The 288,358-nt window shown below is 38.3% G+C and overlaps 5 protein-coding genes across 14 annotated transcripts; 1 reads left to right on the forward strand and 4 right to left on the reverse strand.

Annotated features, from left to right (window-relative positions):
- Positions 1 to 6,602: 6,602 nt before the first annotated feature.
- On the reverse strand, positions 6,603 to 10,940 carry LOC137758811 (UDP-glucuronosyltransferase 3A1-like). The gene is made up of 3 exons (XM_068534797.1): positions 10,883 to 10,940; positions 8,766 to 8,985; positions 6,603 to 7,015 (listed from the first exon to the last, which is right to left on the reverse strand). The coding sequence occupies exons 1-3, from the start codon at positions 10,938 to 10,940 to the stop codon at positions 6,751 to 6,753; spliced, it is 543 nt and encodes a 180-aa protein (XP_068390898.1). The 3' UTR covers positions 6,603 to 6,750.
- A 378-nt stretch (positions 10,941 to 11,318) lies between these two features.
- On the reverse strand, positions 11,319 to 64,923 carry LMBRD2 (LMBR1 domain containing 2). Of its 6 annotated transcripts, none has more exons than XM_068535231.1 (18): positions 64,444 to 64,923; positions 55,319 to 55,555; positions 54,964 to 55,061; positions 53,592 to 53,687; positions 50,527 to 50,694; positions 49,394 to 49,604; positions 43,184 to 43,258; positions 40,839 to 40,952; positions 40,291 to 40,474; positions 36,996 to 37,177; positions 36,319 to 36,452; positions 34,834 to 34,939; positions 34,075 to 34,172; positions 31,082 to 31,185; positions 29,820 to 29,866; positions 28,365 to 28,470; positions 26,073 to 26,202; positions 11,319 to 11,402 (listed from the first exon to the last, which is right to left on the reverse strand). In XM_068535231.1, exons 2-18 carry the CDS (start codon positions 55,490 to 55,492, stop codon positions 11,327 to 11,329), a joined length of 2,103 nt encoding a protein of 700 aa, XP_068391332.1. In that variant the 5' UTR covers positions 55,493 to 55,555; positions 64,444 to 64,923; the 3' UTR covers positions 11,319 to 11,326. The 6 variants fall into 6 exon arrangements, with proteins under 6 accessions (XP_068391332.1, XP_068391336.1, XP_068391334.1 ...); XM_068535235.1 differs by lacking the exon at positions 11,319 to 11,402 and adding an exon at positions 19,677 to 23,046; XM_068535233.1 differs by lacking the exon at positions 11,319 to 11,402 and adding an exon at positions 23,058 to 25,128 and having other exon boundaries at positions 26,073 to 26,199.
- Positions 64,924 to 65,342: 419 nt separating this feature from the next.
- On the forward strand, positions 65,343 to 98,974 carry SKP2 (S-phase kinase associated protein 2). 3 transcript variants are annotated; one of them, XM_068535236.1, is made up of 10 exons: positions 65,343 to 65,493; positions 66,002 to 66,273; positions 77,300 to 77,411; positions 80,200 to 80,343; positions 81,660 to 81,794; positions 83,253 to 83,351; positions 84,577 to 84,707; positions 91,155 to 91,206; positions 91,378 to 91,485; positions 97,098 to 98,974. In XM_068535236.1, the coding sequence occupies exons 1-10, from the start codon at positions 65,450 to 65,452 to the stop codon at positions 97,309 to 97,311; spliced, it is 1,311 nt and encodes a 436-aa protein (XP_068391337.1). In that variant the 5' UTR covers positions 65,343 to 65,449; the 3' UTR covers positions 97,312 to 98,974. The 3 variants fall into 3 exon arrangements, with proteins under 3 accessions (XP_068391337.1, XP_068391338.1, XP_068391339.1); XM_068535237.1 differs by having other exon boundaries at positions 91,170 to 91,206; XM_068535238.1 differs by lacking the exons at positions 65,343 to 65,493; positions 66,002 to 66,273 and adding an exon at positions 78,200 to 78,270 and having other exon boundaries at positions 77,313 to 77,411.
- A 7,289-nt stretch (positions 98,975 to 106,263) lies between these two features.
- On the reverse strand, positions 106,264 to 150,143 carry NADK2 (NAD kinase 2, mitochondrial). Of its 2 annotated transcripts, XM_068532361.1 has the most exons (13): positions 149,733 to 150,143; positions 134,890 to 134,978; positions 133,912 to 134,000; positions 132,959 to 133,040; positions 128,122 to 128,205; positions 126,185 to 126,321; positions 121,202 to 121,280; positions 118,164 to 118,229; positions 116,722 to 116,817; positions 111,543 to 111,598; positions 111,359 to 111,412; positions 109,091 to 109,214; positions 106,264 to 106,885 (listed from the first exon to the last, which is right to left on the reverse strand). In XM_068532361.1, the coding sequence occupies exons 1-13, from the start codon at positions 150,033 to 150,035 to the stop codon at positions 106,747 to 106,749; spliced, it is 1,398 nt and encodes a 465-aa protein (XP_068388462.1). In that variant the 5' UTR covers positions 150,036 to 150,143; the 3' UTR covers positions 106,264 to 106,746. The 2 variants fall into 2 exon arrangements, with proteins under 2 accessions (XP_068388462.1, XP_068388464.1); XM_068532363.1 differs by lacking the exon at positions 118,164 to 118,229.
- Positions 150,144 to 156,865: 6,722 nt separating this feature from the next.
- On the reverse strand, positions 156,866 to 203,465 carry RANBP3L (RAN binding protein 3 like). Of its 2 annotated transcripts, XM_068535239.1 has the most exons (15): positions 202,901 to 203,465; positions 180,717 to 180,775; positions 179,613 to 179,652; positions 179,034 to 179,111; positions 178,077 to 178,151; positions 173,894 to 173,965; positions 173,415 to 173,554; positions 170,593 to 170,696; positions 169,409 to 169,493; positions 166,760 to 166,862; positions 166,281 to 166,411; positions 164,577 to 164,697; positions 162,816 to 162,958; positions 159,643 to 159,832; positions 156,866 to 157,584 (listed from the first exon to the last, which is right to left on the reverse strand). In XM_068535239.1, the coding sequence occupies exons 1-15, from the start codon at positions 202,989 to 202,991 to the stop codon at positions 157,541 to 157,543; spliced, it is 1,476 nt and encodes a 491-aa protein (XP_068391340.1). In that variant the 5' UTR covers positions 202,992 to 203,465; the 3' UTR covers positions 156,866 to 157,540. The 2 variants fall into 2 exon arrangements, with proteins under 2 accessions (XP_068391340.1, XP_068391341.1); XM_068535240.1 differs by lacking the exon at positions 173,894 to 173,965.
- Positions 203,466 to 288,358: the final 84,893 nt, after the last annotated feature.

Genomic DNA, 288,358 nt, shown 5'->3' on the forward strand with positions numbered 1-288,358 from the left:
CTTAATGCCACTGAACTGTATACTCAATGGTTAAATGGTAATTTTATGTGGTGTATATTTTACCACAATATCTGGGGGGGTGGGGTGGTGGTGAAGTAGAAAAGAATAGCTTTATTGCTTTGCCAGGCAAAGGGGGCCAGAGTGGGCTAACGCCCTCAAAACTGTGTGTCCCGACCCAGGGGTGGGGGGTGCCTGTGAGAGTCTTATAGTCCAGGGGCGGGATTGCTGATAAGGATCAGGGTGTGTGCAGGGCCCGCATTCCTTCAATCCGGAGATCATCTGGCGTCAGGTGATGATGGGCGAACTGTGACCTTCTCTGGAACGAAGAGTGCTTCATCAGGTCTTCCATTTGGTGGGGGTTTTAGCTCTGCAGAGGAGCTCACAGATAACGTTATGTATGGTAAGTCCCCTACATACGAACTAGTTCCGTTCCGAGGGTGCATTCATAAGTCCAATTTGTTTGTAAGTCCAACAAAGTTAGCCTAGGTACCCAACCAACACAATCAGCTAGAACTGTACTGTAATAGGTTTATAATACTTTTCATACAAATAATACATGAAAAACAAACACAAAAAATAAAGAAAACGTTTTTAATCTTATAGTACAGTACCTTGAAAAGTACAGTAGTACAGTACAACAGGGGCATCCAGGGGCTGGCATCGAGTGAACAGGCAAGAAGAGTTACTGACTGGAGGAGGGAGAGGAGGTGGGAGATGGTAGAGCTGGAGGATTGTCAGCAATAGGAGATGGAGGGCAAGCTGCAATTTCATTCACGCCTGATGTTGATGGAACACGCGTCCACATCTTTGAAAGTTTGCAACTTGAAGGTTCGTATGTAGGGGACTTAATGTATATCTCTTGAGGGGGAATCAGGACCCTGCCCCCAAGGCTATACTATTGTTTCTTCACTGCTCCTCCCTTGTCTCCTCATCCCCTCCCTTAAATGGTAATTTTATGTGGTGTATATTTTACCACAATATTTTTAAAAAGAAACCCAAGAGTTCGTCATAAAGATTTCTAAGGAGGCAGAAAATAGGAGAAAGCGGTATCCTATCAAGAGAAAGTGAAGGGGAGGATGCCAGAGGTGTACAGGGCTGCGGGAAGCCTTCCAAGAACCAGTGGCTCCCCAGCACACCCACTCCAAGGCTCCACTTGGCCTCAGGCCTTCTTCAGCTTCCTGGTCCCACACAGTCACCCCGCCACCAGGCCCAGCAGCTGCCCACAGAGCCACGAGGTGCCCAGGGTGACCACTAGCAGGAACAAGAAGACGTGCAGCGGGTACTGCTCATACCATGGCTACTGGAAGGTGTGGGGCTTGAGGTGCGCTGCACCCCCAGTCTGGAGGATGGCACCCAGGTGCTGGGCAGGGGTCAGGGGGTGGGAGTGCCTGATGATGCATCCTTTACACAACCATGGCCATTGTGATGAAAGATAGAGAGAAGTGGACCGTTATAGGCATTACAAGTCTCCAGCCCAAATGTTATCTTGTACCTCTCATAATGTATCAGCAAAATAATTTTTTTTTGTCTAATTCCAATCTTATTTGTATTCAACAATTATATTGCTAACCAATTTTATTTCAGGTAGTCTTCTGCTAGGCAGACAAATGCTAAACACAGTAATAAATAAAATATATAGTATGTTAATGGCAAATGCTGCTAAGAAAATCACACAAGGAAGGAGATGGGAGGGTCAAATATCAGGAGTATTAAAATTTTAGATGACATGATTCAAACGATCTCTAAAAATTTATTAATATCAGAGAAATAGGAGCACAATATTTGACGATATTAAATAGTTACTATTCATTTGGAGAAGCATCACAATGTTATTATGGTTATTTAAAAAGAGATACCTTGGCTCTTCAGATACATTCTGGGACACAGATGAAGTATTATGATGTTTTGGATTTGCTTCAGAATAATTTGGGGCAGGGGATTTTACATCATTCCATTTTCTTCTTGAATTTTTATTTATTTTCCCCTTTCCCCAGAGAATTTATTTCTAATCTATGTATCGTTATGCTTAAAAGAATTGTATAGAGTATTCGCTCATAGCCTTAAGCATCAAAGATACGTATTCAAATTAATATTTATAGTTCCTATAACAATAAGCCTCTAAGAGCCTAATATTTTTACTAAATTATCATTCTTTGTTTTAATACTTGCATTAAATTGGTCAAAGCTACATAAACATATTTCATATTTCAAAACATATAGTCACCTAACACAAACTATAAAATTTTATTGGAGATATATCTCACAATGAGATGAGGGGTTGTTTTTTCAATTCTTTGAAAATTAATTTATATATCTGTAGATAAACATCATCTACTTCTGAAATGAGACAGTTTTGTATCAATATCTCTTAGTTACGTAAACACTGAAAAACTATTCACATAGGTAAATAGCAGGAGCACTCAGAGTTTTGTTATGAACCACCTTGAAAATGATGCACCTTCATTCTCTGAACACCTTCAGAATAATATGCCCCATGAATATGCTATTCTCACAGCAGTCTACCACCAAAAGTTACTTTTAAAGGTCTGTCAGCTGAAAAATCACAATTCATCTTTGGATTTTGTTAAAAACAAAGAATTACAAATCATCTGAATTCTAAAGACTTTCTGGCTCAGTCATTAGATTTTGAATTGTTCATTTGGTACCCCTACTTTTCCACCCTGGGGCAATGTACCATGCGGAGAATGGGGGTGGGTGAAAGGTGTCCATTTCTTCTGTAAAATAAGAGTCAGGAAATTGTGAAAAGTGTGGCAGGACAGAGGATCTGCCAACCAAACACAACACCTTGTCAGGCAGACCAGTTTTAGGAAACTAGGGTAAACAAAGGTGGAAATTTACCACTTCCAAACTCGGTGTCATGTAGCCCTTGGGAAATCTTCATGTACACATTATGGTGAAGGTAGCCCAGTTTGAAGGCTACTGGCTTAAGCTGCTCTACTGAGGCTTTCTGCTACTGCTTGCAATTGACTTTCTAGTAACAGTAACTCTCATCTGAGATGATATGAAGCTCATAAATGGTCACTAAAGGAGAATGGAATGGCAAGCCTTAGCTCGATAAAATTCCATGAGATAAATTTTAAAAAGGGGAAGGAGTGAAATGAAATGAATTACTATTTGGTCTTTAGCTCCGGCACACTTTTCTGCTCTGTTTTGTAGGCTTACTCATTTGTAAAATCAGTTATAGGACAGATGCAGCTCAGTTCTCAGTAACACAAATGAGAAAGGAAGAGTTGTCACCAGGTGCCATTGCTCCCAAGGGTCTCATCTACAGTCAAGGGAGGTGGTCCCGCCACCAGGGGGTGTCCACAGCCCTTGTTTGTGGAACCTTCCTTTCTTTGTACATGTTCTAACACAAAAAGAGCTCTCAAAATTCATCTTGGATTTTTTTGTTTTAATTTTATTTTATTTATTTTTTTATACGGCAGGTTCTTATTAGTAATCTATTTTATACATATTAGTGTATACATGTCAATCCCAATCTCCCAGTTCATCCCACCACCACACCCCCTCCCCGCCACTTTCCCCCCTTGGTGTCCATATGTTTGTTCTCTATCTCTGCCCTGCAAACCGGTTCATCTGTACCATCTTGGATTTTTAAATCAGGAAAAAAATAAAACCCGAAGGACTGAATCACCAGTGCAAGTGTTATCTGATTATTACTCACTGTTACCTTGAGACGAAATTTGTTTAAAATCCACTCTGACAGATGTGTGTCTCTAAATTTGGAACATTTTATTTAAGGACTTATAAAAAATAAAAAATAAATGATTAACTAATTTAAAGCCCAGCACGGAGAAAGGAGCCTTCCTGGATCTTAGGGGCAAAAAAAAAAAACAACCCCACAAAATTTCCCAAGAGAATTCCTTAGCGGATCCAAGTGCCTTCTGCATGCATGTGCGTGGAATCACTCTGGGTGGGAGGGATACACCAGCCAGGACCCCCTGTGGCAGGGCAGATTATTCATGGCAAAGAGGTGCTCACAAGAGGGGCCAGTGGGGCTAAAACCAACCCATCCACTCTCCAAGCCCTGTGTTCTGGCTGGAGGAGGCATCCATCATGGGGACAAGTTTTATTGCTGTTGTCTTAATTTGCACAATGGCTCTCCTGTCTCCCTGTGGTTGCCCCGGTGGTACCTGCTTCTTTCTGGTTGGATGGATTAGACACATGTATCCCGTTAAATGGCAGAAAGGAGATGAAAGAACTTGGAAAGCATAACACATGTCACATTGGTAAAAGATTTCTGTTCTTATTTTGAATGTTCACTACTCAGAAAGGTCTGCTTTCCACCCACAGGCAGTTACAGTGGGTATAAGACTGTCCCTGAGGTCACTGAGTCACCAGGTCACAGGTGAAACATAACATTCAATCCAGCCCCTCCCTGCTGCCTTCCACATGTGACCAAGGCTCTACTTTCCTCCCATTATCCACTGTCCTTTTTTTTCTTTCTAACACCTCTTCGCCACCCCCCCACCCCCCAGTTACTTGGAGTAGTAATGTACCCAGCAGGGAAGTCGGGGCTGGAGGACACTTCTTAGACATTTTATGCAGCTAGGAATGGTCACGTGACTCAGGTCTGTCTATGAGATTTCACTGGAAGTCTTTGGGTAGCTGTGGTGTCTGGGAAACCTCTTTAAAGAAGCTAACGCAACTGGTATGAACCTGCTTTATGCCCTTTCCTTAAGTTTCCCTTTTCTTGCCTGAAATTCCAGTGTGCTGACTGGATCTAAAATGACCACCTTGAAAATCAGGGTGACCTTGAGGATGAAGCCATCCACTAAGGAAAGCAGATCAACCACACAAGAAATCCGGACTATTGATTACATCATGTAGCTGCCACATCAGCCCTGGACGGCCTGCCTACCTACACTTTTTTTTTTTGGCCATGCTGCATGGCTTGTGGGATCTTAGTTCCCTGACCAGGGATTGAACCCGCGACCTGAGCAGTGTAAGCGCAGAATCCTAACCACTGGACCACCAGGGAATTCCAATACACATTTCTTTTACATGAGAAAAAGAAGAAAGAAAAGAAAAGAAAACTCTAAGCTGTTCCAGTCACTTTTTTCTGGTTTCTGTTACTATCAAGTGAATGCAATTCCCAACAGTATGTCAAGTACAGAAAGGCTCAGCTATGGAGAGGCTCTTCTTAAAGAAGAAATTATCTTCTTTCTCATGACTTCATTTATTTTAATAGGAAAATTGAGAAGACAGCTCACAGCTATGAACAGCGGAGACCAGGGTCATTTCAGCCCATGACCAACCTGCAGTGTCCACACCCGATCTGCAAAGAAGGAGTGCTCAGCAGAAACCAAGGCAGAGACCATGGACACAGGCAAGGGTGTGTCTGGCACTGTATGCGCATGCCCAGGACAGGCTTCCTGAGCTTTGACAAGAGTTTGCAGGAGAAGCAAATAGAAAAGAAAAGAATCAGCAAAGCGCCTGCCTTAGGGGTTATTCCATGATAAGTGGTGGAGTGGAGTGAGGGAAGGAGGCTGAGAAGATGCTGGGCATGGAGGCTGGAATGGTTCAGGCTCAGTGCCGTGAAGAAGGGCGTGATAAGGAAGGTGGCTTCAGAGCTTCAGATCTGAGGGTCACTGGTCCAAATTATCCAGGGACGGAATCACAGAACAGCCTTTGCTGACTGAAAATAAAGAAGGTCACAAGGGCTCAGTAAAGTATTCTAATCATGGTGATAAATGGACTATTTATAAATGGAATGGAGTATTTATAAATGGAATATTTCCTGCCATATCAATAAACAAAAGATGTCACAGTCACCAGTGATTGCAGCCCTCCAATGTGAGCTGGTGAGCCCTGAGGAAACTCAGGTCTGAAAAGAATACCTACCATCTAGCAGCCATCAGACTGCAGCCACTCCCTGCAGTGAGCCCTGAGGAAACTCAGGATGCAAAAATACAGGCCCCAGACAGCTGAGGTGCATTATGAAAGGAATGATTTTGGTGAGCCCAGACTCTTGCATCTTCCCATACATAGAAAAGTGCTAAATTCCTTAACTTGAGATATCTGGTTTTCTTTATTTAACAATACTCTTTTTTTTTTTTTAACTTTGGGTTTGTTTGTTTGTTTGTTTGTTTATTTATTTATTTATTTATTTATGGCTGTGTTGGGTCTTCATTTCTGTGCGAGGGCTTTCTCTAGTTGCGGCAAGCGGGGGCCACTCTTCATCGCGGTGCGCGGGCCTCTCACTATCGCGGCCTCTCTTGTTGCGGAGCACAGGCTCCAGACGCGCAGGCTCAGTAGTTGTGGCTCACGGGCCTAGTTGCTCCGCGGCATGTGGGATCCTCCCAGACCAGGGCTCGAACCCGTGTCCCCTGCATTGGCAGGCAGATTCTCAACCACTGCGCCACCAGGGAAGCCCAACAACACTCTTTTGATGTTCCCAATTACCTGCTCTTTGTTGCAAAACTCCTAAATATCCTGGCCCCTCCCCTCGCCGCCTCGGAGCAGTTTCTCAGTTATCTGAAACGCTGTCTCCCAGGATACAGTCCTCATTTTGCCCCAAATAAAACTTAACTCGCAACTCTCACGTTGTGCATATATTTTTTTAAAGTCAACAATGGGAAGAAGCCAGTGAGTAGGAATTTGTAGCAAAATAGCAAGTGGAAAGGATGTGGAGAATGAGGGTTGACAAAACTGGTGGGAGATGCCAAGAAATGCTGACTCTGCCCAAACACACCACCTTCCAAGGCTCCACTTGGTCTCAGGCCTTCTTTAGCTTCCTGGCCCCACACAGCACCTGGCCGCCAGGCCCAGCAGCTGCCCACACAGCCACGTGGTGCCCAAGGTGACCGCCAGCAGGAACAAGAAGACGTCCAGCAGGTACTGCTCATGCCACAGCTGCTGGAAGGTGTAGGGCTTGAGGTGCACCGCACCCCCTGTCTGCAAGATGTGGTCGATGCAGCCCACCAGCCGCTGGCTGGGGGTCAGGGGGTGGGAGCGCTTCATGATGCTGGTGTCCACCATGGCAGATTTCTGCCTGTTGGCAGAGACAGGGGGAGGTGTTACTCAAGTGGTCTCAGAAGTCTTAGAGACCTTGCATCTCACACACACACACACACACACACACACTTTCCAAATTATGCACAAAAGATTCCCTTTCAAGGAAAAGTTGTTGGCCTGGCCTTGGTATGGTCTAGTTGGGTCCCTTTAAAAAGTTCAAACTGATATTTGCATGCAAAGATCCATGCTTGGTGCTGAAAGTGCTAAACTATAAAAAAAAGTGACTAAGTCTGTAAGGACTAATCTCTACCCCAAGGAGGCTTAAGATATACTACAGGAAACCATTATATTTATTGAGCATCTACTTTGTGCTGGTGTCTGGGCTAGATAACAAATGTGACTCTGGGGACTGCAGCCCAGGAAGACATCTGCATTTTCCTGCTCCTTCAAAGCATCATGTTGACCAGCACTGGCTTCATGGGCTATGAGCCTGCATATTTGCACAGGGCCCCACCCTTAAATGGGCCTGTGCTTGATTTAATTCTCTGCTGTCACCTTCTTGAAATCCTTAAACTTTATGACAAGGGTCTCCACATTTCACATAAGGCACATGAATTATGTAGCCAGCCCTGATGTCCGATGTCTGTGGACTATCCCAGCCCAGATGACTCCTTCACAGGGCCAGTGGATCATGCACATTTGGAGTTTAGGTCTTTGAAAATCCAGTGAAAGTTATGAACCCATTCATCAGAAAAGGAATATTTTAAACACATGGGATACCAAATACGCATAAAGTTTCTGGGTTATCTGACCCCCAGAGCTTAACAACTTTTCTGGGGCTAGGAGTCACATGATATGTGGTTATTATTCAGTCACCTAACAAGAACTACATGCAGTTCTCCTATGTGCCATAACATTGTGCAGTAATGCTAAGTCTTGAGATATGATTCGGGTTTGTGCCCTTGAAGCTCTAACTTTTTTAGTCCTTCTTCATTATGAGAAAGAAAATATATTTTTCCTCTTCACATGAGATTATTGTGCTGGTTGGAAAATTTCTTAAGAGATCAATGGGCCCCTTTGTATTGACTCACTTAACAGGAATCCATTCAAACTTACTCTGTGGCAAGCCCTGTGCTGAGCCCTGGGAACATAGCAGAAAACACGAGACACACGCTGTTGTCCTGGGTGAGCTTACTCTCTACTTTCTAGTGTGGGGGACAGCCAATAAATTAAAACATAAAGAAATGGGTAATTACAGATCCTGTGACATGTTAAGAAAAAAATAATGTGCTATAATTGGGGTGGATAGGAGAGAAGGCTTTAGGACTATCAGAGAAAGACGGTCTCTCTGAGCAGGTGACTGGGATGAGACCTCGATGTCATGAAGGAGCCAACCCTGTGAAGAGAAGGGAATGTGTTTTCTAGGGAGCAGCACAGGCAAAACGGCTGAGGTGGGGAGCAGTGTGGGATATCGGGAACAGAAAGGCAACCTCCTGCCTCAGTTGGAATTCTACTATAAGCACCTCCAAAGTAGAAGACCTCTCAAAGACACCCTGTGTCAGTAGTTCAGGTTCCTCACAACTAGAAGGTATAAAATCATTCTCAGCATCTAACCTAAACTGCTCTAGTCTTCCTCTCATAGGAAACAAGTCAGCTGTTAGCATCACACACATATTATTTCACATCCTGGAAATTTCAGTTTTACTGCAAAGAAGACCCACACGGTGCCCATTGTGGTTTACGTCTTCATTCAGTGTAAGTAACCACAAGCCCAGAGAGCTGCACACCTCTTGTCCTCTATGACTTGCTTCATGTTCAGAGCCAATGTCTCAGTATTGATCTGCTTTAACTGGATGGAGACACCGAAATTTTTGGCTTCTACTCGGAGCAGGTTTTCAGGCTGGTCTCCAAAGAGGGAAATCTCCACCATGGGCATGCCATGTTGGATGGCCTCTATGACACTATTTATCCCACCATGGGTGACACAAAGGTGAACGTGAGGGTGCCCTGTTGCAAATAACAAAGACAGCAGAACATTCCAGGATGAAAAGTTTCAGAACAACAAGGAAAGCAGAAAAGGCAGAAGAAAATACCAAAGGGACTTAAAGTGTGTTGGAGCCACTGTGAAGATGACTTTGTTTGCTACACACCCAAGGATTCCAAGTCTTGCCTTTGTATACAGACTCCTTGACTCAGCCAGAACCCAGGGAAGACTCAGCCAGAACCCAGGGAAGACTCAGAACCCAGGGAATTCTGTAGAGAATAGTGCTAAGCAAGGCATATATCTCCATCCATCCATCCATCCATCCATCCATCCATCCATCCATCCATCCATCCATCCATCATTCCATCTATCCATTCCTTCTCTCTATCCCCTCATGTCTCTTTGCTTCTCTCATCTGTTTTCTCTTTGTGTTTCCCTATGTCTATCTCTGTCTCTGTCTCTTCCTTTCCTTGAGCAAACTTTTCTCACCCACCAAATAATATCCCTCTTCTCCAAATTTCTGACACATTCATTGACATCACAACTCATGTAGCACTCATAAAACTTACACTGTATGTGTTGTTCTCTTTAAATATATGAGAAGCCACTTTGTTTTCTTGACAAAACTCAATACCCTTTTATGATAGAAACTCTCAGCATAACTAGCAATAGAAAGTAATTTCTTCAATGTGATAAAAGGCATATATTTTGTAAATCTTGGTCTATAATCATACTTAATGGTGAAACATTGAACTTTTTCCATCTAAGATAGGAACAAAGCAGAAATGCCCGCTCTTACTATTTTTATTCAACAACATGGTAGAAACTCTAGCCAGTTCATAAGTAAATGAATGAATGAATGAATGAATCGGGAAGGAAGAAGAAAACTGATATTGTCAGAGACACTGTTGTGTACATAGAAAACCCTTCTGGAAGCTACAAAAAGTCCCAATAGAATAAGTCAGTTCATCAAAATTGCAGGACTCAAGGTTGATATGTAAAAATCAGTTGTATTTCTATCTAATAGCAAAAACTAATGGAAATTGAAATATAAAAACTTTACATGCCTAAGATTAAATCTAACCCCCCAAAAAAAAGTTCATGACCTCTACACTCTGCAAAGCATTACCGAAATCAAAAGATGTGCAACGTTAATGGCTCTGAAAGCTCAAAATTGTTAAGATCTCTATTCTCCCAAAACTGGTCTATAAATTCAACATACACACACACACACACACACACACACACACACAATCCCAGCAAGCTGCTTTGAAGACAAAAGAACTAAGTATTTATATTTTTAAAAAGATCATAATCCCCTAAGACATCTATGCACAAACTTTAATTCAAGATGGATCATGGGCCTAAATGTAAAATCTAAAACTATAAAACCCATAGAAAAAGAAAGCATAGGAGAATACCCTTCTGATCTGGAGATAGCAAAGATTTCTTAAGTCATAAACAAAAAAACTGATAAACCAGGGTTCATCAAACATAAATGCTTCTGTTCGTCAAAAGACTAGTAAGAAAATAAACAGGCAATCCATAGAAGATCTCTATCCATAACATAAAAAGAACTTCTACAAAACTATAATAAAAAGACAAACAACCTAACTAAAAACTGGGCTATTTTGTTTGTTTGTTTTGTTCATTTGTTTTTGTTTTATAAGGCAAAGGGGAAGGAAAGAGGTAGACTGACATGACCTCCTCTATGATAGAGGTTTCTGGAGCTGAGTGTGTGGACCTGAGTAGGATCTGAGAGAGAGAACTCAAAAAAAAAAAAAGGGGGGGGAGCTAAGGATGAACAGACATTTCAAAAAGGAAGATATAAAAACAGCTACTAACACCTGAAAAAGTGTTTAACATCACTGGAGATGAAGGAAATGAAAACTGAAACTAGAGGTACCATTTCACCCTCACCAGAACGGTTAAAATTAAAAAGGCTGACAACACCAAATGTTGGTAAGGATGTGTACATGGCCAAAGGTTGGAGAACTATTTAGCAATTTCCTTAAGTGATAAACCCGCATTTACCCATTTCCTTGTTTTTGTCTTTGCTACAATTCTTTCTGGTGCTTAGAGTGTTCTTACTTTCTTCCTTCTGCCATTATGCTTTCTTCCTTCTTCCCCTCATCTAAATTGTACCCATCATTTAATGGTCTTCCTGCTCTGGGAGATGTCACAGGGTCTCATGAACACAAGTGAAGGAACAGCAATTTTTTTTTTTTTTTTGATAAACGACTCTAAAAGCTGTGTGCCAGTGACATCTGCCAGTCTCTTGCTTTCAACTATTGGGCCAACAGATGTCTTCACATTCCATTGGCAGCAAATCCTTCAAAAAAGTCACTTGCCTGGGAGTCCTGTTTAAGAGGCAGTGAATGAGGACTTCATATTTTTCTTCATCCCTAAGGCCTCTTCTGTGATGCAGATTCTGAAAATCCTGCTGAGGATTAATATTCTGTGTCAGCGTTTACTTGAGGTTTTACTTTGTTTTATTGGGGCTTCATTTTCTTTTCTTTTAATAATGTTTAAACATTTGCTAGTTTATAGAGCATTTGACAAATGCCCCACCTAAGGGATTCTACACTTATGATCTCAGGACCCAGTATATTGGCTGAAAAGTGAGATTCTCACTTCCCAAGCCCAGGAATCAGGCAGTCAACTGATGAACTGAATGACCAGCAAACAACTATGACCACTTTTGCTAAAGAGAAGGCCCGACACTTAGAGAAAACCCTGAGGAGAGAGCCCTGCCCTGTGCTCTCTGGTAAGAGATGTTGGGGGAGATAGAGACATGGCTTGTGGAGGGTGGAGTCTCTACTTTGTGGGCTATAATTCCTGGGGACCTTTACATCTATGCCTGGACTTCACCATAAATCATTTACATAAGACATTCTGAAATGGGACCCAGACATAAGTATGCTTTCAAAGTTCCTCAGGTGATTCTAATATGAAGCCAGGGTTGACAGTAACTGTTCTGGAGGGAGACAGAAGGCAAACATGCATTTACCCTAACATAAGGACACAGGGTATATCACCGTTCACATATATTTAAATGATTCAAGTACATTTACAATTGGTTCAAGAGAAAGAAGAAGATGGAGTGAACTAATGTTGGGACAAAAGTTGTTAAAATTTCTGTTCCAATAAGAAATCCTTCCTTTGAGGATAATTACTGATAATTATTGGGAGCAAGTAAGAGGAAGCTGGCTTGTCATTTCAGCAGTGGGACAGGTAGGTAGGCTTCTTCCAAAAGAACACGAGGTTATGAGGGGAGAATAAATGTGACCAAATGCATAGTCAGTTTAGGCTATACTAGGTTTGATGAGGGTCTTCTGATTGGATCGGTTTAAAAAAAAGCAGACAGCTAGCTTAAGGCCAGAAAGAGATAGTGTAAGGAGTCTTCTTGAATTCAGTGACTGAATGAGAATAATTTTCCAAGTTATACCTGGAACAGTAGCAAAGGTTTCATTAACTGCAAAATCCTAGTCAAGAAAGATGTAATTTATACTTTGGTCTAATATGTCTATAAATCTCGATCTTTAGATAGTGCAGTAAATGTTTACCATCTGCCTACTATGTGCTGTACACTATGATACGTTCTGTGGACCTGGTAGTAAGCAAGGCAAACATGACCTTTGTCCTCATGGAGCTTACAGTTTGACTGGGAAAGAGATATTGAGCAAATCATTAAAAATAACAGATTAAACAATAATAAGTATGTTAAGGGTTTCAAAGGAAAGAACTAGGCATTATGAAAGTGTAGACACAATCTAATTAGTCTAGCAGTTAGTATAGTGATTCTGTCTGTATGCTACTACCTATTTCATGTAAATCAGTTGGGAGACTTTAATTATGTTTAAAAAAACAGTTAAAAACATGTGGGATAGTTTTGAGAAATCCTGCCTAGAAATCCAGGGCTGGAGAGTCTCTACAAAAAGCAAGTCTTCATGTAGAGAAAAGAAAAGTTCCTCTTCAAGGTGGGCAAGTGACACTTTGAGCAGCGCTGGCCCAGAATGCCAACTCAGGATACCCGGAGTCTGCCTTCAGTATTCCCAGCTCTCCTTTTCTGGACCTCTCTCCCAAATTTTGGGCGCTCCATTACCCTTCTTACTAATTCTAATAGTCACACATCTAATCTCCAACCCTCCCCTCTCTCCACAGGGAAGAGACTGACAGGTGGTGAGGTTTAAAAGGTGTCACAAGGCTCTTCCCATTTAGTATCCTAGTAAATACTCCCCATTACCTACTATAATGCAGTAGCTCAGATCAGGGCAGGATGGTGACTGTGTAAATTAACCCATCTATCTACTGATTCAACACAAATTTATTGAGCACTTATTATGGGTCAGGCACAGGTGGTTCTGCAAACAAAAATAATTCCTCTTGGAGCTTATGTCTGAGAAGAGAGATGAGAAATAGCACATATTATGTTAGATAGTGCTAAGTGCTAGGAAGGAAAAATTAAGCAGGGATGTTCCCTCAGAAATGACTTCCAGATAAGAGCCTGAAGTAAGAGGATGAGCTTAACCACACAGATGATTGGTGTTTCTTTTTTGATTTTTTTTAAGTTTTAGTAACTGTTCTTTTTTTTTTTCTTCTTTTAATTAATTAATTTACTTATTTTTGGCTGTGTTGGGTCTTCGTTTCTGTGCGAGGGCTTTCTCCGGTTGCGGCAAGCGGGGGCCACTCTTCATCGCGGTGCACGGGCCTCTCACTGTCGCGGCCTCTCTTGTTGCGGAGCACAGGCTCCAGACGCGCAGGCTCAGTAGTTGTGGCTCACGGGCCTAGTTGCTCTGTGGCATGTGGGATCTTCCCGGACCAGGGCTTGAACCCATGTCCCCTGCATTAGCAGGCAGATTCTCAACCACTGTGCCACCAGGGAAGCCTGATTGGTGTTTCTTAATAAATGAATATCTACTGTGGGGTAACATTTTGCTGGAGACTTCCAAGTACATTATTTGATTATAATCCTCACAGCTACACTGATAAGCATTGTATTATAAGCCATCCCACTCACCACTCACCCTTTTTTAAAACAAATATGAGACTGAGGTTTGGGTTTACTGGAGGTCTGTGACTTAACCAGGGTTCAGAGGCTCCAAACACCACCTTAAGAGATGCCACTTTCTTATCAATTCTAATAATTTGTGTATTTTTGGATCTTCCACATACATAATCATGTCAGAGTAAATAAAAGTTTCTTCATTTCTCATTCTTAGGCCTTTTATTTCTCTCTTCTTATGATTATGGAACATACACTGTTGAATAGAAGTGGTGACAGTAAGCATCCTTGGCTTGCTATGGGTCTTTTTTTTTTTTAAGTATTTATTTATTTATTTATGGCTGTGTTGGGTCTTCGTTTCTGTGCGAAGGCTTTCTCTAGTTGTGGCAAGTGCGGGCCACTCTTCATCGCGGTGCGCGGGCCTCTCACCATCGCGGCCTCTCTTGTTGTGGAGCACAGGCTCCAGACGCGCAGGCTCAGCAATTGTGGCTCACGGGCCTAGTTGCTCCGCGGCATGTGGGATCCTCCCAGACCAGGGCTCGAACCCGTGTCCCCTGCATTGGCAGGCAGACTCCCAACCACTGCGCCACCAGGGAAGCCCCACTCTGGGTCTTAAAGGTAAAGATTATAGCATTAAGGATGACAGTTGCAGTAGTTTTGCATTCATGTTTATGCATATATATGTCTATATATATGCATGTAGATATGCATCCTTTATCAGAAAAAAAGAATGCTTATATTTTCATTGTTGTCTTTTTTCATTTATTATTTTTTAATTGAAATACAGTTGATGTACAATATATGTTACAGGTGTACAACATAGTGATTCACAATTTTTTAAGGTTATACACCATTTATAGTTATTATAAAATATTGGCTATATTCTCTGTATTGTACAATATATCCTTGTAGCTTATTTTATACATAATAGTTTGTACCTCTTCATCCCATACCCTTATATTGCCCCTCCCCCTTTCCCCTCTGGTAACGACTAGTTTGTTCTTTATATCTGTGGGTCTGTTTTTGTTGTTTTTGCTGTTATATTCACTAGTTTGTTGTATTTTTTAGATTCTAAATAAAAGTGATATCATACAGTACTTGTCTTTGACTTATTTCAGTTAGCATAATACCCTCCAAGTCCATCCATATCATTGCAAATGGCAAAATTTCATTCTTTTTAATGGCTGACTAGTATTCCATTGTATGTATATATACCATATCGTCTTTATCCATTCATCTGTTGATGGACACTTAGGTTTGGTTCCATATCTTGGGAATTGTAAATAATGCTGCTATGAACATTGGGGTGCATGTATTTTTTTCAAATTAGTGTTTTTGCGTTTTTCTGGATATATACCCAGGAGTAAAACTGTTGGGTCATGTGGTAGCTCTATTTTTAGTTTTCTGAGACACCTCCATACTGCTTTCCCCAGTGGCTGCACCAATTTACATCCCCACCAACAGTGTACAAGAGCTCCCTTTTCTCCACATCCTAGCTAATACTTGTTATTTGTGTTCTTTTTGATGATAGCCATTCTGACAGGCATGAGGTGGTATCTCATTGTGATTTTGATTTGCATTTCCCTGATGATTAGTGATGTTGAACATCTTTTCATGTGCCTGTTGGCCATCTATATACCTTTGGGAAAATGTCTATTTAGGTCTTCTGCCCATTTTTCAAAAATAATTAATTAATTAATTAATTAATTTTGGCTGCACTGGGTCTTTGTTGCTGCGCACAGGCTTTCTCTAGTTGCGGTGAGCGGGGGCTACTCTTTGTTGCGGTGCGTGGGCTTCTCATTGCCGTGGCTTCTCTTGTTGAGGAGCATGGGCTCTAGGTGCACGGGCTTCAGTAGTTGTGGTTCGCGGGCTTAGTTGCTCCACGGCATGTGGGATCTTTCTGGACCAGGGATTGAACCTGTGTCCCCTGCATTGGCAGGCGGATTCTTAACCACTGCACCACCAGGGAAGTCCCTGCCCATTTTTTAAATTGGGTTGTTTGTTTTCTTGATGTTGAGTTATATGAGCTGCTTGTATATTTTGGAAATTAATCCGTCAGTAGTATCATTTGCAAATATTTTCTCCCAATCTGTAGGTTGTCTTTTTGTTTTGTTTATGGTTTTCTTTGCTGTGCGTAAGCTTTTAATTAGGTCTCATTTTATTTTTGCTTTTATTTCCTTTGCTTTAGGAGACAGATCCAAAAAAATATTGCTACAATTTATGTCAGAGTGTTCTCCCTATGATTTCTTCTAGGAGTTTTATGGTTTCCAGTCTTACATTTAGGTCTTTAATACCTCTTGAGTTTATTTTTGTATATGGTGTTAGAGAATATTCTAATTTCATTCTTTTACACACAGCTGTCCAGTTTTCCTAGCACCACTTATTGAAAACTGTTGTATATTCTTGCCTCCTTTGTCATAGATTGACTGTAAGTATATGGGTTTATTTCTGGGGTCTCTATTCTTTTCCATTGTTCTAGGTATCTGTTTTTGTGCCAGTACCATACTGTTTTGATTATGTATCTTTGTAGCAAAGTCTGAAGTCAGGGAGTGTGATTCCTTCATCTCTGTTCTTCTTTCTCAAGATTGTTTTGCAGTAGTTTGGGGTTCTTATTTATACATATACATGTCTATACATATGCATGCAGATATCCATTCTTCATCAGAAAAAAATGCTTTTTAAAAAATAGAACTTTAAAAAATATAAGTGCTGAATTATATCAAAATGTTTTCTGCATCTGTTTGAGATGATCATGTGATTTTACTCTTTCAACTATTAATGTGATTTACAGAAGCTGATTTTTCTTTTTAGAAACCCTTTACATTTTGAAATATAGACACATTCAGAAAAGTGCATAAAATATAAATGTATAGTAAATAAGTATAAATAGAAAAATGCTTGTGAAAAATGCCCAAGTATAAGAAACAAAACATTGTCCTTAGTAACCGAGAGCCTCTCTGAGTGATATCTTTGAATGTCCCATCCCTATCAGAAGCATACTGACTTATATAGTAAATCACTTCACATGACTTTCTTTATAGTTTTCTCAACTATGTATGCATTTCGAAACAATAAAGTCTAGTTTTAGGGTTATTTTTATTCTTTTGCTGTTTTGATTTGAATTTTTTATCATTCCATTTTTCCTTTATTTGTATCTATATCCTATTTCTGTTCTTTTAATGATTATTGTAGCATGCATCCTCAACTGAAAATCTGGCTTAAGCAACCTCTTTACTACTCCCTTAGAACACTATAATGCAGTTTCCTCCACTCCCAACTTATATGGTATAAGTTATGTAATTTAAATCTCTATATTTTTTAAGTTTATTATGAAATAAAAGGTACATATAGCAAAGCACACATAAAAGCACGTACTATTCAGTGATTCTTTACCAAGTGGACACCTGTAAAACCACCCACCCAAGTCAAGAAAGAGAACACAGGCAGCAATCCAGAAACTTCTCTTGTGCTCTATTGCAATCACTAATCCCTTTCTCCTCCTCAAAGGTAAGCAACAGCATGACACGTATGGTAATCATTTCCTTGTTTCTTTTTTCTTTATGATTTTACTACAAAGCATTCATCTTTTAAGTCTATAATTTAGTTTTATCTTTTTTTAACTTTATATAAACAGGATCACACTATATTATTTTTTCACATCTGAATTCTTTGGATCCACATTATCTGTTTCAACTGTGTTGTTACATAGCTGTAATTAATCATTTCCACTTATTCATGCATATATCCATCATGTTGAATAAATAAACTCATTCTGTTGATTGAATTATTTATGGTTGAAGTAACTGTGAGTAGCACCATGAACATCCTTGTACATGTCTCTGGGTACACATATACACACATTTTTGTGTGATATATATACTGGTCGCCAAGCCCAAGTTCACCTACATTTCCTCCTATGTTACCTTCTAGAAGTTCTGTGTTATAGTTTTAGGTTCATGAACCATTTTGAGTTAATTTTTGTGAAAGGTGTAAAGTTAGTGTCTAGACTTTTTACACGTGGTTATCCATTGTTCCAGCATCATTTGTTAAAAAGACTATCCTTTCTCTATTGAATTGCCTTTGTTCCTTTGTCAAACAATTGACTATATTTACGTGGGTGTATTTCTGGGCTCTCTGTTCTGTTCCATTTGTCTATTTGTCTATTTTTTCACCAATCCCACAATGTCTTGATAATTGTAGCTTTATAGTAAGTCTTGAAGTTGGGTAGTGTCAGTCCTCCGATTTTGGTCTCCTTCAGTATTGTGTTGGCTCTTCTGGGTCTTTTGCCTCTCCATATATACTTTAGAATCAGTTTGTCAATATCCACAAAATAACTTATTGGGGCTTTAACTGGAATTGCATTGAATCTATAGATCAATTTGGGAAGAACTGACATCCCAGTAATATTGGGTCTTCCCATCCATGAACATGGAATCTCTCTCCATTTATTTTGTTCTTTGATTTCTTTCAACAGAGGTTTGTAGTTTTCTTCACATAGATCTTAGATATATTTTATTACATTTATACCCAAGTATTTCATTTTGGGGGGTGCTAATGTAAATGGTATTATTTTTAATTTCAAATTCTACTTCTCCATTGTTGGTAAAAGGGAAAGTGATTCACTTTTGCATATTAATCTTATATCCTGCAAACTTGCTATAATGACTTATTCCAGGAAGTTTTTTTTTTTTTTTTTTTTGGTCAATTCTTTTAGTTTGCTACAAAGATGATCATATCATCTGCAAACAAACACGGTTTTATTTCTTCCTTCCAAACCTGTTTATCTTTTATTTCCTTTTCTTGTCTTATTGTATTAGCTAGGATGAATGTAAATGGTGTTGTGTTTTTAATTTCAAATTTCCATTGTTCTTTTTGGTATATGGGTAAGCAACTCTCTATTTCCTTTGTCAGCCCGGTTAGGGTTTCATCAGTTTTATTGATCTTTTCATACACTCAGTTTTTGGTTTCACTGATTTTCTTTATTGTTTTCCTGTTTTCAACTTCATTGATTTCTGCTCTAGTTTTTTTTTTTTTTTTATTGGAGTATAATTGCTTTACAATATTGTGTTAGTTTCTGCTGTACAGTGAAGTGAATCAGCTATATGTATACATATATCCCCTCCTTCTTGGCCCTCCCTCCCCACCCCCCATCCCACCCATCTAGGTCATCACAGAGCACCGAACTGAGCTCCCTGTGCTATACAGCCGGTTCCCACTAGCTATCTGTTTTACACATGGTAGTGTAATTATGTCAAACCTAATCTCCCAGTTCATCCCACCCTCCCCTCCCCCCTCCCCATGTCCACACATCCATTCCCTACATCTGCGTTTCTATTCCTGTCCTGCAAATAGGTTCATTTGTACTATTTTTCTAGATTCCACGTATATGCATTAATATATATTTGTTTTATAACAATTATTTATTTTAATTATAAACACAAGATAAAGTAATGTGGAACCTAAAGTACAGTATTTAATTATTTATCTTAAAACATTTCTTTTGTGATAGCTGTTAATAAATTTGTAAGGAACAAAAAATGCCTTAAGTCTACTAAAAAGAGTTTAATCTCAAAGGTGGTATGAAGTAAAACACATAATCAGCAAAATTCTTAGTTAACTTGTAGAAATGTACTTTATTTCATGCAAAGCTACATAATCCGATATTTTAACAGCTAATCAAATAAACATTTCAAAAAATTCATTCCATCACAATAAGTTAAAATACTACAAAGCAATTCCAAGTCCATGAGTTTGTCAAAACCAAACTAAGAGAACATTATGCATAGATAAGGTCAAAGATGCTAACTTACTTATAGGTAGCACTTTGCAGGTTTGTTCAAATACATATTTAGTGAGAATCTGCAGAGAAAAATAGTTACATCTACAACCCATTAGTCAGAAAGGAAAACATGTGCCATTACATACCAGGTAGTAGTAGCTGATTAAAGATAAATTGGCATCATGCACCAGAAATGAACATAATGAACATTTTGAAAATTATGATCAGATGCACATTTGAAAGACTTATCTTCTATTTCACCTAATCCACTGAATTAGATAAGTAACAAGTACTTTATTAATGCAACACAGAAATTAGGCATTTGGTATACTTTGCTTGGGTACTGGTATATATAAAAAGATACTGAAGAAATGTAGGAGTATTTCAAACTCATACTGGACTACTGAACTTTAGAGTATTGCCCTAAGGAATCAGGTTCTGGGCAGAACTTATTTGAGAAAGATTTTTAAACTACTTAAAAGCAATGCTACAATTAGTTACTTACAAAAACATTTTATAAAAATTAAATACCAGAAGGTAACAACATCAATATTAGAGCTCTTTTTTCAACGCTATAATTTATAAACATATATATTAGATTACAGTAATTTAAAAGACAGGTCCACATGTTCTCTATCTTCTAAACGAGAAAAATCCTTCAAGTTGTGTTCAAAATATGGACAAAAACAAATCCATTGGATTGCTTTAAAAAAAAAATAGTCTCTCCCCTACAATTTGGTGTACTAAGTAGGGAAGATGCTAGCCAGCATTCTTTTGAGAAATACAGCTCTAAGTGATTAGGTTGATAAGATTTATGTCAATAATATCAACTCCAAAATGGTGTTGTACAGTCAGATGAACAAATTATGACTTTATTCTCCATATGTCTGCCACAGTAAACCATTCTTTCTACTCTTTTGCACTAAGTACAGTAAAAATCTCCTTTTGCAAAATGATGTGAGATCAGGATAATCACAAAAGAAAAGATTTCCACAGGAAAAAAGGTTAATTCTCACCAGGAAGTGTGTTAAAAACAAAAGTCTTTTAGGATATCTATGAGAAGAGGAACATGCCAATATTCTTGCTTTATTAACAAATTTAAAATTGTGATCAACCTCAAAGGACAAATCTTTTGAAAGTGAAAATAAAATGTTAGGAAAACCAGGCTGAACATGAAAGGAATTAGGGGTGAGGCTATGTTCCCATTGCAATGGGACTGGGGATGGGACAGGGCTAGTGGCTGCTCTGATGGTGGAGATGGCTCACAGGACCTGGTCTCCAGGAGTTAGTACAGGGGATAACACTGCCTAGTCTTCCAGGTCTCTGAGCAGGAAAAAAGTCACTGAGTTGGAAAGAAGTACCCCACACAAAGGGAATTCACAATTCAGAAGGCTTCCTGTAACCCTCTCATATTGTTCCAACCTCTCTTTAATGAAAACTTTGACAATGATGTATATTATTTACGAACTCCTTTTCATAAAAAGAGGCCTCAAGGTTCTTAATGTTTTGGGTTTGTTTGGTTGTTTTGTTTTTAACAATTACTGGTTTTGGAAGTCTAATTTTATGCTAAAACATTTACACTGAGAATAATTCATTTTACTGAAGTGTCCTACTTAGTGGAGAAAAAGACAACACACTGAGCTAGCATCCATCACATTTACATTCAGATGTTGCTTAGTTGTCTAGCAAAATCTATTTCACTACTTTAAGTGCAATACTGCTATTCAAGTAGTGGGATCTGTAGTAAGAACCTTCTGAGTGTACTGTCATCAAAAACAACTGTACACAAAGAACAAACGGAAAAAAACTCTGTCAGCACATTAGATGTCATACTATAAAGAGAGGCTTCAGAGAGGAAGGAAGGTATAAAAGGAATGAAGGGAAGAAGGAAGAAAAGAAAGGAAAGATAAAACTCTAAATTCATTTACTTCTCAACATTTAGAATTTAATACAATACAATCCATTGTATTTTGGAGATTCAAGTATGTTAAGATTTTTCAGGGACATGTTTTGCCTCTAGTGCATATATATTTATCCCTGTGATTTTTCAGGCATTGCCCACACAAATCACAAGTATAAATCTCACCATACTGAACAGTGTGAATTATAATTATAGAGAGCTTATTTTTCCTTTAAAATAGTAATCAACACAAAAATCAAGAACATTCTCTAAATCTACTAAAGGTATAAAAAAATGAGGTTTGCTATTGTACATCAATGAATCCCTTCATTGATATTCTAAAATATACTTAAAAAACACTCTGACTTTCCTATCCACATTTAATTTCATTTGGGCACACAACCAGCATAAATTTAAGAACTGATAATCTAATCAAATAGTAGTGTCCAAAAACAAATCAATTGGCAGCATTTTTTTAAAGAAAGTTTCGATTGTCAAACTCTCTGATCTATTCTTTATAAATGAAAAACCCTTGAATGTTCTGATTTAGCTCTTAACACTCTTGTGAAGTGAGGGCCTCTTGTGTGATGAAATTATTCCAAAGCCCCTGCGTTCAGTTGGTAAGAGAACAAATTCTAATAATTAGGCTTATTTTAATAATGATTTTTATAAAAGTGCTCTATTGATAATAAGAAATTACTGATATAGTTACAAAAGTTAATGAGCAACTTACAGATTCATGAAATTAATAGATTATTAATTGTTATTTTCTGCAATGGTTATTTTGAACTACTGGCTTAGAATATCCTTACCTAACATTATTTAGAAAAATAATTTAGAAAATTTAACCAGATATCTATTATTATGTAAGCAACACCTCACAAGGTAATTGCCAGAAGTAATTCTTCAAGAAATGTACTTTGCACGTAAAGTGTATTTTAGTAGTAACGTTTTGCAGTAGATATCATTATATTTTAATAAGCTTCTCAAAACAGAAAACTTTTGTTCTTATTACAGTTTTGTACAAGGTGGCTTAATGAACATTAACTCACTTCCCCAGCAATGAACTCTTAGTCTTCAGGGGTTAAAGCATTACCTTCTAAACACAAATTTACCTAGCTAGGTAACCTTCTTATATGATCATATATGAAATCCTGTAAGATAAATTCTGCTTAAAAAGTTGAATACTCTGGATCACTTAAACAACCAAAAATTATTTTGGAAATAACTCAAAAGTTATTATAATCATAAAAAATTTAACAATAAAATAAAGTAGTACATTCCTTTACATATTTCTATCAATATATCTTAGGGTATTATAAGTTATAAACGTAACTGGATCATTTCTTCTCTTTTTCTGCTTCTATTTCTACAATAGCATCTGAGTTTCATGATAAAACCTGATGAGAAACAATATTATACTTAAGGAAAATATTCCAAAGTAAACCCAAAGACTGAATAATAAAACAATATTACTTTCACAGGATCTGATTAATTATTCCCAAAAGAGCTTTTGCTCTGGGAATTTGTAAGCGTCTCTGTCATAATAAGAAACTGGACCCCTTCCTGGGGTTATCCTTTTCCCATCCACTATTTTCAAATAACAAAACCAGCAGAGCTAACAACTTATTTGTCTTTTTAAACGTCACCATATAAACAAACATCAACTCAATACCCTCACAATAGCTTTGTGAGGTAGATCAGTAGGTAAAGAGCAAGAGTCCTCTTCATTTTGAAAATGAAGAAATTGAGGCACTGAATGGTTACATGATTTGCCCAAGGTTTCAATGGTCAATCATGGAATTTCAAACAGTGTTAAATTATCTCTGCTCCTGGCCTACTGCTCTCTAACCATGCTTCACAATAAAAGGCTGTGTGTGTGTGTGTTCTTAAATAAGCAGTCTATATAATCTTCAGTTGAGAGTAAAATCTATCCATTGATAATTATTTTAAAAGGGATCTAATCTCAAAGTTCATAAAAATTTAAGAAAATCAGATAATTAGGATGATACACTATTCCTCTCAGTAACTGCATAAAACTGTGGCTTTAAAAAAATTTACATGATAACATTAAGAAAAGCGGAAAATAAAACATTTAAAATTATGATTCAGGGAAAAACTACCCTCAAGAAACATATAATCAAATTTGACTATATAATTCATCTTCAAACTGGGCCACTACTAAAAGTTACGTGGGATAATAGGTGTTAAACTAAGACAGCCATGGGCAAGCTCAAGTAGAGTCACCACTGGGTGAATCCAAGGTATGGATTCTCAGAGTTGCAAATATTTCAGGGACATAACTCTCTGCAAACATGTTGTGCTCAACTATAGTCACTGTGCAATAAAACACTGATGATTTAAAACATAATACCTAACTTTGGCTTAAACACAAAGTTTAAAAAATTCAATTTTAAATAATAACATGTTTAACCAACAAGTTACTACACATCTCCATTCTAAACTTGTTTTCTGTTTTCTATAAACTATAATTTAACTGTTAGTAATAACAGTAAATGGATTGACTTTTTACCTTTGAATAACCAGATATTGTTTTTCAAAAGGAATAAACAGGCACCTTTCAAAAGCAGAGAATTTTGTGGGACTCTTTGGTTATTAAAAAACCCCACTATTTACCATTAATAATTACGATTCTCCTTGAATGGAATAATCAACTCAAATCAATATGCTAGATGACAAAGGTGAACACCTCTCTCTGAAATGAAAATGTTTTACAAAGCAATACCAAAGGCATAAGACAATTTCCAGTTACCACCAAAGACTGAAAGAATACATCACCTGATTATAGTACACATGCTGAAGATACAAACACTATCAGTTGAAGGATAATCTTAATTATACATGCAAAAACCTAACTAATTTGCATACAGCAGTGAAAAAGAGCTTTCTACATTCAGTTATGTCTGGTAAGTAAGCCGTGTTTTAAGACATGGTTGTTATTGAGGTGTCCATCTCTCTGGGAAATAAAGGATCAACATACTCTTTAGAAACAGCAAATATGTAAATCACAATAATAAAACTGTATAATATTATTCAGTTATAACTTATGGCTTCCTTGGACCTTTGAAACAACTTTCCTGAAAAAAATTAATCTGAAACAAACTGAACTACATGTTTTCAACATATACTGATCTTAATCATGAATTAAATCCTTCCACTGTAACTGTACTTCTAAGGCAGACACTTCAGGAATGGTATGTAACAAACCTTATTAGAAAAGATGATACTCTAGTCAATGAACAATAAACTATTATTACTAAGATCCCATTAATTTTTAGTGCCTTTTTTATCCTGACACTTTCACTGAGAGTTCAGTGTAAATTCTAGGGCACACAGATGTTCATAAAGACTGAACTTATGTGTTGATCTTGGTTAGTTATTCCATATATTCTTAGAGATTTTAAACATCATCAAATATTCTGCTGCGAGACATTGAGAGGTATCGTCCACCAGGCTGATACCTGAAAGGTGGATAAAGAAATGATCTGAGGCATCAAAAATAAAGAAGGAGAGAAAAACAAGGACACATTAAAAGGAAGTGGCTACATAATTTGTAAGAACTGTAAAATCTATTCAGTAGCTGAAATCAGGAACTTATTATCCAAGAATATTATCCCAAAGGGATTTACCTAATTATAAATCAACCAATGACTGTTTTAGAGCCTATGACATATGACACATATGGCGGGGTGAGAGATGTAAAAAGAAAGGAGTGGGGAGATGTAAAATACATCATGGAACTTAAAAGATTTAATAACTACTCTAGATTGTTGAATATAAATAGAATATTCTTTTTGCTATTTATAGGCAATACTATAGCAAATATCTTCATGCATATGATGTTTTGCTTTTGTTTAATTATTTCTACATAGTGTAGTAGCTAAAAGCACAGACTCTGTAGCCAGAGTCCTGGGGTTTAAATGCCTGACTTTGTCATTTACAAGCTGTGTGATCCTGGGTAAGTTACTGAGCCTCTCTGGATGCAAATTCAATTGGACTTATAACCATAAAATACAATTACTGTTGTTAAAGTGCTTAGAATAGTGTGCCACCCAGTTATACCTATGTAAACTATTGCTAAATATGATACATTTCATAAATGGGATTGTCAGAAATAGGCATATAAATATTGTTAAGATTCTACCAAATGATTTCAATTCTTTTTTGTTATCTATCATACTACTAGTAGTAGTTTGCGAAGATACTAATTTCAATCACCACCACTAGATGCTATAATTTTTTAAATACAAAAGCATCAGAAGGTGTTAAAAGGTTTCAAAGGTTGCTTAATATGCTTTTTATTAGTAGTAAAGATGAATACTTTCCTTATGTTTACCTCATCAAGTCAGAATGTTATTAACATTTCAGAGGAATGCTGGAGCCAAAATGATAAGCTGGAACTTACCTTCCTGATTCAGATTCAAGAGGATCATCAGTGAATGTTTCTGCATTAAAATCCAAAGGTTCTGCGTCTTGGAGGAGTTCTATTCGGTCCCTTTCAGTCCTATTATTAGCCCTGGTATATTTGGATGCTGCTGCAAAAGAAGAAAAAAATGTCCACTTTCTATTGCCTTTACGGGTCAGTCTATGGACTCACAGAAAGAGAAGTCAAGATTATAAAGGATCTGAATTTTGATTGTAAAGACAATATTAAGAAAAGATAACTACGTAGTTATCTTAAAATTAGATTAAAATGATTAATAGTATGATAGAAAATAACAAGGAAAAGTTCTCCCTTGTATGTAGTCTAAGCTCAGAAGCAGCTATAGTGCAAAGACTCAATATGAATCAGAATTAGTATTTAACTATGGCATCATAACAGTGAAATTGTTCATAATCAAATTAAGTTTCAGCTGGTTGCACACTGAATACAGGGGGTGCTACATCTCACTTCTCGGCTAGGATTTTAAGGTGTAATCAACTCAAACTCCTCAAAAAAGGCCTGAGTCTTTTTCCCATGAAGCAAGAGTTTAGGGCAGTAATGTCCAACAGAAATAAATTCCAAGCCCCGTATTTACTTTTTACTAGTAGATACATTAAAAAAGTAAAAAGAAATAGGTGAAATTCATCTTAATATATTTAATTTAACTCAGTATATCCAAAATATTATCATTTCAATATGGGGCACCAGCTACACTGCAAATGCTCAACAGCCATATGTGGCTAATGGTTACCATCCTGGTCAGCACAGATCTAGAGAACTAATCATTTCTCTACGTGAATGGGGTTTTCTTCATAAACAACCTAAATTTTCACAATGTTATTGTGAGCAGCTCAACAGCTTCAAGAAAACTATAATATAGGTCTTTTTGAAAATTTAAGGCAAGCCAATTCTCTCATATTTCTGTCATCTTGGACTCTGCCCTTTACCATTTCTCTCATTCATTCAGCAAATACTGGTTGCCTACCACATGCCAGTTTCTAACTCATCATCCTAAGGCTTTGTGTTTCCTCTTCTCTTAACCGTTCTCCATACTCCCAGATCTCTGCACTCTGTTAACTCCAAATCCATGATAAACTTCCAAATCTCTTTGTAGAATCCTCCCTCTATTTTCTAGCTTTAACTGAAACTTTAGTTTTCTCCTACTTCTTCTACGCTAAATCTCATCCAAACACATCCTTTCTTCTTTATCTCCAGGGTCATCTCAAGGGTGCTTATTTTATGCTCTCATCATTTTTTGACTGCATTACTAAAACAGACACTAAACTGGTTTCTGTCTCACTTCCCTGGAAATCATGCTTTATATAGATGTCAAATTCATCTTCCTAAACCAAAAATCTGAGCACGCTTCTTTCCATATTGAAGTCTTATCTTTGGGATAAAATCTAAACTTCTAAGCATGATAATACCTGTTTCCCGACTATCTCTGTAGCCTCGCCTCTCATCAGGCCTCTCATACTTCAGGCTCTAGTCATAGAGAAAAACCTACATTTCCCCAAAGGTTCTCTCATGTCACTCATTCTTCCTTCTGCCTAAAACCCCTTCACCTGGCTAAGTACTACTTACTCCTAAATAGTGTTTCTTTATAACAGAAATCTGTTCCCAATAAAGAATTCTTTTTCCATCCCCTAAGCTGAGTTCCCTCAGCATCAGGCATGCACCCTTATACTCTCTCAGCATCCCTGCATCTCCCCCAAAGACAAACAACCTCTGCCTTCTACTCAGTGCTGGATCCTGGGAATTCACATTCCCAGAAGCAGACGGCAGGGTCAAGGATGTGGGGAGGTTTCCAAACCCAACCCACTGACCAATGTCTTCTGCCTGATATCGGTCCCTCACTAAATTATAGGCAAACCAAGGATGGAAGTTATCTTCTTTGTATTCCTGTATTCCTGGGAAAGTACCTGATACATATGGGTCAATCAGTAACTTATTATAAAAATGACCGAATAGCCTGAAAAACATCTAGGTAAATAGAAATCAGTACCTGCCTACAATGTGCCTGGGAAAAGTACTATTATTTAGGTAGTGTAATTACAACTATTCACTTGATGTCCCAGATGTCTCCTTCTTCTACCAGAATGCATATTTGAGTTTCTCCTTCCTCTCATACACTGAGGGATGAAAAAAGTAAAGTCACTGCAGAACCACATTTATGGTCTATAAAGGCATTTCTGGATGGGTAACTAATCCTGTCTCCATGCAAGCAAGCATAAGAAAAAAATTTCTTAGAAAACTAGACAATAAACTACTTACATCGGTTGGTACTAATATCTGAGAAGTTTGATTCTTTTGGGTCAATATGAACATTTCTGTTTCTAGTGGAATCTTCTCTACTGTGTCCATAACGTTCTTTCCATTCCTAGGAAAGAAACACAAATGATTATATAACACAAGAACACACAGTCAGAAAATAATTCATCAGTGATAACAGATTTAGATTACATATGTAGAGTAATATAATCTAATTCTTTTTCATCAGGAATTCATCAGATAATCAGTATAATTAGCACAGTGCCTTTAGAAATCATAGATAAATACTTTTCTTATCTCTAAATGCTTTTAATAGTTGCCAAACTTAACTTGAATGAAGATATTTATAGACATTTTTGCTAGCTATGATTATTTTAAGTTATTGAATTCTATCTAAAATGTCAAAATAATTTTACAACTACAATAAGGTTACCTTGACCATGTAAGAGTTATGATAACTCATAGTAATTAATGAGATGTTAATAAAATTTTCTCTCACCCAAATAAACTACAAATCGTAGAGACTTGAAAAGTCATTTCTGATAGCAAAATTAGAGTTGTATACAAACATAATTAGGTAATGACTCACGTAGCATTGTGTCTTAACTGTACTAAAACCTTATTAACTGGGATTCTACTCATTCAATTCTTAGAATTGAAAGGAACTTTAGAGGTCCTAATTAAGCCTCCTATGCAGTGCAGGGTTTCATTCTAAAATAACCATGCCAGATACCATTTGGCTCTCTTACTAGAAGACATGGAAATTTCTATGTGTGATCATCCCACTGCAATTCTGGTAAACTGTGGAAGCTTTCACAAAGAGGTGAACTCTATTTCCAGTCACTTCTGCTCTTTTGTTCTAGTTATGCCTTCTGAAATAAAGACCAAGTCTCCCTTTACATAACATACACTAAAATACACGAAGACAACTATCATGTCTCCTGAGTCTTCACTTCTCCGGTAATGGACACACTCAGGTGTTGAAAATTTGTGGTAACTGTGACTAGATTTTTCTCATTTTTTGCCTTTTCAATTCTCTAGGAGGTCAGTTTGCCTCAGGAAACGAAGGACTAAGGAAAAATTAAAGAGGAATAAAATTAATGCCATATTACAAAAAAAATTATGTCATATTACATACTTTTCAAGCAATCAAAATCACTTTAATAGCAAGATTGCATGAATTTATTCACTTATTCAATAAATATTTACTGAGCACCTACTCTAGGCAAGAAACTGCTAGATGTTGGACATGAAGTAATTTATTACTAATGACTTTTTAGAACAGGTCTGACAGGATACCTACATGTACATCTGAAACTATTATAACTGCTTTTCTGTAAAAATACATCCTATGTCTTTTTCCCACTGTTTTTAGCCAATTATTCTAAATCAATAAGATTCTTATGATATTTTACATTAATCTTTAGGTTACAGAAATTTAATAAGTACGGTACTTACTCTTCGTCGATTTTCACCTTCTTCTTGCCGTTGCCTTTTTCTCTTCTCTAGAGACAGAAAAGTGGTCTCAAATTTGGTATAACATGGTTTAATTAGATGTAGAGTAACTGAAGTAAAGGTATCAGGCTATGACCAATTTCCTTTAAATTACTATGAAGTCAAAGGTAATAGGTTATTGTTGGAAAGAACTGGAGAGGTCACCTAACTCCACAGAGAATACTTTCTCTACTTTTGTTGGAGATGGCCCTTTAGGCTCTGCCTAAACAGTTTTAGTGAGGAAGAACTTCTTCCCCATGGTGACTTGAAATTTGTTTCTCTGCAACTTCTCTTTTTCTTTATGTCTTGTCTTCTAAATTAAGTTCATACTTCTTTCTGCATAAGAGTCTTTTCCATTACTCTCTTCTGGCTATATACTCAGTGGTTTTTTTCCATAAGATATGCCCTTCAGACTCATTCTGGCTGTCCTAGATTCCTTCAGACTTAACCAGTCTTACTCTTGAAAATCTTACCCAGGACTGGATATGATACTCCAGATGAAGTCTAATTAATGCAAAAAGCAGCAGAACTATTACATTAACTAGATACCACCTTCCTATGAGAGCATGTGAAGGCTACGCTGCCTTATTTTAGAGCCACAATACATTTTGGCTTACATTTAAATAAGATCACACAAAAACCCCAGACCCAAGTAGGGAGAATGTCTAAGAACCAATGTCCCAAAACTCAAGTTTTGTTTTTCTCTTTCCCCCTATTCTACCATCACTTGAACATCAGGAAATTTGATACACTCAGTTTTGAGATTAGATTCTAACAGAGTGCCATGTACTCTAACAGGCTGTTAATGATTACCACATTCTAAAAACCAGCCTTGGCCTGAATGATTTCCCATGCAGCATTAAACTAATGATGATTCTTTACCTTTTTTTTATGATGATTCTTTAAATTAATGAGTTTTCTAATTGTATTTAACTTGGCAAATCTATTTCAAAGCAAACAGGGAAATGACTCCAACACCAAACAAGGGCGTTCTTTAGTTGCAGACATATTAATTATTAAATCCTCTGCAGAATTTCTTAAAGACAGATGAAACAATCATTTATGTTTTCGAATTATTTTTGCTATGAAAGCTTTCTGTAGAATTTTAGCTAAAACATATTAATTTGTAATTTCTTTAGATTAAAAATTTCAAATCACACAAACATTAATTTTGTATTCTCAGTCTTAGCACTTTCCCTTCATTTATTTTAAAAGACAAATCTTACCTCGTCTGATTAATTCTTTTCCTTCATCAACTAAGTCTGATGTCATATCATTATCTCCCATGAACTGCTGGAAACCAAGTAGATTCAAACAACGAGTTCCCAAGCTAATAAAAGTCGATTTTCAGAAAGATAAGCATTATTTCACACTGTAAATGTTTAGATAAATTAATTGTTCTTTAGTATTTGCCCCCCACAGAAGCCTATGGTTTATTACTAGCTATCATGTCAAGTTACCTAGAGCTACATTTGTCTTTCTTTAAGAAGTACTTATTTCCCTTTCTAAGACGCTTATATGCCAAGTACTCCACTAACTAGGGTATGCACCAAAGCCATATTTCTTACAGACACAAATTAAGTTAGGCCTTTAGCATACCTTCAGAAGATTATTATAGCAGGATGCTAAACAATGGCTATAATACAAAAGCAATTTATTCTTTTCTTATATTCAAACAGCAATTTTAATACTGAAAATACACATACACAACTAGTATTTACAAGTGCAGAATATTCTGGCTTAGAAGTCTTAATTATGCAAATTGATTTTCATATTTTATTATTTTTATCCTGAGAACTAGTCAATTCTATTTCAATAGGTGTTACTATAAACTCAGAATTCATTACTATAGCTTATCTGAGGGTTATCATTTTATATCTTATTTACTATTTACTTTAAACCTCACTGTTGTACAGGACAGAAATACTCTGAAAATATGGCACGCAGGGAAGGAAGGATTAATATTTGTTAAACTCCTATTATGCATCAGACAATTTACAGATACTCTTATTTAATTCTTACCATAATTCTAAGAGATAATAACACTTTACAGATAAGGAAACAGAGGTACAAGGGGTTAAAAACCTTGCTAAAGATCAATTACTAAATTTTAGACCTGAGGATTTAAATCTAAGACAAAACAAAGACCAAGCTCTTTTTATTACCTTAGTTCTCAAACTTTTTCATTGATGTACATTTTTTTTTTCTTTTGAGGTAGAGAAGAATAACTTTATTGCTTTGCCAGGCAAAGGGGGCCACAGCAGGCTAATGCCCTCAACATATGCCCTCAACACCATACATGGAGCAAGGGGGAGCGAGGAAGAAGGAGAAAGGGAGAAGAAGTATGTGTGTGTGTGTATGTTAGGAGGAAGAGAAAACAGCGCAGCAATTTAAAAAAAGTGAAGATCTCCCATTTTACATTAGTGATGTGTAAAAATCTGGCTAATTCATAAATTATCTGCCTGTTTTAATATATAAGGAATGCTCTGTATGACTTAACAGTAAGTAAAACTGGGGTTTCAGGTGATGGTCATGCTAATTCCGTGACGTTAAATATTCCCTTACCATCTTCATATTCTTGTGGGAATACTATACTCCAGGATGAGATCATTGTCTCTGGGAAGGTCTTAGCTTTGTCTAAAGTGTCAGGAAACAGCTTTACATTCTCTAGGCAGTTAAGTCTGAATATTAGCTCTGGGTATGGCTGTGTGCTAGTAATATGGGAATTAGACTAATTATGGCAGCATTTCAAAAGAAAATTGACCTATAAAGTCAAGTTACCATTGAAATGTCAGCAAGGCATTGTTTCATATACTCCTATAATACAGTATTTTTATAATTTGAAAATTGAGGAATATGACCATTTTTTCTCTTAAAGACAAACAGGCACTCAAAATTTATCTTAATTAACTCTAAAACAACACTTTTAAGGAATTATTTTTAAGTTCAACAATTTTCCTTTTAGACATAATTCCTTACATTTGTTTAAGATTTTATAGTTGGCAAGGCACTATCCCACCCATCTACTCCTCGATCAGTATAACAATCTAATAAGACAAGAAGAGATGCTAATCTTACCAACATAACTACTAACATGAGAAGATATGATTTATATATCACAAGCTCTTAATGTTCCATTTGTAGTTTATAAACTGTTAAAATGAATAGGCATATAATAAAAATTTAATTTTGGATATCCAAAGGATGATTGGTCTCTTCCTTTAATACATCATTTTCACAGTATAAACCTCTGTCTTTTCTACCTTATGGAAAAAAATTGAAAATATTAGATTTTTTTATCAGTTCAAATTAACCGTTTTATTTTAAATTATAATCCTTTAGTTCCTTTACTTATGAGAAGGTAAAATATATATGTTTTACAAAATTCAATAGAGAATTTATTTCAAACAAAACTTGTCTGTTTACTCAATATCCTAGTGTTAGAATATCAGTACAATAATGTACATTATTTGCAATAACTATATAATGGTACTGAAAGATTTAAATGAAAAGTGGTTGGATGAAACTTATTATCAATAAAATTTTTTTTTTAAGTGGCATTTTGGTGTGTAATGGAACACTTAAGCAGTGAAGAGGGTAGGCAGAGTACAGGATGCGGGCACCTAACACGTGGAAGTAGGGAAGACAGGGGGCTAGAAGCCAAGTACACCTGTCTTTTAACTCCTTTTGAGTCTGATCTCTGCCAAGGTTCTACCACTTTTTCTGATCCTATAAAAAGAGCAGCCCATGTACTTTCCTGCCTTACACGTACTGTCGGATTTCAACTGTTCCTCACCTGACCCTTTGTTCTGGCAATGATCTGAAACATTTAGAAACCCAAAAATGATTGTGGGGAAAGCCCTAAGACTAATATATGTTACTGGATAGAAGCTGGGTATGGGGGTGCTTTATAAGCTACACTGGCTGCCAGTATCACAGGCCAGGACTCAGAGTTAACATTCTGTAATTAATCCTATCACTCTGTAGACTAAATATGTGTAACAGAATAACTCTCTCTCTTTTCTTGAAAATATCTTTGGAGGGAGAACCTGACCCAGTCACTCAAGCGACCCCTTTAAACTATGCCCAGCACCCCCAAAGCCACAATAAAACAAACAACCAGAACCCAATCAGTGAATATTTAAAAGAGCTTTAAGGAGAAAAGTTATCCAGATCAGGCTAAGCGTATGTGGAAAATAAGCAATGTTAAGTTTCTTACCTAAAATAAGTAGCAATGCAGAGAATTACCACCAACATAGGATAATATATATAGAACCCATCTGCAATAAAGGATAAAACTTTCATGGAACCCATAATCTGAGGAGCAAGAAAAAATTAAATCAGTACAGTTCTATATCTTTCATTCTTTTTCATCATTAGAAAATTCACCCATAATCATTTATATCAATTAATTTGGAGTTTTCAGAAAAGTAGAAATGAAGCACTAAATAGACTGATTTTTAAGTTCTCATCACAAGAGGAAAGAAATTGTAACTGTGAGGTGATGAATGTTAACTAAACTTATTGTGATAATTATTTCACAATATATACATATACCAATTATGTTGTACACCATAAACTAATACAATGTTATATGTCTATTATATCATAATTTGCTTATTTATTAAATTTTTCTCCCCCAAATATTAATATTTTATAAATACTACTGAAAATCATCAAATACATTAAGACCATAAACATAAAGGTTAATATTATTATAGGTCAGGTCTATTGATACTGCTCATCTGGACAACTTATATGAACCAAAAAATAATTTTTTATAATAAGAGAAAGCAATATCACTTTTATTCAGTCATTAGTAATTACATATACAATCTGTAAAAGAAAGTTTTAGTAATTTTTAAAAAGATCCTAATAATGCAACAGAACTTTTCCGCCAGCAGTAAAAAGAAATTTCACAATAATAGCACCCTATATAGATAATGAATCTAAAGAACTCTTTGTTGACAATACTTACAGATGTATAAGCAGTTGGCTGTGTATTCTGGTGAGAGATGGATGAATCCATATGGGTCAAACCCAAGAAATTAAGACATAAAGGAGGAGTCAAACGGCAAAATAACCTGCAGTAAGCATTAACAAATACAATATATAAAAAATAAAGCAGCAAGATACATTATATATTATGTTGAAATACATTAAGAATATTTCAGATCACTGTAGCTATTATTCTCATCATTTGTATTTTTAATTCTTAATACAAACTGCCCTTACTTTTGAGACATTCTGAAAATCCTATTAATCACATCTTCCTTAAAAACATCAACAGCTACAAGGCAAAACTCCAGCCTCAGGATATCTCCTTCGGTGGTGTATGCCACTGCTTTATCCCAAGAATTTGCAGAGTGCCTCTGTATGTGCCTCTTCCACGTCTGCCATCTGTGTAATCTAAATCTGTCTCAATAGCATGACGAGGACAGTAACATCCTCAAGGTGAACTGTACTCAGTACGTAAAAGATTTGAAGTTTTATCAAAGTATGTCAACTCTGACAACTACAGGTACAAATAATTGTTGGAGCTCAGTTTTGACCAGATAAAAAGAGAACCTTACAGAACTACAGAGTTGGAGGGTAGGAAGAGACAAAAATAAAGAGAGGGTGTGAATACAAAGAGGTAATATGAGGAGTTCTTTTGTGGTGACAGAATAGTTCTGTATCTTGATTGTGGTGGTGGTTATGGGACTCTACACACACACACACGAATAAAGGACAAAAAATACTGAAAATTAATAAGGTCTGTGGTCTAGTTAACAGTAGTGTGTCTGTGTTTGTACAACAGCAATATAAAATGTCTCCACTGGGGGAAGCTGGGTGAAGGTTACTAGGACTCTTTGTATTATATTTGCAACTTCCTTTGAGTCTACAATTATTTGGGGAAAAAAGGTAAAAAAAAAAAAAAAGTCTTAGAGATGCCTCAGATATTGATTCCTCTTGAAGTTCCCAAAGTCCAGCCCTAAAAACCTAATATAACTAATTAAACAATACGGACAAATAGTAGATTGTGCAACCTAGCCCAAGCTGGAAACATCTCTAAACTTCTACTAAATCTCTTAGCAAAAATTATTCTTTTGGTGTTCTTGGTCCTCCACAATTCAGTTTGAGGCCACTGAACCTCAGAACACTTTCTAGGTCTGACTTAGTCTCTAAACTCTCAAATGTTCTTATTATTACTAACCTATTTATTGACCCTCTAATTGGTAAATCCACGCTCACTATGTCTTTCTTTTCCTTCCTAATCTAGCATACCCATTTTAACCCTAAGCTTCAAGCAGGATTTAGCTAGCAATCAACAAGCACCTAATTAATACTTAAACCTAATCAATTAGCTCATAGAAATACAGGTGTTAGTGAAAGACCCATAAACAAAAAGAAATAAAAGAGAGATCCATAAGAATACATGTAATGGAGACATTTCCCTTGTTTCTACACACAATCTACTTACATGCCACTGAAAAGAAGGCTGTAAGCATCAGTCTGGTGATGTGAAGCCAGGTAATAATAGTTAAATACACGAATCCTGAACACAGTAGAATAAACACAGATACTGAGGAAGAAGATGGAGAGGAAGCAAGCAATCTAAAAAAACAAAGAACTCAGTTTCAGACTAACAGACTTCAATACTTATATACTATCACAAGCATTATCTTTTAATTCCACCTAACATTTATTGACATTCTAAAATTTATACACAGTAACAGTATAAATTTTTAACCACCTAAGAAAATGAAATTATGAAAAAAATCTACATCTTAATCAGTCCCACATCCTATCCGTAAGTTTCAAAGCTACCTCCTGAAGTGAGCCTGTTCTCCCATTCCCTTGGCAACTCTTCACATGAAGACTATAAGTTATGTAGCTTCACTGGCATAAAGAGGATCAAAGCATTCTCATAAAAGTACTTTGCACTACTTTGCATCTTTTCATCTCTTCTCAAATAGTTCTTAGTTTTTATATTCTGGGTAAAATGATGAAGCTCATTTTTGGAAGTCTGAATAATAACACTGTGGGAAACTTCACTGCTTTCATTATTACTAGAAGAAATGTATGAAGAAAAGATGCAACAGTTAAGGATTATACTATGGCTGACATTTATTTACCACCGATATAAAATAAACTGACCTCGATATAAATATAATTGTATGTTTTTTCGGCCAGCTGTATGAAGACTGCAAAGAGGGATAAGACAGGTGCAGTGCTAAAGAATGTGCACTCTGACCACACAACAATCACGGAGAAGATGGACAACACCACAGCAAGTACCCTATAAAACCACGGTCGCAAAAGACATTCCCAGTACCACTCTGGAAGATAAAAGAAAAAAATGATTAGGAAAACCATAAAGGAGTAACAGCGTATTTACAGTGTTTCAAAATACCTCCAATACAAGATACGTAATTGCAAAGAGAAAAACAGTGGCAGAACCAGGCACACACCATCCTAAGCAAATGATCACCAGTAATGGGACAAACTGATATTATGTGCCTCTGATAAGACCACATCACTGCTGAGGTATTCCTGCCAAAAATGCAGAACCTGCATCTGATTATGAGAAAACATCAAACTCAAATTCAGGGGCATTCAATAAAAAACTGACCTGTACTCTCCAAAACATCAATGTCATAAAATAATAACAGAGACGCAGAAATTGTTCCAGATTAAAGGAGACTAAGGAGACATGACAACTGAATGCAATGCACGATCTGGGATTTTTTTACAAAGAATATTATTGAGACAATTAGCAAAATCTGAACGAGGTCTGTAGATAACTGTACTGTATCAATGTTAATTTCTTTATTTTGATCACATTGTACTTGGTTATGTACAAAAACGTCTTTATTCTTAGAAAATACACACTGAAACACTGAGAGGTAAAGAGGTTATCATGTCTGGATTTAACTTTGAAAAGATAAAGGAAAAATATGTATACAGAGAGAAAAAGATAAAGCAAATGAATAAGGTATAATGTTAACATTTAAAGAATCTGGGTGAAGGGCATTTGGGAATTCTTTGTATTATTCTGGCAACTTTTTGTTAGGTCTGACTTTAGGCAAAAAAAAAAAAAAAGTTAAAGAAAAAAAAAGAAGAAAGCTCACAAAATTGAAAAGGTTATACTTCATTTCATTCATTGAAGAGTTGAGCTCCTGGCTCACTCTAAATCTTTTCAACCCTACTCACAGGATAGTTCCTGGTGATTTCAATATCCACACAGGTGATCCTCCTTTCAACATCCTGGTCTTTCACTTCCTCGACCTACTCTCCTCCAATGAGTCTGTCCTCCAACTTACCTCAACTACTCATCCTTTAAATCTTTTATTACCGATAACTCCAACCCTTATAATCTCATTAAAGAATAGGATCCCTGTCCCCAAGCAACACCTTCATCTAGTATTCCAGCTCCACTGACTGACTTCCCCCTGACCAACAGTCCATTTATTCTACTACCTTTTTCTTGCCACTTAACCTGATGTCCTTATTACTTTCTTTACCCAGCTCAGATTCCATAGTCTTTGAGGATAATCTCTCTCCAATATCCCAATTCCTGTGGCCTCTCTTGCTTCCCTGTACTTGCTAAGCTAAAGCACGCTGTGGTTAGATTCAACTTCTTGGCTACTCTGAGCCTGCACCCATGGAACTGCACATTGCAAGAGTAAGAGACACAACTCTTCTGACTCGTCTCACTTTAAATTCTTAATCAATAGCTTCAAGTGGCCCCTGAGCACTGCTTGGCTAGTGTACTGTAATTCACCAATCTTCTCCCATGCCTACTCTCCCTAAGCAACTATTTTGCACCTTCTTTCCTCAAATCTCCAAAATCTCTTGCCCTATAATTACTCTCAGCATTTCACTGAGAAAACAGAAGCTGGAAGAACAGAATCTCCCCAAGTGCCCGCCACTACATCTTTTCACACCTGCTCAAGTATATTTGTGCTTTACCTCCTACACTAAGGCCTTTCTCCTCAGTATTCACTATTTCCCATTTCATCTCGCCTGTAAATGTACATTGTCCCAGCCATTCTCTTCTGTCTCAACATATTTCCTCGAAGGTGTCATTTGCAAATTACATGCAATAATTTCTCCTGACCCTACCACCCTCCTTCAGCTACTCCCTCTTCATTCCCTTTTATAAGGAAAACATTTTGAGATTTTTTTCTATTGTGTCTCTAACTGCTTTCCCTCTTTTTTCTTTCAAATTTCGATCAGGCTTTTTTATCCTTCCCCCCCACTTCATTTCTCTGAAATCCCATTGTCAAGTCTTAATATTCATACTAATCTACCTATCTGAAACATTTGAAAAGGTACTTTATACACCCTTTTTCTCAGAACATTTCACTGTCCTGGTTTTCCTCCTATCTCACCGGCCATTCTTTTTCTAGTCTTTTCTGTTGGTTCCTCCGCATCAACCTGATGTCTAAATTGGCAGTACCTCAGGCTTGGTCCTCAGATTTTCTCTCTTCTCTATCCCATCACTTCTTCACTGACTTTATCCTAACCCATGGCCCACCTATACATTAATGACACCCTAATTTATATTTGCAGAGCAGACTTCTTCCCTGAACTCCAATATCTATAGCCAACTACCTACTCAGCATTCTGTTCATACCTTTATGTATATATTGCCTGTTTTTCTCACTCTGCAAGGGCAGGAATTTTTGTCTTTTTTGTTCACTGATATATACCAAGCACCCAACAATTCATAGCATATATAGGCTCAAATATTTGTTGAATGAATGAAAACAAGTATCATATCATTCCTTTATTTAATTAAAAAAAAGATCTTCATTGAGACATTTGTTATGGCCATTATGTTTTCATACTCAAGACCAAACATGTAAAAGAAAATCAAGTGAACTTAAAAGTTTATTTGAATAAATAAGGTAAACAGAAGTTCTAATACTGTGACACTTTGGTATTTTCATTCAGTTCTGCATACTAAATTTGATAACATTTGAAGAAAGTGTCATAAATAATCATAAAGGAGAATAAAATAATTATGACTATTGAATGTAGGTTTTGTATATAGACTAATAAATGTAAGTAATCAAAGAGGACATCTTAAGGGAACATTTTAGTAGTATGTCTAGACTAAAGAAGAGATCCACGTTTGTGATATAAAACTGCTTAAAATTCTAATTGTTTTAAGTATATATTATGTATACAAAATATGCTTGATGTATTGCATATATTTTGCATAGAATTTTGGTTATCTGTGAAGAAAGAGTGGAAGCTAATAGTTTATATGTTATATGACAAGTAAAATAGTTTTTTGGGGGGAGGTTTATCAAATACATAGTATTACCATATGGTATAAGTCAAATAACATAATTATAATTCAACTCTGCATTGGTGAAAATATACACTTTCCGTCAGAAAAATTATCAGCATTAAACTTTGAAATGTACATCAAATTACATACCAACTGTAGGATTATAAAAATATTGAATAAATCTATTTTCTGGCTCCGGCGATTGAAAGGTATGAACAAACTGACAAGTAGCACTAGTTTCATTTTTTGCTACATCTTCTAGATAAAATGCTTGTTCCAAAAGAATCTGCCATTGTACTTGAGTTCGACGGTGTCTCTGAACTGAATAGATCACCTGACAAAGAGAGCAGGGGTATACCTGTCAGTGTTCTGATCCAACAGTGATTCAACTCCCCACTAAGGAGCATGTTTGGTTGTCACAACAATAGGAAAGGGCTCGTGGCATTTACTGAGTGGAGTCAAGGATGTTAATATTATATAATACATATAACACTTATGCTTAGTGAATAGTTCTCCCTCCCCAAATGCCAACAGTAACCATGTCGAGAAAAACGAAGTTAAAACACTTCAAAGAATAATGATAAGGACAGGATCAAAGGAAGTTTCTGATACACATTCACTCAAACTTCCTTTTTTGTGGGCAGTAATTACAAATCTAACTAAAATCATCAGAAGGTAAAAAGGCTATATAAAGTTACCTGTTTATGTAGTTTTACCAGACTCTTTTCACTTGGATAGGTATTATGTTTTTCATCAAAATCTTCATAATCATCCATGTTCCTACCCATTTTTTCCTGATACTCTAAAGGGCACTAAAAGGAATGAGTAGATTTTTAGAGATTTTATTTGCAAAAAAGATAAAAATTTTATTTTTATTAAAAATCTTTCATTCTTGAGCATATCTAATTTTCTTGCAAACATCTTCCAGATTTGAAGTCGTCTATCCCACTATTAGTCATTTATTACCTCTATGAACTTGGGCAAGTTGGTTAACCTCCCTGAATAGATCTCAAAAGGTAGCAAATATAAGAGAAATGGTTAGAGAATTGATTCTCATGACTATCATGTTAACCAAAAGGAGCACTAGCTAATAATTAGTATAATAGATTTAAAATATAGGAAAAGAACTGGACAGCCATATGCAAAAAAAGGAAAGTAGACCACTATTGCATACCATACATAAAAATCAACTCAAAATGGATTAAAGAGTTGACTGTAAGACCTGAAACCATAAAAATCCCAGAAGAAAATATAGGCAGGATGCTCTCTGACATTGGTCTTAGCAATATCTTTCTAGATATGTCTCCTCAGGCAAGGGAAGCAAAAGCAAAAATAGACAAATGTGATTATATCAAACTAAAAAGCTTCTGCACAGCAAAGGAAACCATCAGTAAAATGAAAAGACAACCTACCAAATGAGAGAATATATTTACAAATGATATATCCAATAGGAGATTAACATCCAAAATATATGAAGAACTCATACAACTCAACAATGAACAAACAACCTGATTGAAAAATGGGCAGGGGAGCCGAATAGATATTTTCCGAAGAAGACATACAGGTGGCCAACAAGTGCATGAAAAGATGTTCAACATCACTAATTATTCGAGAAATGCAAGTCAAAACCACAATGAGATTATCACCTCATACCTGTCAGAATGGCTATTATCAAAACGACAAGAAATAACAAGTGTTGGTGAAGATGTGGAGAACACAGAACCCTCATACACTATTGGTGGGAATGTAAATTGGTACAGCCGCTTTGGAAAACAGTATGGAGAGTCCTCAAAAAATTAAGACTGTGACTACCGTATGATCTAGCTATCCTGCCTCTGGGAATTTATCCAAAGAATATGAAAATACTAATCCTAAAGGATATCTGCACCCCCATGTTCACTGCAGCATTATTTACAATAGCCAAGATAAAGAAACAATCTAAGTGCCCGTCAATGAATGAATGGATAAAGAAGATGTGGTACGCACACATACAGGGGAATACTACTCAGCCATTAAATAAAAGATAAAATCTTGCCATCTGTAACAACATGGATGGACCTTAAGGGTATTATGCTAAGTGAAATAAGTCAGATAAAGACAAATACCATATGATTCAACTCATATGGGGAATATAAAAAGCTGATAAACAAACAAACAAACAGAAAGAAAATAAATGAATAAACCAAACCAAATAAAAAACAAACATGTAGATACAGAGAACAGAGTAGTAGTGGGGGATAGGGTGAAATGGGTAAAGGGGATCCACTGTATGGTGACTGATGGAAAATAAATTTTTGGTGGTAAGGATGGTATAGGGTATCTAGAAGTAGAAATATAACGTTGTACACACAAAACTCATATAATGTTATAAATCAATGTTACCGCAATAAAAAAATAAAGGCTTACATACAAGTCTTTCAAAATAAAGTAAACTAAATACAAGAAAAGGAATAGTTCATTGGCTCTGTGGTTGCAGAGAAGACAATTGGGGAACTCATTTCTGGAATAATCATTTTTGGAAGTATATGAATACCTCTAATTCAATACTAATGCATCAAAACCTTAATTGTATGGTTTCTTATTAAATATCTGTATTAAATATCTCATAATGTCATTTATTTTATGAAATATATTATAAAATACCATGTACAAAGCTGATTAAAAGTGATTATTGAGGACCTAATTTATTTTCTTATAGGAAATATGTTTTAGTGACCACATTTAATGACACTTTTACAACCTATAAAGGTCCATCTCCATCACTGTGTCACGGCAATAATTTTACATTATTTAACATAACCTCTATAGCCACATTTCAATGGAAAACACTGCTAATAAATAACGTTAAACCTATAGTAACAAAAGAACAAATTCTATGTACAAATTACTAGGGGTTTATGGTTAATATTGTCATGAAAATGGAAAGGAGTTGGAAGACTTCAATCATAGGCTGTTTGCATACTTTTCTGATGCTTTTATTATAATATTATATTATATAAATTTACATGTCAAAAGAAAATAGATGAGAATATTATTTAATTACCTTTTTAAGTACTGTGTCAACACATTTTCTCAGTGGGTGGTTATACTTGATGCTCTCATTCACTTTACGAACTTCCTATGAAAACAGTAAGAGAAATAAAAATATTTCCATTTCTGTAGATTAGATGTTTCCAATCAGGATGCTCTAGGTACTATATATGTTCTCACAAGTTTAGTTCCAACCTAAATTACTCAGCATATAATAAAGTTCTATTCTCTGAATAAAAACTCTTAAGAACACAAATAAAAACACAAAATTATAGAACAGCTATACCTATACCCTCACACTTTCTATAACTTTCTAGATTTACTGCCTTACCATTTGTTTACTTGGTACACAAAGATGAATAAACATTATAAAAAGTCATGAAGGATCAGGCAAACTGCGATTCTAAAAGAACAGGACTACGTTTCTCCATCTTGCTCCTCGAGCTCAATTATCTCATTATCTAAAATACAGCAGAGAAACCAGAGGAAGCAGAACAGGCCAAAAATGTCACAAAGCACCTGCTCCTTTCCAATGAGAGAGTACTTTACAGCAGTCACAACTGATTCATTCCACATTTTTAAAATTAAGAGTTCACTACGTGCCAGCACTGTGCTAGATGTAAGGTCACCACAATCCATACTGGAGGGTGGAGTGGGAAGACATGGTGTTATAAGTCTTTCACTAAGATTGCAGTGCGGTGATGAGATAATTAAATCAACAATTTAATGCATATGAAAGAAATAAAGGGGTTAGAGAAGGGAATCTTTAGACTCAGTAGTTCTAAAAGAATCACAATATTCTATAATATTAATGAAATTTTTGAGAAGTTGGAACCACTGTTCTAGGAAGAAGAAACAGCATGTTCAAAGGCTCGGAGGCAAGAGTGAACCAACCAGGATACTAAAAATAACATTCTGATTATAGGGTAGAGGATGGCCTTAAGAGATGTAAAACTGGGGGGCAGGGAAACCATAGGGCATATAGAAAAAGTTGTGAAAAAATATAACGCATATGGAAAAAAAATCACTATCCTTAATATATGGAGAGCTCTTAAAAATCAAAAGAAAAATGGGAAGATACAGAAGAAATGCAATTGGCCAATAAATATCTGAAAAGATGTTCAATCCCACTAAAAAAACTACAACTTTTAAAAATGAGGACAGTTTTCTTGTAAAATTATAAAAAATTGCTCTTATGTAATGAGGTAAGATTGCGGGGGAAAAGGCTTCCCCATACACAGTAAAATGTGGTATAACCTATTTGGAAGATAATTTAGCAATATCCATCAAAATTTAAAATATGCAGACCCCATGAATAATCTGTACCAATAGACATTGCTCCTGTCAAAGAGCTTAGTTTAGTGAAGAAAACAGACATTATTCAAATAGAAATGGTGTGAAAACTGCTGTATAATCTAGTGTGAACTGATTATTTAAACTGAGATAAAAAGCTAAACTGAGGATAGGAGTCAGCCGACCAAAGGGAGGAGCAAGAATATTCCAGACAGAGGGACAGCATGTACCAAGGCCTCCAAGCAGAAGTGACCAAGGAGTTTTAGGAAAAGAAACTCCAGTGACTAACGGGAAAGGAGAGCAAGGGTCTGCGCTGTGCTTGATCAGGCTGTAGAGTAAGAGCAAAGTATTCCAGAAGGCCTTAATAACATTTCATTTTGAGGTCAATGAGTAAGGCCTAAAAATGGAATAAAAGGACTTGGGTTTTTAAAAGGTGCTTGAAGCATCACTACATTACACTCTTCCACTTCTAAGCTACCTTAAAGTTTTGTTGACTAGTTAGCATAACTTTGAATATAAACTATACAGTCTGATTATATATTATATATGAAAATCATATTTTTCCTCTAAATTCTTTAGCATATTAAACAAAAGCAAGTACTGAAACATTGATATTTGCTATATCTTATAAATTTAAGTTTCCTTCAAGGTTCATAATTTTTATAAAGTGTGGAAAGTATTTGAAATAATAGCTTATTTTCTTCATATCAAATAACGTAACTTTGAACTCTGTCATTATTGTGCCCAATCAATTCTTTACCAGACAAAATATATCAAGTCAGACTAAAAGGCAATTTTCAGTGGAATAAGTAGCTATTTGTCCCTCTCCAAATCCTCTACCTTGAAAAATGACAGCAGGTAGAGGTGACCTCTGGCCATCTAGCAAAAATTCTTTTTGAATGGTTTGACATGCCTTGTAAGTTTTATTAATGCTTCAAAGAAAAGTAACAGACACACAGGTGTATACATTCACTCCATAGAAAACATATCATAAAACACTAAACTGGTTTTTATAAAACTGCATTTGGAAGATTTTATGGATAGATGAAAAATATAATTAGTAATTACCAGAAAAAAAAAAAGGTGATTGTGATCTCTTAAAAGATGTATTCAAAACCAGTGTATTTTAAAAGTTTTCTCTCAAACTAAGTTACCAGTATTCTTGTCCATGCTTTATTCTGCCCACCTCCATCCGATTGATTATCCTAAACCACATACAGGATTATGTCTCTTCCCTGCATGCAAGGTGTCAATGATTCCTCACTGCTTTCAAAATACACTCTGAACTTTTGAGTCTGACATTCAAGGCCCTGCTATCTGGCTATCTATCTTTCAAACCTTATAAACTTTATCTTTTATCTTATGCATAATTAATTTGGTTTTAAAACCTCCTGATACCTGACCAGAATGCTGTCAGCCATGAAAATTCTACCCATTCTTCAAGGCCCAGGTCATATTTCACTTCCTCCATTTCACCTCTTCCTCTAAGTGAAACTTCTCTACACTAGAGCATGTATCATTTACAGCATGTATGCATTTATCATATGCTGTGAGGGACTGTACAATTTTCTATTCTAGACAGTTAGTATCCTAATGGCCAGTTCCACATAGTGCTTAACATGGCAGGAAGACACTAGGTGTTTAAAAAATGATGAAAAAAATTTCTCCACAAGTTTATAACTTTTCAGACATTCAGAAAAACAGGAAGGATCCCAAATTCCCTTTAAACATATGGACAAAGAAATTCATACCTGCTAAATCATGCATTTTTTGAGGGGGCAAAAAAGGTCCAGAGTTCTCTTGCTATGTATGTGGACTTGCTGCTATTTTCAAAAGATCCATTAAGAAAAGAGTGGTTTCTTACCATATAAAAATGGATCAAATTAACATTTTGTACACCTTAAATTTACACAATGTTTTACATCAGATATATTCAATAAAAAGAGTGGTTTCTTATTTACATGGAAAAATTTCTCTTATCTAAAAGTTTTTAAATCCCTCACACCTTAAACCTACACTAAAATAGCAAAGAAGGTATCAATTCCAATCCTTAATTTTCTACATCCTATTTCTAAGTAGAGGGCTCCTATTTAACAACAACAACAGCAAAATCTATCTTTATTCAGACACTGAAGATTCCTCCTAGCAGAATCCAGATCTAAAATAATAAACTGTATTTAATTTATACTTGGTCAAGGAATTTTGAATGAACTGGTGAAATCCATATTCCTTAAATCTGAAACAACTGTATTTAATACCAACTTTTGAGGGGAACATTATCAAATTTAAATGATCTCCTTTTAATTATTTTATTACAAATATAAATTTTCAAATATTTTTTTCAAAATTCAAATTTTCAAATATAAAAAATACCAAATATAAATTAACTTCTTTTGAAAAATGTAATAATATCCACCACATGCCTAAGGAAATGCAATAGAGTATTATTTATAGGAGATTTATTCCTATATTTTGAATCAATGTCTTCTGCTACAGTTCTTAACATTTTATAAATAAATGCTGAGAAATCAGCATAAAAATTTTCAACCACAATTAAAGAATCAGTATTCATTCTTTTGTTCATTTATTCATTCACTTAAAAATGGCTGCTGAGTATCTAAGAATCTGGAGGACCAAAGAAGTTGTTACGGGTTGAACTGTGTTCCCCCAAAAATCATATATTGATGTCTCAAGCCCCAGTATCTTAGAATGTAATCTTATCTGGGAATAGGGTTGTTGCAGATATAATTGGTTAAATTATGAAAAGGTCATACTGGAATGGGGTGGGCCCATAATCTGTCTGGTGTCCTTATAAAAAGAGGAAATTGGACACAGGCACACAGGGAGAAGATCATGCGAATATGAAGACAGAGATCTATAATACAAGCCAAGGAACACCAAAGACTGTCAGTTAACTACCAGAAGATAGAAGAGAGGTATGGTACAAATTTCCCTATAGCCCTCTAAAGGAACCAACCCTGCTGACACCTTGATCTTGGATTTTCAGCCCCCAGAGCTCTGAAACAATAGATTTCTGTTGTTTAAACCACCTAGCTCATGGTACTTTGTTATGGCAGCACCAGGAAACTAACACAGAAGACTCCACTGAAGAATTCTCACTTGTGTTGAGACCTGAAAATGAAGTAGGAATTAGCTAAAGAGACTGGAGAAATGAGCATTCCAAAAGTTTCGGAATAGCATACTCAAAGACAGAATAGAGTGCCAACGAATGTAACGGTTAAGAGCAGGGGTCGGCAAACCAGATCCAATCAGGCCCAACATCTGTTCTTGTTTGAACACATCCATTGCTCATTCATTGATATACTGTCTACGGCTGCTTTCATGCTACAGTGACAGAGTACTTGCAACAGAGACCATATGGCACAGAAAGCCTAAAATATTTACTATCTGGCCCTTTACAGAAAGTTTGCCGATCCCTGTTAAAGCATGAACTAGAGTCACACAGTGGCTCTATCACTCAGTAGCCATGTGAACATGGGACACTCACCCTCTCTGTGTCTCATTTTCATTTATAAAACAAGGGTAAAAAAATCTCCCTTATAAGGTTGTTTTGAGAATTAAATGTATTAATATATATAAAGTGCTTAGAAAGTCATAGGCAAATATGTGACTCTATATACTTGTTTGCCTACATACTTGTTTGCTATTATCATCACCATTATTAAGTTAGAGGAACCAAAGTTGACCAGCATGGGGAAGACAGAGAGATAAGAGAGAGCTAGACGTGGGCCAAATCATGTTTTGGTAGGCCACATTACAGCATTTTGGTTTACTCTAAAGTGAACGAAAGCCTTCAACATAAGGTTTTAAGCTGAAGAATAACATTATTGGAATAGCATATTTGCCCAGAAGAGCAAAATTTGAGGTGACTACAATCTTTTTTAAAATCAACAACGAAATTATTAAACAGCAAAATTTTATAATTTGTTGTATTTTTTGTGTGTATATTATTGAAATTTATACTTTCAACAACTTCGTGAAGTTGGTTCAAGTCATATGAATTTTACAAGTGAGTAAAATGAAGTGCCTTATTAAGATTACAGACAGGAAACAAAACTTAGGGACACAAATTCCCATGTATATTGGTCTCTAAAGAGGTTTCCATACTTGGTGGGATTACTTTGGGTCAAACTTTCAGGAAGATGCATCCTTTAATTTCTATTTTCACTTCTACTATGTCACGGTAACCATATAACTTATCATCTAATCTGGGAAACTTTTGAGTCTTAACTTTTAACTATTAAAAGTTAACCCAGGGGACTTACCTGGTGGTCCAGTGCTAAAGAATCCGCCTTGCAATGCAGGGGACATGGGTTTGATCCCTGGTCAGGGAACTAAGATCCCACCTGCCGCGGGGCAACTAAGCCCACGCACCACAACTACTGAGCTCGTGTGCCTCAACTAGAGCCCCCGCACCACAAACTACAGGGTCCACGCGCCACAACTACAGAGCCCACGCGCCCTGGAGCCTGCACGCCACAACGAGAGAGAGCAAACCTGCACGTCACAACTAGAGAAGCCCGTGCACCGCAACAAAGAGTCCGCACAGCGCAACGAAAGATCCTGCATGCCTCAACGAAGATCCCGTGTGTTGCAACTAAGACCTGGCGCGGCCAAAACAATAAAATAAAAATAAAAGTTACCCCAAGACAACAAGCATTAACCCTGCACTGCTGAATATATTCTCCCTGCATCTTTTTCTGTTAGAAGATGGAGATGATATCTCATGAAGCTGAACTGCCAATAAGAAGTCACTCGAATGATGAGACATCCTTAAAAACTGTACATCACCAAATTTTTATTCTAAAGCCCATCAGTGTGCCAACAACAACAACAAAACCAACAGTATATCCAAAAGGAGATACACACAACGTGATGACTGTTGACTCTACGGTTTAAACTTGCTTACCTCCATGACATCTTCTAAAGTCTCTTCCGCGTCTGCTTTCTCCGTCATCAATTTGGCTGCCTTAAAATAAGTTTTCATAAGTAGATAACCTCTTTTTGCTCCATTCCAGTATGACCGAGGGATTTCTACCAAGCCATACCCCAACAACAACACCAGAAGAAAAAGACCCCATGTATTTGCAGCAGCTATCCCAATTGTCTGAAGCTGGTTCCTAAGGAAGAAAACATAAGCAGATAGCTGTGACAGGTAAATTTTTGCAACAAAAATGTCAAATGGAACTAACTAGTGTTAAATGGTTGTTCGGAAAACAACTGCCCTAGAAGATGGCTCCAATTTGATATGAAAAAATTCGACCTTCAAATCCTCAGCTACTCTTTTAGTAACAGCAGATAACGTGTTTTAATGAAAAGTTAGAGTGTGACTGCAGAAATAGACTTTAACACAGGAAACACGGCTTCTATTATAGTTAAAATTAGAATCTAGGAAAACTCATGGCAAAAATTATCCTGAAGAAAATATATTTTTCATTAGGTGCTTTCATATTTAATATTAACCAAGAGAAGCCTGAAAAAAATTTTAAGCCTGAAAAAATTTTAACTTGTTTTAAGGCAGATGCACGCAAACCTCAAGAATGCAACAGTAAGGATTATCATTGCTACTCCATTCCTAAACTTCTCAGCTCTGACTCTTCATGTATATTATAATAGACCACAAGTATAATACAGATTTCAATTTTATTGCAATGATAAATCCAAAGTTAAAGAGAAATATGCCCTCAAATTATAGTCTGAACAAAAGAAAATATTCACAAGTCCCAATGAGAAAGAAATCTAGGTATTTAGTCATACACAAAATCTGAAAGTCTATCAAAAAATCATGGGAGTTAATACTTTTAACATATAGCTCTTAGACAAAGCATCAGTCCCTTGTCTAACATATATATTCAAAGATGTTATTCCATATTTTCCTTCTTAGTAATATATATTATTATGATATTCTTTTGGGGGACTCTATAAAACATATAATGGTAGGTTTCTCAAGGAAATGTTTGTTTACCTGCATATGAGATAAAAATTAATTTTAAAAGATGCAAATGTACACAGAAACAATGTTAAGAACATGGTTTTTCTTACCATTCTAAGTGCAAGTGTGGGTTTACAGCTACATAAATTAAAAACGCTCCAAAAATCAGCAAGTAGGTGCCATAATAGATTGCATTCTCAATCAGTGCAGTTTTGATCTTTCCAGTAATAGAAAACCCTCCCGATCTTGCATATGACTGCATAAAAGGTAACAGAATCCTGGATGATTAGAAAAAATATGATTAAAAAACACTTGACATGTCTGTATAATCTCAAAATACTGAAAATATGTGAATCTCAATTTTAATGTGTGGTTCTTTTCATGAATAAATATGATTTTGAGTAATAATTAATACTGAACCAAACTATAATAGATAGCTGAATATTTTTCTTATATTAAATTTTGGGGAGAGCAAAGCACATTCCTGGGAGCAAATGGAGGCCACAATGACCAACAGAGAGTACAACAGTGTGGGTGACTTACAATGAATCTAAAAAAAGGCCTTTAATGCTTTTACGAATAATTTAGATTGCATCCAAAGAATAATGAGGAATCATTTTCTTTAACGGAAAGGAGACATGATCAAATTTTAGTTTTCTAAGCACTGATAAAGCTTCAACATGGAGAATGTACTTAAATGGAACCAAACTGGAACTATTTAGAGAGGGTAAGGGGTGGTGCTGTGGTAAGAAGCAGGCGAGAAGGGTGGCTGTCAGTACACTGATGTTGAAGTAGCTAGGACACATCCCAAAGAAGATGCACAGGAAGTAGCTTTTAGAGTCATCACCATATCTATGGTACTGAAACAACATCAGTAGATGAGATCTGGAAGGGTGAGTATATAGAATGAATGAGGGGCTTCCCTGGTGGTGCAGTGGTTAAGAATCTGCCTGCCAATGCAGGGGACACAGGTTCAAGCCCTGGTCTGGAAAGATCCCACATGCACGGAGCAACTAAGCCCATGCGCCAAAACTACTGAGCCTGCACTCTAGAGCCCACGAACCACAACTACTGAAGCCCTCGTGCCTAGAGCCCGTGCTCCGCAACGAGAAGCCACCGCAATGAGAAGCCTGTGCACTGCAATGAAGAGTAGCCCCCACTCGCTGCAACTAGAGAAAGCCTGCATGCAGCAATGAAGACCCAACGCAGCCAAAAATAAAATAAATTAAAAATAAATAAATTAAAAAAAACAAAAACTGATTTAGAATGAATGAGAAGGAAAGATCTGAGACGGAACCTTGAGAAATATCAACTTTTAAAGGAAAGGCCGACAAACAGAAGGAGAGACCAGCAAAGGAAACTGAGAGAGCAGTCGAGAGTTACAGAAGAAAACTAAGGAGTATATGGAGCAGAAACCAGGAGAAGAAAGTAGTTGAAAGTGGAGAGAGAAAACAATAGAATCAAATGCTGCCAAGAGGTCAAGTAAATTAAGAGCCTGTATGTGTGAGTGGAGAAGGGAGGGTAGAAAATACGGTTCAATGGGTTGAGGAAAGGGTAAGCAGTGAGCAAATGGAGACACTGAGGCAGACAATTCAAGAAGTTTGGCTGGGTAGGATAAACTATGGTATATTCACAAAATGGAATCTTTTACAGAAATAAAAAAGAAAAGAATACTGAAACATACAACATAGAAGAATCTTCCAAATATGTGAGCAAAAAGAGAGAGGCAAAAAAGTACATACTGTATAACTCCATATTTATAAAGTTGAAAAGCAGGCAAAACTAATCTATGGTGATCAAAGTCAGAATGATGGTTACCTTTGGGGAGCATAATGACTGGGAGAGAAGTATGAGGGAAGCTTCTGGGGATATTGTTCATGTTCTATATCATGATCTGAGTGCTGATTACATGGGTGTATTCACTTTGAAAAAAGTCAAACTAAACAAAATCTGTGCAATTTACTGTACTAATTCATACCCAAAAAAAGTGTCTCTTAAAAAATTCAGCTGTGATGAGTAGATCATTGAGGGGGAAGATAGAAAGCTGGAAAGGGTTCTGATTTGAAACAGTTTTGTTTTGTTTTTAAGGATGAGAGAATTGTACATGCTTGGTTGAAATTGGAAGCTAGAAGTATAAGTAACGAGAGCTGAAGGGGATGGGTCCATATTGCAGGAGGAGGGACTCTTCCATTCTTGGAGGGAAGGAAAGAAAGGATGGGTAGGTAGGTAGGTTTGTTGGTGAGAAGCTGAAAAGAGCTGCCATCTGATCACTTCTTTTTTCACTGGGAGGCAGGAAGTCAAGTCATCTGCAAGGAGAGAAGGCGATTGTTTCTAGGATGTAAGAGAGAGAGAGAGTCACAAAGGGAAGAGCTGAGGTTTGTAGTGATTGGAAAGATTTGTTGTGGAGAATGAAGAGCAAGCAGGCAAGAGAAACAAAAGATGAAAAGTCTGGCAGTGTTGAGGGCCTAGTCAAGTTCAGCGAACATGCTACAGGGGCACTATACTCTGCTATGTGATTTTTCTCTTGCAATGTTCACCACCTCCAGTTTTAGAGCTTAGTTACCCGCATAATATCTAAAATGCTCAGTAGGCAGTGGAAAAAGTATGAGTCTGGAGCACAGCAGAAAGACAAAGCTATATCAGGTAGAAAGAAAGATTTGGAATGCATCACAGGTTAATGAAACCATGGCTATAATTAAAGTTATTCAGGGAGAGTCAGATAACAAGATGACCAAAGATGGGACCCTAGGGAACACCAACATTTAGGAAATGCGCCACAGAAATGGAGCCCATAAAGGAAATTCAGAAGGTTGGGAGAAGCACATAGAAAGAAAACCAGGGGATAATGATGACCTTAGCAAGAGACCAGTTTCATATAACAATGGGACTTGAAGAAAACTGAATTGAAGAACGTCCAGAGAGAAGGCAATAACTTAAAGGGAATGGTGACGTGGAGAATTTTTTGTTTCTGTTCTCTATTTCTTGTTTGTTTTTTTCTTTTCATTCCTTTTAAGATGTGAGAGACCCGAATGAGCAGAAAGAGACAGGTTACAGATTTAAGGGAAAAAATAATGACACTTGAATAAATTCTAAAATATGAAAGTTCACTGGAAAAATAATCACTTTTAAAAATTCAGCCAAAATATCAAAAATTTTATCCTTCACTACCACTTACCATGTTAAAAATTGTGATGTCCAATATACTACCCTCCAGAAAATTGGCATGATTCCATCAGGAATATAACTCCATGGCTTGAAACACGGATGTGGGCTATTCAATAACAATTTAAAGCCAATTAATCATAAATGATTACTTACATGAATTGCACAATTAATTTGTACGTGGCAAAGTTCACTTACATTCAGATTTTAAATTATTGATTCTAATTTGTAAAATTTCATAGGAAACTTAAAATTCAAAGCTCACTGTCGGAAAAACATACAAAAAGGGAATAAAACTGTTTTAAAGAGGAATGCATTTAAATTTTCAACTTTCAGTGTTTTTTTTAGTCATAGAGTAAAAAGAGGATAGAATGTTCTAATAGACTAATAAAGTGACAGTCTTTAAAAGCAAATGCATCATGAAATCAAATCTCTGATTTGGTTACCTTTAGGGTTGATGATTACCTTTAAAATACACACTCACCCCATTTGTGGGGCTGGTTATGGCAGGAAGGAGAGAAAGACGTTAGGTGATTAATTCCTAGAAACTGGAACCCTAACTCATCAGTCATATAGCATATCTCTTATGGAGATAGATGCCAGCATCTATACATAATTCTGTTTGAAGTTTCTGAATATATGTGTATCTGCCCATAGATTCTTCCAGTAATAGTCAGCCTGCCTAGACTGTAAGGTTATCCTTTAGCCCAAGGGCTTCCAACAATCCACAATGGTTCTTCAAAAGGGAATAACAACTACATTTAAAATTTACCCTTATCCAGCTTTGATTAAAAAAAAATAAAAGCTGCATAAAGAAGCACGTGAATACTACTTAAAGCATTGGTAAAAGCTATAACCAATATTTATTGGTTTTTTACTTGGAAGTTTGATATGAATTCAATATAACCTTTTGATAATTTGAACTTTATTCTCAGTCTAAAACTATAATATCAAAGGATGTGCAATATGAAAGGAATATCCTACATACAAAATAACCTCCTCGTCCTTTATTACAACCTTGTAAATTAAGGCAAATGAGAAAATGCATGCCCCATTTTTTTTTGATAGGGGAGAGGCTGAGAGGAAAAATAGCTTTTGGAAGTCACTTTCTTAGTAAGGGACTAAAAAAAATCAGGTCTTCTCCAAGCTTCTCATTAGCATCTACTGAAAGACCTTGTTTACCAATAAATATCTAAAATTTATTTAAGATTTAAACTTAAATAAGATACAAGGTAATTAAAAGTCTATTAGCAAAGGATGAAGAAGGAAGGTGAATAGAGAATGAGGATAAACTTTTATAAATATAAAATCCAGATGGTAAAAACTGACAATTTTTAAACAAATTGCCCCCTACAATATTAAAAAAAAAAAAAAGAAGAAAGTACCTTGGAACCGGGGTAGCAGCTGCATACAATCCTGTAATGTTGCTACTCTCAGTAGGGCTCGAGTTTGCAGCAGCATGTTTGCACCGGTTGTATATTGTCTAAAGCAATGAAGGTATGGTTTAAAAATGAAAACCAAAAAGTTACCAAGTACTTAAGGGATATTGAAGTGTATCAACCTATCTACCCAAAAGTACCTTCCTGGCTATGCTTTTTAGTGATCAAATTCATAGAGTAACACTTAAGTTTAAAATATAAGTTAACTTTTACATGACTTGGTTGTCTTAAAAACATATCTCAAACATGCTGTATGACTACAACTGCCTTTTAAATTGTGAAAATCAGTTTCACCTCTTACCGTACTAACATCCAGAGGCAGTATGAAGACAATTAGAAAGCAGAGATACCAAGCTAGCAGTGTTCCAACAATTACAAGTCTATGTTGTTTCTTAAAGTCTCCATATCGATGAAGTAGGAATAATGCCAGAAAAAAGACAAAAACAATCTCGAGTCCCAAAGCTGCACCACTCATTATTCAATGTTTGCTCTGATTAACCAAAGTAACTCACATACAGGCCTGGATCATATCTGTAAACTGGGGAAAAAAAAAAAAAAAAGTGTTAACATAGGAAATGACCACTTGGAAATCTCCTAATTATTTTTTTATTAATGTACTAATAGAGTCTTTAGAAAACTGTCAGGCTTTACATTGGACCATGAGTAAGATGAAAAGGATAATTCCTACCCTCAAGTACTTACGTCTTATTTTTTAAATCATATGTTGAAAATTTCACATAAATTGCATCTTCAGGAAAAAAAACTATTTTAGCAAAAACCACACTAGTTCCAAAAATATTACAAAGTAAGAATACTAGATATGAACAGTTTCAATACAGCATCACTTGAAGTTTGTTCCTTAATATTATAAGTCCTAACAGAATATTTTCTATTAAATACACTAGTGACTGGATTCTAGGAAATTAGATATTTTGTAAAATAAAGTTTTCTAAGTATCCATAGTCATTACTTAAGATTTTCTAAAAGAGAGGGAGGGAGAGCCAGAAAGAGACAGACCATTTGAAAGTAACGTTTCCTTTGTTTGAAATAGTATTTTTCTTTCTTTCATCCTAATCTTGCCTAACTTTTGGGACCTGAAATTCTTATTCATTTACTGCTCCACAAAATATACTCAATATACTCATCACTTTCCATCTATCTATACAAATCTTATTTTCTTTAAAGTTACTTCACCTATTTTACAGGCAGAAAGATTTATCAATGATTACTGAATAAAGTCATACATTCAAAAATATTTTTAATTATAAATGTTGATGATACAGATAGCAGAAAATGGTTTATTTGATGTCTCTCTACTCTTATAAAATAATTTACCTTCACTAACTGAAGAAAATATATGTGTTTTCCACCTCTATAAAATCAATGTCAGGCATTTTTCTTTGTCTATGGATTAACTACAATATCCCAAGGAATGAACCAACATCTTAACATAGAGAATCAAGATTATGATGCAACCCACCAAAATAAAATAAGGTAGAATCAATAAAATATGTCAAATTAACAAACATCTCCAACCAAAACTAGTTATTAAAAGAATAAAGAAATTTGGGTACTTTAATAGGCTAAATTTAAATTTACATAAGAAATACTTCTATATGGAATAACACAAATACAAATCACATTTAATAAACTATTTACTTCATTATTTCTTTATATTATTGAAGTAGTTTCTTTCCATTCCTCTGTGGATTTCAACCACTATTTTCATTCTTAAATATCTAAAATTGAACCCCATTTGTCACTCTCCATCACCATATCCTGCTATATTTTTCTTCAAAGCACTTATCCACCTGATATAATGTATATTCTTTACTGTCTCCCTGAAAACACCCCCCAACACACACACACACACACACACACACACACACACACACACAGACTCCATGAGAGCAGAGACTTGACTATTTTATTCAGTACTGTACCCCATGTCTCTAATACAGTGTCTGGCATACAGTCACTATTCAAAAAATATCTCTTGAATGAATAGGCCAATGAATAAAAAACATTACTGTATGCTTTAGTATATACACTATTTTTTTATTACTGCTGACTTCAAAGGCAATGTAAAACTCTTGTTACTGTCCCCAAAACTGATTTTACAAATACTTATTACAAGTCAAAAGGCTTATAACTCTGCTCATTACTACTACTCAAAATTTCAGATTTCATTTTCAAAGAAACAACTTGTACCATCACAATAACAGTAAGTCAAATCTTATTTTTAAGTCAAGAATAGATTAAGTGGTTAGGTGACAGCTCGATGTAGAATGTGCTGATGAAAACTGTTACCATCTTTAAGATACAGCTTTTTTAAGAAAAAATCACTCAATGTGAATTTAATATAATTATCATATGAAAATCCCTTTATGGTTGGACCTAGATATTTATTTTGCCTGAAATTGTCCAGTGCAAGGAATATGACAACCATAGAAAAAAGAATGAATATCAGAGATTAGCAAGGAAATGCTAAGGCATGGCAGAACCATTGATGGACTATTATTGAAGTATAAGAAATGATATTTGTTAAGATTATTCAATAACATTAGAAAACTACCATAACATTACCTGAAAAACTAGATTCACAGATTTTTACATAACACACATAAAAATAAGAATGAATGAACAACAATGAGATATGTGGAAACATCGATAATAGTTACGTTAGAAGATTATGGGTATAAGCAAACAACACAGTTATAAACTTGCTGCTAGTTACTAATTTTTTTACAACAGCTGTCAGTTTTTCAGTCTGATTCATAGTCAGTACTTTTAAATGTTATAGTGAATAAACAGAATTATGGATCCTTTATTCTAGTATAAAGAAATGATTTGGTTACATCTCTTCCCATACTCAGTGTATTCGTCTCCTATTGCTGTTGTAAAGAATTACTGTAAACTTAGTGGCTTAAAACAACACCCACGTGTCATAGTTTCTGAAGGTTAGATATTTCATAGTTTCTGTGGGTCAGATGTCTAGGCACAGTGTGGCTCAACTGAGTTCTCAATATTGAAATCAAGGTGTCAGCAGGGGCCCCTTTCTGGAGACTCGGGAAGAATCCATTTCTAAGTTCCTTCAGGCTGTTGGTAAAATTCAGTTTGTTATGGTTATAGGACTGAGATCCTCATTTCCTTGCTGGCTGTCAGCTAGCATTTGCCCTTAGTTCTAGAGGCTTCTTTCTAGTCTTTGCATGCAGCCCTATATACCTCAGAGCCAGTAATGGCTTGTCAAATCCTCCGCATGCTTGAAATTGCTAACTTTCTCTTCTGCCCTTTGCTTGAAGAGAGCTCTGCTTTTAAGGGTTCATCTGATCTTATTGGGCCCACCTGGATAATCTAGTCATATTTACTGGTTCCACAGGGGTTAAAGCATAGATATCCTTGGGGGTCTATTATTCTGTTCATCACACCATTTATTTCTGTTCAAACTGAACACTTGTTGCCTTGTTATGACACAAGGTTATGCCTAGGGGGTCCCATGAAACTAGAAATGAAAGTTGGGATTTCCCTAACCTGAGATGAGAAAATAATAGTTTTAAAGTACATATCTTTGACCTTGTACCTAATTTCAAATAAGGAATTTTTTTTTACGGTCCAGAATGATAGTAGTTTCCAAGATTCTTTACGAATTCCTATAGCCTGTTTTAGTTGTTTCAACTGAATAATTTTCTGTTCAAAGCTAGGGGTGCTGTATTCTCCATCTGATTTAGTTATTTGTATATTAAATTCATAAAATAATTATCAATTAAAATCTAATAAAAATAAAGATTGGACAACTCAAGTTTGGTGTATTAAAAAAACCCTCATTGCCAGGGTGGACAGCAATTTGGCACTATGTATCAAAGAACTTAAAAAAGGTATATATCCTTGTGGCCCTAGCAACACTTCTTCAAATAACTTAGAGAAAAACCAAAATGGGAACAAAGATTTATCTACAATATTATTTTTCACAGCAGCATGATTTAAACATAAAAACATAGAAACAACTTAAATGTTTGTACTAAATAGTTCAGCAAGTCTTAAAAATGTCCACCAGTCTCATTGTTGTCTATTACCTTTTTGACAAAAGCAGCCAAGGGTCTCATAAATCACTAATCCCGCTAACCTGGCCATGACCTATGGGAGCAGGGATCTGTGTCTGAGTCAAGGACCACCTAACAGAAAGACTCCATTACAGACAATGATTAAAGGGGCCCACCAGATTCCTCCAGCCCAGAAGAAAGGTGAGATCCAGAGGGACACTTTAGAGATGTAAAAAGGGGCATGGGTGGGATCTTAGGGAGTATACATAAGAAACACACATATATGCATGGACAAATATACATCAAAATGCTAACAGTGGTGCCACAACGTAGTAAAGAGATGACTTCTATTTTCTTTCTTGCTCTTTCTTTGTATGTGTGTGCTTTTAATTTCAAATGATAAGTGGGGTTTTTTGTCATTTTAATACTATTTAAAAATCAGTGTAGTAATATGAAAGTAAAACACAGCAACTAGACAATGAAAAATTTTGCTGTAGTGTTACCAAGTGCCTAGAACTACAACTATTTTAAAACACAAATGTTTTATTATATTACGGTAAACCTGGGTTCCAAATCCCACCTCTATTTAATAATTGTGTAATTGTATGCAATTTAAGCTGTTGAATGAGGATATATGATCACCTCACACAGGCTGCTATGAAGATCAAGTGAGTTATAAAAGTAAAACACCAACAGGAGTTCCAGAGTAGGTCTTCAATAAATGCTAGTTGCTAATCTCCACCTCCTTCATACTGTGTGCTTCCAGAAGATAACTAGTCACCTCAATGGTCTCAAAGCATAGCTTTACCCTAAATGGTCTTCCCCCCCAACCCCAAAAAAACCATGAATGGATGGATACCAAATGCTTTTTGTTTCTCATTCTCTGTGGTCACCACAGCTTGGACCCACACTCATTCCTATAAAACAAAAAATGATGTTCATGTTCACAGAAATTGCTCCCCTTGCCTCACGTGACAAAGTGGGATTACCTCTCTAGGTCTGTTAGATAGCCCAAACACCCCTTCAACTGTCCTTTGGGTTCTGTCCATTGTGAAGAGATAGAACACATCTCAAAGCCATGTCAAGAAGGTACACTTGACACACAAATGTCATATAGAAAGACAATGCCATTCTTCTAGGCAAATGATCAAAATGGAGGTGAATCAAAATGGATCATTTGCTGAACTGTAACGATGTGCAGCTATGCAAAAATATACTTGGGGGCAAAAGGGCAAATATTCCTTTGACCACAACAATGGTCCTTCTAATGATATTCTTTATCAAAATAATGTGTTTAGGCTAAAAGGCAAAAATAAAACAAGAAAATGCTAAAATTTGGAGGCAAATCCAGATTTAGTTGCATGTGATTAGAAATGAAAAAGAGGCATAAAGCTATCATAGGTGGGCATTAACACCACAGCAGCAAAAGTAGATTTTACTTAAAATCAAAATGCCAATTCATTCACTCATATTTTAGTACCTAATATGCAGGCACAGTCTACCTTTCAAAATATCAGTTCTGAAAGTTTTAAACATTTAAAATCCAATTCAGTCTTTTACCAATCATCAAGATATTATACAATACTACCTTCAAATGCGTTTCATAATTAGTTTGCTAATGTTACTGACTTGGAGTACTATTTCCTGAGTATTTTATGGTTGATAATAGTTTTTCAGGCTAAACACACTTTAAGTAGAAAATTTAGAGGTTAAGATCATTTTGGAATCTGAAACATCCCAAATATTTTCAAAAAAAAAAAAAAAAAAGGGGTGGGAGGAGAAAGGAAAAAGACAGGAAGGAAAGATTGGTATCAATTGAACAAGAGAACAGGACAAAAATTTTGTCAAAACCTAAGGTTCTGAACTGAATTTAAAATTTCCATCTAGAACCTAATGATTCATCAGACAGACTGTGTTAACTTAAATATGTATCTTTACTCAGACATGTGAATAAAAACTAGGAGACAACTCGAGATCCAAATAATGAAAAATCAAAAGAATCAGAACTAGATGTAAAAAATGAAAGTCAACAATTCTTTACCACCAATCAAAATTTAAACCTTCCAAAGATAATCATTAATCCCATGTTTAACAATTTCAGGTATAGGGAGAATTCAGCTTAGGATACAGATAGAATACCACAAAAGAATGTAACTCCCACTCTAAAAATGCAAAAAAGGCATAATATCTTTTGAAGCCATCTTAAAAAATGAGCTGAGTTGGCAAACCAACCAGGTGAAGTGAATTCCAAAGAGCAACAGCCCTTTTGAAGAAAGATGGACATATACAAACTGTTCCACATTTGGCAAGGCATGAGAGAGGTAGCAACCAGTAAGTAGGCAAGAAGAAAACAACTGGAATTGTAACGGATCCTTAAAGATTTTAGGTAAAGAGATTATAAGACTTACTTCGGTAATTAGAAAATAATCCTTAGAATCCTTCCTAGTAACAAAATAATTTTTTAAAAAAGCAAGTAGTTAATATTTTGTGTGAGTTTACTAGATTCCAAGCACTGTGCTAGCGCTTAACATGCTGTGTTGAATTAGACTTCACAGCCCAGTAAGAAAGGTTAATATCCTTGTTTAGTAGAGGAGAAAATGGCACAGAGAGGGTAAGAACTGGGATTCAGAGGCATCCTGACTACAGAGCCAGGCTCACAATTAGGATACCAGAGTCTCTGCTCCAATCCAGACATACTTTCTCAATGCAATTTAGACTGTTTAAATCATTTCTTTTGCTCAGTTTTCATTTGCTCATTTCATTTCAATGAACAAAGTAGAAACGTTCTCCTATTAGTTCTTTATATATATAAAGATAGAGTGCTAATAAAGTCATGTTTAATATAGAATTTAACTAAGCCTTTTTAACTTTGCAGGTTTAAGGTTGCCATAACTTAAGGATAATATATGACTCTAATCTACATGGGGAAAGTAAAAAAGAAAACAGAGCATATCAGAATTGGGAAAGAACCCTTCTGTTCTTGCCCCAATCTGCCCATTATAGAGAGTGTTAAACTGCAGAGAACTACTTTAAAAGGTAGATCTTTTAGATCTACTTTAAAATTAATTGAGGGACTTCCCTGGTGGTGCAGTGGTTAAGAATCTGCCTGCCAGTGCAGGGGACATGGGTTCGATCCCTAGTCCGGGAAGATCCCACATGCCACGGAGCAACTAAGCCCGTGTGCCACAACTACTGAGCCCACGCGTCACAACTACTGAAGCCTGTGCACCTAGAGCTCGTGCTCCGCAACAAGAGAAGCCACCGCCAAGGAGAAGCCCGTGCACTGCAACGAAGAGTAGCCCCCGCTCGCCGCAACTAGAGAAAGCCTGCGTGCAGCAACAAAGACCCAATGCAGCCAAAAATAACTAAATAAAATAAATAATAAATTAAAAATAAATAAATAAAAATAAAATTAATTGAGGGAAAAGGAATCTTTTGAAATTTGATTAGCAGATAGAAACTTCTTGCTATGTAACTGTTCTTAGTCTTTTGTTCACCTAAGCTAAATAACATAAAAAAACACTAACGAATCTTAAGATTTACTTCATGCTATGATGGAACTAAGGAAAAAGCACATCACACTTCTATTTAAATAGAACCTCTTTTGTCACATTTGATTTTCAAAAAGAACAATAATATACTACTGAATATATATATACATATTAGCTATATACATAGCTTACAGCTGAATGTAATTTCTAATCCTTTTTGGCCTGTCCTATGCCCTAATATTGCATATCTTGTAACTAACTACGCTCCTGCCTCTTGTATGAAAAACATTTTCCCAATTTACAAAGTCACTTTGTACTCTATCTGAAACTTCTAAAGAGTACTAGAAATTACTCACTCTAATGTCATTTGCAGACATAAAAAAAATGTAATTGATTTGTCCTAGATACTGATCTAGTAATTCTACTTCTAGAAATATGGTATACCTCTCTCACCAAAATGGGACATGGGGTGTGCTGAGTAGGTTAAAAGAATAAAATTAATCAGGAAAACAAAATAATCCACATCAGTAGCAATCATAATGCAGTTCTTGAAAAGACCAAACAGCAACCTCTATGTAGCCGGTAATCTCAAGTCTTCAATGGACACAATTCCTTACATTAAAGTACCAGTTTACCAAGTTAAACTTCTACTTACTATATTAAGAGAACAGCCATTATTAGAAGGAATGCAGAAAAAAATTATTCCCATTTTAGTAAGCTAAAATATTTCTGCTGCCAGAGCAAACTGTTAGTGAAATATCTATTCTACAATTTGAAGACTTTGATTTTCCAAGTTGACAGGCTCTCTCTGAAGTCCTATAAAGGACCTTGTGCCCACTAATTCAGATATTTCAAGTATTCTGAAAACTAGAAATGTTCCCTAGCTCTCAGGCTAAATCCTAGTATGAGGATATTTCTCATGTTTAAATTTAGAATCATCCCATCTGTTAGAACTTCCTATCCATAAGATCTCTATCTAAAGTGGCCTCTCCCAATTACTTTATACCTCAAAACTTTGTTTATTCTCATCATGGTATTTTAAATATTTTTTTCTTGTTTATTTTTTCTCCTCCATTAGCTTATAAGCGGCCTCTGTCTTGTTCACTTTCCTGAAGGAGACTATAACTTTTTTATGTTAAAAATACTTCCTCTAAGTTGCAATTTTAAGGGAAAAGGATGTAGATTTCAAGCGAAGGTAACCGCTTAAAGGTCACTTGATGTAAAAAATCAGAACACTGCATTTAAAAATATTTTCCAGGTAACATTAGTTTGATGAATTGTGAACATTCAGCCTCGTATTCTTCACCTGGTTTCAATCAGACTCAATCTGTGAACAGATCCCTTCTTTACACCAATTTCACCTAGTTTCAGGAACAAACTAAAGGTTCATGAATGTTTTCCTCTGTCAAAAGGTGGTTATTTTTCAAGCTAAGCATCAAGCCTGAAACAAGCACGTACCCAAGCAAGGGAGGTTTAATTCCAGTGTAAATCGAAGCTTTTTTTTTTTTAAAAGAAATAAAAAGGCATGCTACACAGCAGACTTAAGTAATATTCTAATATATTTATGACGCTGGGTTGCTTACTTCTGACCTTATACATCCTCTCCATTTTTATTAGGGTTGGAAGCTAGTCCCCTATCTCTCTTCCACTGTTTTCCCAGGGTCACGGTTACAGTACAGTTTGCCTAATGCATTTCGCACGGTCATCCTACCCGGAGTACGGCACTCGCTCTACTCCAACCAGCTCCAAACTCTTCTCCGCGGACAGAGGCTAAAAGTAGCGTGCTTTCAGGAGGCGAGGCAAACAGAAAGAAGCCGGTTGAGAGTGAGCAACCGAATGGCTTTGCTGGCGGCGCCTAGCGTTGCACTGAAAGCCCTTTGCAAACAATTACTCACCTTATTTGTTCTCATGTTAGCATGTATGAGCCTTCTCGAGGCTGCAAAGGGATGCTCAGCGTTGCCACTGCACACAGGAACCACCGTGATCTCCTGCTGCCCTAAAATTAAACCGCCGCCTCTCGTCTGAACCGCGTTTTCGTCTACAAAGCGCTTTCACACGCGTTATCCGATTTAGCCCTGACTCCAAGCCTGTGAAATGAGCGTCGCTTGCCACAGTGCCTATTTTACAGATGAAGAAAGGATCCTGTCCACAGACCTAGTCCTAAGGGCCGTCCTCTCCCCGGTGGAGAACGCAGCTCCGGGCAGCGGGGCGAACAGGTGTGACGCCCGCGGCCGCAACCTCTCACCTGGCCGGCGGAGCGGGTCACCGCCTCCACTCCGCTGCCGGGGACGTGGGCCCCGCGGCGCCGGCCTCTCTGGGTCTCCGGGGTCCCCCTCTCTCCGCCCCAGACCCCAAAGTGCCTCACGCTCTCCCCCTCAGGCTCACCGTCCGATCACGCCGGACAGCGTCCAGAAGGACCGGGAAACCCCGCGTCCGCCACAGCCGTCCAGGGTCTGGGACCCACGCTCCCTGGCGACGGCGGTGGCAGTCACCTGAAGGCCTGCGGGGTCCGGGGAAAGGAAAACCCGACCCCAATCAAGCAGCTGACATTTCCCAGTCAGCCGGAGTACCGCCCGCTTCCGCTTCCCCGCCTACCCTGTGGGCCGTCCGGTCCCGCAGCCGCAGGGGGTTGTGGGTATCCTGAAGGCGGGCAAAGCTGCAAGGAAACGCAGTAGTGGCGAGGCAGCCGGACCACCAGGCAGGGCCGAAACTACAATTCCCAGCAGGCAGCGGAGCCGCAGACGGCGGCCGCGGAGGAGAGCGGGCAGAAGAATTCTGCGCGCGCGGCGGGGATGGAACGTTGATAGAGTTCGCGGGTCTAGCTGCTGGGGGCTGGAGCCGCACGCAGTGCGCCGCCGCGCGCCAAAGCGGGAATCCGGGAGGCGGGCACCTCTGCAATTAATGCACGCATTTAAAACTCCCGAACCTGCGGACGCCATGCACAGGTAAACCGATTGCTAAAAGGGGCAGACATGAATGGACCGTCTTAATTCTTTAAGGCGGCGAATTTTGCTACTTGCTAGTATTGTTAGTAATGCTGTAATGTGAATGGTTGCTTAGCCTCTTCTTTGGGAAAACGTGGATGGGTGGATGCTTTAGCGCGGTGATCAGCGTGCGATTTTATTTGGCTTCCCTTATTGGGCTTTCCGGCTGCTGTTTTCAATCACTGTATGATTGCCCTCCCTCTTTCCTTGTCTGTTCCTTCCACTTTAAGAAATTCTTGAGGCCTTCTGCATGATCGTAAATCGAAAAGACTTTTCGATGTGTTCGATTTGTTTGGTTATTTTCTCTTTTATTCTTGGGAACTCGCCGCCGGCGCGTAGAAATGCAATTCAGTTAGCTGCTGTGAAAGTTTTCTGCAATGCATAACTTGCAGCTTCCTTTAGGCCTACCTTGGAATTATTTACGGGTGTGTTTTTGAAAGGAACGTGGGGCTATTGTGCGTTTCTGCAGGAAACACCTCCAGGAGATTCCCGACCAGAGTAGCAACGTTACCACCAGCTTCACGTGGGGATGGGATTCTAGCAAGACTTCTGAACTGCTTTCAGGCATGGGGGTCTCCGCCCTGGAGAAGGAGGAGGTGGACAGTGAGAACATCCCCCAGGAACTGCTTTCAAACCTGGGCCACCCGCAGAGCCCCCCACGAAAACGGCTGAAGAGCAAAGGGAATGACAAGGACTTTGTGATTGTCCGCAGACCTAAGCTAAATCGAGAGAACTTTCCAGGTAAGGTATGACGGTAAAACTATCAGTCCAGTAAGTGGTGGATTAAACTGTTGTTGGTAAACCTTTGTTCAGGGGCCTTTAGGATGGGGCCCTTTTAAAATTGCTGAATTCTGAAGTTATTTTCCAAAGAAATGGGACAACTCATTGTCTCTGAAGTTTACAGAAATGTTGGTATGTGTATCTCTTAAGGGGCACGACCGACTTTTAACCCATGAAAAGACACTCCATACTTTTTCTTTAGGAGGGACTCTGCCTGGTCAAAGGGCAGCTCATTGCCATTGACAACTGGGAACAAAGCGATGATCCTCTAGGATTCTTTTTGTTTATATTCTGCTGCTCTGTAGCCCCGGTTGAGCTTTTTGCTGTAATCACTTTAGTTATTTGTCAAGGGGCTGCTAAAGTGAATGTTGAACTAAGGGGAGGAGACTTATCTTCCCAGGTCCGTTCCCAAGTGGGATTCTTCTGGATGCTCTGTCTTCATTACTAACCGTGTTATCTGTTCAGTTCCCCAACCCCAGAACCTGAAGGTTAGTCAGATTCCCACCATCCCCCAACATCCAACCAATCATTGAATCTTTCCCTCTTGTCTCCTAAATATTTCTCAAGCTGTCATCATCTCTTGCCTGATTACTGGAATGGACTCATAATTCCAGCCTTATCCTCCCCAGATCCATCCCCCAGAGCTAGAGTGAACTGATTGAAATGTAGAACTCACCACATCGTTCCACTCTTAATAGCTCCCAGTTCCCAGGCTTCTCAAGCAGGTGAATAAATGCCTCCCAGAGTGGATCAGAGCCCCGGGAGTACTCAAAGCCATAGGGTAAACATAGTGCATTGACCCGGGGTTATCAGTTTTTCTTGCTGGCAAGCCATGTAAAACATTAATTCAGCAAATATTTGCTGAGCACATTCCGTGTGCTAGGCATTGTTCTAGGTGCTGGGGATACAGCAGTGAGCAAAACAAAAGCATTTCTACCCTCATGGAGCTTCTGTTCTAGAGGGAGGATGCAGTAAACATAAATCTGGTGTGTAGTATATGAAAATAAGTGCTATGGCTAAAAACAAAAATAGAACAAGCCAAGAGGGATTGATGGTCCTGGGGTGGGAAGCTGGTTTGCAGGGTATTAAGGGAAAGCCTCGCTCGGACAGTGAACATTAAACAAAGGCTTAAAGGAGATGAAGGAATGTGCCACGCAAATATCTTGGAGAAGAGAGCCCCAAGCAGAGGGAGCAGCTAGTGCAAAGACCCTGGGGCAGAGGAATGTTATGTTTGTTCAAGGAACAATAAGGAAGCCATATTCCCAGAGTGGATGAGCAAAGGGGAGAGTAGTGGGAGACGGGCTAGAGGTGCTATTGAGCAGAGTTGTGATGTGACCTTTTAAAAGGACACACTGGTGTGTTGAGACTAAACTTTGGGGAGTTGAGGATAAAAACTTAGAGACTTGTCGAGAGGTGTGGGAGTAGTATAAGCAGCGGTCAGCTTCTGGATAGATCCTGACATTAGAGTGGACAGACTTTGGAGACTTTGAAATTGTCTGTAGAAGAGGTGATCATAGTCTAAACTGAAATTGGGTGGGTCATGATGGAGAAGAAGAGACAGAGTCAAGAAATAAAGATGAAGTCTTGCAGAGCCAAGGTAAATAAGTATATTCCTGAATTCCCCCATCTGGCTTTCTTTGAGGAAGGTTGATGGGTTGGTTGGTTGCTCGCTTGCTTTAAAAAAAAAAATCTGTTTTTTTGGCTTTTGACCATTTCTTTAGGGAAAGAGAACCTTCAAGTTATGAGGATCTATATTTGGTGTTGGATTAATTAGAAAGGCCGTGAAGGATTGTGGTGAAGTCAGGCGCATCTGGCTTCGAATTCCAATTGTGCTGTTTACCAACCTTGGGAAGTTGTTTGAGCTACCTGTTCCTTAGTTTCTTTGTGAAATGGAATAGTAATACCCGCTTCATGGGTTACTGTGAAGATTAAATGAAAGAGTATACATAAAGCCCTTAGCATGCTGCCTGCACATAACACTCAACAAGTAAATCCAGTTAATTTGGTGGACAAAGTGACCCCCAGTTGAGAGGCTACTTCACTTGTCTTTTGCCCTTAATCCTGTTCGCCTGACCCTGTTCCCGTAGATCTTTTTGCTTCAAAATTGAATGTCACTGCTATTTTTAGTGTCTGGAATGCAGCACGAGCAATTTGGTGCTTGACTAACCACATGTGGTGAAAGACACTTCCTGCTAAGATGAGCAGCTTTTGATGACTTTGTCCAGTGCTGATAGCTTCTGACATGGAGTGATTGCTGTGTGTCCTTCCACATTCACACACACAGGTGGACATACAAATGACATTTTTAAAGCAAGGCATTATGGAAACAAGACAGAAGATCAAGGGATGGCTGCCGTCTTCTAGGAAATTGCAAGTCAAGTTGAGGAGAAAAGAGAATACATAGTAAGAGAGGCTCACAGCAAAAGATGGCGGCTCATGCAGTAGCAGCTGCTGAGTGGTTCAGGCAGCAGATGCTCTAGGAGGCCAGAGGGAGGGAGCCCCTTGTGCCAGAATGACCCAGAGCTTCCATGGTGATCCCTACTGGACATAGACACGCTTCCTCCTTCTACTCAGCAAAGCAGAGGCTCTGAGAAAAGAGAGAAGGATCTGGAAATGGTCCAGTCACTGAATCTAGAATGTTAAAATTGACTTCAAAAATATGTATTTATCTGAAGTGAGAGGAAAAAAATTGTGAGTTTTATGTTTGTTGTGACCCAAGAGAGAGGCAGGGAGGGAAACCAGTTCTATGCTGTGTCTGTGCGTGGAATTACGCACAGTAGAGATGGGTTAATTGGTGTGGAGGGGGAGGGGCAGAGCCAGGGATGCAGGGGGAGGGACAGCTGGTGTAGAGGGTTCCCACTGGGCTTCCAGTGGTGCTGGATCGTCATTCAAGCGAGTTTTGTCTGCAGTTGTCGGGACAGGTGGCTAACTAAGAGCGCTGCAGGATTCGGCTGGAACAGGCCACACCTGCTTTCCATCGCTATCTGATGACAGTGGCCTTGGGCTGTGTGAGTCGTTCTTGGTTCTTCACTCGTCAGTCTCTCTTTTCTGCCGGCCCCAAGCCAGGCTCACATCTGGTCACTAAATCCTCTACATCTGTTTATTTTGGAAGACGAAAACGTTGTGGCCAAGCCATACCAGGACAGGTCTGATTGACCTTTGGGGTGAGTGTGTAGAAGGAATCGGGAGGAGGAAATGGCCCAGTGATGAGGTCAGTAATGGACAGAAAGAGAACAACTGCATTTTATTCACGGTTGTTAAATGCCTGTCCTGGTCCCCTGTCTTCTGCACCCCCCATCTCCCCACCCCCGACCTCCCAAACAGGGCACAGCCATGGAAACGCTCTTGAACTGATTTGTTGATCAGCTCTCCCGTGGCTGTTAAACTGCTTCAGATTCCAAGCCCCACAGTGGTTTTCAGACTGGAGACTCCAAAGTTTAGAGCCTGCTGGTATCCCCAAGGGAACATGTTCAAAGTGCAAAATTCCAGAGATTCTGATCCCAGAAGTCCTGCCTTGAGCCTGGGAATCTGCTTTTCAATATCCCCAGGCAAACGTTTTTCCTCCTTTCTCTCCCTTTCTTTCTTTCTTTCTTTTTTGTTTTTTAATAACCAATAAGAAATATATTTTACGTTGCAATGCCGGGTGTGTATCTGGAACCACAATTTCACAAATCTAGATTTCTCCTTACTAAGATGTTTCCTATCCTCTTCCGTTCCATTCTTTCAAAACAATGCTCGTCAAATAAATTGATTTCATGACTCACCGATGAATCTCAGCCCTCAGCTCCCAAAACTCAGCTCTGAAAGAGCCTTTACAGGACCCTCCCAGGCACCTTTCTTTGCCCTCTAGCTTCCGTTCATTCATTCAGCAAATGTTGATGGAGCGTCAGTCTAGAGACTGGGGATCCAGCAGTGAACATAACGGACCAAAGATCCTGCTCTCCTAGAGCTTGTACCCTGTACGTAATTCTCCAAATCCCAATTTCCATGGTTTCTTAGTTACTCTTCCCACATCCCAGGGTTGAACATAGAAATATGGGGTTGAGAGGGGTCATCAAGGACCCCTGTTTTAGCTTTTTCCTGTTTTGCTTTTTTCAGTTTTGTCTAGCCAGCCAAAAAATAACAATAAAAAACCCAAAATACCAAGAGCTAGCGTGGTCTAGTGTTTCTCTTCATGATTTGTAGGAAGAGGAAGGAAACCTCATCCCGGATGGCAGAATCTGTTTGTAGTTTCCCAGAAAGGAAGCATGGGTTGTTAATACTTAAAACAAGCTAGCAAAAGCATGAACATGAGGTGAGCCTCCGCCCTTAAAAAGCAAACAAACAAACAAAAAAAAACCCCAGAAAACAGTAGATGTGAATACCTGTATCTGCTTATTCTTCACATATAATTGTTTATCTGTGCTTAAAGAGACGGGTGACTTTAAGGATCAAAGACTGAGATGACTTTGGAGTTTGAATTTGCATCTGAGTGTAGGTGATGTTCCAAGAAATAAACATGTCAAATAAGATGTTACCTATACTGCAAAGTCCTAAAGCATCGAAAACTCTTCAACAAGCACTGTTTCCAGAGGACTTTAAGAGGCATGGGAGGTGATGAGGGTACAGAAGTGGACAGCTGGCTTTACACCAGAGGAATAAGTGGTGATACTGGTGGCTGAGGGTGGTGACTAGCAGGTTTGTGAATCTGGCCAGTTTTCACCTTTCATGGCTCCGAAGTATGTTTAACTGCTTCTATGTCGTTGAAGACTAGAGTCCATGGGGTTAATTCTTTTCCTTACTGTGCAGGTCTGGTGTGCAGCCTTGGAGGGTTTAGAAGAGGTGAGTGGAAGAAAGACTTGCTCTGGACTTTCTCATCCTCTCTGGGCAGACAGACCAGGCAGCAGTGTAGTCAGGAATCCAGGAAACAGATGGTCGATGTTTTGAGAATTAAATATGGCAAGTAAAATTAGATTAAGCATATCCCAAGCCTGGATACCAGCCCCTGGGGCAGCTACATGAAGACAGACTCTGCCTCTTCTGCTGGAACAGTACCCAGTTTCAGGCTGTGAAACGCCCCCTGGCCTTCACCCCTACCAGGGGCCCTAGAATCAGTGTCGGTGTGGTCCTGCGATCGGCTCCATGGAGCCCTGGGTACTTGGCTGCTCGCGGAGGCTGTGCATTTTCTCGGCCGTTGCGCCTTCTATCTGCTCACTGACCCGCTGAGAGCTCTCCGCATCTCTGTCTTACTCCCTCTGCCCTCTCCCCTCCCTCCCAAGCCCTGATAGATTCCTTTTTCCGTAGCAAGTCGGATTTAATTCTCACCTTTTAAAAAACTTGTAGAAAATTAAGTACTCAGAATAGGAGAGAGAATCCTAGGGTAGCAAGAGGGCAGGATTCGGAGTCGGACCTGGGTTTGGATTCCCACTCAGCCCTTTGCTGGTTGTGTGACCTGTCCCTTTAGTCACAGTTACATCTTCTCGTGAAGCCCCTCCCCCCACCTCCAAGACTGCTTGTGTGCTGACAGAGGACACCACCTTTGTCTCCGGGTTTCTATCTTTAGCCTTATCCCCCCAAACACCTACAGGGCCGTGCCATTCCTTTGCAGGTGCTGTGGCCCGTGCCACCTGGCCAGCCTTCAGGCATCCTCCTGTGTGGCTCTGTGCCTTCACCTCAGGATGTGGGGTTTGGAAACAGACAGAAGAGACCCACGTTGGCCTCTTGGCTCTGCCACCTAATCGTTGATAGCACCTCGGTGAGGTTAATTAATAACCCCACTAAGACAAGCTTCCTCATCTATAAAACGGGATACTACGACTTAGGACACGGACACATTAGAATCAGTGTGCATTAATAAATGTCTGAGACTTTTTAGGGCTCTCAGTAAATGGCAGTTTTAAATGTCAGGTTATGTTTTTGTTTATTAGTTTGTCTCCCACTGAGGCCACCAGGCAGGGACCGTGCTTACACACTTGTGCATTAGTTAGGCACCCAGGAATGTATATTGAAGTGGAGCCTTAGGCCAGCCTTGTCATTTTACAAGTGAGGAAACTGGTCCTAAGAGGCCGACAGTCTTGCCTGTCTATAAAATAAAGCCAGCATTCTTCTCTTGGGTGTCAGTCATTCCTTTGTGTAATATCAGTTGAGTACTTTCTAATGTTCATCACCAGGTTCGTCCTGGGCACCAGGTGTAGCAGTTAATAGGTTAAGGAAGGTTAACCAGTCACACAGATACAGAATTAGCACATTCACAGTTTGCGTGAAGGGGGAGTAAAAGGTATAATGCATTGAGCAATGATTTAGTGAGTGCCTGTTATGTGTCAGGTATTGTGCTGGGTGCTAGATGTGCAAATCTGGGTATGGGGGCTGTGGTGGTGACCTGGGAATGCTCCTCTGAGAGAGTGACACTTAAGCTGAGGTCTGAAGGATGACTAGGAGTTGGACAGGTGAAGATGGACGTTGCAGTGCAAAGCCCTCCTAATTCTAGACTTAGCTTACTTGTGTGGCTTCATTGCCTGGCTTTGCTGTCCTCGGCAAACATCTGCATTCATCGCTTGCCACATTTTCCTTCTAGCATTTGAATTACTGATCTCGTATTCTAATTGTTCTTGATTTCTTATGTCTTTCTAATAAAATGGGAAGCACCAAGTTCATTAATTTATTTATTTCTCCTGCCCTACACTTCACAACAAGCTTCCCTATTTCCTTTCCTCACCATCTTTGGTAGACACTTCGGTGCCCCATCATTAGCTCCTTGAAGCTCACCATTCCCTTTTATGCCGAAGGCTTTCTCCTCCATGTAGATGACACTCTGTGTTTGAGGGCTTTCTCTGGGCAGAGGTGCTAGGCAGTCAACATTCCTGCCGTCTCCCAGAAGCTGCCAACCAATGACTGACAGCAGTTGGTGGATTAATGCCCCAACACCTGTGCCCTTGGCTGGGACCACTCTGGGGCAGGTGCCATATGCTTCCCTGGAGTGCCCTGCAGATTTGAAGCCCAGTTGCCCATAGCGGTAATCTGCTTATTCACGTACCCAAATTGGCTTCCTGCCCTTCCATGTCTCGCTTCACTCTTTCCAGTACTTCTGAGATCCCTTCCCAAATAAACTACTTTAGTTCATGTCCTCAGGATCTGCTTCTGGGGATCCCACACTTGGGTAGAGGACAGTTCGGGGGTCTCAGTAAATCATACCAGGCAGCCCTTGTCCAAACCCTACTCCCACCGTGGGTGTTTTCACGTAGGTGAAAATCCCAAGCAGCATTGAAAAGAGAAGGTTATAAGAGGAAAATGTACAGATTTTATGGAGAAAGGAGAGGAATAGAGGAAAGAGAGAGAAAGTTTGACTCTGCTGCTTAACCTCTTGTCATAAGTTATTTAGTCTTCATAGTGAACAACTTTGCAAGATAAACCTTTTGATTCCCATTCCTACAGATGAAGAAACCGAGCCCCAGAGGGATTGAGTAACTTGCCTAAGGTTCGTAGTCTTGCAGGCAATGTAGTCGAATTCCAGTCGAAGCTGTGCTCCTTCCTCAATCCAGTAATCCTCACACTTGTGGCGGGGGCCAAGTACGTGGTGTCAGGATGGTCTGTGCAGATCATAGTAAAAATCTCAACACGTTAGGTTGGAAGTGACTAAGTGTATGATTTTTTTGCCGAATGAAATGCCAGCATCTGATCTGTATACGTGAGAAGCAGCAGAGGTCAGGGAGTTAAGAAGAATTAATGGAAGAAAAACTTTTCTCCAATTTGGGGAGCAGGACAGGAGCCCTGCTGGAGAAGCTCTGTCCACACTGACCTTGGACCAGGAGCTTTGTGGCAGTGATGGAGGTTTGTTGGAGCTGCCTCCCCAGAACATGGTCCAGGCTCAGCGTGGATGGTCTATCTGCCTTCCTCCCTCTGCCCCTAGGTTTCAGAGCCTCAGTCAGTCCTTTGTTTTATTCTCTAGAGAGGGAGGGGCAGGGGTTCATTGAGCAGCTGCATCTTTCCTCCTCATTTTTCCATAGAGGCTACTTCCCTGACCACTGCTCCACCCCCACACCCTGCGCAGCACAGCACAGCACCCTGAACCCTACTGCAGCCCATGGTGATACTTGCTTGGAATTTCCTGTTTATTTATCTGTGTCTCTGAAAGTCTGAGCAGGCCATGCCTTGCTCATCTTTGTCTGTAGAACAGATCCCAGCATGTAGTACATGTTCAATAAATATATGAATGGATGAATGTATCAGACATTGTGTCCTTAGAATACAAAGACTATTTAAAAAAAGAAAAAAATCGGGTTCTCATTCTCAAGAACTCATGGCCTCATGGGGGCCTACACAGGTGACTAAGCAAATAATGAAATCGTGGTTAAAAAAGCGACCTGTTCTTGGTGATGTCATGGGAGGCCGTCCATAGGAGTTGGGGCATTAATGGCCACTTGATGTTAAATTAATAGCAGTCGGGGGCGGGCACAGCATGTACAGAGGCATTGAGATGTGACGAAGAATGACTCATTCTGAGAATTCCAAGTAGCTCCAAATGGCTGGAACATATTTCTAGATAATGAACCTAGAAAAATAAGTGGGGCACTGCCAGAAAGCTTTGAATTTCATGCTAAGCAGTATAGACTTTAGAGTGAATATTCAAGGGACACCACTGAAGGGTCTCATTGAGGGACGGGCATAGACGTTTTCAAAAGATTGCCCAGGAATAGGAGAAAAGAGTCGGACTGCCATGTTTATCACTCTCCTCCATGCTCTCTCCAGCTCTCCATCATGTTCTCCACAGAGCCTGGTGTCATGTCCGTTAACACCTTTTAAATGGGGAGGTGGGAGTGTTAGGGTTCTCCAGTGACACTGAACAAATAGGAGATATAGGGAGATTGATTAATAAGGGATTGGCTTGCGCAGTCCTGGAAGCTGAAAAGTCCCAAGATCTTCAGTCCCAAAGACCTGAGACCCCGCAGGGCAGATGGTACAAGTTTCAATCCAGGTCTGAAGGCAGGAGGAGACCCAGGTCCCAGCTCAAAGACAGGAGAGAGAGACAGTTCTCCGTTCATCAGCCTTTTGGTCTAACCTGGCCTTGGATTGGATGAGGCACGCCCACAACTGGGGAGGGCAATCTGCTTTTCTCAGTCCATTGATCAAATGTTAATCTCATCCTGAAACACCCTCACGGACACACCCAGAATAGTGTTTAACCAAAATATCTGGGCACCCCCTGACCCAGTCAAGTTGATACTAAAATTAACCATCACAGAGAGGAGAGGATAGCGCTAGAATTGGTGTAGCAGATGGGTTGGAGGTAGAGAGAGACTGAGAAGGCAAGTTATTGAACTCATCTAACCACTCTAAATCTAATCTAAATCACTCAGTATTTCTTTGGTGCATACTTATTTCCTTCTAGGCCATTGTCATGTTAACCCGATCTTGTGGGTTATTCTGTACATTCATAGGTAAGAGTTTAATACTTGTTGAATAGCTGTGTAGAGTTTGCTTTTATAAGACTAAGAAAACTGGTTTTCCTGCATGCACCTTTTTCTCCCTCCAGTTTATTCTGCACACAGCAGCCAGAGTGATCCTTTTAAAGCCTCCATGAGATGCTGTCATTCCTGTGCTCAGAACCCCCTGGCGGCTCCTCAGCACCTTCAGAGTCAAAGCTGAGGCTTCTCTAGCCCTGCCTGACCCGGCCCCCCCTCACCCCTCTGACCTCTTCCATCACTTCCACAACTTGCTCACTCTGTTCTACACTGGTCTCCTTGCTGTTCCTTAAAACAGACATGCTGTTCCTGCACCTCGAACACACACTAGAGACTCACAAGGCTGGCCCCCTCTCTGTTCAGCCTTTCCTCAGTGATCACCGGCTTGGTAAGGTCTTCCCTGGCCGCTGTGCTCAGACTTTGAACACTGGCCCCCGTACTCCGCGTCCTGTCCTTTACCCCGCGTAAGTTTTCTGCATAGCACTAATCAATTTTAACATATCATGTACTTTTTTTTTTTTTTAAAGATTTATTTATTGATTGATTGATTGCTATGTTGGGTCTTTGTTTCTGTGCTAGGTCTTCCTGTAGTTGCGGCAAGCGGGGGCCATTCTTCATCGCGGTGCGCGGGCCTCTCACTATTGTGGCCTCTCTTGTTGCGGAGCACAGGCTCCAGACACGCAGGCTCAGTAGTTGTGGCTCACGGGCCCAGTTGCTCCGCGGCATGTGGGATCCTCCCAGACCAGGGCGCGAACCCGTGTCCCCTGCACTAGCAGGCAGACTCCCAACCACTGCGCCGCCAGGGAAGCCCATATCATGTACTTTTTAACATATTGAACAATTTTTAGCGTATCATCTAATATCATGTGATCGTTTCCTCCTGCCGGAATGTAAGTTCCATGAAAAAGTATTCTGTCTCTCTTGTTTTCTGCTTTCTCCCCAACACCTGAAACGATCCCTGGCGTCAGAGTTAAGTGCTCAGTACATATTTGTTGAATTAATAGATGAGAACACCCTTTTGATATTGCACTTTTAGGTAAATTGACTTCTGAGTGCTTTCTGTAAACCTGAAAGAAGAGGGAGGAAGGTTCGTTTGCCTTTTAAATAAGGTCACTACTTGATAAATGCACCACTGAATCCACTTCAGAGAGAAGTGAGGCGTTCCTTAGCAACCAAAAGCATCGTGATGTCTTAGACATTGCTGTCTGAGATCTGAGCAGCGTGGGACTTGCTGTGAACCACTGTTAGTATAGTTCTTGCCCAAGACTGGCTGGTGGGCACTGAAGAGAAGAATGTTATGAAAAGTATTCTTGATATTCTCTTTTCTCCTTTGCTGAGAAACTATGGTACCCACTTCAGGGTACATAGACAGTGGGTGAACAGAAAAACATTTGTGAGGATGAGGAATTCATTTAGCATTAAATTCCCCTGTTTAAGCTACGTGTTGTATATGCTTTAAGTGCATGAAAAGGCTCAGTAGACTTGATAGGGCAAAAGAATGGTGATGGGAAGACACTTTTTTTTTTTTTTTTTCTTTTTTCCCCTCAAAGGTGTTTCATGGGACTCCCTTCCAGACGAGCTGCTCTTAGGAATCTTCTCCTGTCTGTGCCTCCCTGAACTTCTGAAAGTCTCCAGTGTTTGTAAGAGATGGTATCATCTAGCGTAAGTATTTTTCACCCCTTCTGGCATATGTGGAGGAGGAGAAAAGAAGGGTTATTTATTTATTCATTTGGGTCTGGTGAAACTGAAAACCAAGAAAAATAAGGCAGCACAAAGCAAACTAGGTATCTTCTCCCTTTTATTAATAATCAGTGTCTTATTTCAGAGTGAAGGGAGGGAGCTACTGGAAGTGACTTACCCCATTTCTGAAAGCCTCCTTTCCCTGTATTCGGTGTAGCCCGTGTTTGCTGGGCAACGTACCGAGAGTGAGGGGAGTGATGGGTGTGCGTGAAGGCATAGCTGCTGCTCACGTGCCGGCTGGGCTGGGCGGTGAGTGCAGTGGGAGAGAGAACTCGCGGCTCTGGCATTAGACCTGAGTGGGAAGCCAGCCTCTGCTGCTTAGGCTTTGGGGGACCTGAGCGCGGTTCTTGACACTTCTGAGCTTCAGTCCCCCCCATATATAAAATGGGGGTGACGGTACCTTCAGGACAGCGCCGCTGTGAGGATGCGGTATAAAGATGCCAGGGCAGTGCTCAGCTCGTAGAAACGTTCAGCGCATGGTAGCCGACAGTTGTTGGGGTTTTTGTTGGTTCGGGGGCAGCACTTTTCAAGTGTGGACGGTGAGCTGCACGGGGGGAGTCTTGGTGAGCTGGGACGGCAGTAACGGGCCAGAAGCGGGGGGGAAATGACTGCCTTTCCATCTTCACCTTTTCTCCTACCCATTAACCTCTGGCCATGCTTTGCTTTGTGCTTAAAGGCCATCTGTCTCTCTCCCCCCTCCACACATCTAGGACTCTCGTTGTGAGACCGCAGGAGCCCCTACCCTTCCATTCACGGTTGTGCTGGAAATAAGACACTCTAGGTATTTACAGGGCTACAGTCGTCCCTTGGTATCCGCTGGGTATCGGTTCCAGGACCACCTGTGGATACCAAAATCCACGGATGCTCAAGTCCCTTATATAAAATGGCGTAGGACAGTCTGTCTCTGTATCCGGGGATGTGTGGTTGCTTGAATCCGCGAATGCGGAACCCGTGGATAGGGAGGGCCGACTGTATCTGCTTAGAAGAGCCACAGAGAGGTCTGCACACCTGGAATACTGGAGCAGGTAAATGGCGGTTGACTTTCACTTATCCCCGCCCAAGTGACCCCATCTTGATTTTCTTTTTCCACCAGCTGTCCTCTCCATGCAGAGTCTATTAATCTTCATTTCAACTGTCATAAAAGTTATAACTGACATTTATTAAGCACTTGTTATATGCCAGGCACTGCAGTCCTGCCTTCTTAATAATAGAGGTTGAATAACATGTTGACAATCTGTTTGCGTAGAATTATTTCGAAGCTCTAGCCAGTGGTCTGCAAGCAGTATTAAAAAGTAAAATTCTTGTAGATATTTAAAATGTTCCCCCATGGGCTTTATCTCATGTTTTCTTTTTTGTTAAATTGAATTAATCTCTGGGTATTAAAGCTCCTTTATCATGTTGTTTCATACATTTTGGCACCTCTTTTTTGCTTCAGAAACACTATCTAAAATCTAAATAATATTTTTACCTTTTTCCTTCCCATTAGTTCATATGTATATACCTATATTTTTGTGCGTATATATATTTTTTAAGCTTTTAAGGTATTGTAAAACAGAGCTGAACTATGACTTTTTTCTAATAGATATATGATAACTATGTCTCATAATAAAGTCGTACAAACTTTCCTTCTTTTAGGTACATTTACACGTTCGTTAGGGTAATAGAGGTAGCCTGTTCATGCTTCACAAAAATGGCAAGTGGGATCATTTGGGCCATTTTGAACCTATCTACTCGTTCGATAATCAGTTGAGAGATTTGAACAATCATTTTTTTTCATAGTAATCTTTTATTTATTTATTTATTATATTTATTTTTGGCTGTGTTGGGTCTTCGTTTCTGTGCGAGGGCTTCCTCTAGTTGCGGCGAGCGGGGGCCACTCTTCATCGCGGTGCGCGGGCCTCTTCACTATCGCGGCCTCTCTTGTTGCGGAGCACAGGCTCCAGACGCGCAGGCTCAGTAGTTGTGGCTCACGGGCCTAGTTGCTCCGTGGCATGTGGGATCTTCCCAGACCAGGGCTCGAACCCATGTCCCCTGCATTAGCAGGCAGATTCTAAACCACTGCGCCATCAGGGAAGCCCTGAACAATCATTTTTAAAGTTATCGAATTGATTTGAATCCTGCAATTGTATTCTCTGGTTCTAGATCATTGCATTGCTCCTGATAGCATTGAACCAGCTAAATTGGAAATCCATATAAAGAGGAAAATAAAAGCTTATCCGTGATAGGACCAGGAGATATTCAATAATGCCTTAAAAATATCATAGGTAGGGCTTCCCTGGTGGCGCAATGGTTAAGAATCTGCCTGCCAATGCAGGGGACACGGGTTCGAGCCCTGGTCTGGGAGGATCCCGCATGCCGCGGAGCAACTGGGCCCGTGAGCCACAACTACTGAGCCTGTGCTCCGCAACGGGAGAGGCCACGACAGTGACAGGCCCGCGCACCGCGATGAAGAGTGGCCCCCGCTCACCGCGACTGGAGAAAGCCCTCGCACAGAAACGAAGACCCAACACAGCCAAAAATAAATAAATAAATAAATAAATTGATTAGTTAAAAAAAAAAATCGTAGGTAATTGTATAGTCAAAAACAAAGATGCCTTCGGAATTTGCTTCAAGGAGATTTAGTGGCTGTGTCCTTACGTTAGTAACGGTGGCGAGGGCCTCCAGTAACAAGTGCCCCGGCTTCCCAAACACAGCACCTCCTCTTTTCCAGGTTTGACGAGTCTCTCTGGCAGACCTTAGACCTCACGGGCAGAAACCTCCACCCAGATGTGGTTGGTCGGCTGCTGTCTCGAGGGGTGGTTGCCTTCCGCTGCCCACGATCGTTTATGGACCAACCGTTTGTTGAACGTTTCGGGTAAGAAAGGAAAATCCCTGGAAAATCTTGGGAAGGAAAACAGATCAAAATGTCTTTTTTCCTATATTCAGCTGTATGCCCTATGACAGGTCATCTGTGCATAATGGAGAGTTAGTTGCATATTTTGCCGTGTGGCCTTTGTGTTGAAACATGGCACAGGTTTCAGTGACATCATTCCCATTTTAACTCAGGGCTGCTCTTGGGCTCTTCCCAGGGTCTTAGATGCACTTGGGGTCCTCAGTAGATGGGCGTCCAGAGTCCCATGAGGCAGGAGCCAAGCAGAGCCCTCACCAACAACAGATGCAAGGCATCCTAGCCATTTCCCCACTGCCTATTTCTGATCAAGAAAAAATGTGAGGCATCCTTTCAGGTTTTGTCACTCTTGAGTTTCTGATCCTATCGTGGACAAATTTGCATCCTGAAAAAAAAGGCCCTCTCTTGGTGTGTTTTGTAGACTGTTCTGAAAAAGTATTACTGATAGTTTTGCAATGTGGTTCAGTGCCGTCTCACACTTGAGTGGAATAACTAGGTACTGAACAGAAAAATAAGCAGAGCTGAGGATGAAACACGCATCCCGACTCGAGGCCTTTTTGCCTTCTTGCCGGGGTCGTATGGCGACACTCCTCTCCCACGGGTGTTTATCCTTCTCCTGCGGCTCTTCCTTCTTAGTCTCCTTCACATGCGTGCTTGGCTTTGTGCCTCTAGGGTCTGTGCCTGGCTGCCCTCTCTTCCTGATCCACACACTGTCTTCGGACAAGCTGTGTCCTGTACACCCATGTTTATGCCAAGACTCTCACAGTCTCATCTCTAGCCCCGCCCTCTCTTTCAAACAAACTCTTATTTCTAATTACCTAAAAACCTCCACACCTGGATTTCCTCCAAGTACCTTAATATTAGCATAGCCATACCAAGAACCACGATATTAGCCTTCCTTTACAACTTACCGTCCACAATCTTCCCTGTTTTGGCACTCTACCCACTCACCCTTGCTGGGAGTCATCATAGGCGTAACCTTTTTGTCATCCACATCCAGCTCATTCTCACGATGCCCATTAGTTAATTTTCTACCTGGGACTATACTGGCACAACATCTGGACTTGGCAAAAATGCTCTTGAATTTTAAAACAAACGAGGGTGGAAATTAGCTAGTAGCAACTTATTTTATGACCAAAACTATAGCTAATATTTGAAATGTGTATTTAGGGTCTTGTTTGTGATGGACTGCCCAGGTGGGGAGGAGAAAAGGGTCGGTTGTGAGCTGGATGTGCTGGTGTGAGCCACCTTGTGGAACCTCTTTTTGTTCCTTCTGTGTTCAGCCCTTTCCGTGTACAGCACATGGACCTGTCGAACTCGGTGATCGATGTGTCTACCCTCCATGGCCTTCTGTCTCATTGCTCCAAGTTGCAGAATCTCAGCCTAGAAGGCCTGCGGCTTTCGGATCCCATTGTCAAGTGAGTGGCAGCCAGGAGCGTGTCACAAAGTCAGTTTTGTTAATTTTGTTTCCTGAGCGTACCTGGGGTGTCCTGTCCATATCCAGATGGACTCAGAAAATATCCAGTGCAGTGTTCCAGCTTCCGCAAAACTTTCCAGGACTCACCTAGGCAACCAAAGTTTGCATGCTAACTATATTGCCGGGGCTCGTGCTAGGTTCTAGACATACAGGGATGAATCAAGGCATGGTCCCTCCCTCATTCGTGGGAGAAACAAGTAATTACAGTGCTGTGTGTTTGTTAGGTGCGTTGGCGAATATGTGGCAACACACAGAGACCTCATTAAATTTCGAGAAGGCAGCCTTCTCGGAGGAAGTGACTCTTAAGCTGAGTATTGCAAATATGTAGGTAGGAGTTCTCCCCATGATATGGGGAAGGAAGCAGTCTGGTTGGGTCTAAACTCTGAAGTGGTCGGGAATTGCTGGAGCGTGGGGCCCAGTGAGGGAGGTGACAGGTGAGGGTGGTCAGGGACCAGATCATAGTGGAGTGGGCCCCTGCCACGCTGGAAGAAGTCTGGATTCTGTTGTGCGCTGTAAAGAGGGAAGCGTGGTGAAGAGAGGAGAGTGGTTCTGAGGATGGAAGGAACATGTCAGAGTTGAATTTTAGAAAATTAACTCACTGGGCATCTCAGAGGGTCAGTCAGACATAAAAGAAACTAGATTAGTTAAGATACTATTGTATTCATTCAGGTAAGAAATGATGACACCTGATGGGAAAAAATAGAATAATGATAATAATAGCAGCTAACATTTATTGAGCACGTACCATGTGCCAGATACTAGATTCTTTAGAGGTATTCTGATTTAATCCTCACAGCAACCCTATGAAATATGTTCTTATTGTTCCCTTTTTACAGATGTGGAAACTGAGGAACAGAGAGGCTGAATAACTTGTCCAAGGTCACACAGTTAATAGGTGGCAGAACCAAGATTTGAACCTGGCTATATAGTATGATTCCAGAACTCTCACTGTTAATCACTCTCTCACTAACATGAGGCATTTGGGAATGTAGAGGAGAGGGCAAAATTGAAAGAACCTAGTGACTTTATAAGTAGAAATTTACCAATTGTGGGTGAAATGGAAAAATGTTTATTTCATTGCTGGGTTGTTTTTTTTTTTTAAAGTACATTGAGCCGTGTTTGTTGTGGACTTACTCTCTGTGCCAGGCACTGTTAAGGCCTTTATTACATTATATCATTTAATTTTAACAACCCTACCAAAAAGGTACTGATCTTGCCATTTCACAGATGATAAACTAAGGCAAAATGTCCTACTTGGTGTCATGGAGATAGTAAGATGTGAATTTAAACTCACTTCTGACTCAGAGGCCTGTGTGCTTTTAACTGTCTCAGCCTCATGCTTGTTGATTGAGTAAGAGTGTCTTGTTGGTGTTCTTATGACTTTGTCTTCTTTCTCCAGTAATCTTGCTCAGAACACAAATTTAGTGCGATTAAACCTTTCTGGGTGTTCTGGAGTCTCTGAATCTGCCCTGAAGACTTTGCTGAGCAGCTGTTGCAGGTAGGAGAGATTTGAGATTTTGATTATAGAACTGTTGTTTCAAATATACAGTTATCTTTCACATCAGAATAGAATCGGGGAAAATTTTTAAGCTATTCCTAACTCTCCAAGCTCTTGATTTGGATAATGCAATGCCTTTTGCCCTCCAAACTTTCCATCCAAACTCAGAAGTCAAATCGATTAAGTTTCCAAAGGATACTTGTGTAGTGATCTCTTTTTTTTCTGTGACTATTAAAATACGGAAAATGTAGTAGTGTGTTTATCAACAATATGTACAAACAGTATCTGTTTATACCTGACTGTACGGTCAGGCGTTTTTCCCTGTGATATCTGTAGACCTAACTTAACAGTTTGGATTAAATTTGTTATTGCAAAATACACCATGAATTTGGGTGATTCCATTAAAAACATCTTTTATATTATGTAGTAATGTCAGTATATAAATAAGGTTACAGAGTTATAGAAATTAATAAGTGAGGGAGGGACATGGTTCACAGAATACCCAGTACTGTGTGTGTGTGTCTGTGTCTGTGTCTGTGTCCTTTTTAATATCCCTTGGTCTCTGTGCTAATAGCATTGTACTTATTTCTTCTTAATGATCTGTTGAAAGTAGATTGCCCTTGGATAAGAATGTTATCAGTGAGATAAAATGGTAGCCCTACATTTTCTCAGCAGTGCCAGGAATGGGATGTATAGTTTAATGGTTGGACTCTTTCTCTGAAGCCCTCATTTGCTCAGTTAGCAGAGGCCCAATAAGGTAAAGTGGGTTTTTGTAATGTCGGCATCTCTTTATTAGGAATCCCCGGTACAACCCAACAGTTTTTTAAAGCATCTCGGACGCTTGCTCATACTGTGTAGTTGTTTGCTAACAACCCGGGTGATTGAGAAAGAAAGCATAGAGACTGGAATTTTTCCATCTAGTCTTGCAATGAGGTTTGAGCAGGAGAGGAGAGCGCTTCCCTCTTCTTCCAGAAGGGGGCAGCATTCACTAAGCCCTTGGCTCACATCCCCTGGCAAGTTTCTGGAACACACTGGAAAAAGATGGGAGAAAGCAGTTTCAGGTGAGCGAATGTAGCTGCTTAGAGGAGCAGAGGTTCTGTGCAGAAAGTGGTAAGGAATAGACGGCTTTGTATACTCTTGGTTTGCAGCTTTAGGCGGTGCTACGTCGAGAACTCATTCTGGGTGACGGTTTCATGCTTTCCTTTATCACCCCTCTTGTGTGCAGATTGGATGAACTGAACCTCTCCTGGTGCTATGAATTCACTGAAAAGCATGTGCAGGTGGCTGTCGCACACGTATCAGAGACTGTCACCCAGCTGAATCTCAGCGGGTACCGAAAGAATCTGCAGAGATCGGGTAAGACCTGGGCTGCCGGCCCCTTAACCACAGCAGCCATGACAATAACAGCAGGTTTGATTTCTCGAGCATCTCCTAGGCGTGGTCTTCCATAAGTTGTCTCATTTAATCCAGCGCACGTGTTCCTATTCCTATTTTTCAGATGAGGTAGCAGCTGGCTGATCAGAAGGGTCATGTAAATGCCAACAGCTAGTGGGTAGCAGGGTTGGAATCCAGAATCTGAAAGTGGAAACCTTTATCCTTTAAAGCAATTTATGTTTAAGCAGAAGAAGTTCTCTTCATTAACTAAATTGTTAGGTAAAACCCGAACATAAAAATCGATCGGTGCAGCGTTTGATCAGTATTAAGCTGTGGTTCTCAACTGGGGACAATTTTGCCTGCAAGGGGACATTTGGCGAAGTCTGGAGACATTTTTGATTCTCACGGCTGCAGGGGTGTTACTGGCATCTAGTGGGTAGAAGCCGGGAATGCTGGTGAACAACGCACAGGACAGCAGAATAACACACCAAAAAGAATCTGGTCCTAAATGTCAGAAGCGCCAAGGTTGAAAAACCCTGTTTATAAACCCTCTTTCATATTTATAACTAACTCCTCTCAATTCAGTCTAAGAGGAAAATGAGGTTTTTTTGTTTTTTTTTTTTAAATCATCTCAGAACTCTCTAACTCCCAAATGCCAAATCCAATGGCCTCTTTCTTTTTTTTTTTTTAAATTAATTAATTAATTTATTTATTTATTTTTGGCTGTGTTGGGTCTTCATTTCTGTGCGAGGGCTTTCTCTAGTTGTGGCAAGCGGGGGCCACTCTTCATCGCGGTGTGCGGGCCTCTCACTATCGTGGCCTCTCGTTGCGGAGCACAGGCTCCAGATGCGCAGGCTCAGTAGTTGTGGCGCACGGGCTTAGTTGCTCCGTGGCATGTGGGATCTCCCAGACCAGGGCTCGAACCCGTGTCCCCTGCATTAGCAGGCAGACTCTCAACCACTGCGCCACCAGGGAAGCCCCGACAATGAGGTTTTTTAGACGAACACAGACATTTGAAATCAGGGGTAATGGGTGACAGTTAAAGTCCTTATAAGTCTCAACGTTCAGTTATGCTTTGTCTTATTTGTCTAATACTGACAGAATCTTAATTTGCAAAGATAAGTTTTTGCAAATGGCAAGGTTTTTTTAATTAAAGTGTAATTGATATATATTATATAAGTTACAGGTGTACAATAGAGTGATTCACAATTTTTAAAGGTTATACTACTTTTATAGTTATTATAAAATATTGGCTATATTCCCCATGTTGTACAATATATCCTTGTAGCTTATTTTATACCTAACAGTTTGTACCTCTTCATCCCCTACCCCTGTATTGCCCCTCGCCCCTCCTTCTCCCCCTGGTAGCCACTAGTTTGTTCTCTATATCTGTGAGTCTGCCTCTTTTTTGTTATATTCACTAGTCTGTTGTATTTTTTAGATTCTCATATAAGTGATAGCATACAGTAGTTATCTTTCTCTGTCTGACTTATTTCACTTAGCATTTTAACAGCTTCCCTTCGTGATCTCGGGCTGTGGGCTGCACAAAGCCTAGTTAAGCCAGCCACACACCTCAGCCCTACCCTTGTGTCTTGGTGGTGTCAGCTCATCTGAGTATAAGTGTTTTTATTTATTATAGTTTTTAATATACTTAAAAAGATTTGAACCAAACATTTGCATAATGTGTCTAACTGAAAAATGTTCTGTTCTACATTTTTTCCCTTTAAACACAATTTTAAATCTGGTTATAGTATTATCTAGTCATTCTCAAATATACCCAAAACATGTAAAAACACAAAAACAAATCAATAGTCCCGCTAATATTTTGCCAGTCTTTTTTCCTGTTAAAAGGTGTTTTTTTTAATGGGACATGGTGTATGGAATTCTTTGTAACACGTTTTTATTTCAAGTAACCCCATTTTAGTAGCTACACAAATGTCATTTTCAGTGGCTGTGTGATATTCCATCAGATATATTTGTGTTGCTTCATTCATAACTTATTCAGTTGATCTCGTTGTAATGAATGTTTAGAATCTTTGCAGTTTTTCCCTTTTATAAACAGCTTTGGTAGGGACAGAAGTGAACCTTTGAGTGCATTTCTAAGTGGAATTGCCAGCTCGGGGATTAGGTTCCGTTCTCAGGTTTTGGATAGTTCTTGCCAAGTTGCCTTCCAAGGATTTTAAACTCCCACCAGTGAGCATGCTCTTCACATTGAATCCCACCCCTGGTTCTTCCCTCTTCATCCCCAGGACAAGACAGTGCCCTATGTACATTTCTGCCCATATCTGAATTTCCCACTTCTTCATTGAGAGTTTTTCTGTAATGAACCAAGGTTCTGGGTGCAAGGTCGAGAAGCTCTGCTGTAGGCAGACTGCTGTAAATTGTGTCCAAGTTTGGCTTAAAACCCTTCTCTTTGTTCCTCCGAAAAAGAACAAATCGCCTTTTTACTGAGTTTTGGCAGGAAAAAGTTTTGGTAGTAAAATCCTGCTTGCTAGACACATTCAGGGCAAGGACAAAGATGCGGGGTAGAAGTTGAGGTGTTAGTTTCCTTAATTATACAATGGGAGTCAAAGATTTTTAAATGGATGTCTTTAGCAGTGGCACACACTATTTCATTGTTTAGATGGTAATACAGATTTTGTATTTTAGCTCCAAGACCGGTGCCAGACCTCCTGGGTTCAAGTACCCACTCTGCCATTTACTGGGGAGCCTTGAGCAAGTCTCTTAACCTTTCTGTTCCTCCATTTCTTCATCAATAAAATGGAGATAACAGAACCCACCTCTTAGAGTAAGGAATAAATGGGTTAATAGGTTTACAGGATGCTGAATTGTTCTTGGCACATAATGAGAGATCAGTAATGGTTGGCTGTTGATGTTTTCATTCTCTACCCAGATGAGCACCGAATGAGGTTTGGAGGACCTAGCTTTTGGTCTTGGATTTCCTTGGACTTCTCTAGCTAAAATTGTCTCTCTTTTAAAATGACAGGTTAGATTAGGTGGTTTCTAAGATCCCTTCTAACTCAAGTGAAATGAAGGAGACAGTGAAGAGGAATCTTGGCAGGGACTGCTGTTTACTAACTCTTCCTACCGAGCGAAGACCGCGGCTTCAACAAGGGCTGGAGACAGAGACTGACCAGTTTTATCACCCAAGGTTTCGTTCTTTCCCAGGTGGTGGCAAAATAAGGTTGTATCTGGTTGTGGATTTTGTGGGTGGCTGGCTGGCGAGATGATGGGTCACTGAAAATTGTGCTGTGCACTTCTTCATTTTCTAGTGACTAATGAGACAAATTTATTCCAATTTATTGAGCCCCTATAACGCATAAAGCCCTGTTCAGACATGGGAGGTGTGGCCTTGAACAGAACAGAGAAAGTCATCCTTGTGAAGCTTCCATTCTGGTGGGGAAGCCAGACAATCAACAAGGAATTAAATGTGATAAAAGGAGGTGAAAATGCAAGGAGGAAGAATTTAAAGCAGAGTGCTGAGGTAGAGTGTAGCAGGTAGGGGGCTCTTTTCAGATGGAATGGTCAAAGAGAAGGCCTCCTGGAGGAAGTGACACGAGCACAAACCTGAAGGAGTGAAGGAGTGAGCCATGTAGATACATAAGGAAAGAACATTCTAGAACTAAGGACCAGCAAGTGCCTTTGGAGGAAAGTCACACATGCTACTTTGTAATCAGAAAATGAATCAATAAATGTTATTTATTTTTTAAAATAGGCAAACTTTATTAATGTGTAAGGTTTTTTCCTCTCGGAATGGGAGCCAGTGAGGGGGGAGGCAGGGAGGACAGTGGTAGGAGCTGAGATAGCTGGGGGGTTCTCTCTAAGCCAAGGCAAAAGCTCTGTTTCCATTTTTTTCCTGAGTAAGATGGGAAGCCATTGGAGTGTTTTGAGCAAGAGTGAAATGATCTGACTCACCTTTGAAGTCTCCTTCCGGTGCTGTGCTGGGAAAAGGCTGCTGGAGACTAGGGTGGTAACATATGAGGAAGTAAGAAGTGATCCGAGAGCTTCCCTGGTGGCGCAGTGGTTGAGAATCTGCCTGCCAATGCAAGGGACACGGGTTCGAGCCCTGGTCTGGGAAGATCCCACATGCCACGGAGCAACTGGGCCCATGAGCCACAATTACTAAGCCTGCGCGTCTGGAGCCTGTGCTCCGCAACAAGAGAGGCCACGATAGTGAGAGGCCCGCGCACCGCGATGAAGAGTGGCCCCCGCTTGCCGCAACTAGAGAAAGCCCTCGCACAGAAACGAAGACCCAACGCAGCCAAAAATAAATAAAAAAACAAACAAACAAAAAAAAAACGGTGTGCTCCTATTTAAAAAAAAAAATTCAGGGCCTCTTGCTAAGGAATTTAAAAAAAAAAAAGAAGTGATCCGACTTCAGACACAGTTTGAAAGCCGACCTAACAGGATTTGGTAACAGATTGGATGTGGGATATGAGGAAACAGTCAAGTACGACTCCCAGGGTTTTGGCTACAGCAACTGGATTGGTGAAGTTCCCACTTACTAAGATGGGGAAGACTTTAGGGAAGGAGCAGACTGAGAGGAGAAATCAAGCGTTTGGTTTTAGGCATAAATTTGAGATGCTTATCACATAGCCCAGTGGGCGTGTTGGCTGTGTTGAAAATGCAAGTCTAGGATTCAGGGGAGGGGATGGGACTGAAGATGTAGCTGTGAGAAGGGAAAAAAAAAACAAAAACCCTCAAACATTAATAAAATTTGTCTCTTTTTCAAAGTAAATAACACTGATTCATTTTCTGATTACAAAGTAACGCATGTGACTTTCTTCCAAATTCTGAAAAGTTATCTCTGATCCTACCATCATTGGTGACTGTAGTTAACATTTGGATTATTTTATTCCAGCCTTCCAACCCGCAACCCCCTTTCTTTCTGTGTGTGTTTGTGCGTAAATATGAGTTTGTGTGTTTTAACTAAATTGAGATTATAATGCATTATATATATTTTGTTTTGTTTTCACTATACAACATATCCTGAATATTTTTTCATGTCACAAAATGTTATTAAAAAGCTTTTTAATAGCTGCTATTAGCAGTGTGTTCCATAGATCGGATGCAGGTTAACCTATTAAAGTAATCAGGGGGAGGGGCTTTTGTAACTGTCACTACAATGAATATCTTAATGCATATCTCTAATTATTTTTCTAAAAGTGGAATTACTGAGCCAAAGAGCTAAATGTGTAATGCCCTGAACACTTGTTTTAAAAAAGATCAGTTCACTTAAAAAAAAAATCAGGTCTTCTGAAAGGCTGCATAAAATTAAATATCCACTTTTAGTATATGAGGGACCTGCTTTATGAGAGTTCATCAATTCTGGGCATTATAATAGGATTTGTTTTTCATTTGATGGCAGAAAAGCAATATTTTAATTTTATTTTGCCTTTCTTGCTCCATTTTTATTATGTCTATATTTTGCAAAGTATCTGTTTATGTTCTTTGCCCATTTTTTTTTAATACTCTTTATATAATGACCATTAACTCTGTTGGAAACATTTATTCTCAGTTTTCTGATATCTCTTTAATTCTGCTTGTGTTCTGTTTTGCTTTAACATGGTAGAGTTTTTTAAAAATGTATGTAGCAGGGGACTTCCCTCGTGGTCCAGTGGTTAAGACTCTGCACTTCCAATGCAGGGGGCCAGGTTGGATTCCTGGTCAGGGAACCAAGATCCCACACACTGCAACTAAGCCCGTGCGCCGCAACTACTGAAGCCTGCGTGCTGTAGAGCCTGCACGCCGCAACTAGAGGAGCCCACGTGCCTCAATGAAGACCCAGCACAACCAAAATAAATAAATAAAAATTAAAAAAAAAAATTTATTTAGTAAATTATCAGTGTTCCCTTTATGTTTTACTTTATGTTTAGAAACTCCTTACCTATCCCAAGATGCAATGAATAATTATTCATTTTGCATTTGGAAGTTTTTAACATATGTGGAATTTATTTGGATATTTTATTTGAGCTGGAGAAGTAAGTTTTTTTCCAGTTGTGGTAGCCATATTATTTTTTAATAATCCATGATCTCCCCCACTGATTTTGAGTGCTACCTTTACGATATGTTGTTTGTTTATATATTGTGCTGTTTGGTTTTGCTTTTTGCTATTGTGAATAGGACTTGTTTTTCCCTATTTCCAGCCAGCTATTGCTGACACATAGATAAGCTAAGGAGTTTGTTTTCCAGTCATTTTACACAGTTAGTTCTCTTACTGTGTATTTCCAGTAGTTTTTCAGATGATTCTCTTGGATTTTCCAGGTAGAAAGTCTTATATGCCAAGATGATAATTTTGTTTTTTGTCTCTAACAGTGAGTGACTCTAATTGCACCATTCTGAATTTCCAGCACAATGTGAAATGAAGTATTGACAGCAGGGATCCTTGTCTGATTCCTCATTTGATAGTGACCATCATTTTTTTTCTAGATGTCTCTACCTTAGTTGGAAGATGTCCCAGTCTTGTCCACCTAGACTTAAGGTATGTTTTTATTTAAGACAAAAAATTTTTTAAAAAATGAAAATTCATGATTGCTCACTGAATGAAGAAAGGATCTTAATATGTTGAATTGAAGGAACTAAGCGATAGACTATTCCTGTCTTCTCCATCTGGGATTGATGGCTAGATTTTGAATTTTTCCTTCTGTTACAGCGATAGTGTCATGCTGAAAAGTGACTGCTTTCCGGAATTTTTCCAGCTCAACTACCTCCAACACCTATCACTCAGTCGGTGCTATGACATAATACCTGAAACTTTACTGTAAGTACTTTTGTTTTCTAAAGCAAGCAGAGGGCAGGGACCAAAAGAGATGTCACTTGGTGGTAAAATCCATTATTAACAGCAGATGTTTAAAACTTACTTAAACATCAAATTAGTGTACCACACACTGGTTAGGAAAGACTAGCAAAATAGAAAAACCAAGGCAAAATTTTTTGCTGAAAATGTCTAGTAGAGTTGAGTGGATTGAGGTAGTTTACTAAACATTTATTTAGCTGTGAGCGAGTTTAAATATTAGAATACTGTACTAGTACTTGTGGAGAACTTAACAAAAGCAGGAGAAGATAGCCTTTACTCCCAGGAAGCTCAGGTTATATGACGGGGTAGGCAGACCCAGTGTGTGTGCGTGTGTGCATGCGTGAGTGTGTGTGTTTCCGAAACTTTTCAAGTCTACTAGAGTTGATTCCAAAAACTTTCATGTGAGCTTAGAGGAAAAATTCTGTAATCTTCTAGTGGCGTCTGTCCTGGATGGTCAAGGAATGAAAAAAAAAAAAACAATTTAAGTAGTAGGTATTGTAAGAGTGATGCTTTCTTTGAAAAGGGGGGAGATTGAGATCCAGAAGAGTAAAGTAACTTACCCAAAGCTGAATAGTGAGTTACTGGCTGAGCTGGGTCTGCATTCCAGGTCTCCTGGGCACGTGCAAAGTAGTCTGTATCTAATCTGGTAGCTGTTACAGGGATTAATTTTGTCCCTGCTCAGCAACTTCCACAAAATCAAGGCAGTGCAAACAAAAACAGAATCGGGTCCATCTTCCTTTTAAGAAGTGCTATACCGAAGTCATCCTGGAAATAACATCATCTCTTTAGTTTTAAGAAGTTTTCCTATATTTCAAAGGGCTGGAAAATTCTTCCCTGGTTCAAATATAAGTGTATAGCAGTTTTATTAAAAACCTCAAGAAGTCAGTATCTTGGATTTGGCCTGGTGCCCTTCTTTCTCATTCCAACCAGTATGCCCTGAATTAGGCTGCTGACCTCATTTAAACTCACTATCCATATGAAGGTAATCAAGCTTCTGGTTCCTACCAAAGAAAGGTGGTGAGTTTGAACACAGAATTTATGTAGTTCTCAAATTACTGGTTTGGATCTTGTAAGTTAGTTTCAAGAATTAATGAATATAGCAGCACTGTTTACAGTAGCCAAGACATGGAAGCAACTTAAATGTCCATCAACAGATGAATGGATAAAGAAGATGTGATATATATATATATATATATATATATATATATATATATATATATATATATATATATACACACACACACACATATACATACAATGGAATATTACTCAGCTGTAAAAATGAATGAAATAATGCCATTTGCGGCAACATGGATAGACCTAAAGATTATCATACTAAGTAAAGTAAATCAGACAGAAAAAGGAAAATGTCATGTGATATCATTTATATGTGGAATCTACAAAAATGATACAAGTGAACTTATCTACAGAACAGAAATAGACTCACAGACATTGAAAACAAATTTATGGTTATCAAAGGGGAAAGGGCAGCAGTGGGGAGAGATAAATTAGGAGTTTGGGATTAACAGATACACACCACTATATATAAAATAGATAAACAACAAGGACCTATATTCAGTATCTTGTAATATAGCACAAGGAACTATATTCAATATCTTGTAATAACCTATAATGGAAAAGAATCTGAAAAAGAATATATGTATACATATACATAACTGAGTCACTTTGCTCTACACCAACACAACATTGTAAATCAACTATACTTCAATTTTTAAAAAATAATTTTTTTAAAAAAAAGGAATTAATGAATAAATCAGATACTTCACTTACATAGAGTTAACTAGTAGAATTAGGGAATCTGGTAATTACATTTTTTAATAAATAACTATAATTAATCTTGGGGCTCAGGGTCTGAGCAGGTATCTCATTTGGGAAAGCACTGCCTAAAAGGAATGCTAGTATTTAGTTTCAGGGCTCTCAGATGTTGGAGTCTCAATTCATATGCATGGAACTCTTATTAAAATCTCCTGCCACTTGAATTTTCTAGCATCCAGAACTCCTAGGAGCCTGCAGTGTCCACCCAAAGAGGTTTCTCTGTCAACCATTCTTTCCCGTCCTTGCTATCTAGGCTTCAGCTTCATTGCCTGTGCAGCGCCCTGGAGTGCAGTGATCATTCTTTTTTGGTTGCTTTTCTCAAGAGAATCTATCCACATGTCTTACTTTTGTTCTTTCTCTCCAGAGAGAAGGAAGCTAAGCAGAGAATACCCAGATGCTTTCTCTTGAGCAGAGGCTAAGGGGAGGCTGTGAGCCTTCACATATTTTTTATCCAGTGGGGTGATAATGCTTGCATAGTAATATCTGCAGGCAGTGTGAATTGATGGTTCAGAGCGTGGGCCTGAAGTCACAGACCTAGGTGTGAACCCTCACAGCTTTGTTGTAACTGATTTGTCTAAATATTGTCTCGAAATAAGGGAAACAGGGGCATCAGGAGTTTAGTGACAAGCCAGACCACCAGAATAGAGTGAGAACAGACAGAAGAAAGATGCTGTCCTTGAACTTTAAGGTAAAAGAGTATGTCTCTTAAGACATTATGTAGATAGTATACTGGTTTACCTTGTGAATCCATTAAGATGAGTTTGCTAGTACCCTATCCTTAAAAGTTTCTCCAGATAAAATGTCTTGCTCTCCAATTTCAGTCATTCTGCCGGCTGATGTCTGTGAAATGCTTAGTAAGAATTCTAGGATCCTCAACAATAATTTCCAGAAAGTCATTTGTGCTAAAGAATTTTCATTTCTTATCTCAGAAGTGGGAAAATAAAATTTGAGTGTGTTTCTTCTGTAATGATAATGCTTTAAAATACTTGGGAAACTATAGGTTTTTTGTCTGCAGGACATACCCTCATTGTATTTATTCCCTTACTCCTTAATTGGTCTGATTTCCTTATATCCAAAAGTCCTTCTAATTATTCTGTATTTCTCATTCAAGTAAGAAATCCAAGCTGGAGATAGTAAAGTGATCTGAGATTAGGAGAGACTAAATAATAACTCCTGTAGGAGAATTTGTAGTTGAGGAATTTAAGATTTTATAAGGAAAATGGGATTATGTAGATGAGGTAAGCAGTGAACCTGTGAAAGGGTTTATAAATACCTTTTGTTTTACTAACTAGAGACACTTTAAGACATCAGTGTCATTTTATACTTCTTAAGTTAGAAATCATGGCTCTTAAACTATTCATACCGATTTACTCTCCCTTCGTTGGCTTTTCAGTCTCTTACCTTGTAGTTTCAAAGAGATAACTTGCATATGTGGTCTGCTGTGTTGTAGGTGATACACATACAAGAGGCTTTTTGTTGTTGTTGTTTGTTTTTTGGTTCTCCTTAAAATTTTAGAGACTTTCTGGTTTTTCGACTTGGGAATGATCGTTCGTCCACCATCCCATCTTACACCGCTCACTTCTTACTCACAGGTAAACACCTGAGTGTCTTCTAAGTGTCTGGTGTAATTTCCTTCCTCACCAAGCTCTTTTGAAGTGCTGTTGCAAGAACATTTCCTCTTCTATCATCTGCCATCCCTCCTCACTCCCACCTATAGTTTCTTCTTTTAAATACTATCCACTGCAGAATGTCTTACAATTTGGCTGATCTGGAGATCGCAGAACCCGAATTCTCATGGCTATGACAAAGTTCTCGTATTCAGATTTCACATAAGAGGGATTTAAGTTTGGGGCAGGATTGCTATCATCTTCAGTGATAATAAGTATAAACACCTATGTATACTGACCTTTCTTTACACTCCTGTTTCTTTTTTTTCTTTTTTTTAAAATAAGTTTATTTGTTTTATTTTTGGCTGCGTTGGGTCTTCATTGCTGTGCGTGGGTTTTCTCTAGTTGCGGCGAGCGGGGTCTACTCTTCGTTGCGGTGCGTGGGCTTCTCATTGCGGTGGCTTCTCTTGTTGCGAAGCACAAGCTCTAGGCGCTCAGGCTTCAGGGGTTGTGGCTCGTGGGCTCAGTAGTTGTGGCTTGCGTGCTGTAGAGCGCCAGGCTCAGTAGTTGTGGTGCACGGGCTTAGTTGCTCCGCAGCATGTGGGATCTTCCCGGACCAGGGCTCGAACCCGCATCCCCTGCCTTGGCAGGCGGATTCCTAACCACTGTGCCGCCAGGGAAGCCCCGTGCACTCCTGTTTCTGTTCCAGAGATTAGCTTACTTTACGAACAACAACAGTTTGTTCTCGCTGACTTTCTTTTCGGTCTGTTGTGATCTCTGGATCTTACCGGCCCCTTAGGAACACCAAGCATATTTATTTTACTTGGATAGTACTTTTATTTTCTAAATTACCCTTCCTCTTGTTTTCAGCTAATTTATATAAACACCTATGGGGTTTAAAACACTTTCTTGAATGTAGAATAAATACGCTTAGAGGGGGAGTGGGAAGAGTGGGAGAGCAGGTTTAGCAATGAAGGGCCTAAGGCCAACAGAATGGTTTGAGTTCTGTAAACATGAGGGAGGTATCAAAGATTTTTGAGCATGGCAAGGACATAGTCTGAGCTAGGCTTTACGAAGATGCCTTGGTCATTGGTATATACACTAAGCTGAAAGGAAGAAAGATTGGAGGCAAGATGACAGTTATTATCAGGAAGGTTTATTTTTTTCAGTAATTATTGGCAATATGAAAATACAACGGATGCTTCTAATTCTAGGTGATTGATGTGCTCATCGATCTGCAGTGGGATTTTGTTGAAACTCCAAACTAAATATTCCCTTTCCTGAGACTTTGTACTGTGTGTTCCAACCTGGCGCACATACAGATCGGAGAGATGAATTTCTAAGCACACAGACCTGGGTTGAAAAAAAAAGAATCATTACCAAAGAGTATTTACTTTGGGAAAACAGGCTCCCTTTTTTGTGGAACAGGATTTCACTCTTGACGAGAGTTGTGTTTCACTTAATGTGAAATACCTAGGAAGAAGACTGCGATACATGTGACAGAAAAAAAAAATGGTGATACGTAGAGAAGTAAGATGTCTACTGTCTCTATCTGCACCCAACACATAACCTTAAAATATCGTCGTGAAGTCACTGTTAGGTTTCATCACGTGTAATGGACCTGTTGAGTATTAACCATTATTTAGAAGTTATCGGCTCTGCTCACATCTCCTTTTGAGAGGGCGAGCCTAGTTCAAATAAAGGTCAAGTCCATATCCTTAAGTTGCATGTAACCTTTGGTGACTCCATCTGATGCCACAGTAAAACATTTACTTTTACCACCACTAGCTTGCTGGCTTCTCCTCACAACACGGTGACACTTTTCAGTCTAAACCAAGAATGGAGAAAGGAAGAAAATATGGTTGGACTTTAAATAAACCTTAGAGTTTTCCGGTTATTAGAAATTCAACAAAACGCACTTGTGTGTTTCCTTACGCTGTGTTGCCCAAGCTGTGGACTGTGCTTTGTGGTTTGATTCACCTGTACAATTTTCTCAAATCACTGATTGCAAATTTTGCCTTCAGTTTGCATTTTGTAAAATATAATACAAATTGTAAAAAGTGGGTCATGTTACTCTAGGGGAACAGTTACCATAGATACTGCTACTCTGAAAGTCTCTCTCTTCCTTTCCAGTGAACTTGGAGAAATTCCCACACTAAAAACACTACAAGTCTTTGGAATCGTGCCAGACAGTACCCTTCAACTATTAAAGGAAGCCCTTCCTCATCTACAAATTAATTGTTCCCCTTTCACCACCATCGCCAGGCCAACCACTGGCAACAAAAAGAACCAGGAGATATGGGGCATCAGATGCCGACTGACACTGCAGAAGCCCAGTTGTCTATGAAGTATCTATTGCAGGATGGTGTCTCCTCTTTTCTTTGAACAGGGAAAGTAGGCAGGAAGCCCAGTTGTGGAGAGCTCAGCTATTTTTATTCTTGGTTTTCTCTTGCCTTCATTCTACAAGTATATTAGAGAACCGTTGGAGAGAGAAAACTATGAAGTGTTGCTTTTGAAAAATGACTATGAAAGCTTTTATCACTGCTATATCCTTAAGAGCCTAAGCTGTATGCCTTTTGAAATTTTAGGAGAGTGAGCCTATAATTTCAAGATACCCTAAAGAGCAAAATTTGAGCCACCTCTGCCAAGTGCCCTTCTTATTAAATCTATTTAGAATCAAGCTTAAAAATCACCACCAGCAAATCATTTTCATAGCCTATATGGCAACTGAACTTTCTTCTATTTAATTTTTCAGTACTGCTTTATAAGACGTAGGTTGCAAAAAATAATAAGCTATTTGTAGTGTAAGCTGAACAGAATGAGAATCATAGATTTGTGGCAGTCTGCTGAGGATAGAAAGAAAAATACACATTTCAACTTGGCCTTTAGATTTGCAATTAGGTATATGGAAACAAATAGCCCCGGGTCATTCACCTTAAAACCTAAATAAAAAAACAACCGGCCAACCAGAAGTATAGAATTGGTTAGAATTTACAGGCTCGAGAGGCAATTTTCTATGACAGGTTAACCCGGGGGATCCTCTAATGCACATTAATGAAGTCTCCTTTATGTACTGTGTTCCCAGCATTCTAAATTAGCTGGGGAAATTTAATTGTGGACTTCTGACTTTATGATCAAATTATGTTAACATAGGTTCTTTAGCTTTAAAGTGACTTGCTTTGTTTTAGAAAGGTGGTAGGAACCAGTCAGTCTCTAATTCTTAAAATGGATGGAATGCTGAACTGAGGTTACCTGTTGTTTTCCTTTATCACTGAGGTTCTTGAAGTTATTTTTGTATTACTCTGGAATCAAGTATTTTAAATTATCCTTTTTTTGTTTTAAATGGCCTCCCACAATGATTGAAACAACCCATTTTATAAGGTTACTGGACCTAGAGTTCCCTAAGAAGAACCTTGTTCCTTTCAATCAGAAATACACAGTAGAAGCACGTGTATGTTCCACGCAGTTTCAGAGCAGTTAGCACAGCTGGCACCTGCATAAAAGTTAAGGCTCAGGAGCTGAACCTTTTGATGGCATCAGTGATTTTTTTTTTTTTTTTAATGATACATGGAAGCAAAAGGATTAAATTCTACTTTAAAAAACACAAAACACTAATTTCTTATTTAAATTGATGACCTCCCCATATGTTCAAAATGGAACAAAAAGCCCAAACTCATCATTTCTATTAAAATTGCTTTTTCTAAATCAGATTTTTCAAATGTTAGAAACAATGGTATGAAGTGCCCTTATCTGCTCAGACCTAAGGAAGAACATTTTAAAGTAGTGTTATACAGGAAATGATTAGGTTTCAATTCCATAGTAGTTGAAAAGTGCTAAATACTACTTGAAATTATTGTTTACAGATTAGTGACAAGGGCTGGAGGTAGGATCTGGTTGGCCTCTGACTTCCGGATGCCCTCAAACATACAGTACTTCCAAACTCAAGTCCAGCCGTAAGCTACTTTGCTAACATGTCAGAGTAATCTGTATTTTTGTATGGGATTTCTACTTTTATAGACTTGTTTTAAAATAAAACACATTTTTATAAAAATGAATACTTCAGCTAAGTTGTATTCCTTCTTTCTTTCTCTTTCTTACGTACTCTGGTTAAAATGAACATTTGGTATGGTGTGGGATTTGTCTCAGCCCTCTGAATAAGGCACTTTAAAACAAGCCCTAGGGCTTCCCTGGTGGCGCAGTGGTTAAGAATCCACCTGCCAATTCAGGGTACACAGGTTCGAGCCCTGGTCCGGGAAGATCCCACATGCCACGGAGCAACTAAGCCCGTGTGCCACAACTACTGAGCCTGTGCTCTAGAGCCCGCGAGCCACAACTACTGAGCCCACACGCCTAGAGCCCGTGCTCCGCAACAAGAGAAGCCACCGCTATGAGAAGCCTGCGCACCACAACGAAGAGTAGCCCCCGCTCGCCGCAACTAGAGAAAGCCCGCGCACAGCAAAGAAGACCCAACACAGCCAAAAACCTAAAAAAACAAAACAAGTTCCGTTTTTTAAAAAAATGAAAAATTAAGCCCTAACGTGGTCCCTTTTTGCCTCATCTACTTCATGTGTTGTCAAATTAAAATGTTTATAATTCTTTGACAAGGGGCTGAATACAGGCTGTTATGGTTAAAGTGCCTCTCAAAGTATTAACATGTTTATAAAACATTTGAGATTTAAGTGATAAATATGATAAGTATTATCAATAAAAGTCAGCTAGTAGCACTTTTTAAATACAGACTTGATCAGCTTATACTGTGTATTTTACTCTCATTAGGAAACTATTTGAATAGTTCACCCTATACCCAGAGATCTTCTAGGAATTAATTCCTTTTGAACGCGTCCATTCAAATGGTAGAACGGTGATTCTTCCTAATTATTACCCAGTTTTGCTTCTTTTTTGATATTATCAGTACTATGTTTCCTTTTTTTGTTTTTAATTATAAAAAATGTCAAATGCAAAAGGTAGAGAAGATGATGAACCTCATTATCCACTTTCAAAGGTCATTAACTCATGGCCAATCTCATTTCATCCATCATCTCATCCATCTCCCCCACCCCACACGTACCACACTTAGGCTCACAGATTATTTTGATGCAAAACCCAGAACTCTGACATCATAAATAGTTCAGTATCTACCTCTAAAAGATACCCTCCTGAATTAATTCTGAAACATTAAATACGGAGATGGTGTTGAAAGTTCCCTAGCTGTTGGAAGTGTTTTCTTACATGGGTTTGTTTTGATCAGGCTCCAAACATGGTTCATGCATTGCATTTGGTTGACATTGACATTTCCTCAAGTCTCTTAATCTTAGAGTTCCCCTTCTTTATTATCCTTACAATTTATTTATTGAAGAAACTAGGTTTTTTTGTCCAGTGTTCCACATTCTGGATTTTGCAGATGTGATCAATCCCTGGAATAATGTTCAACAGGTTAATCTGTCCCCTATTTCCATAAACTGGTAGTTAGATCTAGCAGCAAAAGGCTCCTAACCAAGAGTGATTTTGCTACCCGAGAGACATTTGGTAACATCTGAAAACAGTTTTGGTTGTCGCAAGTAGAGAGGCGCTACTGGCGTCTAGCACTTGTATACCAAGGATGCTGCTAATCATCCTACAGTATCTAGGACAGCTCCCACAATAAAGAATGATCTGATCCAAAACCTCAAGTGTCAGTGTTGAGAGACCCTGATCTAGAGGCTTTGCCTATCAATGTTTTTTGTTTTAGCAAGGAGATACTTGATAGGTAGTATTAGTCTTCCTTCAAGAGGCACATAACATCTGGCTGTCATTCTTTTTATGATATTAACATCTGCCTATGGCCCTTGATTTTTCTCCTATACCCTAGCCGCAAGTTCCCAAGATATTATGTAAAGTCTGGCCAAATGCAAAATTTTTATTTCTGGGTAACGTGACTTATGTACCTTCTATCATGGTGAACTCAATTACAATCCAACATTGACTAACAATGTACAATGTAGAGGACGGGGGAGGTACAGGCATGAGGAAAGGCACTAAGTAGTCCAGGAAAACTAGAAAGAAACACCTTTCCACTGGCTACCCTAACCTTGGAATAAACAAAAAGGCAACCTCCTCTCTCCCATCCCCACCTGGCCTAATGTCCCAGGAAGTCAAAAAGCTCTTTTCACCAAGAGGTTAGCTCCTTACAATACAGGTTGAAGCCCTAAAGCCTATACTAAACTTATTTTATGGATTTGTTTTCTTTAATATTTATTTTTACTTTTTAGTGAATCTAAATATCAAAATGCTGATATTTTGGTATTCCTTAAGCCAAATATCAAAACATCTACCTTGCATATTTGAGCATTAAGATCACTATATTTTAAGGTCTTCAGATGGCAGGGGCTGTGATTGATGAGAGACAGTAAGGCAGGCTTTTTCCATAGCCATACATTTTAAAATTAATAGGCACACTGGAATGTATCATATCCCAACCATTACCATGCATTTATATTGTCTTTTAAGCAAAAACTGGCCATAGTCATTTACATTGGCTTTTTAAAAAGTTTTATTTTTTATACAGCAGGTTCTCATTGGTTATCTGTTTTATACATATTGGTGTATATTACATTGGCTTTTAAAATGCCTTTTTACTCAAAACTATTTACTCATGTAAAGTGGATAATCCACAACCCATTTAAAAGACTAATGGAAATACTTAAAAGATTAATATTGGGCTGGCCAAAAGGTTTGTTCGGTTTTTTCCATAAGATGGCTCTAGTAGCACTTAGTTGTCTTTAACATCATTTGAAACAATTTTGTTAGATTGTATGCGAGCTGTCATATTACCCTGCATTTAAAAAAGGACATCAAAATTGGTGAATTTTTCTGTAGCCATTTTTATATTGAAGATGGAAGAAAAAAAGCAACATTTTCGGCATATTATTAGGCTTTATTATTTCAAGAAAGGTAAAAACGCAACTGAAACGCCAAAAAACATTTGCATAGTGTATGGAGAAGGTGCTGTGACTGATCGAACGTGTCAAAAGTGTTTGCAAAGTTTCGTGCTGGAGATTTCTCACTGGACGATGCTCCACGGTCGGGTAGACCAGTTGAACGTGACAGCGATCAAATCGAGACATTAATTGAAAACAACGAATGTTATACGACGCGAGAGATAGCTGACATACTCAAAATATCCAAATCAAGTGTTGAAAAGCATTTGCACCAGCTTGGTTATGTTCATCGCTTTGACGTTTGGGTTCCACATAAGTTAAGTGAAAAAAAAATCTTCTAGACCCTATTTCCGTATGCAATTCTCTACAGAAATGTAATGAAAACTATTCCATTTTTAAAACAAATTGTGACAGGTGATGAAAAGTGGATACTGTACAATAATATGGAACAGAAGAGATCGTGGGGGAAACGAACCAACGACCACACCGAAGGCCGGTCTTCATCCAAAGAAGGTGATGTTGTGTATATGGTGGGATTGGAAGGGAGTCCTCTATGGTGAGCTCCTTCCAGAAAACCAAATGATTCATTCCAACAAGTACTGCTCCCAGTTAGACCAACTGAAAGCAGCACTCGAAAAGCATACAGAATTAGTCAACAGAAAACGTATAATCTTCCATCAGAATAACACAAGACTGCATGTCTCTTCGATGACCAGGCAAAAACTGTTACAGCTTGGCTGGGAAGTTCTGATTCACCTGCTGTATTCACCAGACATTGCACCTTCGGAATTCCATTTATTTCGGTCTTTACAAAAGTCTCTTAATGGAAAAAATTTCCATTCCTGGAAGACTGTAAAAGGCACCTGGAACAGTTCTTTGCTCAAAAAGATAAAAAGTTTTGGGAAGACAGAATTATGAAGTTGCCTGAAAATAGCAGAAGGTAGTGGAACAAAAGGATGAATACCTTGTTCAATAAAGTTCTTGGTGAAAATGAAAACTGTGTCTTTTATTTTTACTTAAAAACCGAAGGCACTTTTTGGCCAACCTAACAGAATGATTTTGTGAAGAATCATTTCATCAAGAAATGATGTTTTGGACTTCCCTGGTGGCACAGTGGTTAAGAATCCACCTGCCAATGCAGGGGACACGGGTTTGAGCCCTGGTCCGGGAAGATTCCACGTGCCGTGGAGCAACTAAGCCCGTGTGTCACAACTACTGAGCATAAGCTCTAGAGCCCGCAAGCCACAACTACTGAGCCCACGTGCCACAACTACTGAAGCCCGCACGCCTAGAGCCCATGCTCCGCAACAAGAGAAGCCACTGCAATGAGAAGCCCATGCACTGCAACTAAGACCCAATACAGCCAAAAATAAAATAAATTTTAAAAAAAAAGACATTAAAAAAAATGATGTTTTGAAGAAAAGATCTGAGGCAGGAGGAAATAGCTATGTAACAAAGCTTAATCACCAAAGGTATTTTAAATAGATTATTTTCTTGTGAAAGCCAAGAAGAACCAGTCTAGTATGGTGACAACCTGACAAATCATTCAAGCTCTCTTCAGTCGTTTAAAGAAAATAAGTGTAGGGAAGAAAAAAGTTGCAGTTGGGAGAGATACATTTAAAAAAATGGTTTGAGGGCTTCCCTGGTGGCGCAGCAGTTAAGAATCCGCCTGCCAATGCAGGGGACACAGGTTCGAGCCTTGGTCCGGGAAGATCCCACATGCCATGGAGCAGCTAAGCCCATGCGCCACAACTAATGAGCCTGCACTCTAGAGCCCACGAGCCACAACTACTGAAGCCTGCGCGCCTAGAGCCCGTGCTCCGCAACGAGAAGCCACCGCAATGAGAAGCCTGCGCATTGCAACGAAGAGAGCCCCCGCTCGCTGCAACTAGAGAAAGCCCGCGCGCAGCAACAAAGACCCAACGCAGCCAAAAGTAAATAAATTTTTTAAAAAATTTAAAAAATAAAAAATAAAATTAAAAAAAAACGGTTTGTAAAAACCTGTTTCTCAAATACTGTCCTACTTACTTCAACTATCCATACATCACCCCCCAACAAACACACACAGACTCCCTAACAATGTTGTTTCAGCAGAGTAAAACCATTATTTATTATCATAATAGGCAATTTCTTCTCTAGCTATGCCAGTTTCAAGTATTCATTGGGAGAAGGTACAAATCAGAACTCATAATCCCTACTCCCAGTGAACTCACAATCTACTGGTATAAAAAGCTGTGTACTGTTCAGATAGATCTCTTCAACAGTCTTTTCAGGATCCCAAGTTTTGAAAAATTTTTTTCACTGTCGATGTTTGATTTTTTAAAACGGGAGAACAAAATTATTTATAATCCATGCCTTTGCTATCCTATAAAATATTCAAATTAACACCTAAAACATTCTTTTCTATTTTTTCCTTTTAGCTCCTCCTTGGTTAGTCAGTAATTTTCCAAAAATTTTATCATAAAATAAAGCCCATACACTTAAAAAAAATACTCTTTATACCTTCCTTCATGTAGAAAACTTATATAAGCCTTCTTATTGACTTACAGTACACTAATCCTTCATGGTTATTTTTAATGTTAACAAGAATAAACTACATTTGAAATAATTCCTCTTTCTAGTTCAGCAGTTCATGTAATATGATTTGATTTACTAGGGCCATGAATATAAATACATACAGAGCATCAAAAATATTAACTCAAAATTATCTGGAGTCTACATTTACCATGAAGCACTGTGTCACATTAGCAGGGAATGAAGTCAAAGCGCACAGAATAATACATAGCAGTGGGGAAAAAACTCTTGAAACATAACATTTTGGGGAAATCTGGTTTTCAAATAATGACCCATAAGAGCTAAAGAAATGAACTAAAAAAGAAAAGATGACAATGGTTTAATTTTATTCACATGTAGTTGCCATGAAAAGGTTAACTCATTCATAAAAACATTTTTGCTATTCAAACATCCTTTGCCTCTCATCATCTCTTACAAATAAATCCCCACCACAGAGCAGAAATGTTAGAAGTTATATCACAAATGAAGCACATTATTTTTAAAACCTTTAAAACATGGCTTATGAACAATTTTACATAGCAGGTTACCTATTAATATGTTACATATTAAACAGATCTCTGGTACCATTTTGGACAATCAGATTTCCTTGATATTAAAGATGGAGTTGGCATTTTTGTCAAAAAGGTATTTTAAACCTGTTAGGGAGTTTCTATAGTGTGGAATTTCACTTCTTTCTAAAGTGGCATCTTAAGTATATCATTTTTAAATCAAACAAGAAATTAGATCCATCTCTGGGAAAACACCAATTTTTATTGTATGCATCACGTAAACTCCTTGCTATTAGTGTCTATGCAGGTACTCTTAACTAAGGAAAAAAAACCAGATTCTTGTTCTGGATATACAACAAAACTTAGATTATCTTTGTATAGTAACATTTATATAAAAATTTTGACAAGAACATGATAATTGTTGCCAGAACTAAGAGCACTCAATTTGATTATAATACATCCTAGCTTTCACAGAATTTACTTCTGAGCTCACTAGACTCAAGTTCTATACGATAGAGTCTGTTTACTTTACCAATGTATATCTAGCACCTGACACAGTACATGGCACAGAGTGGCTATTCAATAAATATTTCAGTGATTGAAGAAAAGCTTTTAACAGCAAGTGAAAAAAAAAAAATACAACTTTGAATAACTGGAATGAGAATACCAATTGTCTCATGATGCAGCAAGAGGTACTTTCTGTGATAATTCTAGGATTACTTATAAGTAGATCAGGAATTAGGTAAAGAAACTGTCTTAACGGGAAAAAAAGAAAAGCCATAACATTTTATCCTCCAAAGCTAATGTGTAAAACTTGGAATATGAGCTAGGTGAAAACTACCATGATAATAAGTAAGGCAATTCCAAAACTAAAGTGTTTTGCATATTTATTAAATAATCCATTTTCTTTCTGACAATACTCCTACACTAGATGAAAATATTTTTTAAACGGTTCTACCAAACTCCTAATAGAATATGTCTAATTAGTTCATCCTTTTACTCTTTGAATCCATGTTAGATAGTTGTAAATAAGGAAGAACTTTATTAGACACTCAAATCATTAAAAAAAAAATTACCTAAGACCTAAAATAGTTATTGGATAATTAATACATTTGAAACGGTGTCATGATTTTGTCCAGATATATTTCACCCAGCACTGTCAAAATTAACCTGACAGTCAATTAAATGAAAACATCTATAAATAATTTCAAAAATGATTGTTTGAATTTTTTAAATCAATAGTCATAACAATATCATTGTGTTCTGAAATTAGAAAACTCTTAGCATATAAAAAACATTTACCTACTTCAATTAGGTCAATGTCAGGATTTATCAAAATTCTCCATCATCAAATCTTTTAAAAAATCTTGACTTTTAGGTACTATAAAAAAACACTAATCAAATGAGATGTGTTTGGTCTGACCAATTACACAAAGTCAGGAGGAAAAGGAAGGAAAAAAAGCTTGTACAGTTAAATTCCAAATCCTAAACATTTAATCTTTTATTGGAGCCTACCTCTCTAAATTTAAAGATATCAGCACTCTTGGAAACCAATTGTAAGCACTACAGAAATTTCACTGGTATGAATTCTAATCAATTTAGTCCATCCATTTTCTTACACAGTGAGTATCTTTTCCATCAGAATCCAACAGAAGAATAATACAAATCTCTTTCTTGATCACCTTTGAGCCCAAGGCCAACCAGTCTCAACAATAACCAAAAAATGTAGCCTTATGACTGGCAGTCTGTTTCCACAGTAAAACTATTTTTTCCAGTAATCAAATTGTCATCTGAGGAAATCCTTCACTGTTCTAGAAGGACAGTTCGAAGCTCATCTTCTTTATTGATCAACATTGAAGCAATTGCTCCGTCATTAAACTCAAAGGAAGTTCCTCCATCTACAACCATGCAGGCATCCCAACAACGAGAACGAACGCAAACCCTAAGCAGAAAGAAACATCTCATTAAATATTAACACTTTTCTTAATCCTAAATTACAGTTTCTTTAAAACACTTCATTTTCATCTAAATTGGCAGATAGATCATTTGGCCTTGATTTTAAACATCAAGTTGCTCTTTGGTATGAGAGAATTAGTGACTATGTGAATATGTGGGTACATTATCAAAAAAATCTCAAAACTTAAATGTTCAGGAGAGCTCCATTCACCCAAACATTTATCAGTGAACAAGTTCAGATGGAATTCATAGGCTTTTGAATGTTGAGTTATTACAAGTATTTTAAGTAGTGAGCAAGAAGGTAACTATTTTCATGTAGAATTTTTATTTACGTACAACATATAGAAAAGGCACAAATTATTAGGGTACAGCTCAATGAACACACTTGCGTAATCAACACCCAAATTAGGAACTGTTACCCAGCTCCCCAGAAGCTCCCTCACTGCTCTTACTCCCATCTCCCAGTCTCTACCCACAGCACCCCCTTCCCAAGCATATCCACTATCCTAATTTCAATCACCATAGTAGTAATAGTTTTGTCTATTCTTGAACTTTATATAAATGGAAGAACACAATAGGTATGCCTGTGTCTGGCTTCTTTTGCTCAATAGCATGTTTGTGAAATCATCCATGTTATTACCTGTAGCAGCCGTGTGTTCATTTTCATTGCTGTCTGAAACTGAAAACACTTGCATTGTACAAAAATACCCAAATTTAAGTATCTCTTCTACTATTCATGGACATTTGGGTTTTTACCTATTGGGAATAGTGCTACTATGAATATTCTTCAGCATGTCTTTTGGTGCACACATTTCTTGTCAGTGTATACATTTCTGCTGGATATATATCTTGGAGCAGAGTTACTGGGTCACTGCATGCGCTATATTCAGCTTTGGTAGGTAACTGCCAAACAAGTTTCCAAACTATTCCTAATGGTAGTACATAAAAGTTCCACTTGCTTCACCTTATCAATACTGGTATTTTAGCTATTCTGGTGTGTGTGGTATCATATTATGTAGTTTTAATTTGTATTTCTCAGATGAATAATAAGGTCAAGGATATTTTTCCATATACTTATCAGCCATTTGGATATTCTCTTTTGTGAAATGCCTGTCCATGACTTTCAGCCATTTTTCTACTGGGGTGCCTGTCTTTTTCTTATTGACTTGTAGGAATTTTTAAAATATATTCTGGATATGAGTCCATTGCTAGACTATCTCACTCTGTGGCTTGCCTTTTTATTTTCTTAATGGTGTCTTGATTAACAAAAGTTCTTAACTCTAATGTAGTTCAATTTATCAATCTTGTTGCTAAGAAATATTTTCCAACCACCAAAGTCATAAAGCTATTCTCCTACTTATATGAGCAAACATTTAAATGAATCTTTATAGTTTCACCCAAACTGCGTATAGATTCGTTGATTAATCAAAATTAACTCTCAAATGATAAAGTCATTTTTAAGTATGATGAGTTTCCTTTTTTGTGTCTTTCCTGGAAAAATTCAGTTGTGTATTTTCAAAAGACTATATGCACACTATAAGCAGCGATTTGTAATTAAACTGTTCTTTGCTTGCCATGATATAGATGACAGATTTTCAGAATTATAGTAGGTTTTCTTGTTAGTTTGGAAAATTGGGCAACCTTTACAAAATAAGAAATTACAAACATTTCTGTATATCCTCTTCCCCTCAAAAAAGAATCCAAGGCAAATTTAATAAATGTGGGGATGGGGGGGATTCACTTTTAGGGAAAAGCTGAAAGCAATGAATCCTACTCTAAAGTTATATTGCTGTACAGGTTAGACTTTGTAATGAATGCATGTCCTGCTTTTATGCCACAGCATATGAAAAAAAAAGTTGCTTTCCAGTCAGTTTCTTTTGACGTGATTATATGATCTTACTGTGTCTTACTAGAGTAAACAAACAAACAAGCCCACATCACCCAATTAAATAACTATGCTCTCCTTTCTATTAACTTAAATTTTAGTTTCTCTAAAATGGAACCCTAAGTTTTAGACAAAATATTACTGTAGCCAGGTTAGCATGACACCTCTTTAGTTCTGCAGGTTCTACTTTCCCTGCTAGATTAAGTTTGAAGGAGTGAATTTAATGAAATTGAACACTTTTAAAGCCAACTGTGCTTTATAATTACAAGGGAGGAAAACAGCCACAAGACAACTCTGGAAGCTTACTTTGAGGTGAAACAACGCTGACGACTGCTTGAAAAAACTCTGTTTGCTATTGGTTCTCGAATACTGAAAAGTATTTTTGGTTCTTCTGGACTGTAGAGCAGCGATTCATTATATTCATTTGTTACTATAAAGGAAAAAAAACAAATATTAGCACATTCGATGGAAAGACAGTCACTTCTGAGAAGTGCAAAATGAAAATGGATGCCATCCCCAATTTACAAGCACAGTTCTATTCCAAAGGTCTGGTGGGCAGCAAGTTTCTTGGAACTCACAACACGTTCCATTAAAAAAAAACCAACAAAACAACGCTTATAAATGAGGACTGTGTTCCAAGACCCGCCCCAGACGCCTGCATGACCCATAATATAGCGGAAATCGGTGCATTGGGCGGGCTTGGGGGGACCTGTAAAGCTAGTAATCAAACAAAAAAAAGAGAAACTAGTTTGAGGCACTCGAAAATGCACCTTAAGTTGCCATAATCTCTTGCTAATAAGTTCCTTTCCAAAATACCACGCCAAAGAGTTCATAAGTATAAGTTAATAGTTTTGATACAAAATTCAGTCTCAAACAATGGCAGGCAATATGCTTTCTCTAATGAAACTGCTATTACTCAAGATATTTCTAGAAGTCTTTTGGATCTGCTTTCTCTCTAACCAAGAGGCACACAAGAGTTGGCATGCAGAGCACAAACTGGTTAAAAACAACTGTACAAAGAAACTGGGCTTGAAAGAACATTTAGTTGAGCACCGCATTAAAAGACATTGCAAGACTATTAGATAATCTACCTTATATACCAAAATTTCATTTGAATTAAATGAAGTGTCTGTAACAGTGACTGCACCATTGGCGTTCACTATTGCTTCTGAAGATAGTCAAATCTTCAAAGGAATAATATTCATTCAGTAAAGCAGTATGTTTATTAAAAGAAAAATCAATCACTGTATTTTATATATACCCTTAATTTGTATACCTGATATAAATTTCAGTTGTTTTATACACATTATGTTTTAAGTTAAATTATATAATGAAGAACCAATTACTATAAATGCCTAACTTTCCTTTCTTTGATGCAGATTTAACACTAATTCTAGCTCAAAGCCATGATTAAAATAATCTTTTAGGTCTCAAATTGAGAAAGGGAGAAAACAGTCCATTTTAGAGAGCTGAAAGTAACCGCAAGAGATTTAGTCCTGTTTACAAACTATATTTTAAAGACAAACTATCTCCCCAACAAAGAAAGTCTTATGAGAATCCAAAATATATAAATAAAATGAACTCACACTGTTAATATATTCTATCATGTATCGCTAAATCATTTTAAAAGCGACCAGTAAGAACATGTCTGTTCTGATAACTCTCAAATTCAAATGTTTATGGATGACAGCTGCAGCACAGGTAAACAGATGCAACTATAAACAAGTTTGGATTTTTTGTTGTTTTTTAAAAATAATTTACCTTGAAATCTTAGGATACTCTTCAATTAAAGAGACAGCACGATTTAGCTTTAGTTTGAGGTCCATACTTTTGAAAATGATCCTAGCAGATGAGTAGACTTTAGTGTGTTAAAATTTCATATGCAAATCAAATGATTGTGGTTTTCAGTTTACGAATTTAAATATTTAAAAAAAAAAATTTAACAAATAAATTTGAAAAATTCTTATGCCCCAGCAATCTACATTCACTCTCTCATTCCACAGTTGAGGAAGCAGAGGAGCAAAGAAAGTCTTGCCCATCGTTTCACAGTGAGTGGTTGGTCTGGGATTGGAACCTAGGTCTTCAAATTCGCTGATCAGTATCCTTTCTCCAACTGTGCTGGTTCTCTTAAAGGAACCCTGAAATAACTGGGCAGGAATATATAGGAGAAGGTTAAAGAGAACATTTTAGTGAACGTGAAGGTAAGCAATCAGAGCTCAGTGAATTCCTTCTCATTTAGAGGATATTAATGGCACACTGTGTTTAGGTGTGCATTTCCTAATTTCCAGATGTGTATTTTCCTACATTTTCCTATCCCCCAGGACATGTTTGCAGTCACACTGTTTTGACACAGAGGTTACATTTCCATGGTTGACAAAAATCATAATATAAAATTCCAGCTTTAAACTTTTTATTGTTTAAAATACATTTTAAGGGGTATATATTAAGAGCATGTTTGAGTCAAAAAAGTACTACGCTTTGCTTAATTAGACAAGTACACTTCACAATAACATCCTCAAAATATGAACAGAACTTAACTGAAAGTGTTAGTGGTTATGATCATTGGTCACTGACCTTTCTCTACAAATTCTCTGTTCAATGGAAGACTTAAATTTCCTTGTCGTTTTGCTATTGAAAAAGGAAAGGGGGAAATATCTTGATTAAATAAAATATTTTATAATGTACAATACAGCTAACATACAATGAAATATATTTAGCATATTATAATAGTAACATATAAGAGCTATTTGGTACTCACCAATATTTAGAACATCTTCCACAGCCTGAGGTGTAACCCTGTTAATATTGAATGACCTAGAAACAAACACCATATACATCTTTTCTTATTTTAGTTCTAAAAACATATGAAAAATGAAAAAGGAATAATCTACTTAATGTACAGAGAACTCTTAGAAATTATCAGGGGAAAAAAAAAAAAATGACCAAAAGACAAGAGCCACCTTATACAGTTTTAAAAAGTGGGCAAAGTATATGGGCAAATAGTTCATGGGTCTATATGAAAAAAATGTTCAATCTTACTCATACTTGAGGAAATACAAATTAAAACAAGATTTTTCTCAGATTTTAAAGATTAAAAACTGACAATGTATTGACATGGGTATGGGAAAAGAAGTATTCTCATATACTAATGGAATTATAGAAATTGCAATTGGAGGGCAATTCTGCTCTATTAAGATTTCAAATGAACATATTCTTCAATCTAGTAGTTTATCCTAAAATATATTTGTACATATAATACACAAAGACAAATACAAGGATATTTACTGAAGCACTGTTTATAATAGCAAAACAACTGGGAAGCACATAATAGCAAAACCATAGGAAGCTGGGTAAATGAATTATATTATAGCCACTCAGTAGAATACTATGTAGATATTAAAAAGGCTAAAATACAACTATATGTACTGATAATGGAAAGATAACAATATGTTAAGTTAAAAAATCAAAAGCATTATATGGTATGTATGTGTGCATATATATATAAAACTTACCTGTTTTACTTATATTAAAAAAATATATGCATATACAGAGTGGTTATATCTGGAGATTAGTACTAGAGATATGAAATGAAAGAGACTAACTTTTTGTTGTATACTCTTTGTATTATTTCACATATTTTAAAATGTGTATTTCTTCAAATTATAAAATAGTTTCTGAAGATGAGAAATCTTTTACTAGCAAGATGCCTTGCTTAACCACTTAGGAACAAACGTTAACACAAACATGAATAACTTTTTTTAAAATTAATTAATTAATTAATTAATTTTTGGCTGCGTTGGGTCTTCGTTGCTGCGCGTGGGCTTTCTCTAGTTGCGGCCAGCTGGGCTACTCTTCACTGCGGTGCGCAGGCTTCTCATTGGGGTGGCTTGTCTTTGTTGAGAAGCACGGGCTCTACGTGCACAGGCTTCAGTAGTTGTGGCACACAGGCTCAGTAGTTGTGGCTCGTGGGCTCTAGAGCGCAGGCTCAGTAGTTGTGGCGCACAGGCTTAGTTATTGTGCGTCATGTGGGATCTTCCCGGACTAGGGCTCAAACCCGTGTCCCCTGCACTGGAGGCAGATTCTTAACCACTGCGCCACCAGGGAAGTCCCTGAATAACTTTTAAAAGAAGCTCTGTGCTGCGGTCTAAAAAGATGGTTAAGGAAACGTTTAAAAAAAAAAAAACTCTTCCAGGTAATTTGGAATTCTCCTGCCTCTAACTCTTCTCACTCTTCTCAGTAGATAATCCACGTGAACAGGAACAACGTTGCATAGTCACACAACTCCAGACCTAATTCAGTGGCTCTTAACATTTTTGAGGAGGAGGAATAAGAGATACTCCGTATACCCTCTAATCCAGTAGCCTCCACATTTTGAGAAATATGAAAACATTTTGGACATTCTCTAAAGAAAAATGCAGATACACAAATTTTTACATTAAAAAATTGGGGTCATTCACAGACCATACCCCTATGCTAAAAAAATCTAAAATCTAGCCCTTGCCTTTCCTATTTTTCACCATTATCTGCCCTCCAATTTCACATTCCAAACACCCCAGGCTCATTCTCGCCTCTGTACCTTTGCTCATACTTACTATGTGGTATAAAGCAAAATACTTTGAGTGTTCTGACTTTCTTATTGTTTAGTATGAGGTTCACAAAACCTATCTCATTCGCATTACTGTCACACACTACAAGACATAAGGCCCTTAGGGCACTACCTGGCTCACAGCAAGAACTCAACACTGAATGAAAATGTCAAATGCAAGGAATATGTATGAGTTATACTCTAATTCCTCTGAATATACCCATTACTGAAAGATACTGTTTCGGAATTATACTTTAAATTAAAAGTCACATAAAAATAAGCTCTTTATTAGGGTGCCACTGAATTAAAATATGTTTAGGGCAAAAGATATTAATGACTTATATCTCCTTATTGTAGATAAGACTTAGTTTAAGAGAAAAGAAGTCTTATAAGACATGCTCTAACATTCCTAGAACTATGACTTATTAGAGATACCACAAATCAACACAAACTAAGTTCTCTGAATTGGGGTTAAATTAAAACTAATTTCCTGTGGTTGTAATCTAAATCTCAGCCAATTCACTCTACCTTTAGGAGTGGTTTACATTCTATATCAAAGACAAACTATGCGCCAAAGCAGGTGTTAGCTAGCACACAACAACTTTTTCTTAGATCTACAACCTTGACCCTTCTAAGAGTTCTGATTTGAAACCGGACATAACTTCTACTAAAGACAACCAAACTGAAAGACAAGGAGTCTCATATCTTCCTCAGCTAGTAAAACTTTCTCTTAAGAACACCTCCTCACCCTTAATTAAGTCTGCGAGGACAGAATGTATGGAGGAGGAGGACTGGCAACAGTCTTAAGAACTCATGGAAACATAAATAATCCCGCTCTGTGGTACTTCTCCTGGTGTGTGCTACAGATCACATTCCACACTGGGAAGAGGACCGAGATGAGAATGCAACAATGCAGAGACACTTGCTATGCAACATAACCATTACATCCTATGTCTTGTGCAAGAATTTTTGGAAATGCAAAGATGGGATAGCTAATCCCTGAACTCTCTTCCCCCCCCCGACCCCAGACACATGATTAGGCTATATTTCCCACCCCCTCTTGCCACATAGCATGTAACTAAGCTCTAGCTAAAGGAACAAGAGTGGCTATCATGGGCAACACTTCTAAGCATGTCTCACAACCTCCCACAGGGGACCGTCCATGCTTTTCCTCCTTCTGTGGCTCATGAGGTCTACAGCTTATAGTTAAGTCCAGAATTTAGATCCTGCCTCCACCATTTATTAGCCACATGGCTTTGGGCAAGTGAGCCAACTTCTGAGACTTTTTAAACTCTATTAATGAAAATAAAATCACTTAATTCCAGAGTATTTTTGAGAATTTAAATAAGACAATATACTTACTTGGGACAAAGAAAGTGCTCAAAGATGGTACTGCAGTAAGTTGAAATTATTAACATATAGAACATATAACTTTCCCTCAGTCCCTCTGGCCCCTAGGCTTCTCTTTTCTCCCCCTACTTTCTGAAGAGAAAAAGGATCAAAAGATACATGGGAAATGCAATCGTAACGAAAGAATTATCAGTTATAACAGGGAGGAGAGTAGAACATGTTAGAAGCAAGTAAGCTACATAGGGCTGAGTAGAGAAGAAAAGAGACTGAGTTAACCAAGGTGGCAGGGACAGGATATAGTTAGAGAGACAGAGAGAGTTGGTTCTATACTAGAGCACAGGAGACAAAGCAGACTTTAATAAGCAACACAGAGAAGACTGAAATTCTAGTCTCAGCCATACTTACTTAAATGCAACATCAACACAGGACTCAATTATAAAGTGTGTGGTAGGGGAAATAGAACTCAATTTTAAAGCATCCAAACTTAAAGTCAGTTTGATAAGCACTGTTTTAGCTGTATTTGTGAGCATGTAGTCATTTATTCAAAAAGTATTTAAGTGACTTTGTATTAAGCACTGTGCTATGCACACAAAAAATTAAGCAGGAAAAAAAAACACTAGTCACTACCCCATGTGCCTCAAGTTGCTCAAACTAACTGGGTATGAGCTTATCAGAAACTAATAATGTGCTAAGTGCTATAACAGTGCGATGAGGAAAAAGTGCTGGGTAAGGGCAAAAAAGGGGATCAATTAATTAGGCTTATGAAAGGAACTAGGTCTTAAGTAAAGGTTTCCTACAGAAGATGACATTTGAAGATTGGAATTTTCAGCCAGTGGATGGAAAGGGGAGAGTGTTCAGGCATTCAATGCAGGAAGAAGCTGCATTGAGCAAAAACAAAAAGCCCAGAGAGAACATGGCTTGTGCTAAGAATTGCAAGTAGCTTGCAGTGTCTCCAGTGTGATGGGTTAGGGTCAGGCAGGAGTAGGCTGGCAAGCAGGTCATACTTAAAGGGCCTTATATGACAGTCTGAGCAATGTGAACATAGGAGTCAATGAAAGTTTTAAAGCACAGAAGGAAATAGTGAGATATACCTACATTTTAGAAATATTACTCTGTGGTAGTAGTATGAATGACAGCCTGAAGAATAAAGTGTGAGACACAAAGAATATTCACTGAAAAGATGGGGCCCTATACCAAAGAAATAGCAATAGAAACTAAAAAAGGGGGCTAGAGCTTCTGAATTATATCTGACAGGATTTAAAGACTGGTAAATGCATAGGGGAGAAAAGGGAGACTCAAAGATAAGAACAAGGTTTTAAGGAATAATGTGCTCTCCTGAGAATATGAAGTCGAGGTTAAGGGTGATACTATTAAGCAAGACAGGGAACACGGGGAGAACAACTGAAGACAATAAATTCAGTTTTAAATGTGTTGAATTTGAAATGTTATTAACATCCTATATAGTAGGTAAGTTTACAATATGAGTTTATACTCAAGAGAAGACAGCTACAGATAAAGGTCTGGGAGGCATGTGCATGTGTGTACTAAGAAGTAGAAGAGACTTCCCAGAGAGAGGTCACAGGGTAAACAAGTTGCAGGATGTCCCAGGTTATCTCCAGTTAGGTCTTGAATGCACAAACCTCCAGCGTATTTTTTGGTACTGTACTTTGTTTTCATTTCTTTACTATTACTTAAAATATTCATTTTTAAAAATATATAGTCCCTAAAAACATTTCTCATTTTCTTTTTTCTCTTTACAAACCTAGTATGGGAAGCTAAAAAATGACCAGATCCAGGCTGCACTATAATCTAAGAAGTCAAAGCTGGACTCCTGGACCCAATCAATGAGTGTAGCATAAACTGAGCCAACCGATATAATAACACCAAGCTAGCTACCTCTTGTGTATTAGAGGCCTTAGATACACCGATACGAGATAGCAACTAAATTACAATACTTAAAGTATTTCACAAAAGTTGATAAGCAACATCCCAAGTTACTCACCAGGCCTTTGATCCTGTTCCAGTACACAAATTGAGCCCTGAACTCTTCTGTTTTTCCCACGGACCGTCATCAACTGAAATCTCGTAGTAGGAAGCCCTGTGAATTGAGAATATAAAAGTGGATTGGCTGAACTTATGTCTCATGGTAAATGAGATAAACATAGTCTTTCAGCGCTGATGAAATCTAAGTAGGCCAGCTTGACTCAGACATACCTGACTTAGTCGGCACACACATCATGATGCTAATTTCAATACTAATTAAGTGAAAAAGTTTTTTAAATATCTGCATGTCTGCATCCCTCTCTGATCTATATGCGCCTCCTTTCTATCAATACTTTAACATTTCAAACAGGAGCTTCTTGTAAAGTTTTACCTAGCATTGCTGCTATTGCTTTTATGGAAACATACAGAACCTTATTTCAGAATTCAAAAAGAAAATACCATTCCTAGGGGAGTTTCATTCTTGGTAGCTAGTCCTTGATACATCTAAGTCTGCATCTAATCCTTCAAGTTACCAATAGTTTCTGCTAAACTCTTGTTTCTTAAGTTACATACTAATGTGCCTTTTGAATTGCTAGTAAGCTAGCAGAGATAATGAAGTTGTAAAGAAAAATCTCAACCAGTCCTGGATCACTGGACGAAACTAGGGAACAAGAACTGTAAATTTTTTAAAGATTTATATTTCTTATTTAATAAATATGGAATTAACTGAGTCTTCTCACACCAGCAATAATGACACTATTCTTTAACTGCATGAATGTATAAATGATTTGCAACTATTCAAAGAGCTTTTGAAACACGTAAAAGCCTATTTTGTGAACTATATCTTAAAATAATGATGTCACTGGTCAACAATGGGTTACTTTTCTCCAGCAAATAAAAAAGTTAAAATAAACCCTTAACAAAATACAACTTTTCAAAATAATGACAATTATTAGACATGCCTGCAAATACTAACATTCAGTGGATAATTTATCTCTTATTCTAACCCTTTCATTTTCTCCTGCCAAGCTCTTGGTTTGTGAACGTTTTACATGATATAACTCCATGTCATTTTTTCTCTAAAGTCAGCATTCTCTACAAAAATAAAAGATAGCAAGCCTAATATTCACATTTAATCTATTTCATAGCTTTGTTATATCTTCCTAGAAAATTAGGAATTTTAGGTACATTAGGAGCCTATTATACACAGACAAGCCATCTGAATCCATAGGAATGGCTGCTATTATGCCAGAATCACATAGAACCAGAGATTATAGGTAAGTGGGGATAGAAGAGAAGCAGAGGTGAAGAGAAAGGAAAGTATAGTCAGGTGAGAGACGTTGAGCCCAAAACAATGAACAAATTTAGTGTCATTCCCACATGCAGGTTTATCAGGATTAGTCAACTCATAGAATTTTGGCTTCAGGGAGATTATTTTTTTAAGGCAGCAATAAAACTCACAGTCCCTTTAGAGTGGGTATACTTCTTCTTAAATTGTCCACTGCTACAGCCCAAGAATAAGACATTCTAGGTTAGAACAAATAGGAGAAAAGAAAAAAAATTGGGCTTTTAAAATGTTCTTAAGTCTAAGAACATTAAAAATGAGGCAGGAATAATATTGCTGCACTTCATATTTTCCAAGCAAAGCACTTCAGTTTTCAGGAAGACCACAGTTCTACTGTATACACTGAAGAAGAGCACAGGCTTACCCTGACTCTGTTATTTATTAATTGTGTGATTTGGGGCAATTTACTTCACTTCTCTGAGCCACAGACTTCCCTATAAAATGGAGATAATGATAACATTTGGCAGGACTCAATATTTATTCATTCCATAAACATTATTAAGTGCCTAATATGTTTTAATAAGCACTGTGTTGGTACTGGGGATTTAATGGCAAACATAATAGACACGATCTTCTTGACCTTCATATTCTAGTAAGTAGGTCAGAAATTTTAAAGTAAATAATAATTACCAACTATTTAGAGTGCTGTTTTCTGCTTTAAGCAGTAAACAAGATACTATATAAGAAATAATACAAGATGACCTTGAGATAGCACTGCCAGTGGGAAGGCGTGTACAGGCAGGGGCAGTTCAAAAAATTGGCAATACTTCACAAGTTTTCATGACAACTCAATACAGGATCTGGAATCAGAAATTCTGGGTTTACATGATGGTTCTGATGCTAATTAACTAAATATATGACCTTGGGCAAGTTATTTGAATTCTCCAAATCTCAATTTTTCACTGATAAATACAACTGCTTTTCTCACAGAGTTGCTATGAGCATACATGTGACAACTTATACAGCATGCACAGTGCCTGACACATAGCAGGCATCCAATAAGTGTTCATTTCCTTTCTGCCTAAGGGTCTATGTCATAGAATCTTCAAAAATAAGTTCTAACATTTCCAGTAGTTAAATCTTTTTCAGTAGCATCAGAAGCCAACCCATTGCTGCCCTTATCTTAGTAAAGATATCAGGTGAGGCATCTAAGATCACAAAAAGAACAAGCATCAGACATCGGGGTAAACCAACCAAACCACAACCACCACAAAAAAATAAAAGCATTCAATCTAAAACCTCCTAATGGGACTTCACTGAATTTCCAAAAAATCTATCAATTGACCCCAATTTTCCTCCTTTTATAAGTTATTTTTTAGTAAGTACAAATCATAAAGCAACACTAGTAGAAGCTCTCAGAAGTTATGACCTTTAAAATAATACAAACAGAATAATGTAAGCCATTAAATGGCTTCCCTAGAATTAAGCATAAACTCACAAAACATCTTTACCTTTGTCATCTATTTATTTTAATGCAGACCTCCTCCAATCTCATTTTGAAGTTGTTGTTCTCTTCTGCCTCTTTAGCAATAATGACTAGATTATATCACTAATTAGAGTTACATTCTCTTCCTTCTCTCTTATGACACAAATGTATCCATTACTCATTTCCATGCTGTTTCAAACTTGATATGCTATACACAAAGTTTTTCCGTTGCTGCATAAGTCTTACTATATTAAATACATCTTTACATTTTACCATATTTTAAAGTTCTTTAAGTAATATATTTTTATTTGATTTCTTTGAAGAATACATTTTACTTTTAATAATTTTTAAATTATGTATTTTACTACCTTTATGTGAGATACCACTATCTTTACCTTATTCATCTTTATATCCCTAGTGGGTGCACAATGTATTTTATTGCATAAATTTAAAATTATATTAATCAAAATAATTACAACTCAAAAAGATCATTCAAATCATTCTGTTGAATCAAGGCTTTGTTCTCTTCAGTACTACCTACCTCAGTTAAGTTATTGGCTAAAATGTGGCTTTTTAAGCCAAATTTTTCTCATCATAATTAAACCTCCTATAAAAGGATATGACTTATAATAAAGAGAATTTCAGAATATATGAAACTCTCGGTAAACTAGGGAATCAATTACGTGACCTTCAAAGGGTCACATGGTTCTGGAAGCAGGAAAGTAGGATATAGATTCATCTCTATCTTCCACCCCTAATTCACTTACATCAACAAAAATGAGAAGGAAAGTTCTAACATACTACCAAGAGTTAAATTAACTTTATATTATGGCAGTCACTTTATAACTGGTAACTGGTGTCACACAAAAAAATTTTTGCAAAAAAATTCTACTGACAATTTAAGCCTAAATTATATTCAACACTCACAAAATAGATTTTATCAGTAATAAAATACTGTATTTTTATATTCCTAGTAAAGAACTTCACTAACCTTAATTTTTGGTAATAATGGTTACAAATCTTAAGCTGTCAATACACTTGCTTTATGATGTTGCACTAAGAAGGATCAATATTACCTATGTAGTATACTTGCCAAAAATGCTTATTCTGAATCTTATCGTGCAGAGATGAAAAAAAAATCATACAAATCTAAAAAAAGGAATATTCTGCAAACCAATTGGCTTAGACCATTCAAAAATGTTAAAATCATAGATGACAAAACAGGGGTGGGGCTAAGAACTGTTCTTAATTAAATCTAAAGGGCCATGATAGCCAAATGTGTTCTCCTTAACTGCATCCTGGACCAAAACAAGCAAACAAATAAATCAGCATTAAAAAACATTAAGACAGTCAGTAGGGCAATTTTAATATGGACTGTCTATAAGATCAATGTTTTATATCAATTGCAAATGTATGCCTATATAGCATTCTCTTAAACATTTATAAAGCACCTATATGATAGATTAAAGGCTCTGAGAAATACTGCAGTAAAGAAATCTGAATAACTTTGTTTAACCTAGGGTTTCACAAATTTTTTGGTAATAACACCTTCTTTCCTCTTAACATGTATTAACATGTACAAAGGTTTGGAAATATTTCATTAAATAATTCATTTCTCTTACTTATACAGTATTTTAATCATTCACAAATCTTAGGTTGTAGAAATAAATAGCTTAAAAATTACTAAAATATTAAATTTCAAACTCAAGATCACAGGTTTAAAAGTACCTGGATGATAGACTCTCTCCAATGAAGACTTCATTTAGCGCTCTCACTGGCAAAAGCTGGGGTCCAGAAGCCTCAAACCCTGAAGGTAATGGAAAAAAAATCCAAGACAGCTCCTTAAACTTTAGAAATTTTATCATATAAATTTTATAAAACATTAATATATTCATATTTGTCTTAATAGTGTCTATACCTTAACATTATTAACATATAAATTCAATCATATTTAAAGTATTCATAATACAGACCCACAAAATCATCTAAACATTATGAAGCAATGAAGCCCCTGTCTCTCCAAAATAAACCTTAGGTCTTCTTGAAACAATTTTTCAAGAGTGATAAAATATATTCATCCATAGCATAAGATTCACGTGGTCACACTTGACTTAGTTTTACTCTGGAAGCTTCAGAAGTAGAAATGATCAAGTACTTCCAAAGGAGAGCCATTCTGGATTTAAGCAGCAAATTACATGAATGGCTCATATAGGAAACCAAATCAGTTATGTTAAAAATCAGATTATTTTTTCAAATAGAAAACCTCAAGAGTGATTTTTAGCAATGGCAGCACTGGAGGAACAGAGCCACATCTCCTTTTATGACTCCTAAAAAAATGTCATCTATTTTTTACTCTATAAGGTTGTATGCACAGCTTAAGTAATCTTCCTTGATGATTACTTAAACATCACTCCATCACGCAAAATCCTCCAAAGAATTCCCACTGCTTTCTGGATCAAACTTGTGATTGTCACCTTCAAATGGTCTCTCTTACTTTTTATCTTTTACCAGTCTCCAAATGGAAATGCCAGGCCCTTCCTCTCAATGTCACCAATAGCAGATTCACTGCACCCAAGTATCTCCTGCTGGGCAAGCACTATGGAACAAGTTCCCTTTTCTGTCTCCTCCACATTTTTTTCCTTAGTCAAAGCTTAAAAGTCCACCTCAGCTGTGGCAGCAGCTAGCCTCTAAGATGGTCCCCAGTGATTCCTGCCTCCTGGTATTCACATTCTTGTACAACCCTCCCTCTCACATCACACCAGGATTAGTCTATGTGACCAACATATGGCAGAAGTGACGGTACGTCACTTCTGTGCTTTGGTTAAAAAAGACACCCTGGCTTCTACCTTGGTCACTCGCTCTCAGATCACTTGCTCTGGGGGAAGATATTTCATAAGCAGTCCAATGGAGAAGCCAACGTAGTGAGGAACTGAAGCTAACAGCCATGTGACGAGTTGTGACGCATATCTTCCAGTACAGTCTTGTCTTCAGATACTGCTGTCCCGGCCAACAGCTTAACTGTCACCTCCTGAGAGACCCTAAACTCAAACTAACAAGCTAAGCCACTCTTGGATTCTTGACCTTCACAATCTCTGTGAAATCATAAATATTTTGTTTTAAGATGCTCAATTCTGGGGTAATTTGTTACGTTTTAAGATTCTATGTTTCGGGGTAATGTGTATAGATATCTAATACACATTAGACACTTAATACACTAATAAAACTTTCCACCACTGTCACCAACACAACCACCAATCTATTATTCTCCTCTGACTTGTAGCCTATTTGTTTATATTTATTGAATGTTAATTACATGTACCTCATATCTTTTGGATTATAACTGCCTAAAGTGGCCCAACTATTCTTTCAATTATAAGCTGTTGTTACAATATCAAGGAACCTTTGAAAACTTATTTGACTAAATTATGTAATGGGTTAACATTATCAGCTAAATCTCATTAATATAGTAGAAAGAACGTGACACAAAAAGGTATATAGAAAATTTGCTGTGTTTAATCAAATTTGATTGTACTTCAGACTGCAAAACCTAACTTTTGAAACTCTTAATTTGGTACTAGATAATATTCACATTTTCATATCTGACAAGTTTTACCAATGTAAAAAGTTAAAATTTATTGTTTAAATTATTTTTCTTTGCATAGGGTAAATCACTAATGGAATGTTTTACATCTCCCCACAGATTTTCTGCAAATGCTCAACTAACAGTAAGTACTCACTAAATATTACTAATAAATCTGAAATCTCACCATCAAACTGTAACCATATATTTTTATTTTATATGGTCTTGACTTTTTAATCTCTATACCCGTTTTTCCTCATCCTAATTTTCCTTTCTGTATTGCACTTTTATTATGTGTGCTTGCTGAATTTCACTTGAAATCTTTTATCAAAGAAGAGAAAACATAAAATTGCTTCGAGTCTCATTAATCATCTTAATTCTGCTTATATTTTCTTTCATGCTAATTGACTACCAAACAATATCTAATCATGAACTGTTCATTTACAACTTGCTTCAACAGGACATGATAAGATGGACTCAATACCAATTAACAATTTTCTATCCAAGAGAATGCATTACAAAATTAATTATTAATTTGTATTTTTAAGTATAGAATTGTTATACTAGTGACAGAGGCTGCAACCCTGTGCAATTCCCTCACACTGTCAGACTGTTAGACTATGTTTCCAGGTCTACTCGCATTGGGTATACCCATGGGACTAGTAATAGCCAATAGAATATGAGCAAAAGTAGTGAAAAGGCCTGGCTCCTAAAACTTCCCTAAGCATCCTCCATGCTCTCACTGTCTTCTTCTCCCCACAAGCTACAGAGGACCCAACAGAAGACTCAGAGGCCTTAGAAGATGGTAGGAGCCATTGTTCAGAGGTTGCCTGAACACCCCTTGGACAGTGAGCTGAGCTCTAAATAGACCTACAGTATGTTAAGCCACTGAGATTATGGGATTGTTTATCAAATCAATTCACTTATCCGAATTAATACAACCAGGCTTGCAAATAAGGAAGTTACTAGTTTATGTGATTAAAAGTTTTTAAAAAAATAACTAATAAATCAACCCTACCTTCCCTTGAAGGTATAAAGGTAATAAAAATGAATTCTTCTTCATTAACTTGTATACAAATATAACCTAGTTAAGGATAGATAACACTAGATAGAAAATTTTATTTGCTTAAAAGTTATATCATCCCTTTTGCAAGCTGTTTAAAAAAAAACAACTAGGATTGTTTTTCTCTGTAATCTTTTGTTCTAAATTAGAAAGCGATCAGGGATCAAACATGGTGGTATATTTACAATCTCAAACCTACTCCTATATTCAAAAATCCCAAATGGCAGCTTCCTAGGAAATGTTCCCTGCCAACTTGAAGAGAATTTAAATAGCAAATATGAGTTATACCTTGAAATCCTTCTAAATTTTTCTCAGAAAATAAAGCTCTTTTATAAAAAAAAAAAAAAACCCAAAAAACCCTCTAACAAGCCCACTAAAATAGTGCCTAGACATTGTAAATGTTATATAATTGCTAATAACAATATTAATAATTAATATAAGTAAAGTAATTTCCAGGGTTATTATTGAGAAATCTGAAACTACTCTGATTCCAGATTCTTTATATATCAAATAACCTGTTCCGACAACAATCACCACCAACACCACCATCACTTCCTTTCTGGAAGCTTGCAAGAGGTTTGCTTTATCCCTAGTATTCTGACATACCTTGGTGTGGGACCTCTTACCACTGACTATATTAAGTACTTTGTGGGTCCTTACATTCAAAAACTGGTGCCTAAGTTTTGAGAAATTTTCTTATATATATTTTATTTTGAACATTTTCTGTTCTTTTTCTAGAACTAACACTAATGAGATAGGAACATCCTGAATATTACTAAGTTAATATGTAATTTTGTTTCATATATGATATATTAATTTAGCTTATAAACTAAAAACAGTGAATCTGAGATAGGAATCTGAGCAATGAATCTTTAAATACCAATCTACTTCTTTCCTATAATGCTGTTGGTGAAAAAAACCAAATCCTGAACATCTTTTGGAGACAGCAATAACTTCTTTTGGTGAGGTATAAAGTAAAATTTCTAGCTAAGATTTTAATATCTTAAAAAAAATTTTTTTAATCTTAATATTTACTGCAATATTTCAAAAATGATAATAAGAAATCATATGCTTATGAATTACTTGAAAGATGTCTAGATTTTTAAAATAATTACTTAAAAACTTTCAAAAAATCAAATGATTTTTTTTTCCCGGGGAAGAAGAAGCATCTTTTAAACATGGCATTAACTCAGTTTAGGAACATGTTAACCTATAAAGCTATAAATCACCATGAAAAACTCTGAAAAAAAAATAAACATAAGTAAACATCAAGATACCATGAAAAGACAGAAACAAAGACAGAAAGCAGATATGTAAAGATAGCTTTGGCTGATAAGTTTAGCCAAGAAATGAAATGCAGGAGGAAAAAATACCCTTTAATACAGTCCACAGACATTTAGGATATCTCTTGGGATCTTCTTGCATCATAAAAGTCTTACAGTTACTGGAAAAAGTGGGAAAATATCGCTAAATTATAATCCACAAATTAGCTCAAAACTGAGCATTCATCTTAACACAACAAAAAACCTGCATATCACATTATGCTAATATTCTCTTAGCATCTTACACAAGTATTTGAAATGCAAATCTTAAAGCTGGGATGCGAAAATTTCCTAACAAAAAGATTCTAATCAATAACTAGAACCATGGGAAATATAATTAAATGTAAATATATAAATGTATAATTATTATGAAATCTTCCACAGATTAGTTCATTTTCTTTCTACCACTTTCTTTTTTCTTTCTGACATTTCAAAGATTAAGGCCAAGAATCTTTCCCTAAGTATTAACTATCCTCTTGGACATTTTATAGTCCTTCCCTAATCAGTGAGTTTTCAAACCCACCCTAGAAAAAATTTCACATGGAAATATGCTATATTTGTTATTTCAGAATCTAATCATAATAAATTTTACAACTCAAGCAGTTCACTGCACTTCCTTAAGTGTTGTCAGTGGCACCGAAATCCCCAAATAAGTTAATTATAAATTATTACTTCTAGAAATTGGAGATCAAAGGAACTATAAATTACATATTGCCCCAAACACACTTAATTCCCAATCTACCTACTTTCGTCATGAACTCTCTCAATGTTGAAGGCTCTACTATGCTGATTCAAACTTAGCTGCTGTTCGTGAAGGTCCACAGGAACAGGGTTGATGCCAGTCCCTTCAAGGTATAACCTGATTCGCTGCCTCCATAACCATCTTAGAAGAGTGAAGGAAAAGCAAATTATATTAAAATAGAATAAATTAAACAAAGGATTAGACATTATAATTTCTCCAAATTAAAAAATTCATATTGAAAAACTAGTTATTCCATGGATTTATTATACCAGAAACACCTAAAACCCACAGGTTCCTGATCAAAGACAGATTTAGATGTTTATTTCTCTTTTCTACTGTAATGGAAATATCTAATGTATTTGTATAAAACCTCCCAAATAACTTGAATTAAAGTCAAACTCTTTATCAAGTATTCATTAAATCCTATATACTTAGCTAATAGTTGTGTTTTGCTCATCAAAAAGTATAACACATATATAAAAAAGAAAGCATTCTGAAATTAAAACACTATTATGTTAAGGTGGTCAGATTAGATAAAAAAAATCCCTTCCCTGAAATTCTGTAATAATGTTTTTCTGTTTTTTACAATAAGAGATCAATAACAAATATTATAACACTTAAGATTACACCTAAAACTTAAATGACTTTTTGGTAAAAGTAAAGAAAACAAGAATCAGGTTTAATTTCAAAATCAAAAACTAACATATGAAAAAGCCAATGGGACAGATTCTACTAGGTAAGTATACAAAAATATACTCCTACTTGGAGTATATTAGTCATTTGTGAAGGTGCTAAACTTCTGAAATGACTAGAAACTGGAATTGTTACTAAAAAAAATGATTCCAGGGACTTCCCTGGTGTGCAGTGGTTAAGAATCCGCCTGCCAATGCAGGGGACACGGGTTCGAGCCCTGGTCCAGGAATATTCCTCATGCCGTGGAGCAACTAAGCCTGTGCGCTGCAACTACTGAGCCTGTGCTCTAGAGACCGCGTGTCACAACTACTGAGCCTGCATGCTGCAACTACTGAAGCCCGCACGCCTAGAGGCCGTGCTCCGCAACAAGAGAAGCCACCGCAATGAGAAGCCCACGCACCGCAACGAAGAGTAGCCCCCGCTCGCTGCAACTAGAGAAAGCCCGCGCGCAGCAATGAAGACCCAACACAGCCAAAGATAAATAAAATAAATAAATTAAAAAAAAATGATTCCAGAAGTCAAGAAGATTTAATACAATTTCACAAATACCTAGAGAAAAAAGTTTTCTCAAACTATAAAATCTAGGCTAAGTCAGGGAAAGAAAAGTAGTCCAACTTGGCTCTCTCTAATTAATCGGCCAACCTCAACTCAGCTCCTCCTTCCACCCTTCTCTTTTCAGGGCAGTCTGACCACTGAACAAATTAAGTGAAAGAAATATGAAAAAACATCTCCACTGCTTAAGAAATACCTAACATGTAAGACAGAGATACCAGGAATCTCAGCATGGTTAGAGTAAATCTAACCCTCAGTCATTCTGGACGGGAGATGAGGATAAAAAAAATAAAATCTCAGAGAATTTGAACATTTAATTTTTCACCAACAGTTTTAATCATCTTTCTACCAAACTGCTAAAAACATGTAACGAGGTTAAAGTAGAGAAATGGCCTCTATCTCACTGAAGGAGAAAAACCTCTAATTGCAATTACATTACAGGCCAAGTGGCACTTGGCAGGGTTTCTCCATACAGTTCCAGTCGGGCTGGAAAAAGGGAAGTTAGAGGTGGTTGTGACTCAGCTAATGTATTATTTTTTATGGCTACTGTTACAACTATGGACTAATCCAAATATTATCTAATTTGTTCTGTTTAACAGCATTTTTAATGGCACACAATAATAATATGATTATATAATAATAATAATAATATTATCTTAATAAGATAATGATAGAGCAATAGTAAGAAATTCCTACCTGAACTCACCACGGTAGAACTTCTGTAAGGCTTCTGGGAAGGAATGCGTGTATCGAACAGGAAGACATAAATGACCCTCAGACCTTTATTTTAAAAGGAATTTGCGTGGTGTACAGGGAAGAAGAAAAAAAAGTACTTAATTCAAAAGGTATCACTAAACTACAAAAATCAGATATGAAATTTTTTGAATTTCTACTTCTATAATTCATTTTGCCACAAATTGTCTATACTTTCAACAAGAACAAAAAAAAAGACCAAATAGAAATAGTACTTTAAATCCAGGTTTAATGCCATAATACAACTTAAGTTTCCACATTACAGTAAAACTAAAAATAACAGCGAATTTGCCACTGATTGATTTCCCTGTAAAATTATCTAATGTTATAGTGGTATTTGCATCTTACCTTTAAATTATTTAACTATAACTTTGGGCAAGTCACTTTAGCATCAGCTTCCTCATCTCTAAAAGGGCCATAAAACCACTAATCTAAAAGGTTATTCTGAGGAATCAAACTATTTATGTGAAAGTTTTTTGAACCATAAATCCCTTTTAAATGTATTTAAGATGTTCTCTTAACCAAAAGAGAACTCACAGCTTAATCTAATGTAACCCTTCATTTATTCAGAAAATATATAAGGATGAGCTCCTTCAAGGAGTTAACAGCTTTACGTAGAAGACAAATTTTTTTTAAAATTGCAAATTACAAAGTGTTAAGATTGCCTATAGGTTGATACAGGAAGATGAGAGGATATGGCACCTAATGTGAGGAAAGGTGTCCAGAAATTTCAATCATCATCATTTATATGATGCTTCAATCTTGAAGGAAATGTTGAGAGTAGGCCTGGCAAAACAAACCCTTAATAATAACTGTAAATTAACATAAATGTGAAGAGCAGAGAAAAAGGCTTTTACAAAGTTGTGACTAATCAATTTATCTGAGAGGGTCAACATTGTGGTTAAGAAACTTAGGCAGGGGACTAAATTTTTAAAATTTTTATATTTGCTGCAATACTTCTCTACAGTGCTAAGATTATAAAAGATAATCAACATTTGATAGAATACCTATGGAGGTCAACTGCAGGTCTAAAACACTCTAGAGAGAAGAATCTAGACCTGACCTGGAGGATTCACTTTCATTGTGGCTTACTCACTGGTGCTAGCTGTTGGCAAGAGGCCTCAAGTCTCTCCACGTGAGCCTCCCCACAGGGCGGCTCTGGTATCCTCACATCACGGTGGCCGACTTACTCCAGAATGAGCAATCCAAGAGACCAATACAGAAGTTGCAATACCATTTATGACCTAGCCTTGGAATTCACACACGTTATTCCATATTCTATTGGTCCCACAGGCCGGCCCTGATTGAATACAGAAGTGGGAAGGGAACCACATAAAGGTGTAAATACTAAGAGGCTACCTTGGAGGTTGGCTATCACATGCCCTCCATCCCATTTTGATCATTAAGCATTTAAATGTCATAATTATTTACAGGGGTCAGTAGAGTGAGTACAGAATACAAAAGAGAAAACCGAAATTGTATATTTAATTTAGATGAGTCCACAAGTGAGCCATCTTAGAAGTAGATCCTCCAACCCAAGTCAAACCTTCGGATGCCTGCAGCCCCAGCTGACATCTGACTATAACCTCATGAGAGATCCCAAGTTAAAACCACCCGGCCAAGCTCTTCCTGGATTCCTGACACACAGAAACCATGAGAGATAATAAATGATTATTATTGTTTTAAGCCTCTAAGTTTTGGGATGATTTGTTATGCTGCATTTGACAACTACTACAGAAAAGAAGAAACTTAAGTTGAACATTAACTTCTGGGCTTATTTAAGGATTGTGAGACACCTCAGTGCTTAAGAAAAAGAATTTAGGCAACCTGAATTATGGAACAAGCCAGGTGCTTAATTCATTTCTGCCTGGAGGCAAAAAGAAAAACCAGAGGACTTCTAGAACACATCATTTTAGGCAGAAATTAGAGAAGCAACACCTGTTGCTTACCAGTTTCAAAATCCCCACAGGCTAATGAGTATTAAGCCAGCTTTTAAAGGAAAATATATTTCAACAAACTGTATAAAATATGATCACTAAAGAATCTCTTACTTTAATGATGTAAAAATATGTCATTGCAAAGTTCTAAAATACACGTGCACAAATACTAAAGGCAATTAAAATGCTAGCAATAGAGAAATTAAGTCCTATACTCAAGGAATTTATAGTCTCATGGAAGAGACAAACAATCAAGCAGAAAATAATATGAAGAGATAAGTGCTCTCTGTGCAAGGAATCATAGTCAGAGCCCAGGAGAGGTACCAGTCTTGAATGAAAAAGAACTACACAATTGATTAAGTGTCGTAAGGGCACACTAGGCAAAAGCACAAACAAAGGCATGAAAAGCACATGGACATCTGGAGAACTCTTTCACTTACTCTTTCAAACTCTTTCTTGATATCAACAAAGCTCCTCACCAGAGCAAAAACTCCCATATGTGAGCCTTCAATCATGACATTAGGATGCTCATACATTACACTGCACTTAAGAACAACCTTCAGAGGTTAGGGGAGAGGGGACTGAATGAAGGTGGTCAAAAGGTATAAACTTCCATCTATAAGATAAGTAAGTACTGGGGAAGTAATGTACCACATGATGGCTATAGTTAACACTGGTGTACGGTACATTTGAAAGTTATTAAAAGAGTAGATCCTAAGAGTTCTCATCATAAGGAAAAAAAACTTTCCCCTCCTTTTTTTTTTTTTTTTTTTTTCAGCTACATGAGTTGACAGATGTTAACTAAACTTATTGTGGTAATCATTTCACAACACATGTAAGTCAAGTCATTATGCTGTACACCTTAAACTTATACAGTGCTGTATGTCAATTATATCTCAATAAAACTGTGAAAAAAATACAATTAAAAAAACCCCAAAGAACAGACTTTAGGAAGGATCCTAGAATGTTCCTAGAGAGGCATCAGTCTTTTTTTTAAGCTGAAGAATGTATAGTGCCTACAGGTAAATGAGGATAGATGAAACTAGAAAAGCAGATAGGCAACAGATGGTGAAAGATCATATATACAATGCTACGGAATGTGCAATATAACCTGAAGGTCATAAGGAAACCCTGAAAGACTTTAATTAAGGAGTGGATACAATCAAATTTGTACTTTGGAAAGACTATTAAGGCAAAGTATAAAGAATGGGTTGGAAAGAGCAAGACTGGAAGTTACTACAGTAATTTAAACCCCAAACTATAAAGCTATGTTTAAATACAGTGAGGAGGGCAAGAGATGGACTCAAAGGTAAGATCCCTAAAACTTAGAACTAAATCCCTAGACCAATACGACGAAGGGAGTGAGGGAAGGCGGTGAGGGATGGGTCATCACAGCTTCAGCACCCATTATGATTCCATTTATCAAGTATGGGTGGGGGGAAGGAGATAAGTTCATCTGTAGACATGTTACATTTTTAATGCCACCGGATACATGCAAGTGGAGGCCAGTATGGCTAGAATAGCATGAAGAAAGGGAAAATGATAGGACATAAGGACACAGAATAGTCAGGGGCCAGATAATGTAGAGTCTTGAATGTCACAGTGAAGGGGACCAACTGTCCCAGTTTGCCTGAGACTTACAATTTTCCCAGGACATAGGACTGTCGGTGTTAAACTGAGACAGTCCGAAGCAAACCAGGATGAGGATGAGTTGGTCACCCCAGTCATAGTAAAAATTAGATTTTATTCTGAGTTTGATGGGGAACCACAGTAAGACTTTGAGCAGAGGTCACATAATATATCAAACTTTTATAAAACAATCACTGTGGCTGCAGTGGGGAGAAGAGACTATAGGGTAAGAGTAGAAGCAAGATCAGTGTTGGATATACAGATTCTGGAGTCACCAGCATCTAAGTTAAAACGACAGATGTTCATCAGTTATTCTGGAGACAGCACAGAGAGGAGTAGAAAAGACTCACCCATGATTGAGCAGAAACATAATGGTACAAAATATTAAAGAAATTTGTCAGGAAAGTGAATGAAGTAAGGGAGAATTAAGAAAAAAAAATAGAGGGGATCAACACACTGAAAGTCAAAGGGCAGATTTACTAGAATTGAGGAAGTAGGACTGCTATTAAGGTAGGCAGCTATGGTCAGAGTGATTTGAGAGGTGGGGAAATTCTAGGTGATGACAAAGTCCAAGTATGATCATGGCTGTGGGTGGCTGGAACAGAATGAGGATAAATGTCAGTGAAGCTTAGGAAAGGAAAAAAAAGTGATAATAGGGTTGGGTCTATCTATTAAGTCAACGAAGTCACCCAGGAAATCAGTGGAGGCGTATTCAGGAATGTAGATGAGAGCCAGAAGGAAGGGCAGAAGATGGGACATCATTAACTCAGCCATCCAGCAACACCGAAGTCACCAGTACTCACCCGGGTCAAGGGCTCAAGTCTATTCTCCCACAGATATTACTCCCAAACTACCCGGGAAGTCAAATGTGAGAACTTGTCCATCCCATATCATAATTTTCTGCCACCAACGCCAGCTAAACGCGTATATTTCTCATGCCTAAGCTAAAGAAGAGAGCAATGTCCTTGAAAATAACGACAAAGAAGAGAAATCTACTAAAGGTAGAGATCAATTCTACATGCCTAAATTTCATCACTGAAATGATTTTGGAACATGGTTCTAACATTCACGATAGCCAGGAACGGTGATGTTTCCACTTACACAGCATGCACCATAGAAAACACCCTGTACCAACAGGATAAGGAGCTTCCAAATTTAAGATTTATCATAAATAGGTACTATGCAAAGCAAAGCACAAAAAAGTTTTTCCTTACCGTTCTGGGTCAGTGTTTACTCCAATAACTGGTTTAAGTCTGTCCAAGACTTTACTTGCTGCCAAAAGCATTGTGCCATCACCTAAAGGACATAAGACATAACCAGACTTGTTACAAAACTAGTTTTTAACAACATTTTGAACACTAGTTCTTTTAATAATCCCACTGGTACCCCATCCTGTTGGCTGCCACAGTCTACTCCTTTCTACCCACTATCCCTCTGTATTATCTCTGCCACTCTAATCCAGAATTTCTCAACAGTGGCAAGATGGACACTTCAGGCCAGATAATTCTTTGTTGTGAGGGCTGTCCTGAACTTTGCAGCGTGGCGAGCAGTATCCCTGGCCACCCACTGGATGCCAGCAGTAGCCTCCAGCTGGGAACCGTTATTCTAACCCTATCACTTCTATTAACCAATCCTCTTTCCCTCTCGCATAACATCAGTCCCAATTCATAAATTATTTTGATGAGAATACATCCAACAAAAGTGTCCAGCTTTGGATTTTTCTCTCCAAAAAAAATGTAAAAGTTTAGTCACTAACATAATAATAAAGCTCAGGAAAAAACAAGTGTAAGTGTAAGTATATTGGGGCCAAAGAGGGATGGAATTTATCTAATCTCATTAAATTCTTAAACTCAACTTTTTTTTAAAGACTGCCATAACTAAACCAAAATAGTTATAAAGAATCCTTTGAATCATACTTAAAGTTAAATACACACTTTAAATATACACACAGAAATACATGCACAGAACCTCACAGTAACATCGTTCACTAGAAAAGTAAAATGTTGTATAAAGCACATCTTTTAAAACCTGATCTTAAAAATCCAAAAATTTGTCTTATGGTAGGACTCTGAAAGCTTCATCACAGCTAGACCACAGGGTATTTGGCAATATGATTATTAAAGAGCATTTCCATATTCCAGCACCTTTACCTCTGCAAAACTATTACCTCCTGCAGCTATGACAGCATCTGCCCATCGAACAGTTTCTTCATCATATTCTCTCCTCTTTACGAGACGAACCTCAATCCCCTCATTCCTAAGATAAAAAAAGTAAAGCGTGTATAAAATTTCCACTAACATAAAGGAGTATGTTTTTTGAGAGGCAGATTATTACAATAGAGATTTAAAATAAATAAACAAGTTTGTTTTATAAACAAATTTATGTTTAGCTTTGTAAGGTCAGCTTCATTTTCACTTAACCACAACAACCAATTAACTATTAACTATAGGAAGCATATGAATAAACTATCCCAAATCGCCATGTGCTTTAAAAACATCTCTTAAAGTCCTTGACGAATAGCAATATTGATTAGTTACAATTGCATTTCCTTTTCTCTACTCTTTCTGATGCTAAAATTCATTAATACAAAACGGCCTAGAAGACTAACACCTCAAGAGACAATTTTTTAAATTATAAAAGTGAATAGCTGTTATTTTAAATTCAACAAATATTGAGTGCCAGACACTGAAAGTGATTAAAATACTTTCTAATTTGTGTGTTCTCACACTGATTCTCTTGCATACACAGAAACTTATTTGCTGACTCATTTAGCCCCTAATTAACTGAAGTTTCTGTACTTATAATTTTTAGACATTCAAAGACTATTATAATGAACACCTACATAATCCACTATTCTGTTTAAGAAATAAAACACTGCACTACAGTTGAAGCCTGCTGTGTACAAAATTAACTCTTTGTAGAAAAGGCACTTCTTGGGCAGACCAAATAATAACTGAAAATCTGTGAAATTTTCAGAGTACAATAAAAATTTCCTTAAAAACACTATAATATCAGGTCCATTAGCCATGATATAATTTTCTTAAAATGATTCTATAATGGCCATCTTTACTAAAAGTCTAAGTATTAGCTGCTAGTAAAAATAAAAATTGCAAGTCCCACTCAAGACCTGATCCCGCAGACTTACCGTAAACTATCAAGAATGTGCTCTACATTTTTGGTGTGAATATGATGTCGTTCAAGCAGTCCACTGTAGCTAGAGCCTTTCAATGCAAGCTATATCAAAATAAAACAAGTTTTGCCTTATTACATAATATATATTACATATTATATTTCTTTAAAAAGCCCTATATAAAACAGAATGGGTTTTTTTTTTTTTGAAGATACATTTTAATGACTATCTGTGAAACCTACAAGTATAAACTTAATTAGAAAGTCTGGTTCCAGAAAATCATAACTTGGTTTTAATACCAAATACAGCAGTAAGTTTCCTGAATCATGTGGTCAACGGGATCTCAAAAATCTCATGTTTTATAGCTTGAGTGCTTTTTTTTCCTGAATGGATTTTTAACATACTGCACATGGCTACTGAAGACCATAGATGAACTAGTATTTTAGAAGGCAGTTAGATGACCTTTGTTCTACTTGGATTTTCAGCTCTCTTGTATTCAGATTTATGAACTCTATTTGGAATTTACACAATCCAAAAAAATGGCTTGTTAGCTGCTTGAGAATGGATAACTTTTACATATAAAGACATACAGCCTTCAAGGATTATTTTTCCTAGTCATTTAGAATATTTTATAATGTCACTATCTTATCATTAATATTCTTTTAAAGTACATGTCTTCTAAATAATCCATAAATTAAAATGTTGAGAGAGAAGTTTAGAAACATCCATTTAATCATCAAGTAGGAAATATGTCCACTAGAGTGAATGCTAGAATTAAAAAGCATGTTATTTTCCGCATACAACAAAATTACAACTACTTACAGAGAAACTATTCAAGAAAAAAACCAGAAGACTAGCAGAAAAGATCATCTACAACTGAGGATATAAAAGAGAACCACAACGAGACAGGTAAGAGGTTCAGAGATGCAGTATAGTCAATACCCATACCCCTGGGTGGGCAACCCACAAACGGGGGGAAATAATTTACAATTGCGGAGGCTCCTCCCAAGGAGCAAGGGGTTGGAGCCCCACACTGGCTCTCCAGCCCAGTGGCTCTGCATTGGGAAGACGAGTCCCCAGAACATTTGGCTTTGAAGGCCAGCAGGGCTTACTTTCAGGAGAGCCGGGGCTTTGGGGAATAGAGACTCCACTCCTAAAGGGCACACACAAAATCTCACACGCTCCAGGACCCAGGGCAGAAGCAGTAATTTGAAAAAAGCCTGGGTCAGACCCATCTGCTGATCCTGGAGAGGCTCCTGAAGAGACAAGAGGCAACTAGAGCTCACCCTGGGGACACAGACTGGTGACAGTCATTTTGGGAAGCTTGTTCTACCACGAGGATGCTGGCAATGGCAAGCACCATTTTGGAATCCTCCTTCTAGCTTTTTACTGCCAGGATGTGAACCCACAGGTCTGCTGCCTTAAGACCCCGAGGCCACAGATACCCCAGGACCCAGCCCTGTCCACCAGAGGGCCCAAGACCCAGCCCACACACCAGTATGCTCACACTAGCCCTGGGACCCCCGGGGCCCTGCAACCAGAGACCCCAGGACCCGGCTCTGCCCACCAGTGGGGCTGCAACAGTCTGGGGGCCAGCCTCACCCACCAGAGGGTAGGCACCAGTCCCAGGACCCCCTGGGCCCTGGCCCTGGCCACCGGTGGGCTGAAATACCGACTCCAAGACCTCCAGGGCCCTGCAGCCAGAGACTCCAGGACCGCCTGCATCCACCAGTGGGATGGCACTAACCCCAGGACCTGGCCTCACCCACCAGTGGGAAGGCACCAGCCTGGGGATCCTCTTGACCCCAGCCCCACCCACCAGTGCACCAACACCAGCTCTGGGGCACCTTGGGCCTCTCAACCAACTGCCCCAGGATCCGGCCCCTCCTACCAGCTTTGAGACACCCCCAACCCCACAGCCAGTCATGTCGAGAACCAGCCCTACCCATCGGCAGGCCGAGACTAGACCCGGGGCCCCTGGCCCCGTAACCACCTACTCCAGAACCCAGCTCTGCCCACCAACGCAAGGAGCCCCAGGGCCCCACAGCCAGCAGCCTCGTGACCCAGCCCCACCCAACAGCAGCTGGCAGCCACCACGCAAGGCAGGGCCTGACAACCAACCAGACCTGGGGCCAGCCACGCCTTCCAGACCACCCACAGTAGTTAGCCCATCACAGGAGGGCCCATGCAGCCCACGCAGGGGGCACCCCTAGAGCACACAGGTCTGGTGACCAGAGCAGAGTGTGCTGCTGGCATGCAAAGGACATCTCCTAAAAAAGGCTGCTTCTCCCAGGTTGGAAAAACATAACCAACCTACCAAATACATAGAAATAAAAACAGCAAATTAGGAACAACGAAGCAACAGAGGAATACGTACCGAATAAATGAACAAGATAAAACCCCAGAAGAACTAAGTGAAGTGGAGATAGGCAATCTAAACCTGATAAAGAGATCAAGGTAATGATCATAAAGTTGTTCAAAGAACTCTGGAGAAGATGAAATGAAAAGGGTGAGAAGTTAGAAGTTTTTAACAAAGAGTTAGAAAATATAAAGATGAACCGAACAGAGAAGAACACAATAACTGAAATGAAAAATACACTAGAAGGAATCAACATTATATTAGATGACATAAAGGAATGGATCAGAAAGATGAAAGATATAGTAGTGGAAATCACTGAAGCTGAACAGAAAAAGGGAAAAAAAAAATAAAAAGAAATGAGGATAGTTTAAGAGACCTCTGGGACAACATCAAGCATACTAACATTCACATTATACGGGTCCCAGAAGGAAAAGAGAGAGAAAGGGGCAGAGAATATATTTGTAGACATAACAGCTGAAAACTTCCCTAACATGGGAAAGGACAGACATCCAGGTCCAGGAAGCACAGAGAGTCCCAAATAGGATTAACCCAAAGAGGACCACACCAAGACACACTGTAATTAAAATGGCAAAAATTAAAGATAAAGAGAGAATATTAAAAGCAGCAAAGGAAAAACAACAAGTTACAAACAAGGGAACTCCCATAAGGCTATCAGCTGACTTTTCAGCAGATACTCTGTGGGCCAGAAGGGAGTGGCATGATATATTTAAAGTTAAGAAAGGGAAAACCCACAACCAAAAATACTCTACACAGGACGGCTTTCATTCAGATTTGATGGAGAGATCAAAAGTTTTACAGACAAGCAAAAGCTAAAAGAATCCAGCACCTCTAAGACAGTTTTACAACAAATGTTAAAGGGACTTCTCAAAGCAGAGGAGGAAAAAAAGGCCACAACTAGAAATATGAAAATTACAAAAGGAAAAAGCTCATTGGTAAAAGCAAATATACAGTAAAAGTAGTAAATCAACCACGTACAAAGCTAGTAAAAAGGTTAAAAGACAAAAATAGTAAAATCATCTATATCCACAATAAGTAGGTAAGAGATATGCAAAAAGATGTAAAACATGATGCCCAACAGTAAACATGAGAGGAAGGAGCAAAAATGAGTTTGAACTTAAAATAGGCACATGTATATATAGACTGCAAGATATAAACCTCACAGTAAACACAAACCAAAAATCAACAATAGATTCACATGCACAAAAAGGAAAGGAATCCAAAGATAATACTAAAGACAGTCATCAAATCACAAAGGAAAAGAAGGAATAAAAAAGAACTACAAAATAACCCCCCAAAATTAACAAAATGGCAGTAAGTACACACCTATCCATAATTATTTTAAATGTAAATGGACTAAATGCTCCAATCAAAAGACACAGAGTGGCTGAATGGATACAAAAATAAGGCCCATATCTATGCTGCCTATATATACACAATGGAATACTACCCAGCCTTGAAAAAAAAAAAGAATGAAATCTTGCCATTTGCGACAGCATGGATGAACCTAGAGGGTATTATTATGCTAACCCAATTAAGTCAGACAGAGAAAGACAAATACTATACGATTTTACTTATATGCGGTATCAAAAAAAAAAAAAGAACAAACATAACAAAACAGAAACAGTTATAGATACAGAGAACAAACAGGTGATTGCCAGAGGGGAGAGGGGTGGGGGAAGGAAAGAATAGGTGAGGGAGATTAATAGGTACAAACTTACAGTTGCAAAATAAATGGGTCACAGGAATGAAATGATCATGTGGTGACCATTTTGAAATGTACAGAAATACCAATCACTATGTTCTGTAACAGGAACTAACATAGCGTTGTAGATCAATTATACTTCAAAAACAAACTCACTCATAGAAAAAGAGGTAAGATTTGTGGTTACTAGAAGCAGGGGATGGAGGGACGTGGAGTTGGATGAAGGCAATCAAAAGGTACAAAGTTTTAAGATAAATAAGTATTAGAGATGTAATGGACAACATGGTAATTATAATTAGCACTGCTCTATGTTATATATGAAAGAGAGCAAATCCTAAGAGGTCTCATCACAAGAAAAAAAAATTTTCTATTTCCTTAATTTTATGTTTATATGAGATGACAGATGTTCACTAAACTTACTGTGATAATCATTTCATGATGTATGTATGTCAAATCATTATGCTGTACACCTTAAACTTATTCAGTGCTGTGTATTAATTACATCTCAATAAAACTGGAAGGAAAAAAAAAGCATGTTTTCTTTCCTTTTCCAAATTCCCTTACGCCTTGCCTCTTTATGATACAAAATCTGTTTTTCAAGTACCTGTCCAAAATACAATCTTAAATATATTCTTTTGTTTTAAATCATTACTTACCGAATTATAAAGTAAAACCAATTTTTAGATAGTATTTTTAATAATATGTATTTTTCTTTTTAAAAAGGTTATAAAAACAATACAACATGGAAGATACATTCATAAAAAGTTAAAACTACATATAATCTTATTACCTTGGGATAATTAGTGTTAATATTTTGATACCTACCTTCCCAATCTTGTTTATGAATAATGGGTTAAGACTTTTAAAATAGTGTTGTCCTCACTCTATAATCTACAGGGAAACATATGTTTTTCAGAAGAGGAGCTGAGGACACATTTGGCTATTTGAAAATCAGTCCATCTACAAATAATAAATGCTGGAGAGGGTGTGGAGAAAAGGGAATCCTCCTACACTGTTGGTGGGAACGTAAATTGGTGCAGCCACTATAGAGAACGGTATGGAGGTTCCTTAAAAAACTAAAAATAGAGTTATCACATGAACCAGCAATCCCACTCCTGGACATATATCCAGAGAAAACTATAATTTGAAAAGACAAATGCACCCCAATGTTCATAGCAGCACTATCCACAGTAGCCAAGACATGGAAGCAACCTAAGTGTCCATCAACAGATGAATGGATAAGGAAGATGTGGTATATATACACAGTGGAAGATTACTCAGCCATAAAAAAGAATGAAATAATGCCATTTGCAGCAACATGGATGGACCTAGAGATTATCATACTAAGTGAACTAAGTCAGACAAAGACAAATATATGATATCACTTATATGTGGAATCTAAAATAAAAATGATACAAGTGAACTTATTTACAAAATGGAAATAGACTCACAGACGTAGAAGACAAACTTATAGTTACCAAAGGGGAAAGGCGTGGGGAGGGATAAATTAGGAGGTTGGAATTAAAATATACACAATACTATATCTAAAATAGATAACCAACAAGGACCTACTGTACAGCACTGGGAACTATACTCAAAATCTCTTGTAATAACCTATAATGGAAAAGAATCTAAAAACGATTTATATATATATATATATATATATATATGTATATAAATATATGTGCGTGTGTATATATATATATATATATATATATATATATATATATATATATATATATAAAACTGAATCACTTAGCTGTACACCTGAAACTAACACAACACTGTAAATCAACTATACGTCAATAAAAATTTTTTAAAGGGAAAAAAAAATAAACTGAATTCCACACACAGAAAAAAAAAATTAATCCACAGATGTTAACTCATATATACTAAATGAGACAGCCTGTACAACAGTTTAATGCCTAGATATAAACCTCATTATATTTAGACAGAGCAAACCAATGTTAAGAATATTTTCTCTAAAGGAAAGCAGCAAGCAAGGTAATAATTAGATATCGTTCATTTACTTTGATCAACAAATCAATGAAAATCAGGGTTGAAAAACTACCCTAAGAGTATCATTTCTGAATATGGATGAACATAGCATTAATATTCAGATTATTACTTCCATTACCCAACCATAGATTAACTAACCACCTTTCAGTAAATATGGATCGCAGTGATTGTCTTCTCTGCTCTCTCCCTGGGGACCTCTAGTTTCAAGGCTTTAAAAGAGATCTTGTATGCTGATGCTGATGACTCCTAATTGCAATCTCTAATCCTGGCCTATCTTTAGGGCTCCAGGTGAAGGTACCCAACTGCGTCTCTGACATCTTTCTCTGGATATCTAACAGGCATCTCAAACTAACCTGCTCAATATCAAGCCCCTGATTTTCTAGCAGATTAGTTACCACACTATAATGTTTTTTTACAATAATTACCTCTCATGAAGCCATTTCAAGAGTAAACACTGAATAGCTAGAAATTAAGATCTAAAAAATTAAATTTATTCATTCAGATATGTGAGTGCCTACTACTGTGTTCAGGTAAACATTAGCTGAGCTCAATCAAATGCATTAAATGCAGCACTGAAAACTCACAGACAGTGAGAACTCATTCAAAGGTAGAAAAGTCTATTAAAATATTTTCATCAAATTTACTGCTTCTAACCTGCTATAAATAAAACTTAAGGGTAACTGGCCTTCAGAGTTCAATTCACTGTCCAGATTTTTATCTTATGTTCCCATTTTTGGCTTGGACAATATAGAACATGTACCCAGGAATAAAGAACATAAATCCTACATATCGGTACTATTAATTCTAATCTGGTGGTTCAGGAGCTTTGGTGCTTACTTCCTGGCTCTCAGAAAACTCCAGAAAATTAAGATTACTCAGCAGCTGAGTTTTATGAAACTTCAGTTTGACATGGTGAAGGAGGTCTGAATTTGCGGGGGAAACATTATAGAGAACTAATAGAAAACTAAGTTTTCCACGATTTTAATATGTTTTGCTAGCAACACTGAAGTTCCAAATCTAAAGACAAAGTTCATTTAGCATTACAATACTTAATATTGGAGCAGAAATGTCACTTCATAAATTCTTATTCCCACTCACATTTCTTCTTGTGAACTAATTCTTTAACAACTCATGCTCAATACATTTATTTAGAGAATACAAGTTCTTTCATTAATTATTTTCATAAACAATCTAGCTGGTTGGGCTAGCAAGCTGCATTAACATGTACTGGCTAACTAGGCAGCTAAGAGATAAGGCATTTTTAAAAATCACTAATAAAAAGCATCAATTAGAAAGTCTTAAATCACTATTCAACTGGCTCATATTTTTTTTTAAAGCTTTTTTTAATATTCAAAGGCTAGTAAGAATTTCTAGCTACCCCCTCAGAAAATAACAACACTTCAAAGATTTAAAAACATACTTCAATCAGACAAAAACAAGAACACGTGAATTCTCTGTAAAATGTCTTACAATTAAGAGATTAGAGAAATTACTGAAATTTAGAATACATTCTCAATTCTGCAATGCTACACCTTAGGTATTAGTAACAAAGTTCTTAATATTTTCTTCCTTTTTTTCCCCAAAAGCTTGTTAGTTCCTATCGGCATTAGAAAAAAAAAACTTTTTTTTATGATTATTCACTAGGATACTTCGAAAAAGCAGTGTGAATCTAAAAGCTCTACAGACAGACACACTCAGTATTAGCAATAGAATTTTCTTATAATATCTCCAAAAGCCAAGATCACTTCTCCCCATGCGGCTCAGAGGTTAAAACACAACACAGCATGAAAGGAAAAAAAAGAGGATTCTGAAGGGACAGAAATTCACCACACCTTAAGGTCAGAGGTGATAGTCATGCTATCTTCTAAACGGTCCAAACACTTTTATTAAAGTATCACAGACATTTTTACTTGACCAAAACTGAATCTATTACAAATACAAATTTTTTAAACTTGTTTTACTAGTCAGATGAGCATTACTATTTTGTACTCCAGTAAGGGAAGAAAACCAACTTGTGAGACAATGACAGTTTGGTATGTAAACTCACTAGGCATAATTTAAGCACTCTTAGAAGAACACACTTAACTAAATGGTACACCAAGCACCATTCAAAATTGCCTTAAAAGGATCAGTGGTACCTAATTGACAGCTAGAGTAAACTACTTACCTAGTATGATCAGGCCAGGTGCAGGGAACCCTGAATATTTCTTCAGCTATATTTGGTATTTATCTTGGATCATTTCTATTCCATTTATTCTTTATCTCAGACTCTCACCCTTACTTTCCCCATTGTTTTATTCCTACTTCTGCACTCCCCTTAATTCTGTTTACCTACTCCCGTACATGTTGGGATTGCTCAAGGTACCTTCCTTGGCTTGCTTATTCGTTCCCACTTCATTTTCGTTATCTCCCCACTCTAGGGACTTGATCTACCAAGTATACACCAGTACCTATGAAATTAAACTGTTAGGGCAAGCTTGTTTCTTGAGCTACAGGCTCAAATTTTCAAATGCCTACCTTTATATTCACCCACAGGTAGATCAAGTACCTCTCCCCAAAACCATCTAAATCTGATTATATATTCCCCTTTCTAATTTGCTGTTCTTAATCCCATATAACAGTCAATAATACTTCCATTTACCTAGTCAACAAAGTAAACCCCAGGTGTCACCTTTAATTCTCCCTTCACACTCAATCTCCACAGCCAGCCAATGGTGAAGTCCAATAATTACACCTGTAAACTGTTTCTCCAATCTGTCCTTTACATTCATGCTGCCACTGCTTGAGTTCTGGGCAACATCAACTCTTATCTGGTCTCATGCAATAGCTTGCCTCTGGAATTTCTAAATGAGTTTCTTCCTTAAAAAGTATTTCCTATTCCCCTCATCATCTAACCACTCCCACCAGAAGCCTGCTTTCATACTAGTCCCAGAATGGTGATGTCTCAGAAAAGCTGACCCATCCCTCCACTCCTGTGGGGAAGAGAGTAGGGCTGAGCAAGGGTTGTGGTAAGACTGAAAACCACTAGGAGATAAAACCATGGCATTTAACAACTTTATAAGGCCCACTTACCTGTTTAGCCTCAATAATACTTCCTCTTGAGCAATGATTTTCAAATTGCCCTTAGAATGGGTACCATACCAACCCAGTGATCACAACCAGCATTATTATTAAAGAGAAAATAAACTATACTACATGTAACAGGGGTAAACTGCTTCATGCTATCTTCTATTTCAAATATGAGTACATCATGATGTAAGATTTTTCTGACTGTGAATTAAAGTCACCAATGTTTGAGTTCTTTTTACTGGCAAAAAGATGACCTTTCCCACTGTCTTACTAGTACTGTTCTCTCCCCTTCACCTATAAATTCTTCCTTATTCTTTAAGTATCTTAAAATTAAAAGATACAATTTCACCCTCATCACATTGGCAAAAATGTTAAAGTCTACCAAGTGCTCATGAGAACAGTGGGAATCAGGGAGTTATTCAATGCTTATGGAAAAATTATTTGTATGTTTAATTGCAGCATTTTTTTTAAATAGTGGAAAAACTGGAAACAACCTAATTATCCAAACAATGGAATACTATACAGCAATTAAAATGAATTAACATATATCAACATAGATAAATTTCAAAACCAATAGTGAATAAGAAAAGAAAATTTCTAAAAAATAGACATTCTAAAGAATATATTACTGATGTAACTTTTTAAAGACACAAAACAATATTAAAATAAAGTCAACTTATACTTTACTAGCTGAGAAGATATTAATGTGCATAATATCTTAACTTAGAGCTTAAGTCACATAATTAAAAATATAGAAAAACTGATCACAGTAAAAAAAAATTATGTTACTTACAACTTCATGGCTGGCTACAGGCTCCCCCAGGTAAGCCTGATACATAGTGTAGGTTGAAAATCAGGGCTCTAAAACATATTGGTCAATGATTCTGTTAACGGTGAATTCCAGCTACTGTGATATTCAATCCTTTTACATCTTTATGAGTCTCCTATTTAACTGCAAATATTTACGGGAGTATACCTTAAGCCTCTATTTGCCAAGTTGTGTTCCACAGAATTAAAAACATTTTAGGCACCCCCCCAAAAAAAATTTCATGGTCAAATAAAAATCATCTTTTGTTTAGGCTCATGTTTATCAAACATATTTAACCATGAAACCTCTTTCAGGGCACTCACATCAGTAATCTCTGCCTTCAGTTTTTAGCAACTAACATCTTTTGGAAGCCTGACAGCCGGAAATAAGGCCCTGGACTGGCAGCCTCAGGGTGAAAAGAACTAAAAATGTTTTTTTAAAATTCAGCAACATTTCACCACCTTTACCTAGTGGGGATGGAAAGGCAGAGAGGATGATGAGTAAGATACAGTCCTTGTCCTCAACTCCAGAGAAGAAAATAACCACAGATAATATACTAAAATGGAAAGCTCAAAAACATATGTATTATGAAAATACAGTGAAGAATACCTAACATAAGCTTGGTGGCCAGAGAGAGGCCCAGCAAGGTTACCAAGGACGGCTTCCTGTGAGAGTAATGTGTAAGCTTCACCTCACAGCAAGAACAGGAATTGGCTAAAGGATGGAGGAGCATTCAGAGCAAAAGGGGCTACAAAGGTAAAGACAGTGATGGATGCAAATCAAACTACCCTGAAATACCATTTTTCACCTACCAGGTTGGCAAAGACCCCAAAATATGCTAAACTGTTTATGAAAAAACAAGCACCTTCATATATTGCTGGTGAAGGTATACACTGGCACAGCCTCTAAGGGAAGCAATTTGGCAATACCTATTAAAATTTCAAATCCACATACTTCCTGACTCAGCAAGTCCACTTTTAAGTATTTTAGAGTTTGATTCATTAACACAAATATTATTCATTACACAGTGTATTTTAATAAACTAAAGCATCTGCACACAATAAGTACTATATACATACTATTAAAAAAAGAACAAGGTGCAGAATAGCTTAAATAATATGTTATCACTGAGTAAAAAGGGATGGGATAAAGAAAAAGAATATTTCACCCTGTTGATTTGAATGTATATATTATTTCTGGAAGGAAACACAAGAAATTGATTAACATTGGTTACTTCCAGGGACAAAAACTGAGTGCCCGGTGACAGGAATAAGAAAAAGACTTTTCATTGCATACTCTTCCGTATCGTTTACATTTTGAACCATTTTAATGTGCTACTGATCCATAAGTAATTAAATAAGCACAACATCTAATGGAAATTAAAGCAGTCTGAAATCAATGGAAAATGAAGTTCTAGACAAGAACTGATTAGAAATGAAGCTCAACAGGTGGACAGGAGTAAATTCATGAAAGGCCTTGTTTTAGCACACTAAGGATAATAAAGGTTCACCTGCAATACTGTTTCTCAAAGTCTGATCTGGGGACCACTTGCAAACATGGAGAGCTTGTTAAAAATGCAAAGCCCTGGACAAAGCATCAGCAACCTTAAGGGTATGGTTCAGAGAGGCAGAGTCTGGGAGTTCTCCACAAACTGAATCTTTATATTGAGGGGGATGAGAATAAGGTTCAGGTACCTGCATTCTAACGAATTCCCTGGGTGACTCTATAGGTTATAGGGAGCTTCTGAGGGGTTCTAAGCAGAGGAGTAAAGGGGCCAGATGTTCACTTTGGATAGACCATTCTGGTTCCTGTGTCTGGAAGATTTGAAAGGAGTGAGGCTCTGTTAGAAGGCTCTCTGGCAGTACTCCAGATCATGTTCTTTAATTTGATAAATACTCATATTGCATACACTACACTCATTGCACATGTGGCAAAAATATTATCTACCCAAGAACTACAACCTAAGCTACACCAGTGTTTTCAGGAAACTGAGTAAGGGAAACAAAATCCAAGGCACAGCAACTCCCAAATCTGCTAAGAAGACAATCACTAGGAAGAATGTAAGCCAATAATAGAGGCACGACTAAATGAAATTATTCTATCCCATTAGGAAACTAATTTTTTAAAAAAAACTAAAAATGGAAACCATTAAAGGGGGTTGCTTCTGGGGTTGTAAGACTTGGAGTGGGGGCAGAGAAGGGTGGAAACTGCTCATTTCTTATTTGGTATGTATTAAAATATTTTGAAATGAAACATTCTTTGGCCAATAAGGCATGTTTATGATGTCAAAACCCTTTCCAATCAGCTTTGATTCACCTAAAGGTCTAGCCTGTGAGTGTCATCAACCCTGTTAATATAAGCTCCACATCCACCAACAGCTACATCGCTTATGATGCAAGTAAACTGTAATAATAGTTCAATTAGCCCTTGCAAAGTCTTGAGCCAGTAGATGTAAAATCACTGATTAGAAATCCTCTATTCACAAGAAAAGTCACTAATCGGTTAGGGGGAAGGGAAATGCAAGAATTAAAAATAAACCAATGTAAAACCAATATGAAAGAGCAAATGAAAGCCAAACTTTGACCCAGTCTGTACATGCTTTATCAGCTAAAAAGTATTTCCTCTAATTGTTTAAGTTTCTACAAAGTTAGAGAACCACAAGTCTTCAGGGTATGAAATTACACTGGCACTCCATCCCTCTTCTTCCATTTGCATTTTAACAAGTAACCTAATAGAGATCTATTTTGCCACAAAACAATTACCACCACCACAACAAAAGAGAATCCTCTGATACAAAACTTACGAGGACACCACAGACACAGCCAGCCACGGTGCCAGAAGACTCAAGTAAGCACTTGGCCACTTTCTTTTATACCCAATTCACATGATTCATATACCTTAGTATCTTTTACCCCAGGAAAACAGCAAACAGTATTAATCATCTTATCATTCCTATTACAGAATCCCATTTTAGAACAACTTCACACAGCCTAGTATTATTTGGTCTGTTCCTGATCTCTGCTCCGGGCTCCACCTAATACTATGCCATTCTGAATACTGGCCTTAACATAAATGATAAAACTCAAATCAGTAAGAAACAAATCCAATAAAATTTAATTGAAATGATAGCAACAACAACTATCTCAAAATTGTGTCCTACAGTCCAGAAGTTTTACTTCAAAGGTTTTCTTACTCCAAACAGCATACTTAGCAATAGGCAAATATTTACCTATTACAGATTTCTCTTCAGATACTCAGAGTGCGTGTACTAGGTAGTTCAATTTTTAAAGACTTGATTTGCCTTACATTTAAAAAGTTTTGATTAGTGTCAATCTAGTTCAGAGGTCCAAGAATTAATCTAATTCAGATGCCACTCATATTCTCGAGGGCTTGTAAAAGTTCTTCAGTTTTAAAATACCAGAAAGGGCCTTGGAGGCTACCTAGTCCAATCCTAGTATTTCACACACTGAACTAGATGAAAGCACTTTGAAAACGACAGCACAACACAAAAAGTATCGTTGTCACCAAGGAGGCCCACGGAAGTTAAAAAGAAGTAGAGGAAGTTAACCACAGAGAACCTGGGCCTGGATCCAAGCTCCTGACCCCCAATCCCACACGCTGAACATGCCAGTCAAGTGTACTATTTTTACTTGTCGTGAGAGGCTTCCATAAAATTGTATGAAGAACATATTTATGGGTATATGGCATTTGACAACTTCTAAAAAGTAGATCTGCAAAATTAGGAGTACAACCCATATGGCACACCTCTTTCCCAAATCACCAATTCCCTGAAACGCTTGCTTCAGACATTTTTATTCCCTGCCTCACCCTCAACTTCACTCCCTAACACAAACTCAACTACTCCGACCTCCTGCTCCAACTGTCTGCTGATTTACTCTTTAAATGATGCAAATGTCTTCTATAAATTGCTACCTTCAAACACTTAGGAAAAGGAGAGAACTCTGCACCTAGCATGGCCACCCGATGAATACAGGGGCCCTCCTCAATTAACTCATTAAACAGTCAAGAAGTTAAATGCTGAAAACGGTCAGTACTTAAACAAGGATGATTTACAATTTCATTTTGATACCTCCACAAAATATTACCAAAAGACTGCTGATGATTACGAACCAGGAGTTCAGAACAGGCTGTCTACTCTTGCACGGAATTCTACAGGATTATGGTTAAAGGCAATTTATTCCAGAGCCTTTTGATGCCTTTTGCAGTGTCAACAATTAGAGATTTCCAGTGGAGATTTTTCTGGACACATTGCTCATGGTAGCATCATCACTCTCCTTTCCTTAAAGTGGGTGGGGACATGGGATCAGAAGTTCCAAAAATAAGAGTGAAGGCAAATAAGATTCAGGGTCTTTTTTCCCCCCTTAGGTGTATTTATATACTTGGCAAAGATATCAGTAAATATCTATACCAAATACAGTCTGTTGTGGAGGCACTACTATATTATATCGACCTAGACGCTGTATTTCATAATTACCGTGTTTACCTGCCTTTTGTCTGGACCTTTCTACTTAACAACATACATTCAAATTTTCCCCGCTGCTCTGCCCAGCACTGGAGACACGTGAGCTTTTGAAACAAACTCCTGGAACCTTGTCTGAGAACCACGTTCCAGCGCGGAAAAGGCTCAAGCAGACGGGCTGCCCGGCGTGCCCAGGCCTGGCAGTCCTGCCCAGTAAAAGGGGGTGTGTCTGCGGTACCATAGCCTCTTTTCCGCTGCCCACAGCGGCGCCCAGGGGCTCCCTTTCCCCAGGGGCGGCCTGCGGAGCTATTCCCATAACGCCCCCCCCCCCCCCGCCAAAGTCACGGCCGAGCCAGTGAGCGAACCAGCGCCGGGCCGAGGCACAAGGGCGGGGACCCACCAACTGCTTCAGGTCCTCCTCAGAGAGCTCCGCGTAACGGTACCGCTGCTGCTCGAACTCGTACCGGGTGGTTTTGGCCACCACCACCACCCGGGACGGGCGGAAGCCGCCGTCGGGGCGGCTGCCACAGCCCGCCAGCTCGCGCGGCTGCCCCTGCCCCAGGTGCCGCCGGCCGCCGCCGTCACCGCCGAGCCGCGGCCGCGCGGCGGGGCCTCCCGCCCCTGGCCCCCTCAGCGCCGCTGCCCGGCCGCCCGCCACGCGACGACAGCTGCCCAGCAGGAAGCCTCGGTAACAAGTCATCATCAGCCCGGCAGCGGCTGCAGGCCCGGGCTCCCGCCTCCGCTTCCAGCCGCCAGCAGTGCGCGCCGCTCGCGCCGCCCCGGCCTCTACGTTCCAGCCGCGCGGGCAGAGGTTAAGTGCACAGCCGTGCGTGGCCGGCGCCGCGAAGGGGACGTGCCCAGACGTTGACGGGGGCGGGGAAAGCCGGGCGATTGGGAGTCGGGAGAGCCCTCGAGAGGGAAAGGTGGGCGGGGAAAAGCTGGAGGCCTCCAGGTGGTGGGTTGTGTTTGTTTGGGGAGCCTTTTCCATCGACGCCTGCGCAGTAGCCGCTTCCCCGCCCTGGGACCGACCTCCAGCTCCACCCCTTTCCCCCCGCGGTCTCCACCCTCCCCCGGGCCACCTCTGCCAGCCAATCAGAACCCGCAGCGGTTTCGGGGGCCGAGAGCTTCAGGGATTGGCTGCGGCCGGGGGAAGGGCCGGAATTCTATTTGGTGTTGGAGCTGAACCCAGCTGGAACCGCTCTGAGGCTGCGCCGGGCTTGCGAGTGCGGTTTTAAGGGCTTGGCGGGAACGTGAGTGAGGCTGCAGCTTCTTGCTCAGGGTCAGTTCTTTTTTTCGTTATTGCACATAAGACTAGACTCTTTAATTATTGCGCATAAGACTAGACCCTTTGTTCGTTCATTCAGCCACCGCGTATTGGATGGGTGATATGTCCAGCCCTGGACCAGGGATTGAGGAGACGGACTCAGGACCAGCTGCACAATTTGCGGGGCCTAGTGCAAAATGAAAACGCAGAGTCCCTTGTTCAGAAATTGCTAAGAATTGCAAGAGGGATAGAGAGCAGTAAGCCGAGCACCGGGCTCATTTAAGCATGGTACCATGTGGGACTGCGCAGGTGGTATAGCTCCTGCTAACCTCCAAAAAACTGTTGGGGCGGAGGGGAGGTGTTAGCCTTTGAGAAAGTTAGAGGATGATGGATAGACGAGTCTGGCCAAGTGGAAAATTTCTAGATGGGAAGATATGGTTGAAAAAGTAGGTAGGAAAAGAGTGAAGGGTTAAGAATGTTAATAATTTGGACCTTATCCTGTAGGCAGTAGTTAGCCTTTTGAAGGCTTTTAACTGGAAAGAAATGAGTCCTGAGAGCAATGTTTGATGACTATTGATCTGGCTTTCGAATGTGGAACAAATTGGGAGGCAAGAGGAGGAAGGGAGACTTGGGCGCTGTTGGAATAGTTACACTTGGATCGAAGCTAGAGTAAAAGTAATGGAAATGGAAGAAAATGCTCCTGTTACAAGAGGAGAATCAAATGGCAGTGCACAGCCTAGTGTTTATCCCTACTGCTCTTTAGATCCTTTTGCTTTGGCACTCTCTTTGCTTCTTTGTAGTCCTAGCACTATCAGTAACTAGCTTTTGGACTTTGGGCAGGTTGCTTCATCTTTCTGGGCCTCAGATTCCTCATCTATAAAGTGAGGGAGTTGAACTAGAGTGATTCCAAGGTTCTGCCAAGCCCAAATTGATTCCAAATTGATTCCAAATCTGTGACTTTTACTTTTCAGCTAGCCACCAACGCCAGCATCCACTATTGGGTTCACTGAATATTTACTGAGTCCCTTCTACGTGCCAGGTAGTGTATTAGACTGGGAAATACACAGTGCAGTCTGATAGATGTTTGCTTTTAGTAGGTCACTGACCCCTTCTGGCCAGGAACTTTGCCTCACAGCAGCTGCTAATAGTGACTCGTAGTGCACCCTAAAGCGCACCTCTTAACTTCTGTGGGATGTGAGTTACTCATTTGTAACCTTGAACATCCTCAAGGTCCTTTCTAGTCTTACTAGTTCAACACTTTATAATTCCTTAGATACTAGGAAGGAAGAAAAGGGAGAAGTCACAGATGACACTGAGCTTTGAAGTTTGGTGACTAGGAGAATGTCAGTTGATCCATTTGACAGAAAAAATGAATTTAGAAAACCCGTTCTGGATCAAAGTCTATGAGTTTTGTTATGCATATGCAAAATTTCAGACCCCTTTTCTTCCCATTTCACAGATAAGTACTCAAATTTTTGGATCTCCCCCGTTTCCAGCTACAAACTTGTCTACACTGACATCTTCTCATTTGGTATATCTCTTTGTCCATTGTTATTTTGGGATCCCATCTCCTTCCACCTGCTCAGAAATATTACTCTCTCAGGTTATCACCTTTAATATACCTTTAATTATCCCTCTCTATTGGACTTTTCCTCCTCACTGTTTAAACATGCTCATGTCTGTGACATCTTTAAATTAAAAAAAAAAAAACAAAGAAACCTTTTATGCCCTAGCTTTTATATATTGCCTGTTTTCCCTTTACAGCTAAGATTCTTGAAAGAGTAGTTGGTTCATCATTGGTCAACATCCCTGCTGCCTATTCATCTGTCAACCTGTTGTAATCTAGTTTCTCCGTGCTACTTTACTAATTACTGCTATTTCCATGGTGACCAAAGATGTGATTGTAAACTCAGAAGACATTTATCAGCCCTTAACTGACTTGGTCTTTCTGCAGCATTTGAAATGGTTATCATTTCCTTTTGAAATTTTTTACTCTGGTTCACAGCACACCAGTCCCTAATGGTGGTCCTCCCATCTTTCTGTCCCTTTTCTGGGTTCTTCCTAAGCTCATATTTGGGATCTATCCTTCCCTATCCTTGCCTTCCCTTCTCTCTGTCTCTCTCTCTCTCTGTCTCTTTCTCTCTCTCTCCACTCTTCTGCATGAGCTTATCTACTCTTGTGTAATGAAAAGAGCTTGGGTTTGGGATTTAAAAAGACCTTGGTTCAAATCCCAGCTTTACCGTTTATTACCTTTGTCAACCTTGAACTGTTCCCTTAATCTTTCTGAGCCTACTTCTTCATTTACAAAATGTAATAGCTTCCTTGTAAAGCTGTAAATATATGTACAAATGCCTAGCCACATGCCCATTACGAAGTATACACTTGGCAAATATTAGCCCTTTTCCCCTTCCATGACTTCAGCTACTACCAGTATCTTTAGCCCAGACTATCTCCGGAGCTTTACATCCTTATTTCTAGCTTCCTGTTGGATAACATCTCTTGAGTCTTATGTATACAACACGTCAATGGAGATCACATTATATTTGATTGCCTGCTATGGGCGAAGCACCCTGCCTAGGTGTTGGAGATTAAATGGTAAATAAATAAGTAGTCTCTCCCCTTGAAGAACATACAGTCTGTGCAATGGTAAAATTATTCACAGGGTGCTGTAGGAATTTGGAGGAACAGGTTTTAATTCAGCGTAAGTGGAGTTAGGGAAAGCTTTCTGGAAATGTCTCAAGCTAAACCTTAAAGAATGAGTTAGGTATTAGCCAGAATCAGCAAGAGTAAGAAAGGAATTCCACAGAGGAAACAGTATGAACAAAGATATGGAGTAATAAAATAGCAGTTCTGAAATCCTAGAACACTTAGAGAGAGGCAGGCAACAGTGGGAGGTGAGGCTAGAGAGGTTGAGAGGGGGAAAGACATGAAGTGTTATATCCACGCTTAGGAACTTGGCTATTACCCTGTATATGCTAGGAAGCCACTGAAAGGAGAGAATGACATGGTTAGCTTTGCAAAAATTCTGAACAGAAATTTCTTAGAAGAAACACAAGCAATGAATACATATCTAAAAGATCCTCAGCGTTATCAGAAGTCAGAAAAATACAAATTAAGCTAATAGTGAAGTAGTCTTCTACATCCATTAGTTTGGCAGAAATTAAGAAATTTTGGTAATCCTCTAATTGTTTGAAAATTATTATATCATCAAGTATTTATTAGGCTAAACATTTGCCAGTTATTTCAATAACTCCTCCAATGCCATAGTTTCCAAATATCATGTTAGAAATTTCAACTATGTTCAAGTACTCGAGTTTGTCAATTCCGAGTATGATGTCAAAAATTACTCAGTACTGGGGGTATAATCTGGCCTTTGCAAAACAAACAAACCAAAGTGTTGGCATTCATGGATTTAATATCAGTTTCAACTACCCTCAAACAACTAAAATAATCTGTAGTATTATTGAATTTCAAACTCAAACCCCGCCTATGACAAGGCTGGTGTTCTTTTCTAGTGAATAAGCCTACCCAGTAGCCACATCTCAAGCAAGCTTAATTGTTCTCAACATTTTATGGGGAAGAAATTATATATCACTGTGATATTCAAAACTTGAAGATTTACAAAGGTTAAGATCTATCCTTCCCAATCCCTATAACCCCCTCCAGTTCACTTCATGTACATTCTGATTCTGAAAGATATATACGACCACCCCCTGGCTTTTTAAAAAATGACATGCACGTACTCTAAGGCCTGTATAGGATATTAGGCCTTGACAACTAAGGGTTCCTGGCTTTGGCAGTAATGGATGTAAAATATTTTAAGAGAGAACATTTTGCTGGTTTACAATTAAGCTGAATAACTTGGTATAAAAGTACTGTTGATAGAAAAGAATGTTTAGATTATCGTAATATATAATCGGATATCATATTAAATATATCTTGTGTATTGGGGGAATATTTATCTAAGTAACTTTTAATAAAAGCAGCTTCTGGGACTTCCCTGGTGGCACAGTGGTTAAGAATCCACCTGCCAATGTAGGGGACACAGGTTTGAGCCCTGGTCTGGGAAGATCCCACATGCCGCGGAGCAACTAAGCCCATGTACCACAACTACTGAGCCTGTGCTCTAGAGCCCGCGAGCCACAACTACTGAGCCCACGTGCCACAACTACTGAAGCCCGTGCACCTAGAGCCTGAGCTCTGCAATAAGAGAAGCCACCGCAATGAGAAGCCCACACACCGCAACGGAAAGTAGACTCTGCTCGCGCAAATAGAGAAAGCCCGCGTGCAGCAACGAAGACCCAATGCAGCCAAAAATAAATAAATAAATAAATTTATTTAAAAAAGCAGCTTCTATGGAAGAAGACGTATGCTTTGAAATCACCCACCTAGTAACTTGTGAAAATGAATGTCATTATATGATTGATCACTTCACATTAAAGGGGGGGACAAAGGATATAGAAAAGCCAAAAAGGAGAAGGCTAGGTGAAGATATAGGACACGGAGAAACTATAAGATGTTTCTATTTCTATTACCCCCCAAAATATTACTAAATATATGCATAAAGAGTATAAGAAGGAATAGCAGAGTGGAAATGGGTTGAAAGTCATAAGCTAAATATCATGTTTCTGCTGTTAGTAGCCATGTCATAATCCTTAAATAAAATGTTTGAGGCATTGAGAAAATTCATCTCCACAACTAAAGAGGGGTCAAGAATGAACATGTCAGGAAGATAAGGAAAATCTCTGTTTCTCTGCTTTACTTTAACAATTTAGCGTAATCCCAATGTTCCCATATCAGCTAAGATCTTATAAGAGAACCAATTCTTTAATATCTTCTCCAAATGTCTTCCTGTTTATATTACGCTTCTAATGAAAATTTTCCTCCTAGTTTGTTCTGCATCAGAGTCACTCTTTTAGAATTAAAAAGAAAACACTTAAAACTTCTGATTTTCCATTCTTTTTATTCTTCCTTTCATGTTAGAGCTCTTCTTTACTGTTTTTTTTCTTTTCCTTCTCTCAACCTTTTCTCTCTTCCTCTCTTACATTAACTTTTCTTCTCCACTTCCTGAGTCATTGCTTAATTTAGAAGTAAAGGATTTTATTTACTGTATTTCTTCTGGAGTCACTAGAAGAATTAATGAAAGTTAGATACTCTTAGTAGCTAAATTTTACTGTTATAGTTAGTGATAGGGAAAGAGGAAAACTTTCATCAATTATAACATACTAGCTAAATTGTAGTCTAAAAGAGTAATTCAACTTTCATATGCTAAACTTTCAAGCATTAGATTTGACAATAAATGCATACATATAATTGCTTTTACTATTATCTATGGTATATACTATAATAAAGCAACGTAACTTTTTAAAAATATGTACTCACATGTATACTTCCATGTGAATATTGTTCTTCAAAGTAGAAATGAAGCTATACTCTTATCCCAAATATGTTGTCACTGTTCAGAACATTTTCAGAAATCATTTTGTACTGTGAATTATTCTTCATTATGGACTGGATGTTTATGTTCTCCCAAAATTCATATGTTGAAGCCTACCCCACAATGTGATGGTATTTGGAGATGGGGCTTTGGGAGGTAATTAGGGCTAGATGAGGTTATGAGGGCCCTGGTCTGATGGGATTAATGTCCTTATAAAAAGAGACACCAGAGAACCTGCTGTCTTTTTCTCCCTACCACCTCCCCGTGCTCCTACAAGAAAAGAGGTCATGTGAGCACACAGTGAGGTGGTGGCCCCTAAAAGCCAAGAGAAGAGGCCTCAGAATGAAACCAACCTTGCCAGCATCTTGATTTTAGACTTCCCAGCCTCCAAAACTGAGAGAAATAAATTTCTGTTGTTTAAGCCACCCAATTTGTGGTATTTTGTTATGGCAGCCTGAGCACATTAAGATGCCTCTAATAGGGGAATTGTATAGGGGTCACAATCAAAAATCATTTTGAAGCCATGGGGTGATCATACTGGATTGAAAACTGAAATATGTCTATAAGTACTGAGACTAATTTTCTTGTGTAACTCCTGAAGTGTCTCTGAAACAAATCTCAAAAGAGGAACATCGAAGTTCTGTTGCACAATTGTTGAAATTACTGTGTTTTACCTTAATAATGGCATTTAAGAAAAAAAGTCATTTGGCTATAAAAGGTCTCTGAACAGCCTCACCTACTAGAATATTAATGGCAATTTAATTACATAAATAAAGCAAAGAACAAGTTAACATATTTCACTTTTTGTATAGTTACTGTTTTGATACACAGGTAATGTATTTTGTTCATTCCTTCAACAAATATTGGATACTGACCGTGAGTCAAGCATATACAAGGTGCGATAGATACAAGTGCAAGAACAGATATTCTCTTTAAAGGAATTCATACCATGAATATATAATATTATAGAATTAGGAAGTCCAAAGATTAAATGAAAATACACATTTCCCAGAAGAAAAACATGATTTAATAACGTGTTAACATGCAGTTATAATATTTTTCAAAGAAATGACTCTGGAAGTTTTGTAAAATATTTGTTTTATGGCCAGACAATATATGACTGAAAAAATAAATATCTTAGATATTTATCAAATCCAGCAATTTATAATTTTAACTATTGTATCCATCAATGTGATGAACAGTCCAAATTAGTTACCAAATCTTATTCTAAATTAACTTCTTCAAAAATGAAAAATTTTGAACTTCCAAAGGCCATGTGTTTCTTAAATTCTGTCATTTTCTCCACAATAATCAAAATATAAAACCTCAGAATTATTATACTACACAGAGAAACATTTTAATTGCAACAAATTATATTTCTTGGACTTTTCTATAAAAACTGTTCCAGGAATGAATAGGATCTTCTCATTTAGTCATTAGGATGGCTTAGATTTTTTCAGTAAGGTGATCTTTTTGTAGATGTTGTCATGGTTATAGTAGGTAGCACTCATGAACAGGCAACCGACTGTTTGTGGGTCCACCTAGAAGAATCTGTGATATAAATTTAAAATAATTTATTATACAATATTGTATTCAGTTAGGTTTAATATTGAATACAACTGAACATGAATACTCATGAATACGCTTACTAGCAAGGAAATAAAATATGTATAGAATCTGCTTTTTTTTTTTATATGGTAGTTGTTTTTTTGTTTGTTTTGTTTTTTATTGATTGATTGATTGATTGCTATGTTGGGTCTTCGTTTCTGTGCGAGAGCTTTCTCTAGTTGCGGCAAGTGGGGGCCACTCTTCATCGTGGTGCGGGGGCCTCTCACTATTGTGGCCTCTCTTGTTGCGGAGCACAAGCTCCAGACGTGCAGGCTCAGTAGTTGCGGCGCACGGGCCTAGTTGCTCCGCGGCATGTGGGATCTTCCCAGACCAGAGCTCGAACCCGTGTCCCCTGCATTGGCAGGTGGATTCTTAACCACTGCACCACCAGGGAAGCCCCACAAGTTAACATTTTGAATGGATACCAACCCATTTTCTAATAGATCCCATTTTATTGTGACAATATAAACATTATAATAGTTTTTATTTATACATTTCATACATTTAAAAAAAATTAAACCTCTTGTTTAACAGTAACAAGAAAAATCATATTCACTTAGTTCTCTGGCTCACTGAGTCTAGTAGTTTATGATCCTGCTCTGCATGTTTTGTGCATTTTTCCTCTGATTACATTTTTAGTATTAGGCCAAGGAAGCTATTCCATCAAGTTCTGCACATGTTGTTTGATAGATTCTTAAATTATGTATGATTAAAATAGCTTTAAGATTTAAAATGATTAGAAATCGGGAAAATGCCTGCTAACACACTATTTTTGTAAGTCCTTTGTCAGTCCTCCGTAGAGTGGAATTCAGGGCTAAATGAAAATATTACTGAAAATACTTGGATGACTTATTGGAATAGCTACATCTGTATAAAAAAGCTGGATTACTCAGCCATAAAAAGGAACAAAATTGGGTCATTTGCAGAGATGTGGATGGAGCTAGAGACTGTCATACAGAGTGAAGTTAAGTCAGAAAGAGAAAAACAAATATCATATATTAACACATATATGTGGAATCTATAAAAATGGTATAGATGATCTTACTTGCAAAACAGAAATAGAGACACAGATGTAGAGAACAAATGTATGGACACCAAGGGGGGAAAGGGGGGTGGGATGAATTGGGAGATTGGGATTGACATATATACACTATTGATACTATGTATAAAATACATAACTAACAAAAACCTACTGTATAGCTCAGGGAACTCTACTTAGTGCTCCATAGTGACCTAAATGGGAAGGAAATCCAAAAAAGAGGGGATATATATATATATACATATAGCTGATTCACTTTGCTGTACAGTAGAAACTAATACAACATTGTAAAGCAACGATACTCCAATAAAAATTATTTAAAAAACCCACAAAGCTGGGCTTATTATTTCCTTGACAATGGTTTTCTCCAAAAATAATGATGAATTTTAGTTTTAAATTCACTCATCAGGACAAGCACTAAAACCTAAACATCCATTAACCAGTGGTTCCACTGCAACCTTGTTCAGTTCATGAATCCGGATGTAATAAAAGAAATAGCGCCTTTTGCCCTAGGTAAAGAAGGTCTTTGAAAGTAAAACAGTCAAATTCCAAAAAGGGAATAAGCCAGATTTGCCTGCTGGTTCCATTACGAGTATTTATAATTTCTTCTATTATGGCCAATAATAGGAGAATGAGAACAAGTGAAGAGAAATATTAATAATTGGTTAGTTTCAGTGTAACAATTAATACTTTACATTGTAAACATGGTCTTTTATGAAATGTATATGCAAATGATGTGTAGGTATTACAATAAGGCTGACTTCTGGTGAAATCCCAATGAAGGCCACAGGCAGAAGACAGTGATTTTCAAACCCATGTCTCAGATCCAAACATCTAGGGCTCTAACCCCTGTCCACTTTGAACAGACAAGTTCCACTTTTTAAAAATCTGTTTCATATAAAAGGGTTGTGAATAAGATGTCTTTCTTAAACCTCTGAACTAACAAAAGAAAAGTTCTTTACCTGATCTAGTTTTAGTAACTTGGGTAAAATCATCCTCATCCTCATCACAGCTATCACAGTTAAATTGTTGGAGGACTGTTTCTGACTGGCTTTCAGCTTGATTTGCATCTTTCTGCTTATAGAAGCTTCGAAGTGCAACAAGACGGTGATGTATTGCTGCATGCATACTTCCTGTATCTTTGGCACTGGCCTGCAAGAGGAAAATTAAGTTGTTAAGAATATAAGTAACTTAATAATAGCCACACTTTACACATTTGTAACCTTTCACTATTAATAAGGAAGGAATTATATGACATAAATCTAGAATATAAATAATCCTAGAAACTAAAGGGTAAAGAGCCAATTCATCTTGAACCAAATTGAATCCTAGAGCAGATAATTTTATGAGGTCCCAATTTGTGCATTTTAAACTGAGAAAATGAAATTTTGTGATTTACATTTTCTATTTGAATTTGTTTAAGACCATCCTTCCTTCACTGTGTTATACTGTAGAAAATTTTAGGGTTAGGGGGAAAAAGACTTTCATTTCCTTTACATCACTTGCTTAGACATCCCTGCAAGCTGCATAGCTCTGTAGAAAAGCAGAGCTCATTCGAATAGTCTATGATGTTGTACCATAAACACATCAGAAGTCCTTGCTTTCAGTACTTTTCTATTTTTACAGTTGCTATTAATATAAAAAATGATGGTAACAATAACATTGGTATAACATTTGCTGTTATAATATCCTTTTATTTTTTCAATCCTTATAATAAAACTTTAGGTTATTTATTCCATTTATGTTAACAAAAGCACATAGTGCAGGTATTCAGTAAATACTTGTTTCCTCTTCCCGTTACAGATGAGAAAATTATGGCTCAGAAAGGCACAGCTTGTCTGCATTTAAACAGCTAGTTGACAGATTGGCTGGGACTTCGTTTTTGTCGTCAAAGTCAGTGCTCTTTAAGGTAACATGTCAGTGGCTTACATTTTTGTATCTTTTCACAATTTCAAAGAAAATCTGGGAAAATTTTTCTCTTTGCTAATCCTTCAGAGAGCTACCAAATATTTCAAAACCAAGAACTGAGGGTTGAATCAACTACATGCCAACTTTTGGGGAGAAGGGTCTTAAAATATGGTTTTTCTTTTGTATGTTATTAAGTTGCCTTAATTATTTTTAGGGAAAAAAATACACATTAAATAAAATATTTTTGTTTCTCATATTATGTTAGATATTACATAGCAGGTGTTGAGTAAATATTTGTTGACTCTTGACCAATTTAATTTTTATATTAAGTACAAGGGTGTAATTTTTCTTCAGTAGGTTAATTAATAACAAATATTGAAAATATATGTAATTGAAATATAAATACAGTTCTGCTGCCTTGACTTTTTTACATTAAATTTTACATATGCCTTTCACTAGTGTGTATATATATATATATATATATATATATATATATATAATATATATAGCCAAATTCATTCAGATGTTTTCATTCAAGAAATTCAGAACAAGAAGTAAAAGCACAATAATATATATTTTTTTGGACAACAAATTTGCAATGCTTAAAAAAAATTTCCAGGAAGTACCATAAGAAAATGCTGGTGAGAATGAAAATTGGCTCAGTCCTTCTGGAGATAAATGTGTCAAGACAAGTCAAAACCTTTTCCCAAGAGAATTAACATGTATGTACATAGAGAATTCCTTGCAGAATTTATAATAATGAACACAGTAAATTGCCTAAGTATTTAACAAAATGGGATTAATGGAATAAATTATGGTACATAATAGAACAGAATTTATTTTCACCTATAAAAGAATTCTTGAAGAATGAACTGCTATTTACTAACAGAAAACACTCATTTTCATTGATAAGTGAAAAGGTTACATATGTGTATTTCACAATCAAATGTTAGCTATTTAATCTTCTCAATCACTTTATAAAGTATATTATTATTGTCTTCCATTGGCAGATGAGTAAAATCAGGTTTAGGAGGGCTAAATAACTTGCCTGAAAGTCATGCAGTATGTACAGTATGGTACACATGTATATATATACCCACACATACATGTATATACTAAAATATAGTATAAGACCAAAATGTTAATAGTGACCATCTCTGGGAGTGGAATTTTGGGTGATTTTTATTGCATTTTGTTTGCTAATCTCCAAAAATTATCCTACAGTTTAAAAAGTCAGCATGGGCCAGATATTGAGCAGCAGAATCTTGTCATAGTTAAATCGAATCGAATCTAATCATAGTCTCAATCTCAGACAGGCTGCTTTACCCACTCAAAGACAGGGGCATCTGGCCTAGCAGAGTATCCAGTATTATCTCGCTAAATGGTAAACAGAGTTTAGACATCTTGCGCTAAGATTTTAACACTCAACATCACTTATACCTAACAGTGCACTTACTGGTGGTTAATAAAACCTTTGGTTTTTCATCAGTGGGCTCTTGCCAACTTTTTTTTTTTCATTATTATATGGAAGCCAATTTACTGGTATTGTCATCTTCTACCTGAGTCACTTAGATATTCAGTCTTCTCAAGTCTTCTGAGACTCGGCCTATGGGGGAAATCCAGCCTTTTTTCTCGCCTGATTCATGTCAGCTCTGTCTCTTTTGCCTGGATCTTGTATTTGAGGTCAAGCATTCCTGCTGCCAGAACAGCTAAAGCTGTGCTCCCATCCTGTTACCTTGGAGACTGACTCATATCCAGAATTGGAATTTGCTATTGGACTGGTTGTTTTAACTTGCTAGCCCTGTGTTTTTCCATTTCTCACTGGTTCCTTTCCAGTGATTTCAAAGCCTCAATTTCAGCACGCAGTGTAAGCATCAGGGTGTGGATTCTGCTGGCCTCCTAGGAGCCAATCCTGACAGTAGTCTGTCTGGAATTTAGTAAGATTGTTGACACAATTTTAATAGTAAAGAAAAATGTAGGGGTTTGACAGCATATACCAATACAAGTGTCTTGGGACCAGTACCAATTGACTGCTTTAAATTGTTGTTAATCTCTAAATTTCATGCAAAATTTAGGTCTTATATTAGACTGTAAACAACCATAATAAATGGCTGATTTTTTGCCAATGGTATATGTTATTTTAATAAAATGAAAAAAACAAATAAGTGACTGCAGAGATCTATAGATATAGTAGGATAAACCTCTATCACTGAAATTTGTCACTTACCTGAATTAAAAACACTTTGATGTTATAGTCTTCTAAATCAGTAGCTGTTATTCGTAAATTTTTGTGGTTTGCTTTTTGAATCTCCATTTGAGCCCAGAGTTTACTATTGAGAATCAGCCTCAGGCTGCCTTGATTGCGCATAACTAAAATGGGAAGGTGAATTTATCAGACTTTAGAACAGTTGATTCCTTAGCCTTTCAGAGGAATTTGCCATTTTGGAAAGCAAATAAATCTGGTAGTTGTTTTTCAGACTCTGTTTTCACTACTAAATTGTAATTTAATGGACTAGATTATAATTTGGTTTCCAAATTGGGCTTTATTATGTTGGAGGCCTTTTTTTTAGCTTAAATGCTAAAAATGCTATATTTTTTTACTATAATATTAAAAAATGGTTAAATTTTAGAATTCCTTTGAGGACATAATGGTCTGAAGAATATTTACCCAAGAATTGTTTACAGTGGAGAAAACTGAAACAAAAACTTTAAGCATTGAAAAAATGGAATTAGTTAAATAAATGATGGTACAGCTATTGAGGATATTATGAACTCATTAAGAATATTAAAGAAAGATAATTATTAATGTAGAAAGGTGACCATGGTATACTATGCAAAAGAAAAAATCAGGTTACAAAGTAATATAAACACCATTTATCACAAATTTTTCAATGTATTATATACGAAGTCCTTAAGAATATATTTTGTTGACAGAAACTAGCTACTACAGGAAGATAGGCCTATGAGTAATTTAATTTTTTTTCTTCTGGTCGGTCCATATTTTCCATCTTCTGTAATGGACATGTATTACCTGTATAATTAAAAGAAAAGTTGTTTTGTGCATTATTTTGGCAAGTAGTGGAAGGAGTGAAATTAAACCAGAGTAGAAAACAGCTAATACCTGCCTTGGGAATGATAGTCAGGTTATTTAGAAACCTGTTTGCCAGTGCTCCTGCTCTCTTAGTCTGAATTCTATTCCTTACTCACTTCTTGAGCTTGATATCTGAAACTCACCAAATATCCATTTACCAGCTTCTACTTGTGGTCTCCTCCACAAGATTTGACCACCCGATATTGACCAGTAAACCCATCCACCCCTGCCCACATCTCTGCCTGTGCTTACTTTCAGTTTGGACCTGTGAACAATGCCCAGTGTGTCTTTTGGATGCCAGAAACCTCCTCAGGCTTTTGGTTTGGCTGACCAAATTCTGACCAACACTCTGCCTGCAGGATTCAATAACCACACACATTTATTTACTTGGAAATTGACCTTTCATCCCAACCCACACACTGTGTTTAGGATGCCAAGAATAAATTACAGGGCAAATATTCTCTTTTAGAAAAACTATTCCACTTCAAAAATAAATTCATCACATTCCTTTAAATAATAATGAGATTACTATTTAGGTGTGTGCTGGGCTCGGTCATAGGTGCTTTACGTGCATTATCTCACTGAATTCTCACACTCACTAAGTCATGGACTTCTATTATCTCCATGTTAAACTGATGCAGCTGGGGCAGAAGGAGATTAAGTAGTTTGTCCAAGGTCACCTGTTAGTGATGGAGCCAGAACTAGAACCTGTATAGTCTGACATCAGAGCCTACTTTAAATAGGAAGCTCCTATAGTACATTAAAAATAATATTGTTTAATTTATTGACAGCAGTCTAATTTATTGACACATAACACATCTCCAGAAAATGATGTGTACTTATGTTGGAAAAATTTCCCTGAGAAATACTGACTCGCTTTACAAAATGATTCCTTACTTAGTCTTGACTGGAATGTTCCACAATCACTGCTTGCTGTGTCATTCAGTCTCAAAGCTCCTCTGCCCCTTTCAATCCAGGATTGTGTTGTTTTGTTGAATATAAAAAGCTTGCAGTTGATCTAAAGGACAATTTTTTAAAATGTCAAAATATAGAAAATTTTTCAAAGTGATTTCTTTCCTATGCTATAACACTTTTATTTGTCTGATATTTTACCAGAATAACCTTTGTTAATGATTTCTAAACCAGCTTGAAAATTTTACTTAGCTTCTAAAACAATACAGTTTTTGAACAGTTCAAACATTAGAAAGCAAAAAGATGTACAAAGTGAAAAGTGACCCCACCAACACTAGTTCCCCATCTACCAGTTTTCACCACCTACAACAGGTAATCACTGTTGCTAATATTTTGTTTATCCTTCTAGAGATATTTGTATGTATATACATGCCAATATGTATATATTTTTCTCCTATTTTTTCTATAAATGATAGAATACCATAAATACTTTCTGCATCTTTCTTTTTCACTTAACAGTATATCTATATATACCAACTTTTAGATTAAACAATGTTATTTGAATCATGTAATTTATCTGAAAGTTAAGGAATCATGGAATTATTTGTATGCTTTAAAAATTTTAACAAATACAGCATCCGAACTAGCATGTGATACCACAGAGTACCATACTATAATTTAATGCTTACCAGTGGTTCTCAAATACTACTATGTACAAGAATCACCTAGATGACTCGTTAAAAATATAGCATGTCAGGGCCTCACCCCTAGTGATTACTTCAGTGAATCTGGGATTAATCTGATCTGAGAGTCATGCTGTGAGACACACTTGTACAGTAAGTGTATCAGTAGATCAAAGGGGAAGAAAATAGGAATGAAGAGAGTTTGGGGTAAAGCAGATAGAGAAAGGCTAAGGGAAATCTGTGCTTTGTTGAAAATGATTAAGTTGTAGTAATTACATTTTGTATGTCTAGATTGACAGCTATACCACTCAACATTTGAATCCTAGGTGTGATACTATATACTACATCTGTGAAATTCTTGATTCATGTGAAATTCAAAACTTACTTAAACGAACCTTTAGGATAAACAACAAGGTCCTACTGCATACCACAGGGAGCTATATTCAATGTTCTGAGATAAACCACAATGAAAAAGAATCTAAAAAAGAATGTGTATATATGTATAACTGAGTCATTTTGCTGTACAGCAGAAATTAACACAACATTATAAATCAGCTCTACTTCAATTTAAAAAAAGGAACTTTTAAAGGAAAACAAAAAACCTTTTTATTATCTTGCACTGAAATCAATTCATCTTATCTGCATTTTTAACTTTCAGTGTAAATAGAATTTTAAATCATATTATAACAACAAATTATAAAAGCTGACATGAAAAGTGTAAAACATAGGTTGTCTTAAGACAGGGTCCTTGGTTGTCTTCTTTCTCAGGGACTAACGGGCATGGTTGTAAAGACAGCAATCCATTTTCCTGCAAATTACACATACAAATGTAAGAATACAACAAAATATTGGTTTAATCCTTGGAAGCCTGTAACATTTTTATTTAAGCAGCTCAGTCTTTCTGAAAAGTATACTTCTGCCTTTATTTTTCAAGCTGTCTCTGCTAAGGATAGCTTATTCCACACATGGAGGTGCGGCCAGGAAGAGCAATACATGATGCACAGACCTTTAACACACTGTGTTCTGTCTCCTCCCCGGTTATGACATTAATTTTCTCCAGCAAACATTTTGGTGATGGTTTAGAAGAGAAAGCAGCAGCTGATTCAGTTAGGGGTATATTCTTAAGAGAGTCTGTTCCTGAGAGAAAATAGGGGGAAAGAACACATAAAACGCCCCATTTTCCCTACTGTGAAAGTTCTTTCTTGCCCCTGTTAACATGCATGTAGCCTTAGCTTTTTATAACAATGAGTGTTTCCAAAAAATCAAACTGCTTGAGTTGAGGCAGATCTCTTTAACGATCCCCCATATCATTAAGTCAAACAATTATTAAAGCTTATATATCATGTTTATATGCTTTAATCTTCACCAAACATTTTAAAACACTGGGCTATTGTTTTTGTATTTTATAGATATTAAACAAATGACATGGAAAAACAGGAAATACACCAGTTGAATCAGATGTTTTACAAATGAAATAATTCTTACTTGAGTTTGGAGAGTTGATAGGAAATTTTAAAGTGAATTTGAATGGTTTTTCCTTGATGTATGAATCATTTTCAAGTTGAGGCTGAGTGAGTTTTTGAGTACCCTAAGTGGGGGAAAAAGATGTATTACTTAATTTTATCCCCATATATTTGCAGTAAGCCAAGAGATACTTTTGTTCTTCTCACGGTGGCAAACAAACCCCAAAGCTCTGTTTTTGTTTTGGGCTCCTTTTGTGCTGAACAGAGAATTCCTCCCCATTATTAGAAGACCTTGGTTCTGATCTCAGGAAACAATCTAGTTACCACCAGCCTACTTCAGGTGGCATCTAGTTCCAGGGGCAATGGGGAAGCTTTTCGAGACCCAAAAGGAGGTAGCAGCTGTTCCGTGCTACCACCACACTAACCTGATGCCTAGAAGGAGGTGCAACTGTTTCAAGGTATTTCAGTATTCCCAACAATCCACTCTTTCTATCCAGTTCATTTAAAAAATTAAAAAGGTATCCAAAGAACCCACTAGCTGTCTCAGATCATCACTACAGAAGGAATCCTAACTTTTCCTCTAAGACAATTTTTGCCAACAATCACTTTTTAAGGCTGCGTACCTGGGGATTCGCACATGTGTTGTAATCAATGCCTGTGTGAAAAAAGACCAGGGAATTTCCATGCCATTTATAACCTCCTGTACAGCCCCCTGCATAGATCCCTGCAGAACAGGGAGAATTGGACAATACTTCAGAACTTAGGTTTATATCTTTTCCCTTACTAATTCAAGATTCTTTCACATTATTTAACTGGACATCAAGATAATCTGTTAAAATTGGTAGAGATGGGTGTAACTATTTCCATTTTAAGAAAACAGAAACTAAAGCACAGAAAGTTTAATGACTCACTCTAAAAGCACACGGTCAACAAACAAATCAGGAGGGCATCCTGGCCCCCAAATCACACAGCCACAGGATTACAGGATTAACTAGAGGACAAACACAGGTGATCTCTACAGCTCCTGCTATCCTAGCATGTTATCAGCTTAAGGAGACAGGAAGCTCAGGTTCCTTTGTAAGTCAAAGTTGAAGTGCCCATAGGAAATGCACACAGGTACCTACCTCCTCACACCAAATCTATAATTCCCACTGTAGTTCATTTGTATAGGTATCTCTCTCTTTCCCCTTACTGGACTATAAACGTCTCTAGAGGACAGGGTCTTCTTTAGCTTTGCATAACCACTTACCCAGGTGGTTTTCAATCCTGGCTGTATATTCAAATCACCTGACACCTGGCCTCACCCATGGAGATCCACGGAGATCCTGATCTAATTCGTTAGGGGCGATGACCAGGCATAAGAAGTCCTCTGAAGGCTCACCAGATGCTTGTAATATGCCACCAAACTTGAGACCAATGCCAATGCTTTATGTATCATAAGAACACAATCCGTGTCTGTTAAATGAGTTGAATGTTAAAGTTGATCCCATGAGGTTTGTAGAGTATTTTGTTTGTGTCTGTGACATCTTACAGAAGCTGTGACTAATCTAGAATAAATGTGCCTAAATATATTGCCTGGAAGTTGGTCCATTCTGGCTCAGATCCAAAGGTGTGGGTCAACAGCTCTAGGATTGCTGGAGCTGACCTTCGTCTTGGGAGTGGCAGAAGGGTGCCTCAAAGCTGAGAAGCTGTGGTACTTCTCTTGGAATTGGGGTTAAGCCTGAGGCAGGTGTAGAATAAGCTAGATCTTAAAAGTAACTGATTTGTGAAAGCCCTTAAAATCTTGGAATAAACAGGCCTCATGAGTTGGTGATCCTTTTGTTATTCTGAGCCCTTGCACAGGTTTTAAAATCTGTACATCCTCCATGGGATTCTTCACGTAACTGATAGCCCTGAGACAAGCTAGCTTCCTTGTCTTGTCTCAACCAAGATTCTGGTCTGAGTGAAAGTGGAAAGAGTACAAAGATGTGTTGGACCAGATAAAACCATGGGCACATTTGCTGCACAGCTTCCCCTTGGCTGTATAATTCCCCACAGTAGATCACGCTCTGTTTTAGAAACGTGCCCTATGGAGGACAGAGCAGCAACTGCCTCACGTAGGAGGACGCTCAGTATTAATTAAGGATGATGGTAATAATAATCAGGGGGTTCCACTTGGCAAGTACATTCTCCTAGGCAAGTAAAAGGCTATGATTTTCCTCTTACAGCTAGCAAAAAAAGTTATAATAATGCTTTTCAGTGTAAAAGCTTGAAGGGGAAAGTTGTGGTTAATGAGAAAAATTTGGCAAATGATTTTAAATGCATCTTGTTATAAAAAATGCTATTGAAAAACTGTATTAAAATATCACGACCAGTTGAGTACTATTGCAGACAGTTCTGGGATCTCCTTGGGTACCTCTGGTTTAGTGCAAGTCAAAGAAGTATTTAATATTTCTTATCAGTAATAATGTTATAATTATACAATTCCCTTCCTCTGTGGTTCTTGTCTGTTATTTTAACAACTAGAACTTGCTTCCCAGGAGAACCTTTCCAGTTAAAGATAGGAAATGTGCCTTTGAACTCAGGACTTAAAAAGTATGCTCCAATTTAACATTGTCTTAATTAATTTGCCTCCAGAAATTTGAAGTGACAGCTCTCTATATAATAATAGAAACATTTGCCAAAATCTTACCAAAACTCTTTCTACCATGTTTTCTCCAAAAACGAAATCAGAACTGCAGCTTTTAAAAGAATACTTATCTTCATTTGGTTGACATCTAAGGAAAAGAAATAAGCATTTGCTATTTTAAATATAGTAGCAATGAATATAGCCATTTTAAACGTTAGCACATGAAATAATCAGACGATTTAATAGATTTATGTAAAGGATAAAAACATCTGCTAACTTTTGTTTATCTGAAGTTAATGAGAAATGATGGAAAAATTGAGATAGGTACTTCCAGGGATGCTATTCAAAATATTTGACAGCTGTTACAGCACTGGCCAAGACCAGTCCAAACAGGCTGTGTGATCAACAGGGGAGCTGCCCAGCCCTTATCTTTTTGCTTTTCCAGCACTGACTTGTCTCCAGTCTCCAGTCTCCGCTCTCCTCTTCCCCAACTGGCCAATGCTTTTAGCGATCCAAGGTCTCAGGGCAAAAGCAAAGCCAATCTATCTTCTCAGTTATACTTGAGTGTGCAGTGGTTTAATTTGGTTTTTCCCTCCCAGAAACTTTGTTTTAGTGTTTTAAGTGTTTTGCATAATGAGAAACTCAAAGACATGCAGCCCTCTCTTTGTTGGCAGATGGACTCTGGGATCCCTATTGCATCCCCAGTGTGCACAGTAGCTAAGGGCTGAGGTACCTGCGTGGGCCCTAATCACGAGTCCAGAATGTCCACGGCTAGTTGTAATCTTCTCTCAGATCAAACATGCCCTCATCACTGGTGATGCTAGCAAATATTAACTTTCATTTTGCATATTTCTACTGCTTTCTTTGTTGTCTATCCAACCTATGTTAATAAATAATAATGCCAGAAATAACTTAAAAGAGGGGAAAGAAAGAATGCCAAGGAAAGGCTAATCTATTAGCCAATAATTAATGCCTAACTAAATAAAAATTTAGCTGTACCTATTTGAAACATACTTACCCAAGTCAAGAAGACAATAGAGATGATCCAACATCAATATGATAATATTTAAATATTAGAGATGTTTTAAAAAACATTTTAAATTTGTATATTTATAAAATCTCCTTTCAAACAGAAATCTTGACAAGTTATCTGTACAATGTCAGAAAATTTTTTCCCGGAAATGGTTATAATGATAAAAGAAAGCAAGAATGAAAGAACAACACCTGTTTCCCCATCACTAACTTACCCTACTGATGTAGGACCTAAAAAATTCTGGTTGGTAGACAGCTGGACTGAAATTCTGGCACTTGGTAAATTTTCAATTAGCAAATAGGAGTTCTCCTCAGAAATCTGAAAGAAAAAAAAATCCATCAAAAAGTTCATTTAAACTGCCTTACTAGATATATAAATGTGTTGAAAACTTACTTTGTTCAAGTACTACCCTAAACATTTTATATACATTATTTCATATGCTCCTCAGAACAACTCTATACACTTTGTACTTCCATTAAACACATTTTACAGGTAAGTAAACTGACCTAACAAGCTTAAATAATGGGGGCAGGCCTGGGCAACAAGGAAAGGGGACTGACATTCGAGCCTGGGTCTGCCTGACACCAGAGACTGAGCACGAACATTCACCACCTCCTTTTGTTACTTTTACCTCTTTAGCCAAGTGGAGTTAATTCTCATTTCTAGATTAGTAAATATCTCTCAGGACTATTTAATCCCTGGAAACACCCTAAGAGCTTCACCATCATGGCCACCCAGGGTGAGAGAAAACTCCATCTCTTCCTCTAGAAACTTCCGACTGGTAACTAAATCAGTTAGTTACTCCATCTGATGTGTATATACATATGCACCTTACCTGCATTAATGTATAAATGAAGGAGTGAGCAGTTTTAGAACTGGAAGGAACCCTATCAGTTATCTAATCTAGTGTCCTCAGTGTTTTGTGGACACATCCCTTCCTCCACCAGGGATTTTCAGAGATGTTGCAGGGACTTCCTATCTTTAAGGTAAATGGGGTCTGTTTCTACTTTAATTTTATATCAATCAATAAAAATAATTTTGAGTATTTTTCCCTTTGTAACAGAATTTGAGAGCTGAGAAATATGTGTCAAGAGAGTATGTGCCGTTGGTTAGCAAAGATCAAAGTACATGCTTATGACTCAGTCACTCAGATGATTTATCTCAGCCAAAATGGTAGTTTTTAACTCTATGTTGGTTGAGATAGTTGTTATTAGGCATATATTATTTGAATTATATTCAATAAGTGACCAAAATTAATGACAGGATGAATGAAAATTGCTCTAATTTTGATATACAAGTTAATAAAGATCATAAAAATAAGTGTTCTATAAAATTCACCTATAGATAATTCTTACTAGATCTATAAATTATATCATTTTGTCAGAATTCTGACATAGCATCTTATTTTTTAAATTTTTTAATTTAATTTTATTTTTTTATACAGCAGGTTCTTATTAATTATCCATTTGACATAGCATCTTATATATAGTTTGATCTTTAGATCTTCAAAAATCATCATTCAATGGAGAAAATTCAATGATGGGCATATCCAATTAGGCTTTTCACTTATTAGGAATAAGTTCTATTTATGCCCTTAATAAGTTATTCAAGATGAAATGCTTATAAACAATAGCCTGAAAATTTATCTTATGCTTTATTTTTATTTTGTTACAAATTTTATTTTAAATACATGCAATGCAGGATTTCAAAAAATCATGGCAAAAATAAATATTGATCAACTTTTGATATAATGTGCAATAAAAATTTTAATCTATAATTTATAGAACATGCCATTCCAAAATCAAAAGCAATGTAATAACATTTTAGAAATTAGTCAACAAATCATACTTTTTCTTACATACTTTAAAACAAATTAAACAACATGCATCACTCCTTAAATAGGTAAAGAATTTATGTAATATGGTGATGACTATATTTAAGTGAAAATGTTTAATAAAATACTGATTTGAAATTTAAAATATGTTATACCTAAAAGTCACATCATATATCATGCATAAATGATGAAATGATTTTTAAAGTTCATAATGGGTCTTATGAAATCATGTCTTAACAAAGAAAAAGATTTGGAAATATAAAAATGATGGCAAATGCTGACCAAGTTCAACTCCCTCACTTCACTGATAAAAAAGAGAAGGTTGGGTGCTTTGTCTAAGAATGCAGACACAGTTAGATAGCAGTAAAGGTAGGATTAGTACCAATCGGATTATTTTCACTGAATTGATTAAATGATTGGTATTTTAACACTTCCATGTGTCACGGTCCTCATGTTCAGTCTGGGAAAAAAAACAAAACCAGGTGATCAACCCTCAATAGTTTAGCTGGAAACAAATGACTGATGGAATAACTCTCAAATTCCACCCTGTTGATCCTGTGTTCCCTTCCTCTCAAGTGTCTGCTTCTGGAAGACACAGATAGAACTATAGCAACAGAATATCCCCAAGCCCATATCTGCATGGCCTGAGTAAAATTAATATCTCCCTAGAAAGGCCCACAGCAAGTGATTCAGTTGGAAGAGAGAATTTGTTTCTGTCTCCAGAGGCTTCCCAAGCCCTCCCAATTACACTGTGGAGGTAGTTCGTTACTCCTGTTTCCGTGAAGATGGGTCTGGAATGGAAGCCACGCTAGCATGTCCACCAGTTGAAGATACAAAAAAAATCCCTTTCCTTTTTTTGACGTCTGACTCCTGGCCCCTGCCACCGCATTGCTCCCCTATTCTCACATGGGATCAATGCACCAGAACAAGACCCCAAGGGTCCCCACTGCACAGGACTCAGCTTTACAGCTTAGGAGATACCACAAGACTTGTTCCCAGGAGCAACCCTCCAGTTTAAGAGGACAAGTTTAATAAGGTTACTGAGGGCTTTTGGCTATCTTGTCCAGCTGTTTTTCCAGCCCGGTAGCTGCTTCAGCAACAGAACAAAGGCAGCCCCTAATTCTGGATATGGGGGCCCCCAACAATCTACCAAAAGAAGGATGGGGAACTGAGGTCAGTCCTACCATAGGAGGTTTTCTTACCTTATTTTTGTTTTTTTCTCTACTCTTGCAGGATTCCAACACATCGTGTCCAAATGATTTTCTTACTTTTATACACTTTTGAGCTTGAGGTGGCTGCAAGATAGCAGGTCTTAGAACATGTTCAGAATGTTTCACAGGACCTTAAAAGAACAGAATTAAAGGGTCAATATATCTTTAGTGAAATACTTTTCCTCTCTATTTTTTTACTAATTTAATGCTAATTTTCTAAAGTCATGATTAAATGAGGGGTTAATGTTAACTAATCAAAGTCAAAATAGCCAGTGAGCTGCCTAGTACTTTCTTCCTGCCTACCTTTTACACAGTAACTATTCATTTTGATCATGGGACTTAGCTTACCAAATGCTTTCCTTCATGTTTTGTCACTCAACCACCATACCACCATACACACACACAGAGATTAAGATATGGATGGTAAAACAAAATTTCTGAGGTTCTTGTAATAAAGAGAAGCTACATACCTTGTTCTGCACTGTTCATATCAACATTCCTTTGCACAAAAGTTGATGTCATAAAAACATTGTTTTCCTTCACTGTAAAAAACATGTTTACAAAAATTTTTAAACCTATTGTCAGTTTCTACTGTTTTAACGGTCTTGCACTGAACTCACCAGTAGATGTCGCTGTTGGCACTAACAGAGTAGTAGGCAGCGCTCATGAGAGCACTGATTCTGCTAAAAACGTGTGATGGCAAGATGAGTTTCGCTACAATCTTTTTACTCTCAGAAAAATAAGTGAAAATTAGGTCACAAGTGAAATAGACAGTTTTCTTTAGAATCATGAAATTGAGTACTGAGAGAAATGGTACAGATTATAAAATCTGAATTGGTAGTGAACCATCTGTGTGCATTAATATATATTTCTCATAGAATGTTATAAAACTGTTAGCAAATTCTGCCCCTTCCCCACTCTTTAATGATACCCGGAGACAGAAGTAAAGATGACCATTATTCTAGGCCATTTTTCTATGAAGTGAATTGATGGGATAAGACTGTGGTCTTGGCTGCAAGAATAGAATTATAGGCATACCAAAGAGATATTGCTGATTGGGATCCAGACCACTGCAATAAAATGAGTATCACAATAAAGTGAGTCACACAAATTCTTTGGTTTCCCAGTGCATATAAAAGTTACGTTTACACTATACTGTAGTCTGTTAAATGTGCAATAGCAATATATGTATCTTAATTTAAAAATACTTTATTGCTAAAAAAATGCTAACCATCATGTGAGCCTTCAGAGAGTCATAATCTTTTGGCTGGTGGAGGGTCTTGCCTCAGTGTCGATGGCTGCTGACTGATCAGGCTGGTGGTTGCTGAAGGCTGGGGTGACCGTGGCAATGTCTTAACATAAGACAACAATGAAGTTTGCACCATCAGTTGACTTTTCCTTTCACGAATGCTTTCTCTGTAGCATGCAATGCTGTTTGATAACATTTTACTCACAGAACTTCTTTCAACATTGGAGTCAGTCCCCTCAAACCCCCAACTAAGTTTATTCTAAATCCTTTGTTGTCATTTCAACAATCTTTGTAGCATCTTCACCCGGACTAGATGAGCAGGGAACCACTTTCTTTGCTCCTCCGTGAGAAGCAACTCCTCATCTGTTCAAGTTTTATCATCAGATTGCAGCAATTCAGCCACATCTTCAGGCTCCACGTCTAATTCTAGTTCTCTTGCTATTTCCACCACATCTGAACTTATTTCCTCCACTGAAGTCTGGAACCCCTCAAAGTCATCCATGAGGGTTGGAATCAACTTCTTCCAAACTCCTGTGAATGTTGGTATTTTGACCTCTTCCCATGAATTACAAATGTTCTTAATGGCAGCTAGAATGGTGAATCCTTTCCAGAAGGTTTTCAAATGCCTTTGTCCAGATCCATCAGAGGAATCACTATCTATGGCAGCTATAGCCTTACAAAATGTACTTCTTAAATAATAAGACTTAAATGTCAAAATGACTCCTTGATCCATGGGGTGAAAAGTGGATGTTGTGTTAGCAGGCATGAATGACATTAATCTTGTTTTACATCTCCGTCAGAGCTCTTGAGTGACCAGATATATTGTCACTGAACAGTAATATTTTGAAAGGAATCTTTTTCTGAGCAGTAGGTCACAACAGTGGGCTTAAAATATTCAGCAAACCATGTTGTAAACAGGTGTGCCATCATCCAGGCTTTGTTGTTCCATTTATAGAACACAGGCAGAGTAGATTTATCATAATTCTTAAGGGCCCTAAATTTTCAGAATGCTAAATAAGCACTGGCTTCTATTTAAAGTCTCCAGCTGCATTAGCCCCTAACAAGAGAGTCAGCCTGTCCTTTGAAACTTTGAGGCCAGGCATTGACTTCTCCTCTCTAGCTATGAAAAGTCCTAGATGGCATCTTCTTCCACTATAAGGCTGTTTCGTCTACACTGAAAATCTGTTGTTTAGTGTAGCCACCTTCATTAATGATATGAGCTAGATCTTCTGGATAACTTGCTGCAGCTTCTACATCAGCACTTGCTGCTTCACCTTGCACATTTATGTTATGGAGATGGCTTCTTTCCTTCAACCTCATGAACCAACATCTGCTAGCTTCAGACTTTTCTTTTGCAGCTTCCTCAACTCTCTCAGCCTTTACAGAACTGAAAAGAGTCAGGGCCTTGTTCTTGATTAAGCTTTGGCTTGAAGGAATATTGTGGCTGGTTTGATCGTCTCTCCAGACCACTAGAACTTTCTCCATATCAGTAATAAGTCTGTTTCACTTTCTTATCATTCATATGTTCACTGGAGTAGCACTTTCAATTTCCTTCAGGAACTTTTCCTTCACAGTCACATATTTGCTAACCATTTGGTGCAAGAGGCCTAGTTTTTGGCCTATCTTGGCTTTAGACATGCCTTTCTCACTAAACTTAATCACTTCTAACTTTTGATTTAAAGTGAGAGACATGTGACTCTTCCTTTCACTCAAACACTTAGAGGCCACTATAAGGTTATTAACTGGCCTAATTTCAATATTGCTGTATCTCAGGGAATAGGGAGGCCTGAGAATAGGGAGAGGGATGGGGGAGCAGGCTGGTTGGTGGAGCAGTCAACATACACATTTATTAAGTTGGCCATCATAACTTATATGGTCATGGTTTAAGTGCCCCCCCAAAATTACTATTACAATAGTAACACCTAAGATCACTGATCACAGATCACCATAACAGGTATAATAATAATGAAAATGTTTGAAATATTGTGAGAATTACCAAAATATGACACAGAGACACAAGGCAAGCAAATGCTGTTGGAAAAGTGGCACCCATAGACTTCCTTGAGGTATGGTTGCCACAAACTTTCAATTTGTAAAAAATGCAATACCTGTGAAGCTCAATAAAACGAGGTATGTCTGTACTACACATCTCAAAGAGATCACCTCTTGGTTGCAAATTGCAGAAATAGCAACCTTTGAGCGTTGGATTAAAGGAGATGAGAAAAGAATAAGGATTGCTTCTTCGAGGTATTATAAATGTTGGGGTAGAATAGCTTCTCTAATTCAAAGTTCAATTACATGGTTTTTATGATCTTTATTATTGAAAGGTAACACTGAATGGGCCATTTGAAATTATACTATTTGTCTCCATTCCAACAGCGCCAAGATTCTGCATAACATAAAATGGGATGTGCTTGGTAATATCAGTGGGTTTTTTATTCATTCTTTTTGTATGTGTGTCTGATTTTTAGAAAATGAATTGAAGCAGTTATCCAGATAATTTAAAGCCATCCCTTTACTTTACGCACAAATGCAATAAAACAAATCCTCTGGGATAAGACCCCTATTCCTCTTAATGTCTGTAACTTGTCAGGCAGATATAGATGGGGCTTATTGAACTAGAACCTATCTTTTCTGTATGTGAAAGGTGTCTGACCATATTGTTGCTCAGTCATGCTTGGAATTGTTAATAAGAATATAAATTCATTAGTTTGAAAACTCTGTGGTTCCTGGGTAGAATCCACTAAAAGGAAGTGAATAGCTTGTATTTTCTGTTTCTTGTGGTAAGCTTAACTCGGAAAAGGCAGTTGGTTGTTCAGTAGATACAAAAATATACAAGAATACAAATCATAATCTTGATGTAGAGCATGTTTCAACCATTTCAAATAGTTTATTATGATAAAATAGTTTTACTTAGCAAAGTATTACAAATTTCAAATAAAAAGATGTAATGCTTTAATTAGTGAAAAATTCAAAAGGAATCATATTCTAAACTTTAGAATATAAATTTAAAGCATAAACTTTGAGAATCTACACATAGTTATATATTTTGAGTACTACATATATTATAAACTGTACAGATGGACAATAATAAGGAAAATAAAGCAAGTTACTACATTTTATAGGGCTACCTTACATAAAATAATGCTATCATAAACATGAAATCCTAAAAAACGTAATCAAGCTTAAACTTTCTACCAGAAATAAACAGATAGACTGTCTAGACTTGTGGGGCTGGAATTCAGAAGGTATTCTTCCATGCATACTTTGCTAAGGCCCCTATTTTATTTGCCACTAAAATGTCAGAGTTTTATAGTAGCCGAAAAAGAAAGCTCATCATGAATAAGAATGAATTTTGAAAAGTCAGAGTGTCAGGCTTGAGGTTCTAAGAAGTTCTTTATTACCTGGCCCAGAAGGGGGGAAGGTCGGGAGATCCGTGAAGGATGATGATCTTAGTCGCTTCTGGGACAAGGTTGATGCTAAAAGCAGATTGCAAACTGGAGTCAATAAGGAAGTGGGTTTTGTTTTTCTTTTGATTTGGATTTTTGCTGTTTTGGAAAATTTTCTTTATCACCAGATTAGAAAAATCTTTGTATTTTTATCAATTAAAAATAAAGAGTGCCTCTGGTGAGAATTATATCAATTCAGTAAATATTTACATGTTCATTGTGTGTAAGACACTCTATCAGGCATGAAGATGACCTCAAGGAACTCTCAGTGGAGGAGACAGACATATACATAAATAGCTGTATGATGCAGCAGAGGGCAGTGTGATCTATCATAAAAGGAGTCACCAGAGTGCTTTGAGTGTAGGAGAGAGGCAAACTAAGTTAATGGTTTATTCAAAACACAACATGTGATAAAGTTCTTAGAATAAAGTGTTTTTTTAAAAGCAGACATCTGTTTATTTAAGTAGATGTTTACTTAGGAGGAAATAGCAGTTTCCCCTAATTGTAAAGCTAATACATGCTTAATGCAGAAACTTTGTGAACACAGCAAAATACAAAGTTCGGAGTGGGGGCGTGGAGCGGGGGGGGGGGGGGTGGGGGTGGGGGTGGGGGGGGTGGGGCGGTGGGGTGGACAGGGGAACCAAATCACTTGTAATCCCATTACCTAAGATAACCATTGCCAACACTGTGGTTTATATCCTTTCAGTCTTTTTTCCAATGTTGATTAATTGAATTTTTAAATAATAACTCACTGTGCAATTCATTTATAGACTGCTATTTTCATACAACAATATATTATAAACACTATCAATGGGTAGATTTTTAAACATTACCTGTTTGAAAAGTCCCTTAGTAGTATCACACTCAGAGTAAACATAACAGTGAACACTCAACAGTCAAGGCTATACCTACCTCCTTGGGACTGAGAATCTGTAGTATGCAAAGTAAAAGATGAAGACCGGACACGCTTTCTTGAAGAATCATTACATTCTGTAAGAAATTCAATGTGAAGGGTAAAACTGATTGCAATAACAAATTAGCCTCAATCCATGATATGAGAGGAGAAACAGAATTTCCTTTTCTCTAGATATATCATCATTTGACAATGTGTTAATTCCTGAAGCACAGTGTTAGATATTGGGGTTAATAACTTGGTGATTATAAACCGATAGGCATATCATCCTACTATGAAACAATTAGAAACAAGTGGCTTTGGCAAGAAGTTGCGTACAAATTCTGAGATTGCATAGAGAATGCTTTTGGAAGGTTGAAGTACAGGCAGTGGAGAATCATGGGATTTTAGCGTTGTTAACATCAGTGTTCTCAAAGACCTACATGTCATCTTTCAAAACAGGAGCCAGTCTACTTGCATGTTTAAAAACAAGAAAAACCATTCGATTTTACATTGTCTGTGCCACATGCCAAAATGCTTGTGCCTCCTTATTTCTTTGCATAAAGATTGCTTTTGAAATACAGGATACAAATCATTACCATGTTCTGCTGCTTCATACAGGGTGTCTTCTGCAGGTCTCTGGAAGGAAACAAAGCTACTGGTGAGAGCTGAGTGTCTGCTGTTTTCAAATCAGACTTTCACCCTGTCACTTCATAAGAGAATTCTCCGAAGCCAGGTCTATTCAGCTAGGCTAGGAAAAGCTGCTCACCTTCACTCACTAGGAGTTGAGTTTTTCTTTAGTTAGTTTTGTGGGTAGTAGGGTAAATTACCTCCATAAGTAAGAATGAATAACAAGAAAATACTAGTTAAGCTAAAGTGAGAATGCTACTAATGCTATCGTTTGTCTTTCAAAGCAAGTGATTTTAGTATGATGCTCAAAAAGCAAATAGAGTCCTTAAGATTTCTTTTGAATCATATATTGCAGTTTAGAACTTATTTTATATCCAGTTTTAAGCTAGGTCAGTGGTGGGAAACGCATGATGAACCTTAGCCCTCCTAATCTCTTTCAGCCCCTCCCCTTTCCCAGTCACTCCAAAAAGAAAAAACCAGATAATTTGGTAAAAATGGCATGTTATCCATAGTTTCAAGATAAGGCCTCTGGCTTCCCATTTCAGCCAAATTGCTGTCATTAAATCCCTACGATGTAAATATTCTGGAGTTACTACTCCTCTAAGTGAAGAACAGAGGATAAATTTATGCAGCAGTGATATCATTTAGTATAGCTAGCTTCTCGAAATACAATCTTGTCAAAGTAAAAATCAAAGAGGGACTTCACCGGTGGTGCAGTGCTTAAGAATCCGCCTGCCAATGCAGGGGACACGGGTTCAATCCCTGCTCCGGGAGGATCCCACATGCTGCAGAGCAACTAAGCCTGTGTGCCATAACTACTGAGCCTGCGCTCTAGAGCCTGTGAGCCACAACTACTGAGCCAACGCGCCGCAACTACTGAAGCCCACGTGCCTAGAGCCGGTGCTCCTCAACAAGAGAAGCCACTGCAATGAGAAGCCCGCGCACCGCAACGAAGAGTAGGCCCCGCTCACCGCAACTAGAGAAAGCCGGCACACAGCAAAGACCCAACGCAGCCAAAATAAATAAATACCTTAAAAAAAAAAATCAGACAAAGAAAAGTAACTTGATCTTACCTTAAAAGTTTGTTTTCTCTTTTCAAAAACAAATATTGGTTGAGCAATGACAGATTTTTCTGTAAAAGTAAAAGAACATGCAAGAAATCAAACAACACTCTGACATTTCTAACACCAACTACAAATATTTGAAGATTTTTTGGTTTTGTATTTTTCCCTGCCTTTGGGTAAAATCCAAACTGTTTTACATGAATGCTGTAAATCGCATATTTACAAATGATTTTAACAATTAATTAGAGAAATAAATATTTGGGGAAAGTGATAGTAATATGTTTCCATAAATAGAGAGATCATCCCATTAAAAGAACAACCTTTAAGTGTTTAAGGAAAACAAAGTACAATTACCTGCATTTGGAAACTCATCGTGACATAGTGATTAACAGCCTTACTTTTAGAATAAAACATTTCAAAGGATGAAAAATCTCATCTGAGAATAATACTTCTACTTGGTTTGGATCTCAAAATATAAATGGTACAGATGTACTTAAATGATCCAGGAATCATTCATATTTCCTTGACTGGTCATATACTAAGTCATGTTTTCAATATTTAGACTAAGAATCAGTCTCAAACAGTATTGCAAAGTAGGTAGTTTGTCTTCAGCCCTGCCAACCTTATTAATCTTTTATATTTTCCTATCTTAGGTAAGGATAGAAAGGAACTCATTCACTCTAGGGTATAAGTGAGTGATAACAGCATTAAATGTCAGCACTCTAGAATTCTTAGGGAAGATTATATGGTTGTTAAAAGCTTAGAGGGGCTCTGGAGTTAGGGAGGCATGTGCTCAAATATAAATTCCACCGCGAATTGGCAATATACTTTTGGAAACAATATGTCTGTACCTTAAGTTTCTTCATCCGAAAAAAAAAATGAAGACTATAACAGTACTTACTTTACAGAATTTATGTGAAAATTATATGGGTTTTTAGATATAATTACTTAGATTTTAACAAGACCAAAAAAAAGCCTGAAAGGATATTAAATATGTGGCGTGACACCAATCCCTATTCCAAAACTCATAGCTGACATTGCTAATCTATGACAGCACTTTCTTGATGAGCCCCAATATTACCTCAGAACTTTTATCATTATAGTCTTCTAGCAGCCATTACCGATGTAACATGCCGGCATAGAAGCTGAGGTAATTTGCCATCACTGGCTGAATAAATAAAAGTCTAGCTGAAGAATTTCAAGGAACTACCAGATAATTACATCTTTTATATGCCAGGAAGGGGTTTTCCAGTTACCCACAATCTTATCCCATAATAGCGTGTCAAAACTCTGCCAGACCACCCTTTGCCAAGCTCCGGGGACCCTGTGAACTTGGGTACCTTCTTTCAGTCCAGCAAGATAAGCTTCATTTTTTTATGCAAGTGCTTACTGTGCTGTCTGCCCTTGGAGCCAAGTGAACCACAGCAGAAAATGCTCAACAACATATTGGCATTGCCTTCCATATTAAACTGTAGCTCAATTCTTTGTTCTTTCTTAGAACAAGCTCCTTTTTCAGCAATTACATTAGATTTAAGAAATGAGATCTCTAATGACTTTGAAAGGACATAGTCTTTGTGAATGTGCAGTGGAATACTTATGAAGTGGAATAATAAATGGGCCTCTTCTAAATTGGACTTAGGATAGTTGTCCTTAAAATAGTATGACTTGACCTAGCCGTAGACAAATAGCATGTTGACTTTTCCTCTATCAAAACATGGAGCTAAAAACGGGCAAAGGTGATCTTCAATGGCAGCATTAAGTAGGAAATCATAAAGGGTTACTTGTAGCTGGGAGGGCATGTGGTAAAGTAGGAAGGCCATTTTTTTTCATCAGTTCAACAGATATTTATTGAGTATCTTTTTGTGCCAGCCGCTGTGCTAGGATCTAGGTAAACGTTGTCTGATTGAAGGTATACTAGCCTCGGTGCAGCCACCTCCTCTCCCTGACACCGCCCAGCTCATTAGCTGGAAAACAGGTAACCTCCTTACCTCCTCTTCCATCTAGATTCTCTCTCCCTTTCTCAAACCAGTCCTTTGGCTCCAAAGACAAAGTCAAAAGTAAACATTTATCAAGCCATTGGGTTCATAGCAGTTTTCTAACCTGACCCAGTAGGAAAACTTGAAAATAAGATCATGGTCCTTGGGGCTTCCCTGGTGGCGCAGTGGTTGAGAATCTGCCTGCCAATGCAGAGGACACAGGTTCGAGCCCTGGTCTGGGAAGATCCCACATGCCGCGGAGCAACTGGGCTCGTGAGCCACAACTACTGAGCCTGCACGTTTGGAGCTTGTGCTCCGCAACAAGAGAGGCCGCGACAGTGAGAGGCCCTTGCACCGCGATGAAGAGTGGCCCCTGCTCACGGCAACTAGAGAAAGCCCTCGCACAGAAACGGAGACCCAACACAGCCAAAAATAAATAAATTAATTAATTAAAAAAAAAAAAGATCACGGTCCTTAAAATGATACATTTTAAAATTTATCCTTTCTTCTTTCTAATATATTTGTTGATCAATCCACTTATTCAACAAATATGTATTGAGGGGTGACTGTATACAAGTCACTTTGCAAGGTAAGAGAGAGAGGACAGTGGTATAAGATGAGGCTGAAGATGAAGTTGGATTATCTAAGATAATCTTCCCATCTCAAAATCCTTAACTTAATCACATCTACTGGGTTTCTTTTGCCACATAAGGTACATATTTACAGGTTCTGAGCATTAGGATACAGACATCTTTAGGGAGCTGTTATACTGCCTACCACGCATACAAAATATTGAGGTTCTGTCTGAGCACTCTCTACGCAGTTCACAGAATGCTGGCAGCAAGGTTTATTTCCTCCAGGCAGGAAATTATAAGATTTTTCTCTGGAGAGTCTGACCAACCCGAAAGAAAAGAACAAAAGATATTGACAAACAAATTTTTCAGTGAATGGTCAAACCAGATGATGAGTCCCCAGTGCAAGTGCACATAGCTGCCAATGAGCTTTTTAGTGAGTGCCCCTTTCTTAAATATAAGCAGGCAGTCAAGGGTCACCAGACATACAATTCAGTGATTGAATGAGTAAACAGAAGGAAAGTAAACTGGAGGGAAAAGACTATGCAGAGAGTTTAATATATATTTTATAAAATTATATACAAATAATTTATTTTCATACATATATATTTTATAATTATATGTCTAATATGTATATAATTAATATCCTCACAAATATGAACCATCCATAAAGCAAGAGCAGAATACTATTTTTTAAAAAGAGCAACACAGAACAAGAATAAGCTTTTAGAAATTTAGACTTTAAAATATGGTAGTAGAATCAATGTTGACTTTAAAAAATCAATAGAAGATTTAGAGAATAAAATTGAGTAAATAGTCCACATAGCAGAGCAAAAGAACAGAAATGAAAAATGTGAGAAGAGATAAGAAAACTCAGATTATCAGTCCAAGAGTCACTTCAATGCCTGACTAATAGAAGGTATAGAGAAAGCGAATACAGGAAAAAGAGGACTTGAAATTATCAACAAATAGATCATTAAAATTCCCCAAATCAAAAGACATATGTTTCCAGTTTGAAAGAACCAATCCAATACTCAGAACAATACATGAAAATAGAACCGTACCAATGTACATCATGAAATCTTAGAACACCACTAAGAAAAGGTCCTATTGGCATGGAGAAGGGGGTAAAAAAAAAGTCACATATGAAGGGTCAGGTATCAGAATGGCTTTAGGTTTCACAACAACAATCTTGTAAGTTAGAAATCAAAGGATCAATGCTATTAACACTCTGAAAGGAAATGATTTCCAGTCTAGAATTATGTGCTAATATAAAGTACCGATTAAGTGTAAAGACATGATAAAAACATTTCCAACTGTAAGCTCTCAAAGTATGTATCCCACATGCACCCGTTCTCAGGATGCTTCTAAAGGAAGTGCTCTACCAAAAGAGCTAGTAAACTAAGTAGCCAAGAAATAGGGGCACCGACTCAAAAGAGGTGAAGGCAGCTTCCAGGATGATGGTGAGAGGATAGCCCAGAACGATAGCAGTACACCGATTGCGGAGAATAACCAGTCCACAATGGGGGAGGTCCCTGAGGAGACTCCAGGAAAGAAGTCTCCAAAAGGATGGAACTGAAAACAGTTGAATATCTCAAGTAACTGAATATTTTGAAAGCATATTTAGATAATTGGAAGAGACTTTGGGGGTTGACTGGTAACTAGTACATAGAGAACTAAGAAAACATAACAAAACAAAAATATGACACAATTATTAAATCCAGAGAAAACAAAAAGTTGGGCAGGAAAACAAAAGTAATCAAAATATATTACATAATCATGACGATGTGAATACTGAATATTGATCTAATCAGACTTCTGATGCAATGATTTTGGGAAGATGGGGGAATGGAAAGCATTCATGTGTATGGTGGTAGTGGGTTGAAGGGGTCAGAAAAATCTGTGAAAGGGACCTAAATTCTTCCATAGTTGCAAACCAGTAGCACCTAAACATAAATATAAAGAAGTAGCCCTAAATGCCTGGTATTTGGTTATATGGAGGTTAATACAAAAGAAACAGCTGTGGGTTGGATGCTGTTACCTCTGGGGACCAAGAAAAAAGAAAGCAGAGGAAGGGGCCAGGAGGAGATTGCTACTTTTTTCCAGAAAAGTCTTGTAGGACCATTTGATCCCTTAAACCACATGAATATATGTAACTTTGAAAAAATAAAAACCAAATTTGAAAATAATTTCTTTTCTACCATAGTGTCAGACACTCATGATCAAAGGACAATTCTCACGCTCCTGGCCAACGACAGACTTCTTATTGAATTATACTGCTTAACAAGTACCCAGTATCTTATTTCCTTGGCCTACCTGTTCTTTGCATAGAGATATATGGAAATAGATGTGTGAGCAAGATGGATTCACTGAATTCAGAGTGCAATAACATGCTTCTGAATAACTAAAGATCTGCTCTTTATAATGCCGTCTAATCTACTGAAAGGCATTTTATGTTCTTGTCCTTCACCTTCATTCAAAATACTCCTTCACATCTCCAGACAAGAATTCAGCTAGAACATTATGCATAATGTAAAAGCTTTGTTCTTCAGGATTCTAAGGTAGTATAGTGGTCAGTGTTAACAGTAAATATACACTTCTTTTCTCCCTAGTCTAATATGTACCATAATTTTCCCCCCAAATTTTGGGTGAGTTGTAAGGTCTTGTTCCTACCTTTTTGTTTTCAATATATTTTATTGGCACTCAGTCTCTGACATACCTGTTTGTAGGAAAGTAACTGGAGGATTTTCAGTCATCTCAGAGGAGGAGGTTTAAGAGTATCTACTGAGCCAAAAGCAGATCCGGAAGAGGAGGAAGAGACTGAGAATGGAGTCCCAGTGGGCATGGGGGCAGGAAGCTCTATGGGTCGCAAGTTTCTGCTACATGGCTTCTCCCACCGAGAGTCTGGCAGACTGCTTCATCCTGCTCGGTAGTTTAAGGTGATTAAGGTGAAAACTGAGTTCTCCACCCTGGATAGAACCAGGCTACTGCAACCAGGGCCACAAAGGTTGTGGAAACACTCTTGGCAGGAAAGATGGTGGCAACAACCCCCTGCAGGGGAGCGGACACTGCCAAATGGGTCGCCTCTAATTGCTACCAGGACTGGAATTATCCACTTGGACTGCAGCCCTGGCATGCCCTGCATTTTCCTCTCCCTTTCTTCCTGGATTTTTCCATGTGTCTCTGCCATGTCCTCTTTTCTCATTTCTTCTCACGCTCCAAAACTGTCCTCCTCACCTCTTTCACTCGTGTCTGGCTCTCTGACTGGTCAAAGCATGGATTTTGGAGCTCTGAAGTCAGATAATCCTAGAGCTGTGCTTTTAAAAAAATTACTGCAAGGCTTAGCTTTCTCGTGTCTCTCGATATATATTTTAAAAGGGTTGTTATGAGGATTGAAGGAATGTGTGCATGTAAGAGCACCTGGTACAGCTTCTTCAAACCTTTTTGGAACAAGGTAGAATATCTATCTCTCTATCGATCCATCCTCCATATATACACAGATAGATACATCCATATATATACATTTACACATACATGCCTAAACACATGGCAGTATGTCAGAGCACAGGTTGCACAGAAGACACTCAATAAAAGTTAGCTTCCCTTCCCTCCTCCCCTCCAGTCCTATGTCATTGCCATCACCTAGCTACCCTGTTAGCTCTGGGGAAAATTCTTAATTGTTCTCAAAGGTCTTTCTTTTTCCTTTCACTCATTACCTTATTCTTACCCCTGGTTTTCTTCTCACTTTTCCTTGTTTTACTCCTATCTTTCTTTTCCTTTTTTAATATCAGGAAGTTTCTGAATTCAGGCCCATGGCCCATTGATAGTTTTAGAGATCATTGCCCCTCAAAGCGTGGTCCAGACAGACTAGCAGCATTGACCAGGGACTTGTTAGAAATGCAGACTCTCAGGCCTCACCCCAGACCTACTGCATCAGAATCTGCATTTTACAAGATCCCCAGGTGGTCTGTATACGTATTTGAGGACCGGTCCTCTAAAGCACCTCCAGGTGTCTGCCCACTGAGACCAAATCTAGGAAGATGGCAGTGGAGACCCTTGGAGTTAATGACTAAACCTCCAGACGTTCTGAGTAACCTGACAGTTAACGAGAAAATAATTACAACCCAAACCACACACTATGATTATTGTGATTCAGTGTAAGGTGAAGTCAAGGGCTACTCTGAAGACCTAAAAAGAAACGCCTGTAGTTAGGATATTGAAATGTCGATACTGATATTGAAATCAGTTATTCAGATATTCTGCTTAAAACAGTGATTTCCTCTCTGATACAAGGAGTCTTCTGTTTTAATAATATGTCTGAAATCTGAGTAATGGAAATTTTTTTAGAAAATATCTTTGCTTGGGATTATTAAATGTCAGTTAAAATGTTTATTTCTGCAAAGCAAAAATTTAGCCTGAAAGCATAAACTACATCAAGAGCATTTGTCATAGTTCAAAGATTTTTCAACAGGAATTTAAAACATCTAAAGTCTCAACTATAAAAAATGACATCTTCTGTAGAAAAAAAGATAAATCATGGCAGGAGACCCAGGAAGAGGAGATGTAGAGGGTCTGAATCACAATCTTGATTTTTAAAAAAAAGTCCTCAAATCTATGTTAAAATATTTTAAGATAGTTTTAAGAAATGACAAATTGTTGCCCCAGAAGAAAAGTGAATCTGTGCCAATTCATGAAGGAACTATAGGCATAAGACATTCTGTATTCACTTCTAGCCATCTATGGAGGAACTCTGTAAAAATGCAAAAGGAATGAACTAAACAACAAATTACCCACCAAAATATTAAAAAATATGTCTTTACAGAAGGAGGTGGTAGGGCCACAGAGTCGTTATTAACTATGAGGGGACACTCTTGATTCTACTTTATCAGATGCTTTGTACTGACTGACTTGAAGGTAAAATAACCAGGACCCCAGAGAGAAACAGGCAGTTTACATAGGAAATTGCCAGGCTGAACTCACAAAGCACCAACTCAACTTGAGACACAAGATAAATGGACCCTGCTGGAACAATTCCAGCCTTGTCGTCCCTGCTGAAGTTATAACCAATTGTGTACTATGAATACAAGCGTGTTGTAATACATACATTATAGGAAGTAAAAGGAGAAAACACTTTTCAACCCAATTCTGAATTTTTTGAACTGCTGTAAATTTTTGTTGGAAATGGAATTATAAACTGCCTGCTCTAAGAAATCTAGAATTTCTTAGTTTTGATTCAATGTGAGCACACACTTGAGGAAAAAAAAGAAGCAATATTAGAATAAAACGAAGGAAGCTATCCCTTTTCTCATAAATACCATGCTGATAAAGAAATAACTCATTTTCAGAATGGGACATTCTGAATAGGACATTGGAGAAGAAGATGAGAAAAGTATCATCTCGCAACCCACTGAATACAGCCATTACCACTGAGAACTTTGTCTAATCCATCCGATTTTCTGAACTCATCTGCTTCTTATGCTGCTAGTCTTCAAGAGATCCATTCATTGTAAGTTCCAAAGACTTTAGACTCTTTTCTCAACTTGTTTGTATATTGGTCTCTATCTAGACACAGATCAATTTCGAAAAACCAAGACATAAAAATAAAGTATCTGATGTGAGCCAGAACTAGAGTTTGTGTCACACACAGACCTTGCTACCCTTCTGGAGGTCGGACTAAGCCCCTGAAAATTCTGTGTTTAATGCATTCTCACCCCAACCTCAACACCAAACCATGCTGCTTAGTTTATAATCCAGTCATATGTGGTAGTGGGCTATGACCAGTGACTTGATTTCGTTTGCATTTTAGAATCTGGAGATTTGTGGCAATTCAATTGAAGAAAAATTCTTCTCATTTCTTAAAGCCATGTACTTCACTAATGTCATTACAAATAGGGAACTTCACAGATTTTAAAAAACAGAAAACTTTCATTAAGTCATTTGATACAGAACATCTGGCAAAATCACTCTGCAGATCAAAATACAGTGATGAAGGAAGAAACTGGCTTTATATTTTTGAGAGTGTTCTGTAATGTATCCCAAAAGACATGGTCGTCATGTGCAGTGTGCTTTATATTTGGGGATGATCAGTGAGTTGAACGGTTTCATGAAGACCTTCTTGTTTTCCAAGAGACCTTTTTCAACAGCCAACACAGCATACTCCATTAAATTTTACTATTGTTTCAGTGTCAAAACATGACTCTTTGAATTATTTCTTTTTCTTTCTTCTTAAAACAGTACCATATGACATGCTTATGCATGTCATGACTAGTCTTTAACCTTTTGCCTTTTGAAATGTTTAAGTTTATATGACCTAAAAGTTAGACCTTGCTGATCTCCCATGATGCTTCTTTTATGCACATGTGTAATGTGAAAATGTATATTTGTATCATACTTCACCTATTATAAAACATGTTTAAATATATTAATCTTTGGTGACTAAGTAAATGACTACCAGGAGCCAGAATGCATGGTTTTATAAACCTAAACTTTGGCAAAAACTAGACTGGATTCAAATTCCATCTCTTCAATTCACTAACTTTGTGAGCTAGGGCAGATCACTTGATCTCTCTGAGGCCACGTTTACTCATCTGTAAAATGGGAATAGTAAGACATACTTCACAAAGTTGTAAGGATTTAGCGAGGTAATGTAGATAAAATGCTAAGCACAGTACCTGGCATATGAGAAATGCTCGGTAAACCGCAGCTCTTACTACATGATACGATCCTCAAGAGGTAAGTTATTAAACCCTTGGATCATGAGACAACTAAGCCTCCAGAATTACAAGATGTGTGCAAGGTCATGCAGCTAGTACTTAGAGATCTGGGACTAAAACACATGAGAGCTAACTCCGAATCTCATGTTTTTTCCTCTAAGAAAGGCTCCCTCTTGGCTTAGTTAAATGCCTATTTTACAGCTTCTTTTCTTATGAAGCTGTGATGTACCTGGGTTGTGATAGCCCTTCTGCTTTTGTGGTCTGTACGAGCCTAGTTGAGATGTCATCCCAGACTGTGTGAGTATTCCTGCACTTTTGTTTTGCCATCTATAAACATGCAAGATGCTTCACTTATTCTTACCATTTTCTGTTTGTATTTTGACTTTAAAAAGGTTTGTTTGAGAATGTTGGCAGGCAAATGGCATGGTGAGCCTAGCAGTTTAAAACCTCTATGTCAATATTTATTTTCAGCCACTGGCAAAAATGACTCAGAAGAATGTATTACTTTTGACAGAGCATACCCATTTCTCCAAAATTTGAAGGTGTTATTTTATCTATAAGTATTATAGATATATATAGTTTATGGAATATAAACTATTGTATGCCTTTGTGATAAGGTTACCTGTAATCTTTAATCACTTGAATATGTTTGTCAGCAGCAAATGTGGGCCCTCTGGATTGATAATGCCAGAAAGAGCTGTTTGCTCTTTCTCTATACCATTCCTTCGTTTATGCCCATGGGGTAGTAAAGATGCAGAACGTGTCTTGTGATGTGCCTGGTCCACTCGGTACCATTTGGAAATACATATTTCATTTGACAGCATTTATAAATCACACATTTTCCCCTCAGAATAACTTGCAGTGTGAAAATGCTTCCATATGTTAGAAGTGGGTCTCTCCATTTTGCTGAGGGAGGAGGGGATGGAAATATAGTCTAGGTTTCATGGCATGTTGAAGATAAGTATTGTACAGGTTTAAAATGGTATCTGTTAATTTTAAGTAATTCCCTAGCGTTTTCTGCACTGCTAAATTTAGAGGTGATTTTGACACAAAATATCATATTAGTAATAATTAAATCACTCTTCACAAAGACTATTAGATATAGCTGAAATGCTGCTTCATATATTGAATCCAGATAAATTTAAGCTCTTCCTCTTCAGTAAAGAAGTACACTATTTTTAAATTCCCTCATGGATTCCAAGGCCGGATAGAGAAGCTTGATTGCAACTTCTTGCAATTCCCAAACTCTTTTCCTTAAACTCACTCCTCTTTGCCCTGAGCCTTTGAGCAAGCAGGAGAAAAGGCTCCTTGTTTTCCCGTTTCACAGGAATAAATGGATGTTATTCCACTGAGAACAAGACCTCGGAGGCCTAGGCAGGAAGAAAGGAGCAGGGCTGCCACCCAAGGCCCTCACAAGCCCGGAAGGCCTGGACCCCATTCTCCTCTTGGGAACTCGCGGAAGCCCCCGGAGGTCAACATTCAGCCTCACCTTACGTGTGTGAGAACTGAAGTGCCCTGCTCGCTCTTGGGGCACAAAAATGGAGCAGGGGTACTGTGCCGCCTGCCACAGATGGTCCTGCACACATGTCTCACTGCTCTGCATTAGCACTAGTTTGAGAGAAGTAAAGGCCAGGTAGCAATTTGTAAACCTTACCAGAAACATTTGTTCACCATGCTAAAGAAGATTACAGGATAAAAACTTAATCAGTTTTCAAATGTATATGACTTGAAAAAGTCTCAAAAAGAACCCAAAAAAACCTGAGAACAATCCTTTATATTTATTCATCTTCTTTCCTTCAAGCTTTTATGATCATTGAGCTATTATGACAAGTCAAGATGAAAGGATCAGAGGAGATATTGTAATTATGTGATATCTTTTTTTAAAGCATTTTTTATTGTGTGAAAATATACATAACATAAATTTTACCATTTTAAATATAGTTCAGTGGTATTAGGTATTTTCACAATACATAACTATCAACACCATCCATCTCGAGAAATTTTTCATCATTCCAAACTGATATTCTCTACCTATTAAACACGAACTCCCCATTCCACTCTCCCCCCAGCCCTTGGTAACCACTGTTCTACTTTCCGATTCCTTGAATCTGACTAGGTACCTAATGTAAGTGGGGTCAGACAATATTTGTCTTTTTGGGTCTGACTTATTTCACTTAGCATAATGTCTTCAAGGTCCATCTGTGTTATAGCATATGTTAGAATTTTATTCCTTGTAAAGGCTGAGTAATATTCCATTGTATGTGTATACCACATTTTGGATCTTTTTTTAAAATCAGCTTTCCCTCATTTGTCTCCTCGTCCTTTCTTTGCTTCCATTTGGCTCCATATTTCTCTCTAACACCCATCTTCCTTGTCTCCCTACACGTTTCCCTCCCTCTACTCTTCCCATTTCTCCTTCCTCCCTCCCTGACATACTCATCATTTTCTCTACATGCTTAATATGTATTAATATTACATACCAAGTAAATACTCTTCTTATGGGTATTTTTTTAATGAGGTAAAACTCAAGTTTATCTCATCTTAATTTTTTAACCATGTTATATACTTTTAATAATGATGGTCCTCATATCATAAAATTCTTAGATAGATGTAGATGGACATATAGTCCCAGCTCTCTGCACTAACTACTAACTTTGAGTAGATGACTTAGCTCCTCTGGTTTCAGTTTTCTAATATGTAAATTCAGTTGTACTACGTGATCTTTGAAGCCCCAACATTCAATGATTTATGAATATCAATCACTCGGAGGAAATTTTGGGGAAGAAAAATATTGATTTATTTGGTAAGCGTTAATTGCATGCTATGAGCAAGATAATGAACAATATCTTGAGTTTAAGCCTTAAAATGTGAGAAACGTTCACAAAGATAGAAAGAAGTTTGGCACATCTATTATGGTGGGGTTTTTAAAGAATATTTATTTATTTATTATTTTATTTATTTATTTTTGGCTGCACCAGGTCTTAATTGCAGTATGCGGGATCTTTAGTTGCAGCATGGGGACTTCTTAGTTCTGGCATGCAGACTCTTAGTTGTGGCATGCGTGCGGGATCTAGTTCCCTGACCAGGAATCAAACCCAGGCCCCCTGCGTTGGGAGCGGGGAGTCTTACCCACTGGACCACTAGGGAAGTCCCTATGGTGGGGTTTTTTTTGAAGATTTGTTTTCTCTATCTTTTTGGTTTTTTCTTATCTTTAAATTTGTAGCTAGTTGTTTTCTACAAACCCCTCTAAACCTACTTTGCTTCATCCCACTATCAAAACAATCACTTCTACTAATTAATTTTAGCTTACTCAATTTTCAAAAAGAAAAATGGCAAATAACACCAAAGCTTGAGAATGAAGCTCCGTATAACAAAGTTGGTCTTGTTGAACAAACAGAACCTCATAATCTGTAGCACCGGTATATGTCTTACCCATGCTCAGCTTATAAAAACACACATGCACACAAATCTTGATCTGCAATTTCATTTCTCTGCAGACAACTAAAGTTTAACACAGCCAACCTTAGACCAAAATAGTCCATTTCCAACATTCAGAAACTTTCTCCTTACTTTACACTCTGTCTCTAGATGGCAGCATCCCTCTTTGTTACAAATTACCTCCTTTAATCAGGACGAGAAAGGACTTGGTGCCAGTTACTTAAGCCAGTCATTATATAGATCTGAAGTATGGTTTTTTCACTTAGGTGCATCACTACTCTAGAAGCGTGATCAAGTTACTGAGTTGTAGTTTCTAGAGGTCTGGTAGTTTCTCTGGATCTGCTAAGGGAAAAGAATTTATGTCCTGTTAGCATTACATTCTTTTAGGACCTGAACCCATTCTGTGGCGATATAGGCCACTTAAAAAATTTCTTCCTTCTCTCTCCTGTGAGATCAGGTCCCATCTCCTCAGTTCCAGTTTAACCCCTGTCCTCCTTCTGGCTCAGCTCACACATGCATGTTTTATGCTCTTTTGATGTTACTTTAGTTAGTTTCAAAATATATCTTCAGACCATCATCACTTGTTAGCAGTCTAGATCTTATACCTATGACTTCTGCCTTGCTTGTTTATTGCCATCCACAGTGGGTGAGCTATCTGACATTTGGGTAGAAGGAATGCAGCTTCCTACTGAATACAGGTATTGATTGCATATTAAATCCTGACTTTTGGATATTGTACTAGATTTGCCAACAGACTTCATTAAAAAGCAACTCAGGTGTGAAACTTACCTTGCCGAAATGTTGTTTAAGATTTCAAGTCAAGTTAATGATTTAATATAGTGGTTGAGCCAGCACTTTTTAAACAGAATCCTCAATTTAAATAAAAAGTGAATTATAACAATGACTATTATTTAGCCCTTTTTAATTTGGAGTTTTGGACACTGCTTGTTTATTTTGTCAAAAGCACAAAGGATTTCTCCAAGGCCATATCAGTCCAGTTCCAAAAACAGTGCATTGCTGTCTTTCACACTTCATGCAGTGTGAGAGATACGGACTGTGCTGTTGGTTAAAAGAAAACTGCTAGCCCAGCAAGCAGGTCACTTTCTCTGGGCTGATGTGTTTGCATTGATACAGCTGCATTTTCTCACCTCTTTCTCTTAGGGACAAATACCTGCTTCTGAGTCAGTTGGATGTGGTTAGTAGTTTATATAGAAATTAACCGGTGACTTCAAAAACAACACATTTTGAACAACTGAACCACAAATTGAGTTCAAGGGCCAGCCATCACTCAGGCCCTTCATAATTGCTTAGCTGAGCATCTATTTTTGTGCCCGATAAGAGGCAGTGAGCGTGGATTAAAGCAAAGGCTCTGGAGTCAGGGTTCTTGGGTTAGGATCTTGCCTCCACCCCTGCTGTGAAGTCTTGGCCATTACCAATCTCATGAGGCTTTTGCAAAGAAACGAGCTAACACATGAAAAGCACTTAAAACAGTGTCTGGCCTGTGACAAACACTCTGTAAATGTGATTTGTTTATAAGTGACATGTTAGCACTGTGGTGTAGTCCAGGGTATAAACTCAGTTTACTGCTCTCAAAGAACTTGTACAACACAGTTAAGGAGACAACATCAACATGAATGAAATAATTATGGACAAATCATAGAATCTTAGTTTTGAAAGGGGTCCTATAGGTCCCCTAGTGGAACTCACCATCTAAGGTGTCTAGAGTGTCCTCAGTAGATGGCCTTCCATAACACGGCATATCAATAAGTGTTAAAAGGTATCCTGTTGCCTGAGCTTCCCACCACGTGTGGCAGCATTCTGGTGTATGCGTTAACATGTGTGCCAAGATCTTGGTCCTTCATCCCATAGGGTCAGCCTCCTGTTTTTACCCCCAAGCTGTTATACACATTTGAGATTCATCTCTGTGATACATGTTTCAGTAATTCATTTCTTGCTACTACTGTGTAGTTATCCAGTGTATGAATATACCACAATTTGCTTATCCATTTACCTTGTTTATATACACTTGGGTTGTTCACATGTTGAAGCTGACAGGAATAAAATCTGCTATGAACATTCTTGCTCAAGCTTTTTGTGGACGCATTATTTTCATTTCTCTTGGGGGAAATGCCTAAGAATATAATTGCTAGATCATAGGGTAGGTATAGATTTAACTATATAAGAAACCGCCAAACTGTTTTCCAAAGTTGTTATACCACTTCACGGCAATGATTAGGAGTCTTGTTTCTCCACATTCTCCCCAACACATAGTATCAACAGTGTTTTTAATTTTAGCCATTCTAGTGAATGTGAAACAATATCTCACAGTGATTTTAACTGCATTTTCCTGATGAATCATTACGTTGAGCATCTTTTGATGCGCTTACTGGCCATTTGTATATTCTTTTTGAAGTGCCTGCAAGATCATTTTTCCGTTTTTTAGTCAAATTGTTTACATTGAGTTCTGTATATAGTCTGATTACAAGTCCTTTTTCAGGTACATTTTTTGCAAATATTTTCTCCCAGTCTTCTCTTTTCTTTTCCTAATGTTATGCTTTAAAGAGCAGATACGTTTAGTGTTGGTAGTCTGATTTGTCTAATTTTTGTGGTTAGCACTTTTTCTGTCTGCCTATTCCAACGTTGTGAAGATAGTTTTCTGTTTTCTTTCAGAAGCTTTATAGATTTGCTTTTGCATTTTAGTATATTTCATCTCAAGTTAATTTTTGTATGAGGTAGGTATTAAGGTTCATTTTTAGTAATATGTTTATCTATTTGTTCCAGGATTATTACAGAAAAGACTATCTTTTTCTCTTTCGAATTATCTTGGTATCTTTGTCCAAAATCAATTGACCACATATGAATATTTCAATTTCTTGGCTCCCTCTTCTGTTGCAATGGTTGATTTTCTATCCTTACACCATTATTATACCATCTTGATTATTATAGCTTAAAATCCAAAGTATAAGTTGTCAACTCTGTATTTCTTTTTCAAGGTTGATTAACTATTCTAGATCCTTTGCATTTCCTTATAAATTTTATATCAGCTTGTCCAAAAATAAAAGTCTGCTAGAATTTTGATTGGGATGGCCTTGGCTCTCTAGATCAATTGAGGAGGATTGATACCTTAATAATATTGAGACTTCCATTTCATGTATTTAGTTCCATTTTCTTTAGCTTCTCTCTGCAATGTCTGTCTTAAGTGTACAGGTCTTGCACATATTTTGTTATTTATTATTATTAGTTCTAGTGTTTTGGGAAGTGGACGTAGATTCCTAAGGATTTTTCTACATAGACTATCACTTGTCTGTGAATAAAAACAGTTTTATCTCTTTCTTTCCAATACGTAAGCCTTTTGATTTCTTTTTCTTAACTTAGTACACTGGCTAAGACCTCCAGAATGATGCTGAGTAGAAGGAATTACAGCGGACATCTTTGTTATCATCCGATCTTAGCAGGAAAGTGTTCACCCTCTCACTTGATACTAAAAGTACGATGTTAGATGCTGGTTTTTGTAAAGTTCTTTATCAGGTTGAGTAAGTTCCTTTCCATCCCAAATCCTTTTAAAATTTTTCATGACTGAATGTTGAATTTTGTTTATGTTTTTTTCTGCATCTTTCTGGCACAGTGTTGTTTATACTATTCCCTTGTTATCCTTCTAATATTTGAAGGATCTATAATGGCACTCTATATCATTCCTGATAATGGATTATGTGTTTTGTCTCTCTCTCTCTTTTTTTTTTTTTTTTTTTTTGGCTGCACTGCGCAGCATGCGGGATCTTAGTTCCTCGACCAGGGATCAAACCCATGCCCCCTGCAGTGGAGCAGTGGAAGGGCGGCATCTTAACCATTGGACCACCAGGGAAGTCCCTGTTTTGTCTCTTTTTTATTGATAAATCTAGTTAGGATTTTATTAATTTTATTAATGTTTTCAAAGAAATAGCTTTTGGGAATCAGGGATGAGTAGAATATTTCCTCCTAGCTTTGGTTTTAGAAGTAGGAAAATGAAAGAGTTTTTTTGTTTATTTTTACTTTCATTTTTGTTTTTTTAAGTCTAACTTCAGAAATGTAATTAGGGATGGCTTTGGACAGCCATAGCTGTAAAAAAAATTGTGGTAAAGTACACATACCATAAAATGTACCATCTTAACCATTTTTAAGTGTACAGCACAGTAGTTTTAACTTTGTTCACATTGTTGTTCAATCTCCAGAACTCTTTCACCTTATAAAACTGAAACTGTATACCATTAAACAATGACTACCCACTCACCCTTCCTCCTGCCCCTGCCCAAGCCTCTGGCAATTCCCATTCTACTTTCTGTCTCTATGAATTTAACAGTTCTACATATCTCATATTAGTGGAATCATGCAGCATTTGTCTTTTGTGACTGGCTTATTTCACTTAACATAGTATCCTCAAGAATCATCCATGTTGTAGCCTGTATCAGAATTCCCTTCCTTTTTAAAGCTGAATAATAATCCAGTTATGTATTTTGTTTATCCATTCATTTGTTGATGAGCACATAGGTTGCCTACCGTTTTTGGCTATTGTGTGTGCAAGTATCTGTTTGAGTCCCTGCTTTCACTTCTTTGGGAGTATATACCCAGAAGTAGAATATCTGGTTCATAGAATAATTCTATTTTAAAATTTTAAATAGTAAGGAACTACCATACTATTTTCCACAGCAGATGCATGATTTTACTTTCCCACCAACAAAACACAAGGGTTCTAATTTCTCCACTCTCTTATCAACACTTGTTATTTTCTGTTTTCTTTTTTTAATAGTAACCATCCTAACAAGTGTAGGGTGGGAAAGTGAAGTTTAAATAATTACATTTATTTTCCAAATCCTCACATATGTGCCATCCATTAGGAAGGCTTATTATGGAAAGGATTCCCATCCTGGGTGTGAGGTTGAACGTGATAAATGAATAGAATATGAGTTCTCCCCTTTCTAATAATTTTTAAATGATCTATATTTGTTTCTACCAATCTGTGACTTTAAATGCTTTGCAGATAGAACAAAACTATCTCTCTGAAGCTCCCTTTTGGTGAAAGAAAAACAGAAGTGTGTGTAGGTCTTCTGGAGATTGAGTTTAATAATGGTCAACAATTTAATCAATCATGCCCAAATAATGAAATCCCATATAAAAACTCCAGACACCAAGCTCAATGGAGCTTCCTGGTCGGTGAACTCATTGATGTACTGGGAGAGTGGTGCACCCAGACTCCATGGGGGCAGAAGCTCCTGTGCTCAGGACTTGCCTAGACCTTGCCCTATGTATCCCTTCATCTGGCTGTTCGTTTGTATCCTTTATAATAAAATGGCAATTGTGAGTATAGAGCTTTCTTGAGTTCTATGAATTGTTCTAGCAAATTTTAAAACCTGAGAGGGTTGTGAGAAGCCTTGAATTTGTAGTTGTCCAGGCAGAAATGTAGGTATCTTGGAGACACCTGAAAGTTGTAACTGGCATTTGAAGGGGGGCAGTCTTGTGAGACTGAGCCCTTAACTTTTGGGGTCTTTGCTAACTCTAAGTAGTGTTAGAATTGAATTGAATTGTAGGACACCCAGTTGGTGTCAAAAAATTGGTGTCAGAACACACAAAGAAAATCAGGAGGAATCCCAATGCATCTTGGGTCTGCAGAGGTTTTCTAATATGGACCAATGAAGAAAATTAATCATGGTAACACTAAGAATCATGGATTTTATGAGACAGCTATATATAACAGAAAGTGCCTTGAATGTAGATTTTGATAACTATGTAACCTTGGAAAAATCACTTGACCTTGAAGATTCCTAGTGTCCACATCTTTAAAAATGAGGCTAAGGATGCTTACCTGTAATAGTTAATTTTATGTGTCAACTTGGCTGCACCACAGTGCCAGATATTTGGTCACACATTATTCTGGATGTTTCTGTGAGAGTGTTTTGAATGAGATTTACATTAAATTGGTGAACTTTGAGTAAAGTAGATTGCCCTCCATAATGTTGGTGGGCCTCATCCAGTCAGTTGAAAGCCTGGCTAGAACAAAAGATTGACCTCTCCCGAGGAGGATGGAATTCTGCCAGCAGACAACCTTTGGACTTCAACTGCAACATCGGTAGGATCTTCACGTGGGTCTCCAACCTGCTGGCCCACACAACAGACTTTGGACTTGGTAACCTCTCTCCCTCTCTCTATATCTTTATCTATATGTATCTATATATTTCAATATACACACACATGTATATACATATAGAGTATGTATATATGTACATGCTTTGAGGTTAACAAAGTAGTTTCACATACATTATCTTATTTAATTCTCATAACAACCAGGTGAAGTAGTGTATTAGTCAAGTTTCTGCAGAGAAAGAGAACAATAGGATGTATACATACATGTGTAACACACAGGCATACATACCTACATGTATGTAGACACACATTACATACATGTATACACACATGTATATATGTATACACATCTGTATAAGTAAGTAAGATAATGTCTGTGAAACTACTTTGTGAACTTCAAAGCACTGTAAAATGTAAGGATCATTAAGTCTGCCTAGTACATGTAACGTGTACTGAACTTTGTGCTGAGGCTTTATAGACATATAAATTAATGTCTACAAATGTGGTCTCAGATCAATGTTATAGACAAATGGATTTGAAATGTCACAGAAGAAGCAACAGTAGAAAGATTAGCCTTCTGGACTTCTGGACTAGTGTAGCACCTGTTGCCATAGAGTGTAAAGTCTCTGTGGACAGGAAAGCATGCGGCTTAGCTGGCTTGGCTCAGCGTACACACCCAGCAAATGGCACAGTGTTTTCATACTCATTGTCCAGCTAATTGCTGAAGAAGAAGTGACTGTTATCTATGTGGTCACCCGAAAAGCACATTTTGTGAGTGACTAGGTGGAAAGAGATAAATACCTCAGACTTCACATAAAGCACTTCAGCATCTAGCATGGAGGACTGGAAAGTACGCATGTGTTGAACCTTGTTATGCCTCAGAAGAGTTAAATGTCAATTAATCCTGACCTGTATGCTGGAATCTTAGTCTGGCTGGTGGTAGGCTAAAGCCACAAACTCAGAGTACCTCAGTGAATAAATCCACAGCCAGCCCTCACTCTCTGAAACAAATGGCTTTGCTTCCTTGGACCTTTGCTGAACTTTGCATAATAACAAGGTACAAATATAGCTCGGTGGAAAAGTCAGAACCATTGCACTGAATGAATACTTTTAAACCCTAAGACAGTAACTGGAATGCAAACACTGCCCAGTGTCACTTGTCAATTCAGGTCTCTAGATGCCATCTCTTGTAGCAGTCAGTGGCCAGTCTGGATTGCATTAGCATGCTTCACAACTTTATGGATTGTGGTTTATGTGGGCAGATATTTTGAGACTCAGTTGTGGAAGAGTGTGGTTGCTTTCAAAACATTCTAGGCCAAAGCTTTGGTCTGCAAGAGGAGACCAGACTTCTAATCTTGTTGATATTTTGGGAAGTATGTCATCACAATGATATTTCCAGGCTGCTCTGGATATGGCCAGTAAGGCAGAGACCATCAACACAGCCTGCCTTAAATTAAAGCAACAGTGGGATACTATTTTCCACTTATAAAATTGGAAAAAACAATTTAAAAATAATACCCAGTATTACTGAGACTCTCTATCTCTCCACTGCTGATGAGAGGACCATCTGCCTCCCCCACCCTGAAAAATCTTTAAAAACATGCATATCCTTTGACTCCACAATTCCATCTCTAAGAATGTATTCCAAGAAAATAATCTTATCTCGGTAATGATTTATCCATTAGTGTACGTTAAACACAGTGTTGCTTGTAATAGTGAAAAATTAGAAATCAATGAAATGTCCAGCCGCAGTAAATTGCCTAAAAGAATTTTGCTACATCCATATGAAGGAATAGTATACAACTGTTAAAAATAAGGTTGTAGAAGAACATATAATGACAAGGGAATTTGTTCATAATCTATTGTTGAGTTAAAAAGCAGTTTGCAAACTCTATGTACAAAATAAGTCTATATTTGCTTTAAAAGATCAAGCAAAAGAATAAGTTGTACATGTGCATATAAGAAAAGGCTAGAAGGCTAGCAACTATCTTTGGGTGGTGATTTTTACAGGTGATTTTTACCATCTCCTTTATGCTCCCCCTAGCAAGGTTACCATAATAAATATTACATCAACCATTGTGGGAGAGGGAAGGTAGCTTTAAACATTTCAAACAAAATGAACAGCAAACAAAAAAACCTATGATGAATTAGATTGTCTATTAATAGAGAAGCAAGTACATTTGACAGTGCTGTGATTAAACCCTGGCACATTCTAGGACTTTACGTTCTAAGGCAGTTAGTTCAAAATAATTTATATGAGCCCTGATGGTACAAAAGGGTCTTAGTAGTTTTTGCTGTTTTCACTTAATAGGAAGTATTTTATATCCACACTCTGCTAAGCCTTGTACAGCATGAAGTCCAGGAACTGAAGCAGGGAGGTGGCCTGACACATTCACACAAATGTTAGCACACAGATGCCACCTTGGAAATGGGAGGTTTCAGCCCTTCAGCCAACACTCTTCATGCCACTGAAATCTAAAACTGTGTCTATGGAAAAATAAACAAAGCGCTTGTAGCCTAAATCCATGCATAGACAGATCCATCTGTCTATTGAGGGTATTGAGGAGAAGTTAGAAATGTCTGGGGTAAATCCTTAACCTCTTGGGGGTGACGTCATCCCCGACACCCAGCCTTTCCTACAAGTGTCCTTGGTGTCCCTGACAGAATGGATTGAAGGGATCATCCTGTCTATTCATGTCAACCATCTGCCGCTAATTGATGCAGCTGGCTGAGTAGTGGATTTGAAAATTTAAGACTGATGGTGAAAATGGCTGCAAGGTAGATAGTTCAGTCTGAATGAGTGCCCATCATGTGAAATGTGACACTTTTCCCTGTGTGTCTCCATCTGTTCCAGAACCGTAAAAGAGAAAGAGCCAAGAATATATTTATTTCTCCCACAAATGAATGAGCCAGAGATCCAGACAAATTTAGGCTTAAACTTTAAGTCCAAGATGATACCATTAGTGGTAGGACAAGGGAGAACGTTGCAGACTAACTTAAAGCCACTCTCAGCAAATTTCCCCTGTAGCAGATTCAGCCTTGCCTAGATGGGTGTTTTGAATTACACAAAATCCAGAGTACTCTGGAAAAATGACAGTGGCTAGAAGTGTAAGCACATAAGTTTCAGAATGACAACTCCAAGGAATATGCATTCTCAGTAGTCTTCTATAGTCCTTATACTAAAGGACTATTGGTCCTAAACCAATAGTGAATGCAAGTTGACTCACCCTTGTACATCACTATTATGTCTATTCTCAGAGTTTAAAAATGGAAGATTGCAAAGCATTTCACAGCACAGATTCCCCAGCCCACCATCCTTCCGGGAATGCAAATGGACAGGAGATCACAGAACACACAACCCATTAGCCTGACTGACTCACCTTGATGTAGCTGGTCCTCTGGAATCTTCAGTCTACAGGTGTGCAAACTGTTGAACAGGTGGCTGCTGCCCTTTCTTTGTATGGTAGACATGGTACTGGCAGTACGGCTGTGGCTCCAGTATCAGTAGGGTATTCCTTCCCTTGGCCAGTCACCTAGAATGGTCTTCACACGATACCCGGAACCACAGAGGTACAGGCAGATCCTGTCCTTGCATGGATAAACATTTACTTCTCTAATAAATTTCCAAGTGTTTCCTAGTCATGATTCTTGAAATAAGTATTTACCAACTTGTAGCTTCTCCTACATATAAAGATGCCAATTCATTTGGATAAAAACACAACTTAATTCTTCTTTCATTTCAAAGCACATTGAAGCTTCCCCCCTTATAGTGTAAAATCCAGTAAAGTAACTATTTCTAACAGATTACAGTTTTGCAATGATCGACTCCTTCTGCTGACATGAAGTCTAATGTCCCGAGTATTTAGAGACGACTGCTAGAGTAATACACAAAGGGAAAAAAAAAAAAAATGCTGCTGAGTTAAATCAAGTGATTTCTAAGCCTGGTCTGAGTTACCCTCCGTGACAGCTGAAAGTGAACAGTTCTTAAAGGAGGCTGGAAGGGGGAGGAGCCGAGTGGGCTAGGCTGATTAGCATATAGAGGCAGGCAAGAAATGGCGTTGGAATTGCTTTGAATAATAGTGACCAAAGCAGGGATTCTAAAAAGATGCCCCAACCTTGCAGTCATCACATATCTGCCTTCTGCTACTTTGTTTGTAATTAAAACGAAAGCTCACAGCAGGGGTTTATACCGCATGGATATTGACATGTATACCCGACATCTAAAGGAACTGCTAATGAGCTCATGGAAATCTACTGCTGGAACTTTCAGTTTCTGTAAACACCTTTGAGTCTTCAGAAGGGGGCGGTTTTAGAGCAGACTGCTGTCAAGGCAATTATTTGGAGTCCTGGAAGAAAAATAAAAACACAAAACATTATCTTTCCAGAGAGCTGTATCTGTTTCCCCTTAGATTATCTATTATTACTTCTAGGTCATAAGACAAAGCTCTTTCCAGTGTTTTCTTGTGCTGACATAGCATACTTCATTGAAATACTGAAAATCATTTATATTTCATTGAAGTAATAACGTATTTCATTACTGATTAAAGACAAACCCCAAACACCTTTCATTGAACTTAGGAACCTGCTACCTCTGAAGTTGTAATGAATGCTGGTAGATCCTACCCTTCAAGATTCACAGCTTCTGGGCTTCCCTGGTGGCGCAGTGGTTGAGAATCTGCCTGCCAATGCAGGGGACACGGGTTCGAGCCCTGGTCTGGGAAAATCCCACATGCCGCGGAGCTACTAGGCCCGTGAGCCACAACTACTGAGCCTGCGCGTCTGGAGCCTGTGCTCCGCAACAAGAGAGGCCACGATAGGGAGAGGCCCGCGCACCGCGATGAAGAGTGGCCCCCGCTCGCCGCAACTAGAGAAAGCCCTCGCACAGAAACGAAGACCCAACACAACCATAAATAAATTAATTAATTAAAAAAAAAAAAAAGATTCACAGCTCTTGTAGATTCAGAAATGAGGTGGTGGGCAAGGACAAGGAGAAAGGCAGAGCTGTTTAGCCTCAAAATCTGTTATCACAGCTTCCTGTGCACATTTGGAAACTGGTGCTAAGCTTGACACCCTAACTAGAAATTTACCTCCGAGCCAGATCCTGGTGGGCATCCTCATTTCACTTTGAGGCAATTAACAGTTCCCCAAGCATACTCCGAGCTATGAAAACTCTTATGGAATGTAACTGCTGTTTCATAATTCTTATGATTTTTATCAAACTGCTTTTACTATTTTAATAAATAGTTTACCTATTGCAGTTTTTTAGGTCCCTCAGAGTGTAACAGGTTATAGAAGTGTTTGGCTACATTGAAACAGATTCCTGTTACTAGAGAACCGTAGTTTCTGCTTTAAATGGCTGGCATTTATCTCCTGCTTCACAATGGTCATGGTAGGAGGCTGAGGTATTTTCTTGCTGAATTACATAAAGCTATCAATATTCTGTCTAAAGCAATTATACTCCAATAAAGGTGTTAAAAATTAAAAAATTAAAAAAATTAAAGAGATTTTAAATATAAAAGAAAAAAGAAGATGCTTATGTTGGCATTAAGTAAGAGTGAAAGAGGGCACCAACACTATGTGTCCCCCACATTTGTTGGTATCACAGAATCTAACAACATTAAAAAGTATTCATATAGCTTATTGGGTTTGTTTTCATTGGAACGCTTATTATAATATCCAAAATGTCTTCTGATTCATTAGTGAAATAAAATAATTGTGCTCTATATTAAAAAAATATATATTCTATCTAGTTGTGGACCTCACTAAACGTATTATCATATAGGTAAATCAAATACCCCACACAACTGTAAGCCAGGCCTTGCGAGAAATGAATGTTTTAAAAAGTGTTTTACAATGAGAAAAAAATATATATATGTATATATGAATAAGAAGAGAGAATAGCATAATAAGCCCTATGCACCCATCACTTGGATTCAGTCATTATTAGCTCATGGATAATCTCGTTTCTAATGTGTGTTTCATCACAACCACTTTTCCCCCTCACTCCACCACTGGATTTGAAGCACCCCAGACATCACTGCATTCATAAATATTTCAATATGTATTTCTAAAATGCAAGGACTTTGAAAAATAGAACCATAATAAAAGTGTCACCTTTTTAACAGTTAAGCATGATTCCTTAATGTGATTAAATATCCAGGTGGTATTTTGCTCAAATTGGGACCCCGAAGTCCACACATTGTATTTGGTTGCTATGTCTCTTTAAGTCTTTTTTATTCTGTAGGTTTCTCTCTGAGAGGAAATGTTGCTTGGAAATTAGCGTCTACATTTACCCTAATGCAGGGTCTAGCGTTTCAAAGAAGTCCCCTAGATGCCTCCATTTTTCTTACTCAGGAATGGATGTAAAGCTGGGAGAAAAGAGAAGGAAAGGAATGGTCAGCTGAACATAGAGCCAGCTTTCTAGCCCCAGCACTCCCACTAGTGTACTGTGTAACCTTGAACTAGGAACTTAACATCTCTGGGTTTGTTTCTTCATTTGTCAAATTAAACAAATGTTTAGTAAGCAATGCAAGAAAGTATTCAACACTCGCTCTGTGGATATGAAGGCCTGGAAAGGGAAGGGGTATCCTGTTTTGTCTTTGGCTAAAGCCTGAGAAGAAAAAATAGATTTAAAACTGAGAATCTGAGTAGAATTTGGGAGTGTATTTGAAAATCTAGGCCTTCAAGTCTCAAACTTGGCTGACTACCATAATTACCCAGGGAATGTGATAAAGTTAGAGAGTTTTGAGCCCCAATTTCAGAATCTGGGGTATGGGATATATATAGTAAAAATCTATATATGTATAATTTTTAAGTAACTCCCACCCCCCCAATGCCAGCATTATTGAGATGCAGTTGAACATAACATTGTGTAAGTTTAAGGTGGTACACGTGTTGATTTGACACATTTTTTATATTGCAAAATGATTATCACCACAGCATTAGCTACCATCTCCATCTTGTCACACAGTTACCATTTCTTTTTTGTGGTGGGAGCTTTTAAGGTTTACTCTGTCTTAGCAATATTCAAGTATATGATATAGCACTATTAGCTATAGTCACCATGCTGTACATTAGATCCTCAAACTTGTTAATCTTCTAACTGGAAGTTTGTACTCCTTGACCAATGCTCGACAACCCCTGGCAACCACCACTCTGTTTCTCAGAGTTTGGCTCTTTTTAGATGGCATCAGTATAAAGTCCTCTTATCAGAATAAACAAGCATAACCTGCTTAAACAGATCTGGTTGGCTCCACCACTTCATTCGTTATATCTTTCCTGAGGACTGATGAAACCAAACAAGCACTCCCTAAACATAGTAGTTCCCAGTCCACAACCTAAGAGTATAGGGACAGTACCGGGGAAAGCTTGCTGCCTGGTTCCTCTGTGTCCCACTGTTGTGTGTCATTGAGTGAGCCCTGGGCAGCGACCCTGTGACTGAGACAAGAGCAGGCTCTTACACTGCATGTTCCGTTACACTTCTGCTCTCAGAGGACTCTCTGTTTTGACTCACCAGCTTCCATTGGAAATAAGCCAGTGTAGCCGAAAGCAGTATGTTACAGGAGTGCTGTATGTGAAATGACATCAGATGTATCAACCATAGTAAGTATCAGCTATAATAAGCCATAGCCGTTACTTTTCAGACACACCACCAAGTTAGTAGTACACGATGGGCATGTTGTACTTTGCTTTTTGCTTGTAAATAAAAGCAAAAAGTCAGAATACAAAAGGTGAAGTCTGCTTGGGTCAAGAAACAGGTGAATAATATCTTGGCTTGCAGTTTGTTTAAAAATGAGTTAGAATCCTCTGAAAGCCAAGCTTTTTCTCTTATCAGCTCTCTCTGATGCCAAAACGATGCCATCAGTTTCCTTGGTCTAGGTTCTTCCTTCCCTCCCATATCCTTTCTGCTTAACCTGTGTCTTTGTACTCCCACAAAAGTAGAGTAGAATGGCATGTCACAGGTAAACAGTTGATCTTATCAGCTGGTGCTTTTGGCGTGATACTGGAAAAATTGATATTTGATTATTAGAATTCTCAGAAAGCTATGAATTCTAATCATAAGATATCAGTTTTATAATCTAAATGGTTCTCGGTTTATAGGAGAATTTTCTTTGTTCAATTGAACCATGTTTAAAAAATATTGTACGTTACACATGCATTGTACATTAGTTCACAAGTGAGTTACTTGTTTAATAATAACTTGCCTTGTTTCAAAAGTATGTATGATACCTAGTTGACAAGTTTACCTACTCTTTGGGGGTCTTAAGACTGTTTTGAATGACAAGTATTATATAAATACAAAGCAGTAGTATTGCATTCATCACTCATTCCTAGAGCATAAGATAAAAGACCCTTAATAGAATCCAAACACAAAACTGTGAGGCCCTGGGCTGAGCCCAAAGCACTGCAGGAATTATTAAGTGGTTATTGCAGTTCAAGACTGGTGAACTAGTGTTAAGACTTTAGATTTTCTGTTGATTTTAAATAACAGATCCCTTGCTCCTCTGTATCAGCCAGTGGTAGATTTTTTTTTTTGAAATCCTCTTCCTTCCACCAAAGACATTATAGATGAGAATGTTGAGTTTCAAAATCTCACAATGACTCATGTAACATGTATATCACAAAATACCATCAAGGCAGGCTTTTGAAGCTGTTCAGAGTTGTGTTACTCTAAGTTACTGTATGTTATTAGCTCAAAGAATTTCCCAAGTAGTACAGTTAGCTGGACTCCCATGATTGCTATTTGTAGAAACAAAAGAGATGCAGATGGTTGTATTAGAGATTGTGTTGCTTGAATACTTACTCCTGTCAATAGTTCAAGAGGCTACACTGGCATAGCACCAAATTGCTTATTTATCAAAGTTGCTCACCATTCTGAAATTGCTACCATTGAATGCCAACATTTGAGTTTTGGTTATCAGAAATATTGCCACACTCCATGAACATTGCCTTGGCAGTTCAAACTAATTTTGGATCTTTCACGGCAGCCTCAGATTTGGCTGCCATAGGGCTCCCTCTGGAGGTCAGCAGAGTCCAAGGTCAGTTAGTAAAATAGCCTTGGCCTCAGGATAAACCCATGTTTTTTCATCCAGCACCCACAAGAATGGGGTCTTATATTTGTGAGCTTAGGAAATGATTATCTGTGTGTAAGATTATAGGAAAGTTACCTGATTATGGGTGTGATTTGATCATTGCTATGTGCTGATATTTAATCTCTGTAGCTTTACATTTCCCTATCTTTATTGAAGTCTTTTAGCCAAAGTGAAAACACAACAAAATAAAACCAAAGATCAGAAAAATACCGAGTTTTAATTTGTTTGTTCGTTTGTTTTAAGTGGCAAGGAAACACAGAGTACGGTGGTTCTGGTTCCATAATGTCCACCATCTGGGTAAGAGCAAATGTTCCTGCAGAGTCTGAATTCCATCTAAAAGTGTTTGAAGTACCCAGGACTCAGGGTCAGCAGGTTTGCAGAAGAACTGAAATCTTTGAAGGTAAATACTCATTAACTGGCATCATGTCCAAAATAAAGCAAACTAACTTGCACCAGATTAAACTCTTGTTACTTAATTTGAATTTGCATTTATAAGAATAAAATAATAACTAAACTATGTTCCTCATCTTCTCCCTCCCTCCTTCCTTCCTTCCATCCTTCCTTCCTTCATTTATTCATTTTCTCTCTTTTTTTCTTTCTCTATTTCTTCTTTCACTCATTTCTTTTATGTTAGCTAGGTGGAATATAATATATAACTAATTAATTTAATTCTATATCTGGGATTTGTTTCAAAAATAATTTAAGTGAGACATATGGGGGGGTATAGATGAAATAACATTGGTCATAATTTGATAATTATTAAAACTAAGTGATGGGTACATGGGATTTATTATACTTTCATGTCTACTTTTTTTTTTTAACATTTCCACTATAAAAAGTTTTATAATTACTCAATGAATCTAATTGAAAGGGTACAAGAAATAGATAATGTGCTAAATTTATTAGGATGTGGAGAGAAACTCTTCAAATTTCCTATTTTTTACCTCACATATTATAAAACATATACAAATATAGGAAATGTTAATATTCATATTGTATTCATATAGTAGTACAAGAATACAATTTATAAACAAACAAAGGAAACCACACTGGGGTACATTCTTAAATATCTGGGCCATGATCATCAAGTTCAGAAACCTCTGTGGCAGAGAAAGAAGGCTGGACGTATGTGAAAATGACACCGTCATTTAAAGAGAACCAAACAGTCATTTTACTCATTACTTCTCAACTGTACAGATGTTCTCTTCTACACCATTTTTCTTATTTTCTTATTTCTATTTCTAAAAATACAATTAGGTTGTGTCTTAGTTTGGGCTGCTATACAAAACGTCATATACTAGTGGCTTATACACAACAGAAATCTCTTGTCACAGTTCTGGAAGGTAGACTTCCGAGATCAGGGTACTAGCATGATAGGTTCTGGTGAGAGTCCTCTTCCGGGTTGCAGACTGCTGACTTCTCACTGTCCTCACACAGTGGAAAGAGGGTGAGGGGGCTGTCTGGGGTCTCTTTTATAAGGGCACTAATCCTATTCATGAGGGCTCCCTCATGACCTAATCGCTCCCCACAGGGCCTACTTCCTATCATCATCACACTGGGGGGATTACAACATATGAATTTGGGCGAACACAAATATTCAGTCCATAACAGATTGTATTTGCAAAGATGGAAGAGAGTTTTCATCCAAATTCAGCTCCTCAGTGAGGCATTGAGGAAAAAATATCTACGAGCTCTTTGTATTCCCACATCCATGACTTCAGAGGCCTGCCCACAATATTCAATGAATATTAACTAACTTCTTACTGTAGAACTACAAACACTTTTGCCTCCCAACAGACAGATCTATGAGTGCGTGTGCACACACACACACACCCACGCACGCCCCTTATCCCCCTGGCATTCACAACTGGCATGTGAGAATCAGGTGTTGTAGCTCAGACATTGATCTTCAGCTTTAAATAACAACAGCACCTAGTGAGCTGCAGATGGGAAATCCTAGACCAGTTTCGGGGCTCCCTGAACATTTGCATCAGTACCAGGGCCATTGAAACCACTCGCTAATTTCTCAATGAGGACCCAGAGTGACTGGGCTTGAAGAAGGTGGAAGGATCAGAATATAGGATCCCTCTCATTGTCTCAGAGATCCAGTGGGGTAACCATATGAGAGTGGTAGAAGGTAAATCAAGAAAGAATCAGCCTTCCACATCTGATCATTTGATTATTTCTCGATTTAATGGGAGCTTGAAGCTCTCCCAGGAACTCCAAAACCTGGATTTATGTGTTATTGGCACAATTAGGTGAAACTACTAGCATGTTTTTCTGTATATTACACATATCAGTTACATCAGCAAACATACTTCTTCACTGTCAGCTTTTCGAAGTAAACCTGTGTAGATAGTCAATCCTAAATAGAAACTTTGAGAAGGCAATAGAGAACAGATATTTTAAAATTACTTGTAGGAAAGACTAATCAAAATAACAGGCCAAGCACACACTTCCAAATCCATTCAATTGATTAAAAAGTTGTACAAAGAGAAAAAATTTAAACATAGATGTTTAAAATATAGACATTATACATTAGAAAGTTATCTTCATGTATCTGCCATAATTGGACAAGAAACTATGAGGACTCACAAGAAGATAAAAAAGAGAAGGAATCTAAACAGTAAGAGTGGAGTAAAGCATGGTAGAGAGGAAGCTTGGGGTCAATAAATATAGGTAACATGGGCAATCATCACATATTAATGAAAAAACTGCATGTGGAACAGTAGCATTTAGCCACAGGATAAATGCTGACAGTTGTCCTTTAAGAATGTGAGTTATCTGCCTGGAAAAGGCTTTTAAACTGGGACCAGAAAGAGAAGGAGAGCTGGAAATGCCCTAGGACCACTCTCTCTCACCTCCTGGCTGGAAAAAGATATGGAGAGAGACTGGAGAAGAAAGTAGATCTGTTCAGGAAAGAAATACACTAAAGGCTTCCACTCCTTTGCAGTCACTCCTCCTTTGCAGTAATGGGAGGATGTCTTCAGGCTGCCTGTCTGCTCTGTATCCATGAACCCCAAAGTGAAGTCTGTCAACACAACCAGCACACTGACACAAAGTATGCAGTCAGCCCTCAGGAGAAGACCTGCTGGGGGAAAAGACCCACGCAACTGCAGGGGAAAACCATGTTAACTCCCAAAACAGTGACCTAAATTTTTACTCATAAATATGAATGGCCAATGCAGCATCATCAGATATTTGAGAAAAGCCAGTAGAAGAAAGGAAAAGGACCAGGATTAAGCAAAGGGTTAAGCAAACAGAACAGATGACTCTGGGAAAAATAGAAATAATGCAGAAAACCAAAGAGAACTTTAAAAAAATAATTTTATTTAGTGTCCTCAGAGAGAGAAAGGATATTACATCCATAATACAAGAATAGGTCACCATGAAAAAATGAGCCATTAGGGCAATATAAAAATTATTCGAAATTAAAAATATGATTGCCAAAATTTTTTTTAATTACTAAAAACTGACTTGAGTAATAAACATGATTGAAGATAGAATTAGTCAAATAGAAGGTAAAAATAAAGGAAATCTCAAAGGTGCAGAGCAAAAAGGCAGACAAAAATGTGTAAACAAACTGAAACATGGAAGTTCAGTGCAGGAGGTTCATCTACTCCTCCACTTACTGGTTGTGACCTTGGGCAAGCTGCACAGTACTAATATCCAACCTTAAATGTGCATTTACTGTTTGCCAGTACTAAGTCCTTACACATGTTAACTCATCTAATCCACTCAGCATTCCTCTATCTGTAGGATATCTTTCTATCTGCCATGATCTACTACACCCTTGATTTGAGGAGCTGGATGCTCTGTAGTACTTTCACCTGATAAATTAGTCTCTTTATAAAATACCAATTAAGTGACATAGAGAGTCCACAACCTGCATTTCACCCCTCCTTTCAAAGGTTAGCCAGGGATTCTCTCTCTGCCTTCCTGCAAATTTTGTGGTGCCTGTGGTAGAGGGAAAACATAAGGCACAAACATAGAAGCATCTAGTCATGCAGCCAAGAAATCTCAGAGACAAGAGTCAATGCCAAAACAGGCAGTAGTAATCCACTGACATGTGGTTTTGGCCTAAACAGAGCTTCAAATAATATTGAATTAACAATCAACCTTTCTTTTAAAAGACTTGTAGATTTTGTCCAAAATTCTAAATTGTAGTTTCTTGTGACAAAATTGGAAGATTTGCACCCCCGTTCCAAAAAAGCAACAAGTCTGCTAATTAAGGCAGGCTATTGTAATAAATAGACTCTAAAATATAGTCCCTCAAAGAAGATAGAAATTTCTTTCTTTCTCACATAACAGTCCAGAGATGAGCAGGTGATCCAAACTGAATAGGTGGCTCTATCTGAGGTCCTCCAGGAACCCTGGTGGCTTCTAATTTTTTGTTCCAAAAGGAACATTTTTATTTAACATTTTTGATTAAAGAAATGACTACCTACACCAAAAAACAAATTTTTTGCCTCCTGCAGATATTCAGATATTGAATAAATTGAGGCAAATTTACATCTCCTGCATCTTGCAGATGACAAATAGAAATTTAAAAGCACTAATATTTATAAAGTACTGTTTTGAAGATTATAGCTAAAGATATAGTAAAACAAAGTGAAAACCAATAAAAAGTCCTCTGCAAAGCATTACATGTGACCTATAATGACCTGCATGGTGCCAAAGAAGAGAGAAAATATGCAATGCTCTGTCTTCATTAGAACACAGGTACCTCATTTGTACTAACTGCAAATGTTAACCTGATAGTCCCTTCATATTCTTATTCACTCTGTAGTGGACATTGTTGAATGCCTGCCCAACAGCCATTTCTCTCTCCTCGTTGACAGAACTCTGATCTTGTGCAGCCATGTGCTTCAGGGGAGCTAGGCCTCAACCCCATCATCAGGGATTATTCTGACTCATCATGAAATCCCATTCTCCTTGCACTAAATATTTGTGAGAAAATAAATGCTTTGAATACAGCCTGGCTCTAATTTGTACCATGTCAAATGGCTTTTATAATGAATAGAAATGATACTGATAAAAATTAAACATCTAGTATCATAATTTCCAGGAGAGAGAAGTCATTCCATCAACATGGACTGGCTTGGAGCCATCCCTGCAGCTGCTTCACCTTTCACTATAACAATGCTGAGAGCAGCAGGACCCTTGTCTTTGGAAACAGCACACACTTTGCCAATATCAATACAATACTTGTTTAGCTCTGACCTTTCTACATCTCCATTCCTCTTATTACTGCATGTAGTAGTCACTGGTATAGGAATCTGTACCCAACAAAGATGCCCCTGGGCCTTTCATACTCTGTGCTGTCCCTGAAATGCCCTTTCTCTTGCCTATTCATTCTTCAACACTTAGATACCCCGGCACCACCATCTTCAGGACAGAGTTAATCACACCCTCTTCTGGTCTGGAACTATATTTTCAATATATTTCTATCATTGTACATATTATATTTCCTGATAATTACCTGTACATATATGTTTCTTCTCAGTAAGATAGGAGTGCATTGGGCTTAATATATGGTGCTTTTAAATTAGAAATAAATAGAAGAAAGGAAAGGAGACAATAAGAAAGAAAAGAAGAAGGGAGGGAAAGGAAGAGGAAGGAAAGAAGGAAAAATGTTACGGTTTCTTCCTTTTTCCTCAATGAGACCACGATGAAATAACCAACCTGTCATGTGTTTAGATCCTAGCAGATTATTCCCCAAATTGGGAAAATTTCTGTTCCATCCATGGTTAAGAAACCAAGTGGAAGAAATTGCATCCAAATTTTCTAGAAAAATTGTTTGGGAAAAGTAGATTATATGACTGTAAAGAAGTTGTTGATACCATACACAAAAAATGAACTCAAAATGGATTATAGACCTAAATGAAAGACCAGATACTATAACTCCTAGAGCAAAACATAGGCAGAACACTCTTTGACATAAATTGCAGCAATATCTTTTTGGATCCACCTCCTTGAGTAATGGAAATAAAAAGAAAAATAAACAAATGGTACCTAATTAAAGTTAAAAGATTTTGCACAACAAAGGAAACCATAAACAAAACGAAAAGACAATCCACAGAATGGGAGAAAATATTTGCAAATGATGCGACCGACAAGGGATTGATTTCCAAAATATAAACAGCTCGTGCAGCTCAATATCAAAAAAACTAACAACCCAATCAAAAAACGGGCAGAAGATCTAAATAGACATTTCTACAAAGAAGACATACAGATGTCTAAGAAGCACATGAAAAGATGCTCAACATCACTAATTATTAGAGAAATGCAAATCGAAACTACAGTGAAGTATCAGCTCACACTGGTCAGAATGGCGATCATCAAAAAGTCTACAAACAATAAATGCTGGAGAGGGTGTGGAGAAAGGAAACCCTCCTACACTGTTGGTGGGAATGTCAATTGGTGCAGCCACTATGGAGAACAGTATGGAGGTTCCTTAAAAAAACTAAAAAATAGAGTTGCCCTATGATCCAGCAATCCCACTCCTGGGCATATATCCAGAGAAAACCATACTTCGAAAAGATACATGTACCCCAATGTTCATTGCAGCACTACTTACGATAGCCAAGACATGGAAGCAACCTAAATGTCTATTGACAGAGGAATGGATAAAGAAGATGTGGTACATATATACAATGGAATATTACTCAGCCATAAAAAAATGAAATAATGCCATTTGCAGCAACATGGATGGACCCAGAGATCATCATAATAAGTGAAGTGAGTCAGAGAAAGACAAATATCATATGATATCACTTATATGTGGAATCTAAAAAAATGGTACAAATGAACTTATTTACAAAACAGAAACAGACTCACAGACTTAGAAAACAAACTTATGGTTACCAAAGGGGACAGGTTGGGGGGAGGGGTAAATTAGGAGTTTGGGATTAACATATACACACTACTATATATAAAATAGATAATCAACAAGGACCTACTATACAGCACAGCAAACTCTACTCAAAATTCTGTAATTAACCCTGTGGGAAAATAATCTGATAAAGAATAGATATATGTATATGTATAACTAAATAACTTTGCTGTACACTTGAAACTAACACAACATTGTAATCAACTATACTCCAATATAAAATAAAAATTAAAAAAAAGAAGTGGTTGACATTTGGAATAAACAGAAAGAATAAAGTGCTACTGACCTGAGAGGCAAAGTTAGACTTTAATATCATTTAAATGAGATCAGGTTCATTGAATTGGAAGGGCTGTGAAATCAGGCAGGCCTGCTGGAATCTGGGCTTCACCCCTTGCTGGCAGTGTGACCTTGAGCAACTTACCATCTGCCAGCTTCTGTTTCTGCATCAGACAAAATTAGTACAGTAATACCTGTCTTATAAGATCAATATGTAGTCTATATTGGGTGAGATAACTACATCTATCTCAATGCTGGGCACAGCAATTTAGATGTTAGCATCTTCCGTGCATAGCAAGTACTAACTTAGAATATATATATATGCGTGTATATACATACATATATATACACACACACACATTTCTTCCCACTAATACATATATGTACTTATATTTAACATATATACGTGGTGTGTATTTTATATATATATATATATATATATATATATATATACACACACACACACACACACACACACAGTTGACCCTCAAACAACGTGGGGGTTAAGGGCAACAACCTTCCGAGGAGTGGAAACTTCCTGTATAATTTATAGTTGTAACCGTGGTTCCTGGTATCCGCATGCAAGGACTGAACCAACTGTGGATCGTGTAGTACTATAGTATCTACTGGGAAACAACTGTGTATAAGTGGACCTGTGCAGTTCAAACCCATGTTGTTCAAGAGTCAACTCTATACTTAGATATATAAGTATATATATATATATATACTTAGAAGAAATATGTATACATATATATGCACACATATGTAATGAGCTGGGGAGGGCTCATGGTGGAAGTGGGGATACTGACCAGGATGAGAGGATTGCCCTGGCTGGTGAATAGTGAAGGAGTTTTTAGGGGTGTTGGGCCAGCTCATACATATTCTGATTTATACTCTGTAGTGATTCTTTTAGGATGAGTCAACTCTCCATAGAACCAACATTCCCAGACGAATTTCTTCCACCTAATTTGAAGCCTGTGGATTGCACAGGCCTCAGTAAGGGGGCATGAAGATTCTCTGAGGACGGGGACCATGTCCAATTCAACTTTGGGTCCCAAGTGTGGCGCACTGAGACTGGCACCCCAGAGGTGGCAATGAATTTCATCAGAAGAAGGAACTCGTGAAATCACACTAAGGTCCTGTCTAAGGCCTAACTGCTGAGATTTACATCAACAGCAGAACCCAGAAGTCCTTGCCAAATTTTTCTTTGATGACATCTTTTTAAGACCTGCATAATATCAAGCAGGAAAGAAGTAGGGCTTCATTCTTCCTTGACTTTCCTCACATTCCCATTTTCTCTCAGTGCAAGGAAACCTTTGTCAGCTCTGTGGCTGAGACAGCAGCCTTTCAGCTGTGGGAATTTTCCAGTTGCATAAGAGCTTCATTAGAAATCATCTGTACTCTCACCCTGCAAAGGAATAAAAAGAAGAAGAAGAAAGAAAGAAATGACTCCAAAAAACAGATATTTTTGCTTTTTCTTTTCCTGACTCTATTTTCATGTGTTATTAGCTGTATGTTTAAAATTATGTCATTGTTTATGATTTATAAAGTTCTAAATAAAATACTGTTTACAGTTACACAAAGCACAAAAGATGTTAACTAAATATGATGGAAAGATGGCGATAGCTCTCCAGTCTGAACACAAGAGGAGAACCCCGCTGGGAGCTGACTAACATGATTTGTTTAGTCAGCATTTGGCAGCCGCAGTGAAGGACAAACACAGCAGATACCAAGTGGAAATATCTGCACTACATGTCAGAGAGTCAGCCAGGCTTGGTATAAGAAATAACATTGTTTGAGGGAATTAGAATTATGAAATGAAGTATGTATCTAAGTAGGGACTGTCTAAAAACTATTAAGTAAAAATATATGGTTTCCCCTTTTAAAACTCCTTTGAAACAAACTTTATAAACCTCATTTTGAGTTTAGAAGTAGGCAAGCATTTAGTAGTTTAAAGAGGCCTATTCACTTAAATTCCAAAAGGCTGACAGATAATTAAGATACCTGAATTGTCTAGCAGAACATGGCAGAGATTTGGTTTCATAATTGTTTCAGGTGAAGTATTACATTTCAAAAAAGTCTCTGTGTGGTTTGGGAAGCTGATTCACAGACTTTGAAGTCCACCTGGTATTATGTTCTAGGCCAAAAAAAGGCATGAAAGTCATGAAAGAAGTGATGTCCTCCACCCCCATGTGATGTAAAGCCTGGTCCACCACAGCCAGATGGTGAACAGTTCTTGGATGGACTCATAATGGTCTATAAGGGCCCTGGTACACCTCCAGTGGCAGAAAGAACTGACCAGGCGAACCCTGTAACAGAGCTTGTCCAAATTCTTACAGGGATTCAGGATCTGCTGGGTTGGATCACAGGCCATGGAGAACAGAATCAGAAGATATTCATTCATTCGGCATCATTTCTTGCCTACTAGGTCAGTAGTTCTCAACCCTGCCTGCACATTTAGAATCCCCTAGGGAATTTTAAAGCATTCTGATGCTTGGGCCCCACCCCCAGAAAATTTGAATATATTGATTTGGGGTAGAGCTTGGGAGCAAATATTTTTCAAGTGTTCCCCAAAGTGATTCAAATTAATAGCTAGGATTTTAAAACATGGCTCTAGACTATAAACTCCTTGAGGGCATGCTTACTACCACCACTCATCTTAGCATCTACTGTAATGCCTGGTCCATGGCACATGATAAATATTGTTGGGGTGAGTGAAATAGAATAAAAACAAAGGGTTCTCTTCTAAACCAAGATCAGCAATGTTGCTGACAGTTCTCCTTTATGTCTATCTCTACACCCTGATGCATATCAGAGGGTCGCATGGCACTTGTTAGCACAGTACCTCACTTAGACCTGGCGAAGTAGGGCCCACACTTTGGAGGGCCTTCCTCGAAATTTCTAAGTCTCTTCCAGTGCCTGTGATTGACTGGGAATGGCAGTGCCCTCTTTGTTTCTGCACTCTCTATTTTGCCTGTGTGCTCAACCAGATACCTCCAGGAGCTTCTAGTCTCAGGAGAGAGGGATTTGACAGACAGCAATTCCTACAATCCTGGTGTCCCCACAGATATTGAAGCAGATGTGGAGTTTGAAAAGTACAATTTCTGAACCTTGTGTTTTAAAAAAGAATGTTAACAATGTCACAGGGATAAAAATAACATTCAGTTATTTATGTCTTTGATCCTGCCAAATAGATGCTTGGGAAAAGCAAAGATTCTCAACTTCCGACTTTCCTGAACAGAATTTGAATTTAAATGACAAATGCTTTGTTATTAGGGTTTCTCTTCCAGTCCTTTCAGTTTCTGAATGTCCTCATTTGTGGTAAATACAGGGAAGATTCCTGTTAGTTGCAAGATTGCAAAATAGAGAACAGATTTTCCCAGGGTGTTTTGTTTTTTTTTTAATATTTATTTGGCTGCATCTGGTCTTAGTTGCAGCACGCAGGACCTTCACTGTGGCATGCAGGGTCTTTTGTTGCGGTATACCGGCTCTTCTTTATGGCGGGCTGGCTTCTCCCTAGTTGTGGCACGCGGGCTTCAGAGCTCGCGGGCTCAGTAGTTGCAGCATGCGGGCTCTTTGGTTGTCGCACACCCCACGGCATGTGGGATCTTAGTTCCCTGACCAGGGGTCAAACCCCCGTCCCCTGCATTGGAAGGTGGATTCTTAACCTCTAGACCACCAGGGAAGTCCCTCCCAGGGTGTTTTAAGAGACCCTTTCACTTAAACAAATAGGGATGAAGAAGAATCATGTTTAAAAGTATCCTTCCAGGGGTCTTGTGGGAGAGTGGGTTTTATAGCATCAGAGGTGTTACTGGTTGATTCAGACCAGTCATCCAGCCAGTTGTAGTGACTTTCCAAAGCTATTTTGGGAACCTAGAACTATCCATTTTCACCTCCCCTCATATTACCACCAAAGAGAGGTACTGGAGAAGTTGATAAACTATTAATTGTGACAATAACTTGAGACATCAATCCACGAGTCTTCCTTTCTTCCCTTTGCTACCACAAACCCCTTCCTGGGTCAGAGAACAGACATAAATACAGATGTATAGGATCAGTAAGGACCAGCCAGGTATGAGACAAAAACACCGGGGGAATCAGAAGTCAATTAGATGCCCTACTCCACCTGCTAGAGGACAGTCTATGGAGCTATTGGAGAGAAAGACGGGTGACTCCTTGAAGAAATCTTGGAGTGTTAGAGTTGGAACACATTCTTTTCACACCCTCACTCTCTTCAGAAAGGAGAGCACTTGTCGTGATTTCCTATAAAGAGGATCCACAAAGAAGGTCCTGTGAAGTTCAGGGGAACACCTGAACACAGGGGCTTGCTGAGTGGCAGAACCCACTGGCACGTCCGGGGCTGCCAGGGCACAGGCAGAAGACATCAGAGAGCTTTGGACACAGGCAGAGGGCATCAGAAAGAGGACAAGTCAGGAGAGGCCACAAATCACCTCCCAGTTTTCCACAGAGCCAAGGTGGTTGTAATGGTAAGTCCAAGCTTCCCAGTGGCCCAGAGGTCCCATAAGATGGTTGGAAGCATAAGTCATCTTGCTAAGCAAACCCCCATTCCCTGGATACACATGCAACAAAGGGACAAGTACCAGCCTTACTTAGTCCCAGGGAAGAGGGGCCCCTGTCCTTGACCCCATGATTGAGAGGGTTCTGCATATTGCCAACAAATGCATTTGCCAAAACCACATGGTACTGCTGCCACCAGGGATGTGAGATCAGAGCTGGCACAGACTGACACTTTTCAGGTTCCAGGGAAAGCTTCTTCACTCCTTTAGATACTCTAAACAAAAGGCAATTGTGTCCAAAGCCCTGAAGGTTTGTGGGCTGTGCTTCTGCAGAGGTTGCTTGGAAGTATGGGGAGGATTTTAGCAGTGCATTCAATGCAAATACCTCAGGGAGAAAAAAGACAAATTTATTTATAAGCTCTTTCTCTCAAATAGTGTGAGTGCAGAAGATTCCTTTATAATGAAATATTTGTTCCCTCACAGTGTCAACTGTCCATTTTCTTCTTCCTCTTCATGTTTAAGTTTGTACTTCCAGAGGTGCTCATAAATTTGCCCAGTATCTTCAATAGTTAACCTGATAGCTGAGAAACAACTGTAGTATTGTTTGTATAATCCTTAAATGTGTATATATGTAGGTCTAGTTGTAGCATGCATGAAACATGATTCCTTTCCTTTATACTGGCAATTTCATGGGCATTAAATTCTAGAATGACAAATCGTTTTACTTCTTAAAAAATATTTAATAAGATTTAATTTAAATGCTTAAAAATTTAAAATTTTCAGTTTTAATAAATCATTTTGACTTAAAATATGGTGAAAAAAATGAATTGCTACACTGTAATTTGTAGTTGCCTTTTAATTTTAATAAATAATTTAAAATATTTTAAAAGAAATCTTACTTATTTTAGAATTAAAAAATAGTTTTATTTGTTTACATCTACTTTAAATTTTCTTAAAAATTAATCCAAATTTTATACAGGTTAAATATAATTACATTTTATTTTTTAAACTATTTAATTATTACTGACATAAGAATACAAGTTACGTGTGAAAAAAAGTTTTTTGAGAGTTAAAGAAATTCACATTTTATTTATATGTGTGAAAATTTTGATTATATCAACATAGTTAGTGCCTTTACTTGAAGGTCAAAAAATTTAGATTCTAGGAAACAAATATATATTAATTTCTGAACTATTGCTCATCCAAACATAGCCAGCCCATCAAGAGAACACTCAGTCATGTGTAATCCAAATTAAATCTAATTGATTTAATTGATATTTTGCTAACTCTAAGCTTTATATATATTTTTCTGACTTGTTCTTACAAAGTATATTTTCAAGTTAGGACAATAGAACATATTTCATTTAACAATTTGTTAACTTGATTAATAATTCTTAAATATATAGACTTAAGGTATGTGGGCCTCCATTTGCCTCAGGCCTTATAAAGGTTGGGTAGGAGTGAAGGAATTCTGCCAAGAGAGACTCATGGCAGACCACCACTCTGGGGATGAAGCGGAAGTGAATCTCAGGATGCCAGGAGCATACAAGGATTCCTCAGCCAGCAGGAACATACCCACAACCAGACTGGGTGATGACATTGCCAGCTAGAATCAGCAGAGAAGTGACTGTAACCCCCTATTCAGTTTCCTGCCCACTGTCCTGTGTCAGTTAGCTCATTTTTCCTGATCTTCCCATCTCCCTGAAGCCTTCACAAAAGTCAAGCATGAGATTCCACCTCTGGAATTTCAGTAAGCGTTGGGAGTGAAGGCAGTTTGAAGAAAGAATTTTGAACTGGATAGTGATTGAAATAATAATACCTGAATTTGACAACAGATATACTAAATTAGATGGACACTTACCTGATTGTACTATATTTTATTTTCCTGCTGTAACAGAAATGGGGGCGTGTAAAAGGAAAATGGGCACCAATACAAAAACTGAGTTTCATATTTGCCAACATCTGACTTGCACTTTTACAATGCATACCTCTTACTAGTAGCACCTTACTGGAGAATAGAATACCTTTTAAATGGTAGAGATCAGCAAAGGTGGAAGGATGGGGATTATTGATTTCTTGGCTTGACACAGTAATTTGTAATCTGAGCTGTACAATAGAATTACCTAAAGGCTTCAAAAATAAGCCAATTTCCTTGCCTCACCTCAGACTAATTGAATCTGAATCTCTGGATATAGGGCTTAGTATCTTAGTAACTCAGGTGATTCTGGTAAGTGACCAGGGTTGTAACGCACAGGGCAGGTGTCTGCCTGGTCAATTCTTTGCCAGTTTTATATCTGTTCCTAAATCTTGTCAGATTCACCAGTTAATGCTGCACTCTTTCTTCTCTCCCTATCTGTGTTGTCATGGTCCAAAATCCTGCCAACTTGTTAGGTCCTTTGCCTCAAGCGCCTTGCACAACAATTTGTTTACTGAGGAGTGTGACAGTCATAGCAGTGACCTGGGAAATAAGCCTGTGTCAAAGCCAGTTAGTCTCACTGTTTCTCTTTTAATGAAGCAGATCAATTAAGAGGGCTGCCCTGGAAAATTCCTGAGCTGCCAGACCAGCAGTCCTTGGGTGATTAGGCACCAAATTCATTCATTCATTCATTCATTCACTCATTCAACAAGCATATACTGAGCACCAACTATGTGCTCAACACTGGAAATAAAATGATGAAGAAAGATACAATCTCAACCTTCAAAGAATTGTTTTTTATTTGTCAACTCAGAAATCAGTTATTTCTCAGCCACCTGGAGTTTACCTGTTCTTAGTCCCCAAACTTACCACTCCTTTCTAGACTATGGAATTTGATAGGCCAGTATTTTTTTTTTTGAAGAGTCACCAATTTTTAATTTTACAAGGTAAAAAAAATCAAATGGAAGTCTTTTTAACACACGAAACTTAGCAAGTATATCATCTCAGCATAAGGAACTGCCATTTAAATGAAATAAACTTAGCTTCATGAAAAACTCTACACTATTTTTCTTCTCATTTTGCTGCCTCCCAACAACCTTTCTCTGCAACATTTGTTTAAAACCAAATAACTAACTTTCTTTCTTTTCTTTTTCCTTTCTTTCCTGATAACGAATAGTACCGGTTATCCTTCTCCAAATAAATATTCTAGGAACTGAATTATACTTCTGGCCAAGATGGAGTAACAGGACAAGATTTATTCTCCCACCTTTAAACAACCAATAAATGAGGAAAATATACAAAGCAATAGTTTTCAAGACACTGGATATCATACACTGAATAACTGTGATTCCTAAAAGAAAGGAGACAAGTGAGATGAGCCCTATATTTACCCTTGCTTGCTGTCTTAAAAGAGATTCCAGTCTGTAGTGCAGAAAAGGGAAAACCCAGGTGGAGACTGGATGATTCCCTGACTTGAGAGGAAGCTGAAAGTCTGGCGTGAACAAGGTGACTAGAGTTCACAGGAAAGAGTACTGAGACAGAAAAAGCTGTACAGAGCTATCTGAAGATCTGAAGAGTTTTCCTTGAATCTTCGGTTGAGTACCAACGAGCATATGCATGTGAGGAAACTGCCTTAGACCAGGGACAGAATCACCTGGAATGGGTAAAGGAAGAGTGCCTGGCACTCGTACAGGGTCAGAATAGTTCTTGTACCCAGAAATCACACTGAAAAACCTCATGATTCATGGGGCAATGGGTAAAGTACTCAGAAGGATGTTGTCTTGGTAGTGGCGAATAATTAGTTCTATACTGAGGACTGTTCTGATCCCACCTAATAAATCATAAAGCAAGACTTGAAAAAATCAGATTCTTTCCACATAACTATGTCCCAGAACAAAGTGCAAGAGTATTTATGTAAGTATCGTAAAAGTAAAACATATAACAAGGTAAAATTGACAATGACTGCCATCAAATAAAAAATTACCAGGCATGCAAATTATTACTAGGGATCAGGAAAAATACAACCTCATAGTAAAGGAAATAATCAGTCAATCGAAATAAACTCAGAACTAAATATGTTAGAATTAGCAGACAAGAATATTGAAATAGTGATTATAACTATATTTGATATTTTCAAAATGTTAAATGGAGACATGAAAGATATAAAAAATAGACCCAAATAGAAATACAATGTCTAAAATAAAAAATACACTGGGTGTGATTAGCAGAAGATTGAACATTGGATATAAAAAAAAATTAGTGAATTTTCAGGTAGACTGATAGGTACTATGAAAAATGTAATGTGTAGAAAAAAGGAGATTTTTAAAAAGTGAACAGAGTATCAGTGAGCTGTTGGACAACTTCAGGTGAACAAATATATGTGTAATTTGAGTTATCAAGAGATGAGAGAATCAGGGGAAGGCAGAAAAAAATTTGAAAAAATAATAGCCAAAAAATTTTCAAGTTTGGTGAAAATTATAAACCCCCAAATTCAAGCACAAGAAAAATAAAGAAAACTACACCAAGACACATCATAATCAAATTCTTCAAAACTAATGACTTATATACTGAAAACAATAAAACATTGCTTAGAAAAATTGAAAACCAAAATTAATAGAGATATATTGGGTTGGCCAAAAAGTTCGTTCAGGTTTTTCCATAACATCTTAAAATGTTACGATGAACTTTTTGGTCAACCCAATATATTGGATATGAATCTAGAGATATGAATATAGAGATATAATCATGGGTTGGAAGACTCAGTATTATTAAGATTTCAATTTTCTCCAAGTTGATCTGTAGATTCAACACAATCCCAATCAAAATTTCAGCAGGCTTTTTGACAGAAATTGACAAATTGATTCTAAAATTCAGATGGAAATGCATAGGACCTAGACTAGCCAAAATAATTTTGAGAAAGAACAGCGAAATTAGAGGACTAACACCACTTGGTATCAAGACATTATAAAGTTACAGTAATCAACTCAATGAGATATTCGCACCAAGATAGAAATATAGATCAATGGAAAAGAATGAGCCCCCAAATAGATGAACACATATATACACAACTGATTTTTGATAAAAGTATAAAGACAATTCAATGAGGGAAAAAATAGACTTTGCAACAAGAGATGCTGGACATTTGGATATCCACAGGCAAAAAATTGAACTTGGATCTGTATCTCCCATTACCATACAAAAATTAACTCAAAATGGATCATAGACCTACATGTAAAACTGGGAACTGTAAAACTTCTAGTGGAAAACATAGGAAAAAAAATCTTTGTGACCTTGGATTAGGCAAAGATTTCATAGATAGGATATGAGCGGCTCATAGGTAGGAGAGTCATAAAATGAATGATATGATGTTATGACTTACTGGCATGAGTCATAAAAGGAAATGATATATTGAACTCTGTCAGAATTTAAAACTTCTGCTCCTCAGAGGACACTGTTAAGAAAATAAAAAGACAAATTGCAGACTGGAAGAAAATATTTATAAATAATATATCTGATAAAGGATTTATATCCAGAATATAATAACAAACTCAAAATTTAATAAAAAGAAAACAACTCAATTTTTATTGTTTTAGAATCAATTTCAATTTTGAAAAACAAGGCTTTTTAAAAAATGTCATTAGGAAAAGACATAACTTATAAATTTATAAATTATAAAAAACATAATTTAAAACCAGAATTTCTGTCAAATAAACTCTACCTTAATTTCCAAGCCACTGTGGCTACAAGAGACAGATATCAATATATAACAAATAGGATAACAAATAGAATTGGAACTAAAACTAAATAAACAAACAGATAGTTACTCACTAAAATAAAACTCTTAGCCAAGTCAGTTGCAAAGAGATATGCAGAATACTTATAGAATGAGTTGCATCTTAAGATATATTCAGCAATATCTTTTTTTTTTTTTCAGCAATATCTTACACTCTATTGGCTACTTAATAAACTGATGCAAAAAAAAATTTTTTTTGTAAGAATAGAGGAAGGCAGATGGGCTGTACATGCACAACGCTTTTATTACCTATGCATGAAAACATCAAGGTCATCTCCTGAGAGTTGGGAAAGGGAAGATGTCAGTCATCCACAGGGAAGTGGAAAATATAGAGAAGGCTGGAATCATCACATGCATGGTATACATAGAAACACATTTAGAAATTACCAGAAAATCCAAATTAAAAATACTTTGATCCTATCTTCTTAAGCCAATGAGAAATATCTTAAAATTACATTTTTTTGACATTTAAATTCAGTCTTCCAAATTGCCTCCTGAGTCTAGAAATGTGATAAAAATCCTTGAACTAGTCTTCACTCTTGCTCTCTTATGTTACCTTGGTGACAGGGATGGAGAAGATGTGTTCACTATATAGCTAAGAAATCCTCAAGATAGTAAAATATGGTCAAAAAGCAAACAATCAATAGCTTCAAGGGTATATCTTCACTGAGAATATGTTTGGCCTAATCACCCATTCTTTGCAGTTCTACATTATTTTATTATGATTACATATATTAAGAATAAAAACCCTAAGGCAATCTAAATATGTATATCAAGTATATATATGCTATGAACCAACAAGCCAAAATCTAATTGTCTAGCCAGAACTGATGACTGCTTAGGGCATCCATGATGAGTTGTAGTCTTCAATTAAGGAACTAGGTGGTCCTGGGGGTCTTGTTTCTCCTATGCTTTCAAATGACACAAGAACTTTTTAAGACTTCCATCAAATGTTTTACTGATGAAGCTTTTGGGGTTTCACACAGATCTTGCTTGTTGATCTCAGACACTGCTATGCAGGTCTAGCAAGTTATTGGACTCAGATTTGAAGCATTATTGGGTGAACCAGAACCAAATTCTCCCAAAAGAAGGAATGGAAATTTAAAGAGCTCCGGAAGCAAAATCTAGGACAACTTTTAGCTTTTGACTAATTTGTGTGACAAAACAGTCACAAACCCATGAAGGAATCTACATTGTTAGTTTTACTGGAAAGAATATGTTTTAAAATATTAAGTCCTTTGTGCCTTTCTAAAAAACACCAAATGTATCTGTGCACACCTGAATGTTACCAAACAGTTTTAGTTAATACTAAACAGTTAAATTTTGACTACCAAACAACTTTAGTTAATACTTTTTCATTACATCTTTAAGTATACTTTCTCCAGATATTTTTTTTTTCCTGGAAAAATAAGCCTAATTTTTGCCTTTGTCTTATTTTGTTAGGATCAAGTACAAGCCTGTATAATATGCCTGTTTTGCTGGTGTTGCATTATCAGCAAAATGCAACAAATTGGATCCTGTGTAATAAACTAGGAAATATTTTAAGACAGAACATAAATTTTACACAGCTTGAAATACCCATCACCCTCTGCTTGGGATGGGATCATATCTTTTTATCCATCTTTCTCTGGCTACTGACGAGAACCGAGAAATACAGATGTGCATGAAAGGACGGGTACAGTGTGCTGACGCATATATATGGAATCTAAGGAAAAAAAAAAAGAAAAATTTTTCAAATTTAAAAATTAACAAATTTTTAGTGCCTAAGGAAGGGGGCTACACAAATGTCTTGAAGACCTTACAAATATTTTTGACCAAATAAATTGTCATTTTATTTGAAAAGGTTTCTCTCACACCTTCTCAAAGAAGTCTTTAAAAACCCATTCTAGGAGAGGTAATGTCAACATACTGAATTATAAATAATCTCTGAAGATGAAGTATTTGGATGAACCATCACTTTCTGTTTTTTTGTTTTATGAAGTTCGCCTTTCAAATATTATTTTGATGTTTACCTTGTCCAAAATCAAAGACATGAAAGCATTCTAATGAGCTGTTGGCTAGTTTCCTTTGTCCTTAACATATATCCCAACTTCTGTTCCTTTAAACTGGTACAGGAATTTACCAATAGTTACCAGAATTCAGTTTTTATCAAATTAAGAGTGTTTATACCAGAAATAAGAAAAATAAAGCTTATGAGAAGACCATGATCTTTGTACTATTTATCCAGCTGTCCCTCTTAGAACTTACTGCCTGTTCCTTGGAACAACATTTTCCTTCCTGCCCATGAGATCCTGAGATGTTGGATTTGGTGTTTGTTTATATGTTCTTGTATTCAAAACATCAAGAACTACATCTCTGGGCAACTAAAAAATTGAGGCCAGCAGTGAGCAAACAAAGTCCCTGCTCTTTGGAGCTTCTGCTAGATGAGGAGTGTGCAGTGAAAGTATAAGTAAGGAGCTGTAGGTTAGAAAGTGGTCCTTGAAGGGGAATCTTCTGGCAGTCCAGTGGACTCCACGCTTTCACTGCCGAGGGCCCGTATTCGATCCCTGGTCGGGTTAGGGTAATAAGATCCCACATCCCATAAGCCACGCAGTGCGGCAACCCCCCCCCCCCCCAAAAAGTGATGCTTGAGCATTCCTTTCCTATCTTGGAGAGCCTTCTACAGTGGAAGGATCCAGGTCTCTCGGGAGTCTGGCAGATAAACTCTTGGTGAGTTGGACGTGGGCTGGTGTCTCACCTTCCTCAGTGCTGTTTCACTTCCTGGGGTTTGGCCACGACATGCAACATCTGGGCTCCTACTCTCAGACTCTAGGCAGACTCTTTGTGTTTCACCTTCCTTTCTTTCTACCAACCCTTGCCTAGTTACTGGAGTAACTCTCTCTTTTATTCTTCACTCCCACCTTCATTTCATTTTATTAAACCTACTGATGACTTTTGAACATAAGAGTAATAAGAATAAAATATTTTGTTAAGCCCAACTAAAACCCTGTGGTTTGAAATAAAATGAGACAAAATTAATAAACAATGGCAGCAGACTTGCTACAAAGCCCTCACAGGCACTTAGAATTCTCCTTTAGGAAGTCTGCATCTGTCTTTGCATCCTACTTTAATGAACTTTGCTTCTTGGTAGTCCCCCTTTTCACTGAGCTGGGCCACTTAAATTAACCTGTGGTTGGAGTTATGCCCTCTCCAGTCTAGAACATGACCAATTCAGACTGTAGGTGGACAAGATTTAAGGGATTCCAGCCACACTTCTCCTAAAAGTCATGTTTTACTGGTGAATGAGAATAAACACCAGTAGGCTGAGGTCTGAGAACATGCATTATTGTTATTATTATTGTTGTTGTTGTCTTCACTTTTAGGAAACTCTTCCGATAGCTACAAGTCATACCTTAGTTTATGAGCTATTGTTACAAACAATGTCTCTCAAAATGAGACTCCAAATGAACTACATCAGAATCACAAAATGTATTTATTTTTTTAATTAATTAATTAATTATTTTTGGCTGTGTTGGGTCTTCGTCGCTGTGCGCATGGACTTTCTCTAGTTGCGCCGAGCGGGGGCTACTCTTCGTTGCGGTGCACGGGCTTCTCATTGCAGTAGCTTCTCTTGTTGCAGAGCACGGGCTCTAGGCACGCGGGCTTCAGTAGTTGTAGCACGCGGGCTCAGTAGTTGTGGCTCATTAGCTTAGTTGCTCCGTAGCATGTGTGATCTTCCCTGACCAGGGATCGAACCCATGAACCCCGCATTGGCAGGTGGATTCCCAACCACTGCGTCACCAGGGAAGTCCCACAAGCTGTATTTCTGTAAAATGCCAGTTTCCTGGGCCTCATATCATATTGTTTAAAATCTCTAGGGTTGGGGCCTCTCTATGCATTTTTGTTACATACTCCAGTTTTAGATCCTTACAGGTCACAGAAACAGTTAAAATACATTTGTGTGTTTACATACATTATTTTTTAGAATTGCTGTTCTGTTTCTCTGAGTAAATGGGACCAGAGGACGTAGATTAAAAGGAAATGCTTTCTAAAAAAATCACTCTCTAAAGGAATTAGTATTGTGAAACTTTGCATTCATGTGACTGGAACTTTACTTTTCCACATGTGCATAATTATTGCAAGTCCTTCTTTATACTTCAACCTAAACTTAGACTATGTTATTTCATTTCTACCTGGTTCTACTGAGCAGTTACTCATGTATTTATTCAGCAAACAACCATTGAGGGTCTTCCATGGGCCCCACACTGTCCTGGGATTGGAGATGCCTTTAAGGACCTTACATTTGAGAAGTGCAGTAGACCGAGTATTGGAGTCAAATAGGTAACTAGGGAATTATGATACAATAAGGCAAGCACCATGATGAGATGTGTGCAACACTCAAGCGAAATAAACTACACAAATAAGTCACATTCTGACCACAGCACTAATCTCCTGACTTCTGCAGCTGCAGAGTCACCCACCATGGGCATGGTTCGTGGTTTTCTGCCACCGGCAGAGGCTCAACACAGTATCTCTTTTAGTAAGGCTTCAGAAAAAGGAGTGTTTATACTTACACAAAAGAAAAGCAGTTTAGACACAATTGTAACTGGAATAAAAAATCTCCAGCCTTAAAGGACTTTTTCTGAACAGGGGAAGTAAAAATGTTTCTACTGTTCTTACTTTTAAAAAATTAGTGGGCATGGTCACTGCTCAAAAATCAAATAAGGAGAGAGGGATTAACCAAGATGGCGGAGTAGAAGGACGTGCTCTCACTCCCTCTTGCGAGAGCACCAGAATCACAACTGGCTGCTGGACAATCATTGACAGGAAGACCCCGACTTCACCAAGGAGGATACCCCACGTCCAAGGACAGAGGAGAAGCCACAGCGAGACGGTAGGAGGGGCGCAATCAGAGTAAAATCAAATCCCATAACTGCTGGGTGGGTGGCTCACAGACTGGCGAACACTTATACCACAGAAGTCCACCCACTGGAGTGAAGGTTCTGAGCCCCACGTCAGGCTTCCCAACCTGGGGGTCCGGCTACGGGAGGAGGAATTCCTAGAGAATCAGACTTTGAAGCCTAGTGGGAATTGATTGCAGGACTTTGACAGGACTGGGGGAAACAGAGACCCCACTCTTGGAGGGCACACACAAAGTAATGTGTGCATCGGGACCCAGGGGAAGGAGCAGTGACCCTGGGGGAGACTGAACCAGACCCACCTGCTGGTGTTGGGGGGGTCTCCTGCAGAGGCGAGTGGTGGCTCTGTTTCACCGTGGGGATAAGGACACTAGCAGCAGAGGTTCTGGGAAGTTCTCCTTGGCGTGAGCCCTCCCAGAGTCTGCCATTAACCCCACCAAAGAGCACGGGTAGGCTCCAGTGTTGGGTTGCCTCAGGCAAAACAACCAACAGGGAGGGAACCCAGCCCCACCCATCAACAGTCAAGTGGATTAAGGTTTTACTGAGCTCTGACCGCCACAGCAACAGGGAGGGAACCCAGCCCCACCCATCAACAGCCAAGTGGATTAAGGTTTTACTGAGCTCTGACCGCCACAGCAACAGTCAGCTCTACCCACCACCAGAGCCTCCCATCAAGCCTCTTAGATAGCCTCAACCACCAGAGGGCAGACAGCAGAAGCAAGAAAAACTACAATCCTGCAGCCTGTGGACCAAAAACCACAGTTACAGAAAGATAGAGAAGATGAAAAGGCAGAGGGCTATGTACCAGATTAAGGAACAAGAAAAAACCCCAGAAAAACAACTAAATGAAGTGGAGATAGGCAACCTTCCAGAAAAAGAATTCAGAATAATGATAGTGAAGATGATCCAGGACCTCGGAATAAGAATGGAGGCAAAGATTGAGAAGATGCAAGAAATGATTAACAAAGACCTAGAAGAATTAAAGAACAAACAAACAGAGAGGACCAATACAATAACTGAAATGAAAACTACACTAGAAGGAATCAATAGCAGAATAACTGAGTCAGAAGAATGGATAAGTGACCTGGAAGACAGAATGGTGGAATTCACTGCTGCGGAACAGACTAAAGAAAAAAGAATGAAAAGAAATGAAGACAGCCTAAGAGACCTCTGGGACAACATTAAACGCAACAACATTCGCATTATAGGGGTCCCAGAAGGAGAAGAGAGAGAGAAAGGACCAGAGAAAATATTTGAAGGGATTATAGTCGAAAACTTCCCTAACATGGGAAAGGAAATAGCCACCCAAGTCCAGGAAGCGCAGAGAGTCCCATACAGAATAAACCCAAGGAGAAACACGCCGAGACACATAGTAATCAAAGTGGCAAAAATTAAAGACAAAGAAAAATTATTGAAAGCAGCAAGGGAAAAACGACAAATAACATACAAGGGAACTCCCATAAGGTTAACAGCTGATTTCTCAGCAGAAACTCTACAAGCCAGAAGGGAGTGGCATGATATACTTAAAGTGATGAAAGGGAAGAACCTACAACCAAGATTACTCTACCCGGCAAGGATCTCATTTAGATTTGATGGAGAAATCAAAAGCTTTACAGACAAGCAAAAGCTAAGAGAATTCAGCACCACCAAACCAGCTCTACAACAAATGCTAAAGGAACTTCTCTAAGTGGGAAACACAAGAGAAGAAAAGGACCTACAAAAACAAACCCAAAACAATTAAGAAAATGGTCATAGGAACATACATATCGATAATTACCTTAAACGTGAATGGATTAAATGCCCCAACCAAAAGACATAGACTGGCTGAATGGATACAGAAACAAGACCCATATATATGCTGTCTACAAGAGACCCACTTTAGACCTAGGGACACATACAGACTGAAAGTGAGGGGATGGAAAAAGATATTCCATGCAAATGGAAATCAAAAGAAAGCTGGAGTAGCTATACTCATATCAGATAAAATAGACTTTAAAATAAAGAATGTTACAAGAGACAAGGAAGGACACTACATAATGATCCAGGGATCAATCCAAGAAGAAGATATAACAATTATAAATATATATGCACCCAACATAGGAGCACCTCAATACATAAGGCAACTGCTAACAGCTATAAAAGAGGAAATCGACAGTAACACAATAATAGTGGGGGACTTTAACACTTCACTTACACCAATGGACAGATCATCCAAAATGAAAATAAATAAGGAAACAGAAGCTTTAAATGACACAATAGACCAGATAGATTTAATTGACATATATAGGACATTCCATCCAAAAACAGCAGATTACACGTTCTTCTCAAGTGCGCACGGAACATTCTCCAGGATAGATCACATCTTGGGTCACAAATCAAGCCTTGGTAAATTTAAGAAAATTGAAATCATATCAAGCATCTTTTCTGACCACAACGCTATGAGATTAGAAATGAATTACAGGGAAAAAAACGTAAAAAAGACAAACACATGGAGGCTAAACAATACGTTACTAAATAACCAAGAGATCACTGAAGAAATCAAAGAGGAAATAAAAAAATACCTAGAGACAAATGACAATGAAAACACGACGACCCAAAACCTATGGGATGCAGCAAAAGCGGTTCTAAGAGGGAAGTTTATAGCTATACAAGCCTACCTAAAGAAACAAGAAAAATCTCAAGTAAACAATCTAACCTTACACCTAAAGAAACTAGAGAAAGAAGAACAAACAAAACCCAAAGTTAGCAGAAGGAAAGAAATCATAAAGATCAGAGCAGAAATAAATGAAATAGAAACAAAGAAAACAATAGCAAAGATCAATAAAACTAAAAGTTGGTTCTTTGAGAAGATAAACAAAATTGATAAGCCATTAGCCAGACTCATCAAGAAAAAGAGGGAGAGGACTCAAATCAATAAAATCAGAAATGAAAAAGGAGAAGTTACAACAGACACCGCAGAAATACAAAGCATCCTAAGAGACTACTACAAGCAACTTTATGCCAATAAAATGGACAACCTGGAAGAAATGGACAAATTCTTAGAAAGGTATAACCTTCCAAGACTGAATCAGGAAGAAATAGAAAATATGAATAGACCAATCACAAGTAATGAAATTGAAACTGTGATTAAAAATCTTCCAACAAACAAAAGTCCAGGACCAGATGGCTTCACAGGTGAATTCTATCAAACATTTAGAGAAGAGCTAACACCCATCCTTCTCAAACTCTTCCAAAAAATTGCAGAGGAAGGAACACTCCCAAACTCATTCTATGAGGCCACCATCACCCTGATACCAAAACCAGACAAAGACACTACAAAAAAAGAAAATTACAGACCAATATCACTGATGAATATAGATGCAAAAATCCTCAACAAAATACTAGCAAACAGAATCCAACAACACATTAAAAGGATCATACACCACGATCAAGTGGGATTTATCCCAGGGATGCAAGGATTCTTCAATATACGCAAATCAATCAATGTGATACACCATATTAACAAATTGAAGAATAAAAACCATATGATCATCTCAATAGATGCAGAAAAAGCTTTTGACAAAATTCAACACCCATTTATGATAAAAACTCTCCAGAAAGTGGGCATAGAGGGAACCTACCTCAACATAATAAAGGCCATATATGACAAACCCACAGCAAACATCATTCTCAATGGTGAAAAACTGAAAGCATTTCCTCTAAGATCAGGAACGAGACAAGGATGTCCACTCTCACCACTATTATTCAACATAGTTCTGGAAGTCCTAGCCACGGCAATCAGAGAAGAAAAAGAAATAAAAGGAATACAAATTGGAAAAGAAGAAGTAAAACTGTCACTGTTTGCAGATGACATGATACTATACATAGAGAATCCTAAAACTGCCACCAGAAAACTGCTAGAGCTAATTAATGACTATGGTAAAGTTGCAGGATACAAAATTAATGCAGAGAAATCTCTTGCATTCCTATACACTAATGATGAAAAATCTGAAAGAGAAATTATGGAAACACTTCCATTTACCATTGCAACAAAAAGAATAAAATACCTAGGAATAAACCTACCTAGGGAGACAAACGACCTGTATGCAGAAAACTATAAGACACTGATGAAAGAAATTAAAGATGATACCAACAGATGGAGAGATATACCATGTTCTTGGATTGGAAGAATCAACATTGTGAAAATGAGTATACTACCCAAAGCAATCTACAGATTCAATGCAATCCCTATCAAATTACCAATGGCATTTTTTACGGAGCTAGAACAAATCATCTTAAAATTTGTATGGAGACACAAAAGACCCCGAATAGCCAAAGCAGTCTTGAGGCAAAAAAATGGAGCTGGAGGAATCAGACTCCCTGACTTCAGACTATACTACAAAGCTACAGTCATCAAGACAATATGGTACTGGCACAAAAACAGAAACATAGATCAATGGAACAAGATAGAAAGCCCAGAGGTTAACCCATGCACCTATGGTCAACTAATCCATGACAAAGGAGGCAAAGGTATACAATGGAGAAAAGACAGTCTCTTCAATAAGTGGTGCTGGGAAAACTGGACAGCTACATGTAAAAGAATGAAATTAGAATACTCCCTAACACCATACACAAAAATAAACTCAAAATGGATTAGAGACCTAAATATAAGACTGGACACTATAAAACTCTTAGAGGAAAACATAGGAAGAACACTCTTTGACATAAATCACAGCAAGATCTTTTTTGATCCACCTCCTAGAGTAATGGAAATAAAAACAAAAATAAACAAGTGGGACCTAATGAAACTTCAAAGCTTTTGCACAGCAAAGGAAACCATAAACAAGACGAAAAGACAACCCTCAGAATGGGAGAAAATATTTGCAAATGAATCAACGGACAAAGGATTAATTTCCAAAATATATAAACAGCTCATTCAGCTCAATATCAAAGAAACAAACACCCCAATCCAAAAATGGGCAGAAGACCTAAATAGACATTTCTCCAAAGAAGACATCCAGACGGCCACGAAGCACATGAAAAGATGCTCAACATCACTAATTATTAGAGAAATGCAAATCAAAACTACAATGAGGTATCACCTCACTCCTGTTAGAATGGGCATCATCAGAAAATCTACAAACAACAAATGCTGGAGAGGGTGTGGAGAAAAGGGAACCCTCTTGCACTGTTGGTGGGAATGTAAATTGATACAGCCACTATGGAGAACAATATGGAGGTTCCTTAAAAAACTAAAAATAGAATTACCATATGACCCAGCAATCCCACTACTGGGCATATACCCAGAGAAAACCGTAATTCAAAAAGACACATGCACCCGAATGTTCATTGCAGCACTATTTACAATAGCCAGGTCATGGAAGCAACCTAAGTGCCCATCAGCAGACGAATGGATAAAGAAGTTGTGGTACATATATACAATGGAATATTACTCAGCCATAAAAAGGAATGAAATTGAGTCATTTGTTGAGACGTGGATGGATCTAGAGACTGTCATACAGAGTGAAGTAAGTCAGAAAGAGAAAAACAAATATCGTATATTAATGCATGTATGTGGAACCTAGAAAAATGGTACAGATGAGCCAGTTTGCAGGGCAGAAGTTGAGACACAGATGTAGAGAATGGACATATGGACACCAAGGGGGGAAAACTGCGGTGAGGTGGGGATGGTGGTGTGCTGAATTGGGCGATTGGGATTGACATGTATACACTGATGTGTATAAAATTGATGCCTAATAAGAACCTGCAGTATAAAAAAACAAACAAACAAAACAACTAATACTAAACTTTCATTGGGTTATTTGTATGGAAATATGTTAATATAAATGTTTCAGACATTACATGAAATTTCTAAAAATCTTGTATTTGTATTTGTATGGAAATATGTATGGAAATATGTTAATATAAATGTTTCAGACATTACATGAAATTTCTAAAAAAAAAAAAAAAAAAAAAAATCAAATAAGGATATGCTAGAGAAATGTTGATTCTTTATATTGCTAGGGGTGGAGTCTTGATGTAATTGGCCCATTGTTTAGCAAAACAACTTGATCAGAATCTGGATTTGCAGACTTATGCCCTGATCCTAGTTTGGTTGGCTTGGTTTGGAATTAGATCAGGGTTTCTCAGCGTCTGCATTCCTGACGTTTTAGGCTGGATAATTCTTTGTTATGGGAACCTGTCCTGTACAGTGTAGGATATTTAGCAGCCTCCATGGCCTCTACCCATTAGATGCCAGTAGAACCTCGCTGCTCAGTCCTGACAATCAAAAATGTCTCCAGATATTGACAAATGTCCCCTGGGGAAGGGGCAAAATTGTCCCCAGTGAAGAACCACTGGGTTAGATGGATAGATTGCTCTGCACTAGAAAGTAGCAGCAATTTGGGGATGTTAAGCTGACATCTAGGAAGACAGAAAAAGGAGAGGCAGCTCCCAGTAGCATAGCAGCAGGCCTGGCTTGAGAAACTACGAGTGACAGGGAAGACATTGGACTTACAAGAGTAATGTCTAATATTGCTTCCTGTTTTGGGATGAACTGAAATTTCTCTTCTTCTTTTTTTTTTAAACCCACAAATATCCAGTAAAATTCTATTGCTTATAATGAGGGAACTGTGGCCTTCTCTACCTGAGCCCCCTACCCCTACCCCACCCCCCGGTGAAATCATTTGGCATTGCAGCCCAGAATTCTGGGCAGTGACGAAGAGTGAAGTGAACAGAGGCCCAAGACGACCCTAGGAGCTGTGGGTAGAAGCCATAGGACAATGGAGAAGCTGCACAGACTTACTTAGATGTAGACTTGAAACATACTTCCCTTTCCCCAAATATTGTAGGAAGGAAGGCAGCCATTGTGGTGGAGGAGATAGGCAGACACGAGAAAGAATAACTGATGACAGTAAATTGTGTCTTTCCCTTTCTTGGAAATGTCTTTAAATATAGTAGCAGGTGAACATATTTCAGATGGATTAGGCACCATATTTTCTGTATGTATGGGAAAGGATTAGACAACCTTTTGGAAGATGTTTCTAAATTGATGATTTTAAAGCAAGACATGAATATCAAAACAGTGAAAACTAGGTACTTTTAATTATTTTTTAAAATGAATGACTTAGGTAAAATTTTTTAAAATTTATTTACTGAGAAGAAACTCTAAGAGCATACAAAAGAAATCCTTAGTTTTTTTTGCTCATTGTTGAATTAGGATGGTGAGGATAGCAGTAATCCTTTCTTTAGCCAATTTATTTTTCAAATGTGGTTACTATCATTTTAGTAAAAAATACATATATATGTATATATATTTGTTATATGAATATATCAGTATGTTAGGTGACCTCATTTCAACTAAGAAATTTAAGCAGATGGATTCAATATAAACCAGATAAGATGATCTTCCTGCAGAAGTCACTCTAACACGGTAGGATTTCTTTAGGCTGATGGTATGACTAGGACCTATAATGTTATCAAGACTTGAACAAATGTGAAGGGAAGAGAACTGGAGCCCAGCATTTTCTACTTCTATTAGTTCTGAGAGATGCTCTGAGAAATCAAATATACAGAAAAAAAGTTTGAGACATGTCACAGAGTAGGCTCCCTTCTTGGAGTTTCGTGATTCACATTGATACATAAAAACTCTGAGAAGTCACGCAACAATAAACAGTTTAACTTCACTTACCCCAAAATTTCCAAGCTTATTTATTATTCTATGGGATACACTTTGAATTACACCACTGTATGCTAATCAATGGTTTTAACATCTGAAGAAAGAATGAGTAAGCAGAAGTGTATTTGGTAGGGAAGGGGAAGGTTGGCTTGGAATCAAGAAAAGGGAAAATCCCCAAGGTTAAGAATGTAATGTGTCAGCTACCTTTAGCACTGTATAGGAGACTCTGACTGATGAACATGGGTATTTTGGTTTGATTGGTAGGCACTCACCCAGCATGCAAATGGATACGCCAAGACTTTTGAGTTTGATACAATAGCCATGAAGATCATTCAGATACTCCTCTGATTCTATGCTCAGCTAGTAGCTTTCTGGCTGTGGTTTGGCTTTCCATATAACTTTTATCTGTAGGGAGAAAAAGCAATGATATTGTTCCAGTGCATTTGATAATTTCTTTTTGCAAATCATTCAGTAAACCTCTGGCATGAGTCTCTTGTGAGCTCCATCAGCTGAGTAAATCCAGCTAATCCTAACTGCTTCAGGGAACTCTAGAAAACATCAGCTTTGCACCTGCAAGCTCAGGACTGATCTTTGGTTTTAATGATCCTTCCTAGGTACTAGCATCTTCCATTCTCAAACCCAACTTGAATGGCCTCCTTTAAAAATAGCTTCTCTTCACTCCTATTAACTACAACCAAACGACAAAGGTGAGTTCTGGAAAAGAAAGTTCTTAAAACAATGACAGCAACAAAAAATCTCATGTATAAACCCGTGCTTCTCAAACTGGGAAATGCAGATACATGGCACTGAGCAAAGATACACACAAAGCCCCAAGACAAACATGGTAAATCTTCCAGGATTGCCCATTTTATTCGACCTAAAAATTACTTTTATATTGAAACAAACATGGATATACCTTGGAGTAGAATGAAAAACCCCTTTGAAATTTTAGGATAAAATGTGAAACATCAAAAATTTCACACTTGTGGAAGACCACTTTGGACTTTGCCCTCAAGACTGCCCTGGAAAGGGGATGGTGGCATGGTAGTAATTATCATTATCTGTGATGGAAAATCGTGGGGGTCATGGCTTAAGACAAATTTAAAAGGAAAGAGGAAAAATACCTAACACTTTTCAAGTAGCTACTATGGGCCAAGCATTTTAGATAAATGATCACACAAAACTCACCACTATCAGATAGGCATGCTATCTATTTGTAAATGAAAAGGTAGTAGTAATGGTGGAGTCAACATTTGGATCCAGATCTTCTTTCTCTGTGTTCCTGCTACTACATCAGAAGTGTTCTAAACAATGAATTGCCATACATTAGTGTAGGTTCTGCAAACTTGATTTATAAAGAGCCACATGATAAATATTTCAAGCTTTGTAGCCATATGGTCTCTGTCACAGCTACTCAAGTCTGCCCTTGCAATGTTAAAGTAGTCATAGATGATAAGTAAATGAATGAATGCCTGGGTTCCAAGAAAAATTTATGACACTGAAGCTTGAATTTCTTTTAATTGTTGCATATCATGAAATGTTCTTCTTTTTCTCTTTTCCAAGTATTCAAAAACCATTCTTAGCTCATGGGCCATACAAAAACCCGACCATAGTTTGCCAGCTTCTGCATTAATGAGTTGTAAAACTCAATTTAGTGAGTTGCTTCCAATGTTAAAAAATAAAAAAGATACAAAATAGAACAGAAAAGAAGAGAAAATGTCACAATATATCATATACGGTAACTGTGTCATGAAACTTATGACAGGCACCATGAATTTATGTATCTCCAAGAGAGAAAAAAAGGCTGCCGTTTATTAGTTCAAGATCCCATCAATTGTAACATGCATCCCAATTTTAGAGATGTTAACATGTAAAAAATTATGTATCTTATAATGACAATATAATGAAATACAATTTACATACATGAGTGTGTGTTCGTATCCTAGTAGAGGATATAAAATATATTTTTCACCATAAGACATAGTCCATACCACACAGCCACTGCCTATGCCATGCCTTTTGAAATAAATGAAGAAATGAAAATGAAATTTAAAAGATGATTCAGATTCTACCATCTTAAAATAAAATAAATTATTTTTCCACGTTTCTTTCCAGTTCTTGCCAGAATACATACCTAATTTTAACTTAGCTGTAATCATAGCAGAAACACAATTTATATTCTGGGTTTTTCTTCTGTACGTTTTTAGGTTGCTACTTAATTTTTGCCATTATCCCTTTTAATGGCTGCATGATATCTAATTGAAATTGGTAATTTCTCATGCATAATTTACCAAGCCATTTTTCTATGAACTGTTAGGTTGCTTTCTATTTTTCCATAGATCTATAATGAATACCTTTAGATTCTAGCCTGTTCTTTTCTTGGAATTTTGATTATTTTGTCAAATGGTACAAATGTTTCATGACTCTTTAGATGTATTGCCAAATAATCTGTTTTTAAAAAATTTTTTTTATTGAACTATAGTTGATTTACAATGTTGTGTTAGTTTCTGGTGTACAGCAAAGTGATTCAGTTATACATGTATGTGTGTGTGTGTCTATACATATATATATTTTTTTCTTTTCCATTATGGCTTATTACAAGATATTGAATATAGTTCCCTATGCTATACAGTAAGGCTTTGTTGTTTATCTATTTTATATATAGTAGTTTGTATCTGCTAATCCCAAACTCCTAATTTATCCCTTCCCCACCCTCTTTCCTCTTTGGTTACCATAAGTTTGTTTTTTATGTCTGTGAGTCTGTTTCTGTTTTGTAAATAAGTTCATTTGTATCTTATTTTAGATTCTACATATAAGTGATATCATATGGTATTTATCTTTCTCTGCCTGACTTACTTCACTTAGTATGATAATCTCTAGGTCCATCCGTGTTGCTGCAAATGACATTATTTCATTCCTTTTTATGGCTGAGTAATATTCCAGTGTATATATGTACCACATCTTCTTCATCCATTCATCTGTTGATGGACATTTAGGTTGCTGCCATGTCTTGGCTATTGTAAATAGTGCTGCTGTAAACATTGGGGTGCATGTATATTTTAGAATTAGAGTTATCTCCTGATATATGCCCAGGAGTGGGATTGCTGGATCAAATGGCAACTCTATTTTTTAGTTTTTTAAGGAACCTTGATACTGTTTTCTATAGTGGGTTTTACCAATTTACATTCCCACCAATAGTATAGGAGGGTTCCCTTTTCTCCACACCCTCTCCAGCATTCGTTATTTGTAGACCTTTTATTGATGGCCATTTTGACCAGTGAGAGGAGATACCTCATTGTAGTTTTGATTTGCCTTTCTCTGATAATTAGTGATGTTGAGCATCTTGTCATGTGCCTATTGGCCATCTGTATGTCTTCTTTGGAGAAATGTCTATTTAGATCTTCTGCCCATTTTTTTATTGAGTTGTTTGGTTTTTTGTTGTTGTTATTGAGTTGTATGAGCTGTTCATATATTTTGGAAATTAAGCCCTTGTCGATTGCATCTTTTGCAAATATTTCCTCCCATTTCATAGGTTGTCTTTTCCTTTTGTTTATGGTTTCCTTTGCTGTGCAAAAGCATGTAAGTTTGATTACGTCCCATTTGTTTCTTTTTGCTTTTATTTCTATTGCCTTGGGAGACTGACCTAAGAAAACATTGCTATGATTTATATCAGAGAATGTCTTGCCTATGTTCTCTTCTAGGAGTTTTATGGTATCCTGTGTTACATTTAAGTCTTTAAGCCATTTCGAGTTTATTTTGTGTATGGTGTGAGGACATATTCTAACTTCATTGATTTACATGCTGCTTTCCCCAAATAGTTTCTTAAATGGGGGTAATAATTTACATGTTTAATATGTCTTAGCATTGTTTTAAATTTCGAAAACAAATGCTTAAAGGAATAAAAAATTGATGTTTTCCTATTAAGAGATAATGGATTTTGCAACTGGAACTTCAAAAATAATGATTCTCTTCAAAGAAATAAATCCCAGGAATTAATCGTTAGCTTAGATGAGAAAAAAAAAAGTGGAATGGTAGGTCCACGCTCTCTCAGTTGATTTCACTCCACCAGTGGGCAGAACAAGTAGCAAGTGAAACTACTCTATGCCCCATGACATGGGACTGTTCTTTTAGGAGGATGTGAAGGACAAAAAGGGCAAAGAAGCAAAGATGGCTTCAATGATGCCTGCCTGGGCCACTGGAAAAGTTGTACATTTTATAGAGATAGAGAAATTGGGAGGGAAAACCTGCTTCGAGTGGGGAAGTGATTCCTCTCATTTCAGATATGCTGAGTTCAAGACTTCCAAGAGTGGGGTACAGGATAACAGTGAGAGAATAGAACTGGCAATACAGTTGTAGAATCATTAGCATAAAGGTGATGATCATTTTATGTATGAGAGAGACAAGCTCTCAGAGAAGGTGAGAGAGGGGGAGAGGGAAGAAGAGGCAGATGGAGAGGGAGAGAGCGAAAGAGACAGAGAGACAAAGAGACAGAAATGGCAAGAGAAGAGAGCAAAAGGCAGAAGCCCAGTTTTAAGGAACAGGAGGAAGCAGAGTCGATGAAGAAAAGGGAGAAAGGCAGTCAGAAGAGTATATCAGAAAACACAGAGGAAAGTGTTTCAAGGCGAGCATGACCAATGAAAACACACACTTCTACAAAGTGATGAGGAATTTTGATTGGCTGGCAGGAAAGTCTGAATTTGCCATGAAGGATCTTTTAAGAGTGCCTATTGGGATGGGAGGAAATAGAAGCCATTTCTTAGGAGAAATGGAGAAGAAGAAATGGATGTTATGAATGTAGGCTATCAGTTCCAGGTGGATGACACCTCAACGAAAAAAAAGTGGCAAGGGAGTAGCAGGAACAAGTGGAATTTGTTAAGCAGAAGATACATATTTGAAGCCTGAGAAGAAGGGGCAGGGAAGATACGAAGTTAATAAAGATGCTAAATGAGTGTGGGACCAAGTTTGCTATGCTTAAGCTTGCTATGGTCAGAGTTGTACAAAGCCATGCATGCAAAAGTCTCTGGAAACACGTGTTATTTGCATGCTCTATAACAGTAGATTTCAAACTCTTTTGACTGCAACTAAGAGTGAAGAAAAAATAATGTCTAGATGAAATAAAACTTTCATCCTGATATTTTCTATTATTTTCCGTTTTTCACCCTTCTCCTCTTCCTCAATCTCTCTCACCCTTCTTTTCTCTTCCTCTATCTCCTTCTCCCTCTAGCTGAGTCCCATTAAATAAACTTCATAACCCACAATTTGGAAAACCCTGATCTACAGGTTGGCCCTCAAAGAAAAGTTTATTTGCGGGGCGGGGGCAGGGGGTGGTGGTGGTGGTGGGTTGCATTATATCAAAAATTTCCCATAATATGCAAAAATATTTTATCACACTAATTTAAAAATGTATAATTCAGATTCATATCAAACACAGCTATACTATAAAGTTCGTCTTCCTTCTACTACAGAGACTAGAAGAACCAAATATTTCCCCAGGCTTCCTTGCAGCTATGCAGCTAGGAGTGGCCAGACATCCAAGATCTAGCCCATGAGACATAAGCAACTGTCTGCTGGGGATATTTGGAGAGCATTTGTTTTTCTGCTGTGTGGCTCTGTACCTCTTCTTCCTGCCATGAATGTGGAAGAAAGTCTTGCCTGGAATGGAAGCAGCCCCACTGTGACCATGGATGAAATATCAAAAGAATTGCAGGGACACTCTGACATTGCTGAACCCCGGAAACAATGCCAATCCCACCTTGTGGCACTTGCTGCACCACTAAAGTTCAGAACAAAATGATCTTCTTATCCAGAGCCCAAGAACAACTCTATGCCTGTCCCTCCACTTCACACACTCACCTCCTCTTCATGAGACCTGGAGGTCCCAGCCAGGTACAGAACAGTCTCATGTGAAACAGAGCGGACCACTGCACCTCAAAAAACAGATAAGGAAATGGATGGAGAACAAAAAAATTTTCTTCTTGCCAAGAGACCTCCAGTAACTGTTAAGTTCACGTTTCTTTCCATAAGAATTGGGAGTCTTGCTGCAGTATGCTAGTTCAAGTCTTGATAGGATAAATCAGCCTTGAACAGAGAGGACCCTAACTCTGGGCTTGTCATTACTGTTTCCCTGGCTTTCCCCTCTCAGAGTTGGTGCCTTGCCAGGAAAACCTCTGTGGCCCAGAAGGTCCCATTGGCACAAAGGGAGATAGATGAGACACGATGTTCAGGTTCCCCAGGAAATCCTGCACTGCCCAGGCTACCCCGGCCAGGTGGTAAGTCTCAGGCTTGGTCATTTGTGTCTCCTGCTGCTGGCCTTGGGAAGTTCAGAGTCTCTCCCAGTAAAGGTGGTGGTCAGGGCTGAACCATTCTTTGGGCCACTGTCAGACTCACTGTGACACCCTTAGTGTTAGTAAGGTTTCTCCAGAGAGACAAAGCCAGTAGGATATGTGTGTGTGTATAAATTTACATACCTATAGACATATGTATTTAGATAAAGAGAGAGAGGAAGAGACTGATTTTAAGAAATTGGCTTATGCAATTGTGGGGGCCGGCAAGTCTGAATGCTGCAGGCCAGGCCAGCAGGCTGGAGACCAGGGGAGAACTGATGTCACAGTTCAAGCCCGAAGGCAGTCCGGAGGCAGAACTCCTTCTTCCTAGGGAGCCTACAGTCTTTTTTTTTCTTGAGACCTTCATCTGATGGGTGAGGTCCACTCACATTATGGAGGATAATCTGCTTTATTCAAAGTCTACTGATTGAAATGTTAATCACATCTGAAAAATACCTTCATAGCAACATCTAGACTGGTGTTAAGCCAAATCCCTGGGTACTGTAGCCCAGCCAGGTTGACACATAAAGTGGACCATCGCACCCCTTACTAATAAAAAACACCGCCCCTTTTCTAGGCCTCCCCAAATAGGAGGACAGAGGTGTCCCTGAGGGGTGGTCTGGCTTTCCACGTACTTTTTTCTACTTCTATCAGCCAAATTAAGATTTTCCTCAAAAGGAAATGTAGGAGTTGGAAAAATTCTTTGAATTTAAGGGTTTTTTTTTTTTTTCAGGAACTTGGAAATAATCAGTTTAAAAGCACAGCTTAAAATGTTTCAGACTGTAATTCTAGTCATCTTTGTAGGTTGTATTGAAATAGCTGGTACCTATTTCCTTCTGCTTAAAATGTTCCAGAATTTCTGGCACAAAGGAACAAGCTATGGGAGAAAATACAATTTTCATATTTGCGTGCATATAGATTTCAATTTCCTTAACTGCAAATTAAGGGAATTTGGACTAAATTATCTGAAAATCTTGTTTATATCCAGTCTATAACCATAATAAGTCTATAACCATAATGAGTATAGTAGCCATCTGTCCCATGGAAAAGGTGAGTGCAGGTGTGTGAAATGGAGCGGTATACTAAGTATTTACGTATGGCAATGACTCAGGACACCAAAATATGGGTTTTGCCCTTCTACTTTTGTTGTCATCACTCCAGCCCCACCCCCGCCATTTCATCATAACTGCCAAGAACAAAGAAACTAGGTTATTGATAGCCAGGCTCAGTGGAGACTTACCAAGTGTTGGACAAAATTGATCTGAGCAAAGCAGAAGGTCTGATTTGTGACCTTTGCCACCATGATATATTAAAAGAGTCTGGGGGCAATGAGACTAGCTCTTTTTGGAGAAGTGAGAGTTTGTGGAGCCTTCCAGTGTTATTGAAGAAGGCAGGCATTGGACCTACCCAACCTCCAGTTAGAGGCACCAAAAGAATCTGCCCAGTGAGTTTTGAAGGAATCATTCTGGAGTACAGGGCTGGTGTGCATTTCTCATCGGGAGCTCTCTGGAGGGCTGGTGATGCACTGAGGCACACCATGTCAGCCAGTATAGGTAAGAAACAGGGAAAGAGTGTCTGCGGACAGTCCAAGTCCCCACTATGTGGTGTGGCAAAGGTGTGTGAGCTTTCCATGGGCTCAGCATGGGCTCTGGAAATTGGTGTGCATGGACGCTGGCTTGCTGCCCAGACCTATATGGCCTGATGAAGGATCAGTGTCCTGGGAGACTAGAGACAAGTTCCTGGGCTGAAGGAAGGAAAGTACATTCTTGTGGGAGTGTCTGTACCCAAAGATGTGCAAAAGGTCACAGCAAATGCACCACATGTTAAAGCTCACAACAGATGAGGACACAAGCAGCGGAACCCAGCTAAGGAGAGACCACAGCCAGATGCAGAACCTGCTCCCATCACCAACATTCAGCCACGTGCCCTGAGGTCTCACCCTTCCCTCTCAGGGGCCAAGGCTGCCAGGAATGGTCAGGATGAGGGCCCCTGGGGGCTTAAGGGTCAGACATGAGGAAGGGGTGAGCAGAAGCTTGGAGAGAGGTTAGATGAACTAGATGAAACTGAACTAGATGAAAACTGTTAATAGTAATAATAATAATCCTTGGATTTGACTGAATACAAACTGGAGAGAGGTTATGTTTCAGTTAAAAGTGGCTAAAAATATTACAGGGTTGGTCTGAGTTTTCTAAATTATCTTGAATTTAGTTTTCTTATTGGAGGAAGATATGGGGGCTAGTCAAATGAATACACACAGAGATATAAAAATAGAATGAGATTCATATTTGCACATCATTGCTTTGTGACTTTCCGATTCATACATGCCACATAGAAAATTCTAGAATGAATATTCTTTTAAATCTAGCATTATCTTTCAAGGGTGATATTTAGACACGGCAAGTGTTTGCCATGTCTGTTCATGCCACGTGGTTTTATATGGGTTGATTGAATCCTGCCTGAACTCAGACCTGTTCCTACTGATTTTGAATACTTCCCAATGGAGAGAAGAGCTGAGATGATTGGAGGGGGGTTAGGAAAAAAAGAAGAGGATGGAGTGATCATTAGTAATTCTGTCTTAAGACTCCTAGCTTCTGCTTTTTAGAGGGACAATTTGACCAAGGCTGTATTGTACGTGCTGTTTTTTTCAGGAGGGATAATATTATATGTATAGTGCCCAGCACACAGGTGGTACCAGGAAACGGTAATTACCTCTGTTCTTTGCAGATGCATAATCTTTCATTGCATCATCACTGCTAAGAGACTCTCTCTTAAAGTGGCTCAATAAACTTCATACCTGAGTTTCTGAAAGAAGCTGGGCAGCAGGGGCGGCTGGGAGACCTTCCACATGTGCAGGGCATTGCTCTGGGCATCTGGGTAGATGCTTCATGCTTCTGACCCATCATCTGTGTTTGTGCGTGTCCAGTGGTGCTGCCTGCATTTTCCCCCTAGGAAATTCCTAATAAATGCTAGGAATAGGGCACTTTGCTTTCCAGCATTTTCACACTGTGAGGCTTTTTCTTCTTCATTGGTTTTTGGCTCCTTACTTCAGAACTCCTGCACCAAGTAACCAGTAACCATGGCTACTTACTGGTTGGTTTTATGTGCTTCTCATGACAGATAATCTACTTGGGACAGGTCACTTGATTTTCCTTTCCTTAAGATCAGCCAGTGCATGAAGAGCCCAGGTGAAAGAGTTCAGGGGCTTTTTGAATCTAAATTAACTTTGCTGTCAGGGCTGTGTACTCTGAGCCTTTTTAGCAGTGGAGATGAAGTATAAATGAAAGATAAGTAACCCTGCAGATAAAAAATATACCAGCAACTACCATTTATTGAACATATGTGTGTAGTCTCCAGTGGCCCCAACAGTTTCTGGGATGAGGTCATTTTTCCCATTTTACCCCACAGCTTGAGGCGATGAAGTAACTTGCTTAAGGCCACACAGCTAGTAAATGGCTTTGAACCCAGTTCCATCTGACTTCAGAGCCCACATTCTTGCCTCTGTGCCAGAATGCCTCAGAGGGGTCCTTGGCCAAAGAAATAACAAACATTGGTTGAAAGGAGGACTTCTGTTAACCTAAGCAATCTACCTTCTCTCTCTCTCTCTTTTTTTCTTTTTAATATTTATTGATTCATTTTGGCTGTGCTGAGTCTTAGTTGCGCATGCGGGATCTTCGTTGTGTCGTGCAGGATCTTTTAGTTGTGGCATGCATGTGGGATCTAGTTCACCCACCAGGGATCAAACCCAGGCCACCTGAATTGGGAGCCCGGAGTCTTACCCACTGGACCACCAAGGAAGTCCCCACAATCTACCTTCTCTTATCAAAACAAAAACAAACCAAAAACAGGGTGATGTGACTTAGTTGAAGAGGAGAGAAGGTGTCTTTGAGAGGAGTAGGAGTTAACTAGGTGAAGAAGTTAATAGACGTATATGGGGAATAAATGTTCACCATTATTTTTACTGCTAAGGATGAGTAAGGAAAATGTTTAGAAAGCAGTGGTCTAGAGAAAAACTTCAAAGCTGTCCAGGAAGAATAGACAGTTGAAGGAAAGAAGACAAAAGGGTGACATGTCACGGCAGAGAAGCGGGAGAGCGGTTTTGTGTTACACTAAAGGGTGGAGGTGGAATCACAGGGTAAAGCCCAAAGGAGGCAGATTTCAGCTCAACATAAGACAAGACTTTCTAACCATTAGAGGTGGGAAAAAAAAAAAAATTCCATGAGCTGCTTTGTGAGCCAGTGAGCCCTTGGACTGGAGGGGTCCATCTGCAGCCTTGACACATGAGGATCAGGGCCATGATGCTGAATATTCCTGCTTCGGCTGGGAGGTTGGACACACAATTTTCCAGGCCCTCCAAACTCTAAGCACCTATAGCTCCGTGATTATTAGAGGATGTGTTGCAGAGAGCGTAATAGATGACTTCTCAAACATGGCAGGCATATCTTAGAAGTGGTTCTCGGCCCACTCCTGCCTTAAGGTCTTTGCACTGGCTCTACGCTCTGTAGAAATGCTCTCTCCCACGCAGTTACACCCACGGCTCACTTCTTACCTCCTTCAGGTCTTTTCAACAAGGTCTGCCCCAACTACACTATGTAGAATTGCACTGTCGTCACCCCTGTTGGCACTCCCAATTCCTCTTGCTCTGCTCCGCTTTCTTTTTTTATAGCACTTGCCACCACCTAACATACCAGGTAATTCACTTTGTTAATTCATTAATTGTTTATTATCTGTCTCCCTCTGCCAGCTTTATGGGGTCAAGGAGTTTTGCCTTTTATATGTAAGCACCTGGAATAGTTCCTGAAGTATTGTAGGCTGTCAATAAATATTTGAAATGGTGGAACAGGGTTGGGCAGTCTGAGCTCAGGCTCTGCTGGGACATGGCTGAGTGATATTGGGCAAATCACATAATCACTCTGGGTCCCTGTTTTCTCTTAAGGTTTGTACCTCTCTAAAAATAATTGTATGATTTTAAAATTCAGTTGGGTGGTTTGTTGTTTGTCTCAAGAGTATACCAAGTAATTTCAAATGAACACCAGTACAAATATAAGAAAATACGCCAGTCATCCCTTTTGAACCACACTTTGTTCTTTATGTAGCTTGGCTGCTAACCTGAGCCTTTACACACTCAGATTCTTTGTTGTTCTGAGGACCCTTTATTAATGGAAACACAGCATAGAAAGATAAATCTAGTGACCAGCACATGTTTACCACACTTCCTCTGTGAACCTTCATGCTGGGGATTTTCCACTGCTAGGTTACTGCTTAGGGGAAAAATTTTAGAGCAACAGGAAAAAACACTGATAGTCTGCTCCCATTACTGGTATAATTCATTTTGATTGGCCTCTCTAAGAACACTAGGGCTATATCAGCTAGTACTGATTGTTTGATGGCTTGTGTTTTTTTTTTTTTTTATCCACACACATTTTGTGAGTTTTGCCGCTGTTTTCAGATATACTTTGACGACTTCACATGAACATAAGGGAAGCAAGTTTATGAGCTATATGAGAGTATATAATGATTAGCTCATCATATCTAATATATATACTGTATTTAGTGAAACACAAACATATAAGATAAACTCAAGTAGTATTTTCCCATAGAATGAAAAACCTCGAGAAACTAGAACAATAAGGGCAAAATAATACCAAAGCCAGCAGAAGGAAGGAAATAGTAAAGAGCAATAATCAATTGAAAATTGAAAACAGAAAAAAACAATAGAGAAATTCAATAAATCAAGAAGCTGGTGCTTTGAAAAGGTCAATAAAATTGGCAAACTCTAGCAAGACTGACAGAGAAAGAGAAGGCAAATTACTGATACAAAAATGAAGTAGGGGATATCACTACAGACCCTACAGATTTCAAAAGGATAATAAGGGACTACAAACAATTCTACACGCAAATTTGACACCTTAGATAAAATTCACCAGTTCCTTGAAAAGCACAAATTACCACAACTCACCCAACATGAAAGATATAACTTTCGTAGTCCTATAACTACTAGGGAAATGAAATTAATAATTTAAAAACTCCAACAACAGCAAAAAAATTTCTAGGTCCAGATGGTTTCACTGGAGAATATTACTAAATATTGAATAAAGAATTAACATCAATCCTACATAATCTCTTCTAGAAAATAGAAGAGGAGGAAATACCTCTCTACTGTTCAGAGCTAGTTAAGCTCTGAAATTGGCAAATATCTGCATTATTTAGGTGTTTAAATCCCCATCATTCCTTAGAAACTGGGGATAAGTTTTTTGTCCTTAGGTTATCTTAACATTCACAGTAGGTACTTGATAAATGTCTGTTGAGTAGATTTTTCCAGTACTTTGCCCATTTAGACATAACTACAGAAAAAGTGGAATTGAGATCTTTTCTCTAGGCTGCATTACTCTCTATTTATTCTCAAGCATCCCAGAATTGTTTTTGTTGATGATATCCTGAGATGCAGTTAAAAAAAAAATGCTAATACAAAATAGCTAGTTTAACTAAACTTCCAGATAGGGCTCTCCATTTGAAGGTTCTTCTGCATATCTAGAATGTTCTTATTATAGCTCACAATGGTGTCAGTTATCCTTTTTTATAAAACAAACTTTCCCAGAACTAGATGGCTTAAAACAACAATGATTTTTATTATTTCTTATGATTTTGTAGGTTGAACGAACAGTTCTTCTTCTATCCTTATCTTGGGTGCATTTAGTTGGCAGTTAGGTTGGGGCCGTCAGCTGTGATGCCTTTATTCTCCTCCATGTGGCCTCTCCATATGATAGCTTGGGCTTCCTCACAACATGGTGGTCTTAAGGCGGCATTCCAAGATGGCTTCATCACGTCTGGCACTTTGGTTGAGATGGCTGGACTTGCTAGGGTCTGGCCACATGGTCTCTCCAGCAAGGTAGCTGGACTTCTTAACATGGTGACTCAAGACTCTGATAAAGCAAAGGTTGACAGTACTTAAAGAAGTTTTAGCTTAGCTTAGACTAGACTAACATCACTTCTGCCACATTATGTTGAACAAAGAAATTCACAATGCCAACCCACATTCAAGAGGAGGGAAGATAAACTCCATCTCTTGGTGGAAGGAAAGCATAGAATTTGTGGCTATCTTTAATAACCTATGGCTCTAACTTACTTATATTCCTCCTACATGCAAAATACACTCATCCCTTCCTAAGATCTGTAAACACCTCATCTCATTATGGCATCAGGCACAGGCTTAAGATCCAGGATTTTGTTGTCTAAATCAGGTTCAGATATGAATGAACCTCCTAAGACAGTTCTCTGGGTACAGGCAATCAGTGTGGCTCGTCTCTACCTGAAGATCTATGATTTAAAAAGATAAAATTTATGCCTCCCAAAACACCCAGCATACAAAGGTGAGACAGAAAGAGAAAAATAGTAATGGACATTCTCATTCAAAAAAGGAGGAGAGTATATAACATTCCTTGATCCATAGTAATTTTGAAATTCACAGATTGTCAGGGTCTCCTACTATATAGTGCAGAGAATGTTCCTTGATTAGGGTCCAGTTTTGCTCTTTCAGAATCTTTTCCCAACCCAGCATTCTTGATAGCTGTTGGTTCTACCTTTTGGATCTTGACTCTATAACTCCCTTCTTTTCTATAAGATAAGGCCCAAGTTTACAGCTGAGTTGCTTTCTTTGCCTGGTTTCTGCCTATACAAATTTTGGAACCCAGAAGTCTCATTTTATTTTGTATTGCCCCTGTCCCTTTTAGTCCAACTTGGTGATACTTCGGCAATACAATTCTCTTTAAAATTGTGTTTGTTTTTTATGCATCAAATTACAGATTCATGTAGAGAACAAACGTATGGACACCAAGGAGGGAAAGCAGGGTAGGGGGAGGGCGTGGAGGGGATGAACTGGGAGATTGGGATTGACACATATACACTAATATGCATAAAATAGATAACTAATAAGAACCTGCTGTATAAAAATAAATAAAATAAAATTCAAGAATTAAAAAAAACTTTAAAAAACCAAAAAAAAAACAAACAAACAAATGTACCATACTAATGTTAGATGTTAATAATAGCAGAAATTGGGTGCGGGATTTATGGAAATTCTGCAATGTTTCTGTAAATCTAAAACTGTTCTAAAAAATAAACTTAAAAAAATCTCAGAAAAAAAAATTACAGATTCACTTCATTAAATAAAAATCACACACATAAACTTTTCCAAGATGGGCACCTCTTTCTTTAGACTGCAAGTCAGCGTTCTGTGGAGCAATGCTCTTAAGATTCTTACATCTTTCTGATGTCTTAACAAAGGGTTGCACAACTGCAAAGCAAGGTCATAAAACCTTGATCTGATCTTCACTCAAGTTCCTGTTTTACTATCAGCATCCTGGATTTAATCTTTACCCTGAGACCTGTTTCTTACTTTGATAATCTTTTGATACATGGAGAGGCTAAACATTTTCCAACCTAGTAAGTCCAGGGCAGGAAACATTCCCACTAAATTCTGTTTTAAGAAGGAATAGTTTCTTCTTTGGATCATTCTCTCTTTCCATATTTTATCATAGTTGGCTAAAAGAAACTTTCACTTTCAGCATTTTGTCTGGAAGTCTTAGCTGGATCCATAAATTCAACTGATGTATTTTCTATCTTCCAGGTTACCATGGGCAACAGTGTGGACAAAAAATTAATACTACATAATATGAATGTTGTTTTCTCTAACTTGCAATGGCAAGTACTTCACTGCTCTTCCAACTTCCACTACTAATCTCCTTGCCACGCTTCCAGCTTCCGCCTATTACCTTGTCTAAAACCTATGCCCCGCATATTGTAGGTTTTCTTTATGGCCACACCCCACATCTAGTTACCAATTTCTGTATCAGTTGTATATTGCTGTGTAACAAACAACCCTAAATCTTAGTGACATAAAAACTTGGTATTGCTTCTCATGATTCTGTGGGTTGACTGAATGATTCTTCCACTGATCTCCCTTGGTCAGTCATGAGACTGTATTTATCTGGCAACTGAGCCTGGGCTATGTGCTAGGATGCCTTAGCTCTCCACGTGGCTTCTACACATGACTAACTTGCATTTCCTTACATGATGGTCTCAAGGCTACATTTCAAGACGGCTTTGCTCACGTATCTAGCACTTTGCTCAAATGGCTGGCACAGCCAGGCGTATCTCTCTTTTCCATGTGCTCTCTCCAACAAGGCAGCTGGACCAGTTTACATGGTGGCTGAAGGATGTAAGAGGACAGGACAGAGCTGCCAAGTTTCTTAAAACCTAGGCCTTAAAGCCTAGGCCTACAACTATCACAGTATCACTTCTGCTGCATTTATTGGTCAAAGAAGATTACAAGGCCAGCCTGGATATAAACAGAGAGGAAAATAGATGCCCCTTTTTGATGGGAAGAGTGTCTGGAATTTGTGGTCATCTTTAATCCACCAAAATGACAATGACCTCAAGACAGTGTAAGATCCTCCAGTGTTTCTTGATTCTTAGATTTCTTTCTGTATATTTTACATTCTACCTTCCACAGTAGACTTACAGTTCTTTGAGAGCAAACACTGGAGAAGAATAATTTATACAACCCTCTAAAACCCCTTACTTAGAATATGTCACATAATAGGCACTCAAGAAATGATTAGTGAATGAATGTTGGCTGAATGAGATGTTTAGTCTGACTTTTATAATGTATGTATTATTTTATCCTAATTCCATGTAGAATGGATTTCTATTCACGGTAAACTTGCCAACTCTCATTAACTAAGATATTTGATTACCAATAGCAGAGATTCCATAACTGTTGCTTTAATAGCAGTCTTATAAATAGGATCTTCTTTAGTGAAATGGAGCTTCTCATAAATAGAGTCTTTCTCAAGGACAACAATTCTTAACCCTCACTGCACAATAGAACTATCTGGGATGCTTTTTAAAAAATACCAAGCCAGAGTTCTTCTCCCTAGACTAATTAAATCAGGATCACAAAATGCATTAGGATTTGTCTATAGGTGATTCTAATACGCAGCCAGGGTACAAGACACTTTTCTAGGGCTAAGACTTTTAAACTATGCTTTGCATTCCAAGGAGGTAACTTTGGCCCAATCTCACTCAGCTTCAATCACAGTAGTCCAGCTTTTTTATCTGATATATAGATACATAGATATAGATATAGATATAGATTTAGACCAATTTAGTTCACCAAAAGAATATGATGCAAAGATAAAATTTAAAAACACTAAGCTGTTTTGATAGCCTAGGACTCCTAGCATTATGAAATAGGACAAATAATCATTAAGATATTTTTCTTGGCACTTTTATGGCTGGTCTACATGAACAACGTTGAAGTTGTAATTGTTTAGTAAGAGGCAGGATCTTCCTTCCAACACCTCCAGGGTGTTGCTTTATTTGTGCAAAGCCTTCTGACCACATTGCAGATCTGAAAGTTATTGATCATCTTTTCTATTTACCCAAAGGTTACACAAGACCTAGTCTCTGCGTATAGCAGATCAAGAGACCCTTTCTGTGGCTCCATGCTAGGTGCTTTGCAAGGCTCAATGCCTGACAAGTCCCCAGAGCTTGTTTTTCAAAGGAATAGCTGCCAATTCATTTCCCTTGAACTATACAGACCTAACTCTTGTGGGAAACTTTTACTCTATAGAGAAAGGTAAGAACTGCTACAGAGAAAGTCTTCAAAAGCATTATTTCTCTAAAGGCTAAACAATGTTTTTAATAATCAAAGTAGAATCAAGACTAGAACACTCTGTTATTTGGCAAGCTCTACAATTGAGCAAGCCATGTTCTTCAGGAATAAGAGCTTATTAACAATGTCCACATGGGCCTTCATTCTAAGGGTCCTATAAAGCTGGTCCCAACCACATTTCCTCTCCTCTCTGTCGTTCCTCAATGCCTTGCAATCTGCTTATGCTCAAACCATTCCGTTCAAACTTCTCTGGTAAACGTTGCCAAATCAATGGACAGTTTATGGTCCTTAGGTGGCTGCACATCTGTGTTTAATCAGGTATCTCTTCTCTAAATTCTCTAAATTTTCTTCCTTGTCTTCTCTGACAACACACCCTACGGGCTGTCTTTGACCATTCACTTTGTACCCTTTAATGGAGTCTTTATCTTCTCTTCCCAACTTAAACATTAGGGCCACTCACGTGTTCATGCTTGGCTCCTACCCTTCTCATTTATGCGTTCCAGTAATTTCATTCACGCTCTTTGTTTTAATTATTAACAACTGCTGGTGATTCCTAAATTTCTTTGGGCTCAATGTTACATACTTTTGTACTCAACAAATATTTTCCAAAACACAGTGCCAGTGTGGATTGGTCTGGAGGGGCTTCTAGCAACATCCACATGTTGTGCTGTAGCCCTCTGCCACAATTCCTTATGTTGATTTCTGACCATTACTCTATACACTTTCTTCCCTTTACTCTTTACATGTCCTTCCCTCCTCTTCCTGTCCCGAACTTCAATCAGACATCATTATAACATCACAGTGTGAGAGCTAGAAGTTTGCACCATGAAAGAAGAGAGATTTACAATAAGATTTACTAGTCTACTCTTTCTGGCCAATTACATGCTCTGCAGGATGTCATCGGAGTGTCTCTTTCTTAGAATTAACATTCAAATTTTGAGTTCTCATTTTTTATAGGTAAAAAGATGCTTTAAGAAGACATCTTTTCCTTTTGCTCTGTCCTTCTGTTTTCATATTGTCACACATTCTTCATGTTGTTTCCAGCATCTGTGATCTTACTTGTTTAAGGGAACTTGACTTTTCATCATGGACTTGAACCAACATTTTGGTAGATCTTCCCTGTTCCATGTTAACCTAGGGTGCTTGGAGAAAGGGCAGTGAAGTGCTACAGGGCTTGGCAGTTTACTACATAGCACTGTTTCATACGGTGATTAACGTCCCCTACGGGACCCGATTACAGAAACATTTTGTCTCTTTCCTTTGCACAGACCTAAATGACATTTAAGGGCTCTCTTGAGAAGCTCAAATTGATGTAAACACTCATATGTTCTGTATCTTTCCTGCTTAAGACATGTAGCTAGAATTTTATCTTTACTGCTCATTGGAGACACTCCTGACCCTTGCCTGTAACAGACCCTTGGGTATCAGCTCATTTCTGGTTATTTAAGATTACCCATGACCTTTATAAGGTTGCTGTTATAATAATTCAAGGTGGCACTCTGTAAGGCAGTATCCAGGTCTGTCTTATTCACTGCTCTATCCCTGGCATATAGCACATTGTAGGTGCTCACTAAAGATTTGTTGAAAAAAATCTGTGAATGACTATATCCTTGTACCTTTCAGCTAATAATGTAGGTCTCTCTTGTTCATGATGGCTGAGACAGATGTGATACATTTCTTAGGCCACCATTTCTTAGACAGATGTGATACATTTCTTAGGTGTGGGTTTGGGAATTCATCTTGACACCAGGCAAATGTTGATAATTACAGAGCAACTTTAGCTGTTCACATCTTGTGCTGTTGTGTCGAAGGTCACTTAGTCCCTACATCTTTCAAGGAAGAGCCTGGTTCAGTTGCTGAGCACAACTTGCTGGGCTGGTTGCATAATAACTTTACTTTAGCATTAAGTTATCCTGCAGTTCATCAGAGGGGATTAGTTCCAGAACAGATCCTAAAAGCCTTTTAGTGGGAATAAGAATTAGAGAAATAAGAAATATGATTTCAGGTAAGCCTATGGAAATTTCCCATAGAAAGGTGGGTCCCCAGAGTGGCCCCAGAGACTGACACATCATGGCAGGCATTCTGTCCAGTCTTTTCAGATTCCTTTGTGAAAATTCTCAGATGGCTAAACACAGTGACCAGCTTCCACAGCTACAAAATATCAAGGACACATTTCTCCCATAGCCTCTCTCCCAACGGGGCAAACCAACATCTTTTCTCAGGAATCAATACCACTGCATCTGGGTCACAAGGAACTCAAACAGTTGCTCTCTTCAAACTTTGTTTGCATCAACATTACTCTTCAACATCTGTAAGTCTCTGTTTCATATTCAAATGTTGAAAACCTATATACTCTACACCAGCATTTCCTGTGGAAATTTTTTCAATAACAGAAATGTTCTGTATTTGGTTGTCCAAAAATGATAGCCACTAGCTACATGTGACTACTGAGCACTTGAAATACGGCTAGTGCGAGTGAGGCACTGAGTTTTTAACTGAATTCAATTTTGATTAATTTAAATTTGAATACTCACATGACTGTAGTTGACCCGCCGTGTTGAACTGCGCAGCTCTATACAACTGAAATATAGACAAACACAAAAAAAGAGCACATGAAATAGTCTTTAATTATGGTAAAATTAAAAAAGCAACATATTGTCAATAAAGAAAAAAATTCAATAGACAAATGTGGAGGAGAACACTAAAAACACTCATTTCTCAACACCTAAATGTAGGTATTGTTAACATTGTGGTGTATGATACCCTGTCTAGTATTTCTCTTCAGTTTTCTGTAAGAAAGGAAAACAGTGCAAGCTGGCTAGTACATGGTTAGAATGGTCAAGAGAACAGCATGAAAATCCCAGGTGATCCTGGGTTTCACTGATTACAAGAGCTATGCGAGGATCTGTCTCCCGCGTAGACAACAGGCTGTGACCCCCCCTGTCCTCACACAAATCTCTTCCTCATAAGCTGTCTATCATGCCCCCAATTCCCACCATATTTAGGATGACGTGTTTCTGTTAACAGCTAAATGTTACGCACAGCACCTCCTGACATTTCAGCCTCAGTATCTTAGGGGAGCATGGTCTAGACGGTCAGACCTGAGGCTGGGGCACTTGAGGGGCCTGGGCAGCTAACGGGCAGTGTTTAGCCACTGGGACAAGGAAGGAGAGTGCCTCAAGGGAAGAGACTGGATGGAGAGAGATGGAGAATGCCGTCCTCATACTTTAGTCTAGGACAGGGTCCGGTATACTGAAGGCTTTGTTTATTCACTCATTCCTGTGTTCATTCAACAAGTAATCTGTAAGTACCTATTCGATGTCAGGGTCTTTCAGAGGAGCATAGCATATATTGGGACAAAAGAGCCGTGTTCACTCCCTCATGGATTTTGGAATCTAATATAGAGACAGACAATGAACAGGGGAACAACAAAAACTCAGTTACAAGTTGAGAAAAGTGCTCCTAAGGAAACATGACATAGAGATGAGAGTAAAGGAGGAGAGGATCTCCATGGATAAGAATAGGTACAGAAGCTTCCTTGGAGAAAGGATCTCTTTACCAAGATGTAAAGATTGGGAAGGAGCTAGTCCTGTGAAATGTGTAGAGTGTGTGTGTGTGTGTGTGTGTGTGTGTGTTCAACGCTCTGGAGAAAACATTTGCAGAGGCCTGGTCAGGGAGAGCTTGGAGCAGTGAATGAAGAAAAGGAGCTGGGCCTACAGTCGGAGAAGTAAGCAGGGGGCAGAGCACGCAGGCACCGAGGCCACATAAGGGCTTCACTGTTTATTCTAAAGAAAACAGAAGATATTGATGATGTAGTCAGGAGGGTGACATGATTGTTAGCACTTATTTTTGGTGAAACTCCATGCTAATTGCTGAGGATATAGCATGGAACTAAACCAGCAAAAATCCTTGTTCTTACGGAGCTTATAGTCTAGTGGGAATTGAAATTATAGGAAAGCTGAGTTTAGAGAAACTGTTGAGGATTCGGCCACAGCCTTGGAGGTGATTGGAGACACTCCCTGAGGCAGATAAAGTCAGACAGGTAGGATTCCACCTGCAAGCATCAGTATCTCTCTCCCATCTCAGGAAGGACTTTTCACCTGGATCTTGGGCTCTGCCTTATCCAAATGTTCTCTTTTCAAACTGTCCACTTGTTTCCCGACCTGATAAACATGGTTCTCCTTCCAGGCAAATCAATTCTCTTTTGGTCTAATGAGGTCTAATGGCATGGCTCCGGTATTGTCACTCATTTATTTCCTAATTCAGATTAGTATGGGTTGAAAATTTCAAGCCAGCCGAAGTCAAAAGCTTAACTGTAAACCAGTGGCAGGTTAGATAATGAATACTTCTTTCAGGAAGCATTTCATCTGCTGCTTAAACTGCTAAAGAGACACAGCCAAAATCTAAGCAGTCTTAAATTTACTGTCAACTGACTTCTTGTAGAGAAGCCACAGAAATTCACTGGGCCAATGTCCAGCTCTGCCACAGACCAGCAGCTCATAACCCATCCTTGTGACTGGCCAGCACTGGTCCTGCAAACACAGCACAAAACTGTAATGAGGCATAGCATGACCCTCTGAGCAAAAAGACAAGATGTCCAGTTCGTTTCCCTTTCTAGATGCCATCCCCAGACAGATAAAATGGGGTGAGGTTTTCCTTAAGCACTCCCCATCATTTGGCTATAGCCTTGAGGCAAAATTTAAGAGAATGCCAAAGAAATTCAGTAACCAAGATAAATAATACTTTAATGCAATGTTTTAAAACTCAAAATTGATGTAAAATATCCATGATGGACAAAATATCGTAATTTTAACTGAAGACAATATCCACTGGGGTGAACACCATTGGCTGGACTTCAGGGGACCTGGGGCCTTCTTCAGCTGTGCAACACGTGGTAAGTTACTCTACCTCTCTGTTCCCAACGTACAGAGGAACAAACTAAAACCGGGAGAGGTGCTCGTTCTTTCAAGGAGCTGTTAATTCATCAGCTTCTCTTGAGGGAGGGGATGTATGCTTGACACTGGTAGCTTTTTAAATTCTGCTCAGTAATTCTAAGTGCACTAGGGTTGAGGAAAATGACCTGGCTGGCCTGATAAACTAATTGCAACTCAAGTGTTAGCTGCTAAGTGTGGATTCTATATTTCTCCTGCCACATGTTGTCAGCACTTTGACAGTAATACCCTTCTAGTTTAGGGCAGTATGACACCAGGACAGGGTCATGGGGAAGGATGGAGCAATATTTGTTGAGCTCCTACTTCCTCTCAGTTATCATGCTAGATGCTGGTCTTTTGGTTTAATTCCCCCCGTCTCCACTGAAGAGATGAAGAAACTAATGTCTGTAGATAGGGAGGCCTTTCATGAAAACCCTCAACTGGCCTCACAAAGCAGATTCATTCCGTGGAGCATTAGACTTGCTCATTTCACAGACCCTCCAGAACTGCCCACGTGTCTGCACTCAGCCATGAACATTTCAGCACCATGAAAATGCAGCTTTCTATTTAGAGTTAGAGAGCCCCAGATTCTCCAGCAGCTTGAAGAGACTGGGGCAGAATTCAGGAGAACAGAGGTTGAACCGGCTCTGGGTTCTGTTGAGGATGGGCTGTGTCTAGACAGATGGCATGAGGAAGTCTGTTTGGGGGTAAACTGGCTCCAGCCCAGATCACCCCTCTGAGGAGAGGTTTCCCAGTCCCCTTCTTCCCTTCCCCGTCTATTTCCCCCACTGTTAACATGTTTTGAGCTCTAACTCTGTGCCAAGCACTGTCCATCCTTTGTATAATATATTATTTTTACTCTTCATAACAACCTTATGTGGTAGGATTTATTAGATCCTCTTCACTGATGAAGAATCCAAGACTCAGTGATGTCAAGTAATTACCAGGCTCCTTGCAGGCAATAAGTAGGATTCAAAGTCAGGTGTTTTTACGCCAGAGCCTGCACTATGAAGCATGGTCTGTACTGCAGACCCTAATACCTTTCCTGTTAGGAGCAACTATTTGAAAATTGGTGGGCTTGTGCCTTCTCAGTCAGCTGTCCAGAGTGTGGTGCAGAGGGTATCACTGAAAACCCAACAGCTTCCCATTGGTAAATAACATAAACTTTCCACCATCTGGGTATTTTCCATTTAAGGAGACAGCATATTTTACCTGGGTCAAGTGGTAGTTTACTCACAGCTCAAGGAAATGCTAGAAATTAGGAGCTCTCTATAGTTTGTCTGACCTCAGCCCATAATTACGGAATCTTACTTCTGAGCATACCAGTAACTTTCCACTTCAGTCTAGGTTGGAAATATTCCCTACCTCCCAAAACCTGGGTATATTATTCTTCAGCATCAATCAGGGGATGCAAAATGACAGCAATTTCAGTATTCAGTGCTTTTCCTTCCCTCATATTTAACCCAAATATACCCTTCATCTTTTGGCCCCATTTCCTTAAAAAAAAAAAAAAAATCAGTACCCAGAGAAGATGTTTGAGGCCAAGGAGTATGTTTTATCTACCCGTGTGTCTCCAGCACATAATACAGTACCTGATGCAATGTAGGCCCCTAGGAAGTATTTGGTGCATGAATGAATGGTGTGCTCTGAATGTGAAGAAGGGGCTACTGGACCACCATTGATAGGACACAAGCAGACACATTTTTTTCTAGAAGTGCAGACGGATTTTCAGTAAGCCACCACGTATGTCATACTCCACCTTGCTTCCGCTGCTTTTTCTATACCGCTTTCCTGCAGCTGGATTTACTGACACATCTCCATTGTGGTCCCAGAATTACCCTCACCCCACTAAGTCTGGAGTTAATCAAGTTCGGGACAGGAAGTGTCTCAGTGGCTTAGAAGTCTCCACCACCTACAGGGGGTTAACATTAGGACAAGGTCCGAAAGCAGGATTCTGGGTGCTCAGCTTTATCTGCTGGGTTCATCTCAACCCTCAAGTCTCCTAAGGCATCTCATCTAATCCTCACAACAATCCAGCAAGGTAGAGACTGTGCCTGTTAGGACTGGGTTTGTCTGCACCAAACAGAAGCCCATACAGACAAGAGTTTCTTTCTCTCCCAGAACAAGAAGCTGTAGGACCATCCAGGGCTGGTCCTGTGGCCTCCTGTGCCATCAGGGTCTTGGGCTTCATTTGACTTTCAGCCCCACCAGCCTTAGTTTGTGGCTTTGTGCTTCATGCTCGCTAGATGGCTGTTTCTCTTTCAGCATCCCGTCTGAGCTTCAGGCAGAAAAACGGGGAAAGGATGAAGGGCAAAAGCAAATGCCAGTGGAATCCACCCCTTTTACAAGTTTTTCCACAGCTCCTTCCAGGGATTTCTGTTTACAGGTTACCAAACACACCAGGGACTCTGGGGATATTCGTGTTTTTAATCGACCACAGTGTTTCTGAAACAATATCGGGGTCCTTTTTATAACGAAAAAAGGGAGATAAGGCTGGCATTTAATCATGTCCCACCACAGCATGGCAGCCACTGGGGCTGCAGGGAAGAGCCCTGGGGGCCCATGGATTTGAGGGCCGTGGTTCTTCTGTCCAATTCATCTCTGAACTTGTCCGGAGATGACCCAGCGTCTGTTCCTGTAATCAGGTCAGTTTCAGTGCCCAGAAAGTTGGCGGGGGGTGGGGTGGGGGGTGGTGGAGATGTAATTTCCCGTGGTAACGAGGTTCCCAAAGCCTTGCATTTGGCCCTTGTTGAGGCTGGATATACCATGTTCGGAGCTGAAGGGAAGCAGCTTTCACTCTCCCTTTCACATAATCTGACTACTGAAGGGGCATGGAGGATGTGTTTCCCCGGCACCCAAAGATAACAGGAGGTAGGATTTAAGAGAGCTGGAAAGCACACAGCCATCATCTAGTCTAACTGTTGTGCTTTATCCAAGAGAAATGGAGGTCCAGAGGGGTGGAAGTTATCTCCCTAAAGGGGGCAGAGCCGCACCCACACGTATTGGGTCCCAGCCACACTGCCCACAGTAAGCATGTTGGGGTGAGCTAGGAGTCTGAGGCCAGCTGTTGGGGTACTTCCCAGAGCTCTCTCCCAGCCTCCTTCACCTGTAAGCAAACCATCCAACTAACTACCGAGAGGGCAGAGGGAGGGGACATGAGGTAGATACAGGGGGCATTTCTCTGTCCTAAACCAGGAGAGCGTTTTGGCAGAAAGCTGGGAAGGCAGAAGTTTCAGGAAAGTCAAATGCTGAATGGTTGAATGGGAAGAAGTTTACACTGTAATAGTTCCAGGCAGAAACAAGGAAACAGATCCAGAGCAATGATGGATATTGTTCAAGGACACTTAGGGCTTCAGTAACAGAGGGAATAGTAATGGCAGCTAACATTCACTGAATACCTACTATGGACCAGGCACTATGCTTAGAGCTTTACCTGAATCAATTTGCTTAATCATCACAGCAGCCTTATGAGTTCGCTACCAATGGCCTGCAATTTTGTATCCAAATTTCTTGAAGCCAAATGTGTTCCCACTTCAGAATTTTTCACATTTTATAAAAATAGTATGGTGCACATACTGCAATATTATGTAGCATTATGGGATTTGGGGCAGCACCCAGTAAATGAGTGCATTGACATTTCTGCAGCAAGTGGGCTAGACAAAGACCATAAAAACCCTCACGTCAATCTTGCCACCAAATTCTTGTGGGTGCCCCACTCATGAAAAAACTCTAGGTTTCTGAGCTTTGGGGATTTCAAAGCTTTCAAACTGCATCATTAGCCTCAGTTTCCAGAGGAGAAAACTGGCAATCTGGCTCCAGAGTCTGTGCTTAGTTATGTTGTCCTGCTGCCTGGTGATAATGCACGTCCATCATATTGTATACTTCCAGTATCACTGTACTGCGTGCAATCTCATCTAGTCTTCCTAGAAATGCTAAGGAAGAGGGAGCAAACTCTGCTGCACCTCTTTAACAAATGGGGAAACTGAGACTCAGAAAAGAGGTGTCTTGTTCAAGGGCGCAGACTGGATGGATAGAGGCAGAAGCTAAACCAAAAGTCAGGTCTGCAGACTCCTGGCTCTCCTGACTCCTATTCCTGTGCCATTTGGGCACATTTCTTACGAATTATTTGAAGGAAGAGTACTTTGAAGAGAATGGTATTATTTGTGATGCTTAGAAGAGTAATTTTGAAGTGGCAGCAGAATCAGAGTGGAAACATGAAAACATTTGCTGACTTTTTGAACAAATTGTAAAAGAAGAGGGTGTGATAGCCTCCTTATCTTCCCCAGATGCCAGAGAGCAAGGTCCTGACCAGTTGAGCAAGGGGACGGCAGCCAGCCCACCCCTCCTGTAACTGGAGATTTGTTCTCTGAGACTGAGATGATCCCTCCTGACATTAGGGTTATCTGAGGTCTCCTGTTTATCTCCAAGGGCGGCAGAGAAAACAGGCAAGCAAGCAAACAATATCCTGAGCACTGGAACATTTGGGCAGGAGGTCTCTGCTTTTGTGTCCTGGAGGCTGCAGCCCAAATATCAGAAAGCCACAGCCACAGCGTCATGAGAAGTGCTGTCTGCAATATTCAGGAAGGGAGCAGAGGAGGAGGCTGCAAAGTCAGCCTCGAGAGCAAATAGATGAGGGACGTAGATGCTGCTGTCTAGCTCTTTGTGCTTGGCATATATGTTGTCCCTCTCATGGACAGGAGAACAGGCAGGGGTGGGGGCAGGAGGAGAGGCGGTGGCCCTGGAGGATCCTGGGAAGGGTGGAGAGATGAAGGACGTGGGAAGAACTTCAACATTTCTCCACCTTCTCACATCACCACTTCACGGAGCATTACTTCCAGTAGGAATCTTTGGAGGTGTTTCCACTTCTGGCTATAGCTATAATTTTTCTAAAATTACAAATCGGCAGCTGGTGGCCTGGTCTTATTTAAGGGTACCAAAAAGGCCCCCTGCCCTGGCCTGCAAATATCTCACCATTAGAGGAATTCCTTTGTACTGATGAATTCTCCAGAAGACACCACATGCAAAGATTTTGCCAAAGTAGTACCTAAGCACATGCCATCCATCTGTCTGGAATGTTCTCACCTCACTTTTCTATCTTTTAAATTTCTACTCATTTTTCGAGACATTCCTTGGACCTGTTCCTCTTTCCTGGGTACCCCAAGAGGTTTCTTACATATGCCTCTGTTAGAACTATGGTCCCTCTATAGTATCATTGCATGTTACAGGTTGGTCTCCCCTACTGGATGGTGGGTATAATAATATAATTCACAAAGACTAAACAGGACAGTGTATGTGAAGTGTTTGGCGCAGAGTAGGCACCAAGCAAAGGTTAGCATTTCTCTCTCTTTCCTTCTGTCAGTTCTTCAGTTGAACTATTTCTAGGATTCACTTCTTTCCCTCCTGCTTCCTTACCACCACCATAAGCCATTTCTCTACTACTTTAAAAGCTTCCTAATTGCCGTCAATGCCTCCAGGGTCTTTCTTTTAATATACCCTATAGGCTACTGACTAATGAATTTCCCTGAGATGTCTCTGTCCTTGTGTTCTGCCACATTCAAGGACTGCAGTGGTTCCTAGTGGCCTACTGCACCAGTCCCAACAAACACCTAGCAATATATCCAGCAGTACCATTTGTTCCTCCTAATCATAAAACTCCTTCCTAATAGAACTTGAATGTTTTTCAGGTTTTGAAACAACCCTGTGCAGATGTGTCTCAGGGGAGTTTGAAGGTCAATGATGTCCTAAAGGACCCAGGCTCGTTCCAAACTTTTGCTTCACCATCCTTAGTATCTTGGCTTTTCCTCCTCTTGCTCATAGCCCATGACCTCTAGATGGCTGCCATCATTCCAGGCAGCATGAGCGATTCAAAGACAGGAAGCAAGCGGAAGGGTCAAAAGTTTTTCTCTTCTCAATACTTTGTCTTCTTATTTAGAAAGGGAAGGCTGCCAACTGCCTAATTATCATATCTGGACCCCTCCTCTGGGCACTATTTAACCCCACTGAACATTTTACCCTCTTTCAGCCACCATTGTCCCTTATGGTAGGGTTGCTACATTTACCAAATAGAAATATAGAACACCCAGTTAAAACTGAGTCTGATAAACAACAAATAATTTTTAGTATAATTATGCCCCAAATGTTGCATGAGATATACTAAAAAGTATGTTTTTTATCTGAAGTTCATATTTAACTGGGCACCCTGTACTTTCCCTGGCAACCCTCCCTTATGGGCACTGCCACGACTTTCACCAGGTACCACTGTCTCCCTAGGGAATTGATAGGATGGCCTTGAGTCCTCAAAATGTCACAGAACTAGAATGTTAAATGAGAAACTTGGCCCAAATGCCTCTCTTCGCCTTTTGTTTTACACTCTCTTAATGGAATAACAAAGAAAAGTCACTTGTGCCCCATTGTCCTAATACATTCTCAACAAAGCATCTCTTTGCTTAGAGCCACTCCTCCCTAAGACTCAGGCCTGAGCTCTGGAAGTGGAGCAGGGGCAGAAGACAAATGTGAATGGTAGGCATTATGACGTACCCAGCATTGCTCCTTACCCCTGAAGCCCAAGGTGTGGCCAAGCTGTCTGCCTTCCTCCACTCTAACTTGGACATGTCTTTATCAGGGGCTCCAGACCTGTTATTTTGGGCAACATCTTTTCAGTTCATGCAAACATACCTACCCACCTGTCTACACCGACATTTCAGAATTCTAGTAGACACAGCTTAGTCCCCTAAGTGCCACAGACTTAGTCTCATAAGTGCTATTCAGAGGAGAGACCAATAAAGGCTTCACTGCTTAAGGCAGTCTTCATGGAAATTAAGCTTTGGCTTGGTTCTTGAAGGAAGGAACTGAGCTGGTCAGAAGGCAGGAAGAGGCTGTGTGTGGGAGATGGAAGAAAGTGTGCTTTCAGGAGACTGTGCGGAGACCAAGAGTGAAGCAGGGGTTTCGTGCTGAGGAGTTGTGGAAAGGAGATGGAGTAAATTCAGGACCATGTTATGGAAGACGCTGCACAAGGAAAGGCAGCTCACTCGGTGTAGTAGGAAATAGAGGACCTGCAGAGAATGATGAGTGACCATGTGATCGCTGCATTTTCATATTTGCTGACTGAATTAGTCATACAGAGAGAAATCACAAGACCATGCGTAGGCACAAAACTGAAGTTTAAAACTGTTTTACAGCCATCAGACTTTATAATCCAAAGGAAATATTTCAGATCACTCAACCTAGGCTTGTTTTTACATTTCCCCTCATTATTCCCTGGTATAAAATTAAGTCACTTAAAGAGAAACCCAGAACATTTTGTTGAAGGTATGCACTCCTTTGCCAGTTAAGAAGTCTGAGCCTTTAGAAGAATTCACTCTTTCTGGTTAAATTCTTTAGTGCCTGGACTTAAGAATAAGACCATCTAGTATTTGAATAAAGCATGTATTACATTATTAGATATTCAAGTTTATGTCAACTTCATCTTGGGCATTAAGGATGTTCCAGGGCAACTTTGATCACCACTAATTCTCTGACAGCCACTTCCTTCTGCTGGTCAAGGAGCTTGTTGACGAGAGATGAGCTGGGTGCACGTACCATTCCTCTACCTGGTATCCCAGCTGCCAATAAAACAGCCCCCACTTCACCCAGCTACCCTCCCACCACAGCACACACAGGCTTTTCCTGCATTATTGCCCGAAGAAGTGGGTGCGTCCTGTTCTCCCTTTCCTCAGGACAGCACATTGATCTGGCCCAAGGTTGTTCCCTCCCCTTTTCGTATTTTGTCTCTCTGGGTGGCCCCTTGTTCACCCAGGGCACTTGGGGCCCTCTGTTCCCTCCATTCTGCTTTAAACCTTATCCCAAAAAGGAACTGGTAAACTATTTCACATGATGCTTGGAGATATTCACATGGGGGTGGAGGGAAACATGGAAAATTGAGAGACAAAAGCATACAATGCAGTCCTAAGACATCTTATTTTCTTCTTCTCCTAAACAAAACAAACAAACAAACAAAAACCACCTCAGCTGGGATGGAGGGCATCCTTGCTGTTACTTCTGTTTTTCCTTGGAATTTTCCCACTGTGATATTTACATGTTTGCTAGGGTAGATATGGTCACCAAAAGCTTAATATGTAATCCTTCCTAGAAAAACAGGAAGGAAACTATTTCTAAAATAAGTGGAGCTCAAATCATGGGGATTTGGGCATCAGCCTTCAGGGGTGGTACCACCCCCTTAGGCCAGCGGATGCCTCTTCAGGATGAGGAACAGAAGGTCCAATTGCTCCCTGCTTGGTCCTTCTGCTGCAAACCCTTCACCTGAGTCATCAGAAGGGTCATTCTAGTTTAAGGTTATGTTACTTTTCCATTTATTTATTCGTGAACAGATAATCCATGTACATAGCACAGAATTAAAAGTATTCAACAGGTGAGTGATAGAGTGAAAAATAAACCTCCTTCCTTTTCCTGCCCTGGCCACTCTGTCCTCCCTGGGGGTGATCTCTATGATCAGTTTCTTCCTTGCCCTCTTTCCAGAGATTGTCTATGCATTTGCAGAAATATAGAGTTATTTGAAGTTCTTTTATTGGATTATTTGCTAATTTTTTCAGAGCTCTGGGTCATTCACCTGGGTCAAAAATAACAAATATAAATAAATATAAGAGATGATCAGTGAAAAGTCACACATGCAACCCTATTCTCTGCCATCTCCACAGTTTCCCTACACCCCGTCGAGTAACTGCTTTTATGTTCCTCTGAATTATTCCAGACTTCTTAAAGGAGCATATAAGCAAATACAAATCTTTTTTTTCCCCTCAAGGGACCCTATAAAGACAACAAAAAGGATTATTTGAAAAAGCAAAATATGCATTAATGGAATTAACAATATGCAATTTATGGAGCAGTCAACTTAAACACAAATATATATACAACAAACTATAAATAATAAACAAATTTAACCATATGGGGTTTCTTTGCTTCAGGATATTGTGATCCTCTTAAAAGGAACCCTCCTAATTATACTCCAATAAAGATGTTTAAAAAAAAAAGAACCCTCCTTTTAAAAAGTATTTAAAAATCCCTATGTCTTGGGCTGGACCAATCAGAACATCTGCCAGCAGTACACCATACAAGCTGTACCTGGTATACCATACCAGTGTGTCCTGATGGCTATCAGCTTGTCTGCCCCCGATTCAGTCTGTGCAATGCTGGGGACCAAGGTGATTTATCACCTAGGTTGGCTCTGTGGTTTTGCCTGCCACACAGGGGTGGTGTTCGTGGATCACTGTGGCTCTTGATGGGAAGAGGAAACTTCTGTCCTGAGCCCCACCATACTGTGGTGGAGCCCCAAAGCCCCACCACACCTTTATTTGAGAAGTTCATAGGTCCTTCCCAGCAGCCTGGAATTTTATTGTGTAATCATTGCATTTTCTCTCATGGCTGGGCAATCCCAGTCCCCCACAATAGCTGTGTAGGTTACTGCCTCATCTACCTACTTGGGAGGTTGATACAAAGAGAGATGACCCAATTGTAGACTCGGGAACCTAGCCGTGTCCTAGCTGCATTTGCTCCTGCTGTTTCTTCTCTTTGCAATACTCTCTCCATGCAATGCCTAATTTTCAAAGTCCAACCCATCCTTTAAAATCCAGTGCAAGTATCCCCTGAAAACAACCCAGATCTCCCATTTAAATGTGTTTCTTCCTTTCCTCAAACCCTTATTGCTGTTTCTATTATACTATCACATTCTGCTTATAACTGTAATCCCATCTATAATTATAAATATTTTTCACCACCATAGGACTATAAATTTTGTGACCTTGGCTATTTATCTCTGTAATCCCCATGGCACAGCTTAGCATGGTACATAAAAAACAGTAGGCTCTCAATAAATATTTATGAAACAGAATTGAATTTCTTGGTTAAATTCTCACCATTAGCCCAGTTGGGTGGTATAGTGTGTCAGGAAGAGGGGTAGTGCTGAAAATCTCATACTCTATAGGTCCAGAAAAAAAAGCTTTCCACTTGGACAGTGAAGCAGGATGACCCTCAGAATGGGAGAAAATATTTACAAATGAAGCAATGCACAAGAGTTTAATCTCCAAAATATACAAACAGCTCATGCAGCTCAATATCAAAAAAACAAACAACCCAGTCAAAAAATGGGTGGAAGACCTAAATAGACATTTCCCCAAAGAAGACATACAGATGGCCAAGAGGCACATGAAAAGATGCTCAACATAATTAATTATTAGAGAAATGCAAATCAAAACTATAATGAGGTATCGCCTCACACCATTCAGAATAGTCATCATCAAAAAATCTACAAACAATAAATGCTGGAGAGGGTGTGGAGAAAAGGGAACCCTCTTGTACTATTGGTGGGAATGTAAATTGATACAGCCACTACGGAGAACAGCATGGAGGTTCCTTAAAAAACTAAAAATAGAACTACCCTATGACCCAGCAAAACCACTACTGGGCATATACCCTGAGAAAACCATAATTCAAAAAGAGTCATGTACCACAATGTTCATTGCAGCTCTATTTACAATAGCCAGGACATGGAAGCAACCTAAGTGTCCATCGAAAGAAGAATGAATAAAGAAGATGTGGTACATAGGTACAATGGAATATTACTCAGCCATAAAAAGGAATGAAATTGAGTCATTTGTGGAGATGTGGATACAGAGTGTCCACATCTAGAGACTGTCATACAGAGGGAAGTAAGTCAGAAAGAGAAAAACAAATATCATATATTAACGCATGTATGTGGAATCTAGAAAAATGGTACAGATGAACCTGTTTGCAAGGCAGAAATAGCGACACAGATGTAGAGAACAAACGTATGGACACCAAGGGGGGAAAAGGAGGGTGGGATGAATTGGGAGATTGGGATTAACATTTATACACTAATATGTATAAAACAGATAACTAATGAGAACCTGCTGTATAGCACAGGGAATCTACTTAATGCTCTGTGGTGACCTAAATGGGGATGAAATCAAAAAAGAGGGGATATATGTATACACATAGGTGATTCACTTCACTGTACAGCAGAAATTAACACAACATTGTAAATCAATCATACCCCAATAACAAAATTTAAAAATAAATAATTTTTAAAATTAATATAAATAAATAAATAAATAAATAAAAAGAATTCAGTCTCTGGCCTTAGCATGATCTGAATTCAATCCAGATTCTGAACTTATTAGCTATGTGACCTCAGGCAAGCTACTTGACCTCTTTAAAATCATTTCCCCAAATGTAAAACAAGGATGGGAATAATAGTACCTACCTTATGAAGCAAACAATAAACATTCAATCATTACCATTTTTAAGAGTTTTTATTGGGGTGACTGTCACTATCATCTGTTTCTGGTCAGAAAGCTTTGACTGTAGCAGCTGAAGTCAGGAGCTCTTTGAACCAAGGCTCAGACCACTTTCACTTCCAAGGTGCTATTTGCTTGGAAGGAGGGAAATTAAAAAGTCATTAATGAAACTTCAGTGAGCCTTCATTTCCCACTAGGAAAGCAGGCTGAATAATTGTTAATGCTTTGTCCAAGTCTGTTCATTGGTTCAAAAATATTCTCAATCCAAACTGATATCAATACAGGAAGCCACAGGGCATATTTTTTATTTGCGATTTGGTACTAATCACTAGTGTTCTTAAAATGTTATTTTTTAAAAATCTGTCCAATTATCTCATTATAGTCTCAATAACAAATGGACAGTTGAACTTAAATATTAGGAAGTTTTCCAACATGAAACAATTAAAAGAGCATTCAGCCGACAAAAGGACATGGAAAATGTACAATTTCTAAAGAGAAGTTTATACGTAGCCTGCGAACACCATGAATCTCTGCAAAATTCAGGAAGCAGAGAGTTAATGACTGGAAACTGCTTTTCAGTTGTGCTGGAAATTTCCACTGCTTGTTTTGTTGGCTATGCAAGGGGTTTTACACGGAGAAGAGCTGTCTCCCTGTGTGTGTGTGTGTGAGTGTGTGTCTGTGTATGTCTGTGTGTGTTGCCTCTTTCTAAACGCTCTGCAACGCTATGTCACAATCTGTTTTCCTCCCAGCTTTGTTTTCCAGCTTTTTCTGGAGTCACCAGAGGACCCCCTCCTGGCTTGTTTATTGTATAACCAATGCCCTGCTATACACGGCCTTACTCCCAATCTGATCTATTAATAGTTCTCTTGCAAAGACATTATTAGTCGTCTTAATGAAATAGTTAATTAGAACATATATAGACTTGTATAAACAAAGGAAATATTAATAAAGGTCATTTGAAAGTTTGTGAAGAATGTTAGAAGTTTAATCCCTTAGAGCAGCAAGGGACCTAAAACAGTACTTAAGACAGCCCCTTTTTAAAATTTTAGATGATGAAATGGAGGCACAGAGAAAAGAAGCAATGTTCCCAAAGTCACAAAGCTAATTACAAAGTCTGGCTTTCAGACTAACAATGTACAGCCAACCACATAAAGAGTAGAAATAGAGTGGTTACCCACCATAATCATAACCTACAAATTAAGAAACAGCATGAGCCCTTAAGGAGTCATGTTTGGGAAACAGAAATACCAGTATGGCACACTGAAATTCTATTCGTGAAGCAGCACCACTGAAACAACCATTGCAGAGTTTAAATATCAAGATAAGTGTGGATAAAAAGAATTGATATGTCTCCCTAACGGTCTACATTTCTTCTAGGAGAATGCAGACCCAGGGGAGGGATGGCAGCTAAATCCTAGGTGTGTGGGTGTGGCCACGAATGGAGAAATGACACATCCTGGACCCCAGGTGGCTGGTCTAGCCAGGGCTAACCCGTAGGCCAATCTGAGGTAGAACTGTGGAGAAACGTGGCTAAAGGGGAAAAGAGTGACCAAAGGAAGAGGCAGGAAGACACATGCTTGCCCTGCTTTTGCCACTGTTTTGATATTTGGGGGATTCTTGAAGTGTCTAAAGAGTTCCTGCTTTTCTCTCCAAGCAATTATTATATGAAACATATTCTGGACCTTTTCAGTCAGTCTTTTTTATTTATAAACATGTAAATGGTGATCATGTCAGGCAGATGCTGTGCTCCCCCAGCCTCTGGAAGCATCATTGCTCTTGTAACATGGCTCCCTGCAGTTGTAGGGGAGGCTAGAAGCATTCCTGGTAGAGGGTGATTGGGCTTCCAGGGCCAACTTTGTAGGGGCACAGCAAGGGGGACTCTTTGGAAACAAATTCAGTTGGGTTCTCCCCAGAGTGAGGGGCATGTAGCAGGGGCAGGCTGGCTTTGCACCAGAGTGGCCCCGGATGAGCACTCCAGACTCTGTCTGTAACCAGCAGCTTTCATGCTTTCCTCACAATCATGTCAGGCTTATCAGCTACATGACAGGAAATGCCTGTGGTCCGGAATTGCCAGTGGACCTGCATATTAACCTTTGTAGGACTTTCCCAGACCTCTCCTCAACACTAAAGGGAAAAAAAATATTCATCTACCACCAGCAGCCAGGAACCCAAAATCTCTCCCATTCTGGAGTCATTTCCTGCGGTTACGTTTATCTCAAATTTCCAGAGGAAAAAACTGAAGTTCAGAGAGATTAAGTGACTCGGAATTAATCAAGATTTGGATCTGGATTTTCAAACTGGATGTTAGTGGGTTTTGTTGTGGGTTTTGTTTTGTTTTGTTTTGTTTCCTGCTCATCAGAGTATCTTCACTTATCACCTCAATGAGAAAGAGTATATCAGGTTAGCTCTTGTGCCTGAGAAAGATCGTGGATGGGCAGGGCAGGGACACTTTTCTTGTTCGGAAGAAGGGCATTAGAAGCATTATTTCGGCCTAAGCTATGTTCAGCTACAAGCTTCAGCTCATCTAGGGTTCTGGGACACAGAGCAGGGTGGAGAGAGGATCTGGAGGGGCAACTAAAATATATCCAACAGAGTGTTGCATATTGGCACCCCGCCAGAATCCCATAGAACGGGGGCAGAGCAGCTTGGCAAAGGAAAATCAGATAGCTGCCACCCTAAGAAGGGAGATGAGGGGGTACACAGTCCAACATAACAGACGTTCATTAACATCTCCTGGGGCGAAAACTGTGCCAAGGGGCTGTGCAGAGACCATTTTACAGCCTGGATGACAACTGATGTTCCAAACCTACCTCAGCCAGGTGGAGGTCCACAGGGCTGGAAGACCCGGCTCTGTCACTAACGCTCTGCCCACCAGAGCCCACCGTGCTCTCTCTGTCCTCTCCATCCCTACCCACACACTGCAGGGGGCCCTCTTTGGGTACTGCCATGGGCTCTGTTGCATTGCTTATCTTCTCTTTTTGCGTACACCTGAATTCCCCAACTAGATCTAAAACTGGCATCCAGCCTAGGGATCTATCCCAAATATTAATAGATGTTTGATAAACGGTTAGTGATAAAACAGCGTTGACTCAAGGTAGAAGAAAGGTGTGACTTTTCCTTAGTCCTTTAAGTACTATGTCTCCCCTTTCAGCCTCTCATTAAATAAATAGAAGAGAGAGAATAAAATGAATCTGGTTTGGGGTTGGTGAAATGGTATAGTTAAAAATATTAAAGCAGTGACCTGAGCCTCAGGAGACCTAGGTAACTGCCCTCGCCCAGTAGTCTGTGTGGAACCAAGGCTCCTCTCTCAATTTCTCTGTGTCTTAGATTCTCTTCACTATTAATTGAAGTGCACTGTGGCTCATCAAACTCAGCACCACTGATATTTTTGGCTGCATGATTCTGTCTTATTGGGGGAGGGAGCTGTCCTGTGTGTCACAACAACCCTGGCCTCTACTCACTAATGGCCGGCAGCAACCTCTGCACCCCCAAATGGGACCACCAAAAATGGCCCCAGACATTTCCAAGTGTTCTCTGGAGACAAAATTGCACCTCCCCTGTTGAGAACTACTGAGCTAGATGGCCTCTGCACCAGCTGAGATACAGGCTTGTCTTCATGTTTCTGAGAATGAAAATAACAAAGGCTAATACAAGATAGAAATTAACTTTTCTCATATCAAATTCAGAGCTGGAAAGGCAGCTCTGCTCTGCCAAGTGAACAAGAACCCAGACTCCTTTATCTTGTCGTTTTGCCCTTCACAGGCTGTTCCTCATGTCTGGTTCAAGTTACACCCACATCCCAATCAGCGGGATGAAAGAAGGAGGATAGAGGTGAGGAGGGTTACATCCCTCCCCTTTAAGGGTTTAGCCTGTAATTTCCATTTGTAACCACTCTCATCCCATTGGCCAGAAATTAGTCACAAGGCCATATCTAACAGCAAGGGAATCAAGTAGTTTTTCTCTGCAAATATAGTTTTTCTTATGGGCTGCAAAGTGCCTAGTTGAATTCATTGAAAATCAAAGGTTTAACTGTTCTTCTTTTATTTTTTTAAATTTTTGGTTGCTGGGGAGAAGAGTTTGGGAAATATGTCCTTGGCTGACTTGGCGCCGTGGGAAGCAGAATCCATTTCCCTCAATGCTCTTTATTTCCTTCGTCTCCTCTAACCATCAGAGCCCCCAAGACCAGCTGTCTGGGTCATAGGAGCCTTGCAGATCTGGCCACAGAGCTCAGAGGTGGTTGAGTTCATAATGAGGAAAACTGAGGGTCAAATATCAGTTTCTGAATAGTTGTAGAGAAAAGTATGTCACTGCTGAAGGGGATGTGTCTGAAGCTGGGCTTAAACAGGCTTGTGTGAAAAGAGAGACTTAAGAAGATCAAAGTGAGCCCTGCAGAGTCAGAGATTCTGCCCAGAGCTGGATGACTTCTGACAGCAGTGGAGGGAGCAGCTAGAGGCAAGTGGGGAACCAAGACTTTTTGCACTGATGTGGGCATCACTGGCTTTATCTCTGGCATTGTTGCCTACTGAATGAATTGATTATGGCTTGTTTTTCTCTTCCAGATAGGGGAGTTGTATATGATAAAGAGTGTTTCCCCTCTGTTAGCTGATAACAGCACGACGAAGATAATGCTTAATATCCCCAGCACTCTGTACTTCATTGTACTTACTACAGATAATTAATTATATACTTACGCAGTTATATAATATATAATTACCTATTGTAATATATAATTACACATTTGTAGAATTATCTAATTGATATCATTTCCCCTTGATACACTGTTTAAAAGAAAACTGTTAAAAAAAAACACTCAATATAGGAAAACAGAGTGCTAAATTAAATTGCATTTGGTTCTTCGCCCAGGAAAGATAGGATGAATGAATAAGACAATGTTTTTCTCTTTACACAACAAAATGGGCCTTCTAAGAGTTTGTTGATTCTCAAGCTCTTAATTTCATATGTGTTTTGAGTAGGCTATGGCTACAGTGATTGCATTTTTAAACTTTTTTTTATCTTGAAGTGTCATATACAAATAGAAAAGTATACAAAACATAAATGAATGATCATAAAGTGAACACTCATCTGTGCACCCAGGACAAGAAGTAGAACACTACCACCTTGAAGCCTCACTCCTACCCCTTCCCAATCACCACTCCATTTCTCCCCAAAAGATAAACACTGTCCTGACTTAACAGTGTAGCTTTGTTTCACCTATTTTGAACTTTATATAAGTAGAGTCATACATTTTCTTAAGATACATGTTTGTAGAAGCAAAAATGTGGTACTTATGTATACCACTGGGTCAGTGAGATGAGACATTTGAAATGCGGACTGCCTCAAAATCCACAACATATAGTCAATGTAACTTTGCGTCTTTATGAAAGTTCATCTCTAGGTACCATGCTTATTCCTCCAGAAGAAAGAACAAGGCTGATTGACCAGTCCCAGAGGCCCAGGAGCTTTTCCTGGGAACCAGCAACTTAAACCCAAATACAGTAATTATATTACCTTTGGCAAGAATCCGGAAAGGTTTTACAAACAATCAAACACTGACAGATGGGATTTAGTGAAGAAGAAGGAGAAGGAGAAGGAGAAGAAGGAAGAGGAGGAGGAGAAGGAAGAGGGGAAGAAGGAGAAAGATTGAAGGTAGAGAGAGGTAAGGTTTTGCCTTCTTTCTTAATTATTTTAGGAGAGGTCATTACTTAGAAGCACCCATAGTCAACTTGTATTTTTGATTTGCTTATAGATCAATAACTAGTTGAACCAGGAGAGAGAGGGAGAAAATTGAAATTTAAAGAGTTAGAGTTAACAATATTCGGCTTTCACTGAGTTCTGCTGTATAACGACCAACCTCCAAATATCAATAGCTTAAAACAATAAAGGTTTTCCCCGTTCTCACATTACTTCAGCTGCAGTAGACTTCCCCTCTTTTCCTCATGTCTTTTTCTTCTGCAATACAAGCTTAAGGAGCCATTCTAATCTGGGACATACCATTCTTGAGACAGAAGAAAGTGAAAAAGAGGTGGCAGAGCCACTCAGTAGCTATTAAAACTTCTGCTTGAAACTGACATATGTCATTTCTGCTTATATTTCATTAAGAAAAGCATATCACTTGACCAAGTGGACATTAGTCCTTTCTAGGAAAGCAAATAATAGAGAAAAATGATGCAGACTATTTACAGGGGTCATTTTCTAATGAAGATCAACCAGAAAGTATAATATGAAAATCAGGGGGAAAGAGAAGAAACTCCCCCAAATTCAGTGAACTCAGTCAAAATCTATCCATTTTAGTGGATCATTTATGTAAGAAAATCCACTGAACAATTAAACATATTTGTGTTAGAAGCCCATACAGTCTCTGTGTGAACAATGACCTCTCTAGGAAACATCTTTTACTCATTGCACTAGATTTCCAATAAATTCTCTGCTTTCTTGGAGAATTTGAAGAATTCTAAGGGTACAACTTAAATGAAAGGAAGAGCCATAGCCTAATCCCTGCTTTGTACCCAGAAGCCTGTGCTTATGGGCCAGATCTTCAGTGTCTTCTGTTCTCTAATCCTCCTCCTGATGGACTCCTCTGTGAGGATATAAGTTATCCATCTTCAAGCAAAAGTCAGCTGTGATGTATTTTCAGAATTTCTCAATGTCTGATCCTTGCTGACAACATGAATCCTGTCTTCATACTGAAAAGACAGGAGAACAATTCCTTGTTTCTTCAGATTTTTTGGGGGGGTTGCATAAAATTTCTTAATTCAGACAGCATTTCCTTAGTGCTTGTCAAAATTGTTTCCTTGAAGCTCTTTTTTTCTCTTTGAAATCAGCATTCTTTTGCCTAATTTTCAATGATTCACGCTGGTGGATTATCTGCCTTAAAAGTCAAGTCAGGAGACTCTGGGGAGATTACAGCAACTGGATTACAGTCTTCAGAAATGCAAGTCTGACACCTTCTGGAAAGCATGTTGCACTCACAACTAGTTTTCTTGTCAGGAACAGTAAGATGGGCCCTAGGAACCTCATTTAGAAGAGGAGTTCCTGACTTGAGTGGGCTTCAGGGCTACACGAAATTGGATGGGACAAACCTTGCATCTTTATTTCCATAAATTTCTATTTGCATCTCTATTTCCATAAATTGCTATTTGAATAAATTCCTATTTTCAACTATGACTACAGGCTATCAACTCTGTTAGTATTAATAGCGATGTCAACAGTAGAAATCACAGATATTTTCTAATCACATTCTAGTTATTGCAGCTATCTCAAAGCATTGTTTACACTCGATGTTACTTTGAAATCACCATAAACCTGCCACCAGACTCTGTTATTTAATGTGTTAGTAAATAAAAACATATTAATATCTCATACATTTGATTTTTTATATTTGGATTTTTAGTATTTCAGTATAATTGTCTTCCTTTGAGATTCCATGTATTTTATTTCATACATTTATGGGCTATTTTAAGAAGGTGTTTATCATTTTCACCAGACAGTTAAGGGTTTATGGCACAGAAGATATTAAGAATGCCTGTTCTAGATGCATTCTAGAGGGGATAGAGAAGGATAAAAGAAAATATAGAACAACTCTCTTTCACTAAAATGATGATCTTTAGTTCTTTTGTATAGAATTAAATGGAAAGAGTTTCTCTTTTTAACAAAAGGATGTTTTGATATCATATTAATCATCAATGTATAAAACTTGTGCTTTCTTTTTCTCCTCATGAAACTGGACCCTAAAACTGTGGTGAGAAAACTCCTCCCTCTCCTTACTCTCCCTTCCCTCCAACCAGCCAACCACACACACACACACACACACACACAGTGGTGTGTAAGTATGTTTAGTTCTCTAAAAATACCTCTTTTAAAACCATGAAATTTGTTTTCAATTTGTACATCAGGTGATATTTTCTGAACACCGAATTGCACTCGAAAAGTGAGTAAGAAGAGCAGACTGTAGCAAATTCTCAGTTGTTCATTGAAATGCTTCTATATCAGGAACGTTAGAAAAAAGCCTGAGCTCCAGGAAAGGAGCAACTGTCCAACACAGTCAGCTGGTGGAGCTCTTCATGTACACAGAACGGGCTGGAGAACTGGCTGTCAAGTCTGAGTGACCTCCAAGTGCTTGGTATACACTCCAAGGAAGCACAAGACTATCCAATAGAAAGCAGAAAGTTGAAAAAAAAGTGCCTTCATTCTGTCTGTTCGTCAGAAGGTCGAGTTCATCTGAGGGACGTGAGATGCCCTTGGGAGATGAGGACATTCTACAAAGCGGCAGGATTGACAGCCACCCCTTCTCCTTCCTCTGCTTTCCAGCACTGAGGCATTCACAGTTTTTGTGTGCCCAGTTAGGCGGCCTCATTGATGACATTATCTAGTTTTAGCTAAACTGCCCCTCACAAAATGGAGTTCCACATGAGGTCTGGGTTGAAGATAATGTTTGCAACATGCAAATTCACAAAACTATACAACTACAATGGCAGAGGTCCAGTTACTCTTTTTTTTTTTTATAAATTTATTTTTTATTTTATTTTTGGCTGCATTGGGTTTTCGTTGCTGCGCATGGGCTTTCTCTAGTTGTGTCAAGCAGGGGCTGCTCTTCGTGTGGCGCACAGGCTTCTCATTGCAGTGGCTTCTCTTGTTGTGGAGCACGGGCTCTAGGGACGCGGGCTCAGTAGTTGTGGCTCGCGGGCTCTAGAGCGCAGGCTCAGTAGTTGTGGCGCGTGGGCTTAGTTGCTCCACGACATGTGGGATCTTCCCGGACCGGGGCTCGAACCCGTGTACCCTGCATTGGCAGGCTGATTCTTAACCACTGCGCCACCAGGGAAGCCTGGTCCAGTTACTCTTAATGTGATCCCTTCAGCAACAATACAAGAAGAAAAATGACTATTTCGTCACAAATGATAGTAAATTGGATCCCCCAAAGTTGAAATTTTCAGGATGATTTAATATATGAATCTGTAAACATTATCATTAGTGGTGGCTTTGCCGGTTGTGTAGATTGCATCTTGAGAAAATAGTTAATAATGGTCCTACTTGTGTATAATTTATATAAATGTAGGTTCAAAATTACTTACTAATAAAAAACAATTCTTTACTAATAAAAATGTGTGACCAAAAGAGTTTGAATATCACTAAAGTTACAAGTATGAAATTTTTGAATTAAAATTTGAATAAAAATGTCTATTGTGAGTTCAGAGTCATTAGGGGTAGAAGTGCCATGTTGGCCAAAAGCAGTTTTACTGTCCGAGGATAAACAGAACTGTAATGTGGAAAAGTGAGAGAAGACACTGTTGGTTGAAAGGGATATCAAGGTACCGTGGAGTGTATTTAACCATCTCAACCTGTCTGTGCAGACAGATTGTGAACCTCATGTGGTCAAGGACTGTGCCTATTAACTCTACAACCCCAGCTGCCAGCCCCTTACCTAGGATTGGTTGGGGCTCAAAAAAACTTTTGCTGGACTAATGGATTCAAAAAAACAAAGAACTAGGGGAATTTGACCTTTGCTTTATAGCAAATGTCTCTTTGCCCCTTAGCATTTCCCAGTGTGGAGGAGTTATTCCAAGATGGAAAGCTACTCTCTGTGTCCAGTAGAATTCAAATGACAGCAACAAGAGCCTGGGTTGATAGGAAGCATCAACTCCTGCAAACATTTGGAAATCCCTCCCCACTCTGGGCCTACATTAGCCTTTGCACGTTGCTCTCTATTACGGCAGGTACAATTTTGCACCATATTTTTGTTTCTGGTTGTCTCCCACTATTAGTTGAGGAATTCCTGGAAGGGAGACAAGGACCTTACTCATCCTTGTTTTCCTAATACCTAAAACAATGACAGACACAAAAGAAAGGGGCAGGGAACAAATACATATGAGCACCTACTCTGTGCCTGGCAAGTGATATGTGCTATCTGCTTTTCACATTAACCCTGTGAAAGTTAAATTACATTCCAAGGTCACACAGTAGGTAAGGGATTCAGGATTTGAACTTAGACTCGACTCCAATTCCCAGACTCTTCGTACTACCCCACAATGGGTTGATAAATGTAGGGCACATAAACTAATTGATTAATTAACATAGACTCTTCATCATGATGCTCAGATGGTACAGTGCTCACCACCACGCAAGGAAGCCCACTTTATTCTCAAGACCCCTAATTATTTTTTTTTACCATCTTTATTGGAGTATAATTGCTTTACAATTTTGTGTTAGTTTCTGCTGTATAACAAAGTGAATCAGCTATACGTATACTTATATCCACATAACCCCTCCCTCTTGCATCTCCCTCCCACCCTCCCTATCTCACCCCTCTAGGTGGTCACAAAGCACTCAGCTGATCTCCCTGTGCTATGCGGCTGCTTCCCATAGCTATCTATTTTACATTTGGTAGTGTATATGTGTCAATTTTACTTTCTCACTTCCCAGTTTACCCTTCCCCCTCCCCGTGTCCTCAGGTCCATTCTCTACATCTGCATCTTTATTCCTGTCCTGCCCCTAGGTTCTTCAGAACCTTTTTTTTTTTTTTACATTCCATATATATGTGTTAGCATACTGTATTTGTTTTTCCCTTTCTGACTTACTTCACTCTGTATGACAGACTCTAGGTCCATCTACCTCACTACAAATAACTCAATTCGTTTCTTTTTATGGCTAATATTCCATTGTATATATGTGCCATATCTTCTTTATCCATTCATCTATCGTTGGACACTTAGGTTGCTTCCATGTCCTGGCTATTGTAAATAGTGCTGCAATGAACATTGTGGTACATGACTCTTTTTGAATTATGGTTTTCTCAGGGTATATGCCCAGTAGTGGGATTGCTGGGTCGTATGGTAGTTCTATTTTTAGTTTTTTAAGGAACCTCCATACTGTTCTCCATAGTGGCTGTATCAATTTACATTCCCACCAACAGTGCAAGAGGGTTCCCTTTTCTCCACACCCTCTCCAGCATTTATTGTTTGTAGATTTTTTGATGATGGCCATTCTGACTGGTGTGAGGTGATACCTCATTGTACTTTTGATTTGCATTTCTCTAATGATTAGTGATGTTGAGTATACTTTCATGTGTTTGTTGGCCATCTGTACATCTTCTTGGGAGAAATGTCTATTTAGGTCTTCTGCCAAGACCCCTAATTATTAACTTCCTTTCATTGAACTAAACTCTACTTCCCTACAGCTTGACTTACTGCTCTGGTTCTTCTCTGGAACCACACAGGAAAACTGTAAACCCACCTTCCACAAAATCAGCCCTTAGCTTATGAAGACAATCACTATGTGTCTCCCCCCGACCAAGCAGTTTTTTTTCCAGGCCAAAATGACTAAATCGCTTGCAAGAAGCAGAAAAGAAGCCTGATTTTAATCTTTCAGTCACGGATCCTTTGCCTTATCTAGCTAGAAGACTCTTGCACTCCTAACGAGTAGACTCAAATGGGATGCTTTCCTGGCATTCTTTTATGCATCAAAACATGGCAGTGAAATCCATTGGCCCTTGCTTGTTCCCCTGTGAATGTCACTTATGCTAGTAACCACTGGGTGCAGGCCTAGAGGGGGCTTGTGACTCACAAGATGCCACTGAGTGAGCTCTATGGAAAGTACCTTTATCGGTTTCAAAGTGTGGTCTCTCAAACCACCATCAGAATCACTGGAGGACCATGTTAAAGTGCAGATTCCTGGGCCACCCCAGAGCTCCTAGATTAGAATTCCTAGGATGAGACCTGGACTCCTTGCTTGTTAATGAGCACTCCCTCCTTCAGTGATTCTAATACATACCCCAGCTTGGGAGCTTCAGATGAAAGCAGGGCTGTGTCGAAGTCACAAGGAGGTTGTCTTTTAGTGCAATCCATGTTGGTGGATGGCAGCCAAAGTCTGTCCATTTAAATAAGGAATATTTTTCTAAGTGGGATTGTCAATATTTATATAACATAAGAAAAGCAAAGACATCTGCCAAGAGAATTTAGCAGCAATCACATAAAAAACATGATAAAAAAATGGAATCCTATGGTTAGTGGGGCTGACCTAGCAGTGTAAGTGGGCAACTGCACCAGCAGATGGATTGGATGGCAGATGGGATCCTAGTGTTAGTTTGGACCCATCTGGGTACTGGGTTGACAAGGGACAAAGGGGTTTCTACCAAACTCGGTGTCTCCTGTGGAGTTTTCACTGAGGCTTTGTGAAATCTTAAGGATTTCTGAAATATAAAACAACTTTCCCTCTCCACTCCCAACTTCTTTTGCTAAAAGGAAAGGTATTTTACCTAAATGGAATAAACCCTAAAGTTCTTTATGGCTCATGTGATACTTAGATGCATTTAAAAAACACACACACACACAGTCCATGAATCAAAGTAAAGAAAAGAAATTCCATTTTCAGTTGTGCTTTTTAAAGAAATTACGAGAGATTCAAATCCTGTCACTCAGCAATATTTAAAGTCCCCTTTCCCATTGTTCTTCCTCTCTCATATCTCTCAGCTGCCCAAAGGCTCTTTCTCCTCAACCCGACTCTCAATTTTTGCTCTGGTGGAGCCTTTGTACTTAGTGAGGCTGAAAGGTCAAGTGTAGGGAAAAGGAACCCACAAAGCAAAAGCCTTTGAAGAAATCGTGTCCTGAATTCTTAGGAATTCTTCTCTGAGAGCCATTGTGTGACCTATCTGGGACATTTTCATCTTCTATAAAATGGGGTCTTATAGTTTGCGAGGTCATTTCCATCACTGTGTTTTCTTTCTGTTCAGCCTATAGGGTCTTGCATGTGTTTAAAATAGACAGAAGCCACCAGACAGGCCACCAAGGGGATAGAGGTTCATGAACAGGATAGTCCGTGTATTTGATTTGGATGATTTAAAACGGTTAATTTTATGTGTCAGCCCGACTGGGCTAAGAGATGCAGAGAGCTGGTAACACATTTCTGGGTGTGTCTGTGAGGGTGTTTTCAGAAGAGATTACTGTTTGAATCAGTAGACTGAGTTACAAATATCGTCCTCACCAATGCAGGTGGGCATCATCCAATCCGCTGAGGACCTGAACAGAACAAAAATGTGGAGGAAGACCAAATGTGCTGTCTCTGCTTGAGCTGGGACACCCATCTTCTCTATCCTTGGAAATCAGCACTCCTGGGTCTGGGGCCTTTGGACTCCAACCCAGACTCACACCATCAGCTCCAGCTCCCCTGGTTCTCAGACCTTTGGGTTTTGACTAGATTCCAACACCCCACAGGCTTTCTTGGTTCTCCTGCTTGCAGAGAGCAGATTGTGGGACATCTCAGCCTCCATAATTTCATGAGCAAATTCTTCTAATAATCTCTCTCTCTCTCTCTCTCTCTCTCTCTCTCTCTCTCTATATATATATATATATATATATATATATATATGTACACATATATACCCTCTTGGTTCTGTTTCTCTAGAGAACCCTGACTAATACAAATGGTAAGCAAGCATTTTATTCTCTTAATTTCAACTGTTTTATAAAAACTCAGAACACCCATTTCTGGTGAACTGCTGGATTCTACCCAGCAGGTGAAAAGTCAATAGGGATCAGCAAGTGGTCTCATTCCCAAATGAGATCAAAGAGCCTGGACTCTGAGCTCAAACCAAAATACTTACATGATACCTTGCAGAGAACAACAGTATTTTGAAGAAGGACAAGGGTATAGGAGACAAGAAAAATCACTCAAGGATGTTGGCAATAACCTGGGATAGGAAAGGATGAGCTAAAATGTTGGGTTAGGATTTTCCAGCTGTGATTCCTTAAGGAGCCATTGGGCTCAGAGTCTGGACAAATTGCCAATGTGGTAGGCCAAATCCCAGGATCCCAGTCTACTGAAAAGATGGTCTGTCTTTGCCTTTTAGTTACCATTCCTGGCAACAATTGTACAAAAATACAGATTACGTCTCAGTACCCTAGAATTTCTTCACCATAATGACCCTGGATGAATTCTGCATTAAGAAATCCAGACTTATGAAACGGCAAATTATTTATGAAAAATCTTTCAGTTTAGAGAGTCACCACAGAAATATTCACGAGTGCACTTGAAAAATATGATTCCAGGTATGAAACTCTGATTTACCCATAGCTTTTCTAGAACACATCTCCTGCATCACAAGAAACACTGCAAAAAAGACCACAAGGCCCAACCACTTACAGCAGCTGAGCAGCCCTTCTGAGAAATAACTCTGAACCCCTTCAGAAAAACATGCCCTGGCATGGTGACCTGGCAGTCACTGATTCCTGCCAGCTCATTTGCGGCCAGTATTTTTCACAGATGCTCCCTGGTGAGTAGCAATTTCCGGATATTTTTCAAATGATTTTCATTCTGCCAGCTGGGCATAGTTCAGGGAGAACAGCTTGGAGAACTCAGCCAGATGGACCAATCAAAGACGCTTGCCAGCCTGATTTGGATTAGACTGGATTGTGTGAGTCTTGCCCTGAGGTTGGCACACCCCCTGTTTTCCTCCCCTGTTGATTTCCATCCTCCACCTTACACTTCCCTAATCCCCTTTGTGCCTGCTATGAGCTCACTATGCAGCCATCTCCTTCCCTCCCAGCACCTTCTGCCCAGGCTGACACCATTCAAGGGCAGGCAATGGGACAGAGTGAACCATATTCTAGGAACAGGAAAATTTAAATTTATATCTAGTCCCAGTTCTGCCACTAACTAGCTACATGGCCTTGGTCAAGTTGCTTATCCTTTCTGGGTTTTAGTTTCCTCTTTGTTAAAATGCGAGTCCATCACTAGTCTCACGTAAGGCCTTGACCAAGTCATACAAGTCATTCTATTAAGCTGCACATCTGATGACAGCCTCACCACTGAGTATCTTTCCGGAGATATTTCAGGACTAGGATTTCAGAAGAAAAGCCGTGTTAGTTGTTGAGCCTGCTTCAACGACAGACTGGGGCTGAGCATTAAATTCGGAAGAAGACATGAAATCTATTATTAATGCTGCTTGGGGCAAGAAGAGGCTGAAAGAAATGCAGCAGCTATAAAAATCAATGGTGAAATGGAATTTATCACCTCTGTGTCAGTCTGACCTCCCAGGACTTTTCCTCTAGGGTCCCAGGGTCCTGAATAATGAACAGTGAATCAAAACATGCTCTCTGTGACCTTCAAGATATGCAAAGATGGAAGGATGATAAAAGAATAAAAGAAAGGAGAAAAATTCTGGAAAGTTTAACTTTATTATTACACTCTAACTTAAAAATAATGTTTTCTCAGGTTATAAAATAAAGACAGAGATTTGGAGACTACTGGAAAATATAAATCATAAAATCACTCGTAATAGAGATAACCATTGTCAACATCTTGACTATCTCCTTTCACCTTTTCTCATCTGGACACTATGAAAACAATTTCCTTCATTATTTTGAAGTGTCAGTCTTAGCCTTGAACATCCTGGCTCATGGAAATCTCTGAATCCTAGAGAATCCAAAGTACCAGGACTACTTTTGATTTTTTTCCCATATTACATCCTTACCCAAAATGAAAAATAATGCTAGTAGGTGAATACATGAATATGTGGCAGAACTGGGGGCAAAGTTAGAGGGTTCCTGTTGCTTAGCATTTGTAAACAAGCCTTTGTCTGTATCTCTGTTTCAGTATGGGGTACAAGGCACTTTTTTCCAATATGCACTTTTTGCTCCTCCGCTTTAAATTCTTCAATGGTTTCCCATTGTACTTTTGATAAAATTCACACTCCTTAAGAGGAGTTTCTAGGACCATCATGGTCAGACCCCTGCCTCTGCCTCTGTTTATACCCCCCTGACCAATCTCCCCAGCACTCTCTGCTCCAGCAATACCGGTGCTTTGCCCAGGCTGTCCCTCTTCTTGAAGCACTCTTCCTCTGCCATTGTCTGGCTAATTTTTAATTTATCCATCCAACTAGGTTAGAGCCTTTTGCTATACCCCCTTGTAATCTTCCCATGTGAGTGCTCACTGCATTTCAGCTATGGTTTATTTTTTGCCTTGCCTACTAGGCTCTAAATACCTTGAGAGCAGTGACTAGCTGTTTTGCTCTCCACTGTATCCCCATCCCCAAGGATGGACTTTTTGCAAAGTGAGTATTCAATAAACACCCTTGAATATATTAGAGAATGGAAGCCTTCATCCATAGTAATCAAGAAAGCTCTTCAAGAGAATATAGACTACTATCTTTCTGAGTGGGAGATTTTATAAGTGGTCAGCACTATGAAGAGAGAAAGAGAGAAATACAGCTGTGCCTTTTTTGAAGCTTTAGAAAGCTGACACTGAGACCTTTTTATAGCTTTTGTAATGACTACTGTGACAGTTAAACTTCCCCAGAATAGGATAAGAACTAGGGAGATGATCAGTACTAGCCCTGCATCCTATGACCCCAGAGAGCACCAGTAACATTTGCATTCTACCATCTTTCTCCTCAGAGGGTTACAGAGGCAACCTCTGGCATTAATACCACAGGGCTCCATGATGCAGGCTCCTCACTAGCACTAAAACCTGATAATGATAAGCCACAAATGCAGGAAATTTCTAGTTATCAAAGAAATGGAGAACTGGGGCTCAACTGAAAGTAGCAGAAAATCCAAAGTTACACATATTTGA

This window comes from Eschrichtius robustus, chromosome 2, assembly GCF_028021215.1.
Source record: "Eschrichtius robustus isolate mEscRob2 chromosome 2, mEscRob2.pri, whole genome shotgun sequence".
In the NCBI taxonomy this organism is placed as follows: domain Eukaryota; kingdom Metazoa; phylum Chordata; class Mammalia; order Artiodactyla; family Eschrichtiidae; genus Eschrichtius; species Eschrichtius robustus.

Coding starts and splice junctions, on each gene's coding strand:
- LOC137758811 (XM_068534797.1), bottom strand. CDS start 10,940: ATGTACACATCCTTACCAACATTTGGTGTTGTCAGCCTTTTTAATTTT. Junction 8,986..10,882: donor TTTTAATTTTAACCGTTCTG/GTGAGGGTGAAA, acceptor TATTTGCAACAG/GGCACCCTCACGTTCACCTT. Junction 7,016..8,765: donor CAAGTCATAGAGGACAAGAG/GTGTGCAGCTCT, acceptor CTCTGCCAACAG/GCAGAAATCTGCCATGGTGG.
- LMBRD2 (XM_068535230.1), bottom strand. CDS start 55,492: ATGAGTGGTGCAGCTTTGGGACTCGAGATTGTTTTTGTCTTTTTTCTG. Junction 34,940..36,318: donor AGCCTTCTTTTCAGTGGCAT/GTAAGTAGATTG, acceptor TGCTTACTGCAG/GTTATTTTGCCGTTTGACTC. Junction 29,867..31,081: donor AAAAGAATTAATCAGACGAG/GTAAGATTTGTC, acceptor TTCTGTCTCTAG/AGAAGAGAAAAAGGCAACGG.
- SKP2 (XM_068535236.1), top strand. CDS start 65,450: ATGCACGCATTTAAAACTCCCGAACCTGCGGACGCCATGCACAG. Junction 84,708..91,154: donor AAAGAATCTGCAGAGATCGG/GTAAGACCTGGG, acceptor TTTTTTTTCTAG/ATGTCTCTACCTTAGTTGGA. Junction 91,486..97,097: donor ATAATACCTGAAACTTTACT/GTAAGTACTTTT, acceptor CTTCCTTTCCAG/TGAACTTGGAGAAATTCCCA.
- NADK2 (XM_068532361.1), bottom strand. CDS start 150,035: ATGATGACTTGTTACCGAGGCTTCCTGCTGGGCAGCTGTCGTCGCGTG. Junction 128,206..132,958: donor GTAAACACTGACCCAGAACG/GTAAGGAAAAAC, acceptor TTTAAAATAAAG/GTCTGAGGGTCATTTATGTC. Junction 118,230..121,201: donor GGAGAGAGTCTATCATCCAG/GTACTTTTAAAC, acceptor GTTCTAACCTAG/AATGTCTTATTCTTGGGCTG.
- RANBP3L (XM_068535239.1), bottom strand. CDS start 202,991: ATGTCTACCATACAAAGAAAGGGCAGCAGCCACCTGTTCAACAGTTTG. Junction 179,653..180,716: donor AGAGAAAACAAACTTTTAAG/GTAAGATCAAGT, acceptor GTTTCCTTCCAG/AGACCTGCAGAAGACACCCT. Junction 157,585..159,642: donor AGTTACTAAAACTAGATCAG/GTAAAGAACTTT, acceptor TTTATATCACAG/ATTCTTCTAGGTGGACCCAC.